The following is a 288358-nucleotide window of genomic DNA, read 5'->3' as shown; positions in this document are numbered from 1 at the left end:
CAGAAAATAACCAGCTCAAAGTAAAGGCAGTTACTAGATTAGCATAATAAAAACATTCATGATGAAATATCCTTCCACCCCACCATAAACTTGGGGCTCACTCTCCTGCCACACCATCACAGTTAAAAATAAGCAAGTATATAGATCTCACCTGAGGGGCACATGGGAACACAAGTTGGTAGACAATTTTTATTTCCATTGGGTCCCTGACAACCATTCCAGATATCCCTGTGCTGTTCCTTGATGGATAAGACATCTTGGCTAGTAGTGTTGCCCTTCTGGGTTCAACGAACCCACTTTCTCTACCTGCTTTCTTTCTGTTATTATCCTGGTTAACCGTAATCTCTATGGCCTACACATTCTGGATAAACAGAAATCTTTGCTAAAATCTTTTAGGAAGACCCAGAACCTTTACTCTAGAACCAGCAGGAAACCTCCCCAGTTCTGCTAGGCTCCATAGAAAGATGTGTAACCTACAGTCTCCTCTTTGGGGAGGAAGGAGGAAGAAAGGGGAAGAGAAATCCCACATCCACCTTGCTGCTGGAAGCATTCCTAAGAGCTGACTATCTCTACCCTATCTATTCTGTGTGTGTAAACTCTCAGCCTCTTCTGTTTGTCCACAAAAATGAGGAGGGAAGAAAAGGCATGTTACTTGCATGTTAATATATTTCATTTCCTTTGCAATCATAAGTATTTTATTTTATTCATTCAAAAACATCATCCCGCTGAATCCATAGGCTTCAACCAGACTGCCAAAGGGATCCATGACCAAAAAAGGTAAAGATCCCTTATGTTCTATTGCACTGTACCAAATTTGATTTCAAGATTGTCCCTCTAGCTAAAGCCAGCACATAATAATTTCTGCCATGCCTGCACTTCCCCTGGTTCTACATTCTAAGTCCCTCTGTATTCTCAGTTCCTTGATCTTCTTGGTTTCCTCTTGTCTGGTTGTTTCCAGAGTCTCATAAAGGTGAGCTACAATATTTCATCAGTAAATGGCACCATTGAGCTCATTTTCACTGAAATGTGAAAAAGCTAGAAGCACAAGGCAAAAAGAAGAGAGGGTGAGAGAGACAGAGGCAAAGACAGGGCCAGATAGGGAAGGAAGGAGGGATAGGTATATACATAGATATGTATGTATATGTACATGTGTGTACATATATGTTTGTGTATGTATCTGAAGTCTTGTGCAATACATGTGTATATGTAATACATATACATATATGTGTGTATACACAGCTAGGTGGCACGGTGGACAGAGTAGAGGGCCTGAAGTCAAGAAGACTCATCTTCTTTTGTTCAGATCTAGCCTCAAACACGAGCCGTGTTATTCTGGCCAAGTCACTTAACCCTGATTGCTTCTGTTTTCTCATCTGTGAAATGAGCTAGAGAAAGAAATTTACTGTGCTTTGCTTTATTGCACGTCACAGATACTACATTTTTCTACAAATTGAAGGACTGGGGCAACCTTGTGTTGAGCAAGTACATCGGCGCCATTTTTCCAACTGCGTACACTCACATTATGTCTCTGTGTCACATCTTGGTAATTCCTACAATTTTTCACACTTTTTCATTATTATTATATCTGTTATGGTGATCTGTGATCGGCAATCTTTGATGTTACTATTGTAATTATTTTGGGGTGCCGCAAACTGCACCCATGTAAGACGGTGAACTTAATCGATAAATGTTGTATGTGTGTTATGACTACTTCACCAACTGGTCATTCCTGTCTTTTTCCCTGTCCCTGGGGCTCCCTACTCCCTGAGAAACAACAATATTGCAATTAGGTCAGTTAATAATCCTACAATGTTCTCTAAGTGTTCAAGTGAAAGGAAGAGTCAATTGATGAGGCAAACTTCATTGTTTTCTTATTTTTTAAAATTGCCAAAGCCACCCAACTTTCAACAACCACCACCCTGATCAGTCAACAGCCATCAGCATCAAGACAAAACCCTCCACCAGTAAGAAGATTATGATTCACTGAAGACTCAGATGATGGTTAACATTTTTTAGCAATAAAGTATTTTCAATTAGGGTATATACATTTTTTAGACATAACACTATTATTGAGCACTTCATAGACTATAGTGTAAGGTAAACAGAACTTTTATATGCACTGGGAAACCAAAAAATTCATGTGATTTGCTTTATTGCCACATTCATTTTATTGCAGTGGTCTGGAACCAAACCCACAATATCTTTAAGGTATGCCATATGTGTGTGTATGTATGTGTACACACACATATGCATACATATACTTTGTTTTATATCTACATGTGCTTTACGTTTTATACGTGTATGTTATATGTAGCACAAATATGTATAGCCAAGCAAAATAAATTTTAAAATGACCATGACCAAAAAAATATGTATCTTAATCCATACCCTGAATTCTCTCTGTCAAGAGGTGGCTAATATGTTTCATCATGAATCGCTGGAATCATGGTCGGTCATGGCATTGATCAGAGTTCTTCCATCTTTCAAAGTTGTTTGTCTTCACAATGTTGTTATCATGTGAACTATTCTCCTGGTTCTGCTCAGTTCACTCTGCATCAGTTCATACAAGACTTCCATTCTTTCTCTAAAGCCACCTCCCATCATCCTTTGTATGAGTTCCAAGTTTGGGGAAAGGCCTAAAAGCAGTGCTTCAGCATATCTGACTCAATGTGCCCTATCTCTGGGTTACAAGCAGCTGTCCCAGCTGATTCAACTCTGTTCTTTATTAATTGGTCTCATTTTCATATCAGAAAGTATATGTGTTCTGGCCTGTATATACTTTTCTCCTTTCTCTCTCACTTCCCTTCTAAATCCAGGGACCATTGCAAGTTGTTTGTGGATGAAAATTGCTTGATTTATTAAGACAGAATAACTAAATGGGAAGGATTGCTGTATTTTTGAAAAAATAAAGGGCATTTTATCTGGGCCAAGATTAAGGCTACCATCTGTGAGGTTTAGCAAGTAGTGTAGTCAGACCTGCAAAGAACTAAGAGGTCTGTACTGACCTTTGTCCCAAGAGGCAAGCAGATATTAGACACCCTTTGGCAGAGAAAAGCTACAGGCCAAGGCTGGATTTTCTTTGTTTTAAGGAAAAGACCTAACTCCTTCCTTTTACTTATAATCCCCACCCCTACTATTCCTTATCCTAGACTTAATCTGCGCATAAGAAGGGGGAACAGTCATCATCCCCTGGTATTCCAAGTTATAAACATATGGCCTTGGAGAATGAAGACAGAGTAAGTTATGCTCTGCTCTGTTCTAAGCCCAGAAGCTTGAACCCCTACGGGGCCAATCAAGTTAGCAATTCCATCTAGCTTTGTGTTATTTGAAGATGTGGGATGACAGAGTTTGAATTTTTTTTAATTTCAATTGGCTGAAACACTGGCCCAAATCTAAAAATTTAATCAAGATACATGTGAAATCTTACATTTGGGTTCAATGAAAGTCAAATTAGACTAGTTGGCTTCTGAAATCCTTACATACTCTTGAGACTATGAACTGGGAATAAGAAAGGGAAGAACACCTTGAATTATTCCCCTCCTATTTTTTGTGTACACATTTTTGAGAGCCCATTTGCCTCCTCCTCCCAAAGAATCTCAGCTGGATGAAAAGGACTAGACTAGTCATAATTCTCTGAATTACTGTGGCCTTGGAGTCACATCCAGACTCACTGTCATCTTATCCAGGTAGGAGAGTATAAGGCAGCCATTCAAGAATTTTTTTAAAAAGCTCAGAGGTGACACTCACTGACCCTGAGCTCACTCAGCAACCCTCCCCCAAATTCCATACTACCAATCACAATCCTACATTAGTAGATCACAATCCTATACCTAGTAGACCCAAGAACATAGAACAGACTTACATCACAACCTATTCCTACACCCTAGTGCTCCTTTCCTCTTTCCAGTGCCATAGAGATACCAGCTACAGGTTGTGGAAGTTGGATTGGGTGGGCCTTGATAGCCATCTTGACTGTAACCATTCAGAAGCAAAAATCTGCTGGGCCTGCAACCTGGAAGCACCAGTGCTTCAAAGTACTGAACTGCTGGTGCTTCGGAAAATGGGATCTGAACTTCCAGTTCTGGGCTAGAGAACTGAACACAACACCATGGGGGGGGGGGGGAGGGGGAAGGGGGGGGAGGTGTTGCAACACTCCACCAAGCCTGAGGAAAAGATCACAGCACCCAACTGGTGCCACTTCTGACCACCCAAAAGTCAGTTGAGGCAGAGATCTAGGCTGGTAAACAGTAAATTGATCAGTGTAGGAGGAGGCTGAGATGCTTTGAGATCCAGCCCCCATAGAAACCCCCACGGGAAAGGGGAGTCAAAAGTGAGTGAGAAGGAAAATAAGGACAATAAAAAAGACTTGAAAGTACCAAAGATATCAGGAAGAAGAAATCTCAAAGACCTTGAACATAAGCAGAAAAGTCAACAGGAAAAACAATAACAAAAGGAAATACAGTCCCTAGATCTGTCATCTATGAATAAATATGGCAAAATAAAGGAATATGACACAACACTCGATAAGACAAGAGGATAACGTGAAATTTAAGGAGAACATGGAACCACAACTGAATGGTTTAAAGGGGAAATTACAATTATGAGAGAATTTATGTCCTGTACAGGAAAAATAATAAGCAGAATAGAAAAAAAAAAAAACATGGATCTGCAACGGAAAGCCTCATCAAAGAAACAAAAGAGAGAATGCAAATACAGAAAAGTAAAGGACAATCTAGAAGAAGAGAAGCAAAAAAAAAAAACATTAAAAGGAAATATGCTCATTATGTAAGCAAACCACAGTGATCTTGAAGACAGGATACACAGAAACATGCTAAAGATCATAGGTTTCCCAGAACACAAGACAAAAAACCTTAATGCTGCAACAAATGAAATAATAGAAGAGAACTTGCCAGAACTTCTGAATATAGAAAATGAAATTTCAATTGAAGAATTAACACATCAGCCCAGAAAAAAATCCAAGGCTACAAACTCTAAGACACAAAGTGGCTAAAAGAAACAATTTAATTCAAAAACACAATTTGTAAGTCATCAGGAGAAAGACATTAAAATACAAAGGAAAAAACATTCAAGTAATGCAAGACTATTTTGCACCCACTAGAAAAAGGAGGAAATGGAATAACATGTGCCACAGAACAGTGGAGCTCAGGTTGCAGCCCAGGCTGGCCTGTCCTACAAATCTGAACTTAACTACACAGGATATAAGATGGACATTTGGTGATAAAAAATCTGAAATACATTTAGAAAGAAAATCAGAACTGAAGAGATTTTTTGCTTCTTAAACACCTCAAGCAACAGAAATGCAGGAGGTGTGAATAAATGCAGAAGGCAAGGACAGCAATAGAAAGAGAGTGACCATAAGAAGACCAGGAGGAGACAGAAGAGAAGGAGGAAATCTGGTAGAGGTAACCGCGAAGGAAATCTTTCTGCAAACAAATGTAAAAAGGCAGAATTAGTCAGTACATCCTTTACAAACCATAATGCAATAAGAATACAAATTAATACAGGGACCACAAACAAAAGATACTCACCAAAATGGAGACAACAATAAAATCTTAAATGAGTGGCAAGGAATAGGGAAAAAGGAGAGAGAGAGAGAGAGAGAGAGAGAGAGAGAGTGTGGACCTCAAAGTTTTAAAAATTCTTTTATATATAATTTGAAAAATAAAATATGATTTTTTAAAAATTAGATGAGTAGATCAAAAGACAAATCATAAAAGCAATAATAGCAATGGAAAAGAAGACACAAAGGTGAAAAAACATAAAAACGTTTCCGGGATGCAGCTAAAGCAGTCCCTGGGGAAGAAATCATGTCATACAATAACAAAATTAAAAAGAAGAGATTAATTAATTGAATGTGTATTTTTTCATCATAAAATCAACAAATAAGTAAGCCAATCATAAATAAGCACAAAAGGAGAGATATTAAAAACTAGAGGGGAAACATACACTGGAAACAAAAATAAATCCATAGAAATGATAGGTAAAACGAAAACTTGTTTCTTTGAGAAGACTAATAAAGTTGATGAACTCTTAACTAATCTGATTTTTAAAAGACCAGAAAATCAAATCAATAAAATAGAAAATGAGCAATACATTGCTGTTTAGTTGCTTTCAGTCATGTCTGACTCTTCCTGACCCTATTTGGGGTTTTCTTGGCAATGATATTAGAATGATTTCCCATTTCCTTCTCCAGCTCATTTTACAGATGAAGAAATTGAGGTAAACAGGGTTAAGTGACTTGGCCAAGGTCACAAAACCAATAAGTGCCTGAGGTCATATTTGAACTCAGTAAGATCGGTCTTCCTGACTCTAGGCCCAGCACTCTATCCAGTGCTCCACCTAGTTGCCCAGCAAGGTGAAGTCACAGTAAAACCATAATAAATTAAAAGCATAATCAAAATATATTATTGCATAGTTATATGCTAACAAAACTGACACAAAAGAAATGGAAGAACACCTTCAAAAATATAAAAATACTCAAATTATCAGAAGATGAGATAAAGAGTTCAAATAGCCTGATCTCAGAAAATAAAATAGATCTAGCTGTAAAGGAACTACCAAAGGATAGAAAGTGTAGAGGGGCTCCTGGTCCTTATGGATTCACAGAAGAATTCAAACTATTTGGTATTTGTTAGAGAATAGAGAGATAGATCAATGAATACAGACTAGACAAGGGAGACTCAGAAACAAAATTCAATGATCCAATAAAATGGAAAATAAATTACGTAGGGAAAAACTCCATTTGAGGAAAAAAATGTTAGAAAAACTGCAAAGCAGTCTGGCAGAAATTAAGCCTGGCCAAACATCTTACACCATACTCCACAATACACTCTAAATGGAACCATGACCGTAATAGTAAGGATCATACTATTTTTAAAAAATAGAAAAGAAGCAGATGATATAATTCTCACAGCTATGCATAAGAGATGCATTCTTAACCAAACAAGAGATAGAAGCAATTACAAAAGATAAAATAGATAACTTTGATTACTAGAAACTAAACAGTTTCTGCATACAACATTAATGCAAGATAAGAAGACAAGTGGTAGAATTGGGAAAAAAATCTTTTTATCAAATTTCTCTATAAGAGTTTGGTATCCAAAACAAACACACACACACACATATATATTTACATCCACATATATGCATATGTATATATACGTATAAATATAATAGTCATTTCCCAATAGATAAACAAAGAATATGAAGAGTTCTCAAAAAAAAAACTGCAAAGTATACATAACTACATGAAATAATGCCTCAGATCACTTATAACACCAAAACAACCCTTAAGTTTCACATCACCCTTTGCAAATTGGCAAAAATAACAGAAAATGGCAACAATGTTGGAGAGTTGTGAAAGACAGGTGCACTAATACATTGCTGGTGGAGCTGTAAAATGGCACAATCATTTTTGGAAAGTAATTTGGAGTTATGCAAATAAAATTATTACAATGTCCCTTTGAACTAGTGACGCCATTACTAGGTTTATACCCCAAGGAAGTCATTGATAAGAAAAAAGACCATATCCAAAATATTTATAGTAACATTTTTATGATAGGATGCTGATCAGTTGGGGGATGGCTAAACTAATTGTGGTAGATGAATTTAACGATTTTATTAATTATTAATTAATTAAAATGAATTTAATTAATCCTGTGCAGTATGAAATTATGTGTGTGATAAAAACAGAGAAGCATAGAAAGATCTAAGTGAACTAATGCAGAGTGAACTGAGCAGTCAAGAAAACAATATACATAGTAAATATAATAATGTAAACGGAAAGAACAAGCAAAAAATCAAAAGTAGATGTGAGAAAAATTATACAGATCAAGTGGGACACTATATATAAGAAGACACCTTCAACCTACCCCTTCGCGGAGGTAGGAGATCCAGAGGTGTTACACACTGTACAGATTTTCATATTTTTTTCAATGTATCAATCAATTTTGTTAACTTTTCTTTTCCCTCTCTAAAAAAAATAGTTTATTATATAGAATGGTATGTGGGGAGGGAGAAGGAAAGGGATACATGGGATACTCTTGTGATGTAAGAAATAGATAACATCAGTAATAACTTTAAGCAAAACAAACAAAAGAAAATTACTCTAATGGGAACGAGATAGAAAAACCCAAGGACCACTTTTAGGACTGGCTTGTGACACTAAGATAGTTTGGAAATTAACATCTTGATAAAAGATTAGGAAAATTCCCCCTCCTCTTTTTAATAACCAGTTGTGAATCAATAATTCATGAATTTACATAATTCAGAACTTCTTAAATCTGCATCTATTTTTTAACCCATTTAGCTCCTGGGGATAATGAGTTGCATATTTATAGTATTTTACAGTAGCATTTCCTTTTCTTTCTTTCTTTCTTTCAGTCATCAAACCTTCCCCCTCAACTCACTTCCCTCTTCCAATATTCCAGGTTTGGGGGATGGTCTTTATAATTTTATAAACCCCAATCACATACCCTTCTCAGTATGCCTTTTCCTGACTGAAGCAACCTAATTGTTTTAGTCTGTTCTCATATGGAAGCCATTCTGAGCTCTTGATTATTTTAATTGCTCTTTTTTATACTTTTTTCAGAGGTTCAGATCTGGAGTCAGGAGGAAGACAATGAGTCTAACTGACCCTCTTCAGACTCCAGAGTTTGTACTTTGAGCCTTTGAGTCTGCCTCCCCTCATCACTGGGTTGGGATATCATCTATACTAAGCAAAATGACAAGAACTTTTCAAGGTCATTGAGTCAATTGCCATGTCTTCAAAGAAGATATTGACTAATGAATCCATACGAACTGAGCTATTAAGATAACACAGTGTTTAAGGGATAGTATCCTGGCCTTAGGGTCACTTCTCACCTCTGACACTTACTAGCTTTGTGATCACTGTCGAATCACTAAAGTTCTATGAGCCTCAGTTTCCTCACCTGTAAAACAGCAATCATAATGTCTGTGGTACCTACCCTATATATTTGTTATTAAATTCCATTAAGACACATATAAAGAACTTTCCCAACATTAAGATTCTCCACAAATGTGGGGTGAAAAGGAGAATATGCTCTTTAGGGAACCCATTTATTCCTCAATGGTGCATAGGTCTAAGATTGTGGAACAGAAAATGTCTGATGCCAATGACATAGTCTCTATCTCTTGTTAAAGAGGGAAAGAACACAAAATCCCCCACCTGCTTTGAATCAATAGCATGAGGGAGGCACAGTATTGGTGCTCAGCAGCTCTCCCTTGAAGAGCCCCTTCCCTGCAAGAACCCCATGTGTGATAGATAATACATGAATAAAATTATAAATATAAGAATAAAAAAAAGATCTTAGGGAAAAGGATCCTGACTCTGACACGAAGTGCCTCCTGAGTACTCAACATAGATTTCAACCTATCTATGACTAAATTGGCTGGGGTCACAAAGGTTAAGTACTCAGGAGGCATTTCGTATGGGAGTTAGAATTTGAATTCAGGTCTTTCTGACTCCAAACCCAGCACTATGTCCACTACAGCAAATCATCTCTAATTGCAGTTATACTGTAGACATATATAATAGATATATCATTATAATGTGCAAATATAGCAATTATTTGCAATTTTATTGACACAAAATCTCAAATCTCAACTAGTCTCTAACTTGATAGGCAAATCTTAGGGAATTCCCTGAGTCAGAAAAGTTAATTGACTTGAACACAGTCACACAGCTGTCAGGTGGAATCTGAACCCAAGTCTTCCCAATTCTAAGGTCAGGACTCTATGCATTACAAGCATTTATATAGTGCCTAGTATGTGTTACTATGCTATGTGCTTTACAAATGTTATCTCATTTGATCCTCACAATAATATTTATACGTGCTGTTATTATCTCCATGTTACAATGCAGGAAACTGAGGCAGACAAAAGTTAAGTGATTTGAGTCTGAATTTGAACTCTGTCTTCTGACACCAGGCCCAGCACTCTATCCCTTGCAGTTACCTCTACAAGGCATATCTAGCTATCTCTAATATATGTAGAGAATGTAGCATTGGTCAGGATTATATATATTACACTTCATTCAGAAAGAGGGTGGCCTCTTAGCTCACCTTTTCTCATGGTACTGTTCTATAGAGAATTACATATGTCTGAATATACAGTATTTGTGGTACATAAATCAACCGCTATCTTTTCATAGCTAATTGTTAAGGGTTAATCGTTGCTGGCTAAACAAAAACTGTCATACTAAATCAGGCCTGCACAACATATGACCCGCAGGCTGCTTGTGGCCTGCCAAAGGATTTTGGGTGACCCATGAAAAACGTAAAAGATGTAAAAGAAAGTGAAGATGTAATGAGTGCTTTGTCCATGACCCACTTAACTGGCCTTCCACTTGTCACTATTGTGCCCATCACATAACTTGGCAGGTGGGTTGCCACTGCACATCCTCTCCTGATTGTGACCCACAACAACCAACCATCTCTAGCCTGAGAGGAGTGAGAGTCATATCTTTTCACTGTTTTCTGTTGTTACTCTTTTACTGAAGGTGATTTCATAAAGAAGTATTTGCTGATTACAGTTTCTGAATTATGTCCTTTTTACAAAAAAAAAAATGTTTTTGAGAAATAGTTTAGTCATTAATTATACCTTTACTTGGAAAGTGAGCTACTAAAAATCTATTTATGGACCAAAGAAGTTTAGCCTATTTTAATTTTGGCCCCTACCTACTGCCAAATTTGTAGGTTTGTACTAGATTAAGCCAAGAGACTTAAAAATTGTTCCATTCCCCCCCCCTAAAAATCAGAAAGATCAATTATAAATTCTGTTTAAGGAATGGAGAATAGGGAGGGGGGGAATCAAAACCAAATAAGATTTTGCAGCAGAAACAGAAGACTAAGAAAGATCTACTTTCCAGGTAACCAGGAGGAAGACTCAGCATACCTCACAGCCTAGACCTTTTAGAAGAAGGAGCTGGGATCCAAATACCTATTGTTCCACAAAGAGGGAAGTGGGTGACTTCATCATGAAGCTGGTTTTAAGTAGACTGGAATGAGCATTTTAAATTCCTTAGGAAGTTAGAGGAAGAGGACCTGAGCTCACAGGCTTCCCCATACCAAGAGGACTCAATAAAATGTCTTGTGTTCTTTAGCAGAATCCAAAACATTGTTAGTTCCGAAGGATGGCAGTGAAAATACACTGGTTGTTGGGAAGGAGAGGTTACCAAGAGATTGGGAAATCACTAAAGGACACATCATAGAGTTTATAACCTCATTTTTTTTTTTTACCACACCTGTGATCTTCATTGGTCTATGGAACCCCTTCTAATAATACAGACCAGTACCAGCTGTGGGTTTTCTTATCTCAGAGAGCTATGAATGGGGAGGGAAAGAAGAAGGGCAACTATGAGGTCATCCTCACTCCAAGGATGGCTATCCATCCACTCCCCCTAGATACCTCTCTCATACCTTTGTAAGGTATAAGACAAGAAAAGCAGCTTGTATAGTCATTAAGTACCTGCAACATGGTTTCAGAAGTATGGAAGGGAAAGTGAAGGCTTTAAGATCTCCAAGGTCTTAAGTGGCAGGAGGAAAGCTAGGGAGGATAGCATGACTGGTCTTCTTCTCTCCTCAAAAACTTTTAGTGACTTAAGAGACAAACAAATAAATAAAGAGGAATAAGTGTTTATGTACCTACTATGTGCCAGGAACTGTGCTAAGCACTTTACAAATATTATCTCATATAAAGAAATATATTCCTTACTATGAATTTTAAGGTCTCCCACATTCTGGGTCCAATCTTCTTTTTCAGTCCAATTTCACATTAATCTCCTTCATAAATTCTATATTCCAGTCCCATTGGACTGTTAACTTCTGATCTCTTCCTACACTTTCACCTCTGTATACTGGCACAGTGTGCATTACCCTCATGCTTAAAATATATTTCCTCCTAAACTCTGTTGCAGTCGTTTTTAGCCTTGAGTCTATGAAATTTTACATCTTTATTTTCACTAACCTTTAACAGAAATTTAGCATTTCCTTCAATTATGAATGGAGGCGTCAAGTGTTATTCTGAGGAGTCCATAAGGCTTCACTAGACTGCCCATGGAGGCCATGACACAAAAAAGGTTAAGAAACCCAAATCTGAAATTTTACTTCCTTTGTAACCTATGAGGCCACAGCCCGATAAAACCCTGAACTCACAAGGACCGGATCTTAGTTTAAGGGATTATCCCAAAAGTTCACTTTCTCTGGTTGGCAAGCATTTTCCCCAACCTTGGAATTTGCTTTGGGGAAAGCTCTAAATAAAGTTTAGCAATAGATTGTTTCTAGGTTTCCTAAAGTGGACAACAGAGCTCCTGGTTACTGTATAAGAATTTAGTATAATAAATGCATATTGGACTGTAGAATCTTTATCCCACATCGAAAAAATAAAGCAAAAGCTATAAAGGATTCACAAAAATAGATAGACAGATAAATAAAATACCAAAACATAATGAACACGAACTACATGCTCAGCAACATCGGTTGCCACAATGGGTTTCTCTGAGAACTTTATCAAATTCTCTGGCTGCTGTTATCTCTTAACAAGGACTCTAATCTCTCACCTGTGCTCTTCTGACTTTCTGCTGGAAGCAAAAACTTCTAACTCTCATAGGTTCTTGCCCCCAAGGCAGCAATTACTAATTCTTGGGGAAAGGACTGCACAGATTTAGGCTACTCTCCCTCAGGAACTAGAGCTACTCTCCAGGATTATCATCTGAACAAGGGAAGTGATATCCCAAAAGCGTCAAGCTTATGTTGGCTCCCACTTACAGATCAGTCAAGAGTCAGTTTAGCTGAAGAGTCTAGCCTCCTGCGTCTTAGCAGCCAACCTTTAGAACTATCCCCAGTCACCACTAAAAGTTAAAACAGGAGTTATCTGCATCTTTCCTTTTCCCCTTTACCTTTTGCTTTACTTTTTAAATCAGTTATTTGTGCGGTGCAGTAGTGTGTTCATCCTTCGTTGCTGAAGAAGACCATGCCATCAGAGAAATAATGACATGACTTGCACTTGACTTTGTTTTGAGTGAGGGAGGGCTGTGCAGGTCACCAGCCTCACTTCTCCTCCAGAGCCATCTGAATGCAGTGACCAGATATTCATCAGGATGACTGGAGATGACCCAGGATGAGTCAATTGGGGTTAAGTGACTTGCCCAAGGTCACACAGCTAGTGAGTGTCAAGCGTCTGAGGTGAGATTTGAACTCAGGTCCTCCTGACTCCTGCACTGGTGCTCTATCCACTTCACCACCTAGTTGCCCCAAATCAGTTATTTGTAAAGCTTCATCAGCCCACCATTTTGCTTTCTTGCACTTCTTTTACTTTGGGATGTTTTTTTTTTTGCTTTCCCTATACAATATTGTGAACCTCTGGCTACAGTTCAGGCACTTTATTTACCAGATCAAATACCTTAATTCATCACTTCCACTTCATATTCATAAGTATGTTATTTGAATCACACATAGAAGTTTCCACTTAATTTAAATCTGGATTTTGCAATAAGAAACTCATGATCTGAGCCACAGTTGGCTTCAGGTCTTGTTTTAACTGACTGTATACAACTTCTCCATCTTTGACTATAAAATCAATCTGATTTCTACATTGACCATCTGATGAGGTCCTTGTGTAGAGTTGCCTTTTTGAATGTTGAAAATGGGCTTTTGTTATGAACTGCAAGTTATCTTGACAAAACTCCATGCTTCACTGTCCTGCTTCATTTTGTATTCCAACGCCAAACTTGCTAGTTATTCCAATTATCTTTAGACATCCTACTTTAGCATTCTAATCCCCTATGATAAATGGGGCATCTTTTTTTGGTGTTATTTTTAGATGCTGTAGGTCTTCACAGAAGTGATTAACTTTGATCTCTTCTGTATTAGTGGTTAGAGCACAGATTTATATTACTGTGATGCTGAATGGTTTGCCTTGGATTTAAACAGATATCATTAGATCATTTTTGAGATTATATCCCAATACTGCTTTTATATACCTTTACAGTTAACACCAAATATGGAAAAAACTGACCGGTTTAAGATTGGAAGAAGAGTATGACAAGACTATATTGTCACCTTATTTTTTTAACTTATATGCACAGTTCTTCATGAGAAATGTCAAGCTGAATGAATCAAAAACTGGAATTAAGATTGGTGGGAGAAATAGTAACAATCTTAGATGTGCAGATGATTCTGTTCTAATGGCAGAAAGTGAAGAGGAACGAGGCACCTTTTGATGAGGGTGAAAGGGGAGAGTGTAAAAGCTGACTTGAAGCTTAACATCAAAAAAACTAAAATCTTGGCAACTGGTCCCATCACTTCTTGGCAAACAGAGGGAGAAGAAATAGAAACAATATCAGATTTCAAATTCTTGGGTTTAAATATCACTGCAGATGATAACTGCAGCCATGAAATGAAATGACACTTGCTCCTTGAAAGGAAAACTATGACAAATCTGGACACCATACTAAAAAGCAGAGGCATCACCTTCCTGACAAAGCTATTGTCAAAGCTCTGGCTTTTCCAGCATCAATGTATGGCTGTAAGAGTTGGCCTATAAGTTCCCTAATCAATGCTTTTGAACTGTGATGCTGGAGAAGATTTTTGAAAATCTGTTGGACAGCAAGGAGGTCACATCAGTCAACACTTAAAGAGATTCACTCAGGCTTTTCACTGGAAAGTCAAACACTGAAGCTGAACTATTTGGCCACATAATGAAAAGATGGGACTCACTAGGAAAAAACCCTGATTATGGGAAAGATCTAAGGCAAAGTAGACAGCAGAAGATGAGATGGATGGATAGCATCATAAAAACAACAAACATGGACCTGGACAACTTTTGAGAGACAGTGTAGGCTAGAAGGGCCTGGCATGCTATAGACTATGGGATCAAAAAGAGTAGGACACAACTGAATGACTGAATAACAACCAAAGCTATCTGTATCCTCTAAACCAGGGGTGGAGAACCTGAAGCCTCAGATGTACACCCAGATGATGAGGTTGATGCACACATTGCCAGAACTAGCTTGGTGTTTGGGAGGCTCTGAAGGAAACTATGGGAGAGGAGAGGTATTAGACTGCCTACCAAACTGAAGCTCTACAGAGCTATTGTGTATGCCTGTGAAACCTGGACAGTCTACCAACACCATGCCAAGAAACTGAATCACTTCCATTTGAACTGTCTTAGGAAGATTCTAAAGATCACCTAGCACAGGGGTAGAGCCTTCTACGTCGTTGGGTGTAGTCTTTTGACTGAGTTCAAGTTTGACACAACAAATCCTTTTATTAAGGGGATTTGTCCAGTGAAGTGTGTGTTGTTGCTGTTTTTGTGTTTGTCCTTCGTTTTCTAAGAGGATCATGACATCGGAGAAATGATGACATGACTTGCACTGGACTTTGTTTTGAGTGAGGGAGGGCCGTACAGGTCACCAGCCTCACTTTCTGCTCCTGAGCCATCTGGATCCAGTGACCAGTTACTCATCAGGATGACTGGAGAAGGCCCAGGATGCAATGGGAGACCTTGGCCTCTTTGGCCTTGGGTCTATTCAGGTACTCACTTAGGGTGAGGTAAGCCCATACAGTGAATAGGTCTGTTTAAGAAGTAGTCAGGGAGTGGCCCCTTTAATGAGCAAAAGAAAAATAACCAAATCAAGCTGGAAGGGAAGGGAAACAGTTACAAATGATAATCACTCTTTAGCCAGGATGGGTCCAGGAAATTGCCCTTAAGTGGAGTTTGCACAGGGACCCAGTCTATTGGCTTCAGAGTGCAGTAGATTTAAGGTTTAAGGTCAGGAGGAGAAAGGACAGGAGAGGAGAGGACAGGAGAGAAAGCAAAGCTGGCCAGTAAGCCTCAAGTTAACTGGGCATGTCTGCTCATCCAAATTTACCTTCCTTTGGAGAGGAGAATGAAGGGGAGGGGGAGGCAAAGAGGAGAGGATGAGCTGAGTTCCCCAGCTAGCTGGGCCTGTGAAGTTTAGATTCAATCAAAAGGCTGCACTCGGGGACCTAGAGGGCCACATGTTGTCTCAAGGCCACAGGTTTCCCACTCCTGCCTAAACAAAGCACCAATGGGCTTTCCATACATCTGATCTTATGCAAATATTTACACCCTCTGAGTTCATCAAAGGTCCCCTCCTATTACCTCATGGATCTTCAGGGTCTAATTCATGCACCACCTCTTCCATGAAGCACTACTTGATTTCCCTAGCCAAAAGTGATCTCTCCTTTCTCAATTTTCCTAGAGCACATTATCTTTCATTATACTTATGTACATATTACATCCCTTTAGGTAGATGGTAAGTCAAAAGATATCAGCCATGCCATTTTACTATTACACCTATCTCAAAGTCCTGTGGTGACAGGCAAGTGATGAAGCAGCAGGTGCGGATACACTGGGAGCTGTAGTCAAACCCTCCACCATGATGAACACTGATAAGACCAAAACTTATGAAGACCTAGAGACCCTTATCTTCAATGTGCAAAAGAAGACAAGGTTATAATTCCGGGTGACTTTAATACTAGAGTAGGCTCAGACTACCACACTTGGCAGGAAGTCCTAGGGAGGAATGGAGTTGGAAACATCAAAAGCAATGGTCACTTACTACTGAAGACTTGTGCATCACATGACCTTCTCATCACCAACACTGTCTTCCATTTACCTAAACGCAATAAAACTTCACGGATGCACCCTTGCAGCAAACATTGGCATCTAATAGACTATGTGATTGTAAGAAGAGACAGACAAGATGTGAAAGTGATGAAGGCAATATGTGGTACAGAGTGCTGGACTTATACTTTTCAAGCCAAATATTCTCATTCTGCTGCCCCCCCCAAGGCAAAATGACTACCAGAAGAATTAATGTCAACAAATTAGAGCTCTTCTCTGCACATGGTTTGTTGCTAATTTGGAGGGAAAGTTGAGCCAACACACAGTTGACAACAGTGAAACAGAAAAGGAGTGGGCAGCTCTCAGAGATTTGATGTATACAGTGCTGCATTTGCTCATCTGTGCTAGACCACTCACAAACACCAAGACTGGTTTGATGAAAATGATGGGGAAATTCAGAAGCTGCTAAATGAAAAATAAGAACTCCACAGTAGATTAGTTCATCCATCTCCAAGAAGGCAGCATTTAATTCTATCAAAAGTAAAGTACAAGGAAAGCTTAGAGAGATGCAGGATTCCTGGCTCAGTAAGAAGGCAAATGAAATGCAGTTTTATGCTGATAGTAACAATCCAAAGTGTTTTTTGTGATTCCCTGAAGGCTGTTAATGGGCCAAAAACTTATGGTGCATCATAACTATTCAGTGCTAATGGAGCCATATTGATTAGTGATAAGGACATGATTCTAGAGAAATGAGCTATAGTGTTTTCAATTGACCATAATCAATCAATGCTGAGGCCACTGACCATTTACCTCAGGTTGAAGTCAATCCCTCCTTAGCTGAACTTCCAACTGAAGAGGTTTTGAGGGCCATTAGGCTCCTTTCATGTGGCAACGCACCTGGTGCTGATTCTATTCCAGCTGAGATTTAAAAGGTAGAGAGATCATTGCTTATACAAAAGCTGACTGAAATTTTCCAGGTTATATGGCATGAGGAGGTTATCCCCCAGGAGTTCAAGGGTACCTCCATTGTCCATCTCTATAAAGGTAAATAGATTGTCTTGTGACAATCACATGGAGGTCTCTCTCTTAGTCATTGCTGGCAAGATTTTTGCTAGAGACCTCCTTGATAAGCTGATCCTTCACCTAGAAGATGGTCATCTACCTGAGGGGCACTGTGACTTCAGAAAGGACCAAGGAACAGTCTTTATGGTGTTTGCTACCCAACAACTCCAGGAGAAATGCCAGCAGCAGAACAGAGACCTGTATGTAATGTCTGTAGATCTGACCAAGGCCTTTGACACTGGTAGTCATGAGGGCTTATGGAAAATTATGTCAAAATTTGGTTGCCCAGAGAAGCTCATCAGCATTGTACATCTATTTCATGACAGCATGTTTGCCTGGGTTCTGGATGTTGGGCAATGCTCTCATGCCTTCCCAGTCACCAATGGAGTGAAACAGGTCTGTGTGCTTGCTCCCATGGTTTTTACCATAATCTTTACAGCCATGTTGTCAAATGCTTTCAATAAGGATAAACAGGGTATCAAGGTCAGCTCCTGTACTGATGGTAAATTCTTTAGTTTGAAAAGGCTACAAGTCAAGACCAAAATGGAAGGAGTATTGGTGCATGATTTTCTTTTTGTAGATAATTGTGCACTCAGTGTAGCCTCTGGATATGAGACACAACAAAGTATGGATCAATTCTCTGCTGCCTGTGCTAATTTTGGCATGATAATCAACACCAAGAAAACACAGGTGCTCCATCAGCCACCACCACACCATCCATATGTGGAACCATCGGTTACAACAAATGGAGAAGTTTTGAATGCTGTGGATAAGTTCACTTACCTTGGAAGTGTATTTTCCAGGGATGTACACATTGACACTGAGGTTGATGCATGCATTGCCAGAGCTGGCTCAGTGTTTGGAAGGCTCCGAAGAAAAGTTTGGGAAAGAAGAGATATTAGACTGACTATCAGACTGAAGGACTACAGAACTGTTGTGCTGACTTCATTGTTGTATGCCTCTGAAACATGGACAGTCTACCTGCGTAATGCCAGGAAACTGAATGGCTTTCATTTGAACTCTCTTAGGAAGATTCTAAAGATCACCTGGCAGGACAAGGTACCAGACACTGAGGTCCTTACTCAAACTAAACTGCCAAACATTCAAACTATGCTTCAGAAAGCAACTCTGATGGGTTGCCCATGTTATTCGAATGCAAAATGTATGCTTGCCAAAAAGACTGTTTTGTGGAGAACTCTCATGGGGCAGGTGATTGATCACATGGTGGTCAGAAGAGGCATTCTCAAGTTCTCTCTCAAGAACTTTGGATTTGATTGTGTGACATGGGGTTCACTTGCACAGGACTGCTCAGCATAGTGTGCCCAGATCAGAAAAGGTGTTGTACTGTATGAGCAAAGCAGAATTGGAACAGCACAAAGTAAACATAGGATGCGCAAATTTAGAGTATCCACTCCAAATGTTCACACGGACTCTCTGTGCCCAACCTGTGGTAGAGCATTCCAAGCTCATATGGGTCTGATCAGTCATAGTCTGACACACTGAAACTTGACTTTATCATAGTGATGTCATTTTTGTCCTCTTCAAGAAGGAAGGACAACCACCACCAACACAAGTGCCTGGAGGACAGGAGCTATGGATTTCTATCTCTGTATCCCTAGCACAATGCCTTATATACAGTAGTTGTTAAATACATATTTGTTCAGTTGAATTATTGAATTAGGGCTTCTATTAAAAACTTCCCTATTTCACAGTCAATAAAAATTTTTAACCCAGTAAGTCTAACCTGGTTCATTTGAGACTGACCAAGGAAAGACGCAGGTGAGAGAAAGTGTAGGGCAGGATAGGTTGAGTAAGTAGCAGGATATGGCATCCTAACCCAGAACCCCTCTGACCACCCAAACCCTGCTTTTAAGAAAACAGAAGCGTCATATCTTATTTCTGGAGTAAGTGTAGAGCAAAAATGGGTTTTTTTGTTTGCTTCTTATCCCAGGCAGTAGACACAATTAGAATTTTAAAGTGACCATACTCATGCAAGCAAACAGTTGATAGGTATTGGCAAACTTATCAAGAGTCAAACACCTGCTGAAATAAGTAGAACCAAAGAAACAGTGTATATGATGAGTACAACAATGGAAAGGAAAAGGAAGTCAAACTCTAAAGTTATCAAAAAACAACCCTAATGCCCTGAGAATAGATAACGAAATTTAAGCCCCTCCTTAATGTTGTACATACTGTCTGGTACAGTCAGTGTTTCAGATCTTTTTACTTTACCTGTTCTTTATTGCAACAGGGAACTGAATTTCAAGATGAAGAGATTGAGTTCATTAATGAATAATTATGATGTTTTTAAAAAGGCATCAGTAAAACTTATGGAGGAGGTGAGATGGCTGCTGGTAGGATATTCACTGTATGGTTTCAGGGGATTTGGAACTGAGAACCTGGGTTCAAATCCTGGCTCTGCCACTTACTACCAGTATGACTTTGGCCAAGTCACTCAACTTTGTCAGGGCCTCAGTAAGATGAGAATGGTGAATTAGATATTCTCTAGGACTAAATAGATAGATAAATCCTATGATCCTGTTCTAGACCACCCCAGATTGCCTTGAGAGCATAATACTGATGATGCATACTTATTGTCAATTAATTGATTATTTATCCCTTGATTTTTATTATGTGACCAGTTTATTCTTCTTTTTTTTTTTCCTTTTTGCTTTCTTGGATGATTATCTTTTACTCTTGGGCAGCTAGATAGCACAATGGATAGAGTACCACACCTAGAGTCAGGAGGACCTGAGTTCAAATCCAACCTCAAATAACTCAGTAGCTATGTGACCCTAGGCAAGTCACTTAACCCTGTTTGCCTCATTTTCCTCATCTGTAAAATGAGTTGGAGAAGGAAATGGCAAACCACTTCAGCATGTCTGCTAACAAAACCCAAAAAAGGAGTCGCAGAGAGTCAAATATGACTGAACAAAATCTTTTACTCTGGTTCACATTTACTGTGCAACTCTCCAGCGCCTGCTGAGTGATATTCATTTTCAATTTCTTGTGATTGCAGTGTCCTGTGACATATCAAACAATACCAGTAGAATACTGGTATTTTTTTTTAATGGAGATTTGTCTCAGGTAGATGTTTGGGGCCATTATAAAACTTTTACAATTTCCCAGAGACATTATATCCTGCTTTCCTCCTCCTATTAAATTTTTGAGCCAGCTTGTGGGACATGGGCAGCATCTTTCCAAAATGTATATGATGATGGACAAGGTCTATAGGTAGTCCATCCAACTGATTATCCCAAATCCCAAAGCCACCAATAAAAGAGAACTCCTCCCCAACAATTCAGAGCATCTGTCACTCAGCATAGTATGTCTCACTATTTCTCTTTTGTAACTTCCTATTCACAAACCAAGAAACAGTTGATCAGCCAAAACTTCACCTAAACTAATGGTCAAACTAATTAAACAGAGATTTGTAAACAAACTTTAAAGAACTGCAAAACTTTAGGTTTAATATTCACACCATTCCTCCATACAGACAAAGGAAAGGAGAATGGAAAGACAAGTAAACTGCTCTCTTTTATCAAATCTTTCTCAGGGAAAAGTCTGAAATAATCAGTCAACTCCAGACATGGCCTCAGGCTGTTCCATGAGGTGACTGGGAGACAGCAGTTGAAACTGTAGAGTCCCAAGTGTTTCAAATGCCAGCTATGTCAGCCACCTCCCAGTTCTCCTTCTCACTCTAATCTTTAATGCTAATACAAACTTGAATGTTAATCATGAGTCCAGTGTCCTTACTAACACCTGTGTCCCATTTATCAGGAGATGCCTCCTCTTGAGTGAGAGAGACAAAACCCACCACAACACAACATCCCTTTAAAACGCACTCAGGAGGATTTCCAATTAAGATAGTCTTTGAATGACTCATGTTGTTCTGATTCCTAACCTGAACCACCAGACCAACCTGAGTAAAGCCCGGCTTAAGATATTTGGTGTTAGCTGGCAGGATTGAGTTCATGGTTAAAGTGGTTAAGTGTAGAGGAAGATGAGCCCCAGGGAATTGTCTGTGAGTATTCAGTGACTAAAGACAAATATGAATGTGTTCCGGGTCTTTAAGGACTGTGCCCTACAGATAATAAATATTATAAGTTACTATTTGCATTACTTTGTATTGGGGGAGGGGAGTCGTAGTGATCTCTACCATAGCTGTGAGGCATAGGTCTTCCCTAAAGACTTAATTTGAAAATTGGGAAGTATGCTGAAGGGACTGTTTGGGACTTTTAAATATGGCATTTGGGAAGCCACTTATACAATATGAATTTTCGTGAGTTTCTTTGGTGTAGGGTACTAGAGGGACAAGTTAGATGGATAGTGCTTGAGTCTTCTCAGGATCCTAGCGATCTTTCTAGAGTTATGGATACAGAAAAAATGTGCCAGAGAGCATCACAAATGGGATAATGGTAGAGGCTGGAAACCCTGTCAATTTAAAAAGAGAAACAGCTTCTACTCTCATTCAGAAACAGTAAATTTTAACTGTTTCTTACTGGGATATTCACTGAGAGGTGGGTGAGCTGGGACAATGTTCAGATCTGACAGTTTGAACATTAAAAAAAAGCTGGAGACCATGCTGCCTCTTCTGCTTTCTGTCTCTTCTCCTGGGTACAGCTGAGCATACAGTGATCCTGAGATGGACATTCTTAGCCTTGAAGACAGCAATTAGGTAGTCTTAGGGAGCAAAAACAGTAGCCATGCAGTGACGAAGGCAGGACCATGCTTACTGTCATCTGGAGCTAATAAGACCCCTCACATTTTTTTTTCCAATTCTCCCTTGACCCTTGGCTACCATCTTAGTTCAGGCCTTCCTCTCCTCTCCTAGATTATTGCAAAAGCCTCCTAATCAGTCTTCCTGACTCAAGTCTTTTACCTCTCCAGTCAATTCTCCATGCCACTACCAAAGTAATTTTCCTTAAAGGCAAATATGACTATTTAACTCCCTAACTTTAGTCATTTTCTATTACCAACAGGATAAAATATAAAGTCCTCTTTTTAGCCTTTAAAGCTCTATACAACCTGGCCCTAACTTATCTTCTTAGCCTCACTGGGCATTACTCCCAATCCAACACTCATATGATCCAGCCAAACTGGTATCTCCCTGCTCCTCACACAAGACACTCCACCTTCCATTTATTTATCTTTGTACTGGTTGTCCCCCATGCCCAAAATGAGCATCATCCTTACCTCCAACTCATCAAATCCTACTCTTCCTTTAAGATGGAGCTCAGGTACAATCTTCTACACAATCTTCTACTCTTTCTTTCCTGATTCCTCCAACTGCTAGCAGTCTCCCTCCCAAACTACCTCATGTATATTTGTATTTATTCATTTTATATTTATGATATATATTGTATATATACATATATATATATTTGCTATTGCCCCCATTAGAATATAATGTAGGCGCAAAGGGTTTTTTCATTCTTTGCATTTGCATCCTCAGCACCTACTAGTCTGGCACATAGTAGGTACTTAATAACTACTTGATTACTGATGGGTTTCTGCCATTCATGCCCTGTAAAATCCCGAGTCCCTGGTTATCCCTACAACCTACTTTCTCTGCTTCTACCTTGAGCTGTTCTCTAGCTATCATAGTGTCTGTTTCAGTTGTTCTTAACTTTCTCTTACCTCAAGCTGTCAACAAACCCACATTTCCCTTCTATCAACAAATGATCTCACTTCCTACCCTACTGAGAAAATCAAGACCAGGTACCAGGAGTTTCTTCTTTCTCTTATTCTACAACTCAGAATCCCTTTCCCCTTCCTCCTCCTTTGTTCCAGTCTTTACGGATTACTTGTTAATCCTTCTTGCCAAGGTCAGCCCTCAAACTTGTGCCCTTGATCACATACTCCCTTTTCCTCTGGGAGTTCCCTCTCACTAATTTAATTCGTTATTCTTTCCCCCTTGCTACCTAGCTCATAAATATGCCACTCAACTGGTCTGTTCTAAGCTCTCATTCTCTTTTGACCTTCCTTAGAGCTCTTGACACACTTAAACCTTTTCAGAATGTTTTCACCTCCCTTGGCTCCTATGAACCTACCCTCTCCTGGTTCGCCTCCTAATGTCCTGACTGTTCTTTCTTAGCATTATTTGCTGTACCATCGTGTTTCTCACTTCCCTAACTTGAGCATCTCGCTCCATACTCAGATCCAGCGACACTGGCTTCTTCTGCTGTTCATGAAACAAGATAATCCATTTCCCAGTCCAGGAATTTTCACTGTCTGTCCCTCATTCTTGGAATTCTCTCCCTCCTCATCTCTCTGCTTCTTGGTTTCCTTCAAATTCTAGCTAAAATCCTATCTTGTACTACCTTAATGCTAGTGCCTTACCATTAATGATTATCTCCAATTTATTCTTATTTTCTTGTACATACATAGTTGTTTGCATGCTGTCTCTACTATTAGATTTCTGAGCTTCTTGCAAGCAGGGATTGTTTTGTTTGCATCCCCAGCACTTACCACGATGTCTGGAACAGGAGTGGGGAACCTGTAACCTCAAGACCACATGTGGCCTTCTAGATCCTTAGGCCTTTTGGCTGAGTCCAGGTTTTACAGAATAAATTCTTTTATTAAGGCTACTTGTTCTGTTTAGTCTGGATTTAGTCAGAGGGCCACACTTGAGGACCCTGAGGGCTACATGTGGTCTTGAGGCCACAGGTTCCCCACCTCTAGTCTGCAACAATGTAGGTATTTAATAAATGAATGCTTCTTGACTAGACTGATCAACAGTGTCAGATGCTCCAAAAAGTTCAATAAGAATAAAGATTAAGAAAAAGTCAACTAAATTTCACAATAAAGAGAATACTGATAACTTCAAAGAGAGTCATTTTAATATAGTGATAACATCAGAAGCCAAACTGGAGTGGGTTTACAAAAGTTAAAAGAAGTAGAGATACCTTTTCTCAAGAACATTATCTGAGAAGGGGAGGAGACATCTGTATATATTAACTGGGACAAAATAACATAATTAAATTTAACATATAACAAACCTAACGACTTTTTATGTTTTTAAAAATTATACTATGCAATGTCTTCTTTTGCTGCAGACATGTTTTATGCAATTTTGCATTGATTTCACAAGATTTTGACACATTCTAGAATTTCTCAAAATGAAACCATACTTTTATCACATTAGTCATTAAATGTACTTTTGACCTTTGAAAAAAGACTCCATTTTCCCAAGTCTCACCTTGATTATAATCCAACATTTTTTTTAAATTTTTTTTTGCAGCTCAAGTCATTTATTATTTTCTCCTATTACAGAGTGGTACATACTACGTGGTTTCCAAAAAGACACAACCTTGTTATTTTGGTTAGAGACAGAGTGAGCACAAAAAGCTGGTCCTGGAAAACCATACAGCTGATAACATCAGGAAGAGTGAAAAAGCCTGATGATTAACACAACGCCTGGCATACAGTGGCACTTAATTCCTGACACACAAAAGAAGCTGGAGCTGGGGAATATAGCTCAGGGACAACAGTTTTTAACTGAAAAAAAGCAACAACTTCCCCAGCTCCCACCTCAAAGTAAAAAGGATTTAACACATCTTGATTCAGGGTACATGCAAATCCTGCCGAAAATTTGTTTATAATTCACATAAAATACACAAAGTAAGCACACCTACCCATCCCCCCCCCCCCCCAAGAGACCAAAACCCCACAACTTCTGGTGGAGGTGTCAGATAAGCTCTGCTCATTACCACTTACGGGCATTCAAGTGTTGGGTGAGACACAGAAATTTCCGATCCTGGATCCTTCTCTGTATTATGAAATGCAGGACTTCCGTCAAGCGTTCTGTAAACCATTCAAGGAGCACCTGTAGATTTTTGTATCTGTTCCTTTAAAATCATGATACTCTGCCGTTGCTCAGGAGGCAGCATAGCAATCTGGTCTTCGGTCAGTTGAAGCACTTGCAAAATCAAAGCAGCCTTTTCACGATCCTGAGGAGTAACCTGGTTCTGTCCCGGACTAAATCCTCCAGGCTGACCTCCGCCCTGCAGACCAGATCCCTGCATCCCTGGGACCAGCCTGGGACCCTGTGGGCCACCTGCTCCCATGCTGACTTGCACAGGTCCCTGGAGGCTCCCAGGCATTGGGCCTCTGGGGCCAGGGCATCTTGTTTCCATGGCTCTCGCATCCATACCCCTGGCCTCCATGGCTCTTGATTCTAAACTTCGGGCGTCCATGCCCTTGGCTTCCATGGCTCTGGCATCCATACCTCGGGCCTCCATGGCTCTGGTCTCCACAGCTCGGACCTCCATGCCTCTTGGATCTCTTTCACTTCTGCCATCCATGGGTGGACCTCTCTGATCCAACATAGGTCCTCTAGGCTCTCCCATTAGAGGCCGAGGCTCTCCCAGTGGCCCTCCCCTCATCTCGTGGGGAGGGCCACGACTGTCATGGCCAGGGATGTGGTGCACAGGAGGACCCTGATGAGGTGGCCCCAGATAACCTCGGGGCTCTACTTCTCTAGTGACTGAGAGCAAAGTCCCTCCACGTGGATCATTTGGAGCATCTCCTAAAAGACCTCGGGGAGGTGGGCCGCCAGCAGGTACAGGTCCACGTTGCATAGGGGGTCTGGGGTCTGGCATTGGCACCTGAACTCGCTCAATTGGTGCAGGCCCGGCAGGTCCCACTGGCAAGTGCTGTAGGGTCCCTTGAGCCCGGTCTAGAGATACGGGTCCACCGCCTGGCATTCCAACCTTGGACTGCATTCCACCTCCAGGAGCCAAGGGGCCAGGGCCAGGTCCTGCAGCGGGCATTGCTCCTGCAGTGGGCACGCCACCTGGCAGAGGTGGTCGCATCAGTGGAGGAGCTCCATTCACATGCATCCCACCCAGGGGCTGCGGTTGAGAGGCTGAAGTATTCGGCTGGTTCAATGGCGCACCAGGTCCTTGGCCAGGCTGGGGGTTACCTTGAATCAGAGATGGGATACTTGCTTGCCGATGCAAAATTTTCAGTGCAATCTCCGGATCCACAATGCGCATCACTACCTGGGCCTGCAGCAAAGCATAGGCTAGCTGGGGGTTCTGCAGCAGTATGTTCCGTGCTTCCTGGGGGCTATTCTGGACACAAAGTTTCATCTGTTTCATCAGCTCAAACATCTGTTCTGGTGGCAGACTGGCAACGGCCCTGCTGATGGACTCCGGAGCCTCTTCAGGGCTGATGGGGTCTCCGTAGGGAGACTCGATGATGGGGGCCCCCGTGCCTAGGCTCTTTAGCTCCTCTCTGTTCTTCTCACTAGCAGCATTGTCCACTCGCAGTGCTCTCCCACTGAACTCACGGCCATTCAGGTTCCGCATAGCGCTGAGGGCTGTTTCTTGGTCTTGATATTCACAGAAGCCATAACCCTTTGGTTTGCCTGTCTCACGGTCATAGACCAGCCTGAAACTGACAACTGGTCCAACTTCGGAGAAGATATCCTTCAGCTGTTCTTCTGTGGCTTCATAGGGGATGTTTCCTACGAACACGGAGCGCAAGGACCGATCGACCGCAGGGTCCCGGACCGCCAGACCCGCCATGGTCCTCACTGCCTGCTTCCGGTGCCAGCACAAGGACTTTTTGCGCCTCCCCACACTTCCGCTATACGCGAGGGGCGGCCCCCGCTATACGCGAGGGGCGGAGCCGGCAGCCCGGCCGCCCTGGGCCAGCTCCCCCTCCTCCCTGCTGCAGCCTGGAGGCTCGGGCGGACCCCCTGCTGCCAACAGTTTTCCATGAGGTTTAGAATCTGATGAGTTGCTAGGTCACTGGAGCATATTTATCTCCATCTCTTAGATAAATTTCTTCATCTTTCTTAATACTTAATTGAAAATGGCATTTAAGTGACTTGCCCAGGGTCACCCAGCTAGTCAGTGTCTGAGGCCAGATTTGAACTTCGGAAGGTGAGTCTGTCTGACTTCAGGCCTGGCACTCTATCTGCTGTACCACCTAGCTGCCCTTTTGTAATGCTGAGAGCTAAGAATGTTATACATGCATACATACATATGTGCATGTACATATATATGTGTGTGTGTGTGTGTATATAAGATACACACACACATGAAGTTTTATTGTATTTAAAAATATAAAAGCCATCCTTAGTTTATAGAGAGACAGGTGTGGAGTAGATTTGGTCCTCAGGTAGTAGTCTGCCAACCCCTGCTTTTGGTAATTCTCTAAAACCAAAAATTACAGAGAATACTGGTGCATTGGTAGTGGGAGTTTCCTCACCCAGGAGTTCCAGATATCAATTAAATCATGATTCTAGCTTCCATTCCTATCCTGTTCAACAGAACATGAGTTGGAAGGAAGAAAGCAGATGGTGGCAGTAATTCCATGTTGGAATTTGGCAAGGCGTGACCAGCAATACAGCAAAGGATTCCAGAACAGAAGACAGGGTAGAGCTGAACTGATTCACCAAGGGGTAAAGATTACAAAAGCAGGAAAGTGTAGACAGGACCTGAGTGATGGCCTGAGAAAGAACTGAGGGGGTAGATGGATTCGAGGTCCCATTGAGGATGATGAAGAAAGTTAGGAGTCTTAAGATAAAGGGAAAGATGGAATGATAACTGATTATGATTGGATAAAAGAATTTCTGAATTCATAGATCTGTAAATGGAATACTTGTGGGTGAGGGCAAAATCAAGGTTACAACTATCCTTCTGTATAGCTGGGGTGGAATGGAAGATGAGATCAGCAGCAAACCTAAAAAGTTAGTGTATTTAAGGGAACAGCAAGATGTGTGTTGAAGTCCCTTATGATGAGGGCAGAAGGCAAGGCAAAAAGGGCAGGAACTGAACTCAGTGAGGAAAGAGGGAGCCTGGCTGAGGGTTGGGGCGGGGGGCAAGGGGTGGTGTCCAAGTGTCAGTAGAAAATTACCAAGATCTAGAGTAACTGATAAATTTGGAGGATTATAACCAGTGAGTCAAAAGGTATAAGAGAAAAATTCCAATTGGTACCAGAAAGTTTGGACAGGGTTGCAGTTCCCTGGGGGGTAGGAGGAGGTGGGCAGGTTTCAATGAATACCAAAAGATGGAAGGGTGAAGAAAAGGAGTTTAGGAAGCTTGTCAATTATGAAATAGGCTTTCCAGCAAGAAGCATGGAAGGAGTGGGCAGAACTGATGGGAGATGTCAGGTTGAGGAAGAGAGGAATGAAGGAATAGACAACCATAGGTGGCAGAGAAGGATTTATTCTATGGCAGGTAGGGGTTCTATATCATTGAAATGAGAAAAGAGAAGTTGGGATCATGCTAACACTGCAAAACAACTCCTAGCAGAAAATCAGAGAAAGATGGGGCATGAATAATAATCTACCAAAGGAAATTGAGGAGTGGTCAGATGGGTAGGAAAGCCTGGTGAAAATAGTACTGTCCAAACTTAGGGAGGAAAGATTGCAGTTAATAGTTCAAAATCAAGAATCAGGAGGACTTTTGTTGTCCTTTAGTCATCTTAGACTCTTTGTGACCCCATTGAAGGTTTTCTTGGCAAAGATACTGGAGTAGTTTGGCATTTCCTTCTCCAACTCATATTACAGATGAGAAAAATAAGTCAAACAGAGGTTAAGTGACTTGTTTAGGGTCACACAGCTAGTAAGTGTATGAGGCCAGAGAGGTCTTTCTGACTCCAGGCCTGGTGCTGTATTCACTATATCGCCCAGCTACCCTACTAAATATGAGAATCTTGAGAACTAATGAAAAACTATTGATTTAGCATAAAGAAAACATTAGAGATTTTGGAAAGAGCAGTTTCAATTGAGTGATAGGGACTAAAACTATATTGCAAGTTTAGAAATAACTAGGAGGCAAGAATGTGTAACAACACATGCTGATAGTTTATTCTGGGAGTTTAGCTATAAGGAGGGATTTAGGCTGATAGCTTGAGAAGATGGTAGGATCAAATGAATAGTTTTTTAGAGTTGGGAAAAATCTGGGCATGTTTATAATAATAATAGGTAACATTTATGTAAAGCTATAAGGTTTATACAATGGTTTATTTATATTATCTCATTTGATTCTCACAACAACCATGTGAGGGAAGTGCTATTATTATTCCTATTTTATAAATGAGGAAACTGAGGCTGAAAGAAATTTAGTAACTTGTCCATAGCTAAGAAGTGTCTGAGGCAAGATTTGAACTCAAGTGTTTCTGTCTCCAGGTTCAGTACTCTATTCACCCAGCTGCCTCAATAAACAGAAGGGAAGGTGCTAGTGAAATTGACAATTGGGGAAAGAAAGGGGATGACAGAAGGAACAAGCTCACAGGAGAAATAGGAGAAGATGGAATCAGTTGTTTACAAAAGGAAAGGCCCCCTATTTCTCTGAGCCGGAAAGACAGTGAGGGATTACATGAAGGTAGTTTAAAGTATAGCATTAGAGAGAAGAGGGAGGTCCAAAGGATTGGCCTGGTATTTGTCAGTGAGTTATAAGGCAAGATCTGCTGCTGCTCAAAGAGGAGGTGGAAGAGGGTAGGGAAGAGGAAAAAAAGAGGCTTGGAACAAAATCTGAAGGGAATGAAACAAAACTCAGTCATAAAAGAGCAAAAGGGCTGGTGAGCAACAGTGAGATCCCAGAAGAGCTTGTATAACATAAATGGGCAGCGGGTCCCACTCTGCACAGTAGTGAGACTTCCTTCATGGGAAAAGAAAGCAAGAGAATCAAGGGCAAAGGTCAATGTAAAAAATTCAATTGGTTAACCAAGTGAGGCCAGAGCAGGGGGAATGGCCTGGGAACTCTGGCCAGGATAGAAGACTGGATGGAAAAGAGGGGTGAAACATGTAGGACTGGAGGTTAGGGTCAGGGAGAGGAATTTCAGAGCTCTGTACAGCAGACTGGGGGCATAGTCATTCCTGTGTGTGGCTGGGGCGTAATGAAGGTGCAGATGTTCTCACTCGCTTCATGGGAGTCAGCTGACATTATTAATCCTGTATGTCAACTGCAACCCTGTTTTAGATTCCAGTTAAGTTTTCAAAATAGAGACCCTTCTGGCTCTTGCCTTTCTTCATTAGGTATGGGAAAGGAAATTTAAATTTAGCTCTGGGACTTTTGCTTTCTAAGATACTCATAGAAGTTTACTAGCTATGTAACTCTGGGTGAGTCACTTAATTTCTTTGCTTCAGTTTCCTCAACTATAAAATAGGGATAATAATGGCACCTAGCTCCCAGGGTTGTTGTAAGGATCAAATGCACTTATCACAGTGCCAGGCACATAGTAGGTGCTTACTAAACGCTTATTTCCACCCTTCCTTCATACAGATGAGGAAATGGAAACGAATCCCCAATACTTAAGTGATTTGTCCAAGGTCACACATATAGTTAGTGACAGTGGGAGATCTAGAATTCAGGTCATCTGACCCTCAGACTGGGGGTCTTTCTATTTTAGTGACTTTCCCTTTGTTGCTTTCAAGTGTCCTACTTATTACTAGTATTTGGTGATTCTTCAGTACATTTTTAAGGAAAGAAAGGCACTGGTTCCTCCCTCCAATATTGGCCTTTCTATCAAGCAGTTTGCACAGTACCTTAAAGGAAAGAGGATGAAACCAACCCAAACTGTGGACAGAAAACAAGGCCCCTTGAGCCTGTGGTTGGAGAATTGTTATTTTCATTCCATGTACATAGGGAACCACAGAGATTCAGATAATGCTACAAACAATTCAAAGCCACAGGAAGGGGGTGGGGGAAGGGAGGAGAGGAAGAACCAAAGCATTTTCTCTTACCCCAGCCTAAGTGTTCTGTGTGGGCTCAGACTTAACCAGCTCCAGAACTTCCCAGGGAGAGAGCAGTTCCTTGCCCCACCCCCGCTCCCAGATCTCCATGTGTCTCTGGGCCAAGACTGCAAGTACTCTGGACAGGAAAGAGGATAACAGGGCCTGGAATGACAAACTCCCATCTTGGGCCAATTAATGAATCACACCCTACACCACCCCCCTTCCATCCCCCTCAGCCCATTTCCCCAGCTTGAGACAATTAAGTAGAGAATTTGAGCAGACTGCTTTTAACCTCTTAAGGGGCCTGGGTGATTCTCCTTTCCATTCCTTCTCCATTTTGGTGGTTGGATGCTCTCAAAACCTACCACGGGGTCATTTTCATTCTTATTCTAGAATGTGAATGAATGAATGAACTAGAGAACGACAAATGGATAAAGGGGTGGGGGTAGGGGTAGTAAGAGGAGGGAACAGGAAAAATAATCATATGTACACAGTTTATCTGTAATTGGGGAGTAATCAGCTTGACAATTACAAAGGCCCTGAATTTCTATGTAGTTTATAATCATTCCTTAATCATGGCCACACCCCTGCTGTCAAATATTATTATTTCCAATTTCCAAAGCAATCAGCTAAAGAGGAACCTGGAAAACTAAAGGATGAGTTGCAAAGCTGGGCTTGCACTTACCTTCTCTGTTTCTGTTTTTTCCTTCTTTAAAAAGGGGAGAAGAATCTCAGAGGCTCCACTCACCTCACCAAAAGAGAATGAAGGTAAATGAATCATTTCATAATGTTGTTCCCTACAGAAACCTGATGGGTTTTCATCATTTTTTACCAGTGAAGGAGAGACTGGGAGGATTTTGTTGTTCAGTCGTTTTTTCAGTCCTGTCTGACTCTTTGTGACCCCATTTGGAGTTTTCTTGGCAGAAAGACTGAAGTGGTTTGGCATTTCCTTCTGCAGCTTATTTTACAGATGAGGAAACTGAGGCAGAGTTAAGTGACTTGCCCACAGTCACCTAGCTAGTAAGTATCTGAAATCAGATTTTAACTCAGGAAGATGACTCTTCCTCACTCCAGGACTGGCATTCTATCCACTGAGCCACCTAGCTGCCCCAGAGTGGGAGGGAGACCTCATTAAATTCTTTTCTTACAACGAAATGAGTTCTTCCAAAGCAGTACAGAGGACTGGATTGAGAAGGAAGCCAGGATATCAATATGTAGTCCTGGGCTCTGTCACTAATCAGCTATAACTAATTGTTGTTTAATGGATCAATGTTAGCCTGTAGGAATGAGATATCTATAGCAAGTCATTTCACCTCAGTTCCTTCATCTATAAAACAGTGTATGAGGAAAACTAGATCATAGGATCATAGATTTTAGAGCTCAAAGACATTTCAAAAGTCCCTTAGTCAGACTATTTCATTTAACAGATGAGGAAAACTGAGAAGCCTTAAACAGATTTTGGGAACAGCATACACTCACGTGGATTAAGCTGTCTCAAAGGTCTAGCTCTCTCGTTGAACAATTTTTTATGGGTGGTATGGAATCCAGGAGGCCCCAGGGATAGCTAGGTTTGTCATACAGCAACTTTAATTTTGGCAAGAGAGCTTAAAGATAACTCTGGGGTAGACCTTCCACTTGAATGGGAGATGACAAAGGCTTTCAGAAGGGTTGTGCTGGGCTAGTATTGCCCAAGTTCCCCATCCATCAAGTGGTAAGGTGACCCACTAACCCATTGTACTGCCCACTTGACCATGCATAGTTTCATCCAATGACCTTTAAAAGCTGAGACAATAAGGCACATAAAATCTCTAAGCAGGAAGTCTAGAGTTCCTTCCCCTAGTACACACACACACACAGACACACACACCCCAAGCCTGGTTTCTTATTCCCATTCCCCTCAACCCAATGGCCCATTCTAAGGCTCGCCATCCCTTATTCTGTGCTCTCTCAAATGCCTACTCCATAACAAACAGACTTCAGTTCATCTTATATCTTTTCTTTTCCCATTCTTTCCATTTCTGCCTCTCACTGAAACCTGTCTCCCTCTTGATGAAACAGCCTGAAGGATCACTCATTCTAGTACTGGGTTTCATTTTCAGTCAGTTGGAATATTTCTTGCTCCCCACTGTCACTTCCAGATTTCCCTCTGCCACTTTCACTCAGTAACCTTTCCTCCTTTGAGATGTACTCAATCCATATTTATCACCCAATCAAAATTCTACTACTTATTTGTCTGCTCACCTCCAGGACACTCCCCCCTTCTTTCCTCAATGAATTAAGTACCTGGCTCACAATCCTTCTCCTTCCCAACTCCGTTCCCCACACCTGGAGACCAAGGTGTGCTGATGATTGTTTTAACAACTGACTCTCCCCACCCAAAAAAACCACACTTTTAAGTTTAATTGCATTATTTTGTTTTTTAAATAATATTTTATTTTATATAGAGAACTAGGTCAGATCTATAAGAATACAAGTCATTCCCCAATTGATTAATGGTCAAAAGATATAAACAGTTTCAGATGAAGAAATTAAAGCTATCTATAGTCATATAAAAAATTGCTCTAAACCACTATTGATTAGAGAAATGCAAATCAAAACAATTCTGAGGTGCCACATCATACATGTTAGATTGGCTAACATGACAAAACAGGAAAATTATAAATGTTGGAGAAGATAGGGGAAAATGGGAACACTGATGCACTGTTGGTAAGTTGTGAATTGATGCAACCATTCAGAAGAACAATTTGGAACAAAGAGCTATAAAACTGCCTAGCCTTTGGTCTAGCAATACCACTACCAATCTGTATCCCAAAGAGATCATAAGAAAAGGAAAAAAGTCATATGCACAGAAACATTTATAGCAACTCTTTTTGTGGTGGCAAACAATTGGAAGTTGAGAGAATGTCAGTCAATTGGGGAACGTCTGAACAAGTTGTGGTATGTGAATGTAATGTTCCATAAGAAATGGTGAGCAGACCAACTTCAGAAAAACCTGGAAAGACTTGCATGAACTGATACCGAGTGAAGTGAGTGGAACTAGGAGAACGTTGTACATAATAACAGCAACACTGTGGTGACAGACTTCATACACTTAGCTGTTCTGAGCATCTAAGACAATTCCAAAAGACTCATGATGGAAAATGCTATTCACATCCAGAGAAAGAACTGTGGAGTTTGAATGTAGATTGAAGCATCCTGTTTTCTCTTTCTTTTGTGCTTTTGTCTTTTTCTTTCTCATAGTTTTTCCCTTTTGTTCTAATTCTACTCTTACAACATGACTAATGTGGAAATATGTTTAACGTGATCACATATGTGTAGGCAAATGAGATTGCATGCCATCTTGGGAAGGGGGAAAAATTTAGAACTAAAAATTTTATAAAAACAAATGTCAAAAACAAAAAATAAATATTTCTAAAAATTCAAAAGTACATTTTATTTTCCCCAATTACATGTGAAAACAATTTTTAACCTTTCTGTTAAGTTTTGAGTTCCAAATTTTATCTCTCCTTTCTTCCCTTCCCACCTCCCTAAAACAGTAAGCAATCAGGTATGATTTATATATGTATAATCATGTAAAAGAGAATGGAGTCAAATTTATAAAAATACAAGTCATTCCCTGATGGCATTATTTTCATAATATAATCACATCACTTTCTTGACAATCAATAAAATAATAAACCATTATTTACAGTATTTGCCAGTTTCCAAAATGAAAATGCTTACAGTGAAAATATGACAATCTGTATGAGCTGGCTCCAGCACACCTCTGCCTGGGGACTTAAACTTAAGTACTGATACTCCTTTCAAATGACCTAATTTCACAATTCCTCCACTTCGAATGACTTACTTCTCTACCTCACCTCACCAACACACAGAGATGGTCATACCCTCCTTCTTGCTGTCACCCACAAATGCACAACTTCCACACTCATGAACTTCTGACATTTCTTTTTCTGATTATAGTCTGTTGTAATTCCTTCTCTCCCCCCTACCTTGAAAAACCAAAACTCATTCTTGGTCCTCACCATGACCTCCAATCTCTCCATCCCTTATTTCCTAGGTTATGCATTACCCCAGCACTAATAATAGTGTCCCCCCCTTCCCTATATTGGTCCTCTGGTGAACCAGTTGAATGCTACAGTGTCCTCTTCTCGAGTCCCTTGCCGCCTTATCCTATCACTTGTCTTAACTCTGTCAAGGCTCTGCCTCAAGTTACTGTCACTGTCCACTGCCTGAACTCCTATTCATATGCTGTAAATTTATGTTACATAATCTCAATTGGGTCCTCACTGCTGCAAGGCAATCCTTCTTTACTCCTTCTTCATTAACTCACTCTCCCATTCACCAACTCGATTTTTCATCCTTTTCATCCCTCCTCAAACTTCCCATACTTTCCTCTCCCATCACTCTCTCAGCTGAGAAACTTGCTTCATATTTCACTGAAAAAAATAAGGCCATTTACTAGTTCACTCTTCTTTTCTCCCTTTCTCCTCTTAATTTCACATCATTCAGATGCCTTATATCACTATTGCCTTCCTTACCCCTGTCTCACTTGAAGTAGTCCTTCTCCTTGCCAAGGCTAACCCCTCTAGATATCTTAAGTTCAATATGTCTACAACCAAACTCATTGTCTCCTCCCCCTCAAAAAAACCTTTGTCTTGGAACTGCTTTATTACTAGGGCAGAGCTGTCAAACCTGCTGCTGCAACACTTCCGAGTGCAGCCTAAGCCAGGTTAAAATGTAACTGGAAAATATTTCTAAAAATACAATAAAATGTGTTTAATATGCAGCCTACAGGGATCCTTACGTATGGTTTAGTGACCCCTTCCCCCATTCAATCTGAGTTTGAGTACCACTGATCTAGGGCACCATTGTCCTCCTAGTCACCCAGTCTCACAGCTTAGGTATCATCTTCGACTCTTCACCCACCCCTATCCAATCTTTTGTCAGGTCTTGCTAATTTTACCTTTGTAACATCTCTTCTTTCTGAACCATTCTGGTTCAGGCCCTTATCATCTCATGCCTGGACTTTCTCATACCTCCTGGTTGACCTTTCTGCCTCAAGTCTCACTCCACTCCAACCCACCCTCCATTCAGCTGTCAAATTAATCTTCCTACAGTAAGGGTCTGAACATGTACCCTTCTACCCCTACCCCCTACCCTTTAACCCTCCCCACATTCAATAAACTCCAGTGGTTTCCTATAACCTCCAAGATCAAATATAAAAATCTTGTGTTTGAGTATAGGCCTAGAAATGGCATAATGGTCAAAGGTCATGCATTATTTAGTAAGTTTCTATGCATAATTCCAAATTGCTTTCCAGAGTAGTTGTATCCATTCACAGGTCCAACAGTGGACTAATGTGCCTATTTTCTCATAGCACTTCAATATTTACCATTTTCCTTTGGGGAGCATCTTTGGCACTCTGATGGGTGTGAATTATTTAAATTTTAATTTCTCTAATTAGTGGTGACTTGGAGTATTTTTTTCATATAGCTATAGATACTCTAGGTTTCTTCCCAGGGTGTAAAGTGCTCATTCATATCCTTAGATCTTTTATCAATTGAAGATTCTGATAGATATATGTATTTGTAAATATATATATATATGAAATAAGACATATTTCATTGCATTATACTTGTAAGGGATTTCCCCCCAGGTAATTGTGTACCTTTTAATCTTAGCTTTAATAGGCTTAATTCAAAGAATGCATTAAATTAATAAAGAATTTGATTCAAAGAAAGAAAGGGTCCCATGTGTACCAAAATATTTATAGTATCGCTTTTTGTGGTGGCAAAAACACCCTGGAAATTAAGGGGATGCCCATCAACTGAGGAACAGCTGAATAAGTTGTGGTACATAAATGTGAAGGAATACTACTGTGCTGTAAGGAATGAGGAAATAAGTGATTTCAAAACGTCATGGACTTATGTGTACTGATGTAGAGGGAAGTAAGCAGAGAAACAATATATACTGTGACACCAATTTTGTGGAAATGACCAATTTAAAGGACTTTTATAAACCAATAAAGAATGAAATAAGCAAAATCAAGTGAACAATTTATAAAGTAACACTGTAAAGACAAACATAAAGATAAACTGTAAAAATCAGTATAATGACCATTCATGATTCCAGAGGACTAATGATGAAACGTACTATCCATTACACATGAGATGGATTTAGGGTATGGAGTGAGACAGACGCACATGTATACACATATATAGTATGTGTATATATGGGATTATATACACATTATACTATATTCATACACTGTATATTATATTATATCTATATAGCATATAGATATTGAGGGAATATATTTTCCTTAACTATGCATATTTGTTACCAAAAAAAAGTTCTTTTTTTCCCAACAAAATAGAAGTAGAAGGGAAAGAAAATGGATTCCTGTTCTTTTTTTAATGAGAAGTGGGAGTAGTACTTCAGATATGAAATGCTGCATGCACTTTCCGATGAGGTCACTGTGATATTATTTTTACTCAATTGTTATACTTTGTTTTCAAGAGACCTCTTACAAATTAAGAGTAAACTATAAATATTTGTAATGAAAAAACAAAATGCATGAATAAAACGTATTTTTTAAAAAATATCTTTGGTGTTCAAGGCTCTTTGCAACTTGACCCTCTCCTACCTTTCCAGGCTTCTTACACTTTAGTCTCTCCCCATGAACTCTGCAATGCAATGACACTGGTCTTCTGGTTTTTCCACCAAGAAGGCACTCCAAAAAAGATCTTCCAACTTGGGTCATTTTCTCTAACTGTCCTGCATGCCTGCAATTCTCTCCCTCCTCATCTCTGCCTTGTGACTTCCTTGGTTTCCTTCAAATCTTAGCCTAAATACCTCCTTCTATGAAAAACCCTTCCTGACTCCACCTTAATGCTAGGACAAATCACTTAGCCTCTCTGGTCCTCTGCTCAATCATCTTTAAAATAAGGAAGTTAGACTAAGTGGTCTCTGAGGTCCCTTGCAACCTTAAATCAATGATACTATGATCTGGTGCGTGCGCATGTGGGGGGGGGGGGGGGGGTGCTTCCTGTATTCAGTTATGTCCTTAGATTGACACAGTGAGAAAATGGTGTTATCCTTTAGGTAGATTCATTCTTTTGGGTGGAATCACTCAGGCTGACCTAGAGGACCTATTCTAGCCTACCTTCTGGTTCACTCAACACCACAGAGAGGTCTAGAGAACTGGGGTGGAGGGACTGAATATAACTCTGCCTCCTTGTGGTCAGTAAAAAGCAAATCATTGAGTCATTTCAGTGTCCAAAAAATAGAGAGGGTTAATGAGCCAAGGGTCGCTCTTGGATGGAGAGCAAAGCTCCATGAGACTTCCATGTTCCTTTGTACAGAACCAATTATTATTTGAATAAAGCCTAATGGCACTGAATACTGCATTTACATGGAACAGATTCAGTCGTCGAAGTTTCTTTCTAAAATATCTCTGTGCTCATTCTGCCCCCACCTAGGGTTTTTCCTGGTAACATCAGAATTTGGCTCATGCTTTTTAGCTCTGAAGAAAGAAATTGGGCTAATAAATACCGAATATAGAGCCTAGTTCAATACACTAGAAAAAAATTTTTATTTACTGCATGTAGAAAACTTGTGATGAGGCCTTTTAAAGTCATAAGATTTATTCCTAATATGAATAACCACTCCCTGGATTTTTGTATATTAGATTTTTCTTAAAACATAATGCCTCTTCAGGGATTACAGCTGGAGCAGTACCTGGAAAGGGGCAAGTCTTCTGCCCACTAAATCAAGGGGTTAAATTATTGGGGCATCCTGTTCTTTATAGTAATTGGCTGGGGACAGAGAATTCTTCCCAAAATGTTATACCTAGTGTAGCTTGGGTGTGGTGCTGAGGTACTCATCCTGGTAGTATAGCCCTTAGGTGACAACATGACACCTATATTCCACTCTCAGGTAACATACCCTAACCTGTGCTCACACTAGCAAATGATGAGGGAATATTCTTAGAGCGGGGTTGGCCGTAGAAGCTACAATTCATACTCAAGTGTTACAGGTAACCCAGCTGTGTGTATGGTGGGGGGGAGGGAAGAGAGAGAGGGAGAATTCATTGTTACTACTCACCACTGTAGATCCTGACACCAATATGCTTCCCATTTACACAGATCAATAAACGTGAAACATTTACACACCCTCTAAAGAAGGCAAAAGCCAAAATAATCATAACATTTATTCAATGGAAGTCAAAATCAGAAATAATCAAAAGATAACAATCATCCCATATACTCTAACCATATTCTGACACCAATGTAAACAGTGTGGGGCCAAGGCAGGGAGCAGAGTGGGCACAAGCTTACAGAAACCTAGCAATGAGGCACCAAGTAAGGAAACCCACATACCTGGGGGAATTCACAGCTCTGGGCAGCAAATCTCAATATAATTGGTCTCTTTAGAGAACAGTCTACATTATATGTCACCTGTTCCTCCTTTGAGCCTCTGTGCTCTCCCACTGGACAAAGCTACTTCTTTGCTACTCTTGGGCCACTCAAGTTCCTTTAGCAAAAACAGCAGTATTACATTATTTCAGTGAAACAGTGTAGATTCTGAGTTTCACAGAACCCTGTTTCATTGTCCATACACAGTTCCAGGTCACAGTTTGAGAATGAAGAAGAGTGGCTACGGGAGAGCAGGGGTCCTAGTTACAACCCCAGGGTAGAGAAGATTGCTTGTGGTCACTCATAACGGAGTAGGGACCCTGATTCAAGGCAGAAAGGAACACTAGCATTTGTGGCTATAGGGGAACAAGGTCCCTTTATAAATAAAAAAGACCACAGCAAAGGTCAAGAGAGCAATGACCAACCTGTCCTTAGATCATACTACCTTGGAAGCACTAAAACTTACAGACCCCTAGAACTAGCTCTAAAAATAGCAGCACAAAAAAAACTGAAGCTTGAGACAGCGCGTCCTCAACCCTAGGAGCAAAGTAAAACTTTAGTGTAAAATTCAAAGTGAAAAAATAGGCTAGGAAAATGAGCCAAAAACCAAACAAACAACAAATAAAGGACCTGACCATAAAAAGTGAATATGGTGATGGGGAAAATCAAGAAAAACTAAGAAGACAAAAACTATATCAAAACAACTACAAACAAAACATCAAAGAAAAATGTGAATTGGACACAATTCCAATAAGAATCCCTGAAGGAACTCAAAAGGATTTTAAAAATCAAATAAGGGGGAAAAGAAGTAAGAATGATGCAAGAAAATTATGAAAAAAGAGTCTACAGGTTGGTTGAAAAGGGCACAAAAATACTGAAGAAAATTATATCTTAAAAAACAAAACTGGCAAAATAGAAGAGAGGTTACAAAACTTCCCTGAAGAAAAGAACTTAAATAGTAAAATTCACCAATGAAAAAAAGAGGTACAAAAGCTTACTAAAGAAAATAATTTCTTAAAAATTAGAATTGGATAAGTGGAAACTAATGAGATATCAAGAAATAATAAAACAAAATCAGATGAAAAAATAGGAGAAAATGTCTGGTGTCTCATTGGAAAAACAACTGACCTAGAAAATATATCCAAGATAAATAATTTAAAATTATTGGACTACCTGAAAGCCATGATCAAAAAAAAAAGGATCTAGACATTATCTTTCAAAGATTTATTAAGGAAAACCACCCTGAAATCCTAGAACCAGATGGAAAAATAGAAAGAATCCAAAGAGATTCCAAAATGAAAATTTCCACAGAGCCAAATTCCAGACCTACCGGGTCAAAGAGAAAACATTGCAAGCAGCCTAAAAGAAACAATTCGAATATCATAGAGCCACAATGAGGATCATACAGGATTTATCAGTTTCCACATTAAAGGAGCTAAGGGTTTGGAATATGAAAGAGCTAGAAGGCAAAGCAAATAGAGTTACAACCAAGAATAACCTACCCAGGAAAACTAAGTAACTTAAAGTAAACTTAAAACTTCAGGGGAGAAATGGACATTTAGTGAAATAAAGGTCAAATATTCTTAATGAAAAGTCCAGAGCTGAATAAAAAAATTTGACCTTCAAATGCAAGAATCAAGAGAAACATAAAGAGGTAAACATGAAATAGAAATTATAAGGGATTCAATAAGGTTAAATTATTTACGTTCCTATATGGGCAGATAATACTTGTAACTCCTAAGAACTTTTTCATTATTAAGGCAGTTAAAAGGAATATACATAGACAGTAGGCATGGGTGTGAGTTGACTATGATGGGATGATCTCAAAAAAAAATAAAACTAAGAAGTGAGAAAGAGGGATACCCTGAGAGAAGGGGAAAGGGAGAAGAACAGGGAGTGTGGCACACAGCACTTGAACTTTACTCTGATTAAACTGGCTCAAAGTGTGAATGACACGAACTTTCAGTTGGGTATAGAAATCTATCTTACTCTTCAGGGAGGGGAAGAGGATAAGATTAGGAGGGGATACTTACAGAAGGGAAGGCAGATTAAGGGAGCCAGTGGTCAGAAGCAAAACAGATTTTTGAGGAAGGGCAGGATGAAAGGAGAAAGAGAGAAAAAGTTAAACATTGGAAAATAAGATAAAGGGAAATGCACAGAAATCATAACTGTGAATGTGAATGGAATGAACTCACCTGTGAAATGGAAATGAATAGCAGAATGGATTAAAAATCGGAATCCAACAATTTGTTGTTTACAAGTAACACACTTGAAATGGAGAGACACACACAGAATAAAATTAAGAAGCTGTAACAAAATCTTTTATGCTTCAGTCAAAGTGAAAAAAAAAGGCAGGTATAGCAATGATGATCTCAGACAAAGGCAAAGCAAAAATAGACCTAATTAAAACAAGGAAACTACATGTTGCTCAAAGGTGTGATAGACAATGAAGTAATAACAATACTAAATACATATGCAGCAAATGGCATAGCATCCAAATTCTTAAAGGAAAAGTTAAAATGAGTTACAGATGGAAACAGAGAGTAAAACTATTATTGGTGGGGGGACATCAATTTTCCACTGTCAGAACTAGATAAATCTAAGTATAAAAAGAACAAGAAGTTAAAGAGAATTTTAGAAAAGTTAAATATGATAGACCTCTGCAGAAAACTAAATGGGAACATAAAGGAATATATCTTTTTCTCAGTTGTACATGGCACCTTCACAAAAATTGACTATGTATTACAGCATAAAAAACTTCACAACTAAATTCAGAAAAGCAGATATGTTAAATGCATCTTTTTCAGATAATTAATGCAGTAAAAATTACATTCCATAAAGGGACATGGAAACCCAGATTAAAAATTAATTACAGACTAAATAATCTAATCCTAAAGAATGACTTACTGGTCAAGAACAAGTGATAGAGGGAAAAGATTCTGAGAAGATGGCAGAGTAGGTCAAAAAACTTTCAGCTCTCCAAATTTCCTCAACAAAAAAGCAGCAGAAATAAACAAAAGTTAGAGTTAAGCAGTTGTTCTCCTAAGAAAACTTGAGAAGATCCCAGGAAAGACCTGACTTCCAGAGGTGGAGGTTCAGCCTGAGTGAAGTGCAAACACCACTAGGCTGACTCTGCAAAATCAACAAACAAGTCCTGGGGGCAGCTAGGTTGGGAGGCAGCCTCAGTCTTAGAAACTGTCATCTCACTGAGGACAGAGTAGGGGTCTGATGGCTGAGTAGAAGATCGAAGGACCTTACGCTGTCAAGGAAAGCAAAGCACAGCTGTGTTGACCAGATGCATCCCAGGCTGTGACTGCAGGGACAAGGAGTTAGCACACATCTGGTGAGTGTAGTAGTGAGGGGCAGGGATTCTGTTGATTGTGGGCCCTTGCAGGGGAGCAGAGTCCTTGCTTTCAGTTCCAGGGAAGAAAGGACAGCTGTAGTTTGCAGCCACCCCATGGACCACAGGGAGCAAGATCAGTTGCAGGACAATGTGACTAGGGACACTAACCATGGCTTAAGAGTAGAGAGGAGAGCCCAGGACGGATCTCAGAAAATAATAGTAAAAAGGACCTGGGGCTTGAGGCATCATTCCTATACCACAGGACTACAACTTGATTATACTAACAACTACTAAAAAACAAAATAAAACATAAAAATAAAAAGAGTAAGCAAAGCAAAAAGAACCCAACTATAGATAGCTTCTATGGGGATAGAGAAGACCTGGGGTCATAGTCAGAGGAAGATAATGGAGCAAAAAAAAGCCACTCCTTTTTCAATGAGAAACATCAAGTGATCCCAAGCATAAAAAGAGTTCTTGAAGGAACTTAAAAAGGACTTTAATAATCAAATAAGAGAGATAGAGAAAAAAATAGAAAAAAAAATAAGAGCTATGCAAGAAAATCAAGAAAATTGTGAAAAGAAAGTCAACAAACTGAAATAGAGAGTCAAAAACTTAAGGAAGACAATAATTCCTAGAAAACTAGAATTGGGCAATAGGAAGCTAATGGCATTCTATGACACCATGAAATAATCAAACAAAATCAAAAGAATGAAAAAACAGAAGAGAATGTAAAACATCTCATCAGAAAAAAGCAACTGATCTGGAGAACAGATATAGTATAAATAATATAGAAACAGACTACCTGAATATTATGATTTCAAAAAGAAGCTTGATACAATATTACAAAAAATTATCAAGGAAAATTGCCCTGAAGTTCTAGAAGAAGAAAACAAAGCAGAAATAGGAAAAATCCACCAATCACCACCTGAGAGAGATCCCAGGAGGCAATTTTACAGGAATATCATAGCCATTTTTCCAGGCTCCTAAGTTAACTAGTAAATATTATAAGTAAGAGGAAAAAAAATTAAATATCATGGAGCTACAATAAGGATTACATAAGACCTAGCAGCTACTACATGGAAGGACCATATATCTTGGAATAATAATATTTCATAGAGCTGGCATTACAACCAATGGTACCTTACTCAGCAAAGTGAACTATAATCCTGAATGGGAAAAAAAATAGATAGTGAACTGAAAGATTTTCAGGTATTTGTAACAAAAACAGCAGAATTTAAGGGAAAATTCAACATATAACAACCAGGAGAAATACAAGGTAAATATTAACAATCGATTATAAGGGATTCAGTGAGGTCAAACTTTATTTCTTATATGTGAAAATATTATCAGTATTCTTTTGACTGTCATTATTTGGGTATTTTCAAAAAAGTCTTGGGCTGAGCTGTGTTATGATGAGGCGATTCTAAAAGTAAAACTATAGGGAGATTTAAAAAGGAGCAATTATCTCACACAAATGAGGCATAAAAGAAAAATGGATACAGAAGAAGCTAGTAGTGAAGAGAGCAGGTAGTGAGAGGACTTTCACTGGGAATTGGTTAAGAAGAGAACTCTCTACATTTATATGTATGTATGTACAAAAGTCTTAATACAGAAAGAAATAAGAGGACAAGGGGATAGGGTGGGGGAGAAGAATAAGGGAAGGACTCTTGGAGGGGTGGGTAGGTTAAGGAATGGGAGGGCAAGGTAGCTGATAGAATTGAAGCAGAGAAGTGAGGAGAGATAGGAATAGAGTAAGAAGGATAGTGAGGGAAAATAGGAAAGAGAAAAATACACAACCAGTAATTCTAGCTTAGAATGTGAATGGGATGAATTTACCCATAAAATAGAAACTGATAATGAATTGAAAATTTGAATTCAATAGTATGTTGCTCTCATGAAATGCTATAAAAATGAGAGATACACACGGAGATTAAAAAAAAGGTAAAGAGTAGAATTTATTATGTAAAATAAGCAGGGATAGTAATCATAATCCAGACAAAGTTAAAGCCAAAATAAATTTAATCAAAAGAGAAAAATAGTGAAACTATTCTGTATGTCAGGAGCATTATTTGATACTGTTTTAAACCACTTAAAATAACTAGACAGTATAAAATACCTGAGAGTATACCTGCCAAAACAGATACAGGAACAATATGAATATAAATATAAAATATTTTTATGCAAATAAAGTTATATCTAATTAATTGAAGTAATATTTATTGTTCATGGGTAGGTGAAGCCAATATAATAAAAAATATAACAGTTTAACCTAATATCTATTTATTCAAAGCCAGCCCAATTAAATTATTAAAAATTATCTTACTAAGTTAGAAAAAAATAATAAAGAATAAATGTCAGGGACTTCAAAGAAACCAGGGGAAAAAGAAGCAGATTCAACAGCATTAGACCTTAAACCATATTATAAGGTGACATCATTGCTGAAGTATAAAAATGGATAATTTTATCATTAAACTCTTCTTGTATAAATAAAACCTTTGCAGCCAAGAATGAAAGGAATGCAGAAAACTGCGGGGGGAACTTTCACAGACAATCTCTCAGATAGGCTGATTGGGTTGTAAAATTGCTGTGGTGTAGGAAATGATGAGCTGATTAAGAAAAATGTGGGAAATCACTTGAACTTATGAAGGAAGATACTATCCACCTTCGGAGAAACCAAAGAAAAAGTAGAAATAAGCATAGTATGGTCGTATGAACATATGTGTGTATATATGTATATGTTTATAGATTTCTATCTATATCTGTGTGGGTATATCCATCCTTAATTGTTGCTTTCTTTGGGGTGGGGCAGGGGGAGAGAAAGAGAGGAAAAAATAAAGTAAAAAGTACATAGCAGAGAACAAAAGAAAACCTACAAAGAAGCAAAGAAAAGCTAGGCAACTCTGAAAGCAATGTGTAGCATTTATTATATAGGTTTTCTTCAAATGAAAATTTATTGTTTTATATTGAATCCTCATTTATGTTCTGCTGTATATAGGGTGAAATTTTTTCTTTTCTCACTTTGTATTTAAATTTAAAATAAATAATAAAATTTACAAAAAAGAACAAGTCGTAGAAACAGTAATTTCATTTAAAAAATGACATGAAAACTAAAAATAATTTTTTAAAAGAATGACAACAATGAGACAATATAATAAAATTTATGGGATGCAACCAAAGCAGTGCTTAAGGAAAATTTTATATCTCTAAGCACTTATATTAATAAAATAGAGAAAAAAATTAATTGAGTATGAGACTTAAAAAAAAAAACCTAAGAAAAGAACAAATTAGAAATCCCCAATTAGACACCAAATTGGAAATTCTAAAAATCAAAGGACAGAGTAATAAAAGTGAAAGTAAGAAAACCACTCAAAACTATTAAAACTAAAGGCTCATTTTATGGGAAAAAGAATAAAATAGATTAACCTTTAGTTAATTTGATTTTAAAAAAGAAAGAAGAAAACCAAATTACCTACATCAAAAATGAAGAAGGTGAATTCACCAACAAGAAAGATAAAATTAAAGCAATCATTAGGAGGTATTTTGCCCAATTATGTGCCAATAAATCTAACAATCTAAGTGAAATGGATGAATATTTATAAAAATATAAATTGCCCAAATTAACAGAAAAGGAAAAAAAAGTTACATAATTCTAATTTAGAAAAAGAAATTGAACAAGTCATAAATGTGCTCCCTAAGAAAAAATTTCCAAGAGCAGATTGATTCACAAGTGAATGCTACAAAACATTTAAATAACAATTAATTCTAAAATTATATGAACTATTGTAATGTTAATGGAATGGGAAGATCTTTCCTGCACATTGATAGGCCTGTGTGATCTGCTTTGAGGCCAGGTCCAGTTGACCTCTGTGATGGAGCCTGAGTCACATGGCATGGTAGGAGGAGTTTGCCCAATAGTGGAGCAGGAAGTGTGGAGCAGGAAGTGAGAGTGAGGAAGAGTTGAGAGAGAGAGAGAGAGAGAGAGAGAGAGAGAGAGAGCAAGGCAGAGGTGAGGTAGAGCAGCCAACATGAAAGAGGAAGGAATTTAGCCTAGTGCAGCTTGTTTGTGGGGAAGCCTAATGGAAGGAAGGCTTGGGGATGTCAATGTTCCCTGGATTGGTGATACGTATAAACTTGTTCCCATGGTGGAATTGACTTTCTGGTGTCTGAATAAATATTTTGGTTTTCCCTTTGAGGAAGAGAGTTATTTTACATTTTATGAATTTACCCTGGAACTTTCCTTAAAATGATAAGTTGTTATTGCTGTTTCTCCCTTGTTTTCAAAGGGGACTGGTGACATCACAAGGGTGATATCTTGCACAATTGGATTTAAATGAGATGGAGTTGCACAAAGTAGGAAGCCTCATTCTCTTTTCCACAGTCATTGAAGTCCAGTGGCAAGTCAAAAGTCAGGACAACTGGTGATGACCCAGAATGCAATGGATGACCATGGTGTCTTCAATGTCTAACCAAACCCTAAGCACTCCATAGCACCAGCTTCAGCCACCTTCATAGCCATTGAAAAAATTATTCTCCTCCACTTCCAAGAGAAGTCTTCACATGCTTGGGGTAAATACACCCCTAATTCACGGTGGGTATGAGGATCATCCTAGGTTAGCCCATCTGCCAAGATGGTTTACTGGGTTGTGGCCCCTGTATGGCTACAGTTTCTTAGAGTCACAGGTGAGAGTTGAATGCCAGGTGAACACCAAAGGTGGATGAACGACTCTGAAAGGAGCTCAGCAAGCCCTCCCATCAGAGGTACTAGTCCTCCTTGAACATCCCATATAGACCTAAATGATAAGTAGCATCTATTTAAAACAATCAGCAAGCATTATATGTAATGAGAATAACTAGAAGACTTCCCAATAAGGTCAGGGTTGAAGTAAGGATGCCCATTATCATTACAATTATTCAATATTGTACTATCTAGCTATAATAATAATAGAAGAAAAAGAAATGCAAGGAATTAAAACAGGCAATGAGGAAACAAAAGTATCATTCTTTGCAGATGATATGATAATTAGAGAATCGAGAGAATCAACTAAAAACGAGTGGAAATAATAACAATTTCAGAAAAGTTGCAGGATATAAAATAAATCTGCATAAATCATCAGCATTTCTATATATTACCAAGAGTCCAGCATGAAGAGATAGAAAGAGAAATTCCATTTAAAATAACTGCAGACAATGTAAAATATTTAGAAGTTTACCTGCCAAGTCAAACCCAGGAACTATATGAACACAATTACAAAACACTTTCCACACAAATAAAGTCAGATCTAAACTGGACAACTATTAATTGCTCATAGGTAGGCTGAGCCAATATAATAAAAATGACAATTCTATCTAAATTTATTTACTTATTTAATGCCATACCAATCAAATTACCAAAAAATTATTTTATTGAACTAGAAAAAATAACAAAATTCATAAGAAAAACAAAAGGTCAAGTATATCAGGGGAATCAATTAAAAACAATGAGAAGGAAGGTAGCCTAGTAGTACCAGATCTCAAACTGTATTACAAAGTAATAATCACCAAAACAATCTGGTATTGGCTAAAAAAATAGAGTGGTGGATAAGTGGAATAGATTCAGTACATAATATATAGTAGTAAATGATAATAATAATCTAGTGTTTGATAAATCCAAAGATCCAAGCTACATTATTTGACAAAAATCACTGGGAAAACTGGAAAGGAGTATGACAGAAACTAGGTATAGATTAACATCTCACTCTGTATACCAAGAAAAAGGTCAAAATGGGTACGTGATTTAGATATAAAGGATGGTATCAGAAGCAATAGAGGAGCGTGGAAAATTTTACCTATCAAATCTATGGATATAGAAAGGATTTGTGACCAAACAAGAGATACAGAACATTATGAGATATAAAATAAATAACTGCATAAAATTTAAAAGTTTTTGCTCAAACAAAACCAATGCAGCTGAAATTTATTTATTTTTTTCTCTCTTTTTTTTATTAATTTATTTATTTAACTTTTAACATTCATTTTAACAAAATTTTGGGTTCCAAATTTTCTCCCCTTTTGTCCCCTCCCCCCCCAAACACCGAGCATTCTAATTGCCCCATGACCAATCTGCTCTCTCTTCTATCATCCCTCTCTGCCCTTGTCTCCCTCTTCTCTTTTGTCCTATAGGGCCAGATAACTTTCTGTACCCCTTTACCTGTATTTCTTATTTCCTAGTAGCAAGAACAGTACTCAACAGTTGTTCCTATAACTTTGAGTTCCAACTTCTTTACCTCCCTCCCTCCCCACCCCTTCCCTTTGGAAGGCAAGCAATTCAATATAGGCCAAATCTGGGTAGTTTTGCAAATGACTTCCATAATAGTTGTGTTGTATAAGACTAACTATATTTCCCTCCATCCTATCCTGTCCCCCATTACTTCTATTCTCTTTTGAGACTGTCCCTCCCCATGAGTGTCGACCTCAAATTGCTCCCTCCTCCCCATGTCCCCCCATCCATCATCCCCCCCACCCTGCTTATCCCCTTATCCCCCACTTTCCTGTATTGTAAGATAGGTTTTCATACCAAAATGAGTGCATTTTATTCCTTCCTTTAGTGGAATGTGATGAGAGTAAGCTTCATGTTTTTCTCTCACCTTCTCTCTTTATCCCTCCACTAATAAGTCTTTTGCTTGCCTCTTTTATGAGAGATAATTTGCCCCATTCCATTTCTCCCTTTCTCTTCCCAATATATTTCTCTCTCACTGCTTGATTTTATTTTTTTAAGATATGAGCCCCTCCTCTTCAGTTCCCTCTGTGCACTCTGTCTCTATGTGTGTGTGCATGTGCGTGTGCATGTGTGTGTGTGTAATCCCACCTAGTACCCAGATACTGAAAAGTTTCAAGAGTTACAAATATTGTCTTTCCATGTAGGAATGTAAACAGTTCAACTTTAGTAAGTCCCTTATGACTTCTCTTTGCTGTTCACCTTTTCATGCTTCTCTTCATTCTTGTGTTTGAAAGTCACATTTTCTTTTCAGCTCTGGTCTTTTCATCAAGAATGCTTGAAAGTCCTCTATTTCATTGAAAGACCAATTTTTCCCCTGAAGTATTATACTCAGTTTGGCTGGGTAGGTGATTCTTGGTTTTAGTCCTAGCTCCTTTGACTTCTGGAATATCCTATTCCATGCCCTTCGATCCCTTAATGTAGAAGCTGCTAGATCTTGTGTTATCCTGATTGTATTTCCACAATACTTGAATTGTTTCTTTCTAGCTGCTTGCAATATTTTCTCCTTGACCTGGGAACTCTGGAATTTGGCCACAATGTTCCTAGGAGTTTCTCTTTTTGCATCTCTTTCAGGCCGTGTTCTGTGGATTCCTTGAATATTTATTTTGCCCTCTGGTTCTAGAATGTCAGGGCAGTTTTCCTTGATAATTTCATGAAAGATGATGTCTAGGCTCTTTTTTTGATCATGGCTTTCAGGTAGTCCCATAATTTTTAAATTGTCTCTCCTGGATCTATTTTCCAGGTCAGTTGTTTTTCCAATGAGATATTTCACATGATCTTCCATTTTTTCATTCTTTTGGTTTTGTTTTGTGATTTCTTGGGTTCTCATAAAGTCCTTAGCCTCCATCTGTTCCATTCTAATTTTGAAAGAACTGTTTTCTTCAGTGAGCTTTTGAATCTCCTTTTTCATTTGGCTAATTCTGCTTTTGAAAGCATTCTTCTCCTCATTGGCTTTTTGAACCTCTTTTGCCAATTGAGTTAGCCTATTTTTCAAGGTGTTATTTTCTTCAGCATTTTTTGGGGTCTCCTTTAGCAGGGTGCTGACCTGCTGTTCATGCTTTGACTGCATGTCTCTCATTTCTCTTCCCAGTTTTTCCTCCACCTCTCTAACTTGATTTTCAAAATCTTTTTTGAGCTCTTCCATGGCCTGAGCCCATTGAGTGGGCTGGGATATAGAAGCCTTGACTTCTGTGTCTTTGCCTGATGGTAAGCATTGTTCTTCCTCATCAGAAAGGAAGGGAGGAAATGCCTGTTCACCAAGAAAGTAACCTTCTATAGTCTTATTTCTTTTCCCTTTTCTGGGCATTTTCCCAGCCAGTGGCTTGACCTCTGAATATTCTCCTCACACCCACCTCGCTTCCTGATCCTCCCAGCGAGCATTTGGGGTCTGAGATTCAAATGCTGCTTCCAGCCTCAGGGCTTTTGGCGGGGGCAGGGCTGCTATTCAGTGTGAGATTAAGTTTAGGTGCTCAGGTCAGGGCAGGGCTGCCTCACAGGCTCAGTTCCCTCAGGGGGTTTATGCAGAGACCTTCAACAATGGATCCAGGCTCCTGCCTGCTTTGGGAGCCCCGGTCTGCTCCCACCTCCACTTCTGCCTCCTGAGGGGGCCTGAGTTATGCGGGCACCCAACTCCCCTCTCGACCCTCCAAAGAGACCCTCTCACTGACCCCTGTCACCTGCGGATGCTGGAGACTCCGTCCCTGAAGCCTGCTCGGATCTGCCCCCTCAGTGCCGCGGGTCGCGGCAGGGCTGTACTTGGCTCCCAGTCCGCGGCGCAAAGGACCTTTTGCAAGAGGTTTGCAGGTCCCTCTGGAACAGAAATCTCCTTCGCTCCAATGTTCTGTGGTCTCTGGTCCTGCAGAATTCACAGTGAGTTGCTGTTTACAGATGTTCTATGGGTTGTGGGTTCAGAGCTATGTGTATGTGCATCTTTCTACTCCACCATCTTGGCTCTGCTGCAGCTGAAATTTAGAAGGAAAGTAGGAAACTGTGCGGGGGGGTATTTCTCTGGTAAAGGCTTCATTTTTCAAATATATAAGAGAACTGAGCTAAATTTATAAGAATAAGAGTTACTCTCCAATTTATAAATAGTCAAGGAATTTGAACAGGCAGATTTTACAAGAAGAAATCAAAGTTATACATAGTCATATAAAAATGCTCTAAATCACAACTGATTAGATAAATGCAAATTAAAACAACTCAAGTACCACCTCATACCTATCAGATTATTAATACGACAGAAAAGGAAAATGACAAATGTTGGAGGGAATGTGGAAAAATTGCGACATCGATGCACTGACTGATGGTATTACAAACTGATCTAATCATTCCGGAGAGCAATTTGGAACTATGCCCAAAGAACTATAAAACCTGCAAAGAAAAAGGAAAAAAATCTATATGCACAAAAGCATTTATAGTAACTCTTTTTGTGATGGCAAAGAACTGGAAATTGAGAAGCCCATACCTTGGGGAATGGCTGAACAATTTGTGGCATATGATTATGACAGAATATTATTGTACTCTAAGAAACGACAAAGCAGGATGCTTTCAGAAAAACCTGAGAAGACTTATATGAAGACTTATATGAACTGATGCAAAGTAAAGTAAAGTAAGCAGAACCCAGGATAACAGTGCACAAAGTAATGGCAATATTGTACAATGCTCATTCCCCTATGAATGATTTAACTATTCTTAGCAATATAATGAGCCAAGACAATTCCAAAGGAGTTATGAAAAAATGCAATCCATATGCAGAGAAAAAACTGAAAGAATCTGAAAGAACTGATGGAGTTGAAAAGTTTTATTTTCTATTTTTTTCTGTCTGTTTTCTTTTGCAATATGGTTAATATGGAAATGTTTTGAATGACTTCATAGGCATAATCTATATCAACTTACTTGTCTTCTCAAGGAAGGGGTCAGGGAGGAAGGAAGGAAGAGAATTTTGATCTTAAATTTTTTTAAAAATGGAAGTTAATCATTCCCCCAATTGATAAATGGTCAAAGGATATGAACAGGGAGTTCTCAGAGGAAGAAATCAAAGCTATGTATAGTCATATGAAAAAATGCTCTAAATCACTATTGGTTAGAAAGATGCAAATCAAAACAACTCTGAGATACCACATCACACCTATCAGATTGGCTAACATGACAAAACAAGATGCTGATAAATGCTGGAGAAGATGTGGGAAAGTTGGAATACTAATTCATTGTTTGTGGAGCTGTAAGCTGAACCACCCATTCTGGAGAGCAATTTGGAACTATGTCCAAAGGACTACAAAAATGTGCATACCCTTTGACCCAGCAATATCGCTTCTAGGACTATATCCCCAAGAGATCATAAAAATGGGAAAGGATGGCACATATGCTAACTCCAAACCCACAGCCCATAAAATACCTGTAAAGAAGAATTCCCAACAAATTCTGGAGCAGCAGAAATCACAGAACAACGGAGTGGAAGAGATTTCTGTTGCAGAGAGACCTGGAAAACCAACGCGAAAGGTCCGTCGTGCACCAGACCCGGAGCAAAGCCCAGCCCTGCCTTGGCTGCAAGGCACCGAGAGGAGCAGATCCAAGCAGGCTTCAGGGGTGGAATCTCCAGCAGCCACACAGGTCCCTCCACCCACAGGTCAGTGAGAGTCTTTTTTGGCTGGCAGAGAGGGGAGTGGGGTGTCCCCATAACTCAAGCCACCTCGGGAGGCAGCAGCAGAGGTGGCAGGGGACAAGGGCTCCCAAAGCAGGCAGGAGCCCGGATCCATTGTTGAAGGTCTCCTCATAAACCCTCTGAGGGAACTGAGCCCCGTGAGGTGGCCCTGACCCCACCTGAGCACCTGAACTTAATCTCACACTGAATAGCAGCCCTGCCCCTGCCAAAAGCTCTGAGGCTGGGAAGAAGCATTTGAATCTCAGACCCCAAGCACTAGCTGGGCAGATCTGGAGGTGAGGTGGGTGTGGAGAGGACACTCAGAAGTCAAGTCTCTGGCTGGGAAAATGCCCAGAAAAGGGAAAAAAAATAAGACCAAAGAAGGTTACTTTCTTAGTGAACAGATATCTCCTCCCTTCCTTTCAGATGAGGAAGAACAATCCTTACCATCAGGGAAAGACACACAAGTCAAGGCTTCTGTATCCCACACATCCAAAATAAATATTCCATGGGCTCAGGCCATGGAAGAGCTCAAAAAGGATTTTGAAAATCAAGTTAGAGAGGTGGAGGAAAAACTGGGAAGAGAAATGAGAGACATGCAAGAAAAGCAGGTTAACACCGTGCTAAAGGAGACCCCAAAAAATGCTGAAGAAAATAACACCTTGAAAAATAGGCTAACTCAACTGGCAAAAGAGGTTCAAGAAGGCAATGAGGAGAAGAATGCTTTCAAAAGCAGAATTAGCCAAATGAAAAAGGAGGTTCAAAAGCTCACTGAAGAAAATAGTTCTTTCAAAATTAGAATGGAACAGATGGAGGCTAATGACTTTATGAGAAACCAAGAAATCACAAAACAAAACCAAAAGAATGAAAAAGTGGAAGATAATGTGAAATATCTCATTGGGAAAACAACTGACCTGGAATCCAGGAGAGACAATTTAAAAATTATGGGACTACCTGAAAGCCATGATCAAAAAAAGAGCCTAGACATCATCCTTCATGAAATTATCAAGGAAAACTGCCCTGATATTCTAGAACCAGAAGGCAAAATAAGTATTCAAGGAATCCACCAATCACCTCCTGAAAGAGATCCAAAAGAGAAACTCCTAGGAACATTGTGGCCAAATTCCAGAGTTCCCTGGTCAAGGAGAAAATATTACAAGCAGCTAGAAAGAAACAATTCAAGTATTGTGGAAATACAATCAGGAAAACACAAGATCTAGCAGCTTCTACATTAAGGGATCGAAGGGTGTGGAATAGGATATTCCAGAAGTCAAAGGAACTAGGACTAAAACCAAGAATCACCTACCCAGCCAAACTGAGTATAATACTTCAGGGGAAAAATTGGTCTTTCAATGAAATAGAGGACTTTCAAGCATTCTTGATGAAAAGACCAGAGCTGAAAAGAAAATGTGACTTTCAAACACAATAATGAAGAGAAGCATGAAAAGGTAAACAGCAAAGAGAAGTCATAAGGGACTTTACTAAAGTTGAACTAATTACATTTGTACATGGAAAGACAATATTTGTAACTCTTGAAACTTTTCAGTATCTGGATAGTTGGTGGGATTACATACATACACACACACGCACACTCACATAGAGACAGAGAGCACAGAGTGAATGGAATAGGAGGGGATCATATCTTTGAAAAATGAAATTAAGCAGTGAGAGAGAAATATATTGGGAGGAGAAAGGGAGAAATGGAATGGGGCAAATTACCTCTCATAAAAGAGGCAGGCAAAAGACTTTTTAGTGGAAGGAAAAAGAGGGGAAGTGAGACAAAAACATAAAGTTTACTCTCATCACATTTGACTCAAGGAAGGAATAAAATGCACACTCATTTTGGTATGAAAACCTATCTTACAATACAGGAAAGTGGAGGAGAAGGGGATAAGCAGGGGGGGGTGGGGATGATGGAAGGGAGGGCAATGGGAGGAGGGAGCAATTTGAAGTCAACACTCTTGGGGAGGGACAGGATCAAAAGAGAGAATAGAAGCAATGGGGGGCAGGATAGGATGGAGGGAAATATAGTTAGTCTTACACAACATGACTATTACGGAAGTCATTTGCAAAACTACACAGATATGGCCTATATTGAATCCCTTGCCTTCCCAAAGGGAATGGGTGGGGAGGGAGGGATGAAGAGAAGTTGGAACTCAAAGTTATAGGAACAACTGTCGAGTACTGTTCTTGCTACTAGGAAATAAGAAATACAGGTAATGGAGTATAGAAAGTTATCTGGCCCTACAGGACAAAAGAGAAGATGGGGACAAGGGAAGGGAGGGATGATAGAAGAGAGGTCAAATTGGTGATAGGGGCAATTGGAATGCTCGGTGTTTTGGGGTGGGGGGAGGGGACAAATGGGGAGAAAATTTGGAACCCAAAACTTTGTGAAAATGAATGTTAAAAGTTAAATAAATAAATTTTTTTTAAAAATGGGAAAGGGTCTCACATATACACAAATATTTATAGCAGTTCTCTTTGTGGTGGCCAAAACCTGGAAATCAAGGGAATGCCCATCAATAGGGGAGTGGCTGAACAAGTTGTGGTATATGAACATAATGGAATACTTGCTGTAAGAAATGATGAACAGGAAGATTTCAGAGAGGCCTGGAAAGACTTATATGAACTGTTGCTGAATGAAAGGAGCAGAACCAGGAGAACTTTGTACACAGCAACAACCACAGTGTGCAAGAATTTTTTCTGGTAGACTTAGAACTTCATTGCAATGCAAGGACTTAAAAAAAATTCCCAGTGGTCTCTTAAGACAAAATGCCTTCCACATCCAGAGGAAGAAGTATGGAATTGGAATGCAGAATGTAGCAGATCATTTTCTTTTGTATTACGTTTTGGTTTGTTTTATGATTTCTCCCATTCATTTTAATTCTTTCATGCAACATGACTAAGGTGAAAATGTATTTAATAGGAATATATGTGTAGAACCTATATAAAATTGTATGCCGTCTCAGGGAGGGAGGGGGCCAAGAGGGGGAGGGAGGGGGAAAATCTAAGTTATATGGAAGTGATTGTAAAACACTGAAAACAAATAAAATAAAAAAAATAAAAATGAAAGTTAAAAAAATTTTTAGAAGTAATGGAGAAAAAGTAAAATAAGAAACAAAAACCCTACTAAACAATTTGGAGAGGAACAATATCCATATTTGTAATTTAAATGGCTGTTTGGGAGGATTTTTTTGGTTTGTGTTTTACATAGATTTAAAAAAAAAATGTGTAAGAAGGCAGAACACTAGACTATCACTCAGGTAGTCTTAAATCCTGGCTCCCTTAGGGTTTGTTTCCACATCTGTAAAATGAAGACAAAAAATATCTGCTCCTAAATCTTGATGGCATAAGAATGAACACAAAGTATTATCTTCCTTAGAATAGAGGTTTTACTGATCTCCAAGTCATATCACCAGGAAGTGTTGGCATTTGCAGGAGGCACTTTATATACTGTACCAATCAAGAAAATGCCTAACTTTGGCTAGTTTCCTGGTCCTCTGAACCTCTTTTCTTCCAACCAATAATCAAACTGGGGGAAAAAAATCTGTTCCAAAGGTGAAAGGAAACAACTTGCCACCTCTGAAATCAGTTTGGATTAAGCCAGTCCCAACAGTGATGTTGACTTGGCCCAGCCATATAGACAAGGGGCAAGTCTGTGATAACAGGACAAGACTGACTCCCACTCTAGGATTCCTGGGGCCTGATCTTCCTTTCTATCAATCATTAACAAAGGGCACCCCTACAGCAGTCAGAGCAGGAGGAAAGTCCAAAGGGGTGGCCTATCCCCTCCCCTGTGAAACACCCACCTTCAAACATATCAGCCCAAGGATTTATGGAGCAAGTTCAGTGACTTCTAGGGTGAGAAGGCATAGGTCACTGAGCCATCCCCCTGCTTCCTGTCCTTTAGGAGCTTATCCTGGTGTCTTAGGACCAGTGTGTCAGCAGTCCTTTCTTCACTACATTCTCCTTTCTTTCTACATTCCTACAGTCTTCCTTCCTACATTCTCCCATGTTTGAATTTAAAGGCATACTTATTGTTGGTAGAAGGGAATTGATGAGTCATAACTCTCAGATAAAGATATTTCCTGCTCTAGAAATCTATCAGGTTACTAATAACATCATAGAATCACAGATTTAGAACTGAGAGGGACCTTAACAATCCAACCTCTTCATTTTACAGATGAAAAAACTCCTCATCTATAAGGTACAAAGGTTAAGTATATTAAATAAATGTTTGTTGACTAAGTGACTTGGCTAAGATCCCACAGTTAGTAAGAGGTTGAGGTCCTGCTTTAATATGGGTCTTACTGATTCTAAAAAAATTCCATTGAACAACTAGCAGCTTATATCTGCCTAGGCATCCAACTTGCACTTTTCAAGCAAGAGATCTTGGCCATAGTAACAGCACAACCCAGGCCCAGATGATACCTGGAACTGAGGCTCAGTAAACAGTCAAGGTTATAGGATGAAGGCCCACGCTTTCCCATCCTTTCTCAGACTGTGTTGTCTCCTCCTAGAAAAATCCATTGTTCCCATAATTCTTTCATTGACCATCCTTGTAATGGGAAGAATGTTGAACATGGAATGCTGAACTTGGAATTCCAGGACCTGAGTTCAAATTCCCCCCACTACTTCTCTTATTACCCATGTAACCTTGGGCAAATCACTTAACCCCATAGTGTCTCAGCTTCATTTTTAAAATGAAATAACATATTATATTCTGGTTCACATATACCCTCTGTGGTAGAAGCCAAAACTAAGGAAAACACTCTTCAGTTTCCTGATGCTCCTAGGTCTAGCCAATCCTTTTCTTGATTTTGACTTGACCTAACTGCTATCAGGATTGGCCCAGTTAATTCAAGAAAATAAACTTTCCCAGATCTTCTGAGTAACATTAACCAACCATGACTAGTCTCTCTAGCTACTTATCTACCTGGAAAGTAAGACATGACCCTCATGATGTCATTGGTCCTCTTTAAGAACCAAGGATGAAAACCAGTAACTTTAAGAAACGGGGAACAAAAATAATGCTTCTTAGAATCCAAGTCTCAGTTATTGAGAGGCTAGGATCTAGTCAGAAGAGGGAGGACACTCTAGGAAAACCTCATGGATCTACAGGGTAGAAAGATGTTATTTGTGTGGGCAAGGGAAACAAAGCTTGTGCAGCCTTGGTCATTTCCAGATAGCCACTCTCTCCCCCCTTACTCCCCCTGGATTGGAAAAATATCTCTGGAACACCAAGATCGTGTAAAAGAACAAGGCAAAATTACAAAGGTCAAATCTCTAGTGAAATGACCTCCACTTTTTGGATTCTGTACCCCTAATAGCATAAAATGTTTGAACACATGCCTAATGTGAATTTATCACTGTATAGATATTTGCATAATTGTGTATTTTATTGTATAAATTATATAACGTATAAAAGTAAATGTTAACAATGAGCTAATGATTAATCAAGTCTAGAGTCAATAGGGAGCCATTAGTTTATTGGGTAGGCCTGTACTTTCAGAAACTTCACTTGGAGAGCTGTGTGAATTGCAGGGGAAATTGAGGCAGGAAGACCATTTAGTTCAAATGAGGTGGTCACTGGGCTATGTAGGTAAAGGGAGCAAATGGGATTGATGTTTATGGAGATACAGATTTGCCAACAGACCTGAAATGTGGTGAAGAGTGAGAACTCAAAGATGACCGAGTTGTGAACTTGGGAGACTAAAAGGCTGGTGGTACCTTTGACAGTAACAGGGAAATCTAGGAGAGTTTAGGTGAAAAGGTAATATAACTTGATCTGTGATTTGTCACAACCCATCCATGCCTAAATGCAACTCATGATGCCCTGCCCAAAATGAAAAGGGAGACAGGACAAGTCCTGGATCAAAGGAGCACCTTGGTACCTGTTACAGCTCTGGGGAGGTCCAGGGAAAGGTCAAAGGAATGGTGTGGTATGACAACGAGGAAAGGAAAATTCTCCCAATACCATTTGTATGGTTGCAGCTATGGGTGCCCACCTAGGTAGCATAGCAACTTAACTCCCCTGAAAGTCCAATGCCTGGCTCAGAAAGGAGATTAGGAACTAGAACAATGGAAGGAGCTGACTAGAGTAATACTAGTGGGAGAAAGGGGGTCAGCGTGACTGGATTAGATACAACTCTCATGGCTGGCTCATGGGGAAGGTGAGATATGACTCATCTTCCCACCCTCCGACTGATTGATCACATAGCCCATGGGGTCAGGCAACAACCCTACCCCGCCACCTTTGAAGCCCTTGCTTAGTGTCAGCAAGGAAAGTGATGGAGATCAGTCCCAGAGATTTTCTAACCATAGAATATTAATAATATTAAGAGAGAGAACTCATATGGCTAAGCCCTCTCTCACTGGACACAGGAGGAATTGTAGATAAAATAGATACCAGAAATTTAAGAAGCGCCATTTGTGTACGCAAAAACAAAACCAGTTTCACTGCCAAAGTTTCTTGAAAAAAACCTGGGGGTTTATTGATTTCTAAACTGCAAACAGTCGTTACAAAAAGATTTTTCTTTAAATAAACTCACACAAAGGAAAAAGAAATAGAAAGCATCGGTAGTGAACAGTAACAGGAAAAAAGTAATTACATTCATCTTTGTGTATGTATGTATGTGTGTCTGAGTTCTGTTTACACTAATATTGGAAAACTCCAGACCTGGAATACTGAATCACAAATCTGTGCTCAGAATGTCTTGAGTAGCACATGGGAAGTCCAAGGGTTTTGTTCGTTGCCATTGTTTTTTCCCTTTTAGAAGCTATACAAAAAAAAAAAAAGTTGTTTTCCTTCTTTACTGTTTTATTTTATTTTTTTACCACAACTTTTACATACATTCTAAGTCCTAGCTGTGTAAGGTCTAGAAAGAAAGAAACTCAATTTGCAGTCCAACACAAGGGGGAATTTCTAAAATAAATAATCCAACAGTTTTTTGCGTTTTTTTAAATTAATTTTTCATTTTTTTTAAAATAAAATAACCAAAAGGTGTAAAGTTACAAAAAAAATGTCATTGTAGTATAATATATTAAACTGTGGAAAAAAAGGAAAAAAAAGACACTTCACAATCTTAAGATTAATATGGAAGAATCATAATTTAAACATAAAAGAATATATTCTATGGATTTGTCATCCCGATAAATATGAACAAAATTAACAAAAAAAAGCATAGTTTGGCAATAAATACGTTTTTTGATAAGTTAAATAAGCTTTTTTTTATATTGTGTGCAGTGACAAGCAAAATTTTTGCTCTCCAATTTCTGAAAGTTATACAGTTAAAAACCCAGAAAAAAAAAGCATGGCGTGAGTGCTATAACAATAGTCCTAACGTACTTAATGTACTCTAGAGCAAAAACCATTATAGCTACTTCTACTGGAAATTGTTTTACACAGAAATTGTATATGGAATGAATACCATTCACCACTCACCCCTTATACTTTCTCCTTTTTTTTTTTTCTTTTTATAGATGTCACATATATACTGGGGAACTTTTTAGCACCAAAATCAAAAGTCTCTCATGGTCCACCTAGCATTCCCTTCCTCCCTCCCCACTAAAAAAAACATAAAATAAAATAAAATTTTAAATCGTTAAAGTCCCACTTATGTCACAAATCTTTGTCCATTCTCAGCCTTCCTTCCTGCTGACCTGCATAGACCCAGGCAAGATTAGTCAACAAGGGGAATAGGAGGGATGGGAGGGGGAAAGGATTCAAATGCTGCCAATTTTCCACAGGCAGCAGGCCTGGTAGGAATTGTCCCAGGGAGAGGAAGGGAAGAAGACTGAGGGGAGAGGGGGCACTGAAATAGAGGTCCAGTTTCTCCTGGCCAGTGGAGGGAGCTGCTGATTTCAAAGATCCTTTTCCACTCCCCAAAGCCTCCCACCCCTCCTTCTCCTTTACATCTAAAGGGCAAAGTCAAGAAGGCCCACTGGTGCCCTCTGCAGCTAGAGAGGTAATGTAGTCACAGTGGAAAAAAAAAGTTAGGTTTAAAGGCACTAAGTTGTTTTTTGTAAACTGTTACTGCTTTTTGCTTTTGTGATTTGGCACTTAAGGCTTAAGCCAGAGAGAAAGGCAACTACCAACAGTTGGGACTTTTGTCTTTTATGTAAAGTGGGGTAGAAAATTGATGAGGAATTGGGGGAAGGGAGTAGAGAGAAGGCTACAGACAAATGGACTTGTCGTTATGTTAGGTGGGACAAAAAAGGGGCGATGAGTGGGGGGGTATTCCAAGGCTAGGGGAAAGGGGGTGAGCTTAACCTTGTTAATGTAGAAAGGGTTGTAGGGAAATTGATGAGGGCAGAATTTGGGAGAGGGGAGAGAACTGAGGGGAAAATAGGAAGGGGGAAACCCTCCCTGCCCTGGTTAGTCATCTGAGATGGAGAGTCTGCTGAAGATGGGGAGGCGCCTTGAGTTGTCCAAGGTAGGGGAGTCTGAACCACTGTGGCTACTGCTGGAACTGCTCAGGTAGCCCTCCTGGTCCGAGAGGGAGTCCTGAGGGCTGGGGGGAGAGTCAAACATGTGGGGGGATTCTGACATGGGCCGGAAGAGGAAGGTGGTTGGGGAGCCACCCCCAGGAACCCCCATACTGGGGGCAAAAAGGCTGGCCAGCTCCTGGCTGGAATAGGCAAAGGGGTTGTTGGCGCCATCGGGCAAGGTGGGCGAGCCCAGGAGGTCATCGGCGCTCAGGATGGGAGGTGGGGTGATAGAAGTGGGGCTGTCCAGCAGCCCCGTGGTAGCAGCGGTGGCGGCACTGGGAAAGCCAGAGAAACTGAAGCTGTGGTGGAGGCGGGGACGGTCAGCAGAGGGGTCCCGGCCCCCTGCCAAGGCCCTGCGCTCCTCAGCATTGTGGATGAAGTGGCATCGAGGGCCGTAGGGGCAGAAGCCAATGGTGTGGAAGGTACGGCACAGCTCTGTTTTGTACTTGGGGTGGCGGGTGAGGCTTCTTAGCTCATGGATGCCATGGGCAAACTGGCACTTGTCTCCATACTTGCAGGCACCGTTCTCCTCGAAAGGGCGGCATAATTCTGTCTTGTAGCGGCTGGAGTTGACCTGGCCTCCCCCTGGCTGCTTCTGAGGAGGCAGGAGCCGCTCACCCCCCTCTGAAAAGGAGCGGTCCCTGAAGCGGCTGTCCCTGGAACTGAGAGCCTGGGATGGCTCCCCTGCCTTCAGGCTGCTCAGGAGCTGGTTCTGGTGGAACTTGGAGCTGGGCAAGGTGACCGAGTGCCTCCGGGGAAAACCCCCACCTGCTGGGGTGCCCACTGCCTTCCTGTCCAGCAGGCAGCCCCCTGGGCTGGAGGGGCTGTAGTTGAGCATCTTGTTATTCTGTATGGGAGAAGAGGGAGAAGAGAGGGAGAGAAAAAAACAAGAAGAAATGAGATAACAGAGGGAGGCAACTGGTTTCTGCCAAAAGCACAGCATACCCCAACTTTCCAGCAAACACCCCTTCCCTTTTCCTTTCCTCCTTAGTACAGGTACCCAAACTATCCTCTCAGCCAGTCCCTCTAATTATCTCTTAATCTGCTCTGAGCAAATGCACTTTCTCACTCCTAACACAGTCTTTCTAAGTTTCTATACAGTCCTCACCTGAGGCCGTGAGCCTAAAGCAACAAACAAAAAGTATTTATTAAGTGCTGGAGACTCAAGTACAAAGAATGAAACAATCCCTACTGGCAAAAATATCATATTCTCTCTCTCCTCCCCAACTCTAGCAATGTTTCCCTGCCACACCCACTGCCACTAAAACAGCCACCCCCCCAAATTGCCTCCTTATTTCATCAAAATGCAACCTGTTTAGCACCCCAGAGAGACTTGAGACCTTCCCAAAGGAACCCAGATTCCTTGAGTGCCCCCTAAAAGTCTTAGAGGAAGCAACCAAGCAGTTATGTTCCCCTTTACCCCTCATCAGTCTTTGCTGCCAGACCCCACCCCCCCTGCTGCCTGTTCTCTTTTTCTCCTGTAATTTGGCCTAAAAGATCCTTCAGTTTCTTCCTTTCCTCATAAATCGGTTCTCTAGACTTCATTAACTCTCCGCTTCTAGAGACTGACTAGCCAGGTATCAAAATACAGGAGGGGTGGTGGAGGTTGGTGGGGAAGGGTATCGAGGGAAATAAACTCATTGATAATCTGTAGACACGCTCTTGTCCTGAATATCTTCCATCATAGTTCTACATCACCACCACCCCTTCCTCTGCCCACCCCCAACCCTGTGAGGATTCCATTGCAATTAGTCTTTTGGCTGCATGCAAAAACAGGGCAGGATAAGAGCACCAGTGTTTAATCTTTGGAGGAAAGCTGCAGATGGAAAGGGGAAAAAAAGCAAAAAAAAAAGTCTCAATCTCAAGTCTCGCCCCCCTCCTTTCCTCTTCCTTTCCTCTATCCTGGGGGGGGGGAGGGGAGGGGGAGAACCACAGACAAGCTTCTACCTCAAACAAATTCACTTCCCTCAAGTCACACCTGTTGAAAAATATACCCAAAATTTGAAAGGGGAAGGGGAGCTGGGCTCTCAGAGCCATGTGGGTGTCACAGTGCAAATTCAACGTTTGCCCCTTCAGGTCAGCGGCTAGCAATAAAGGCGAGCCCCCATGCACAACCAACCCGGCCAAAGCCATTACGGCTGCAGAGCTGAGAGCTGGGTTTCCAACAATGGGGCTCATTTAGAAAGAGAAGGGGGAGGGGAAAAGGGGGGGTTGTGGGGGGGAGACAATCACATCAAAGAAGGATTGAAGAGAAAAGTTCCCAGGTGGCTAAAAGCAACACGGGGGAAGAGGGAGAGCTGCAAGAAAGGCGGAAAAGTGTGCGTGTGTGTGTGCGTGTGTTCAACTCCTAGCAATTCCTTGCACTTCTAGCTGCAGCCGTGGGAGCAGCAACCGACAGCAGGAGCAAATTGGGAAAAGTTACAACAAACAAGACCAGACGTGTTTAAAATGTAGTCAAAACACTTTAGCAATTAAAAGTGGCTGAGCAACTTCACCCTTTCAAATGGGGGGGAGGGGGACCCAGGATTCAGCTCAAGAAAGAAAACTTTAAACACGTCAGCCAGTTGCTACATACACTAACTGCTTTCCCACATATTCCCCACTCCAAACTTTTTAACTGTTAAAACCACCTTCACTTCTTCAGATTAGATAATGTCTAAGGTCCTATCCAACTCAACTTCTGGAAGTCTACAGAAACTTCTTGAAAGAGATACATATTTGCCACAATGATCCTCCAATGTAAGAAATTAACCAGCGTTTAAGACACACAATTCAAACAGATTTCTAGGTTGCAAATATCTCCAGCTCCCAATCCCCAAAAGTCACTGTACCTACATTCCCCCTTCCTGTCTCCCGTAAAGTGTCAGATTTACCCAAATGAAAAGTCCGCAAAGTCGCATATTTTCTCTGCAGGGGCATTCCGACTAACATAAACACAAAACTCCCCTGCAAATTCGTTTTGCAATATCCTTTCTGATCCAATCTTAACAATCTTCCCCCCCCCCCCAACAAACCTTCTTGCCACCCCCAAGACGACCAGACTCTCCTTTAGGAAAAACAATTCAAACGGAATCGATTCTCAAATTTTATAAGACATTAAAAAGAAAGTAAATCCAAGGTTGACAAGAATTACAAATCAGAGAAAGCCATTTTAGGGGGTCGGGTGAAAGGGGGGGGGAAACGGAGCCGCAGAAATGTACTTTGAACTTCTTGTGAAACGAATGCAGAATTACACAAAAAAACCGTTTCCAAAAGTCTTTGACCATCTGCAGAGAAAAGTAACCGGACAACTGCAGATTCCCCCCACCCCCGACAGAACTGTTTTTTAAAATCCCATTCTAATTTTTTTCCTGAACTTTTAAACAACAAAAAAGGCAAAAGATCTTCTACAAGTTGTAAGTAGAAGGCAAAGGGTAATAAGAGGATAGAAAAAATCTTGCCTACCTATCCCTCCTCCCACTTACCAGGAGCTAAAGGTTTTGTTTTCAAGCAAAAGTTTAAATTGGAAAAAAAACAAACGCTTTTGACCCGGTTTACCTTGCATAAAACTTCGCTCAAGTCGAAGATGGTTGCAGACACCAGAGCTGTGGTCATCTTCGAAGTTCAAATAAGGGGAGGGGGGCAAAATATATATATATAATTTTTTAAAAAAGAATCACAGTGTTGGTAAGGCACAGCCTCCAGTTTCTCTGGGTTCTGGAGTTCTCTCACTCCAAGTTCCAACCACCCCCTCGGCTTTTAGACTCTCCCAGGCTGCTGAGCTTTTAAGGCCCAATTTATAAAGTTTCAGGACTTGCTAGCTGGAGGAGGAGCTTTAAACTCATTTAAATGAGGAAGAGGAGGAAAAAAAAGTTGATTGACAACGAGGTTGAATCAGCCATGCGGTCAAACGCAGGGGAAAGAGAGGGAAAAAAAACTTTCGAAAGAAAGAATGGGGAGGGGAGAAAAGGAAAGAAAAAAAAACCACACTTAAGCCGAACAACTTTTTTTTAAGAGGAAAAGTTGAGAGTTCACTCCCTTTGCCGCATGTACGTTTTAAACGCACCTAGAGTTAAAAAAAGGGGGGAGGGGGGAGGATTGAGAAATGGACAAGTTTTTTTTTTCTTTTGTCAGTATCTGAATGTGATCCGTGACATCACATTTATTCCACCCACTTTTTTTTCTTCTTTTCTGGAAGGCAGTATCAACTTTCTCTTTTTTTGCTGAGATCTGAATCGGGTCTTTGCAAGTTCTGCACTAATTTTTTTTTTTTTATAATTAGGTCTCATTTTAAGACCTAAAAAGTTCTTGTCCGCACTTCAGTTTCTTCCTTCTCCCCCATTTTGTAAAAGGAGAGAGATTATTTTAAAAGGTTAGACGCTTCCACGAGCTTTTTTAAAGTTTTCTCAGAGGCGGCGGGGAGGAGAGGGGGGATCTATAGGAACCCAGGCAAGTTTTTTAATTAGCTCTCATTTTAAAACCTAAAAAGTCGCCCTCACTTTGCTCCCTTCTTTCCCCTTTACTGTCCTCCCCCTTCCCCTTTTTGTTTAAAAAAAGGGATTTTTAAAGTTAAGACGTCTCTTTAGAGGCAGGGCCATGGGGTGCATGGGGGGGGGGGGGATGGATAGGAACCCAGGGAAGTTTTTCTTTTTCTTTCCGCCTCTTCAGAATGACTCGGCGGCCGCCCCGCCGGGGTCCCGGGGCGGATGGCACGATTCGAGCCCGCATGCCTCTGCCCTCCAGCCGCCAGGTTTTACGGGATGCCGCCTCTCGCTTGGGGAGTTTGCGAGAAAAACGACCACCCCTCTAGGTCTTTTGCCTCCAGCAACAACTACTTCTTTCTTCTCCTCTCTTTTTAACGGACAAAATGATTTCTTTTCACTTTCTCCTCTCTCCTCCAAGGATTCCTAGCAAAGACAATCCTAAATCCTTCACTAAACCCTCCCTCCTTGCAGACCCCCCCAAACGTCCATAGTAGTCCATGACCAAACCCTCCCTTTTCCCCTTGGTCTCCCCTCCCCCCCAAACCTGAGGTTAAATTGTTCTTTTAGAAACTGAGTTTGGGGAAAGGAAGGAGAGAGCATTCCCCTGTCTCTTCCACTGGATTTGAGTCCGTCCCCCCTCCACTGCACCCCCCCCCCCCAACTGAGCCCAATTGAATGCACTGAGCCCAATTGAATGCAACAGATGGCTTTTCGGTCCCTTCTAGGCTTGGTTTCACTCTGGGTGTTTTCTTCTGCTGTTTTGGCGGGACGGGAAGAACTTGGGGCTCTCAGGCCGAAACTTGTTCTTTTTAAACTTAAAAAAAAAGCCACTGGTGGCTAATGTTTTATCCCTTGGGGTTGAAGCTCAGAGCCTGCTTGGCGCATAGTAGGCACTCGTTCGTTCAATGACTGATGGCTACTTGCTTCCCCCGCCCTGGCAAGTTTTGGAATGGAAGAGAGAGACCGAAACGACCTTCTCTGGGGTGTTTTTCTTCTCCGTTTCCATGAGCCCTTTGCCATCTTGTTACAGTAAAACCCTTCCACCCGACTCAGATGTTTATTCCACAACACTTTTAACTGCTCAATCTTATTATGAAACCCAGTGTGTGTTTGTGTGTGCCTAAGTGCATTTTCCATTGCGATGTAATTAGGTCACCCGATTAGAAGCACGTTTATCGTACGAAAGGCAAAGTAGAACTCGCCTTATTCTCCCCACCTTCACACACATTTAAAGAGGTTCCATATTTTATTTTTTTTAAAAATGCCAATAGCCCTAGCGACTTAAAAAATTAAGCTTTAGAAATAAAATCCTCCCCAGCTTTGAAGGTTATAAAGTAATACAAGGTGGCCATAAATGTGAAGTTATTCTCACACTCCGGGCAAACTTCATGTTTCTGTACTTTGACGAATATTTTTAACACAACTGCCTTTCCCTCGCCCTCCCCCAGGGCAACTGTCTCCTGTGGATCTACTCCCCTCCCCTTTTCCAATTTTTACTTAAATTTGGCAAGCTCCCGAAAAGGAAATAACTCACATCCACATTAATTTAAATCATTAAGGTTCGGGTTTTTGTTTTGTTTTTTTTTAAAGAATTTGTCTATTCCTAAACTTATGCTTCCCCCCTAATTCGAGAAGAGGGTGGAGGGAAGTTTGTAAAGTCTGGGGGTAAGAATAAGTTTTTATTTCATAAAGTTACTTAGTGATGAAGTAATGAGTTCCAGATTTCAATACACAAAGTAGGTTGCACATTAAGACCACGAGGCTGGTATGAGTCCTGATGTGAGGCTATTTCGGACTGAACTCATCCTGGCTGAGCTCGCCTCCTCCCCTCTCTGAAACACGTCCTTAACTCCGCAGGACCAGCCCTCACCTCCAGGGGCATGTAGGACACAGCTGAGGGAGACGGGAAAGGAGGAAGGAGAGAGGGAAGCGAGGAAGGGAGGGGGGAGCGAGGAAGGGAGGGGGGAGCGAGGAAGGGAGGGGGGAGCGAGGAAGGGAGGGGGGAGCGAGGAAGGGAGGGGGGAGCGAGGAAGGGGGGGGGGAGCGAGGAAGGGGGGGGGAGCGAGGAAGGGAGGGGGGAGCGAGGAAGGGAGGGGGGAGCGAGGAAGGGAGGGGGGAGCGAGGAAGGGAGGGGGGAGCGAGGAAGGGAGGGGGGAGCGAGGAAGGGGGGGGGGAGCGAGGAAGGGAGGGGGGGGCGAGGAAGGGAGGGGGGGGCGAGGAAGGGAGGGGGGGGCGAGGAAGGGAGGGGGGAGGCGAGGAAGGGAGGGGGGGGCGAGGAAGGGAGGGGGGAGGCGAGGAAGGGAGGGGGGGGCGAGGAAGGGAGGGGGGGGCGAGGAAGGGAGGGGGGGGCGAGGAAGGGAGGGGGGGCGAGGAAGGGAGGGGGGAGGCGAGGAAGGGAGGGGGGGGCGAGGAAGGGAGGGGGGGGCGAGGAAGGGAGGGGGGGGCGAGGAAGGGAGGGGGGGGCGAGGAAGGGAGGGGGGGGGCGAGGAAGGGAGGGGGGGGGCGAGGAAGGGAGGGGGGGGCGAGGAAGGGAGGGGGGGCGAGGAAGGGAGGGGGGAGCGAGGAAGGGAGGGGGGGAGCGAGGAAGGGAGGGGGGAAAGCGAGGAAGGGAGGGGGGAAAGCGAGGAAGGGAGGGGGGAAAGCGAGGAAGGGAGGGGGGAAAGCGAGGAAGGGAGGGGGGAAAGCGAGGAAGGGAGGGGGGAAAGCGAGGAAGGGAGGGGGGAAAGCGAGGAAGGGAGGGGGAAGCAAAGAAGGGAGGGGGGACCAAGAGGGGAGAGTAAAGTGTAGAATCAGGGGGTGGGCGGGGTAGGGAAGGGAGTGCAGGGGGGAGGGGAAAGGGATAAGAGGGCTGGGGAGGAGAGAAAATGATGAAAATAAGAGAAAAGAGATCCCATTCAAAACAAATGGCCCCTGTTCCCACTTCCTCTTCCATGCATTTCAGCCCTCAGGAACTGGGCTTTAAAATTCTCCTCTTGGCTGCTGCCACATTTTCCTCTTCTGGTTCATAAGACCAGCCAAAATAACCAAACGAAAAGACGCCCACAGACTATATCCAATCCAGAATTAAAAAGAAAATATTTTAAACCCTATTCTTCGAATTTCTTTAAACTTTCCAAATATGAGTGGTATATCCCCATTTTCTTATTCCTCTTCCCTTCAACTCAAGGATCCCCCTTCTTCTCCTCTCCCCCTGCCCTCCTCCACCCCCACCTTGGCCCAGACCAGCAGCCAGAGCCGAAAGCAGCCCCCAGCATGTGGCTCTCTCTGCAGTTGTTTACTGGCTAGGCAGACCGAGTTTGTTCCCAGCTCTGGGAGCTACTCTCTATAATTAAACCCTCTTTAATTGTTGGGTTGGAAACGTCATTTCAGGGACTTTCCAAGGGTTACAGAGTCCAGGAGGGAAGCAAACTCGTGTTAACCATTTGCTAACCTGGTCCTCCCAGCCCCTGCTGCTGCACTCGAGCTCACAGGGACAACAGGGTCCCAAGAGGGGCTGTCCATAAGGAAGGAAGGGAGGAGAGAGGAGGAGTAAAGAGGGCTTAAGAGCCTATGGGAGGGAGGGCTGAAATTTAACTGCAACCAGGTCCAGATCCCAGAGTTTAAGTGGTCTAGGTCACACCACCAGCTCCCCTACGGTCCATCCACTTTAAAACGTCTTGAATTCGGTTTGTTTGTTTGCTTGCTTGCTTGTTTTTTTTAACTCTTTCTTTCTGAGCCAAAAGTCTGGGCTTTTTTCCTTCCCTTGCACTGCAGTTTTTGGCCGGGAGGTGTCCCGCCTAGCAACAGATTCATGCACAGCAAGGAGTAACTGGGATTAAGAGGCCTGAACCTTGGGGACTTCGAAAAATCATCCCCCATCACTAAAATTGGTCTAGGGACATGAGTATCAAGTTATTTTTAAGTTTGGGCTTGTTCAGTTTGTTTTTACGTGTATCTCCTTGGTGCCACCAGGAAAAGAAGTCAGTAATGGCTCATTAAAAAAAAAAAGTAGCAAAATTACTCACTTGCATAAATGGGGTCAGGGACCTCAGGGGAAGCCGACTGTTCCTGCAGAGAGAAGCTGAGAGCTGCCAGGCCTCGGCTATGTAGTCTGTAGTGGATGCTGGAAGCACGTGATCAAGTTGGTGGCTGTATTTAAGGGTGAGGCAAGTCAGCGTACCAGCCAGAGAGGGTGACCTGCACTGCCTTCTTCCTCTGGCACCTTGGTTTTCAACTCTCCTCAAGTGTCCACCCACAGAACCATCTTCTCTCTCTGGCAACAGCAGGGATGTTTCTAACTAAAAAATAAATTTATTAAAGGCAAAACTGTCAAGGCATTATGAAAATTCCAGATTAATCAATAAAAGAAAGTTTGGGGAACATTGGGAAAGGTATTCACAGATAATTTCAAAGAAAGGCAAAGATAGAAAAAGACCTTAGGAAACCTTTGATTTTGATAGATGAGGTTAAATGACTTCCTAGTGGTCCTAAGGCCTAGTTGGTGATAGTCCAGGTGGAAAGATGGCTGGATTTGGAATCAGAGAAACTGTCTTCCAGTCATGCCTTTACCACTGACTAGTTGGGTGACCTTGGGCAACTCACTGAACCTTTCTCTGGGCCACAGTTTCTTCACTGGTCAAATAAGGTGGTTAGACTAGATGATACTGCAGTTCTTTTCCAGGTCTAAATATGTGCTTCTGTGTTTCAGTTAAATTCACCCTTCTACTACACTTTACAAAAGGGTTCTTCAGCATAGACTTCTTTTAAAGTCAGGTCTTCTTAGTGTATTGAAAGCAAAAATCAGATTTCTGTAAATGGAGCTACCAGTTTCCAGGACTTCATCTATTTGGTCAAATGTGAAAACATGATATGACCAGGTCTTAAAAATTATGAAAAGTGATGAATGGGAAGATAGCATTCAAACACTTTATCCTGGCTTTTTTAGGTCTGATATCCAACCATTCTCTGAGTGACAGACTTGAAATAGTTTAAGGTAGAAGGAGTGGTTCTGCAGAATTAATTGACATTTCCTCTTACTGTGTCAGATAAATGAGAAGTCATTCTAAATGAAGGTAAAATTGAATCCAGACCTTGGGATAGTCTTGATAGTCTTATACCAAGAATTGACTTTTGCATCATATAAGTGTTTGGTGAATTTGAATTTTGAATCTCGCATCATAGAACACTGAAAAAGAAACAGTGCATTGTTGGCACATAATGGAAAGTGAATATCAATGCATACAATTCTTAAAAGGATCTCAGGAAGCATTTACTGCCCACCTCTGGGCTACTTCTCAACAGGTTGGGTCTTCAGAGAGTTTTAGAGGTAATTATGACTCATGAGCCCCTCCAGTCAATATGCCCACCTCAGATTATCACCCAGCCAAACTTTTGTTTAGCTTTTAGAAAGGGGGATTTATTAATAGAGTATTATAAGAATAATTGATACAAAAACATTCTCTCCACATATCTGGAACACACTGTCTCATAAGTACATGCAGAATCCAGGGGAAAGTGGGCTCCAGCTTAGAAGACATGTTCGGCAAAGTGGTAATTCATAGGTTTAGCTCTCTGGTATTGCTCCAAGTTGGTGCCCACTGAAACTCCCTTTTCTCAGTATGACATTTGCCTTTACTTTTTCTCTGAGCTCCTAGTGCTGAAGTTGCCATCAGCCACCAGTAAGGATATTGCTACAAACACCCATTGGAAATACAAACTAAGGTTCGCAAGGTCATTTCCTGATCAAAGAGGAGTCTCTCCCCATTCTTGCTACCATCTGGTTATGGGTATATCTAATTCTTTCCACCAATTCCAATATATTTTCAGTGTGTTGTTATCTGATTTCATCCAATGGCTACAAGCACTTAATTAATTTCAAATTTCATTCTAATTTATCATATATATGTATAATTGAGTTATCCTGTATATATATTTTATGCACATAATTATCTCCTCCACTAGAGTGTGAACTCCTTGAGGTCAGGCCCTGGGTTTTGGTGGTGGTAGGTTTTGTTTCTGTTTTTTGCCTTCCTTTGTGTCTCCAGTGCTTAATACAATGCCTGACAGATATGATTAATAAATGCTATTAATTTTATTTAAAAGTTTATTTGCACCTAGTTTACACCTTTGATTGGTTCAGTAAATGCATCTAGGATCTGTTCACATCCAGCTCATCACTCTGCTTGATTCTGAAACTCAAAGAGGCATTCTTGCCAGATAAAGGTCTCAGGGTCTAGAGAAAAAGGGTCAAATACAAGGTCAAACATTCCTGAGTGTGGAAGAACCAGCTTAAAATATAATTGAGAGGTACTTAGCAAATTATATAAATATTCAATAGAATATAGATTTGTGTGGTTTTCTAAGCCAACATGGGTAACAGAGATCCTTATATATGGTTTAGTGGCCCCATTTCTTCCTGTTTACAATTTGACACCACTGGTATGCTTTCTTAGTTGTATCATTTAGGGTTGGTTAAATGGTATTTTTCCCCAAAATCTAAAACCCTTTTGATTAGATTTTCAAGCCTCTCAGAAAACACATCCTTACCATTCCTCATTAGATAGACTCCATCCCTGACCAGGAATCTACATTTTAAGCCATGGTCCAGAAATTCAAATCTCTCTCAGATTCTAGCTTCTTAACCTGCTGTTCACTTTTCTGAATCCTTTGCCTCTGATGATTAGTAGTGATGAAAGGCACCACCTGTACCCCTAAGGTCATCAGTTTCTTGCCCAAGTTTTGTTCCCACACAATTCACCAGAAGTGAGTAGTGTACATGTCTTCCAACAAATCTCGGAAGGGTCTCTGTCATCTCTTGGATAAGTACCCTAGGAAGACAGCAGATGTTCCCATTATCAGGTCAGCAAGTAGCTAACTGAATATCCCTTTAATAGGAAATCATCCACTACAACCAGTGTCTTCTTTCTCTGATCTCGAATTTGTTTCCTTGTTATTCTTGAAGGGTGAGAGCAGTGCTTCCTTTCTCAGAATATCCAACTCTTCTGAAATAGCTTCAAATTTGTTTTTGCTTTAATTCAAAGTGTTCAAGTGGTCATTCTTCCCTTTTGTTTCCTACTTTTCACACTGAAGTCTATCTGGTTTTTAAAGAAATACTTCAGTAAGACTAGGAAGGTGACAGTTCCACTGTACTGGTCAGTCTGTCCTGGTCAGACTGCTCTTGGAATATCATATTCAATTTTAAGTGTCACATTTTAGGAAGGACACTGATAAAATTATTTGCATCCAGAGATGGGCAGCTAGATGGCACAGGGGACAGAATGCTTGGAGTGGAGTGAGGAAGATTCCTCATCTTCATGAGTTCAAATCTGGCCTCAGATATTTACAAGTTGTGTGACCCTGGGCAAGTCACTTAGCTCTGCTTGTCTTAGTTTCCTCATCTGTAAAATCAGCTGGAGAAGGAAATGGCAAACCTCTCCAGTGTCTTTGCCACGAAAAGTCCAAATGGGGTCATGAAAAGTCAGACATGACTGAAACTTAACTGAAGAACAACGAGGATTTTGAACAGCTTCAAGACAATACCACCTAAGGATTTTTATTTAACCTTAAAGAAGAAGCAGCCTTAGAAGAGACAGGATAACTTTCTTAAAGTAATTGAAGGTATATCATCTAGAAAAGGGATTAAACTTATTCTGCTTGACCCTAGAGAGTATAGAACTAGGAGCAAAGGGTTAAAAATTACAGAGAGGAAGGGAACAAGACAGGCACTTTACAAGTATTACTTCATTTGAGCCTCTAAAGAACTCTAACATGGGTGCTATTATTATTTGCATTTTACAGTGTAGGAAACTGAGGCATACAGAGGTTAGATGACTTGCACAGGGTCACACAGCAAGCATCTGGAGTATTGTAAATCCGGTCTTATGAGCCCAGGGCTCTGTTAACTGCATCATCTACTTGCAAAGAGACACATATGTTGCAAAGTGAAATATTACCTTGATATAAGGGGGGGAGGTGAAGGAATCCAAAAACTTTCTAAATAATTACAGCTACCTAAAAGTAATAGGCAGCCTCAGAAGATAGTGGGTTCTCCCTCAAGTAAGCAAGCAGAGTCCCTCGACTTTGACAAGGTGACCATTGGCCAGTTGTGATGGAAAGGGAATTGGTGTTTTGGTTCAAGTTGGATCAGACAGCATCTGAGGTCCTTTCCAAAATGGAGTTATCATGCTTCTTTCATTCCTCTAATATATATAGAACACAGGAATCATCATATGAAAAGTATTTTTGGCCTTTTAAAAAGATCCTACTCTTAAGCAAGGTATGACGGCATAATGGGTCCCATAGGAATTATAAAGTGTGGAAAAGGCCATGGCCCATGATCATTTTACTAGTGAAAAAAGAATTAGGCAAAGAGAAATTAGAATGATACATACTTGTGTAATTTACAAAGCTCTTTTCTAACAACAGTCCCATGAAGTAGATAGTACAAGTATTATTTTCCTCATTTTAGAGCTAGAAGAAGTTGAGTGTCAGATGTTAAATGACTTTGAAAGTGACCTCAAAAAGCCAACCTCTAGGCAGGAGTCCTAAACTATTCAAAGTAGATGTCTAAATCCTAGAATTTTATACCTTAGAGATCAGCTAGTCCAGCCCCCTCATTAATGCAGATGAAGAAACTAAAGCTTACAGAGTTAAAAAGACATGCCCACAATCTTGGCACACTTTTCTATTATACAAAACGGTAACTAGGGTGGGGCAACTGGGGCTTTGCCCTGGAGCATCAGATTTAGAGGATACTGACAGCACTTGTGGTTCTTAAGCAACTTAGAAACAATAGATCCTAGCACCTAGATGGCAAGAATAATTCATAAAAATAAAAAGCTACCAGAGGGTATACTAGAGTGAGTTTCTTTCCCAGCTCCTCTTGTTCCCCATGTCCATTCCCTCTAGCAGAAGCCTCACAATGTTGTATTGGAGTCTTTGCCTCCCTCTGCTGGCCCAAATTGAGAGCACCTCTTATGCTGCTTGCCTCAAGTGCAACAACTCCTAGCTCTAGTTCACCTCTCTTATTCCTAAAAGTCTGCCCAGATACAGTCTATAACCCCCCAGGTAGCCTAAGATCCTATGCTCTTAATGCAGTGCAGTTTAACAAACATTTATTAAATACCTACTACAGATAAGGCAGTGTGCTAGCCACTGCGAAGCACTGCCCTTATTATCTTACATTCTTTTGGAAGGGAGGGCACATCCTTCATATAGGTAAATATAAGGTCTTTAGAGGAAAGAGAGTTCTAACACTAGGTGGAGAGAATCAGGAACAGCTTTGCCTAGGAATTAGCACTTTAGCTGAGAAAGGAAGCTAAAGGTTCTGAGATAAAGGTGAGAAGAGAATGCCTTCCAGGCATGAGGGACAGGTCTGTGCAAAGGTAGATAGACCAGAGATGCCCGATGTCAAGTCCAAAGACTAGCTTATAGTCAAGTATATCTGGGCTAGAGGGGGAATACAGAAAAGAAGTTTGGAAAAGTAGGTTAGGGCCAGACTGTAGAAGACTTTAAAGGCTAGGCTATGGATTTTGTATTTTATGTTGAGGCAGTCTTCTCTATTGAGAAGATGGTTGGGCGGCGGAGCAACAGTCAGATCTCTTCATTAGGAAGATTATTTTGGCATCTGTGATCATTGAAAAAGGGGAGAGAGTAGAAGCAAGGACACATATGAAGAGGCTGAATAGTCTAGGTGAGAAAGAGTGAGGGCCCAAATTAAGATAGTAATTAGGAGAGAATGAATCCTAAAGATGTTGGGGTAGTACTTGTCACAAGTACAGTAGATTTGGAATTTAATCAGATATGGAGGGTAAAGGAGGGAAAATAGGCAAGGATGACTGACTCCAAGATTTTGAACCTGGGTAACAAGAAGAATGATAGTTCACCCAACAAAAACAATGAAATTTGAGGGAGAAGCAAGTTAGGGGAGGAGATGAGAAGTTCCATTTTGAACTTCCTAGATTTGAGGTGATGTATCTAACAAAGCATCTGACAATGTAAAAGTGGAATTCAAGGGACTTGAGCTGGATATGTAGATTTGGATGGTCATTAAACTTATGGTTCATGGAAACCATTTGGATGAGAAGTGTCAAACACAATGCTGCCGAATCAGATTAAAATGTAATTGGGACATGTTTATAAAAAATGAATAAAAATACAATAAAACTCAGATAATATTGCATTTTAAAACTAAGTCAATCTGTGACCCACAGACATCCTTATGTACAGATTAGTGGTCCCCTCCTCACTGCTGTTTCTATTTAAATTTGACACAACTGGTTTAGATCACCAAAGTCCCAGGGTATAGAGAAATAAGAGGGCCCGGGATAGCATCTTGGGGAACATTCATATTTATAGGAGAGGTGGTCATTTATGAACTTGCAAAGGAAGAGATCAATTAGGAAAAAGTCATACAGGTAAGGAGGAGAACCAGGAGTTTAGTATCTTTGAAGCCAAGAGAAGACAGAAGAGGAGAGATGGGAAAGGTCTAGAGAAGGGTTTCATGGCCTGGAGTCCATGGACAGATTTCAGAGGATCTGTAAATTTGGATGGGAAAAAATTACATCTTTATTTTTTATTAACCTAACTGAAATTTAGCATTTCCTTTGCTTATGAATGCAATAAACATTACTCTAAGAGAGGGATCCACAGCCTTCACCAGACTGCCAAACACACAAAAATGTTTCAGAACTCCTTGACTCTCTCCTATGAGAGGAGAGGCCTATACAAAATTATGTATTTGACGCTAAATAGGAGCAGTCTCCAACTTAGCAAGGGGCTATATTCCAGATATTTTGTTGTCAGGCTACTATTTGGAACCCTAATCATATTTTCCCCATAGATACAATGTTATTTATGACTCAAATTTCTGAGCTATATTTCACCCATATCTGTGGGTAGACTAGCTCTTCAGAGCCTTTAGTCCAACCGTGAGAAGGAGAAGGGGCTAAAGAAAGGGGCTCTGCTAGTTAGCAGGTAAGGTCCTGAGGATGTGGAGAAGGATTACATCCTTAGGAAGTTGAGGGTGAGAGATAACTCCCTATTGGTAAAGTGTGGCACCTCCAAGGGCAGTGTTAGTCCATAAATTGACCATTTGTGACACTGGGACTTGAACATCACAGTTTAACGTACAGTAGCCCTCGATGTGATGCTTTCTAGAGAAATTTGGATATAAGTGATCCTTGATCTTTACATAAGGTATTTGGATTTAGAAGACCTGCTCAGATCTTTTTTTTTTTTAATAATAGTGACAACAGACACACATAACATAACTGTTAAACATAACAGTTTAAGGAATGCAGAGTGCTTTACACACCTCGTCCCATCATCTCACAAGCTCCTTGTAAGGTAGGTCCATAAGTACTGAAGGTGGCAATGTTCCTATTAAACCTGCTCAAGTCTTGACTTTTTCATTTACCATATTTGTGACTGTGTGCCAGTCCCTTACCGACTCCTTAATCCACAGTTTCCTCCCTTATAAAATGGGGATAATTTTTAGACGGCTCATCTCAGAGGGTGGTTATAAGCAGTACATATAAATTTAAGCTACTATTATTTTACTTTTAATAATAAATAAGGCACAGGCTTAGAGAAGCATGGACAGGTAGATTAAAAAAAAGAAATTTTTTAAATTAAAACATACAAATAGATAGGACTAAGTGAATGAAAGCTGACTCGCTCTTCCAGATTGGCTTTTCCACAGGCCACCCTGTGCCAAAGAATTCACTTAGGAAGGATGGTCCCTGCAGAGCAATAATCCTCTTAAATCTGAAGCATTCCATTCCCCCAAGGGAATTTATACAAAGTTACAAGCTCCTGAAAAACATGGGCTTTCACGTAAGGGAGCCCCGCTGCTCTGAAATCCTAGGCCTTCAGACGGGTGGGGTTGCTCAGCTAAATTTGTTTCAGCCAGTTATAGAAACAGAAAAGGGGGAGGGGGTGTTGGGGAGGAAAACCTTCTTGCACACCAGCCCCTGCCCTGGAGTATTAATATCTGCAAGGTCAGGGTTTTATTTGGGTTTCGTTGTACCATTTGGGGTTGGGGAGGCAGGCAGGAATGTCCTCCAGCTGCATTTCGGAGTTGTGGCTTCCCACCTTTTTCCATACACATACCCCAGTGCCGTGTGTGAAAAGTCCAGCCCGTCCATCTCCTCATACACAAGCACCTTCCACGGTAGCTCTGCTTGATCCTGCTTCTACCAAGGACTTTTGCTCTGTGTGGGTGATTTTTTTTCTTCCTGTTTTCTTCCTTTCTGGCATGGGTGTGTAGGGAAGGAAAAGGAGGCTTTTGTTCGCTCACTACAGACCCCTTCACCCCCTTGCACACTGTGTGATGGGCTGGCCTCTTGTCATCACTTAGTGCCTGTAGCCCCTACCCCACCCTCCCATTCCCACCCCCTCCCAGAAAGCCACCACTTAGAATGAATATTTTACAGGGCAACATGTAAAAAGTCCTGGGCTTTTTAACCCCATCTCCTTCCTCTTCAGCTTGTGAACGGGCTGAGTCACATCCTTGGGTGCTCCCCACACCTGGCAGATCACTTCCTTCACACAAACTTCCCTTGACTACAATGAATGGTTGGAATAAAAACACCATTTTGTCTTGTTTGTCTAAAGTCCTGTATTTGTGGAGGGCTCAACATGCTTTAGGTTGGTTATATTAATTATGATTTCCACCCCTCCCCAACCAAACAACAACACATTACATGAGATAAACTGAGCCAAAAGAAAGGGTGAGGAAGGCAGAAAACAACACTTTGCTTCTGATCTCCATTTACTTCAATACTCTTTAAAGTTATCTTCTAAGATAAGAAGAATAGGTAGAGAAAGAAATGTATTGCTGGAAGTTGGTTGACTTGGCTGTATTAATATAAGATGGAGTTGGGGAAAGAAAGAAAAAGAAGAAATATTGAGAGAGAAGAGAGAAGGGTACATGCTTCAAAGAAATGAAAGATTTGACCCTTTCCTTCCTGGAAAGGGAAAGATGCTCCACCACTTTCTGATACTGCAAAGAAGAAAGTTGGGGAGACAAGAAATACCCAACCTTCTTGCTACCAGATGAAAGTGCCCAGTATTGGTCCAGTCATGGGGGAAAGGCGGTACAAGGGGAGGGCTGGAGAAGAGGAAATAGGATCTGTCTATCATGAAGAGTCTCGAGGGATCTGGGGACTGAACTGGAGGTTGTCTCTCTTTTAGGGTAAGCCTGCTATCTGATCTGGTTTGTGGCCAGCTTGGACAATGCACAACTCTGCCTCACTTAAATCCAGTTCATGTGCAAGTCAAGACATCACCTGTGATGTCATTGATCCTTTTTGAAAATGAAGGACAAATACCAACAGCAATCAAAGTATTGTAGAATTAGAGCTAGAAGGGATATCGGAGGCCCTCAAATTGAACTCTCTCATTTTTTCATATGAGGAAACCCAAGTATAGAGACTTAGGTGTGTGTTCATCCTTCATTGCCGAAGAAGACCACTCCATCAGTGAAATAATGACATGACTTGCACTTGACTTTGTTTTGAGTGAGGGAGGGCTGTGCAGGTGACCAGCCTCACTTCTCCTCCAGAGCCATCTGAATCCAATGACCAGACATTCATCAGGATGACTGGAGATGACCCAGGATGGGGCAGTTGGGGTTAAGTGACTTGCCCAAGGTCCCCCAGCTAGTGAATGTCAAGTGTCTGAGGTGAGATTTGAACTCAGGTCCTCCTGACTCCTGCACTGGTGCTCTATCCACTGCACCACCTAGCTGCCCCATAGAGACTTAGGTGACTTGTTCAAGGTCATACAGGTAGGAACTGTCTGAGGCAGGATTTGAACCCAAGCCCTCCAAACTCCAACAGCAGTGCACACACACTGTACCCTGTCTACCTTTCTACTACAGGGGTACCTCAGGACTATCCAAGGCAGCTCTTCATTTAGAAGGAAGTTCCCTCATACAATCCAACTTAGACTCTACATTCTCAAGACTGAGCAAAGTGGCACAGTAGACCTAAAGACAGGAAGACCTGAATTTAAATTCAGCTTGAGATACTAGCTGTGTGACCCTGGGCAAGTCACTTAACTTCCTGCCTCCATTTTCTCAGCTGTAAAATGAGGGTAGTGATGGCACCCACCTCCCAGGGTTGTTGTGAGACCAAAACAAGGTAATGTTTATAAAGTGATTCGTAAACCTTAAAACACTAAATAAATGTCAGCTGCTATTATCATTCTCAGAAAAACCTTTGTGATTGGGTGATGGTTGTTTGCATCCCTGTGTTTTCTTTCCTACAGGAGACTTTTCCACTCATGTATACTCTTCAAATCTAGAGGGCCTTTGTGGGCCCCCTAGCCAGCGTCTCCCCTTGTCTGGTCAGAGGCAACCAGATCTGCCTGCAGCTGCTTGGTGAGAAAACAAGCCCTCCCAGAGACCTGGGGAAGCAGCTGGAGAGAGATTCTTGCCAGCTTGGGGGTGTAAATATTTATAAAACGTGGTTCGTGGGAAGAGAGAGGGCAGAATAGGGAATAGGCACAGTCAAGCTTAGTCAGAGACATGGTACACCAGATCCCTGACCCGATGAAATATTCTAGAAGGAGTAGATCTCTGGAAAGTAGTAGGCTTCTGGAAAAGGGCTTCTGTCCCCTGGGTGTCAATAATTATTATTAATAATAACAAAGCACCATGTAAATAACAGTTGTCAGCTTTGCAAAGCTGACATTCATAACAACGCTTTTGAGGTAGGTACTAAAGATGTTAATATACCTTTTTTTTACAGATGAGGCAACTGGTATTTTTGCCCATTTCACAGATGAGACCACTAGATAGTATTATTATCCTCATTTTACAGATGAAAAAACTGGCTAGTATTATCTCTGCTTTACAGATGAAGTAACTGGAGAGTACTCATTTTGCAAATAAGGAAACTAATATTATCCCTGTTTTACAGATCAGGAAATTGATTAAGGTGGTCCCATAGCTGGTTGTATCAGAAAGGAGGTTCAAACCCAGGTCTTTATGACTCTAAGACTGTCACTCTTTTTGACATCACATTTCCTCTGGCTTTTCAAGTGCTTCCAAGCCTCTAGAATACACTAAGGATGTCTTGGAAATTCAGATACAAATACCAGCCTGGGCTGTTTAAATTCTTCCTTTAGTCTGACGCTACCCTAGACTATACGCTTCCTGAAGGTAATAGGAATGCCTCTCATTCAATGCCAGGTGCCCTGTATACATACCGTTTTACAGATTTGCCAAAGGTCAAGGGCTATTATAGCTGCTGAGGCTCGGGATGAAACAAACAAGAAATACTAGATTTCTTCTAATCTCTCAATTGTACTATCAATAAATGTGCTTTTCAAGTGCTTCCAAGCCTTTAGAATACACTAAGGATGAAGAACACCCATACCCATCATGAAGTGATACCTGAAAGTGCCTTCAGAACCAAGTCAATCCATTTACCCCTTTTGACAGAATAGAGCTAGAAATGTTGACCTCTCACCAATATCCACAGCCCACAACCTTGTGGGGTTCAGTGAAATCATCACTTTCTTTATATGACCCTAATACAACACATAAGCTAGTATCAATGGTAGAAGGGAGTTCTAGGATTGAAGGCACATTCCCTAACAGTTCCCTGATTCTGTCTCCTGATGCAATAGCATCGACTCTTATCCTTCGAGGTGTTACGTAGGTTATCATCCCTACCTCCTGAGGAGAAGCCTATTCTATTACCCTTCAATATAGAAAGGGAGACAGATCATGAGTGGAGGAAATCACCCTTCTAAGGTGGCCTGGATTTCTGAGAACCTCTGGTTGACTGACTTACTCATGTGCTGCCCTCGGCTCTGCTTGCCGGCTGCCTGCCCATTCCTTGCCAGCACAGCTTTAACAGATGAACATGAATAAAGACCCATGTGGCCTAAGGAAAGCTTTGGGGGAAAGAACTGAAGCCCAAGAAAGACCAGTACAGGAAACAGGGTGGGAGAGGAAAGGAGGGGAACTCAAAGAAAGAGACAGTAGGAACCATCCAAGAGCCCAGATGCAAAGTGAAGGAGGCCAAAAACAAAGAAAAATGATGCAGTCTGTGTGTTGGGGTGGGGAAGAGGGAGAAGAGGGACAGTAGGGAGAGGTTATAAATATTCTGAGAAGAGAAAAAAAACAAATAGAAACAAATAGGTCAAAAAAGAGAAAGGGAACCAAGAGAGCAAAGGAGCCAGAAATGAATTCAAAACAATTCCCTACCACTCCCTTCCAAAAAGCTAAAAATAATATAATAAATGTTAGGAACAACCCAATGGAATGGTCCTGCTTTGGATAGAATGAAGATGAATGAGAGACTTAAAAGCTCTCCACGTTGCAAAAACAGCACCAGCAAAGCAAACTTTCCTTCTTATACTTCTTTTTCATCCAGCCTCTGTAGACCACCCCCCTCTCCCAATATAGTTTGCTATTAGGGGAGGCTAACTATCCTTTAGTCAAAGTCCTCCTTTAAGTGCTAGGTACCACAGTGAAGGTTGAACTAGCATCCTGCCATTTCCGCTATCCTATAGAAAACTAAATGGGGATATTGGAGCACTGCATAATATGACCTTGCAGGGGTTCAAGGGTAGGGTAACCAACAGTGATATAAACTCTCAAGTATTGACTGGGAGACCTATAGAAGAGGACCTCAGAGATCGTTTAGTAACTGAGTTCTATTCAAATATTTGCTAAACTCTTCTTGTGCTAGGCCTGTGGGAGATGGACGCTGCTGGTCTTACTTAGGACCTCACTTTCCTCCATGCCCTCACAGAGTTTACAGATTACAGATACATGTCATACAGAAACTATATAAAACTAATGTGTAACAACAAAATAAGCATAAAATACACAAAAATGAAACACATACATAAAAATAACACAAAATGTAAACATAAAATTATACATAAAATATGCATAAATGAATTAAAATAATACAAAATAATAATAGCTAACACTTACATAGTACCTCACATATGCCAGACACTGAACTAACTAATTTACAATTATTATCTTATTTGATCCTTACAACGACCCTGCACGGTAGGTACTATTATTATCCCCATTTTACAGATGAGGAAACTGAGGCAAACTGAATGTGTGACTTGCCATGAGTCACACAGATAAGAAGTTGTCTGAGGCCAAATTCAAACTCAGGCCTGGTGCTCCATTCACTGCCTTACCTACATAAGTCTATAGAAAGTGTTATGTGAAGTCCCCAGTTAGGACCTTGACAAGTGGGGAAACAAGGAAGTCTTCATGAGTGAGGTGGCATTCGAGTTGACCTTTAAAAGGTGGATAAAAATTCAAGAGGTAGGGGAGATGGTATTTCAAATATAAGGGATAACATGAGCCAAATTATGGGGTTATGGAGTGACAGAGTGCTTGAGGATCAGCAGCTGGTGGTTTGTGTAGAGTACAGATTATGTGGAAGGCAGCAGAATGAGAGAGATGAAGTCGGGAAGCTTGAGCTCGTGGAAAGCTTGGAAATGCCATTCTAAGAAGTCTGAGCTTGGCTCAGTAGGCAAAAAAATATCATCTGAAAACAGTGTGCAGATATTGCTTTATAAATGGAGAAACTGAGGCTCCCCAAAGATTGTGACTTGCCCAAAGTTACACAGCTTGTTAGTGTCCATGTTATCTCCTAATGTGCTAAATTATAAATACTGTACAGATACATGATTATAAATACTACACATCACTGTAAATGCATGGCACTGAATTTAATGAAACCCTGAGCATAATAAAGGTGATTAGAGAAGAGGCAACTGATATAATGAGAAGAGCATTGGATTTGGAGTCAGAAGACCTGAGTTCAAATCCTGGTTCTACCCTTCCCACTTCTTATGATTACCTCCTAGAAAAACTAGGGCAAGGTTTCTTTAAAAAGCTTGCGGAGATGACTTCTGAGCCCTTGAAATGGCCTTCAGGGAATAGTTTCATTGTTATTCATCCGTCTCAGTCCTGTCTGACTCTTTATAACTCCATTTGGGGTTTTCTTGGCAAAGATACTGGTTTGTCATTTCCTTCTCCAGCTCCTTTTGCAGATGAAGGAAACTGAGGCAAACAGGGGGTTAAGTGACAGCTAGTAAGTATCTGAGGATGGACTTGAATTCTCAGATCTTTCTGACTTCAAGCCTGGTGTTCTATCCACTGTCCCCCTAGCTGGAACAACATAAAGAAACAGTGAGGTCTCACCGGTTGTCCTAAAGAAAAATGTTCCCTTCTGACAGCCTTTCTTGAATGAGGAACAGACATTCACCTTTAAGTATATGAATCCTATGTATGAAGGCTGAGAATTATAATTTTGCCATTTTGACATATGCCTTTCCTCTTGGAGCCTTGCCTGAACAAGAGTTCATGATCCTCTCCCTCTGAACTTCTCTATTTTCCATCATCATCCCTTTCCTCCTGCATCTCTTCCACTGAAAATTAAGGAGTAAGGGAAATAGGTAATTTGCAGCTTATAAGATACCACAGTTCTGTACATGGAGTCAGAAGACTGACTTTGTGAAGTTGGAAACCTGGCTTTAGAAGAAAAGGTTTCTTTAGAGAATCTGACTCAGTCTGAGCCCCAGTTCTGCTGCTAAGTGGTTGTGAGACACATAAGCAAGTCACTTAATCTCTTTGAGTCTCAGTCAAAATGAAGTTATACTTGACATACCCACCTCATGAGGCTGCTTTGAGGAAATGCACTTTGCAGACCTTACAAGTACTAAAAGAATACCCAGTTTACTATCATTAGACTCATTTTGACTATCGCTGTAACAATTTGCAATAGATGGTGTCATATTCTTAGTCGAGTCAATAAACAGTTATTAAGCAACTAATATTTGCCAAGCACTGTGATAAATGCTGGGGACACAAAAAAAGGCACAATCTAATTAGGGGAGACAACGTGAAACAACTATGTACAAACGAAACACATACAGGATTAATTCGAGGTAATCAACAGAGGGAAAGCATTCATACATTAGAGAGGACCAGAAAAGCTTTCTTGAAGAAAATGGAAATATATACTTAAGTATATATTTTTAAAACAATCTATATATAATAGAAATTCATATGTATGTATATAACCCTCTTTTCCTGATCTTGTAAATTGAAGTATTCATTTTTGGTGTGACTGTCAAGTTCATAAAATGTTTAAATAAAAAAGAAAAAAAGGAGAGAAAAGATAGGAGATCCCAAAGGAAAGAGTATCTAAGGAGAAAGGAATGTCAAAAGTTACAGAGGGTAAGAATAATGAGGATTGAGAAAAGGACACTGGATTTAATTTAGATCATTGGTAACCTTGTGGAGAACAATTTCAATGGAGTGATGGGTCTGAATGAAAACTGAAAGGGGTTGAAAAATGAAGGAAGGAAAGATGGAAGGAGGGAAAGAAGGAGGAAGGAAAAATGGAAGGAAAGAGGGAAAGAAGGAAGAATGGAGAAAGAAAAGAAAGTCAAAGTATTTATTAAGATTTTACTATTACTATAAGAGGTTGTGTCATTTAGGATTAATACCTAGATAACAGCGTAAATGTACTCCAATATTCTATACATGCACACACACACATACACGCACACACACACACGCACACACACGCCATTTAATAAATAATTCTGCCAAGATCTGTTGTTGGTGGAACATCACACAGCGACACATTTAACTTGACAGGACAAAAAAAAAAATCATCCTGCTCTGAACCGAGGAGTTCTAGGTGGCATTTAAAAGAGGAGGAATGAAGATGTAGTAAATATTGAACAGGGAACCAGAGTAAGACAGGGGACGCCCATTCTCTTCTCCTTGCCCCAATCTTCACCTTCAGACTCTGTCTGAATATGCCAACTAGACTATTATTTGACTTTTAAGGAAGGATAAACAAGGAAATTAGAGACTGACAGACCTAAAATTCATTCCATTCAACCCAGCTAATCCTCTAATGAGGGTGTGTTTAATAAGTCATAGTTGTGTCTACACTAGAGAATGTGACCATTTGAGAAAATAGTGTCTATTAAATTTTTGGGATTTGGCCAAAGGTTGACAGCAGTTTCACACAGAGGCCACTGACCTTGGACCATAGCTATCCAGTAGATTATTAAAGGAATTTCGATAAGCAGACCCAATAAACAGCCTCTGTTTAAGGTAAGTACCAGCAAGTAAGGTTGCAGACCTAGCAAGGTGGGATTCCACAGAGTCACTGAAGCAGTGTCATATATCCTCAAGCAAGAGATAGGGGGAATGCCCAGTGGAGGGCCAGAGCAGCTGGCGAGTGGAAAACTGGATAGGCGAGCCAAGTTCAATCACTCAGAATGAGGGCTTTTAAGTGGATGGGGGCATTCTAAGTGGGTGGGGGAAGTCTGCAGGGGGCCATGATAATCTTCTCATATTAGCTTCTCTTTGCTGCATTTGCATACATACACATGTTATAGTCCATTTGTAGAAACTGGCCCTTTTGCAAGCTGGCAGATGGGACCTGCCCAAATGCAGAAAAAAAACAACTTTGATTCAGAGCTTAAATGAATTCTATTTTAAAATCTACTCTTCATGGAGTTGAAACAAAAGTTAGAAAAATTAATATTTACTCTAAACTTGACTTTTCAAGGCAGTATTAATGCAAAAAAGGAAATGTGGCAGGTGAATGACTAGTAGAAGAAATCTGGTCAGCTATCTAGATGGGCTGGTGAAAGCATAGTAAAGATTCTGTCTGTCTGAACACAAGCAGAAATTTTGAAGGGCTCAATGAACCTCAGAAAAACGGGGACAAGGGAAGATGTTTACAGGTTCCAACATGTGGTTTTTGTTATCTAGTTTTCTAATTCATTATTTTTAGGCTCAGCAAAAAATGACTTAAGTCATCTTCACTCTAGTTTAAGCCCTGCATCAAACTTTTCTACAGTTTTGGGTGGGTCTGCTTACACGTGGCTGACTATTCCATGTGGGCTCTGATGGACATGCATGGACCCATCTCCTTGAATAAAACACTTATTGAAGACTTATATGCTAGGCATTAGGGACACAAAGTGAAAAGGACTGCCATCCACAAATAAGTAAAGACACATTACCCACCAAATAAATAAAAGAAGTAATATTAAAAGTGGGAAGAATGAAGAAAGGCCTCCTGAAGGAGGTATCACTTGACCTCTGCTAGGGGAACCAAGATTCTAAGAAGTAGAGGTGAGAAGGGACAGAATTCCAAGAATATGGGACAGCTCAGGAAAAGGCATAGGAGACCAGTTTGCCCAAAATGTGGAGCTCATGAGGGGGGAAAATGTATAATAAACCTGAAAAACTGGAACCAAGCTATGAAGGGCTTTAAATGCCAGAGAAGTTTGAACTTATCTTTGAGGTAATAGGGAGCCAAAGAATCTTGTTGAGCAGGGGAGTGACAAGGTCAGAATATGCTTTAGGAATATCAGTTTGGGAGGGGTGTGTTGGTGTGTGTGTGTGTGTGTGTGTGTGTGTTTGTGATAAACTAGAGAGGAAAGAGAGTGAAGGAAAAGAGATCTATTAGGAGGCTATTGCCTTAGTTCAGGTGAGAGGTGATAAGTGCCAGAACTGTTATGTAGTGTGGTGAACAAGGAGAAATGGACAGGTATGAGAGATGCTGAGGAGGTCTCTAAGGAGACTTAGCCAAGTGATTGGATTGGGATGGGAGGAGGGTAAGGACAGGGAGGAGCTGGGAATGGCTTACAGGTTGTGAGGTTGGGTGACTGGAAGAATAATGGGAGACTGGGGTTTAAAGGGGAAGAAAAAGTTTAATTTTTGATATGTTGAGTTTGAGGAATAATCAGGTAGAAGAGGAGGCCAATAGTTAGGTGGAGATATTCAAATGGAAGATCATTGGTGACCTTGGAAAGAACAGTCTCAGTTGGGTGATATTACTAGGAATAAAGATTGGGCCTGCGATTTCATCCCTGTAAGAGACTTTCTCTCCTAGTGCAGGTTGCAACTTAAAGTAAGAGGTTAGGTGATTTGCCCAGAGTCACCTAGCTCATATATGCCAGACAGAAGATTCAAACTTAGGTCTTCCTGGCTTCTGGAAGGCTATCTAACCACTAAACCACACTGCCCCTCATGGTAAATAGTAATAGCTAACATTTATATTGTCCTTTAAGGTTTGCAGAGTACTTACATATATTGGTTGATTCCCATAACAGTCCCCTGAGATAGCTGCTTTTATAATCCCCATTGCACAGATAAGGAAATTGAAGCTGAGAAACATTAATTGACTTGCCCAAGAATCACACAGGTGGTGTCTGAGGTCAGATTTTTAACTCAGGTCTTCCTGACCCCTACTGCAGCTCTCCCTTCATAGCAGCAGCAGAAGTCATTGCAAGGAGCTGAGAATTGGGTGAGAGAGGTCATGGAGTCATAGGATTATAAGATTTGGGCTGGAAGGGACCTCAGAGGAAATCTGGTGGTAAGTTGAGGCAACAGGTATAGCTGTCTTATACAGAGAAATCCCATTTTAATGGGATCAATTTTAAATGAAATTCTCCTTCTGGAATCAAAACCTAAAATCAGCTTGATTACTTTTGGAACATTTATTATGTAGGAGAAATTTGCTAGGCACTCTGGGGTCTTAGAATTCTATCAGAGAGGAAACACCATTGGTGTTCCATTTTCTAGACAGGTAGTCCCAGTTTTAGCAGGATGGGCCTTCTCTTTGGGTGCCAAGTGGGGACAATTTAACATTCCTCTTGCACAACTCCAGGTCACAGCTGCTTCCCACAAAGCCTCAAAATAGCTTGAGTAGGTTTGACTCCACTTCCTACACTGTTCTTTCCCTGCACCTTCATCCACGAATCATAAAGGTCATGTCTTTACTATGCTACGCTTCCCCCTTCCCCTGGGCTAGAAGCCAAGATTGCCTTTAAAAAAACTGGATGAAGAAGGACTACCTTGGATGCCCTGGCATTTAATTCTCTTATCTTTATTCCTCCCTTGTCTATGAAATATATACAAGTTTAGCAATAAACATCTGGCTGGAATCCTTGTACTTATAGGGATAAAGTATTCTCTGTCCAGCGTTACTTTTCTCCCCAGACAATGTATTGCCTAGCCAACCAAGATCACTACAAAGTTGTACTTCACCTTTTCTAGTTATTCTGACTTACTTTAGAACCCAGATGGCTGAACTCTGATAACTACCTTCTTTTACTACCTAGCTCCTAAAGAGATTACCTTTAGAGGTGAGAAAGGAAATTAAGGCTGGGAGGAGGCCACAGAGTAAATTCCTTCTCTGACAGTTGAGAAATACATTCATTGACTCAACCAGCCAATTACTCTGTACGTGCACTCACTGTAAGAGCTTACAGTTTCTTTCAAACAAAAAGTCAGTCTATTAGAGGTATTCAGAACAGGGGAGATAATAATTTCACTGTGAGCAAGTTTAGAATCTACAACAAGTACTGGGCTTATACCATAGATATGAAAAGAAGCAAACACTAAGTGTTAGTGGCTATGTGGCCACTAATTTATTGGCCAATCAGCTCATGTCCAGAGATAGGAGAAAATGACTTTTTGGCTTCAGGCAGGTCATCTCCCTTCTTTGGATCTGTTTCCTCACCTGTAAAATGAGGGGATAGGATTAAATCATCCTTCAAATCCCTTCTGATTCTGAAAATCTATTAATTCTGTGGTTCAGTGAACCCATGACTTATGACAGATCCACAGAAGACACCATGCCCAGTAATTAACAACTGTGCTTTGCTGTAAGCAAAATATCTGGGAAGGCCTGCCAGCGTTAGGGGACAAAGCAGCTATAACCCGGGGCAAAATTAGCCTTGGTATTGATGCTTGAGCTACCCAATAGAAGACACTGCCAACAGCAAGATCAGATAACTTGTTGCATAAAAAAAAATGCTTCATTTTTACTCGGTAGCATCATTTATTTCTAGTTCATGCTTGCTCCAGGAAGTGAACAAAGTGGCAAGCTCAATCACGTAATAATTCTCTCTCAGCCTGCCCCCAGGGAATGGGGAAGAGACTTTTTGCAAGAGTAGCATGAAGCCACAGGGGAAGGTATTTTATTGGTAAGCTGCAGAAAAGCAGAGGGCAGCAAGCTGGTGCAGTGAATAGTGCTGGGCCTTCAGTAAGAAAGACTCATCTTCTTGAAATCCAGCCTCAGACAGTTATTAGCTGAGTGACCCTGGGCAAATCACTCAACGCTGTTTGCCTCAGCTTCCTCATCTGCAAAATGAGCTGGTAAAGGAATGGTAAACCACTCCAGTATCTTTGCCAAGAAACCCCAAATGGGGTTCCAAAGAGTCCGACATGACTGAGCAAAAGCCGAGAAATGAGAAGTTTAAGAGGATCTGGGAGAAAGGAGGGGGTTTGCCCTGTTGTCTCTAAGGCCTAGCACCAGGCTCTGTACATAGGACTTAATAAATATCTGAGTTAAATCAGGAGCTAAGATCCTTTGGGTTCAAGCGTAAAAGTGACTAATTACATTGGTTCAATCCCTGTCAAAGGGATTTATTTGCCCTCACCTATATGGCAACCATACATCTTCCAAACTAAAAATTGGAAACAAGTGACCAGAGAGAATATATTCTTTTTGTAAAACATCATTAAATATGCACTGTATTTTCCTAAAATCAAGACCGTACCACTGGGTCATAAGGTTTCTGTGTTCGTATCCTGACTTGGGGCTCTGACGCTTAAAGCTCCTTCTTGAAGCTCACAACCAGGGGGCGAAGGCCTCCTAGTTCTGGGGGGGTAGAGTCTTCTCCTTGGTGTATCTGTCCACAAAGCCAAGAGTTGGTGTTGGAGAGGTATCAGGAGAATGCTGATCAGTCACCCCAGATTTGTCCTCTATAAATATTGTACAAAGTTCTTTGCAAGTTTTCTCCCTCCCCCCCCATTAAATCGTAAGCTCCTCAAGGGTAGGGACTGTCTTTTACCTTACTTTGTATCCCTAGTGCTCAGCACAGTTCCCGGCACATTTAATAAATGTTTATTAACTGACGGACTGTACTTTAGTCTGTTTTTTTTCTTGACCAACAGTCATAAGCTAAGAGACTCTTAGACAAATCTAAGTTGAATATATGACTCTCATCCCCTTTGTGGAGGTGTTACAGAACAGTCCACTGGATAGAGGCTACACCAAGCTGCAGCTGAGCAGGTCAAAGCTCAGTGGAAAAGGCTCAAGCCTTATTAAACACAACAGACATTTGTAGCAACCATATGAAAAACTGCTTTAAATCACTAACGAAACGAAAAGTGCAAATAAAACAATTCTTAACTTTTCACCTCACATCTCAAAAATGAGCAAATATGGCAAAAAGATGATAATGTCCATGAAGAGTTCATGGCAAAACAAGGATGATTAATACATTGTTGGTGCTGCTGTGAAACAGTCTGGAATTAGGCTAAAATGAAGTGACTAAAACATCAACTCTCACTGCTAGGTATATATTCCAACAAAGTCAAAGACAGAAATATACAACAAAAATATGCATATTAGCACTTTCTCTGGTAGAAAAGAACTAGAAGCAAAGTTAGAACTAGAAGCAAAGTTTATTATTGATTATCTGATGGCTAATCAAATGTCAGGGCAGCTAGGTGGCACAGGAGATGGAGTGCAGAGGCTAGAGTCACAAAGATTTATATTTCAAATCTGGCCTCAGACGCTAATTGTATGACCCTGGGTAAGTCACTCCACCCTGTTTGCCTCAGTTTGCTCATCTGTAAAAGGAGCTGGAGAAGAAAATGGCAAACTATTCCAGTATCTTTGCCAAGAAAACCCCAAATAGGGTCACAGAGTCAGACATGATTAAATTGCAGCACGTGAATGTAATGGAATAGGATTGTGGAATAAGCAATGGGAAATAGGAAAAATTTAGAGGAGCATAGGAAGGGTTATATGAATTGATTCAGCTTGAAACAGACCCAAGAAAAAAATATATACAATTGCTACAAGGTAAATGAAAAGAACAAAAATGAAAGAAACAATGCTACGTGATTTCAATAGCCAAGTATGACCTTAAAGAAGGGTTGAGAAGATGCATCTCTGTCCTTTCACTGCAGTGGTGGAGCATCACGAATGCAGAATACTGTATTTACTGACAAATAACACTGGCATGGTTAATTTTACTGAACGGCTGATAAAGATAGAGAGATATTCAGAAGATCATGTGATAACAACAAGATGAAAATGAAAAAATAACACATATGCAAGAATTTCTTCTGAGTTATCAGTTCTGAAAGACCCCAGACCCAAGAACGGGAGACCCTCTCTTAATTAGCTATGACATGGGTAAAATATTTAATTTTGCTATGCCCTGGACATCAAAAAACAACCCCTTTATTTTACAAATAAGGAAACTGAGGCCCAGAGAGGCGATTTATGCAAGGCCCAGGAATTAAACCCAGACCTTTAAGCTCCAAAACCAGCATGCATTCCTTTGCATCAAATGTTAACTTATTGACTGACTCTGAAGAATAGGAAACTGGGATAGATTTGGACCAAGGAGAAAAAAAAATGTCATCCCATTTTGTGATTTTGATTGAGAGAGAGACAGAGAAATCAGAAGAAAAGGGAGAAAAATTGACTAATAAGGTAGACAATGGGCTCCAGAGATATGGAGGTGAGAGAGCTGGGGGAGTGATGGTGTATCTATATTTCTTCTGCAATAACTTTAGGATGAGCCAGAGAGGAGAGAGATGAAGTTCGAATGCAGGTCATCAAAGATCTAGCCATTTGGTGTATGACCGACCATGGAAAGGATACTCCAAAGAGATGGGAATAGTGTGAAGGGATACAGAGTCCATTCAAAGTGCCCCACCCCTGCCCCAGGCTCATAGCAGAATTTGGATCTTCCCTGTGAGGGTAAGGAAAGGGTTAAGTGGGTTGCTGGTGAAGGCTCTGGAGGGAATCTCACCAGCTATAAACAGAGTGTGGAGGCCAGTACACAGGATGTGGCCGGCAGCTAAAGTTGTCTGATTATTAACTTCACTTTTATTTGGAGGGGGATGCTTCTCTGTTTTGCTTCCCATCAAGGAAGTGAAAGTCCAGGTCTCAGAGGCTGGTTTCAGATTTTGTTGTCATAGCTCATTTATTTATTTTTAAATTCATAAATAAAACCAGCCAACTCTTTGTTTTCTCTTTAATGAGCATTCACCATATCATCTGGGGGTGTAGCCCAGCAGTTTTCCAGAGTCTTGAATTGCACTGAAGAGGCTGTCTTTTAGAAGTTTTTGTTTTTAAAAGAATCGGATTCCTTTCCCTACCTTTAAATACCACAAGGACCTCTGAGAGTCTTTAAGATCCTAAGCTCTTCTAGGGCAGGAACAGGTCTTCCTCACCTGTCTTTGTATGCTCTGAAACGGATTACAGTCTTATATTATCCTGTTTTGAAGTATTCTCACCCTTGGGCACAGGAAGATAAAATTCCAGGCCTATCTCTTGCCCCAGTCAAGGAGACACCAGGGATGTGACATCTGCCTCCCAGTCTAATATTATATTTACTGGTCCCTGTATCATTCTGCTAAAACTGATAAGCTCAAAAGGAAGAAATATTCCATTATAGTATCTAAGAAAACATTATGTTATGTATATATATATTTCTTTAACCAGGGTTCAAACTCACCATGAGCTTACTTGCCTATGACAAATCTGGAGACTAACTAATAAGTTAACATTCATAATACCTCCACAGATGCTGAGAGAACAGAAGAAATAAGACCTGGGATACCCCATTCCTGAAAGGGATGGGGAACTAAAAAATGTGGTAGCACCTGGAGGGGTAGGCCCCTCTGAGACTGCTTTCATGGTAATCCAAATGCAGGCAAAAGAGAGATCAGAATCACAGGTGAGACTTAGAAAAGGATTTTGGAAATTATCTACTCTGTTTCCTTTATTTTACAGATGTAGAAATGAAGAACTAATTAAATACAATGAATGATTTCATGAGTACTCTCAGCAACGTCTTAAAGCTAGTATGAGAGCCTGCCCAGATCTCTTGGTACATAGCTGAGTATAATATGTTGACACAGAATCTTCTCCTTGTAAGCTTCTAGAACCTTAGGTTCCACATATTATACTTTGTAAAACACCCAGCTGTGGGTCCTGAAATTTGGGCATTCAACAAATATTTGACAGCAATGCTGATCAATTTCAGTTGCTGCAGATATTTATATTTTCTAGAATCTGGCAAATTCTGGAGGCATGGAGGCATCTGAGCAAATGCAGATATTCTCCGCATGCTTCCAATCCAACCCTGTAAAAACTTTGGGGAGGCAGTTTTCCACAACGAGTGACTTGGGGATTGCTAGAAAATGATATAATGAAAAGTCTTCTAATTGGCTGTAGAGTCAGAGAAACTGATTTAAGATTTACAGAGCTACAACTGAGTGTACGTATAAAAAGTACAACTTGCCCTTCTCTCCATCTTCTTTTCTTTGCAGTTTCAAAGAGGCAGGATTGCTCTGAAACGGTCTGAGGGCTAGTTAGGGAGAAAGGTGGCTACCTGGTAACCCCTCAACCGGCCAATGGCAGCTGTGAGCACATTGTTTTCTCTTTCGCTTTTTATTTATTCTTTTCTAATATTAGTTAGTTAATGTGTCCAGGAAGTGACTTTGGAAGATCCAGAGATCCTATCACAGGTCCAATCAGCAAACAGAATTGGTAGTAACATCCAATAAACATAGGAGTGACTAAGTAGCAACCTTGAGTTGAATGTGCCCAGGCAGTGACTCCGTGGTCATTTTAAAGTGGCAGGGTGGTAGTTTAGTGTCCTAACCCCATAGCAGCCAAGACTGTCAAGGAGTCATCACAAAAGCCAGCTAATGACTTCTTCCCTAGCACCCAAGTAGATGGAAAGGGTGGGGTGGGGAAGAGAATACCAGAACAGCTCAACCCAGTGCCCACAGTGCAGTGGCCTACCTAGATAAGAGCTACACCCAAGGGAAACTTCATGAAGACTCTATGAAAGGAGAAAAGAATCTCTAGGGCCAGGAGGCAGTAGGTACCCTATAGCTACATATGTTCTCTACATGTATGTTTAATTACCATTATACCTCAAGTTGGAACCCACGTTGCTCAGAAAACACTGTATGTGTAAGAGGATTTTGAACCTTCAGTTTGTGAGAAATATTTTCTACTATCTCTCACACCATCTTAACAAATCTCCTTTTTAAAAAACAAAGGTAATAGAGGCTGGCTGATTGATTAACAATAGCGAATACACTGGTAAGGGGCTCAGGAGCTACAGTATTAACCCCTAGCACTCTGAGGGGAGTGGTAGCATCCACCCACCTGGGGATCCCAAATGCAAACATGAATGCAAGTGTGGGGAGTAACCTCAGAGAGGGTATTACACAAGAAAACAACCAAATTACATGGAACAGGATTCGTTTGCAAGGGAATCCTGTCTAATTTCTAAGATTTTTCTGTTTCTCACTGTATTTCTTCTTCGCATCCTAAACTCAATAAGGTTTGTTGTTGGTGAGCAAAGTTTATTGTTGCAGAGAAAATGTTTGCAAGACTTTTTGTGATCCTAGGAAGGAAGAATATAGGTGAAAAAAGGAAGGAAAAAGAAAGGAAGAAGAAGGAAAACAGAAATTTTTCATCTTGCAGGATATTTGATTACCTAAACTAAAGTCCTTGGTGATATGAAGATTGGGTTAAAACCTGGCCACATAAAAGATGGTGAAATTGTTTTCTCATTTTTAAAGGGATCACGAGGATAAGACTGCCCTTTGGCTCTGGGGAAACAGTCAAAGCTTTGCCTCCCAACTTGGCACTCTGCCCTGCTTTCTACAGGGACAAATCTCAGCCCTGACAGACCTACTAGCTAACAGGCAGGAAGAATTTTCTTAGGCTGGATTCACAGACCAATCAAATAGGAAAGGGGATGGAAACTTCCCAGTTCAATTCCCCAGTTAGACAGAATAAACAAAAGAGGATAAATTAACTGCTTTTGCCCCAAAGACTCTGGAACAATTTTGATGGTACAAGGGGGTGTTGGAACCAAACCTTTGATTTCCTGTAGCTTGCAAAGATTTTTGAGAAGTGTGATCAGCGATTAGAAGGTTGCAAGAATGTGCCTAACTCACCCCTCTTTGCGCTTCTTGGTGGAATATGGCCCCAGCTTTTTCATATATACTCTCCATGTACCTCTAAGGTTGTCACCACTGCTACCATTGTAGGACTGAGATAGATCAATGTGGTCATGCTACCCTCCAGTGGCCAATAAGAGAAATAACATTTGTCCTGTCTGAAGCTAGATAGAGGCTCTTCTGAAGAGCCGCAGGTGGGTTCCATCAACCCTCCCCCTCCTCTATCAGTTCCCTGGCACATGCAGCTATCCTAGGTACCATGTGTCGAGCTTCAGGAGAAACTACCCTTTGCTTAAGAGGCCACTTTCCTGTCCCCACTCTTTCCTACCTTCCCATCCAAAGCCCCTCGAAAGGCATGGCTGCCTTTTGCCACCATGTGTCAGCCACCAGAATGAAATACTCGTTTAATCAGCGTCACTGTTATGGTGCATTTAGCTATGTTCAGTCTCAGAAATGACAACATTTGGAGAGAACAAATGGAAAAAATGGAGCAAAATAGTGTTACCCACATCCTGTCCTGCAGAAACACTCTCCTACAGCTTCTGGCCCAAATGCTTACCACTTCTCTCCTGTGCTTGGGGTTGTAAAACTACACACTTGCCCCTTCTACTCTAATCCCAAAGAAATCTAAACAATGTTAGGCAGGACACAGAAGAGGAGTGAACTGAACAGAAGAGGACCACTCAACTCTCAATACTTGCTGTGATAAAAACCTAAAATTCACACCAGACTGAATAATAATCAAGAAATCCAATGAGAAAAGTAATCAATTACTTTTTCCACCTCCAGAACTACACAAAAAGCTAGCCAGAAGCCCATGGGGCAAGAGGAAAGGGGATTGTCCGTGAAGCCCTTGCCAGCACAGGCAGCTTCCCAGCAAGCATAGAGACAGACCAAAGATACCAGCAGGGCTCCATGTGGGGAGGCAGCAAAGGCACAGGGCTCCCTGAGGAAGCCTTAGAAGCATCAGAAAGCCACAGTGAGAACCTTGGAAACCCCAGGAAGATGCAACAACCGGTGCTTTGCAGCGATGCCCATATCAAGATAGCCTATGAACCTCCCTTCTAAGTCCATAGCACTCTGTCCTAAGATATCAGAGAAGGCCCTGCTAACCATAAAGATGCAGTAGGGCCTAAGCCCAGGAAGTAGAGATCAGTGAAAGAACCAGGAGGACTGAGGGAATGACCAACTGTGGCCAACCATCCTACCCAAAAGCACAGCAGAGGGTAGAGCTGGTACTGGCACAGAGCTCCACTTTAGGAACTAAACCAAAGAAGACAGTGACCAATATAAAAAAATCATTTTAGTTCTAGTGATTTTCACCCAAAGGATAGAGTAACTGTAACAGAACTACAAGTATAGACTCAAAGGAAAAAAATGGATTTTCTACAAAAAACCACATAAATACCTAGAAGAAATGAAGCAAGAGAAAATAAATAGAAGCTCTGGAAAAAGGAATTAGGAGATTAAATCCCTTAGAAGATAAAATGGCAAACTTTGCCCAAGTAGCAGATCCCCCAATAAGTAGGATAGCAAAACACAAATCAATGACTCTGTGAGATAGCAACAAATATTAGAACAAATGTAATGGGTGAAAAAATAGAGGAAAATGTATGCTATATGATATCAAAAACAACTGAATTAGAAAATCAGTAAAAAAAAAAAAAGAGAGAGAGAGATAATTTAAGAGTTGTTGGACTCTCTGACAAGCATGATTTTAAAAAGCAGCCTGAGTACTTTGTTTCAAGAAACCATAAATGAAGACTTCTCTAATCTATGAGACCAAGCACCAGTCACCCCCTGAAAAGAAATTCCAAAAGGAAAAGTCCCAACAACATCAAAGCCAAAATCCAGAGATCCTGTGTCAAAGAAAAAAATACTTCAAGGATCCAGAGAGGTGTTAAGGTACCAAAAGATGATACAAGACCTGGCAACAACTCCACTATAAAGAAAGAAGAACTTGTAATACAATATTCTAAAAGGCAAAAGATATGGACTTACAACAAATAATTAACTTACCCTGAAAAGCTTAGTATATAATCTTATGAGTATTGAGGGAAGGGGAATAGACTATTAATGAAATAGAGAACTTTCAAATACTTCTGATAAAAATGCCAGAGCTAAGTAGGAACTTTGAAATGCTAATATAAGAGTTAAGAGAAACCTAGAAAGGTACATTTATCTGACCAGATAGAAGTTGCTCCTGGTGATACAGTGCTAACATTCTAAAAAGGAGGGAAACCTCCAGAGAAAGAACTGATAGTATGAATGCAGATCAAAACCTATTTTAAAAACAAACTTTATTTTTCTTGTTTTTTTTATTTCACAGTATAGCTAATATGGAAATATGTTTTGCATGACTGGACATGTATTATTCATGTGAAATTGCTTATCTTTTTAAGGAGTAGGGAAGGGGTAAGGGAAGAAGAGGGAGGAACCTAAAATTTGGGGGAGGAAAAAGAATGTCAAAATTTTAAAAATAAAAATAAAAGAAATTGGCAAACACTAAAAAAAAAAAAAAAAAGGTTAAGAAAGGGGGGAAAGAAATGTCCCTTCAGGACCTTAATATCTTCAAAGGGTTTTGAAGGAATCACATGGTTGGTAGTTGTCTTTTGTAATTGAAGAGGACCAAAATGACATCACTATGTTAGGGTCAATGTACAGTGTATCCAACTGTAATCCAACCAATAAGACCTTTGAAGGGTCTACCACGGGTCAGGCACTAATAAACTTTTGGAGTGGAGATATCTCTAAATTTGCACATCTCATGCTTCTTTTGAGCTACTGCAAAAATCTACTTTGCTCATAAAGCACAGCATCTTTTTTTAATGCAGGCACTCCATGCTGGGTGATCCTGGGCCTGTGTCTCCCACGTTTTACAATTGATTCCAAATAATCATCCTTGTATCTCTTCTGACCTCTGTGTGAGTGCTTGTCTTATGTGAGTTCTCCATAAAATAGTCCTTTAGGCAGACATACATCTGGCATTTGAACAAAATGGCTATCCCATTAGAGTTGCGCTGTCTGTGGTAGGGTTTGAATGGTTGGCAGCTCAGCTCAAGAAAGGACTACGGTGTCCAGTACTTTATCTTGATCAGGAGTGGGAAACCTGCAGCCTTGAAGCTACATGTGACCCTCTAGGTCCTCAAGTGCAGGCCTTTGACTGAATCCAAATTTATGACCCAGATTTCACTCAGTTTCTGTATGAACAGTGGTCCCTCTGCCTTGTAAATCTCAATCGGATTAGAATCAGCACCACATACTTTGCCACACAAGAGGAGCCTAATAGCATTTAAAACATCTTCAGTTGGAAGTTCAACTAGAGAGGGCTTGACTTTAGCCTGTGGTGTATGGTCTATGGCTTCTGCTTCAGTTGATGATGTCTGTTGAGATCATTATGGACGTGTTCAGCCTATCATCATGTCCTTATCACTGATCAGTATGACTCCACCAGTTCTGAGTAGTTGAAATGTACCATAGGTCTTTGCCCCTAAATAGTAATCAAGGGATCATAAAAGCACTTTGGATTGTTACTAACAGCATAAAACCAAATTTTATCTGCCTTCTTACTTGGCCAAGAATTCTGCATTTCTCTAAACTTCACTTGCACTTTACTTTTGATGAAATTAAACGCTGCCTTCTTAGAGGTGGATGAACTATTTTGCTGGTAAACCCTGTGGACTTCTCATTTTTCATTTAGTAATTTCTGAATTTCTCCATCATTTTCATCAAACCAATGTTTGTGAGTGTTTTGGCCCAGATGAGTATCACAGACTTTAAAGTTCTATTAATGCTAAAGTCCTAATAATGCTATTATTTTAATCCAACAAAAACTGTGAGAAAAACTGGAAAATAGTCTGTTAAATCAAATTTAGCCAACATTTCATAATATATACCATAATAAACTTCAGATACATATATTTGTATATTATGTATATAAATATATTAAACCTTACTGTAAAAAAGTCATTCTCAAATAGATATGTAGTCAAAGGATATATACAGGCAGTTCTGAAATAAAGGTAAGCAAACAACAACCATGAAAAATTCTCTGAATCACTAATGAGAAACACATTTATTAAAACAATTGTGAGTTTCTATCTCACACCCTTCAGATTAGCAAAGATGAAAAAAAGAGGAAAATATGAAATGTTCAAGGAGTTGGCGGGGCGGGGATAGAGATAGGTACATTGGTATACTGTTGGTAGAGCTATAAATAAGTTCAACCATTCTGATAAATAATTCCAAACGATATCCCAAACATCACTAAACTGTATGTACCCTTTGACCCAGTGATTCCATTATTAGACATATACTCCATGGAAGTTAAGAATAGAGGGAAAAGACTGATATGTACAAGAATATTTATAACTGCCATTTTTTGTGGTTGTTAGAGTGACAAGCTAGAAACAAAATATGTATCCATCAACTGGAAACTTAATTGAACTTATTGTATGTCTAATTGAACTTACTGTGGTATATGTGTTTAATGAAATATTATGCTCCATAGGAAATTATAAAGAGGTTAATTCAGAGAGACATAGAAAGACCTGGATGGACCAATACAATATGAAGTGAGCAGAACCAGGAAAACAATTAACATCATGGCCACAATAATATGTGAAAGTTATGCTTGAAAGACCTCAGGACTCTGACCAAAGGAACAACTCAATCACAACCTCTAAAGATTGTTTCCGGTATCCCAAAAGTCTTAGTGTTTTTGGAGATAAGTAATAAGACATGAATTCTTGGACTCAGCCATTGTCCTGATTTGTTTGCTTGACTATGCATGTGTGGTACAAGGGAAGGCTTCTTCTTGGCAGGCAAGGCAGGGAAGGGAGGAGATACATTAACATGCATTAATGAATAAGAACAGACACAAAAGAAAGTGCACCCCAAATCTATTATTTCTTTTCATAGAAGAAAAAATAAAGAAGACTAAAATGAATTGTTGCTACCTTATTAAACTTAACATTCATGTGTTCAGTTCAGTTTCTTATACATTCCTTTCCTTTTTTTTTGAATCTTAAAATGTATGTATGTATATTGGTGAGTGTTATGTTCATGGTAAAAAGAAACCTAAAAGCATATAAAAATAAATAGGAACAGAAAGTACTAGAGACAGAAATTTTGCTACTAGTTTGTGAAAGTAATATAGATTTCTTGTCTTATCAGATAAGAAATGTACGTAATCGAAGTTCACAGTTGCTCATATATTCTTCTTAATCTTCATTGCATCTTGAAATATTTGTTTATGATTGCTAAGTTTATAACAAAAAGTGTGAAGAAAAAAGTATGTAAGGGAACACAGAACAGGACAATTATATTACTACTGTTTTTAAGCTTTAATTATTTGTGCATATATTTCTTTTTTAACTATATGTTATTTCACAGTTTTTATTATATTTATTATTTATTTTATTAATTATATTTTTTGTTATTTGTATATTGAAATGTTTGTTAAGTTCTTAATAAAATAGAAAAATTTTAAGAAATCCTTGCTATGGCCTAGTTGGGCAAACTATGCAACTCTTCATTACCCTTGAGTCACTCACAATAATTCAGAATCACTAAAAAAAAATGCGTTTAAAAATTGAATTTTCATGCCAAGAAATAGCTTGGGATCATTGAATTGCTAAAAGTACCACACAATTGGAAAAGTTCAGTCCAACTCTTGCATCCTCCTATCCAATTTTAGACCACTTCTGTGCACCCACAATGCCTAGTCCAAACAGATGTCCTAATGGAGTAACTCAATGGATGGTCCATTCAACTTCATGTAATATAGCCTGGACAAGAGACTATACAAATTGTTAGCCAATACCTTTTGATTAATCACATTTCTTCTTGTATCAAGTACCAGGACCTTCTTACTCTCAGTTGTAAACAGAAACATTTGGAAACCCTACTACTTGCAGGGAATCCCTCTTCCACTTGGATCCTACATAGAACACTCACAGACAAAGGTAAATTTTGGTAAGTACATATCTCCCTGTTCTATACCTTCTTTGACATAAAAAATGAAAGGGTTGTCAACAGGTATTTCCATGGCTGCATTTATCAAGGAATCTTATATGATCTTAGCATAAGCACAAGAGACTTGTCATTGAATGGGACCTTTGCTCTACCAAATCAAATGCTTTTGTTTAATGATCAACAAGGGTCTTATACTCTGTGTGCCTTCCAGGAAATTATGTGACTGTAAAGATGTGATTTGCAGTAGAAAATAGCTAGTAAAAGCCTGCCTTTTCTTTCTTATAATTTCATCAAAGATTCCTTCAATACCTATATAGATCATTCCAATATTTTATTAAAAAGAAATAGGCACATAATAGCTAATAGTGATGATAGCATTTATATTATCCCCATTTTGCAGATTAAGAGACTAAGGCACAGAGAGATTAAATGACTTGTTCAGGGTCCCACAGCTAGTAAGTGTCTGAGGATGGATTTGAATTCAGGTTTCCTGACTCCAATTCTTTTGTTTTATCCACTGAGACCCTTCGATCAATAGTTTTCTGTCACTTTTTTTTTTTTGGAAGGAAGGTAATAATTTTATTTTCCCCTCACTTTTCTTGGTATCTTCTGTTCCCTGATTTTATAGACTGAACCCTCCATGTTTTCAGATCTCCCTTATAGATTTCCTCTGGCCTCTCTTCCTATCTTTGTCTTCTCAAGTGAAGTTTCCTAGTACAACATAAAAGTAACTGAGGTGTTAACGTTCAAATATAATTGTTCTTTCGATGGTGAAAAAAATTATGGAAACCGACATTAAACAGCATTTTTGTCAGTTTGTTGTCTTCTTGACAGTTTTATCTTTTTTTGATGATATAGAACATTAGGATATCATTCCAAGCTTTCTCTAGATTTGGTTTTTTGTTTTAAATGCTTTTTGTTTTATTATGAGAAATAATGCTCAGTCCTTCACTAACTATTCTTCCCCATAGCCTTCACCTCTCCACTTAATAGTATTTTATTTTTTTCCAATTATATGTAATGATAGTTTTCAACATTTACTTTTATAAGATTTTGAGTTCCAAATTTTTCTCCCTCTCTCCACTCCCCTCTCCCCACTCCCCTCTTCCCACTCCCCTCTCCCCAAAATGGCAAGCAATCTGATACAGGTTACACATATACAATCATATTAATCATATTTCCACATTAGTCATGCTGTAAAAGAAGAATCAAAACAAAAGGAAAAAACCATGAGAGAGAAAGAAAAGTGAAAATAGTATGTTTCTCTGGATGTGGATAGCATTTTCCATCATGAGTCTTTTGGAATTGTCTTAGATCACTGCATTGCTAAGAAGAGTTAAGTCTGTCGTAGTTGATCATCACACTGTCGCTGTTACTGGTTCTGCTTGTTTCACTCAGTGTCAGTTCATGTAAGTCGTTTCAGGTTTTTCTGAAATTTGCCTGCTCATCATTTCTTGTAGCACAATAGTGTTCCATTACATTCATATACCACACAACTTGTTCATCCATCCCCCAATTGATGGGCATCCCCTCAATGTCCAATTCTTTGCCAAAAAGAGCTGCTATAAATATGTTTGTACATATGGGTCCTTTTCTCTTTTTTATGGTCTTTTTGGGATGCAGACCCAGTAGTGGTATTACTGGATCAAAAGGTATGCACAGTTTTATAGCCTTTTGACCGTAGTTCCAAATTGCTCTCCAGAATAGAGAGTATTTTTTCATATGACTATAGATAGCTGCTTTAATTTCTTCCTCTGAAAACGGCCTGTTCATATCCTTTGGCCATTTATCAATTGGGAAATGACTTGCATTCTTATAAATTTAACTTAGTTACCTGTATTTTTTTAGAAATGAGGCTTTTATCAGAAACACTGGCTGTAAAAATTGTTTCCCAGCTTTCTGCTTTCTTTCTAATCTTGGTTGCATTGACTTTGTGCAAAACCTTTTTAATTTATGGTAATCAAAATTATCCATTTTCTGTATCTCTTATTTGGTCATAAAATCTTCCCTTCTTCATAGATCTGATAGGTAAACTATCCCTTGTTCTCTTAATTTGCTTATGATATCACCTTTTATGTCTAAATTATGAACCCATATCTTAGTATATAGTGTGAGATGTTGGTCTGTGCCTAGTTTCTACCATACTATTTTCCAACTTACTCAGAAGATTTTGTCAGATAATGAGTTTGGGTTGGAGAGTTTGGGTTTATCAAACAGTAGATTATTATGGTCATTTACTACTGTGTGTCCTGTGTACTTAAGCTATTCCTCTAATCCACCACTCTATTTCTTACCCAGTAACAAATAGTTTTGATGAGTGCTACCAGTTTTAGATCTGGTACGGTAAGGCCATCTTCCTTTGCATTTTTTTTCATTAATTCCCTTGTTATTTTTGACTTTTTTGTTCTTCCAGATGAATTTTATTACTATTTTTTCTAGCTCTTCAAAATAATTTTTTGGTAGTTTGATTGGTATGGTACTGAACAAGTAAATTAAATTTAGGTAGAGTTGTCCTTTTTTATTATATTAGCTCAACTGATATTTTCCCAGTTGTTTAGATCTGACTTTATTTGTGTGAAAAGTGTTTTGTAATTGTGTTCGTATAGTTCCTGGATTTCTCATGGCAAGTAAACTCCCAAATATTTTTATAGTCTACAGCTATTTTAAATGGAGTTTCTCTTTTTTTCTCTTGCTGCTAGACTTTTTAGCCTTATATAGAAATGCTGATGATTTACGTGAGCTTTTCTTATATCCTGCAACTTTGCTAAAGTTAATTATTTCAAGTAGGTTTTTTGGTTGATTCTCTAAGTCGATTCTTTAAGTATAACATCATATCATCTGCAAAAAGTGATAGTTTTGTTTCTTCGTTTTCCATTCTAATTCCTTTGACTTCTTTTTCTTTTCTTATTGCTAAAATTAATGTTTCTAGTATAATATTTAATCACAGTGGTGATAATGGGTGCTATTGCTTCACCCCTAATATTATTGGCAAAGCTTTTAGCTTATGTCTATTATGTATCATGCTTGTTGATGGTTTTAGGGAGATTCTACTTGTCATTTTAAGGAAAACTCCATTTATATCTACTCTCTCTAGTGTTTTTAATAGTGCTGTATTTTGTCAAAAACTTTTTTGGCATCTATTGAGATAATCATATGATTTCTCTCAGTTTTGTTATTGATATGATCAATGATGCTGATAGTTTTCCTAGTATTAAGCCAGCCCTGCATTCCTGGTATAAATCCCACATGGTCATAATATATTATTGTGGTCATAAATTACTGTAATCTCTTTGCTAATATTTTATTTAAATTTTTTTCATCAATATGCATTAAGGGAATTGGCCTATAATTTTCTTTCTCTGTTTTGGCTCCTCCTGCTTTAGGTATCAGCACCATATTTGTGTCATAAAAAGAATTTGGTGGGACTCCTTCTTTGCAAATTTTTCCAAATGATTTATACAGTGTTGGAATTAATTGTTCTTTTAAATGCTTGGTAGAATTCACTTATAAATCTATAAATCCATCTGGTGCTAGAAATTTTTTCTTCACTGGTGGCTTGTTCCATTTCTTTTTCTAAAATGGAGTGATTTAAGTAATTTATTTCCTCTTCTGTTAATCTGGGCAATTTATATTTTTGTAAATATATATTCATTTCACTTAGATTGCCAAATTTACTGGCATACATTTGGGCAAAATAACTCCTAATTTTTGCTTTAATTTCCTCTTCATTAGTGGTGAATTCACCTTTTTCATTTTTTTGATGCTAATAATTTGGTTTTCTTCTTTTTTTAAATCAAATTAACCAAAGGTTTATCGATTTTATTGGGTTTTTTTCCCATAAAACCAGCTCTTGGTTTTATCTATTCAAGTTTTCTCACTTTCAATTTTATTAATCTCTCCTTTGATTTCAGAATTTCTAATTTAGTATTAAATGGGGGATTTTTAATTTGTTCCTTTTTCTAGCTTTTTTAGTTATGTACCCAGTTAATTAATCTTTTCTATCTTTATTTTATTCATGTAAGCATTTAGAGATATAAAAGTCTGCTTTGGATGCATCTCATAAATTTTGGTATACTGTCTCATTATTGTCATTCTCTTTGATGAAATTATTTGTTGTTTCTATGATATGTTATTTGATTCATTCTTTAGAATTAGATTATTTAGTCTCCAATTAATTTTTAATCTCTCTTTCAATGGCCCTTTATTACGTATAATTTTTATTGTATCATGATCTGAAAATGATGCATTTAATACTTCTGTCTTTCTGCATTGGATTATGATGTTTTTATGCCCCAATATAAAGTCAATTTTTGTGTAGGTGCTACGTACCAATGAGAAAAATGCATATTCTTTTCTATCCCTGTTCAATTTTCTCCAGAGGTGTATCATATCTAATTTTTCTAAAATTCTTTTCACCTCCTTAACTTTTTTCTTGTTTATTTTATGGTTAGATTTATCTAGTTCTGAGAGGGGGAAGTTGAGGACCCCAGTAGTATAGTTTTGCTGTACATTTCTTCCTGTAACTCACTTAATTTCTCCTCTAAGAATTTGGATGCTATACCACTTGGTGCATATATGTTTTGTTACTTAGTTGTCTATGGTACCTTTTAACAAGATGTAATTTCCTTCCTTATCTCTTTTAATTAGATCTATTTTTGCTTTTGCTTTGTCTGAGATCAGTATTTCTAGCCCTGTTGTGTTTTTTTTTTACTTCAGCTGAAGCATAATCTATTCTGCTCCAGTCTTTTACCCTTACTCAGTGTGTATCTCTGATTCAAATGTGTTTCTTATAAACAACATATTGTAGAATTCTGACATTTAATACACTCTGCTGTCCACTTCCATTTTATGGGAGAGTTCATCCCATTCACAATTAGGATTACTGTGTATTTCCCTCCATCTTATTTTTCCCCATTTATACTTTTCTTTCTCCTTTCACCCTATTCCTCCTCACCAGTGTTTTGCTTCTAACCACTATCTCCCTCAATCTGTCCTCCCTTCTATCACCTTGCGCCTTTTGTTTCCCCTTTCCCTTACCTCCCTATAGGGTAAGATAAATTTCTATACCTAACTGAGTGTACATGTTATTTCCTCTTTGAGCCAAATCCAATGAGAATAAGGTTCAAGCAATGCTCATCCCACCCCCTTCTTTCCCTCTACTGTAATAGTAGATTATGTATATATGTAATATGTAATAGGCCTCTTCATGTGATGTAATTTACTCTGTTCTGCCTCCCCATTTCTTCTTCTCACAGTACAATCTTTTATTTTACCTCTTAATTTTTTTACATATCATCACATCAAAGTCAATTTATACACATACCCTCTGTCTATGTATACCTCTTCTAACTGCCCTAATAGAGATACAGTTCTCAAGAGTTACAAGTATTATGTTCCCATGTAGGGAGGGAAACAATTTAATCTTACTGAATAATTTTTTTTCTTTCCTGTTTACCTTTTATTCTTCTCTTGAGTCTTGTATTTGAAGATCAAATATTTTGTTCTGCTCTGGTCTTTTCATCAGGAAAGTTTGAAAGTCCTCTATTGCACTGAATGACTGAAAGATTATGCTCAATTTTGCTGGGTAGTTTATCCTTGGTTGTAATTTAAGCTCCTTTGCCTTCCAGAATATCATAATTCAAGCTCTCTGATCCTTTAATGTAGAAGTTGCTAAGTCCTGTGTAATCCTGATTGTGGATCCTTGATATTTGAATTGTTTCTTTCTGGCTATTTGCAGTGTTTTCTCCTTTACTTGATAATTCTGAAATTTGGCTACAATATTCCTTGGGGTCTTCATTTTGAGATCACTTTCAGGAGGTGATTGGTAGATTTCTTTCAATGACTATTTTACCCTCTGGATCTAGAATATCAAGGCAGTTTTTCTTGATGATTTCTTGAAAGATGCTGTTTAGGCTCCTTTTTTTAATCATAACTTTAAGTAGTCTAATAAATTCTTAATCATCTCTCCTGGATCTGTTTTCCAAGTTAGTTGTTTTTCAAATGAGGTATTTTACATTTTCTTCTATTTTTCATTCTTTTGATTTTGTTTGATTGATTCTTGAAGTCTCATAGAGTCATTAGCTTCCACTTGCCCAATTCTAATTTTTAAGGAATTGTTTTCTTCAGTCAGTTTTTGTCCTTCCTTTTCCAAGCTGTTGACTTTCTCTTGCATGTCTGTCATCTCTTTCTCTTCTACCACTCTGATTTTTTAAATCCTTTTTGAGCTCTTCCAAGAAGGCTTTTGGGGCTTGAGACTGATTCATATTCCTCTTTGAGGTTTCACATGTCATGTTGACATTGTTGTCCTCTTCTGAGTTTGTGTTTGGATTTTCCTTGTTGCCATAGTATGGTCAAGGCTCTTTTCTGTTTTTTGCTCATTTTCAAAAGTTGAGTTCTGCTCCTGGGGCACAGAGGGCACTGTTTCAAGCTTCTTGTGCTTGCTGAGGAGCCAGGTCACTGGCCTTCTGCTATGGGACCCAAAGTGCTGGCAGCTTACCCACTGATCTAGGGTGGTCCAGCCTAATTATACCTATTTTGCCCTGGGTTCCAAGGCTGGCAATTTGGAGGCTACCATGGAGGGACTGGAGACCTCACAGCTGCCCTGCTGTGCCACTGGCCTGCTGAGCCAGGACTTCAAGGCTTTAATTGCTGATCTGTACTGTGGCTAAGAGTCATCTACTGGCTTGCCCAGATACCACATGCACCAGGCTCCATTCCCCTTTTACCCAAATGAGAAAGACCTTTCCTGAAGTCCTTATAAGTTCTCTTGGGCTGGAAAATTATTTCACTGTCTCTTTGGATTCTGTTGCTCCAGAATTCTTTTAGAGGCTTGATTTAATGTTGTTTCTGAGAAAAACTGAGGGCAGCTCAGGCAACTTCCTGGCTTCTCTCCACCATCTTCCCCATAACCTTTTACAAACTGGTTTATATCCTAACTACTGTTTGCTGGTTAAGGTGATTTATAGGCTTCTTGGGCCTCCTTATAGCAACTATTTTACATCTGCTAAATTTTTTTCAGAAAACAGGAACAATTACAGTCATCTTTTGACATTGTTTTCTACTTCATATTTTTTTGTATCAATAATTCATTTGAATAAGTTCAAGTCAAATAAAAAGGCATTCCTTAAGGGCCTACTGTGTGCTAGACACTGTGATAAATTCTGGAGATATAATGAAAGGCAAATAACAGTCTCTGAGCTCAAGGAACTCACAGTCTAATGGGTGAGGCATCATGTAAACAACTATGAACTAAGCAGATATATACAGAGTAAATTGGAGATAATCTCAGAGGAAGGGCACTAAGGTTAATGAGGGTGGGGAAAGGCTTTCTAATTTAATGTTGATTTTGCTTTAACTACTAAATGATCTGAATACACAGAGAAATCCATTTCTGTTATAACACATGCCAGTCTATTAAGAGATACTAAATCTGGGCTTTTATATTTGGTGATTACCGTGTCTAGAACCTTCCAACACTCTTCTAGAAGAAAGCATTCATGATTCAAAGGTATAACAACATTTGACTTCTTTTGTTTCCCCTTTCCCAATTCACCCCCAACGTAACCTTCCATTTCTTGCCAGGATAACTATAATCAAATCAGCCCTATCATTGTTTCTGAAAAGGACATGCCAACTGAATTCTTTATTATTCCAGTCACCATCCTAAACCAAATCAACCTCCCCATCCACTTTCTTCCATATATTGTCTTCCTCCTTAGAATGTAATAGAGTTAGTATAGTCATTCTGGAAAGTTATTTGAAATTCTACAAATAAAGTGGCTAAAAATCCATATTTTTTGACCCAGAGTTCCCACTTCTAGGTATAATACCCCAAGGAGATCATTGCAAAAAGAAAGGCTTCACATATACTATAATATTTATAGAAGTATTTTCTTGTGATAGCAAAACTCTGGAAATTAAATGGATGACCCCTGATGGAAATGGCTAAACAAATGTGTGTGATATTACTGTATTGTAAGAACCAAATGAACATGAATACAGAGAATAATGAAAAGACTCACATGAACTGAAGCAAGGTGAAGTAAGCAGAGTTAGGAAAACAACGTACACAATGATTACAACAATGTAAATTTTAAAAAAACCCAACAACCACAACTATGAGATACTGAAAATTAATGTTGTGAAAGTATAAAGAAAAACTTGGCCACAAGAATGAAACATGATACATGAGAAAACATAGCCCACCACTTTGCAGAGCTGTGTGCATATTGGAGGGGGCACATGGGAAGATTCATCAGGCATAGAACATTACATATCACTTTTTTGATGAATTATTCAATTTTGCTAAATTTTTCTTTCCTTCTTCCCTTTTTAAATTTTGTTTAATACTTTATTGTAAGAGGGGAGAAAGAGGTACATATAGGGGGAAATCTAGGTGATATAAAAACAATATATTAATAAAATTTACTTTAAAAATAAGGATGATCAGAAAAGGGAATGAATTAGGAGTAGGAGAGATAAATTTTATTTTTTGAACATGCTGAATTTGAAATGCCTACAGCTATTCAGTAGCAAATGTCCAATAGACAGTTGATGATGCAGGATTAGAACTGTAAGACTTAAAGTTAGAGTAAAATTCAATTTATAAATTATGTTAAACATTTTGTTGTTGAGTCGTTTCAGTTTTGTCTGACTCTCTGTTCCCATTTGGGCTTTTCTTAGCAAAGATGTTGGAGTGGTTTGCCATTTTCTTCTCCAGCTCATTTTACAAATGAGGAAACTGAGGCAAATGGATAAGTGACTTCCCCAGGGTCACATTGCTCAGCAAGTGTCTGAGGATGCATTTGAACTCAGTGGCTTCTCACTTTGAAGCCAGCGTTCTATTCACTGTGCCACCTAGCTGCCTGTGTTACAGATACTATTATATAAATTATAAAAATAAAATGGATAAAATGTCCATACATTTTGACCCAAAGATTCCCCTACTAAGCATAGACCCCCAAGAAGGACACTGACAAAAAGTTCCATATAAACAGAAATATTTAGAGTGACCCTTTTTGTAGCTAAGATCTAGGGTGGGGGGACATGGGAATGTCCATCAATGGAAAAAAAGCTAAACAAATTGTGGTAACTTGAATGTAATGGAATATTATTGTGCTGTACGAAATAACAAACACGATGAATATGGAGAATTGTTAAAAGATTTGCACGAACTGATATAAAGTGAAGTAAGCAGAGCAGGAATATAATATATGGAAAAACTACTACCATGTAAAGGAAGGAACAACAATCATAAAATAGTTGAAAAATGACTGTTATGAAATTAGAAAAAACAAGCTTGGCCCAAAGAAATTACATAAGTGGACATTCCTTTGCAGAGGTAGAGACAGTCTACAAATGGGAACATTATTTATAATGTCAGATTTTTTTTTTCAATGTACTGATCAATTTGGTTGTTTTATTTCCTCTTTCTCATTTTAGTTTTAAAAATTGTTATAAAAGGTAGCTATTAAGTTTAGGCAATATTAAATCAAAATTATCAATAAAAAATCTTTTAAAAAATATAAACTTCAAAAGGGCTAGGCTGCCTTTATTGTCATCAGCTAGAGCTTTCTTTCTTTCTACTGCTACATTCCACCTCACATGAACCAGTAGAAGGGAGGTTAAGGGATGGATCAAGCCAGTATTTTATCATTATTAGAATCATTATAATTATTATTACTTACTGAATTCTGAAATTGCAAGTACAACCCTCCTCACATTTTGCCTAAATAAGAGAACTTTTTGCATTAAGAATGATTTTTGATAATTCCTTTTGCTTGTATATTGGGTTAATAGTTTTCCTTGAACCTTATCTATAACTGCATAAATTTGCTTTCCAAAAATTGATTTTTATTTTCCTTCTAACTTTTGCTAAAAAGTTCCCTGTTCTACCCCCTACTCTAACAGTAGCTTCTTTCATGGTCATTGTCAAAAATTTATCATTGTGCCAGCTAAACAGATTATCCAACTTGAGATAATTGCTACCCTCCAACATTGCTGACCTTATATTATCCTTGGAACTATTCCATCATAGGTTCCCCTTAAACAACAAGCACCTACTTCCAAGGCTACTGAAGGTCAGACACCAATCGTGACTATAGAAAGAACTATCCACAAGCCAAGAACTTTGTTCTGCCTAATGAGCACCCAGAAAAGATAGTCCATGAGTTTACGTACATTCTGTCTGGTCATTACCAGCAATGGTAAATCTTCAAGGTTTTAAGAGTGAGGGACCCTCACTCAAAAAATACCAACATCAGAAGCAGAACTTTTTCACTATATAAGCAGTTGTAGTCGAGTATCAAATGACATTTCTGTCAAGACTTATTCTGTAACCTTCACACAAATAATGCTACTTGTATTAGGAAGGTGGGGGAATAAGCATTTATTAAACACCTAGTATGTGCCAAGCACTGTGCTAAGCACTTCACAAATATTATATCCTTTAATTATCACAATAGCCCTGTAAGGTAGGTGCTGTTATTGACTGGGAAATGGTGTCATAAGAGCAGAAGAAGCTCTACAAATCCAAATCATTGTGGTTTCCCTTTTGAAGTTTCCAAGGGGTTATTGGAAGCATTCAGATTCCTGTCTCTCTTCTGGACCCTCCTGGCTTCAGAGTGATTATTAATAGTAACTGTTGCTGTTTCCCTCCCAGTCTGAGGTCTTTCTCTTCTTTGCCTCGTTAAAGGGGCCATGCCCTGGCTACTTCTTAAACACGTCTATTCAATGAATGGGCATTACCTCACCCTAAGTGAGTACCTACATAGAACTAAAGGGTCCAAAGTCTCCCAGTGCATCCTGAGCCATCTCCAGTTATCCTGATGAATATCTGGTCACTGGATTCAGATGGCTCTAGAGGAGAAGTGAGGCTGGTGACCTGCACAGCCTTCCCTCCCTCAAAACAAAGTCAAGTGCAAGTCATGTCATCATTTCTCTGATGGCATGGTCTTCTTCAGCAACTAAGGATGAACACAACTCCCTAAACATGTAAAATCCAGCCAGCTGTAATTCGTCTCTGCAATAACTCATATTCTTCAATGAATCTTATCAGAATATCTGAGTTGTGGCTTATATTTTGTTTTCATCTTTTAGTCTTGCAGGTAAGAATAATGTTTACCACGTGAATATTCATTCAGAAATGGATGTTAAACTTGGGGAATGGGAAGGCCATGCTAATCCTTGGAATTATCCTCTTATCCTTGGAATTGGCCCCATGGACCTACAACAAAGGACCTGTCTGTTTTTTGAATTTGTATCCCCAGTGCTTAGCACAGAACTTAGAATATAGTAAGTGCTTAATAAATTTTTTCATTCATTTTCTAACATTCTCTTTTTCCTTCTCATCCCAATGAAGTCACCACCAGCTATTGAAGTATATACTAATATGGCTGGGAGAGTAGCAGCTACCATTTATATAGCATTTTAAGATTTGCAAAGTACTATGCAAATATCTCATTTGATCTTCACAAAAACCCTGGGAGGTTATTAATATCCCCCTTTTATAGTTGAGACAGACAGAGGCTAAGTGACTTGCCCAGGGTCCCACAGCTAGTAAATGCAGAGGGTAGAGCTGAATTTGCATTTTCCTGATTCCTGATCTAGTACTCTATCCACCGTGCCCACTTGACTGTTTCAACAAGTTCTCTGTAGAATTTTTTAAACTCTTCATCTTATGGGACAGATGTCTTCATAGATACAGTATAGGCTACAGTTATTTTCATGGTAATATTTTTGCTTGCAACTGGGCAAGATAAGATAAAATGACGAAGCATATCAGAAATGTTTCTTATTGCTTTTAGATGCATAATGAAGTTAGCTCCTTCATTTACTGCTCTTATAAGTGAGTTTTTCATTTGGTTACAAATTCCTTTTGTAACCTGATTTCATTTGTTGTAAGAATAGCAATACTGACTTAATTTGTCCAATAATATATATTCATGCATTAGTAACCAGACAAAGATAATATAACACTTTGACATTTGCAAAATGCTTTGCAAATATTATCTCATTTTATCCTCACAGCAACCTTAGGAGGTAGGTACTATTAGTTATTCCCATTTTATAAATGAGGAAAATGAGAGACAGAGATTATATGACTTGCCCAGGGTCACACAGTTAGTAAGTATCTCAGGCTGGATTTGAACTCAGGATTTCTTGACTCCTAAGTCCTGGGCTTTCTCCACTGTACCATCTAGCTGGCTTTAAATGTAAGATCCCACAGGATCTGCCGTTAATTAACCATCATAGATGGTTAAAAAAAAAAGTCAGGAAAAATTCTTTTACCACCAGTTGCTAAACACACTGTCACTGTGTGTGGCCACACAGAACCAAGAGCTGTTTAAATTTTTTTCTTGTGTTTCATGTGTTGTCATTAATAAGTATAAGCCTCTTTGGACTTATAATTATTATTATTTGGATTGTAGATTCAGTTTGTCACTGGGTCTACAAAGTAATATATAGTCTTGCCCTTTCCCTGCTTTGAGATAGAAATCTTTTTACAAAGTAACTACATGATTTTGACCATGTTATATGAGAGTGATCTTGGCATAATGGAAAATCAGGAGATATGGAGAGATATTAGGTAATGGTGGCAGAGTAGATAATGGGCAAGACTTAGGGTCAGAAGACCTGAGTTCAAATCCTACCTCAGATACTTACTAGCTGCATGATACTGAGAAACTTAACCTTGTGGTGCCTCAGTTTCCTCAGCTGTAAAATGAGGGGATTGGACTTGGTGGACTCTGAGGTCATTACCAATGCTAAATCTTCTAGCCCAGTTCCAACATTTATTAGCTACGTAACCCTGGGCAAATTGCTGCGCTTTCCTAAACCTCAGATTCCTTGTCTTTAAAGCAGGGATAATGCTTGCATTACCTAACACTCGGGGTTGTTCTAGGAAAATTGCCTTAGAAACCTAACAGCTCTATTAAATATGTTATTATCATCCCCCCTCTCTGGACTTGTAAAGTAAAGAAATTATTTGATGAAGGTCTATTTGTAAATTCCCTTCAAGCTCTAAACTTTTATGATTCTTCGCCATATGACTCATGCCTCCCATACTAGAGAACTCAAAGTCCTAAGTTCAAAAAAAAAAAAAAGAAGAGGGATTTTTGTTGTATTTTTTTTTTTTTGAAGAGTGGGGTGAAAGAAGGGAAGTTGGTTATAAATCAGAGTCAGAGAAGCCATCCTGTTTAGCCAGTTTCTCCTGCTGAAGGTCAGCCTCATTCCTCTACCAGCTGATCTCTCTGGGCCCAGGACTGACAGCTTCTTACTCATCCTCCTCCCCAAACCAATTAGTCCTTCTGTAGTCTTCTCAGATGAAAGGCATTTAAGAGATGCTAGATGTGTCACCTCTATATTTATAATCACAGTTTCCTCAGGTGAGGAGCACCTGGGGGCAGGAGAGCCAGTCCTTGACTAAGGTTCTCAGGGAAGGGAGAAGCTGGGGTGGTCAGGGAGCGTGAGAAAGATGCTCTGGAGCAGGTAAGGAGAGAGCACCAATAACCCAGGTGGGAAGGAGGTGCATTGGTGCTAAACTGAAAGTTAGTAGAATAGGATTCCTGCAATGAGGGGAAGGGCTTTAACATAGGATCATAGGATCCTTTAGAAATTGTGCAATCCAGCCCCTCTACTTTGTAGATGAGGGAACTGAGGCCAAGATGGATGAAATAACTTCCTAATAGAGCTAGCACAGGCAGGACTTGAACCCAGACCCTTGAACTCCAAATCTAATGTTCTTTGGTATAATACAACAGAGGCCACTAATTGCTGTCACAGGTGCCTTGTTGTCTCTTAGGAGCTACCATTTCTCCCTGGTTTCTCTTTTCTCCCCTTTTGCCCAAGGTCTTTAGAGGAGCAACATGACACTATAGAACATGCAAGACTTGGAATTAGGTTAAAACCTGAGTTCAAATCCCTCCTCTGATACTTACTAGCTGTGGCAAGTCATTTAGCCTTTGGAGCCTCAGTCTCCTTCACCTTTAAAATAAGGAGACTGGACTAGATGGATTCCAAAACTAAAGTCCTTTCCAGCTCTAAATCAACTAACCAATGAAATATCTGGTGGACACAGGATGGCATGTAAAAAAAACAAAACAATAGCCACTGCTAAGAGTGCAAAATTTCCCTAAGTCTGGGGAAATGTGCCCTCAAAAACACACGTATGTAAATATTTTATACTTTCTACAAAGCATTTTCACATATATTCTCACCAGATCATCACATCATCCCAGGGAGCTAGGAAATACAGATATTCTCCATTTGCTAGAGAGAAAAATTGAGCCCAGAGAGATTGTGACTTATCTCACGTGACCAACTTAAGTGACTGACAAAAGCCTAACTGGGACTCAGGTGTCCTAGGACTTCATCTTTTGTTTTTTCCATCATTCCACTACTACTACCATTCAGTACATGAATGCCCTGAGGATTAAAAGTCTTATACTTCTAACAGATCAATACAGAAGAATTTCCCTTAAGATTAGTATCCCAGAATTCTTCACCAGTCAACAAATAACATTTGGTAAGCATTTGGTGAGGGAGAAGAAATTGGGACACAGTAGCACTGAGAGCAACATTTCCCTATGACAAATATACAAATCAAGTATAACCCATGGCCCAGCACCCCAAACTCTGGGGCCAGATCTCCAGTCTTAGGGACATATCTCCAGGGATATGGTGGCAAAGGTTTATTTAACAAATGGCCACCCAAAAACCCATGATACACTTTTAAGTGTAATCTGCATTATTATCACTTTCTTAAGTCTAGACAATTAACAAAACAACAACTCAGTTCCCAAACAATAAATCAAGCTCAGTTTTAGCCAAGGTGTAAATGTTCTCCCTGAAAATATAACAATCAGCTTGAGCATTTGAGCTAGCTCCAGTTCCCCCCATGTCTCCCTGCAGATCATCTTTTCTTTAAAATCATGTTCTTCCCTCCAAAATCCACCCATCTTCCAAATACCCCTGTCTTGGCATCACCATCTCCTTGGTTTGCATTATCCTCAACTTCCTCCTTCATCCTTATTCTTCCTTATCCCACATTTCCAAAAGATATCAAATCTTGACGTTTCTATTGAACCTAGTATCTCTTGACTGTATCTTCTCTCCATGCACAGAGCTACCACCCTCACTACCTCTTACCTAAACTTGAACTTTCAGTCTGCTAAAATGGCCAGAATTCTTTCAAATCAACTGCAACATAGCTGTCATCCCTCTGCCCTGATATACTTGTTTTTTGAACTAAGTATAAGACATCAATTTATCCTTAAGTTTCATGTTATTACAATAACGTGCTGGTTGGGCTCCCCTCTCCAATCCACCCTTCACTCAGATGTCATGTTAACTTTCCTAAAGGGAAGTTCCGACCACATTACTGCCTCCACCTTTTAATAAAGTCCAATAGTTCCTTGTCACCTTCAGGATTAAATACAAGATCCTCTGTTTGGCTTTTAAAGCCCTTTATAGCTTGGCCCATTCCTACCTTTCCAGTCTTCTTCTACCTTCTGTCTCTCATCTTTGATCCAGTGACACTGGCTTCCTCACTATTCTGGAATAAAACAATACATCTCCCAAATTTGGGCATTTTCCCTGGCTGTCCCCCATGCCTGGAATGCTCTCCCTCCTCATCTCTACCTCCTGGTTTCCCTGGCTTCTAAAATCCCACCTTCTACAGAAAGCCTTTCCTGGTTTTCCTACATGTGTTAGTGCCTTCCCTCCACTGATTATCTTCCAATTTATTCTATATATATGTAACTTGTTTGTACATAGTTGCTTGCATGTTGTCTCCCTCTGTTAGATTGTGAGCTCCTTGAGGGTAGGGCCTTTCTTTATATCCTCAGTGCTTTGCACAGAGCTTGGTGCTCAATAGGTGGTTACATAATAAATACTAGTTGACTGACTTATTAGCTTTAACTCAATGTTCTAGCCTGTTGAGACTTTTTTGGGATCCTGAATTTGTCATGCAGCATGATAGATATCACTCCAACTTTTGTGTCATTCGAGAATTTGATAAACTTCTTACACCTAAGATGCCCCTATTCTTAAAAAAAAGACAAAAACCTCACTTGACCCTACATCCCTTCAAGCTGCCATTCTATATCTCTCCTCTCTTTCAAAGCCAAACTCTTTGAGACACCCTTTCAGTGAAATGGCAGCCCTAAACCTTGAATCTAAACTCTTCAGGTATGTATACTCAACTGCTAGAGTACTATAGATGAGCTCAGCTAGACCTCACACAGCAGGACTCTACTAGCTCCCAGCAACACTCTTCTCCAATCTGCATAGCTTACAGCAAAACAGCTGCAAACTCTCCTTCCCTGCTCTCAAGTTTCAGAGGACGGTAAGTTTTCTCCCCCATGCTGTAGGTGGTGACAAAGGGATACAGGCAATCAGTTCTCACTAAAGCAGTGCCTTTTTTTTTTGCTATCAACACAGCTCACCAAAAAGCAAATGAAAAACTGTCTCCAGTCTATTATCTCATCTTGAAGTATATAGTATTCTCTCCTTTGTGTTCTATCTAGAGAGATAGGTGACACAGTAGATAGAACAGTGATCCTGAGTTCAGGAACACCCAAGTCCAAATACAACCTAAGACACTTACTAGCTCTGTGATCCTGGGCAAATCACTTTATCTTTGTCTGCCTCAGTTACCTCGTATAAAACTGAGATGATAATAACACCTATATCCCAGGAAGGTTGTAAGGATAATATGAGATAATATATGGAAAGTACTTTGCTAACCTAAAATTATCTTCTGGCTTCTGAGATCTTAGCTTCTTTTGTCCCCTCCTATGTCTTCTATCCCCAGAATCTTCTGACCCCTCTTGCTCTCAAGCTTTTAACTGAGCTTCCTGCCTCCTTTGTTTTAGTGACTCATGTTTACCTTAGGATGAGCAAAAAAATCCACCCTTAATAGTCTTTATGTGATTTTTTCATGGTCTCCAAACAGTTATGTAATTTAGCATTTCCCAGCTTTAAACATCTAAAGTTTTAAAAGAGTGATGTAAAAATTAGCTGCTGGAACACAATACACTGTAGCCATCTTTGCCTTTCACTAGGCCTTTAGCCTCAGAGAGAGAGAATGTTTTCCTTCTGGTACTCTCAGAACAGTCTATGTCTGTCCTTAAAGCACTGTTATCTGATGGGCTTTGTTTTTTCTCTAGCTGATTTTATCAGCGTTCCACACACAAATGTTCTTTTTCTTCCCTTTTCAGCAATCAAAATGTCCACATAATAGATGAGTAGTACCTTACATGAAAGCCCCAAAATTTAAAAAATAATAATAATAAAACAGCAATCAACTCAGCAGTGACCAGAGAAGTAAAAGAACCCTTAACAGGGTATTTCTTATGGGGGAAAAAAGTTGAAGACCAACTTGCCAGCCACTCATTCCTACCATTTTCAAAGCACTTCTGCTCCCTTACCAATCCCATACTTTGGTCCAGAGCACTCCTTCGACCTCCATGAGTGCAGCATCTTTGGGAGTTACGTACTCCAGGAGGGGTGGGGAGAATCTTTCCTTCCATAGTCCCTGGTGAGTAGGGGCCCCATAAACCAGACTAGTAACAAAGGGAAATAGAGTCAATATCCTTTGGTAAATGAGTATTGCAGATGAAATTGATCAGGTTATAACCTTGTGAGCTTCAAATGATAGGAAAAGTCACTAGAAATTTAGTAGCTGGAATTCATAGCAGAGTTTGTCAGAAGGTACAGTAGTTGAGGACAGTGAGAAGCCAAGTCCTGAGCACCAATCTGCTTGACCCAGCCTAGCACTGAATCAAGTACAGAGATCATATCCTGCAAGCTAGGGAGCCATTTCAGTTATGCCACAGCCAGAAGGGAACTTGGGGTTGGGGGACAAGAATGGGGAAAGTGAGTGAATATTTGGTACTCACCACTTTCAGCTTGAGTTCATTTTCCCCGTGCACCCCAAGTGATTGTGTAAAAGAGTGTGCCCTAGTACAGGAGGGTAGTTTTATAATTCTGTCCTTGCCATACTTTCTCAGTAGATATCCCTTTGTAAAAGATTGGTCAATTGATATGAGGAGACACCAACCAGTTAACTGACTTTGGGAGAAATACACTAGCTGGGGCCTCGTAAACAACAGTCAAGTCCAATACATGCCTTTATTAAATATTTACTATGTGACAGGCAGGCATGTGAGAGCTACCTAGAACTATGAAGGGGAAAGTAGCAAAACTCTGGGAACCCAATTTGCTGTATGTGGGGTGGGAGAGTGAGCCCAGAGCCTATGTGTGCTAATCCATATGATTATCTCAATAGATGAATAAAAGGCTTGAACAAAATACAGTAATCATGTCTTTTAAATATCCTAAAAAACATAGGTATAGGAGGAATGATAAAAGCATATATTTAAAACCAAGAGCTAGCATTATTTGCAATGGAGAAAAATGCTGAAAGCATCCCCAGTACACACAGAAAAACATCAAAAAATTTGTTCTCCTTACTATGTGATATTGTACTGGAAATTCTAGCTATGGTAATAGCACAAGCAAATAGAATTAGAAGTATAAACTTTGGTGAGAAGGAGCCAAAATGATCTCTGTTTACAGATGACATGATGGTATACTTGGGAAAAAAGAAACAAGCAAAGAAACTAAGATGATTAAGAGCTTCCTCATCTTATAATATATAAAAAATCCATTAAAGTCATCAGCCTTTCTATACATACAAAAATAAGAGAAACATTATTCAAAACAACTACAAAATACATAGAACATAATGGAGTTAACCTACTAAAATACACACAAAATTTATATAAATTAAGCTATAAAACATTATTTACAGAAATAAAGGAAACTTACATTGAAGAGAGATTTCCTATTCTTCATGGGTAGGCTGTGCCAATGAAATAAAAATGGCTAATGTTACAGATCTGGTGCTATAATGAGTGAATTACTTTATAGACTAGGATGTGTCAGAGGCCTAGACTCAAATCCAGGTTTTCCTGATTCTGGGGAGGACAGTCCTCAGTCTTCTATACCATATTACTAGTGGATTCAGATGGCTCTGGAGGAGAAGTGAGGCTGATGACCTGCACAGCCCTCCCTCACTCAAAACAAAGTCAAGTGCAAGTCATGTCATCATTTTTCTGATGGCATGGTCTTCTTCGGCAGCGAAGGACGAACACAAAATGTCCCCAAGTGTTAGTGTAGTTTTAAACAGCAAAACTTGAACTTTAAACTGCACTGAGACTTTTGTATAAATACACAAAACAATAATGGAATTTGGACAAACAAAAGATTTAGAATCTCAAAAGAAGCAATTAGAAAATTTGAAGGAGATAATAGCATCATTGGACCTCAAACTTAATTGTCAGATATTAATTAGCAAAATTATTTGGTGCAAGTTAAAAAATAGAAAAGTTAATTACTGGAACAGGTTTGGTAAGAAACAGAAGTGATCAAATACAGCAGCCTGGTATTTGATAACCCAACAACATAAATCACTCGGGGAAGGATTGCCCTTTGATAAGAACTGCTACAAAAACTTCAAAGCAGCTTGTTAGAAACAGGTTTTGAGCAACATCCTAGAAAATATACCACAATAAGCTCAAAATGAACACTTTTTAAACTATGTATAAGAATAAACTAAACAAGAGAGAGGGGATCATAACCAATAAAATAGGCAAATTTGACATATAATCAAAACAACTGAGCATTCACTTCACACTCAGCAAATAACAATAGTAATTATAATAAAAATGATAATAGCTAACAACTTACCATGTTGACAAAGATGATAAAAGATGGAAATAATCAGTATTGGAGAAGTTGTGGAAAAATAGGCACAATAATGCTTTGCTAGTAGAGCTATAATGGGTACAACCAAATTGAGATGATACAAATAAAGCAACTAAAATATCCGTATTATTTGATTGATTCAAATGACCATGACATGGATGACCACTAATTGATGCAAAGTGAATCGGATGCAAACTGATGCAGAGGAGAAAGATGATATTCATTTTAACAATAATGTAAATAGAAAGACCACCACTAAGATAATCAAATTGAATGCTCTGAATTTATAATGATCAAGCTTAGTCCCAAGAAGAGATACTTGAGAAAGCAACTCCCCATGTTCCTTTGCAGAAGTAGAGATTCATGGGTAGAGTACTGCATATTACCTCAGACTTTCTTGAAAACTGTGAAAACTTTTTCTTCCTTCCTTCCTTCCCTTCTTCCTTCCTTTTAATAATTCTTTATTATGTGGAGGTGGTTCTATGGGAGGGAGTTGGAGGCAAGGAAAATACAGTAGGGAATGGAGATGATATAAAAACAAAAATATTAATAAAATTTATTTTAAAAATATATTGGAAATTGACACATATAATACCAAGAACCATTCTCCAAAAGATGTCATCAGAAAGAAAAATATAGAGGATCTGACCAATGATTTTGGGAAATTCCAAATGAAGAATTCAAGTAGGCCCCTTCTCTGCAATTTATAGAAAGAGATTTCAGTGTTTGGAGAGAGGATTCATAGCATCCTCTCCTACAAATAGAATATTATGAAGTAGTAAGTAGTGTAACATGAGTTATCTAGAATATTCGGAAACTAAGTGATTTGCCCAGGGCCACACAGATAGTATATATCAGAAGGAGTTAAATCCAGGTCTTCCTGGTTCCAGTGCCATTTCTCTGTCTGGTAATTGTGACTGCCTCCATCAAAGAAACATTTTAAAATGAAGAAAATGTGCTCTAAATCACTTATAATAATGAAAATTCAAATAACTCCAAGAGATACAATTCATCTGATACTGGTGACTTGAACCTTCAAAGTCTTCCAGGTACTTTGATACTATTTTAGTTTGGATTTCAACCATGCTAGCAATTTTTGTTCTACAAAATTTTATTCTACCAAAAAAAAAAAATCTATTTTCTCGCAAAAATAGTTTTTGTTATCAGAGAAAACAAAGATAAGAGTTCAGTAGTTTTACCTTCCTTTTATTTTCCATTACTGTATCTTGCTGTTTACCCCCCAAACACTGGTTCTATCCTATCCTTGATCTACTTTTCCCCAATTTACTAAACAAAATTTAAAAAACTCCTTTTGTGTTGCTTAGCATTGCTCAACCTTTACTTGCCCTGATATGTGTATTCCTTATTCTTAAGAAGTTTTGTATTTGTCTCACTTCCCTCCTCTTGTTTCTACCTTCTCTACATGTCTTTTTAAAGTCTAAGTTGGTCAGTGAGCTTCCTATGTATATAATTGAACTTGAGAATTGTGTTCCCTTCATGTTCCCCTTGGGTGGAAGCTTCCTAAATCCCCCAGGATGATTTTTCCCCTATAAGGATAGGAGGAAGGAAGAAAAACAGGAGGGAGAGAAGGAGGGGAACAGTAACCGGAATAACTACCACGTACATAACACTTACTATGAGACAGACATTTGCCAAGTGCTTTACAACTATTATTTCCTTTGATCTTCACAACCATCCTGAAAAGGAATTATTTACTATCATGATTATTATTACTGTAACGATCCCCATTTTATAGATGAGGACTGAAGTAGAGGCTAAGTGACTTGCTCAGGGTCACACAGCTAGTAAGTGTCTGAGGCCAAATTTGAACTCAAGTCTTCCTGATGCCAGACCCAGTGTGCTACCTAACTACTTCACAATAGTCCATCTATAGAATATTAGTCTACAGGATCCTCTGAACCCTCTCTGAACCTTTGAAATCTGCTCTTCCAAAATCTAAGGGTGCTTTTTTATTCCTAGATATTTAAATTTTTATTTTTAATTTATGAAATAAAAGAAGCATTTTCATAACAGTACAAAACAAGATAATTCCATGTGAAAACTGTAAACCTGCTATATACAACTTACTATTCCTTTCACATCACATATGCAACCAAATTGTCTCTATCACAAATGCTAAGGTGGAATAGAACCTCAGTTCGTGAACTCTTAATTGTATGTCTGATTAAATATAGCAAGAGAAATCAGCTTTCAAACTCCAAAAATATTGGAGGCTTGAAAAGCCTTGTCAGTCCTGCAAGAAGAGCTCTAGTTGAAAGCACCGTTCACAATGCATAGGGTGAATGCTTTCAAATCCCAGGATGTCTGGGACAAACTTCAGCTGGGATTCATGCACAGCTGTGCCAGACTCTTCTGCCTGTGTGTGGAGACAGCTTGAAATAGGTCAGGTCTCAAGGCCGGATATGTCAGAGACCTCTGGCTGAACCATCTCACTAGAGTCCCATGGAGCAAAGTTCTTACAGTAAAGTTCTTACAGTCTTCTCTCAGGCTGTAGTAACACCTGATGGGTCATTTCAAACATAGTGCTTCACCCATTTGTTAGCACCGTTTGTGCCATGCTTAAGGAAAATCCTTATTAAGGCAACAGCAACTAGTAAGTTGAGAAGTCCTGGTGCTCAGCCCTGTCTAATCAAGAAGGATAACATCTGGATGGAATTCCTCTCCATTGCTCAGACTGAATACTTGAAAGTTAAACTGTCCTGCTGTTCTTATGTAAGAGGCCATTCAGAGGGCCCTTTGGGAAATGTAGGACAGTGTTTCAAGGAACAAATTTTCTTCCCAGCTTGAGTAGAAATGGATTCTATCCCACAGTTTGGACGAGAGTGGGCAAGATTATGCCAACCTGGGCTGTTGAAATGGGTCCACAATGGCCACAGACAGGGAGAGAAGTAACTATGGTGGCATTTTCGATGAGATAAGCCATTAGCAGCCAAAAGCTGCTTATTTAACAAAAATGCTGTCGAGAAATGATGGGACTAGTCTTTCTCAAGGAAAACCCAAGTGTCTGGTGAACTGTATACTTTTTCTCTTCCCCACTCCATTTTCTATCCAAAAAGTCATAGGTTTAAATCCTAAATTCCTGTTTCCTTTTCTTAAGTTATTCCTTACTATTTTACCAGTACTTCACAAATGACTTTCTCTAGCTAAGGTTCTAGATAAGGTGGTATAGTGGATAAAGGGCCCTCCCTAGAACCTGTTTGCCTCAATTTCTCATCTGTAAAATGAGCTGGAGAAGGAAATAGCACACCACTGAAGTATCTTTGCCAAGAAAACCCCAAATGGGGGTCATAGAAAGTAAAGTAAGTTGAAAACAACATAACAATAACAGATAAGGTTCTTAGTTTTGCCTTTATGTCCAGGAGTATAAGTGAAGGATGACAGTGGTTGTTTGAATATAGAGATTTTTATAGGTTGAGGGGCTCTGAGCCTTTATGATTTTAGTAACAATCTGCAATAATAAGTCCCCTTATGCTATCTCCCCCCGCCAAGAACTGGGAACCCATTTAGAATGAGCCTTTGTACTAGAAATATGAACGTATCTCTTAAACCAGAGCATTGGGATTACTTTGAATGTGGGTGCTTAAAGTGAGAACCTTCAACTTCCCCTATACTTTCAAGGAAAGAGAAAGGAGTGAGAGTGGAAGGTCAGAGGGAGAAAACAGTGAGCTTTCTAGAAAGAACTGGAGCTGAATCCTTCCAGACCACAAATGTCTGCACCCATGGGACTTTGCTTTAGCTCCATTTCTTTCTAGAAAGAAGAGTTGAGAGCACACCAGCCAGCAATCTTTGCTTTCCCTAGCGATACTTGCTGGTTATAAGGATTTCACGTGTTATTCAACATGTTCGCTCTGCCACTATGGCAGAAGGTGTTCAATTCCACCTTCCCAGGTCAGTATAACCCTATCCAATCCACTCCAAACAGCATTATAAATCATGTCTCTTCCCAAGCTCTGAGGGGAACATAATCTCTTCAAAGGGCCCTCTGTAAGGCCTGTTACACTTGTATGTAACAAACACTGAGTGTTACATATTATTCTAGTTTGTTCTAATCTGAGTGATTATTTCTCTTCTAGATTTCTTTTCTCCTTCTGCAAACAGTTAAGATCTGGGTTTGAAACCCAGCTCTGCTACTTAGGAGACTTTAGAAAAGTCACTTAACCACTCTGGGTCTCAGGTTCCTCATCTGTAAAACCAGGCAGTTGTACTAGACTGACTCTAAGGTTTCTTCTAAATATAGATTTATGATTTTATTTGAAGACCTTTCCAAGTCTAAATCTGAGTCTGTGATTCTATGATCATCCTTCCTAGCAAGAATCAAATGCAAGCCAGTCATCCCCTAATTTCTTCTTCCATATTTAGAAGAATGAGATTACTAACAAGAAAAACTAGGAATTATCTGGCCTACTTTTGACTAAGAAAGCAAGTTCTAGAATGTGGCAAGATAACGGAAGGCCCCTAATACTGTTATGTCATGCATCTAGGCTAGGCTTGTAATCTATTTCCTAAACATCTCATCTAGTTCACCCTTCTGTCCAAGTGGTCTGTAGTATGATACTCAAATAAAATTATTGCTTCAGTTTCTGACTCTTATTGATCTCTACTTACCATGCTCTGGTTTCTGTGTATGTCTATATTTATATGTACATGTGTATATGTGTATATGGTTATATATTTATGTATGTATAAATATATGTGTACATATGTGCTTGTGTCTATATATATGTATATTATATATATTATAAATTTTTTTCTTCATATACAGTGCTGTTCCACACTTTATCCCTTTTAACATTCCTTTAGAATAAAGTACATATACACTTCCAGAGTCATGTTCTGGATGTGGGCTCCAGCCAGCCAAGTCTCAGTGATACTTACACATCTAAATTTGCCTCTTTGTATCAGTATCTAGTCTACTTTGCCTATTACCAATTTTTGCGTTTTTGTATAGATATCTGCTGCTTTCACTTTTGAATTTTGTCTCCTATGAATTTCTGGCTCTCTCCAGTGCTTTTTTCTTCCTCACAATTTAACTACTCTGTAGTATCTAATATAATTGGATATATGTAGTCAATATCCTTCCTTTTCAGTTTAAATAAATATTTAGTAAGTTAAAATAACAGTTGTTACATGAAATAAGTTATAAGAGCTATTATATGAAAACATATGATATGTGAAATGGTACCTGTTATTTCAGCTCCAAATAAGGAACTTCCTTTTATTATGCATTCTCTGTAATTTAGGAAGTCACTCAGGACACTGAGATCATAAGTGACTTGCCTGAGGTTGTGTCAGAAGCAGGACTCGAACCCAGGCTTTCCTCTCTCCTAGGCTAGCCTATCTGCTTCTTAACAACAATATTTACATAGCACTGTAAGATTTGCAAAGCACTTTTGATTAGACTTGCAAGACTCCAGGCAAAGTTTTTCCTTTTTATTTTTACTAGCCTTTGTTAGATATATTGAAGCCTTCACTAAGAGCCTTATATCTATAAACTGTTCTGTTTCGTTCTTTCAGACATGCCAGACTCTTTGGGACTCCATTTGGGGTTTGTTGCAAAGATACTGGAATGGTTTGTCATTTCCTTCTCCAGCTCATTTACAGATAAGGAAATTGAAGCAAAGATCCTTTTTGAGCTATGGGTTGCACTAGATGGCCTCTGAGGTAAAGTTCTCCTGTGAAATTCTGAGAATCTGTGAATCTAGAGTGCATTGCTAAGGATTATGAAGTCTTAAGCAAAAAAAAAAAATGAATACCTTGAGGGCAGAGGTAGTGTTTTAATCACTGCTGGAAATTGAAGGCAAGGGTTTCTGAAGAAAGGCAGATCTGGGAAGTGAATAGTTCTTTAAGATGATGGCATCTGAATGGAGGATTGAATTTCAGGACTACAGTTTATAAGGGCAGCTAGGTGTGTGTTCGTCCTTCGTTGCCGAAGAAGACCATGCCATCAGAGAAATGATGACATGACTTGCACTTGACTTTGTTTTGAGTGAAGGAGGGCTGAAGCTAGGTACACAGTGGATAGAAAGCCAGGTCTGGAATCAGAAAAATTTATCTTCTTGAGTTTGAATCTGGCCTCATAAATGTTCTAGCTGCGTGACCCTGGGCAAGACACTTTAACCGTGTTTGCCTCAGTTTCCTCATCTGTAAAATGACCTGGAGGAGGAAATGGCAAACCACTCCAGTATCTTTGCCAAAAAACAACAATCCCAAAGGGGGTCACAAAGAGTCAGATGTGACTGGATGACAACAGCCAATGTCATATACAACTTCTTTCTGTTCCTCTGTATAAGAAAGTGTTGATGTTTGTCAAGTTCATAATAAGAAATGAAAAAAGTATTTAAAAAGAATAAAACTGTTACTAAGAGAAAAGCAATTTAAGTTCAAAGTAGTAAGAAATCTGTGTGATTTGGAATAGTTTAAGAAGGCTAATCCCGGTTAGGACAAGATTTAAAGTTAGAAAACACTTTTGGGATCACCTAGGCCCAACTCCCTCATTATCTACACTAAGAAACTGAGGTACGAATGTTCTTGAGGTGACACAGAGGTTAAGTAGTAGAACCAGGATTTGAATTCAAGTCCTATAACTTTAAAGGCAACAATCATTACATGATTCCAATTTCAAAAGGCAGAAAATCTCTCTCTCTCTCTCTCTCTCTCTCTCTCTCTCTCTCTCTCTCTCTCTCTCTCTCTCTCACATACACACACATACATACATCCCAGGGGTTTATACATAATATAGATATAGTACAACCACATACATCCCATTTTCTACAAAGGACAAGAACTTTTGGGATTTTTTCTTTTTAAAATATATTTTGTTAAATATTTCCCAATTACATATAAAAATTATTAACATTTTTTTAAATTTTGAATTCCACATTCTCTCCTTCCCTCCAACTCTCCCCTACCATTGAGAAGGTAAGCAATATGATATCAATTATACACAAATGTGTATTATTATATTATAAGTTTATCAAGACTATGTGAATTCTAATGAGGCATGTTTGGGGAAATAGAGGAAAGAGAACAGAATGACACAACTTTCCAGAGCTACTTTTGGGAGAAAGATGGGCACCTTTGGTGACTTACAAAGAATTGATAGAGTACATAAAGATCATCCCCCAAAGATCTACCTCCTTTGGCACCAGGCTTTCAGGAACAAAGGGCTTTTATGGGATGGACAACCTCTTATCCTGCTGCCCCTCAGAACTCTGGGTGACCCAAGTTGCTCTCCCTTGGTTGATCATCAACCAGTCTGTCAAGAACCCTATTTGCTTAAGGAAAATTGTGACTCAATATCGACCCTCATAACCCTGAGGTAAACGTTGGACAGCCACCCATTGTCCTCCTGATCTCCTGCCAAGGTAGGGGCAGGGATTGGGGATGGCAGGACTAAAGGGCCCCTTCTGAATGCTCCATGGAACCAGTGAGTAGAGCAGGCAGGAAAGTGGAAAGTTTTCCTAGTAGTAGAGGGACCCTGGACTCTACAGGGTCATGACCCTGAATACTATTTGCATAAGGAGGTGGATATTGGGAAGAATACCAGTGTAATTCTGAATGGTCACTGTGCTGTGACCCAGTAATGCAAAAAGGGCCCCCCCACCTATCAGGGGGAGGATTCATAGACTCTAGATTAGCAAGGTTGGTCTGGAATAGGGCTCACAAACTTGGGAAGGAAGGGAATCTCATTAGATAGGGTAAGGTTCTTGTCTATTTTTCTTTCAGGATGAGGAAAGGGAGAACAATTTGTCTGTGCTATAATCCTGTCCCAGAAGACTCCCAAAGAACCAAGTCTGTGTTAAGGCTCAATTTTCCCTTAAGGAGGTACAAAATGCCTCCAAAGAGATCAAAGAAAAAGGAAGAGGATCTATATAAATAAAAATATTTAAAACATCTCTTTTTGTTACAGCAAAGAACTGGAAACTAAAGAGGCACCCATCTACTGGGGAATAAGATAAGGCATATAAATGTAATATTACTGACTTACAGGAAATTGTGAAGGGAACAGTTTCGGAGAAGTCTGAGAAAACTTGTAGGAATTGATGCAAAATGAAGTAAGCAGAACATTTTATGCAGTAATAGCATCAGAGAAGGAAATGACAAACCACTCTAGTATCTTTGCCAAGAAAACCCCAAATGGGATCACAAAGAGTCAGACATGACTGCACAACAACAAAAAAAATTTAAAGAATTCTGACCAATGCATTGACCAACTGTAATTCCATACAACCAATGAAGAAGCATTTCTCCTGGCAGAGGTGATACACACAAGGAATAGAATGAAATGTACATTTCCCAAGAGCAACGTAGGAATGTTTTTCTTTACTATGCATATTTACTACAAGGATTTTCTTTTTCAGTGAGGATAGAGATGGGAGGAAAATGGAGACAGAGCAATGGAAAGAAGGAAGTTTCTTGCAGAAACTAAGAGTTAGAGGAGATGCAAAGCAAGAAAGCAAAGGTCATCAAAATATTTTTTTAATGCACAAAAGAAAGGCCAGGAGAAATCACAGACAGGGAGGAGGGCTTTAAAAGCTATATATTGAATTTTTTAAAAATTTATTTACTTAATATTCTATTTTTTCCCAAAATCATATGTAAAAACAATTTTTAACATTCATTTTTTAAATTTTGAGTTCCAAATTCTCTCTCTCCTTCACCACCTACCCCATTAAAAAGACAAATTTATATAGATTATATATGTGTTGTCATGCAAAACATAAAGACAAAAAACCACAAGAAAAATTGATTTGGATCTTTGTATTACATTTGGACATATTTGTGTTATATCATAGCTAAGTTTCTATGTACAATGTTCTCCTAGTTTTGCTTACTTCAGTCAGCATCAGTTCATGTAAGTCTTTCCAAATTTTATTTTTATTTTTTATCTTCCTGTTCATTATTTCTTATAGCACAATAGAATTCCATTACAATCATATACCACAACTTGCTCAGCCATTCCCCAACTGATGGGCATCCCCTCAATTTCCAATTCTTTGCCACCACAAAAAAGAGCCACTGTCAATATTTTTGTACACACAGGTCCTTTCCCTTTTTGTATTTTATCTCTTTAGGATATAGATCTAATAGTGTTATGTCTAGGTCAAAGGGTATGTAATGGTTTTATAGCTGTTAGAGCACAGTCCCAAATTGTTCTACAGAATGTTTGAATCAGTCTATAACTCTACCATCGGTGTCTCAGTTTTACCATATCCCCTCCAACATTTGTCATTTACTTTTCTGTCATATTGGCCAACCTGATTGATGTGGGGTGGTACCTCAGAATTCTTTTAATTTGCATTTCTCTAATCAATTGTAATTTAGGGCATTTTTTTTTCTTATGACTACAGACAGCTTTGATTAGTTTGTCTGAAAACCTCCTGTTCATATCCTTTGATTATACATCAGTTAAGGAATGACTTGTATTCTTATACATTTGACTCAGTTTTCTATAATATTTGAGAAAGGAGGCCTTCATCAGAGAAACTTGCTGTAAAATTTTTTTTCACAGCTGTGATTACTGTGTATTTCTCTCTATACTGTTCCCCCCATTCCCACTCTTAATTGTACTCTTTTCTTTTATCCTGTCCATCCACAAGTGTTTTGCTTCTATTTTTTGAATTTATCAAAATTAATAGAAAAAATGCAAGCTGTATCTAATAGAAATTATGCTATTTCATGTATAATCCTCCTTTTTGTTGCTCTACTTTACACAAGAAAATGCTCTTTTTTTTGTTTGTGAAATTCAGAATATTTTTTTCTTAGAGAGACACCTAGATGAATTACAGAACAGAGAAACATTATAACACATTTCTACCCACAAAGTCTAATATAAAGTCATCAAGGAAACTGCAGCCAGAGAAGACTGAAGGGTCTCAAATTCTACTTAATCAGGACAGAGGAACAAGCCCAAGGATGGTACGATGAGAAATATTTCAGAGGTCTCTTCTCTCCCTGTGGTCCTCAAGACTAACATTCCTTTCTCCTCATGTAGACCCAGTAGGAACTGAATCCTTGAAACACATTACTTTATGTCATCCCTCTACTTAAATAACTTTAATGGTTTCCTATAATCTATAGGACAAAATCCATACTCCTTAGTTTGGTATTCATGGCCCTCCACTGGCCCGTAAACATTCTTTTTACTTTCTTATCTTTAGTTCAATTAAATAAACATTGATTATGAGCTCATCTTGTGCAGAAACCAAGAATTAGAGAAGCTACAAAATATAGTTAGTCCCTGCTCTCAGGAAGCTTATAGTCTAAAAGAGAATATAACAAATGGAAGGCAAAATAGAAAAGTAAAGTATCATCAAAGTTCATAATATGCCTCAACATAGAATTTCTTCTTACCTCCTCTCTGCTCATCCAGCTACCCTGTTTTACATGTATAGTCATATAACTTTCCCTCACTGACATTATCCCTTTCTCTTTGACTATCTGGTCTACTGTCTTTTTTTACCCTAGTTGCAAAAAGCCTTCTCTGATAATCCTAACTAAAAAATGAGCTCTCCCTCTACTAAAACCCCACTGTTCCTCATGTGAAGATCCAATTTGGTTGTACAAGCACTTAATTAAGCATCTATTAAGGGCAAAGTGAGAGGCAACAAGGTTAGGAGGCAGGAACTCAGTTTAGATCCTGCCACTGCCATTTTAGCTATGTCGTCCAGGGCCAGTCATTTAATCTCCTAAGTCCTCTCAGCAACTAAAACTAAGTTTACCAGTCTGCATGGGTGGAGGGAATTTTCATACTTGGAATTCTCTTCATCAATAAGGTCAATAAGAGGATCCATCAACTCTTCCTACTCAAGCCTATGAGGGGGAAAAAGTATACAAAGTTTTGGATACAAAGGCACATGAAAATAGCCTCTATTCACTACGAGCTCATATTCGAATATTTGGCCTTTCTTTGTAGCCTGAGTTTATTTTTGCCTTGGACCTTTTAATTTGGGAGAGATCTTAGATGCCATGCAGTCCAACCCCCTTGTTTTATAAATGAGGAAACTGAAGTTCAGAGGTGAAGCCATTTGCAAGGTCACACAGGTAGATCCCATCCATGATTTCTCTACTTACCTCACCACGCTGCCTCTCTTTGCTCACGTATCTTAGATCTGAGCTGTATCATCATCTATGTGTTTTATATCCAAACTAGACTGCAAGCTGTCTGGCCATGTTTTATATTTTTTCATATCTCTCTTCCCACCCAAACTCCAACCCCAACCCCACACACCCTACTCCTTAACTATGCCAACCATTGACTGAATGATGAGAATGCTGCCAGTATCTCATAGCCCTACATGCCCAGTGAGGACAGATAATATTGTCCTACTTTTCTCCCCAAAGACTAATGAGAGAGCTTCTGTACTCAAAGTAAGATCATTTTTTTCTTAATGTTTTATTGATATCTCATGTTTTTCCATCAGTCATCTCTAGAAATTCCCCCACCTCTTTGAATTGGACCCTTCCCATATAACTAAGAAAATCAGTCAAAGTGAAAACACCCAATACGCTAATTGTATTTGATGATCATATCCCATTCTTCCCCGGTAGTCCCCCACCTCTCTACTGAGACGTGTGCTTCAATTGTTGTTTGGGACCATTAGTGGTTTTTTAGTTATTCATTGTTTAGCTTCCCTTTCGTGATCTTTTCTTTTACATTGTTCTATTCGGTGCATACCTTGTGCTTTCCAGTCTGCTTATTTCACTCTATGTAGGCAAATATGGATAAGATGGCCTTTCTCTATACCACAGTCTACCTGGTAGAGTACTGATACTCTCCTGTAGGCTGGTTTCTTCTCTCTGTTCTATCAAACCCATCCAGACCACACTACTCTGGTTCGTATCTCTTTGTAAGTCACTGTCTGGAGAATTTTCTGATTGCCCCTCCTCTGTCCAGTTTCCAACCTAAGTTTCCATAGTCCCAAGATAACGTGACTTTACACCCTTCCGTGGTCTCATTGGGGAGGTAGGAAAAGGAGAGAACAAGCATTTATTAAGCACCTACTATGTTCCTAAACAATTGGTTAAACACTTTACAAATATTATCTCATTTGATTCTTTCACTAATCCTGTGAGGTAGGTGCTATTATTATCCCTGTTTTACAGTCGAAGAAATTGAGGCAGACAGAAGGCTACTTGCTTAAGGTGACACAGGTAGTCAGAGGAGGAGTTTATGTCCTCCACTGAATGTAGGCCCCTTGGGGCTGAGCCAGTTCTACTTTTTGTCTTTTTATCCCCTGATATAGATCATAGGGGTGTTTAATAAATGTTTAATGGATGACCTAAAAATTATCCTCACTTTATCCAGATGCAAAGATGGAGGGGGATCTCCTTCTTAAGACCCAAGACATTTCCCACTCAGCGTCAGAACCCAGACATACCCTCCTCCCCCTTCCCACCACGTCCTTCTAAATCCTTGGGATGAAAACCTCTCTGGGTGGTTTCTCCCATCTTCCCCAGGGCTGTTCCTGAAGAGATACTTTGCTTTCCCAGGCAAGCTCAGCGATGCAATTTCTTCTCCTAAGAGGTTAGCCTAATTGTTCTTCTCAGAAAAAAAGCCTCAGAGGTTTCCCCTGTGGCGGGTTGAGAGGTTTGTAAATTGCATGTTTCTTCCATAATCCAGGTTACTATATTAAGCACAGTATTGCAAACTAAGCTGTCACTTTCCCCCCTTTCCTCACGGTGTAAAGGCACCACCTCGTGGTGGACAAGTAGAATCCCATGACAATCGTTCCTGGAGACCTGCTTCTGGACCAGGATTCCTGGTGAAATTAAAAAGGTCTGGGACTGGCATTTGAGGGAGGTATGGTCTGTTTACAAGTCCCTGGGAATCTCCCTTTTCCTCTCTCCCTCTCTCCTCTCTTCTCCCTTCCTCTTCTCCTCTCACCACTTTCTCTCTCCACCCTCTCTCTCCCCTCCTCTCCTTCTCTTCTTCCCACCCCCCAACATAGGATAGGGAGAAATTCCTGAATTTGGAAGCAGAGAACCCAAGTTTGAATTCCAGCTCTGCCACTTCACTTATTACCTGTATAACTCTGAACAAGTTCCTTGACCTTTCTGGGCCTCAGTTTCCTCATTTTTAAAATGAGAGGGATGGACGAGCGTAATGGTATCAAACTGAAATAGAAAGGGGGGCACTAATCCATACATATGTATGCCTGCAGGGTACATATTGACTTCGTTTCAACATGTGATGTGATCCATGAAAAGTGGAAAGAGCATGACCAGGAGAACATAGTACATGGTAACAGCAATATTGTGTGGTGATCTATCATGAATAACAGCTATTCTCAGTAATGCAACGATCCAAGACAATTCTGTAGGATTTAGGCAGAAAAGTACTTCCATCTCCGCAAAAAGAACTAGTAGAGTTTGAATGCAGATCAAAGATACCTTTTCCTTACTTTCTTTATTTTTCTTGGGGCATCTTTGTGTTTTCTTTCACAGAATGACTTGCATGGAAATGTGTTTTGTATGATTACATACACATATATGTCAAATTGCTTGCCTTCTTAAGGAGAAGGGCAGGGGAGGCAGGGAGAGAATTTGGAACTCAAAATTTTTTTTAAAAGGAATGTTAAAATTTTTTTGCATGTAAATTGGAAAGAAATATTAAATAAGAAAGTTAAAAATGTAATGTTATCTATATTTTGTTATTTTGTTTATTTTGTAAAATATTTCTCAATTACATTTAAAGCTGATTCCAGTTCACTCAGGAGTGTGGACACCTCTGGACTCTGGACCTCTCAGGATTCCTTCCCTTCCAGTTTTCAGTCAACAATCCTAGAGTTCTTACTAGTATAGGCCTTCTCTTTATTAAACCACAGAAATCCATATAGAAAGATTTTAGTGGACTCTTCCCCTTCTGCCCTACCTCAAAATCTTTTTTATCATATGACCCCAAGTTCTACCTTTAGACAATTCTTTCCTTTAGTTGTGCTGATGCCTTTCTCCACATTCTGGCCCCTCAACGAAACCTCACCTGTAACCAAGAAAAACCGTTGGTGACACAGCACCAAGTCTGACCTCTTGTGATGGGTGCCATATTCCTTCTACCTTTCCACCTAGAGAAGAAAGGTATTTTGTCATTTATCTTCCGAATGGAGAGACCAGAGTTAGTCTCTTCAGGCTAGGCTAGATTAATCTAATCTAGCAGTAGTCATTAACCTTTAAACTAGGTTAGTTATTAAAATTAACCATGGCTGACCCATGGCTTTGAAAATACTTAAGGAAATGCAAAAAGACAATGAGAAATATGGAATAAAATCTTAGAATGTGACCGATCATCCAGTCCAATCTCCATTTTGCAGATGAGAAGGAAGTCCAGAGAGATTAAGCAATTTATCCAAGGTAGAAATGAGGAGAAATTTGACCAGAACCCATGATAGTCTTCAGATATTAATACACAGGAGGGACTAGACTTGTTTCATGTAGCTCATAGGAGGTGAAAAGAAAGAAGTTATAGGAAGAGAGATTACAGCTCAATGTAAGAAAAAAAGTCTAATAATTAGAACTGCTCTCAAAATGGACTGGGTTAAATAGTTGTCATTGTGTACTCTAGCCTCTGCTGCAGATCAGCAGGAAGCAGGGGGGCGTAATAAGTAAGTGTAGTAAATAGCTGGATTTGAAGTAACAAGACCTAACTTCGAATCCCAGCTCTGCCATCTATCTATGTGGTCTCAGAAAAATCACTTCATCTCCAAGCCTCAGTTTTCTAAGCTATAAAAGTAAGAGGTGAACTAAAATGATTCTTGTCATCTTAAAAAAGAAAGATGCCTCAGAGGAGATTCTTGCATTCTTGCAGTGTGGAAGAAACACCAGAATTAGAATTTAAAAAAAAACAGCAACAACCACTGGGCATGAATCCTTTCCCCATCATTCAATAAGCTTAACCTCTCCAGGCCTTAGTTTCCTCACCTATAAAATGAAGAGTTTGAACTAGATGACCTCTGAGATCCCTTTCAGCTTGAAAAGTCTAAGAGTTTACGAGTCTATAACTTTTGTATGAAGCATCCCTGAGAGGAACATGTTAAAGTCAGAGTTTTTACCCTCTGAAGTCATGAACCTTTTGGCAGTCTGGTGGAGCCCATGAAACCCTTCTCAGAATAATGTTTATAAATGCATATAATAAAATACATGGGATTACGAAGGAGATCAGTTATATTCAACACAGTTATAAAAATATTTTAAAGAAACAAGTTCATGAACCCCAGGTTGAAAACCCTTGTTTTAAATTATTATCTGTCATTTAAATAGCAGAATTTATACACCTCAACAAAATATTTCCTATCCTTTCCTAAAAAGTGACTTTAGGAGGGAGGGAGGGAAGATAGAAGGGAGGGAGGGAGATCCTAAAAGCATTAGGAACTTAAGTTTGGGGATGGGGGAATCAGGATAAGAAAAAAACAGACAGGGAAGCATGAGAATAGGGAGGCTAAGTACAGTGGATTCTTAATTACATCATAAAGAATAACTGGGGGCAGAGAGGAATCAAAGGGTCATCTGAGCCAAAAGTCTCAAAGTCAAACTGGTCCCAAGTTTATAGCCCTCATCTATTTTCAATACCACCATCTACATCTTTGTTTTAACTTCACAAAGACTAGTTTATGTGGTGTCTGAGAGTGGGAAGGAAGGGCCATAGGACTGTATCATAGACCTTGGTTAGAGGGATGGGAGTGGCCTGGGATCTAAGGAAAGCCTTGACCTCAGCCTTTCCCCAGACTTCACAGGGTTCACCAGCTAAGACATACATAGGTGGTGAGTGGAGACACATTTCTGGATCTTGTGCCTTTGCAGAAACGCGCCCCTATTGGAGGAACTCCAGTAGAGTCAACGGAAGAGGCACTGAAATCAGAAGTGAGTCCCCAACCCAGCTTTTCTGGGCTAGTCACTACCTCTTTGAACCTGTTTTCTCATATGTAAGACTGTGATAATATATAATACAGCAATATATTGTGGGTAAGGATCAAATAAATTTGATTCAAAAAGCATTTATGAAATGTCAATGTTATGCCAGGTAGTGACCTGAAGACAAAATTTAAGCAGTCGTTGCCCTCAGGGAGCTTGTATATATAAATAAAAGGGGTACTTTTTCCAAGATTAGGGGTATATAAATATGGTATTATCATTACCATAACTTTAGCCCAGGCTTCTTTTTTTTTTCTGCCAAACGACTTATCTCCAGTGAGGCACTGACTTTCACCCTGGGGCTAGGGGTACAAAGGGGTATAGCTATCAGTCTCTGGGCTGGAGAAGGAAGGAAATGGAAAGGGAAAGTGAGAAAGTGCATTTCAAAGTTGTTAAGAGGATCTCCATTTGGGCCGTTGGTCGATTGGGAGAAATTTTGCAATTCACAACCAACATTTTTGCATGCTAGGATTTGCAATGCATTTGGAAATGCAAAGGATTGCAATTTAAGGTCTGGTTACTGAGACTTCTCTGGGCCTGGAGTTTAAATGTGATACTTAGGACTACCTTAAGGCTCCTTTCATTCACAAATATATTCTCAAACATTTGTCCTTCAGGCTCCAAGCTCTTTTTCCCTTAGACTACTGAGGAATCCCTGGAGTTAGCCATGTTAACAGCTTGTAGTTCTGGGGCCTTTCCCTTCCCTTCTCTCCACCCCACTCCCAGGGGCATTCTAATTGCAGGTTTCCAAGGGCTATTCTCAGACCCAATCAGGATTAGGCTGGTTTTAAATTCTGCTTCCCTCCCCCTGGGGCAAAAAGGCTAACAAATCTCCCGGAGGTGGTAATGACAGAAAGGAGGAGACTAATTGTAGGGCTCTGGGGGCACTAAGAATCTGGCCTGCAGGTAGCCAAAGCCTCCCACTTAGAAAACCTGGGACAACCAAAAGAGCAGAGCCTGTCTGAGGTCCTGAAAGGGTGGGATAGGAGCGGGAGGACGTTGGAGAACCAGGCCTAACTTTCCAGCCAAGCAGGGGTCTCACTCAAGCTGGGACCTCCAAGACCTCTCTCCAAACAGTTCAAAGGAATTGTTTGGTGCTTCTCCGCTCTTGTCCCTCAAAAACCTGATAAGGGATGGATTTGAGCATCAAGAAAGATTTCAAGAATCGCACACTCTACTCAAGGAATGTTATAGAATATTTTTTGGAGTTTTCAAAAAAAAAAAAAAGATCTCTCTGGGATGCAGAGGCAGCTAGAGGCAACCTTTAACAGTCCTGGGATTCATAGGGCTATGAGATTTAAAGCTGAAAGGGATCTCGGAGGTCATAGACCAAACCATGGAATCCCTACACAAAATCCCGAAGTGGGTGTGCACCCTCTGTTTGAACACCTCCAATGATGAGGAACTCATCATCTTCTAAGGCATCCCATCCCATTTTGAGAAAGTAGTAATTATAAGTTTTCCCTTACGTCAAGCTAAAATATGCCTCTTTTCAACTCCTATCCGTTGTCACTAGCTCAGACCTTTGGGATGGCGGAGGGGGAGAGGAGGCTTGAGTTTCAGTGTAGAGAATTCTCAATGTGAAAAACTCCCTTCACTGATTCAGATTTGTAACAAAGTCTTAAGAGAGGCATCCGGGCCTCTGGAGTTGTCACTATCACCGTCACAATTCTAGGGCTAGCCATTTGTGTCAGGGACAAGACGAATCTTGGACTTGCCTCATCTAGGCCCAGCCCCCTCAATACTCCATGCCAGGCTGCTTCTTGTATTACATATGAGGTAACTTGGACCCAGAGAGTCCTACACACACTAGGTAAAAGACACAGATGACTGACATTGTGCTAGCATTGGCTGGGGATAGTCTGCGGGTGGGAGACTAGGAAAAGAGGAAAATGTATTTAGAAGGAGGAGAGATAAAACAGTTTGCCTACAGCAAGGATTTGGACCCAGTATTTAGATTTCAAATCTAGCAATCTTTCCACTACACCATATAGGAATGTATGCCCAGATAGGGCATGAAGCACCAAAAATATATGGACATTAAACGATGCCAAAAAGGGAAGGGGAGATATCTCCAAGCTAAGACGTGGGTAGAAGAGCTCTGATCAGTGTCTTGAGGATTGGAAGGATGGTTTGAACCTACTGTACTCCCAAGGAAGCCAAAAAAAAGAAACAATCCTATATGGACCAAAATGTGCATAACAACACTTTTTAGTGGTAAAATTGGAAGCCCGTTGTTTGGAGGATATGGCAAGTTATTGTACCATAAGGAATAACAGGGACAGAGCCTGGAGTCAGATTCATCTTCCTGAGTTCAAATCTGGCCTTATACACTTACTAGCTATGTGACCCTGGGCAAGTCACTTGTTTGCTTCAGTTTTCTCATCTGGAAAATAAACTGGAGAAAGAAAGGGCTTCAGTATCTTTGTTGAGAGAAAACCCCAAAGGGGGTCATGATGAGTCAGACATGCCTGAAAAAAACAACTGAACATTAAATTAAGAAGGAATAATAGCTAACATTTATATAGCACCTTAAGGTTTACAAAGTGCTTTAAACATATTATCTCATTTGATCTTCCTAACAACCCTGAGAGGTAGCTGCTATGATCATCCTCATTTTACAGATGGGGAAACTGAGTCTGGGAGAGGTTAAGTGACTTGCCCAGGGTCACACAGCTAGTGACTTGTCTGAGGTTGGATTCAAACTCTGGCTTTTCTTAATAGCAAATATTAAGGGATTCAGAAAAAGACTTAGGAAGAATATGAATTCAACCAAAGCCAAATAAGTAGAATCAAGAAAACAATATATGTGTGTATAATGTATGTTTGTATGTATATAGTTGTGTATGTATGTATATATACACATGAAAAACATTACAAAAGGACAACTAACAGCTTAAATAAAATGAGCAATATTGATTCTGTCAAACAGATGATAAAACATCCCCCTCCCTTCTTTCAGTAAGGAAAAAGGAGTATGGGGGAGGCAGTGCCCAAGTACAGATGCCAAATGTTGAATACATGCACGCAGCGCCTGCAATGGCTGGTTTTGCATGACAGTTTTTGTTTATTACAAGATCAGGAAATGACTGTGATGTCAAAAATGGGATATCAATAAAACTTTATGAAGTGAGCTAAAATGAAGAGTAGATGAGGAAATTGAGTTGTCCAAGATTATTCTAGTTAGTGTAAGAGTTAGGGAAGAGACAAAGGATCTCCCCAGATAAAGTCATAAGAGAGCACGAGTAAGTTCAGTGGGCAGGCTGGGAAATAAAACTGAATAGTTCAAAAGGTACCAGAGTATGAAGGGCCCTGAATGCCAGGTAAAGGGCTTGAACTTGAAGTGATAGGCAGGTAAGAGAGAGAGAGCCTTTGCATGTTCTTCAGCTGCAGAAGGTCCTGGAGAGAGATAAAGTCAACAGTTTTTTAACAGCTTTTGAGGAAGAGAAACACCCCCCAAACCTACACCATCACCATCTCTTCCTTCATGGTCGCAGTGAGGAAAGAACTTTGCAAACTCTAAGAACCTAAAAAATGTAAGATGGGCTGCACAATTGTGATAAGCGCTCCAATGGGGCACCTGGAGATGCAGCTAAATAAAGAAAGGTACTTATTAACAGATATTACTGGTGCCAGACTCATATCCTCCAGATGGATTAGGTCATGCCACTCCAATCCACTACTTAACAGGAGAGTGTAGGTGTAACAATACAATGCTCTTTAGTCTTTATGAAAGAATGCTTACTTTTTAAATAGTTCATATTTTTAAAGACTACTACCATAGAGCAGGGGGCAGCAAGGTGGCACAGTGGAGAGAGTGCTAGACCTAGAGTCCATATCTGGTCTCAGACACTTCATAGCTGTGTGACCCTGAGCAAGTAATTTAACTTAATTTGCCTCAGTTTCCTCATCTGTAAAATAACCTGGAGAAGCAAATGGCAAACCATTCCTGTATCTTTGCCAAGAAAACACTTAAAGGGGTCACAAAGAGTTAGACACAACTGAACAACAACAAACCATAAAGCATTTTGTTTTGCTAATTAAGCTTTGCAAAATACTTTACAAATATTATCTCATTTTATCCTCACAACCACCCTTAGAGGTAGGTGCTATTTTCCCTATTTTATAGTTGAGGAAACTGAGACAGACAGGTTAAGTAACTTTCCTTAAGTATCTGCCATGGCTAGGAGGTAGCACAGTGGATAGAGGGCCAGAGGTAGAGTCAAGAAGACCTGAATTCAAATACAGTCTCAGACAGTAGTGGTGTGACCCTGGGCAAGTAACTTAACCTCTATCTGCTTCAGTTTCTTTATCTGTAAAATGGGATCATGGCACCTACCTTCCAGGATTGTTGTGAGGAACAAGTGAGATATCTGTAAAGCACTTTGCAAACCTTAAAGAGCTATATAAACACTCTTGGTGGTGGTAGTAGTGGTAGTAGCAGTAGTAGTAGTACTAGTATCTATAAGGTTCTATCTGCAAAGGCATCCTGCCCCCAAGGTGGTATTTGAACTGAATTTTCAAGGAAGCCAGGGATTCTAGGAGACACAGCTGAATGAGAGAAAAGCATTGCAGGCTCTGGTAGTGGACAATCAGTGCAAAGGCACCACGAAGGGAGATGGATAGATTATTAGGTCTGAGGAGCAGTAGGCAGACCAGTATGACTAGACTAGACTGTAGAGGGAATGGAGGAAAGTAGCACCTAAAAAGACAAGAAAAGCAGGAAAGGGCCAGCTTATGAAAAGCTTTCAATTCCAAAGGATTTTATACAGGGTATTCCAAAAGCCTTAGTGCAGTTTTAAGCTATCCAGGCTTAAAATGCAGGCATACCCTTCTATTTGATCCTAAAGGGATAGTAAGCCACTGGGGTATTGAGCAGAGAGAAGTGATTTAATCAGCTGTGCTGGAGAAAAAATCTCTTTATCAGCTGTGTGAAAGATAAGATTGGAGACAGATGATCGAAGAGGAAGGCCAACTTGCAGGCTAATACAGTAATCCAGGTGGGAAATGAGACTTTCTACTGGGGTGATAACTGTGGGAATAAAGAGGAGATACTGTGAAAAAAGAGAGAACAAGATTTGGCAATTGATTCACTGTAAAGTGAGGAAGGGAGGAGTTGACAATGACATAGTATATATAATAATATGTGATATTAGTATATATCATATTAGTATCATATATACTGCAGAGAAATATGAGACAACGTCCCCTGCTAAGGGCAGGGGATATGGAGAGGCAGTACAGAGCAAGTCTAATCTGTCTTCAGCATGAACAATCCTTCAGCTATTTGAAGGGAGTTATGTGCTCTGTCTTCTTTTTTCCAGGCTAGCTTCAGTCCATGCAACAGCACTTGCCTTCCAGGGTTGTTGTGAAGATAAAATTAGATATATGCAAATTCTAAAGTGCTCTGTAAATCTTAGTTAACATTCTTCTTCTTAATATAGTTAGTATTACTATATTTGAGCCATTGACACTGTGGAGACATTTTCTGATCCTGACACCCAGGACAGGAGTTATCCTTCTTTGGGTCAACTACAAATCTTATTTGCATAAAATCTTATGCCCTTTATTTATCCAGGGCATTAATAAAAAATATTCCTGGAATATTCCAGGAGTCAGGAAGACCTGAATTCAAACCTTGCCTCAGACATTTGCTAGCTGTGAGATCCTAAATAACTTAACTTTTCCTAGCCTCAGTTTCATCAATCTGTAAAATGAGGATAATAAGAGTATCCACCTCCTTAGAACTCTGTGAACTTTAACACATACACACACACACATGTAAGCACATATTGTGAGGACACATGTGGTCGTGTACATATGTACACAACATGCGTGTACACATATATGTGCCTTTGGTGTGCACATTCATGTGTGTACTGTATATATGTGTGCATATGTGTCATGTACATACATACTAGCCGTAAAACAGCCCAGGGCCAAGGACAGATCTCCAGGAGGCCCCATTAGAAAACTCCTTCCAATCTGATAAGAAACTGAACTTATTAGGGACTACTCTTTGGGTCAGGTTACAGCCAGCTGTGAACTTTGAACTTTCATTTACATTTCTCCACATTATCCATAAAGATAACAATGGCTTTGCTGGAGTCTGTGGTAAAACTAGCAACAGCACAGCCCTGTTCTACCAGTCCAGTAACTCTGTCAGAAAAAGGAAATGAAGTTAGTCTACCCTTCCTGGGTAGAATGAAGAGCCTTCATTCTCAAGTGACCTCTTTCACATTCATTCAAAAAAATTATTGGAGGGGGAAGTGTTTTTTGGAAGAACGGTGAGTACGGGGGAAAGGCTATGGAAGTGCCATCCTCTTCATCCTCCTACCCCCTGGTATGAGGTATTCCTCCTCCTGCAGCAATTCTAAAAGCTAAATAGATCGCCCTCACCAGCAATGGGGGGAGGGTAAAGAGGGGGTGGGGTAGGCAGAGTGGAGCAGGGAAGGTCAATTACCAAGAGACTTGAAATATGCCAGATAAAGTGTGGTTTACATAACCAGACTTTATTTACCAGCTCTATCATTCCCAGACACTTCTGCTGGGATGGATGTAAAAATAGTTATGTTGTTGGCTTAGACGTACAAACAAGTTGTGTTATTTTGAATAAAAAAAGAGACTTCTTTCCTCCCTTCGGGGTAGGGGCATGAGGAGGAGTGGTTGTAGAAACTTCCCAGATGCCTGGGTGTTCTGAGGCTCCTTCTGCGTGCTAGGAACATGATTCACCCCAGCCAGCATAGGCTGACCACTTGCACAATGCTCTGAGTCCTGTTTCCCAAGGGGTCCTTTCTTCCTGCTGTATCACAAAGCAGATGAATCGAAAAAGTATTTCCCCCTCCCCCACCTCAAAAGAACTGGCAGCTAACTTGGCCCAGAGGTGACCGGAAGGGGAAAAGACAGTGAGCCCAGACTGCATGACAAGAGGATTTGATGGAAGACGTTGGCAGTTCTCAGATTTCCTCATCTGGTATCTGCCATCTTAGAGAAGGCAGATGGAACCTTAAAGAGTATCGATGAATCCTCATTTTACAGGTGAGGAACCAGAATCTCAGGAAATAGAAATTACTTATCCAGGGTCACATAGTGTGTGAGGAGCAAAGCTAGATTAGGAACAGAACCTATTTTTTATGATGCCTGGTGATCAGTCTGTTTATTTACAACCAGACCACCAAGTCATTTCACTTCTGGGGGCCTCAATTTCTCAACCATAAAATAAGGGAATTAGATGAGCTTTAAGGTTTCTTCTAGCTCTAAATCTATGATCCTAAGACAGGCGAGTCCCATAAGTGTATCCTACTTCTTTCATGCAGCTAGGTGGAACAGTGGATAAAGAGCTAAGCCTGGAGTGAGGAAGATCTGAATTCAAATCTGATCTCAGACACCTACCTCCTAGCTGTGTGACCTTGGGCCAGTCACTTCACCCTGTTTGCCTCAGTTTCCTCATCTGTAAAGTGAGCTGAAGAAGGAAATGGCAAACTGCTCCAGTGTCTTTGACAAGAAAACCCCAAATGGGGTCACAAAAGAGTTGGACAAAACCGAACAACAACTTCTGTCACACAGCTATTATAGAGGCTGAAATTCTCTATTTCTAAGAACCAGATAACTTACCATGTAGCCTTCATTTCCTCCCACAATGTCTATTCTCTCGTCCACCATATGGAAAATAAATGGCAGCAGCGCTGCCCACACCACCAGGGGAGCAGCATTGTTTGGCCCAGACACATGGTTCCACTAAAACCAGCAGAAGTAAAGCTGGGAATTGGGAGTCCTAGGTTCTATTTTTCACTTCACCATGGGAGCACTACTCTGGGCAAATCACTCCCAGCTCCATGCCTCATTTTCCCCAACCACCCATTGTGAGGTATAACAAACAATTACACCATGCCAAGTCTCAGATGGGTGATCATTTCCCCCCCTCACCCCCCACCCCTGATAAAACATGCTCATGAGAGTAGTGAACACCAGTCTATGATCCGTACCTCATTCATCCTCACCCCATCTCTTGAAAGAAAGTCAAGACCGCAAGGGACCGTTGACGGGAAGCCAGTCTACACAGAGGGGAAGCCTCCTAACCCACACTCACACAGAAAGTCAGTGGCTGAGCAGAGAACCCAAGAATCCTCAGTGACAGCCTGGCTTTAATGTATGCCAGAGCTAGAACTCCCTGTGTTTGATTGTTCTAGAACCTTGGTCTGTATTCCATGCTAGTGTCCAAAAGAATCGGCATTATTGGGCCTTTGGAGATAGAAGAGTAGTAAGTCAAGAAGAGTAGTAAGTCAAGCAGTTCTGAAAGTAGGGAAAGAAGATGGGGAAATGTTCATTAAAGTCTTTAATTGCTATGTCAAGATTGCCCTCTGGTGGTAATAGTCAAGGTTCTAATTTTGTTGTCCAGCTGCTTCCCATCCTTCCTCCATTATCCCAGGTATTTCTGGGCATATTAAAGCAAGGAACCTGGATGGTTAGAAACTTACTCACTGGTGTCCACAAGATCACACAGAAAATGTTTTCTCCATTCCCTTTCTCCCCCAGATTTCTAGCATTACCAGTCATTTGGCCACACGAACAACTGGGGGAGAGGGCTTGAGAGTTTGGAGTTAGAATGACCCTTCAGACAAACACAAGCTATTTCCAGATCTCAGGATCTAATTCTGGTGTTCAGAATCTCTCTCCTACACATTGTCAGGTTTGAGGATACCATACAAATTTCAGCTGCCAAAGATGGGGACAGAGTGCCTGAAAGTCAGCTAATCGGTATTTACTCTGAGTCCAGTTTCCTTCTATCACAGAATCTTCTTGATCTGGGCAACGGCAGCATGCCCACCCTTTTTCTTATAGACCCTTCATATTAAACTCAGAGATTTTTCTTCTTCATCAACAAATTCATTCCAGCTCCTAGATTCATCTCCTGCATAGATCACACAGCCCTGTCCTTTATTGCTGCTATCTCTTAGGGAACAAGATTGCCAGAATTCTGTTCACTGTTGTCTCCAAGATCACAGAAGAAATTTCTCTCAACCCCTTTCAGTTTTTGGTTCAAATCTCAGACCATAAGAAGGGATGCAAGTCCAGGGAAATCTAAATTCAGCCGGGAGAAAGGGAATTCTCTCTTCTGATCTATTAAAGCTCCTAATGATTTCCTCTCCACACATTAACTTGGTTGTTGTTATGGTACAAGTGTTGCAATTACCTTTCTATCTTCTCTTTTAATGGTATTTTCCTCTGTGGTCATTGGGGAACATAGGACTCTGAGCTTCAGCTCCCTCTTCTTGGCAGTCCTCACTCCTTCAATCCATATTTCTGACAGTTACCAGGGTAACCATTTCCCATTACCTATGAGATTTCCCATCTCCCCATTCTGCTTTTCCTGGCCAGCTGTCTTGGTCAAGTGCTGATAACTACTTCATCAACAGAGTTTATTCAGGCCAAACTGAGAAGTCATCAAAATTTGACCCCACTCCAAACATCTCCAAATCATAGAATGTGAGAGCTCAGTGAGGGTGGTTGAAAACAATCCCATATCCTTCTGGTCCTCCCTTAGGCATTTTCATCCCACCAGCAGCAGCCAGTGTCTTCATGCCCTGACTATCCCAAAAATCTGGTCACTGGATTCAGATGGCTCTGGAGGAGAAGTGAGGCTGGTGACCTGCACAGCCCTCACTCACTCAAAACAAAGTCAAGTGCAAGTCATGTCATTATTTCTCTGATGGCATGGTCTTCTTCGGCAATGAAGGACGAACACCCACATCCCAAAATGCTCCCCATTGCAGCATCTCACCGAGACCTTTCCTCTTCCTTTCCCTGATCTCTTCCAAACTTGTCTGGCTTATATCCCACACCTTTAGAACCCTGCTTCCCTTTCATTGATCCCCTAGCTAAACTGGGATACTGATTTCTGTTAATGAGTTTTTATGTGAGGGGTTGAGGATAGGAAAGGAGGGATTATATAATCAAGATCCCACCAGTAGGAGTCAGGGTGTGATGTGAAGGATTTTACCAGGCTCCTTGCTTTCCAAAGATCCCCTCTATTAGTGTGCCATAGTCCCTGAAATTCTCACCATTGCAGTTAATTCTATTGGATTATGGTATTTTCTCCAGAAGGCCTCGTTTAAACAGATATTCTATTTAAGTAATATGCTAACACAAATGTTTGATACTACTCACAATTTTAGGTTTGAGCCAGTGGCTCAGGTAGAATTCTAGAGCCCCAAACATCTCAAAAAGGTGAACCTCCTTTATGTTGACCAGTAAATACCTCTTTAGCCCCCTACAGCCCTGTATGTAGCTACTGAGAATTCCACTATATTAGGTAGTATTTCTGTTGTTAAGTTATTTTAGCAGTTTTCCTATTAAATATAATTAGGGATTTAGCAGAAGTAAATGTTGTATGGAAGTAGAATATTTAAATATATCATTTTATCTACCACTCTGATAACTAATGATCTTCTCCATTGTAAGATGACCCACATCAGGAAGAAAGTCTAAATATTTTGAAAGAATTCTCATAAACACACACACACACACACACAAGTGCTCACATACACACATGCACACACACATAAAAACACTATCAATCTATAGTGATGTCTGATGACATCAAATAGGATAATGTAGAGGGAAAAATAAACTATTTTCCTCACACTTCAAACAGTATCCAAAGTCCTGAAAAAAGACAGGTGTTGTTACCAAAAAAAGTAATTAGATAGGTAAACTAGACTATCAGGCAGTGATTTTAAAAAAATCTGAATTTCAACTTGCTTCTTAATCTCCTAATATGATAAATCTAGGCTGAACTTCCTCTTTATCTCTTCCCCCCAGAGCTCCCCTCAAAATAGAAAGTCTTAGAAATTCTTGGGAAGTTATAAGTTACTTACTTATAGCACTTACTTAACAAACCTCATACCCCCTCCCCCAATCGTTATTTAACTGTCCTTGGCAGCATCTTTAGCTTCAGCTAAGCTTCTATTTCCTCCCAGTTTTATCCTGCTTTCTAACTCTTGATAGATTTTTTTTTTGGTAAAACCTGTCAACATGAGATCTGAAGCTTTTTTCTTTTACCTGAATGTTGCAGATGGCTTTATTTGTTTTTTTAGTATACTATGAAATTTGAGTAAAATCAATGCCTTCAGCCTGATCTAGAAGATATTTGTTATCTGAGGTGCCCTGTACAATGAAAGTACTAATGACTCAGGAAGGCAGGGTCTTTGCTCCTTGTGATGCTGATCCTTCTTCACTTGGATCCCCTGGGAGATGAGTGGCAGACATTCACAGATGACTAAACAAGTTCAAGAATGAAATATATGGCCATGTAAGAGACCTTTTCTGGGCAACTTTGGGGGACTGAAACCTGACTTTCCCCCTCACAGAACCTTTTTATCCAAAATTCAAGTCATTGGATGGTGTTCCTTGAAAGCGAACTGTTTTTTGCCTTACTTTGTATCTCCAGGGCTTAGCGTAGCATCTACCACACAATAGAAGCTCAATAAATGTTTGTTGGCTTGACTGAATATGACAAAATCTAACATGGTACAATGGAGAAAGTCCACACGTTGATCTCCCAGACCTGATTTTGGTCACTTCATCAGGTGTTTATTAGCTGTGTAATCCTAGGCAGTTCACAGCCTCATTATGCCTCAGTTTCTTTATCATAGCAATGGAGACAGTGTTAAATCTGGAGGCTGGAAACCTGATTCTGAATCCTAGCTGTGCCATTTACTACCTGTATGACCACCTCTAGTCCTCGATTCCTTTGGATAGAAAATGAGGCAGTAGGGAGGCACTGGAGTTGGGCAGGGGATGACAAGGTGAGACTTTTCAATTTCGAAAGATGGCTTTGGAAGCTGAGTGGACAATAGGGAGAGATTTGAGGCAAGGAGACCAACCAAAGGCTATTGCAATTGTCCGAATGTGATCCGTGCCCACAGTAGGGTGGCAGTTAACTGAGTGAAGAGAAGGGGACATTTATAAGAAATGTGAGTGTAAAAATGGCAACACTTGCTAACAGATTGAATACGTGGGATGAGCGTATGTGAGGAGTCGAAGATGACACCAAGATTTTGAGTCTGAGGGATGGAGGTGCTCTCAACAGCAATGGGAAAGTTGCGGGGGGGGGGGGGGGGGGGAAGAAATAATAAGTTCTATTTTGGACGTGCTGAGTTTGACATACCTCTGGACCATCCAGTTCCAAATGTCCAAAAGGCGGCTGGTGATGTTGGTCAGGAGAGAGGTCAGGAATCTGAGAATTTTTTGTATAGAGACGACAATTGAACCCATAGGGGTTGATAAGACCACCAAATGTGATAGTATGAAAAAAAAAAAGGTCCAAAATACACTTGGAGGAGATCCACATTTAGGTGGAGGAAAATCCAACAGAGACTGAAAAGTAAAACAGGTAAAAACCTGTTTAGCTTTTAAAATTCTTTAACATATCCCTTCCTATTTTTCCAGTCTTCTTATACTTTGCTCCCTTCCATGTGCGCCCACACACACACCACCACCACCACCTAACTCTCTGCCTTCTCATTGGTTGTCCCTTGTACCTAAAATGTTCTTCTCCTGCCTCTTAACCTCCAAGCTTCTCTGTCTTATCTCCAAAATTCAGCTCAAAGCCCACCTTCTGCAACCCCTTCAAGATTACCTCCAATTTATACTGTATAATGTTATGTAGTTCTTTGCATGTGGCTTCCTCCATTTGAACATGACCTTCTTGAGGTCAAGGCAGGGACCTGTGTTTTGCATTTCTGTATCCTCAGTGCTTAGCACAGCGTCTTGGAATGCGGTGAATGCTTGCCAAATGCTGTTTGGGCAGCTAGGTGGCACAGTGGCTAGAGTAATGGACCTGGAATGAGGAGGACTTCAGTTCAAATCCAGCTTCAGACATGTACTAGCTGTGACACCCTGGGCAAATCACTTAACCCCGTTTGACTCAGTTTCCTTGTCTGTGAAATGAGCTGGAAAAGGAAATAGCAAACCATTCCAGTATCTTTGCCAAGAAAACAAAAGGGTGTTTTTCAGGGATGTCCAAATTTTTGTGACCCTACATGAGGTCACGAAGAGTCAGACAGGACTGAAAAACATTATGAACAATAAATTCCCTTCAAACTCTAAATTTATGACACTGTGATCTATAAAATGAGAAGACTGCCTACCTCACAGAGTTGTGAGGATCAAATGTCATGACGTAAAGCGCCATATAAATGTCAGCTGTTAACTGTAAATCCTCCTTCTCTAACTGACCCTGTTATAAAGCAGAGTCCAGGATGTAATCAGAAAATCTGATCTTTGGAATTATCATGCTAATCCTTCAGAAGCCAGAAATATGGGCAGCTGCCACCACGTGAATTTTAGTTCTGCCTTAATATGCCATCATGTTGTGAACAGCTAAGCTTCCTACAGGTGTGATTAACAGAGTATAGATTAACATAGGATTCCACAGGTGTTTTGTTTTTTTTTTAATGCCAGGCTCTTTCATCCTTCTGAATTTAAAATATATATATATATATATACACAACTAGGTTTTTAAACAGAATCTGAGAGTTGGAAGGGACCTGAGCAGCCATCTAGTCCAACCAATAAATACCCAAAAGGAATCCCACTATAACAGTCCTGACAAGTAGTCAATCCAACCTCTTCTGGAACACCTCCAACAAGGGGAAATCACTACCAGTGGAGGTCATCCATTCCCCTTCCAGGAAGTTCTTTCTGCCTTTTGGAGCCAAACACAACAAACCTTGAAAACAATTCCCATGTTTTCTTCCTTCAATGGATCCTCCTATGCCATGGACTTCTACAATCCTCCTCTCGATCAGGTCCAATGAAGGCATATTACAGTGCGCTATGACATTGCTGCCCTGTTGCTGGAAGCTGAGTCCCACCTCCCCTTACTGAAGCTCCATAATCACATTATTTTTGCTTACTCAAGCTTGGAATTCACTAAAACCTCCACCTTTTCTCAGAACAATTTCTATCCCCCATCTTAGTAGGTTGCTTTTTTTTTAATCTAAATGCAAGACTTTACATCTATGCCTACTGAATTTTATTTTGCTACTTTTTAGATCCCATAATTGAATGTGTTAACTATTCCTCCCAACTTTATCATCTGCAAATTTCATAGGCATAGCCTCTAAACTTTTATCCAAGTCATAATGGCGCAGGGTAGTGTTTCTGGGGCATTCCATTAGATATCTCCTGCTGTGAGATATACAGCAACGTCTTGGCTGGATAGTGGATAGAGCACTAGGCCTAGAAACAGGAAAACCTGAGCTCAGACTTGGCCTTAGACATTTATTAGCTGTGTGAAGTCACGTAACCTGTGTGACTCAGTTGCCTGAAATTGTAAAATGGGGATAATAGCACCTGCTTTCCTGCGTGTTATTTGTAAAGCACTTAGCACAGTGCCAAGCACATAGTAGGTGCTTTCTCCCTTCTCTTTCACACCGTATGCTACTTAATTCTATGGAGCTAAAAATATAATTATGTGCTATGATAAAATATCATATTATACAAAGTATTAGCATATTATATAGGATATAAAAGTATTATGTAGTGTAAAATATTAAATATATTTCTATTTCTAAATGCTTTCTACAGCACTTTTCTTATCAACTTGTACGGTACAGGACATAAACATTATCTTAGATTTCACAGATAAGGAAACTGGATCTCAAAAGTAAAATGCCTAGTCTGTGGTCACAGAACAAGGAAGTCAGAGGCAGGATCTGAATTCACACCACCTGACTCTGAATCAAACACAAAATTTTGTAGCCAGTGAGGCCTAGGAAAATGAAGGCTTGCTAGTAATTGGGCTACCAACTTCCATGTATATTAAGACTTAGCAGAAATCTATTGACTAGCAAAAGCAGCTGAAAAGGACGATTAGTTAGTCCTTGCTTGGCTGCGTCCCTGCACTAAGGGACAGCTTGTCCCAGTAACTCCCTGTCAGAACAAAGGACTCAGGACCTCAATTCCAACAAATACGAAAGGGCAAGCAGAAACTGGCAATGACCTTCAGAAAATACAGTGTTTCTTCTAAGGTCAAGTGACAGTCAAGGCACAGGTGGGTTTCCCCCAATAAGGTGAGAGGTCTAAAAATATGAATCTTTACTCCCTATGTTATCAGGGAGAAAAATTTTCCTTGGATAAAAGTACATCAAGGAAGGAAAAATAAATGATGAAACTGAGGCCCACAACACTTATTTTCACTGGAAGCAGTCAGTGATTTCAGTTGGGAATGAGCCATAAGGGGTCTGATAATCTAAATATTCTTGATCTAGATATATGGCCCCAGCCTAGGAAGTGAATTTTGTTGTGTTGTGATCCTATCTGAGGTTTTCTTGACAAAGATACTTGCCATTTCCTTATCTAGCTCATTTTATAAGTGAGGAAACTGAGGCAAACAGGATTAAGTGACTTATCCAGGGTCACACAGCTAGTTAAGTGTTTGAGACTGGATTTGAACCTGAAAAGATGACTCTTCCTGACTAGTTCCAGAGATCTATCCACTGTGCCACCTAGCTGCCCAAGTGAATTTATACTTCATATTAATTCATTTCCTTTTAATCTCTAGACAACAACTATTTCCCACTTATCCTAGGTACATTATGATTCCTTAAATGACAAAATCCCAAGAACATAAAAACCCTTTCAGACAAGAAAGGTCTCCTGTATTTTGAAGCACAATTTATCTTTCAGCTGCTAAGCCCATTTCTTTGGTAGCCTCTCAAAACTCTATTAAAGGTAAATTTCACATAACATAGTTCCAAATGAATGAGTTCATGAGTTGGTTGAATCATGAAAAACCAATGAAACTGAGGTCCATTCATCCATCTGGGGAAAGACATGGGGGTCCCAAGAAAAGAAAAATGGAACCTATGAGTTATGAGCACCTTTGAACTATACTGTTCTCAACTTTTCCCAAAGCACATCCATACTTTTCATTTAATTCTGTAATGGAAGTAGGGCAGATATAATCCCCATTTGGGGGAGTGAGGTTTAGACCTATGAGTTCATTAGTGTCGGAAATTGTGATTGTGGACACTCCCTCAAACAGTTCAGGTGGCAGATTTAAAGAGCTGCCCAAGACGTTGAGTGTTAAGTGGTTTGCCTTTGGTCACGCAGCTTAGAGGCATGGTTAACCTCTACCCAATTCCCCAGCCCCATTTATATATGAGGAAGATGAGGCCCAGGGAAATCAAGAGGCTTGTCTAGTGTCACACAACAAGTATTAGAGGCAAGGCTAAGAACAGGATGCAGGACTCTGGACTACAATTTCAGTGGTTCAAGAATCTGCATGAGAAAACAATATGGAGACAGATGTCACACACCTCCCTGAGGTCCCACGCAATTTTCCAACAGAAGGAAGATAAGACACAGCAAAGAGTTATCACAAGAATGCTGCTTTGTTTTTAATATGGTTTGTGACAAGCAATATCAAAGTCAACCACTCTTTCCAAGTTTGTCCTGACCTTTTTTTTTAATAGACAACTTTAAAATAATTAAAACAAAACAAAACAAAAAAAAGAAACACATTTTGTGCACTGAGGAGACTGATCGTCATATCTCTGGAATTAAATATGAAAAGACAAGCCATGTAAATTATTTGTCTTCCTAAAAAACAGCTATCTCTGAAGATTTTTAATATCATAAAATATTTCCATGAAACAAGTGATCAAGCAAACACACATGCACCTGGTGTGTCTTTTGACAGAATTTCCTCCCCTCATTGAAAGATGAGGGATTGGAGGAATGGACACAAAAGATGGAACAGATAAGATAATTTCTTTTAAAAAAATGTATTTTTTTTTTTAAAAAAGGATGGAATGTCGCATTGTGCTTGCTTATTTTCCTATGTCACAACAAAACACGTGGTGCAAATAGTTCTATTTTCCCCTTATCCATTTCAGTCAGGTGGAGAAAAATACCTTTATTTCTATAATAAAATATGTGGGTTTTTTGGTTTGGTTTTTTTTTAACTTTTTTTTCTTTTTTGCAGAAAATAATTTTGTAAACTGTTACCACTTTCAGAGGGTGGGAAGATTCAATGTAAAGTCTGTCCCATCCCTGAAGATGATGGGAACTTGTGAGTTGACACCAAAACCTCAGGGTTTAGCGGGGAAGAGAGAGGGAAGGAGAAAGTGGAGGACAGTCCAACAAAGGAGGCAGAGCTGGGGGGGTGGGGAAGGCTTGCATTGCATACAGAAAAAAAGGTGCATCTGGACAGGAAGAAGAACCCTGGTAAAGTCTGGGGGTTTGTATGGTAATAAAGGAAGGGAGTTTGTGTGGTAGGGGGGGGTCTAGAAGTAGGTTAAAGGTCACTTTCACCATAGAGGGCTGTGGAGAAGGACATGTAGTCCAGAGCACCAGGCACCGCATCTGGGCCAGTATAGGGGGCCATCCGTGCGATGCAGTATTCTGCTTGGTCAGGTGGGAGTTCCCGGCGTAGTTCATCCAAGGTAATATAATTCTGCAAAGGGAACAAAGAAATTTAGTATCAGACAACATCTGTAGTACAGATCAGCAACTGACATCATGACTGCTGAGGATGGCATGAGGTCTATTCACCACTTATGGCCCTTCCCACTGCTCATGAAAGTCCCTCCCCATTGGTTTACCATTAACATGATGGAAAAATAGGGCCTACTAACTTTGGCATACCATTTTTTAAAAGTCACCAACCCCTTTTCTAAAGAATAAGGGCTTGTGTTTTGCCCCAACATTGAGCTAAACAAATGGAATATTCTCTATTGTACTTAAGGGGTACATGGAAACATGAGAAATGCTGTCCTGGGAAAGATCCACGGTTCAAATACAATGTTCTGTACCTGACAACGTCACTAAGGAGTGATGTGTGGAAGGGCAGGATTGCACATTGTGATCACGGATAAACCAAGAGTAGGTAGTGCAAATAGTTGGTCCAGTGGATAGCGTGTTGGGTATGAAATCAGGAGAATTCATTTTCCTAAGTTCAAATATGACCTCAAACACTTACTAGCTGTGTGACCCTGGGCAAGTCACTTAGCCCTCTTTACCTCAGTTCCTCATCTGTAAAATGAGTTGGAGAAGCAAATGGCAGGCTACTCCAGTATTTTTGCCAAGAAAATCCCAGATGGGGTCACAAAGAGTCAAACATGACTGAAATGATTGAATAACAATGAAAAGACAAAGAATCTAAAAATCTGAGCCCAAATTCTTCCTAGGTTTCTGTCTGCCACAAGGTATTATCACCTTTGGTAAATCTGCTCTTTCCTAAACTGTAAAATGAAATGGTTGCTTTTAACTCTCCCTTTGGGGAGAGATCCTGGCTCTTGTCTCTGACGTTAGCCCAGCCCATATTCCTCTCTATACATTTGGATTCTCTGATCCTGGCTCAGCCCATTAACTCCCTTCTGTGGTCAGATGACCAGGCATTTGTTCTTGTGTGTGTGTTCGTTCTTTAATGCCAAAGAAGACAGAGAAATAATGACATGACTTGTACTTGACTTTGTTTTGAGTGAAAAAGGGCTGTGCAGGTCACCAGCCTCACTTCTCCTCCAGAGCCATCTGAATCCAGTGACCAGACATTCATCAGGATGACTGGAGATGATCCAAGATGAGGCAATTGGGGTTAAGAGACTTGCCCAAGGTCACCCAGCTAGTGAGTGTCAAGTGTCTGAGGTGAGATTTGAACTCAGGTGCTCCTGACTCCTGCACTAGTGCTCTACCCACTGCACCACCTAGCTGCCCTATTTGTCTGTTCTACTGTTGATCCCAATCTATTATCTTCCTCTGACATGTCCTTCCATTGTAAGACCAGGAATCAAAACAAGACTCCAGTGGCTGGGTGGATAACAATTGTGTTTTGGATGTCAATGAAGACCCAAGAAGTCTTCTGACAACCATGTCATAACAGCACAGGGATGTCCATGGGAGCATTCAGAGGGAACAGGGGGATTCAGTGCCTTTTGTAAAATGGGAAAAATAATCCTTTCCCTGGGACTCCCTTCAAAGAATTAAAAAGATGAGAATCTTTCTTTGGAGGAGGAAGGAGGCTGAGAAGGAATAGGATGAAAGTCAGTAAAATCAGGTAAGACTGCGGAGGGGCAAATAATCTTGAAAGGAACAATGGAAAAGGCTCCTGAAAAACTATGACTGAGTCAGAGAGGAAATAAAAGTTTTAAAGGTTCCAGGCTAGATTGCCAAAGGTGTGTCCCAAGAACACATTCCATTGGAATGGGCCTGAACAAGATTAGGCAGGTTGGTTTTGTGATATCCTGGAAAGGAGTTAGGTACAGGGCATAGTGTTTTGGTCTAGTGCTGGGTCAACTGTGTTAGGGATTGATAATAGGAAATATGAAGGGGGGGGCGGGGAGGGAGTTGGGAGGGGAAGGTTACTTGGGGGTCAGGACAGAATGCAGGTGGTGTGAGAAGAGATGACTCCTAGGTTATCATCCCACTTTAGTAGGTAACTCCTATTAGAAAGGCAAAGTTGCATACTGCCAAGATTCATGAGGTTTGGAACACCAAAGCAGAGACAAAATATACATGTAGGCCAAGAAAAGAGATCCGAAATAAACACAGCAAATGAGAAGTCACTGTTATCTTCTTAAAGTTTATTTGTGCACATACGTTCATGCACTGTCCCTTGTCAATAATTTTGCCTATGATTTAGGTATAATTATGTTTTATTTCATTTTTTAAGTTGTTTGTAGTATTAAAAAAACCCAATTCAAGTTAACTGCTTTCCTAAAGGGCACAGGGAAATGGGGGGGGGGGGGGAAGGGCAGGAATATGCCTCTTTCAAGAATTCAACCAATGCTCCCTGATCCTCAGATGGACCCTATGACTACCATAGAGGTGGTCCTCTCTACGATGTGGTTTTGACAATACCAGGAAAAATATCTTGACCCTAAAATACCAACTCTGAATGAGATTCCACCACTAGCTTTAGAGCTTTCCAAATTAAGAGGGTTTTTAAAAATTATTATTAAATTATTATTAATGTGAATACTTCCTAGGAAGGATAAAAATTCCAACCATTTTCACTTGCCAATAGTCACCCAGCTCAGAGGTAGAATTTAAACACAAGTCCTTCCTATCTCCAGCTCCAGTATACCATCCATTATGTCATGCCACCCACCTTTCTATAGATCTTTCTTACTTTTCTATGATGCCTTTAGGATAGAAGCGTACTCATGAAATTGCTGGTTCCAATGTCACCCTTCCTGAGTATTGTCAGATTTTTCTCACAACTTATGGATAGTTCACACCCAACTTACAGCAGAGACTTTTAGGAAGGTATACAGTAATTATAGATGTGACTGACACCAAAAATACTCTAATTTAAATTACTGTTCTTATATGGGACATGGCATAGCAGGGAGAAATCCAAGTTCACTAGAAAAGTAAGTATGTCAAAGAAGCTTTGCTTCCTTCACAAATCAGCTAATGGATTACTCTGCCCTACTCTGTTAAGCCTGGAATGAAAGCTTCCCCTTTCTCTTCACTCTTGGTGGGGGAAAGTGCTCAATAACCACCCACAAACACACAAATCAAGGGACAAAATCTTACCCACAATCCCCTGATTTTTAATGAATAAATCAATAGAACCATCAAACAATACATGCTTGTCCTGGTCCCTTCTTCCCCTCTCCACTACACTTTTTTGAGACTGGGTCTCCCTTATCTCACTCAGACTAGAAATGCACTGGCTACTTCACTGACTCAATCCTACTACTAATTAGCATGGTAGCTGTGATCTGCTTCTTTTCCAACTTGGACCAGTCTGACTCAGGCAGGCTGGGGGTCCCCTTTCAACATTCCCAGAGGGCTTACTATTGGTGCCAGACTTAGTACAGACATCTGACTGGTTTCTACCCCAACTGTGGCTCAGAAGTTTTCAAACTCAACCAATTCACCAGCCTTAGCCTCTCTAGCAGCAGGAATTGCAGGTATGTGCCACCATACCAGGTGAATTGGGTCCCCTTCTAATCTTAAGGTTGACCTAAAATTTGACCCAGTTTTCCTTCCTTCCTTTCTTTTAAAAAAAAAAAATTATGTGGCTCCATTTCTAGTACTGCTGATTTCACTCACCATCACCTCACATAAGTTTTTTCTACATCTCACATTTTATATTTATTATTTTTATAGCACTGCAATATTTCATTATAGTAATATGCTACAATTTATTCAGTCATTTTTGAATTGCTGGGATGTATAAGTTGTTTCTGATTTTTTGTTATTGCAAATGGCACTTTCTTCATGTAAATCCTAGGCCCATAGCTTTAGAGATGCCTCCATTTCTTGGAGGTTTATCCCATCTTTTGGAGATCCCAAGTCCAAACCTCACATTTTATAGATGAGGTGACTGAGACTGGTAGAACTTAAGTGACTTGCCAATAGTCACCCAGCTCAAATGTAGGATTTAAATTCAGGTCCTTCCGGTCTCCAGCTCCAGCATGCCATCCATTATATCATGCTATGCTTCTATATATCCTTCTTCCATTCTGTGATGCCTTTACAATAGAAGCCTAACTCATGAAATTGCTGGCTCCAAAGTCACCTTTCTTGAATACTGTCAGATTTTTCTCCAAAATGTTTATAATCTTCTGAAGTACAAATGCAATTTCAACACTGGACTTCATTAACACTAATTTTTTTTTCCCTTTCTAATGACTGTGATAGAGAAGGAAGAAAAGGAGAATGAGGAAAAAGGCACCAATAGTTTCAAAGTACACAGAGCCGTGAGAACAAAAGGAAATTCAGAAAAGGGCAGACAAGTAGCCAAGACAAACACTTCTTTAAAAGCCCCAAGTTGTATGTAATAGAAAACCATGGCCTTGTGTGTTATTTTTCTGTTTTTTAAATATTAGAAAGTACATGTTTGTTAATATTTCTTAATTTCATAATAAGAAAGAAATGTCTTAAAAATAAAAAAAAGAAAAAGAAACTATACTTCCTTTTCAACTGGGTGGAGGGGGACTATGGTTATAGAATGGTTATAGACTATACCCCTAGTCCCCCACCACCCAGTGAAAGGGAGATATATTTTCTTTTTCTTTTATTTATAAATCTGCTTAGATATGATGGTTATTTTTTTCAACATAATTATCTACTCTCTTTTGTCTTTTTCTTTCACTTTGCACTAATGATATTGTTCTGTAGTTTTCACAGACTTACTGCAAACCCATATTTGCTGTATGAAAGGAGTTGGGTAATTCTCAGTAACTAAGTCAATCAATTAACATTAAGCATCTACTATGTTGTTGGGCACTGGGAATATAAAGGAAGGAAAAAGACAGATCCTGCTCTCAAGAAGTTCACATTCTATTGGAGGAAACAACATGTAAATAGTGATATACGAACAAAAAAAAGTTGGACATAATCAAAAGGGAGGGTATAAGAATTAGAGATTTGGTTAAGGCTTAATGTAAAAGGTGGAATTTTAACTGGGACTTGAAGAAGCCAGGGAAAGCAGAAGGTAAAGATGAGGGGGAGCATTCCATGTGTGAGAAACAGCCAGTGAAAATATCCAGAGTTGGGAAACAGGGTGTCTTGTCTGAGGAACAGTGAAGAGGTCAGTAACAAAAAAATGAACTCTACATTGCAGAATTTACAGTGGGATAGGGTATGAGGTCTAAAAAGATGGGAAAGGGGAGACCAGGCACAGACAGTGAAAGACTCTGAAACAGAGGATCTTATGTTTTATCCTGGAGGTGATAGAGAGTCACTGGAATTTAATGAAGGAAGGTGTGATAAGGTCAAACTTTGACTTTAGGAAGATCACTGACAACTAAGTAAAGGATGGATTGGATTAGGGAGAGATTTGTGGCAGTCAGACCTACCAGCAGCCTACTGCAAGTCTAATCCATGAAGTGATGAGGGCCTCCACCAGAGTGATGGGATTATCAGGGGAAAAGAGTCATGTATGAGACATTACGAAGGTAAAATCAACAGGCCATGGCAACAGACTGGATTTTGGGGGGAGCCCGGTATAGGGTGAAAGAGAGCAAAGAGTCAAAGATGACACCAAGAGGCTACAAGCCTAAATGATTGGGAGGATCATGGTACCCTCAAAAGTAATTCAGAGGATAAGAAGAGAGGAGGTTTGGGGAGAAAGATGAGTTCAGTTTTGAAGATGTCAATGTTTAGGACATCTACAGGACATCCAGTTTAAGATGTTCAATAGGCAGTGAGGAATATGAGACTGGAGGTCAACAAAGAGCTTAGGGTTACATAAGGAGATTTGAGAACCAAAAGCATAGAGATGGTAATTAAATCTATGGGAGCTGATGAGATCGCCAAGTGAAATAGTATAGAAAAAAAGAAAAGAGGGCCCAGGACACCCATGATGAGATAGCATGACCTGGCTGAAGATCCATCAAAAGATACTAAGAAGGACTGGTCTGACAGGTAAGAGGAGATCCAGGAGAGAGTGGTGTCTAGGAAGAAAAGGGTGATCAATAATGTCGAAGGCTTTGGAGAGGTCAAGAAGTCAAAGAAGACAGAAAAAAGCCCAGTGGATACAGCCATTGGATCATCTGTAAATTTGAGCAGTTTTGGTTGAATCATGAGGCAGGAAGCCAAAGTGCAAAGAATTAAGAAAGGGATTTGAGAGGAGAAGGTCTTCTTTTAAAGAGTTTGGCTCCCAAAAGGAGGAGAAATAAGGGAGGATAGTTAACACAGATAGATGGATAAAGTGAGGATATTTTTTGAGAACTGTAGAGAAAAGGGCACATTTCTTTCTGTTCTTTAATATTTTATGTAGAACAGAAGTTAACTCGTTTAAAAGTACTGGAAAATTGACAACTGAGTTGCCTTTTTTTTCTGGGGAGTGCTGAAATGGTCTATCTGATGACACTTTCTGAGCCATCTAATTTAGATTGTCCACTTCTTGGGGTTTTTTTTAATTTAAAAATTTTTTATAGATAACCATTCCTCTTGACCCAATGCTGAATACAGAAATCTCAATTTCTTTTGCTCTTGTAACGTCTCCTTATTTCTAATTTTTCATATTACTCTCTTCTTAAAATTAGTCTCAATAATTGCTTATCAATTTTGTTAGCCTTTTCCAATTTTTTTTCATTCTAAATTGTATTGGTAATTGATCTCATCTTGTTTATTTTTTATCTATATTCCTCATTTTCCCAAGGGCTGGTTTTGTGGTGTGCGGGTGTATGTGTGTGTGTATGTTTTAAGATGGAAATTCAATGTACAAACTTTTTCTATTATTGACAGAGGTGTTCAGGGATATGGATTTATGGCTTTGTCTCTGGAGAACCCTTGTCTGCATCCCTTTACTGACTCTTATATCAGAGACCAGTACCCCTAAGAAGGCTATGAATACACAGTAAGCTTACCTTGTCCCCAGCCAGGATCTTGAAGGAAGCCATGACTTGGTCAGCTGTGTCTGTGTCAGCTGTCTCACGGGACATGAAATCGATGAAGGCCTGGAATGTCACTACACCAATGCGGTTAGGGTCGACAATGCTCATGATTCGGGCAAACTCTGCCTCTCCCTGAAGAACAAAGGATGGAAACTGCATCAGCCCCAAAGGCTGGGATCTATTTGAAATATCTAGCCCTATGGAGTTTCTGTTAGTATCTAGTGATGGAGGGATTAGTGTTACCCCTGCTTTGTGGGGATGAGAGATTCCAAAGGGGGTACATAAATTTCCCCCAACAAAATCTAGGTTGACTTGGGGGCCCAGCTCATAGGTATGTCCTAATTTTAGGACATTTGGCTCAGCACATTATCCTGTGAGCGAGAATTACGAACTCATTAAAGAAAAAAGCTTCCACAGACAGAAAACCTTATACCCTTGGTTTGCCGCTCAGCACTGGGGTGAAATGGGGTAAAAATAAGAGAAGGAAAGAAGATGCACTGGCAAAAAGACAGCCAAGCTCAAGTCTATTTAGGGTGATAACTGAAACTGATATCAAAGTTTCCTGCCTTGCCCGAGAACAGGGCAGCAACAAAGAAGCAAACTGACCAAAAGCTCAGGCCAACATGAAGGTAGAAATATTAACAGCTCCCAGATTGTGCCTGCTGGATGTTCCAGGGGAAAGGGCAAAAATCCCTTCTAATGCAGTCAGGCACAATGAAACATCAAGATGGGCAGCATGTAGTGCCAGGTCACCCAGCTGGTTGAGAAGAGATATCCCTCCCCTATATCACTCCATTCCTTCCCCAGACTTAGCATTACCTGTCCCCAAAGAAATCAAGCTGATAGGAAGAAACCTCTTCTGACTCACCCCCAAGTTTATTCCCTGAGGGGCTAAAGATTAACAGTGAGAAATATCAAGGCTAAACTGACCAGCTCATCAAGAAAATAACAGCCGCTCCCTGTATTTATCCGCTCCAACCCTCGTATCCCCTCTGATTTTAGTGATCACCTAAGACCCAAAGAAAACCTTTCTACATTGACCTCACCTCACTGGTTTGTTTCACAGATCCCTCCCCTCACACAGGGCAGGGATAAGGGCTTGTGGCCACGGGAGGCCACACCAACTCTCAGGAATGAGAAGGGGGCATCTGCTTTACGTTACCATATTGTAACCCATGGAGATAAGGCAGGCTCGGAAATCGTCCGTGTCCATCATGCCTGTCTTCTTCTGCACGAAGGCAGTGACATTTAGACAAAGGGAGGGCAGGAAAGGTGGGAAGAGGAAAGGGCCCACACCAGTTCACCAAGAGGTAGGACATGGACAACAGAGGGATAGGGTTTATTGGATGGTGGGGCAGACAGAGGAGAGAGATAAAAATGAAAGAGGAAAGAAGAGAAATACAAATTAAAGGTGGAACATATTGCAAAGAACAAGAGAGAGGCAGAGGCCAGCAAGGACAGAGTGCAGAGAAAATGGGAAAGAAAAGAAAGTAAGATTCCCATGAAAAGTACTCAGGGAAAGGAGTCCAAAGTACAGACAGATGCAAGAAGGATCCCCCTCAAAGGGAGAGGTTTCCACAGCGAGTAAAGTCAACAGAAAGGAAAGGCACATGTCCAGAGGAACACAGGAAAGTTGGGGAAAGGGAGAGATCCAGACAGAGAGAGAAAAGAAAAAGGAGAAACACATGTTATTGATCACCCCAGATGCCACCCCTGACCATGTTCCATGCAGGTGTTGAGTACCTGGGGGTCGTTGCCAATATCGTAACCCAAGCTGATGAGGCAGGCTTTGAACTCCTCAGGACCGAGTGTGCCGGAGTGATCCTGGGGGTGGCCGTGGTGTGCCAGGCAGCAGGACATGCAGTGGGTGCCAGAGGAGGGGAATGGGGGAAGGGACAAAATGCACAGGGATGGTGAATGAGAAGGCGGATGGTGTGTGCCATGCAGGGAGGGAAGGAAAGCAAGCATGTGGGCAGTGGGAAGTGAGAAGAGGTAGAGAGGGAGATGTGTATATGATCATGCAGATGGAAAGGGGTGAGGAGGGTGAGGGGAGAAAGGAGAAAGGGGAAATAAAAGTGCATAAGGTTAGATACCAAAATGAGGTTTCAGTATGTGCTCACACACAACCTTGCTTCAAACAGGACCAAAACAGGGGCCTCCCAAATCAACCCTCCCTCCCTTTCCTCCCCACTCCTTCCCCCACATACACTCTCACACTCGGGTCTGCAGGGAGTTCCACTAAAGGCTCCTGAGATATCGGGGGTGCCATGAAGCAGGCAGAGGCGTGTAGAGGCAGCAGCCCAATTAGCTCACTCTTCTCACCCAATCCTCAAAGGGTCACTTGGCCCACCCTTAGGACCATAGAATAGGATAGCCTATATTAAGAGCTCACCTGTTTCTGAATAGCCTCTGTGGGGAAAATCAGGGTTCTGACCTCACCTCCACTCACCTTCCTAGTATTCATACTGACGGGCTCTTAGAGCCCTTAGTGTAAATGAGGACCAAGGATCAGAGTTCAAATTCAAAACTAGGGAAGATGCCCATGAATAGCTGTTCACCTTATGGAGGGCTGAGGTAGCAGTAAGGGTGGTGGTGGAGTAACCACCAGAATGAAAGGCCAATAACTGTCTAGCTTTCATTTGGGGCCAAAAACCATTACTCTTACAGTTAAGTGATTCTGGTAGGAAAACCATGAAGGCAGAGTGCAAGTGTTAATTTGTGAGCTCTCCTTCAGGAAGGGTCTGATGAAGGGATGCCTAACACAAGGAAAAGCAGCCAGCTAGCTGCCTGAGATAATTCAAGCAGAGGTCAAGCTAGCGGGACGGGATGGACACCAAAGCCTTAGTATCTCATGCTGATCTAACACCTTTCCCTCACTCCACCCCATTTTACAGATGAGAAAATTGAGGCCTAGAGAAGGTTAAGATGCTTGGACCAATGTTAACCTGCTATGTGACACAGCTGGAACTGGAACTCAGGGGTTTTTGTTCTTTGTGGCTAAGTCCATGGCACTTTCTATTCAACAAACATTAAACACCTACTATGGTCAGGTATTGTTCTCAGCACTAAAGATAGACAAAAAAATTAAACAGTCTCTGCCTTAAAGATGCTTACATGGTGCTGGGCTTGCAATCAGGAAGACGAGTTCAAATTTGACCTCAGACCCTGGGCAAGTCATTTAACCTCTAATTGCCTCAGTTCCCTCATCTGTAAAATGGGGATAATAATAGCACCTACTTCCCAGGGATGTTGTAAGGATCAAATGAGATAATAACTGTAAAGTGCTTAGCACAGTGCCTGGTACATAGTAAGTACGTATAGCTATTATCATTGTTATTAATATCTACAGGGTAGGGGGGAGGAGGAGGAGACAAGTAAGGATCCGATAATTTCAAGAGGAAGTGAACACTAACAAATAGGTCAGGGAAGGGCTTCATGTAGGAGGTGATAATTGAGCGGGGCTTTAAAGGAAGCTAAATTCTATCAGGTGGAGGTAAGAAAGGAGTGCATTCCAGACAGCACTCACAGGCTGCTCAATTCTGCCTGCTCACCAGGCTAGGCAATGGGTACTCCAGTCTAGCAGGCCCACAAAGTGTGTGAGACAGGTTGTTAGGATCTAGTAGATCCATTGAGGGTTGTGGTGTGTTAACAGTCAAGGAAAGTGGTTGATAGAATTATTCTTATGTATCTGTGAAATTGGTTGACATGATGGGCTCAGGGACAGAGGCCTTAGCTGTTCCCATGGAATATAGATTCTGAGGCAGAAGGGATTTCAGAGGCCATTGAGTTCAGCCCACTGCTGAACTAGAATTCCCTATAAAATCCCTGAGAGGTGGCCATTTATAGTCTCATTGCAGACCTCTGCTAACGGAGAACTTGCTCAATTTCTAAGGTAACCCATTTCACTTTTATACAGCTGAAATTGCTACGAAGTCTGTCCTAAAAATCAAGGCGAAATCTGCTTCTTATAAAGTTATAACAATTTTTACTACTTCTCTCCTCTGAGTAGAGGCAAAGTATGGTGAGATATAGTAGAAAGAGCATAGACGTCTCAAAAACTATTGTCTAAATTCTGGTCCTAGCAGTGTGACTTTAAGTCACTTAATTTCTCTGGGTCTCAATTTTCTTATTTATAAAATGAAGGGGTTGGACAAGGAAAGGTCCATTCTAGCCCTAAGTCCTATGAAATGAATGTGATCCCTATACCCAGATAGCTGCCCTTCAAATACTAGAACATAAGCTATCATGTGACCCTTGAGTCCCATTTCCTAAATATTCCCAGTTCCTTTAAGTCATCCTCATGACATAGTTTAGATGACCTCACCATTCTGATCACCCTCCTTTGGAAATGCCACAATTTATTAAAGTTTTTACTTAAATGTTACACCCAGAAGACAGCTCAATAAACCAGACATGGTTTAACTATGGTGTAGAAGAGTAGGATTGTAACCTCTTCTGCTTCTACTAATGTGTGCTGTGATGTGCATTAGGATTTGGGGCCATGACATCTCATTGTTGATTTGTGTTGAGCTTTCAGTCAACTGAAACTCCCAGATCTTTTTCAAATATTGTCTAGCCATGCCTATTTTCTTCCATACTTGAATAGTTAATTTTTTTAAACCCAAGTATAGTACTTATTGTTCAGTCGTTTAGTTTTATCTGACTCTTTGTGACCCCATGGACCATACAGTACAAGGAGTTTTCTTAGCAAAGATATTGAGTGGTTTGCCATCTCTTTCTCCAGTGGACTAAGACAAACAAGGTTAAGTGACTTGCCCAAGGTCACATAGACAGTGTCGAGGCTGGATTTGAACTGAAGTCTTCCTGACTCTAGGCCCAGTGCTCTGTCCCCTAGCTGTGCAAGTAAATGACTAATTCTGCTAAATTTCACATAATTAGACTCTGTTCACTGTTCTAGACTTTCAAGATCTTTGATCCTGATTCTATAACCCAACATTTTAGGCAACATGGAATAGTGAACAGAGAGCTAGTCTAAGGATGAAGAAAATTTGGGTTCAAATCCTAGGTCTGACACATATTATGTAACCCTAGGCAAATTACTTAACCAGAGGCACTCTGGGCTACAGACAACTCTAAGACTTAAATCAGAGATCAATCGTGATCTGCTTTGGGCAGAGGAGTTTCCTACTCCAGTGACATAATTGATCTAAATGAAGCAAAAACAACATATTAGATATCCTTCCCAGCTTCATATCAGCCCCAAGTCTGTTGAGCAGTCCATCCAACTATGCCTTTAATCAAAGCACTGGCCAAAATATTGACTAAACAGAGCCAAAGACCCATGGCACCCTATTAGAGAGACCTATGTTCTAAGCTATCTCTAGATCTTGGTAAAGTGTCTGAGAAGGAAGGCTCCTATCCTGGGAATAGTTCTCATATTTGTGAGGTCATTTTGAGGTTGTGTTTCAGTGAAGGCGAGCAAGGGGGAAAGCTCAACAGGCCAAACTCTTACCCGGTCAAAGTGGTTGAAGGAGGCTCGGAACTCATTCATCTGCTCTTGGCTTATCCCTTTGGCATCTCGGGTAAGGATCTGGTTCTCCACTTCATTCATGGTCCTGGCGATGGTGGTGAGGAGCTGTTCCCAGCCCACTCGGATGTGCTGGGAGATCAACGTTACTGTTACAGGGTGAAACTACCCAAATCTCTGGCTTTCCCCTTCAGCAAAAGCCCAAAAACCTGTCTGTGCATTTCAGACTGATTTTATGACATCATCAATGAGGATCTTTTGGAGCAATATATTCTCAGGTAGAAATACTTCAAGTATGGACCATGATTTAATGACCCTAGTAGGGACATAATCTAAGCAACGGGTAGAGTCAGAAATATAATAGCAAATAGTTGTAGGGGAGAGGGTAGGAGGTTACCAAAATATAGATTTCTCTCCAACTAAAGGAAATAATGTACACACACACACACACACACACACACACACACACACACACACACACACACACACACACAACGTCCCAATAGTCGTATCCTACTATTATTCTATATCAGAAAGAAACTGCTGGAAAAGGAAGGAGATTAGAAAAATATATGTACCAATGATGACCAAGATTATTTATAAGGATTAACGCTGGTTCTGTTTCCAAGTTTTAAGTTTAAGGGAGACCAACACATCATCCCCAGCTATTCTCCCCAACGATCATACCTCCATGGTATAGTTGGTGTGCTTGTTGTCAAAAATAAGAGCCTCCTGGATCTGCTGGTGGTCTCCTTCCAGCTGGTCAATCTTTGGTTTGTAATTGACGATGCTCTTCTCATACTGTCGAAGGTGATTGAGCTGGTCCTCCAAGGTGCCATGCATCTCAATGGAGATACGGCCAATTTCCTACAGAAGCAAAGAGAGAGTGACACTGCCTCAAAGTCACCCCCAACCAAAGAATTCATACAACTGTGACCTACAGGGAGGAACTTTTGGCTGCCAGGAATTCCAGCACTTTAACCCTTTGGATCGCTGTTGAGACATGGTCTTTCCCAGGAAATGTCAATGGAGCCTCAAAGAGTTTTGAAAAGATTAAGATTCTCAAGATTGAGAAAGAATAGGAAAGAACCCAATTGCATTTTTGATATGTAAAGTCAAAAAAAGGGAAGGATTGTATCTGTTTAACCTAGAAATATTTGAGTCCAGAATTCCTTCAGGACTCCATCAGGAGAGAGCAAAGTCCTAGAATAGTTGAAATGATCACAGAGGAGGGTAGCAAATAGAAATTTCTAAGTCTTTCATAATCTCAACCTATCCTACCTGTGCAATCTTATTTCCAAACATAAATATTTCACTGACCACTACATAAATCATGCTCCTTTCTGCCTCCATATAGTTGTTGAAGTTGTTCTAGCTGCCTGGAGAGCCCTCTTTCTACTGAAATTCTAACTTTCCTCAAGAACACCAAATTATGTCTCATTTCATCCAAGAAGCCTATACTGACTTCAGTACTTAAAAATATGGACTATTCAGGCTAGCATTTAATGGTACAGTGGTTTATACTGTTCCCTGATTATTTCATATGGGTTAATCTTTTCTACTGAAACAGAATGTAAGGTCTTGGAATGTGGAAATTGTATTTTTTCATAGAGTCAGTAATTTTGACCCATTAAGGGATCTTAGAATTCATTTAGTTCAAAGGTGTCAAACTCAGTCCTACAAAACTTCTCATAGAGAAACAGATTAAATGTAATTGGGAAATGTTTAATAAAATAAATAAAAATATGATACAACGTAGATAATGTTAATTTGTGGTTTTCTAAGTCAATATGTACATCCTTATGTGGAATTTAATGGCCCCCATTTCTATGTGAGTTTGACACCAAAAGGTCTAATACCTTTATTTTGTAGATGAAGTAGCCAAGAACCACAGAGCTTAAGTATACAAGGTCACACAAGTAGTAAGTGATAGAAACTGGGATTTGAATCCAAGTGCTCTGAATCCATATCCAGAACTCTGAATCCACTGTACTATATTGCCTCTTAGACTTCTGTATCCCTCATAGTCCTTAGCATATTGCTTTATACATAATAGAAACCCAAAAAATAATTAACTGACTGAGCACAGGCTCTTCTAAATTCTGGAAGTTATCTATGGGATACTAGGATTTACTCCCTCAAAGACAGAAAAGAGAAGTCTTCCCTAGGGAGAAGGTTGAGAGAGAAGAGCTAAGAAACTGGTTGTGGTAGAGATGGGAAATAGGGAATGGATGAGAGAAAGAAGAGGAGAGAGATCTCAGCATTCAGTGTTACCTCCATCTTGGTCTGGATCCAGGGCCCAATAATATTGGCCTGGGCTGCAAACTGTTTGCGGAGTCGTTCGTTCTGCTGCTGACGGGTATGTTCCTCCATCAGGGCCTGGTCCCTCCGTGGTACTAGTTGCCGAACCTGGAATGCCAGAAGACATGAGTGAGGGGGTAGATCTGTTTGGGTACCAAACGAGCAATACGAGGTCTTCTGCTTTGTTCCTCCAAGCCAGCTGCTATTCTCCCCTTCCATCCCCCTGTACTTTGAAATTTTTAAGCCCATTGCTTGACTCACATGATCCCATTTGCCATTGATCTCCTGAGGGGTGATGGTTGTGTAGGGATTGGTCCCAGCCATATTGACATGGTATGTCTGAACAATTTTGGTAACTTCATTATGGATTCCTAAAATGGCCTGTCGCTCCTTGTCAGCATCAGGGAGGGTGGCTTTGAATTGTTCATGTGCTGTAGTCAATCCCTAGGTGGAAAATAGGAATATGAGAAAAGTTACAAGAAAATACAGTCATCAACTCCAAGGGTCTAGTGCCTTCCATGGACAAAAACATTAAGAACTCTTAGGATACTCAAAATAATGAATATTGGATTGCTGGAAGCTGAATCACACAAGCACCCTTCTGAACAACTACCATCACCTAAATAACATGTGCTTCTAACCAGAAGGAGAAACACTTAAGAAAATTGCCTGTTGCTACTCTAAAAACTAAAAATCATTCATAGAACCAAAGGAATTATAACTGGAAGGGATATTAAAAACTGAATCCAGAGGGTTCTTAACCAGAAGGTCCATTGCCCTCTGAGGTCTGTGGATAAATGTCAAAAGGCCTGTAAACTTGGATGGAAAAAAATATTTCTGATAACTGTATATCAACATAGTAGGTTTCAGTTATAATTCTATGCATTTTATTTTATTCACTTAAAAATATTATTCTGAAAAGGTGGTTATAGGCTTTACTGGACTGACACAAACTCTGATCTAATCCAACCCCTGTATAATATAGAAGAGGATAACGAAAGGAAAGGTGAATTGCTTAAGGTTGTACAGCTATTAACTATTCAGGACTGACAGTCAACACAGAAAAGCCAAAATGGGAGCTTTATTAATTGTTACAGGAAGAAATACCAGCCAAGATAGTCTTTGGCAATGTGTGGCCCCTGGGATTAGCTCCTTTCTTTAGCCTATAGGTACAAAAGTCTAGAAGAAGCCACTCCACTGCAAAACCCTAATGAAACTAGTTGGACTTGACTTCTTTAGTCAATCAAGAGTATACATTAAGAGGGTACTGCTAAGTGCTAGACAGACAGACAAATCAAACAAGAAGCTTTTATTCCACTAGAACTTCAGAATGCATCTTGTCAGGGCTTCCAATCCAGGCAAATCAACCTTAAATCTTACAAGAGATCTTCCTCTCTTCACTGCTGTTTCCCTATATCCCAACAAGGAGTAAATTCTATAGCCCTTAATGGGAGAAGAATATAGCTGTGTTATAATAACACTCTCTGCATTCTCTTGAAAGATCATTTTATCCAAGCAAAATCTGGTTAAAATAAATATTAAGGGTAACCTTGAAGCAATAAGGCAACAAAAAAAAAAAATGAAACCAGAATGTAACCTGATTATAGAGGAGGGGGATGGTAGATTAGAAAAAATGAAAGGACAATCCTATTTCCTTATCTTAATGGTGATGATAGGAATTACCATGAGAATTTATAGACTACTCAGATATTCACAAGTTTCAGGGGATATTTTTTTTTTGGTGGGGGAAAGAGGTACTAGCTACTGGACTCACTTTCTCCATGCCTACAGTATTTCCCTGAATCATTCCTGCTGAGCCATAGGTAGCATGAAACCCTTCAGAATTAGCTCAGATTCACTATTTTTTAGGGACTTAACGTTGTGGAAAGGTGAGTACCTGGATCTCCTCTATGGTATGCACAATGAAGGTATCCTGTAGATCTTCCATGGCCCCTTCCATCCAGTTATTAAAGGGAGCAGCTCTCTTGGCATATTCCAGATACAGTTGGTCTATTGTCTCTAGCAGCTTCTCTGTCCGCTGGGCATCAAAAGAAAGTAGGAAGTCAGAAGAGAAAATAGGGGCTTAGAAGATCATAGATTGAGGGCTAAAAGGGACCTCAGAAGCAACTGAATCCAAATCTTTCATTTTGCATACGAGGAAACTGGAATCCAGGGAGGTTGTGACTTGCCCAAGGTTACATAGGCACTAAGCCTAAGAAGCAGGATTCAAAACCAGGTTTTCTGATACCTGGGTTCTCTTTCTACTAAAAGCAGCTGGATGCAGAGCAGGAGATGACAGAAGAAGTAAAAAGAAAAGTAATTCTCGCTCTAAGGGAATCATCATTTAATTTAGACACTAAACTCTAAAAAGTTTTACAGAACAAATCCTTTTGTTAAGGGGATTTATTCTATGAAGTTAGGATTCAGTCAAAGGGCCACACTTGAGGACCTAGAAGGGGCCACATGTGGCCTTGAGGCCACAGGTTCCTCACTTCTGGTTTAGAGGAATTAAACAGAGAGCTTGTATTCTTTTCACTATAGTAGAAGATGCACATTTTAATCAGGTCAGTGTTTCAAATGGGGAAGTCTCAGACAATTATGAATTGTCTGTTTTCCCAATCTTGGAGAGATGTAGAACTGGGGAAGGGGAAGGGCAGAGGGAGAAGACAAAGGGAAGGGAACACTGAGGTGGGTGGAGGGGGAAGAGAGGTTTCCCAGCCCAGAACAGTAGAAAATTAAGAAGCAAGCAGGAAAAGAGGAATGTATTTGAGATACAGCTTTCCTTTCAGAGCTCACCTCTAAAGCTTCCCTTCTCTTTTGGGTTAATGCTCCCAAGTTGTCCCACTGGTCACAGATCTTTTGGCAGCGAGCATTGACACTGGGAGAATTGTAATAATCCAATTCACTATAAAAGAGACCAAAAATCATTTCATACACTGCTCTTCACTATAAAAGAATAAATTTGTGATTTCAAAATAATGTAATGACCAATCTTGATTATAAAGGACTAATGAAACTTATTTCCCTATCTCCTGTTAGGAGAATGGTGGACTAAGAGTAGGAAATTGTACATACAACGTAGGACATGATAAATGTGTCAGTTTGATTTGCTTCACACCATTCTTTGATTATATGAAATGGTTCTATAAGGATGATTTTGAAGTGATGCTTTATAAAAAATTTAAAAATGAAATAAATTCCAAAGCATCCATGTTTTAAAAAGAAAATCAAAGAACTAAAAAGAAAAGAGTAAACCAGTATGGTAGTCTTCTTTGGTGGAAAAATACATGCAAGAAGGTTCACTGTGGGTGCGGCTTTGACAAATTGAAAGAACACACAAGGCCAAGGGATTCTCCATTTATAACAACGAAGTAATCTCCAGTAAAAAGGAGTCCTCTCTGGGTTGGATCTTTCCCTCCCAAATGAGACAGAGGGAATGGGAGATGGGGGTAGATGAAGAGTAAAGGACCCAGACATGGGCAAAAAAGACAAAGGCAGGCAAACTCTAACTCTCAGGAGTAAATGTCTCAACTCTAAACTGGCTGGGGCACCAGATGTATTCCCTGGCATCTAAGGGAAAAGCAGTTCCAATGTCATTTATCCAAACTAGAAGTCAGATGACCTCCATTCAAGCCCCCAGTCTAACATTTCCTAGCTCTGGGATCCTCTCTAAGCCTCAGTTTTCTCATTTACAAAATGGGGGTTATAATATTGTCACTACCTACTATTGAGGGATTTTTGTGAGGCTCAAATGTGAAAATGTAAATAAAATGTTTTTGAAGTTCTGATTACGTTAATACCCAGTAGGTATCACCTCAGACCTTCTAAATCCATCCCCATTCCCCTGAGAGTGAAGTGGAATGTGGTCAGCAGCTCAGATCTGCACTGAAATTTGCTTTTGCACTATGGTTTTCTGCATTCATTGTCTTCCTGCATGGGGGTCAGCGTTCATGGACCCTGTGATCCCTGATGGTTCGAGTCCTTCCCATCTTGAAGGCTAAGACCAAAACAAGCAGCTGAGCTAGAGTTTCAAAAAGTTATGGGCACTGCCCTCCCCAATCATGTCATGATTCCAGCATCCCCTGCAGGAACACCAAAGCGGAGAAGGGGTTGGGGGGAATGAGAAGCGAACGAATCCTACTTCAGCTCTTGCGCAATAGCAGCAATCTGTTCCACTCGGTCCTGGTGAGCAGCAAGGTCGCTCTCAAAGGCCTCGTGCTTCTTCAGCAGGGCCTTGATCTCGGAAAGGGTGGCTATCTCATAATCCTTCTGCTGCAACATGGCCTCCTTGCCTAGGTTCAAGAAGGGTTTTGGTAAATCCATGGTCTCAAACAGGCTATTAAGAGGTAAATGGGGGAATACTCCTAACCCCAGATGTTGCCATGAAACAACTTAGCTCATCATGTACTCTCACACAAATCACCTATTCAAGTCCTTGTTAAGGAAAAAATGAAGCCTTTGCCAACTAATTATTCATGCCCATAGTAGCCTCTCCCATGAAGCAATTATTATCTCTAGTAACTGTTTAGCATTAATTATATGCTGCCCCGAATTGTTTTATTATGTAGTCATGAGTACATGTCTTGTCACAGTAAAGGCAGAAACAGAACAAAGTTCTTTTGTAACTCCTGTAGCACACAGCACAGGTTGAAACATACGATAGCGGGAGGTATTCAATACATGATTAAAGGACTGTTGGACCATCTGACTACCTATTAGTGGACTATACCAAACCAGCAGCCACAACTAGTATTGCCATTGACCATGCTCCTATGACTGGCTGGTTAGCTTAGTCAATCCAAAAGATCAATTCTGCCCATGGTAACAAAGCCTTAGGAAGAATAATAGGTGGACCAGTTATCTTTGCTCTTACATCATCAGAATCTTGGACCCTCGCTAACCATCTTACAAATGGGGTATATATCATGATACAGACAAAAAGAGAGAAAAGGAATGGGTAACCACAACTCTTGTGAGTACCTGCCACCCCCAACTCATGGAAAGAACATTGGACTTGGTGCCAAAAGCTCTGGATTTTCTTCTTAGCCCTGAGTTCACAAGCTATGAACAAATCACTTAACTTCTCTGGGCCTCAGTTTCCTCATCTGCAAAATGGGGGTGATAATGCTCCCATTACCTACCTCACAAGGTTGTTGTCAGCAAAGTACTTTGAAAATTGTGAAGTACTAGAATAATGTGAGCAGTTATCAATATTTGCTAAAAGAAACAGACTTGAGGTGCGTGTCCCACTGATGGCAGGTCATCTGTAACATCTTCAGAAACTCAGGTTCAAGTTCCTCCAGGAAGCCTTCCCTGGGAGGCCTCTTCTCTCTCAGGTAAAGAGGTCTCCCAAAATTTCTCACAGTACTTGGCCTAAACCTCTCTTCCTTTGTACTTATCTCAGGCTTCTTTGTATACATGTCTTTAATCCCGTTGGTTTATCAACTCCTTAAGAACAGGGTCTGTGCCATAGCTTTGCATCGGCAGCCAGCGTCTAGCACAGTGCCTTGCACTGAGTAGGTGCTTAATCAACCAATCAATCAACAAGCATTTATTAAGCACCTACTACGTGCCAGGCACTGTAATAAATAATAAATAAATGATGAATGAGTGAATGAATGAAGGACAGCATGTTTCCACGTGGAAGTCAAGTGAAAATGAACTCATAGCATGCATATATTACATACCCACTTAACTCCTTCCTCCCTCTTGCCCACTCCCCAACAAATGCCCCAATCTTTACAAGCCAAAATTCACTGACAGGCCATATAAATCTTATAAGGACTTGGGGAAAGGAAGGCAAGCTGACCTAGAAATATTACCACAAAGCTCAGTTGGAAGAAAATCAAATGGAGAGGCACTCTGAACTAAGAATTCCAGAGATTCTCATATGTGGGTCCTACGAGATGCGTCTGAATCACTCCTCTGGGAGCTCTTCTCTTGGCCTCTTCTTCCAGTCCTGATACCACACTTACATGCAGAGTGCAGCATCCAGAGGAAAATCAGTGTTCATCTCTGTGCCTCAGTGCCTCTCAGAGCAGAGACAAATTCTGCATTAATCAACTGTGAAATAAGTATTCATGGAACACTTATTGCCTGACCTAGCGTGTGGCTTCCTACACAGAGACCTTAAAGAGGATCATCAGTCCCATTCTGGTTAAATGCTATGGGATAATTTGGAGGGACTATGGGCTAGATGGCAATATTTCCCAGGGTACAAATATTAGAAAGAAAGCAAGAAAACTAGGATCCCTTAGCTTCTAAGGATCCCTACTTAGGGAAAATCATGAAAAGCAGGTCAGAATCCCTCTGAGGTTGGCCTTACCATCTGTCCAGGCTTCATGGATAGAGGCCTTCTGCCGGAATTTCTCAGCCAGGTGGTCCAGTCGCTCTAACCTCCGGATCTCATTCAACTGCCACTCCTCATAGCCCTTCTCTGCCTGCTCCAGGCCACTCCATGCATTATTGATATCCTGGAGGGACAGATAAAGATAGTGTCAAAAAGGACAGCACTTCACATCTAAGCTCATTTCATTATAGGAAAGCCCAGCTCCTAGCCCCACTGGACTCTGGAACACTGCCAGCTCATTCCATCATCATGGCATCAGCTACTCTTTGTCTTTCAGGACAAGAATTCTTCTCCAACCCCACTTAACCTTCCACACCCCAACTATTCCCAACCCCATAACTGATCAACACCCATCCCTCCCACCCTAAAAAAAAATTGTTTCTTTCCTTGAGGCCACTTAGGCCATCATTGGAAAGAGATTTTCCTGAATTCTTCTGGCCCTGGTAGAACACAGTGAAAATGTCTTATCAGGAGTTAGGGTCAAGGAGATGTTGATGGGCAGAGTCCAGACAGTCACAGAAGCTCAGATTTGGAAGGGACCTCAGAGGTTGTCCAGTCTAACAATGAATAAGAATTCACTCAATAACTTCCCCAATAAGTGGTCATCCTTTGCTTCTAGACCCCTAGTTTGAGGAACCCACTATTTCCTGAAGCATCCCATTCTAATTTTGGATAACTAACAATCACAAAGATTTCTCTTTAAAAACAAAACCCTAAATCTGCCTCCTTCCCACTCCCAAGTATGATTCTCAATTCTGCCCTTTGAATTCAAACACGGCAAATGTAATCCCTCTTCCATGTGATAACCCTTCATATTCCTAAACACAGCTATCATGTTCCCCCAATTACCCTATGACCTTCTGCAGGGTCAAAATCCCTATAGATTAGACAATCTATTAGACCTTAGACAAGAATTAATAATTAGGAGCCAACTCCCAAGTATAATTCTCAGTTTTGCCCTTTGAATTCAAACAGGGCACTATACTACATAATAAGGAAGGAGTCTGCTAACGATCCTGACCTCGGAGCTTACCCTCTATGAGACAAACAGGATGAATAAATGAAAAACCAAAACAATTAAAAGCTAATGTGGGTGGGAGGTGACATACGATGCCTATAACACACACAGATTTTATGAGCTATAAAGTTATTTCCTCACAACAGTACCACAAAGGCAAGAACTTAAATACCTTTTGTTCTGTCACTTTCAGAATTTACTCCATTTTCCCTATTAAAACATAATATTTCTATTATATTCTTTAAAAGCTATTCTCATAAATGGTACAAGTCTCTCTGAAATGCTCAGACTAATCAGCATTGTTTTCTTTGTACCCATGGGTGGGGCAGAGGGTCCCTGACAATATTTAAAAAGTATAAAACATTTATTAGAAAGAGATGTCTATCTCTCAGAAGGTACTCCCCAGATCTCTAAGCTGAGTGTTTAGCAGCAAGAGAAATGCTTAATAGGCCAATACTAAGCTATAATGATCTGTCCCTGAAGAAGATTGCACTGATTGCTTGGGATGAAGCATATCATTCCTTATGAATCTAATGACTCATTCACCAGGAATGCAACATGTTTCCTTTTCTTATAATTCTTTCTTTTTTGGGGGGGGAGGGAGGGGTGGTGGTGGAAGGGGAGAATATAATTTCTTTGGGATAGGAAATTCCAAACAAGAAGACTCCCTTTACCAATGCAGATCAGTTTCTGCTCTGGAATGGATAGTCTCAGAGGGCTGTCTGGGCCAATGAGAGGTTAAGTGACTTGTGTAGAGTCACACCACCAATATATAGGTAGGACTTGAATCTAAGGTCTTCCTAACTCCAGCTTCTCAACTCCAAACTTCCATGCATAATGCTATCCTGGCCTTTCACATAAAATTACAAATAGGATTATCCTGAATCCTGGTCAAGTTTCTTGACTACTCTCAATTTGTAGCTTCCTGTCCTTTGTAAGTATCAAACATGGAAAATGCTATCCAAATCTAGAGGAAGAGCCATGGAGTCAGACTGCAGATCGAAGTATACTATTTTCCCTTTTTTTGTTTTTTCTTTCTCTTATTTTTTCCCTTTTGTTCTGACTCTTCTTTCACAACATGACTAATGTAGAAATACGTTTAATATGATTATACATGTACAGCCTATATTGAATTGCGTACCATCTTGGGGTGGGGGGGAATTTGGAACTCAAAATCTTTTAAAGTGAATGTTGAAAACCGTAAATAATCTAAAACAAATAAACAGACAAACAAATAAATAAGTAAATACATAAAAGAAGTATCAAGCACTCTGACCACAACACTCCCCAGTATGGTCTGAACCACATTAAAATGTAATTGAGAAATATTTAACTTGCCAATAAAAAACTAAATATTAAAATGTTGTTTTCTAAGTCAATACATACTTGCAGGGATTCTTAAGTATGGTGCAGTGGTTTCTGTTTCTGTTTAAGTTTGGCACCACTGCCTTATTGTGTTTTGTCCTTTATTATTGAAAAGGACCATGACATGACAAAAGAAAGTGATGCCATGACTTGCTAATGAATTGGAGTTGAGGGAGAGAGGGCTGTGTAAAGTCATCAGCCTCACTTTCTCCTACTGAGCCATCTGGGTCCAGTGGCCAGATATAGATCAGGATGACTGGAGATGGCCCAGGAAAAAGCACAAAAGGAAATCTACTGTAGAGTTTTGGCTAGTGTTTAGGTGAATGCGGCCAGAAACAGACTGTCTACAGGTAGGCATCAAGGTCTCCATCACCAGGTAAAAAGGGGCTTACGTGACTGAGAACCACAGTGGTCTAAAATTCCGGAGTAGCACTCAGCCAATCAACTCTTTGTAAAGAAGATGCCTCAGTAAAGCTTGTTTGCAAGAAGTAAGAGATGGAGATTTATGATGTCATATACAGTCTTCTTCTTGTGTTCTACTATGTATAGGGAAACGTTCTTTTGGGAAGTGATTAAGTCCAAAGTTTAAGAAAAATGATTTCAAATAAAGTTTTGGTTGATTTCGCTCCCTTCTTTGCAGAGGTGGGGCACTATGGGTGTGGCACATGTATGTACTACTATCCAACTCCATTAATGTATGGGTTAGTTTTGCTTGGTTATTTTTTCCCCTCCCTCTTCATTTTTTTATTACAGAGGATAGTTCTCTGGGGAAGGGTGGACTTTGAAATTAGGCTGAGGCAGAAACAAGTGTCAATAAGTTTTTTAAAAATAATAACAATGATGATAGTTTTATTTGGGCCTAGAACCTCTATGTGTATTCTAAGAGTCAAGCATGACAGCACGTCCTCCTCCCACATGAATAGCACTGTGCCCATCTCTGCCTGCCTACAACTCACCGAGACCATCTTCCCCTCAGAGGGCATGAAAGCAGGCCTGTTGCTGAGTCGGAGTTTGGTCTGCAACGTGTTAAAGTTGATCTCCAACTGGCACTTTTCCTGGACTTTAGGGGGCTTGTGCAGGCGGCGGTAGTCTCGGAAATCCTCCAGTTTCTGCTGCATGGCTTGCATGGTGTTCTCAGGGGTTCGGTTCTCCAACCATGGCACAGTGCGGCGGATCCACTCCAGCAGCTATAACAGGAAGAGAGAAAAGCGTCAGAGATAGTAAGGTGTAAGGAGAGAAGGTAGAAATTGGCATCCTAAACCTCACAATCCAAATCCTAAAACTGAAAGGTAGCTTGGTACAACAGAAATAGGAGTAGCTGGGAAATTAGAAGACCTAGGCTGAAACTCCATCTCTAAAATTTATGTGACCTTGAGCAAGCATCTCTGGGCCTCCGTTTCCTCATGTTTTTACAGGAGGTTGGACTAGATGGTCCCTGAGGTCTCTTCCAGGAATAGATCTGGGGTCTGACGTGAGCCCTTATGAATCTAATTTCCCCAGCATTCCTAGGCCCGTTATTTAAATTAATCAGAACTCACCCCACCAGGTCAATTCCAAATCATACCCATACACATTCCAATAGCCTTTTCCTGGTTTACAGTAAATATTACTCTGTTCATGTGTGTATGCGCATATACATGTATGCACAGAGTCACTGAATCTGGAGAGTATTTTTAAAGAGCAACTAATCTGTCCCTTCATTTTAGAGAAGGGGAAGCCAAGGTACACAGAGATGAAATGACTTGTTCAGGGTCATAATATAGTCAAGAGTCAGAGCTGTACTGTACAACTTTTACACAAAAATATAAAGTTGCTCCATATAAGCCTTGGCAAACTTTGCTATGACGAGTGAGCACACATAGCATCTGGATATACCCTACTGCCACAAAATGAGGCTGGACAATGACATGAGAACAACTTTCCTTCTTGCACTGACTCAATGAAAGAAAAACACCATTCCCCACCATGATCAGGAAAATGCCTGGGCACACACCCCGGGCAGGTACCTACATCACTGGCCAGCTTCTCATAGTCTTCCATAAGCTGCTCATTCTCCTGGTTGACTGCCAGCACCTTGCAGATCCGATTCGCTGCTGTCTCCGCCTTGCAAAAGAATAGAGAAAGAGAAAGAAAAATCGCTTGCACACTTGCCCCAGAATAACCATCAGAGGCTAGATAGGGTACTATCTGCGTCAGGGCCATCTTCATCTCACATCTAACCCCAGAAAGGTCACTGTCACCAGTCCACACAGAGAAATTCAAAGTATCCTCCTATTTCTTCTTTACCTATTCATTACTGTTGACTCTCTAGGACCTGAATGGATTAGATTCAGCTTCTACTTGGTGCTAAACAGAGGTGCAAACCAAGAGTGCCTCATTCTAATTCAATCCCTAACTTCCCTCTGTTTTGATGAATATAAATATTAATGTTTTATATTAAAAAAAAAACAGGAGCATGTTTCTAGGGAAGGAGAGAGAAAGAAAGCAGCAAGGCATAAAACATCTACACCCCCTCTCCCCCGCAGATAAACCAAGTAGATAATTTATGTGTGGTTAAATGAGAAGTCATTAGAAGGCCTAACTAAGAGGGAGATGCCTAAAGAAAAATTACATATTGGCTCCCAAGGATACACAGGTTTATTAAAACAAAGGATAATGACCAAACAAACCCCCCCAAAAAAGTCTTTGTATTCACTATGCCTAAAAATACCCAAAGGGGCTTCAACTGCAGTGGGAGGGATTTGGGATAAGAAAGAACTTCCTGAAGGTGGGAGTAATTAAATAATGTTATCCAGGTAGGTTGTGAAAATCTCCTTCCTTGAAAAGCATTTCAACTAAGATAGCTAGCTACCTATCTATCTTTTGGTTCATCTATAATACGAGATAGAGGAAGAGGACCAGATTAGCTAGTCTTTTCAGTTGCAGAGTTCTTAAGAGGAATGAATGACTTATATGTATAGGAAGTGAAGTGGCAGAAGGTGAGATGAAGGCACGAGAAAAGCAAGAGAAAAAGGAAAAAGAGGGTGAGGAAAAGGAAGGAGAATGGGGAGGGAGAAAAGGAAGAAGGGGAAGAGGAAAGAAAGGAAAAGAAAGGGGAAGAGAGAAGAATGAAGAAAGAAAAGAAGAGAAAGAAAGGAAGAGGAAGGGGAGAAAAAATGGAAAGGGAAAAGAGAGGAACTTGAGTGGAATAAGGGCAGTAAAGCGTTAATGGCAGATTTCCAATGCCATGTTCAAATCTAATGTTTAACATAAGGCTAAAGGGAACCTGAGGGTGGATGAGTCCCAGATAATACTAATTTCCCAGAAAGGGAAAAGTATGGCAGAAAGAAAACTGAATTTGGAGCAAAAGACCTGGATTTGGGTCTTAGGACTGTTATATACTATCTAAGACTCAATAATGGCCCTCCTGTAAAATGGTACCTGATCTAAATGATTCTAAAATTCCATCTAGCTCTAAAAGCTCTGGTACCTTTATTTTCAATCTGGTCTCACCAGGCAGAAAATGTGATTCTGATAAAAGAGATAAGTAATAAGGGTTGAGGGAAACCTCTAAGGTCTCAGCATAGAATTGAATTATCCCCACTTTGGGAAAATCAATTCAACTCTGTATTATTAAATGACAATCGGGTAAACTAAGTTAACTACTCATATATAAATGAAATCAGAATTAAAAAATCAAATCGTTCATGATCTCTTCTTTTTCTTCTCACCCCATTGTCCTGTTTTGGTTAAAATGTAGAGAGACAGGGCTGGAAAAGGGAGATGAACCAAGCCAACTGCATTCAGCCCAAAAGAACATGAAAAGTACCACCTCTGGCCAAACTTCCAGCCCAGAATTATCTAGCAATGATACCAAGTGAAAGTGTCTTTCATGTCTCTATTTTTCAAAGTTGGATATAGTCTATAAAGGAATCTGTATGATTTACTTGTATTTGCTGTATGGGTTAAAATATGCTTTGACATATTTTTACATGCAATTAAAATGAGTTTGGTTCTTTTAAAAGAGCTAAACTTCCCTCCTGTGTAGAAGTGGGGGATTGTGGATGTAATTGTATATATCATTACATATGGTGGTATTGGTTGGCTTGGCTTAACTGCTTTCTTTCTTATTCTCTATTATAAAGAATGCCTTGATGGAGAGGGGAGGGATATAGTAAATGAATGAATGAATGAATGTGATAGAAAAACAACTGATATCCCTATTTTTTTTTAAGAAGTGCTAAGATATTGAGTGGGCTTCTGTCTGAGGAGATGAATTAGAATCACTTCCAGTGACCTCCCACATGGAGAATTAGCAAGATATAATTAAGGGAAGAAGATTTCACAGGGTTTCAAACAAGAAAGCACCAGAAAGGTTTAACCTTCTCCTTTTACTTATAAAAGTTCAGAGAAGTAAATGATTTCTTAAGGTCTCACAAAGGGACTGAGCCAGACTTAAACCAAATCCCCTAAATGGGGATTTCTGCTATACTCTATGTAAGCCGTTGATGGTCCAGAGGCTTAGGGGTTTAAATTCTAGTTCCAGTGCTCACTAGCTGTATGGTGCCAAACAGGTCATTAAACTTTTCTGAGACTCACAGTTTCCTTACTGGTAAAATGGAGACAAGTACTTTCAGTATACCTGCCTAGATGACTGTTGTAAGGAAAGCACTCTGTGAACTTTAAATATGAGCTATTATCTTTATTAATATAAGGACCTCTGAGAAGAGAATTGGTTAATTCTTTAACAGAAAGAACTCCTTTTGAGCCCACAGGGAAGATTTAATAGCGTAGGGAACCACATGGCTAGAGAGGCCCCAGAAAGTAGAGATTTGTTCTGGGGAGAATGTTTGTTCCAGAATGAAGGGAATGATTGTTCCAGAAAGGGAAACTATAGAGGGGAGGGAGGTTTTGCAATAGGAGTGAGGTTTTTCCTAGTTTACGGGAAGAAGTAAACAGTATTATGAAAAAAGAATGGGGGAGGAAAAGAGAAGAAGGGAGGGAGGGAGGGAGGGAGGAAGGAAGGAAAGCTGGACTTGGGGTTAGAGGAGCTAGGGTCATAGGATCATAGATTTAGAGCTAGAAGGAACCTAGTCTAGACCTTTTGTTTTATGGATAAGGAAACTACACTATGCTGCCATTCAGGTGGCACTGGGTCCCAGAGAAATGAAGTAACTTACTTAGTACAAGTAATAAGGAGCAGAACTAGGACTTGAACCCAGGTCCTTTGACTCCAATCTGACAAATTTTCCATTCCACCATCTAGCTAGGTGACTTTGGACAAGCCACTTCATCTCTCTAGGCCTCAGTTTCCCCAGCACAGCAACAGCAACAACATCCAGATGACAGCAGGGAGCGAACTAAGGTCTAGCCATTCCAACCAAGAGTTTGGGAGGGATCAGAACACAAAATTGCAGTCCAGTAGCTGAGGCTGGAGACACAAGCAAAGAAAAGAAAACTAATACAATGGATTAAGAGAGCCCCAACACATAAGCCCAGAAGAATGTCAGTCTGGTGTAGTGCACTGAACACTAGACTTGGAATCAAGGAAAAACCTGGGTTCAGACACTGCCTCAGATACTTACCAATTGTGTGACCCAGGGAACAATTGTGGGCCTCAGTTTCCCCATCTGTAAAATGAGTGGGGTTGGACTGGAACTCTAAGGTCCCTTCCAGCTCTAAATCTATGAGGAACATTGTCTTAGGTCTCTTCCAACTCTTGATCTTAAGACATCAGGTGTGTTCAAGACTTTGCAAATTTAGCAAAGGAGTAAGAAATAAGGCAACAGGAATAAGAAATTATCCAAGGAACTTGGACTATCTACTAGCTGAGATGTGGTGAAGATTGTGTGAAGATAAGTTCAAGTAAAGTAGGACAAAGGTCTCCTGAATACCAGTCCAATGTTCTATGTAACATCATCTTGCCTGTCTGTTTATATATAAACGAGTATCTGAGTGAAATTTTTTGTGTGTACAGTCAACTTCAGCATCTCAAATTTGCACTTTCTATTCCTTTACTTTCTTGTTCATGAAGTGAATGAATTATCTATCTTAAGGGTTTATTGTTTTCTTTTAAAAATATTACATTGATGGGGTTTTCCCCTCATCACTGTTATGGTCTACTGATACCATTTCCTCCCCCTTGTATATATAGTCAAAGAAAGCCAAGCAACAGATTGATTGGTCACATATGATCAATTCTCCACCACTAGTTTTGAAGTTTATTATAATGTTGTAAATCAACTGTTTTGTATTTTACATTTGCATGCTCTTTCTTTCTGGGAGTTTTTAGCAGTCCAGTCCCTCAAAGATGAAAGCAAGGTATGAACCACTGTAACTAGCAACTATTATTGATTCACCTGGTGGCAGATAACCAAAGAGGAGACACTAATAAATGCAAATCCTCCAGAAGAGTCAGCAAATATCCTTACTATGTAGCATTAACATTTCTTTTAAATGACATTTTGAATTAATCACTCATCGTTTGGTCCATGTTTTAGAATTATCATAATAAAATCCATATAAACATGGTGACGATCTCATCTGTATTCTAACGTCAGTGGTTTCTTAACTGTCAAATCCAATGACCTCTTATCAGTCCTGATTCTTTTTGACTTCTCTGTGAAATCTGACACCACAGGTCAATCTTTCCACCTGATACTTTCTCCTTTCTAGGTTTTTCCTCTAATTCTTCACTCTTGGTTCTCACCCATCTGATAACTTCTTTTAAGTCCCTTTTGCTGGATAATCATCCACAGAATATCCTCTAAGTAGGGTTACCACAAGGCTCTATCCTTGGCTTTCTTCTTTCCTCATTCTATATACTCTCTCATTGGCTCTCACAGGATCAAATATCTCCATATAGCAATATAGTTAACCCTAGTGTCTCTTCTGAGCTATATCCCCAACTGCCTGGTGGACATTTCTAACTGGATATCTCATAAGAACCTCAAACTCAATATGCTTGTAACAGAACTCATCTCCCTACCCAACTCGCTCCTCTTCCTAATTACCCTATTTCTGTTGAGGGCACTGCTATCCTTCTAGACACACAGTCCACAACCTTGGAGTGATCCCCGATTCTTTCCTCTCTTCCTCACACCCTATATTCAACTAGTTGCCAATTTTTAAAAATTTTAACATATCTCTCCACTCACACAAACACCACCCTAGTCTATGTTCTCGTTCTCTCTCACTATTATAATGGTCTCCTAATTGATTTTCTTGTCAAGTCTCTCCCTTTTCATTCTATCCTCACACAGCTGTCAAAATGATAGCTCTAAAGCATAAACCTGGCCATGTCATTCTCCTTACTCATAAAGTTTCAGGGGCTTCCTATTGCCTCTAGGATAAAACACAAATTCTAGGTGGTGCAGTAGATAGAACCCTGCTTCCACAGTCAGGAAGACCAGAGTTCAAATCTAGCCTCAGACACTCCCTACCTGGGTGATACTGGGCAAGTCACTTAAACTGTTTGCCTCAGTTTCCTCATCTGTAAAATGAGGATAATAATAGCACCTACTTCCCAGGGTTGTTATAAGGATCAAATGAGATAATAGGTATAAAGCATTTAACTGCTACATAAAATGTTAGCTATTATTGTTGTTACTATTTTGTCCACCCTTTACAACCTGGCTCTAATCTTCTTTTCCAGGTTTATTAGACATCACTGCCCATCGTGCCCTACAGGTCATAGTGAGGCTGGTCTTATATGCAATATTCTATTTCCTGTCTGTCTTTGGACAGGCTATTCCCCCAGCCATGGATGTCTTTCCTCTACCACATTACCACCACCTCTTGGGAGGGAGGCAGAAAAGAGCTACTTCTAACTTTAAGGCAGTATCTTCCAGTCCCTACAATAAGGAAATTCACAAAGAAGCAAAATCTAAACCTCAGATCCTCCAGAATGACCACTAACAAACACAGCTTATATCATAAAGGGAAGACTTGCTGGAACAAAATTCTCATCACTTCTGAACTCATCTCCCAGCTCTAAGAGACAATCTTACTCACTGTCATGCCAAATCACCAATGAGCTAAGTGGGGGTGGAGGGAGGGTATAAGATAAGCACAAGAGCCGAGGAGAACCAAAGCATCGCTTGGATAAAAGCAAATCAGCTCCTGTGAGAGCCAGGCCTCACCTGCAGAGAAAAAAACCCCAGCTATCCAAATGGCAGGCTAAGCTGTATGTTCTCAAATGACCTTTAACAGAAATTCAGCTAAGAGAAATAAAGTTCCTGAGCAAGGGGTCGGGGATCTGAGTGGTACAGAAGTATCAAGTGAGGCCCTTGGCTCTCATTATTTCTCTCCCTTCCCTGTCCTACCTAACCCCTGCCAGACAAGCTTTAGGGGAAAAACTAGGACATTAGCTTCCTTGGCTTTAACTCTTTGCCCCAAGTAGATTAAAGGCAGGGGAAGGGGAAGGTGCCAAGATGGCTTCTCTCCTTGGGCTTCCCAGAGTCTCATTGCAAGACTGACCTTTGGAAGGACTCCTGACCCAGGATATGAGAAGACCCCCATGCCACCCAACTTTGCCCTGCACAATGACCTTCTTGTGCCAGGAATGTGGACCAAGGGAGCATGAAATGTTTACAGCAGGAGTGGGAGGCAGGGAGAATATCACAATCAGGCTGCCACATAAAAAAAGAAAAACCCCCAATACTTCTCTTTCGTGCACTGCCATTGGCTATCACACAGCAAATGCTTTAGAGACGGAAAGGCAGGCAGGTATGACTAACGATGGTAGTGAGAGAGACAGCATGAGAGGGACAAAAGGAGAATGGATGCAAAGAAGAAAAAAGAGGAAAGAAGGGAAGAAACAGTAATATGAAGTGAGCTCAGCCCACCAAAAATCTTGGCACTGGAGGGAGGAAACTCCAAGGAGCTCCTGTTCCTGAGTAGGGAGGTGAGCACCCTGGCAAGGATGGAAGACCTCCTGGCCTAACTTATGCAGGCTTAAAAAAATAGGAGAAAGGGGATGGTAAAAATGGCCCACAGTGTGGGGGAAATAGTCTGAATAAGAGTGGGGAATCTCAAAAGATGCAGAGAAGGAACGAGCGGAAACATGAAACAGGAATGAAACAAAAAAGTTAAGTGGAAAAACTGGAAAGAAAATGTATATAGTCAGCCAATAAGAGAAATGTTTTGGGTCTGGGCTGCCCTCCCACAGGTGACCATGAAGAGGGCCAGGGAGGCCCATCCAGGGGGCAAACTGAAATTGTATTGGGCAGAGAACTATGCTAGGAATAGATCTAGGCCATAATTCCCTCAAACTCTGAGTTCAAATCCTGGGGAAGAAAAGAAGGAGAGCAGACAAGGGCCTGAGCAGAATGCCACTATCTAGGGAAAAAGTTCTCTGGGCTCCAAATGACTGTAGTAGGGCAAAGGGATAGTCTATGTTTCCCTTTGTTGGGGGAGCTTCTTTGTACACAGGAAGTGCTTCAAGGCTATGAAGGAGTAAACACTTCATCCTATACTGGAAAGGGAACAGGATTATATGAAGGGAGATGGGAGCAGGATGAGCAGAACTCTCAGATAGCAAAGGCTCTCCTTCCTAGGAGCAGAGAGAATGAGCTAGCTTTGGTTCACTTTTTCCCTTTCCTCCTAAAAAAAGAGCTAGCATCCCTCATGGGGTAAGAGGAGGTTAAGAGCTAGGGAAAAACAGATGTTATTTGTGATATTATTTCAGACCTTCCCTACCAAATGCCTGATTTTTCAGGCTAAAGGCTTCTATAAACCCCCCACCCTACCTTGAAAAGCCTGCTGGATGGGTACAGAGAAGGGTCCTGAGCTTAATGCCTAGGGATAAAAGGGAAAACAGGCATTTGACCGTTCTCTCTAAGCTAAGGCAGAGCCTATGGAAGTGATGAGAAGTCAGAAGAAACAGGAGAGTGACAGAGGGAAGAGTGAGAGGAATGGGCTGGGGAGGAATTATATCTCACCTTCTGCGCACCTGAGAAGGCGTGGCAGTAACATGAAACATAGGTCAAAATGGCCTTCTCATCCGGCCTTAGCGTGCCTACAACATCTGCGCAAAGAAGGAAAAGAGGTTGAAAGGATAAAGTAAGAAGCAGCAGCACACAGAATAAAATAAAACAGTTGTGGGGAAAGAGAGAAAGGAGAGAGAGGGAAAGGTGACAGGGAGGGAAAGGGGAGAGAGAGAGAGAGAGAGAGAGAGAGAGAGAGAGACTGCAGGGACAGAGCAGACACAGTAGAAAAATAGACCAAGAAAGAGCAAAAAGGAGGGAAGAGCGCAGTCATGGGAAAGGGAAGAAACTTCCTATCATGCATATCCAGACAAGACACATCAATTTCCATGCGGAGACCAGGGAATCCAGATGAGGACATGATCCGTGAGTTAGCCCCATGGGCCAAAGCAGCATTCCTACCTCCACAGGGGTTTCTCATCCTGGGGTCAGGGAAGGCCAAGGTCATGCTGGGTTCTTTTCTTTGTCATGAGCATTTCTCCAACAAGATCAAATACTCCTGCTGCTACCCCAGTAGGGCTGGAGACAATCTCTTGTTCAGCTCCTATACCTCCTAGTTTCCAGGGAGGGGCTGGAGGCTTGTTGGTTACCTCCCTGGGTGGCCCAAAGCAGAGCTGAGCAGAGGGTTGTGGGATCTAGATTCATTCCCCAATATTATCAAACATCAATTATAGGTCAGACCCTTAGTGTTGAGGTAGATGAATGCAGTCAGGGGCAAAGAGCTCAGAGTTTACACTCATTCCATGAGAGGAGACTGGATAGAGGGTTGTTTGTGGGACAATATTAAGTCAAGTCAACACAACAGGAAACAAGTAGGGCAATCTCTTATCGTGAGGTCCAGAGTCATAATATTTAGGGTTCCTTAGCAGGATGGAGGAGAGATTAAGGATTATGGTTGCAGGGTTTCTCCTGAAAACTCCAGTTGCTGAGACTGGTGTTAAGTTCCTTGCCAACAAAGAACTTGGACCCACTCAGAAGACCTGCCAACCCAGTGGAAAAATTCTGTGGTCCACACTGCCGCATTCACTGCACCTGAATGCTAGCTATGGATGAGTCCTAAGAAGAGTCTATTCTTTTCACCAGTGGCCAAAGCTAGTGATGAGAAAGCCTCAAGCCATTTGCACCGGATTAGAAGGGGCACTTGCCCCACAGCTTTCAGACACTGGAGAAGGCAGGAAGGGGGAGGGGGTCTAGGGAAGAGTCAGCAGGAGTAGAGCCAAGCGATGACAGCATACCTATTTGAACCAGTCCTTAATTCTACCAAATGGGAACCAAAGCAGAGATACCTGTAGCTATAAGTGGGGGTTAAGGGAAGGGGGAGAAAGAAAGGGAGGGAGATCAGAGTAGGGGAGCAGAAAATATAGTCTAAGTATTTATTAGTAGGAGGACTAAGTGTGTTGTATACAGAGAGATCTAGGTACCCCATGATACCTTTTGGGCTCCTGAGAAGGCGTGGTAGAAACTAGAAACATAGGTCATGATGGCCTTTTCATCAGGGCGGGCAGTTCCAACAATGTCTGTGGAGAAAAACCTAGAGTTAAGAAAGAGTCAATTGGTAGACCGGGTTAAGAGGGAACTGAGGGTAGAGGACAAACTGGTACCTACTCAGGATTAAAAGAGGAAGCGGTCAGAGTCTTAGGGAACCCAAACATCTCCTGCCATTTCTGGCCTCTGCCCCCATCCTATTTGGATAACCTTTATGAATGAGCTCAGAACCAGGGCATGAAAAGTCTGAGGCCCTAATCCAAAAACTGTGATGAACAGGGTTTCCACCGGCAAACCCAAACCACATATAAATTATTCAGGCCAAGAGAAGTCTTGTGTTTTTTTTCAAACCTAGCACCAAGAATACATAAAACTATATCAGCCCAAAAGAGGAAACCAGCTACAGAGAAGTCTTCCTCACCCCTCCCCCACTCCAGGATCTGGTCATCCTGTTCTTCAAGACCTGGTCAAAGTTGACTGAGAACTTCTTATCCTAGGAATGACTAGAATTCCATCTCCTCATTATCCTCCCCCTTTCTTTCCTCTAGTCCAGGGGTGGGGAGCCTGCAGCCTGAAGGCCACATGTGGCCCTCTAGGTCCTCGAGTGCAGTCCTTTGACTGAATCCAAACTTAACAGAATAAATCCCCTTAATAAAAGGATCTGTTCTATAAAACTTGGACTCGGTCAAAAGGCCACACTCGAGGACCTAGAAGGCCACCATGTGGCCTTGAGGCAGCAAGTGCCCCATTGCTGCTCTGGTCTCTAAAGAAGAAGGGACATTCCTCCTTGCCAAAGCCAACCCCCCTACTTGTACCTTTGTATCATTTCTTCCTTCAGTTTACTTACTTGATAATTTCATTCCCTGCCCCCCCTTCTCCAGTCTCTCTCTATCCATCATCTTGATCCTACCTGCTATGTATGTGTCTATCCCAGGGATCTGTCATGATCACCGCCATGAAAATGACTTACACACTCTCCATATCTATTCCTCACCTCCAATCCAGCATATCAACTGCTTATAGAACATCTCCACATAGCTATCTCAGAGGCCTCACAAATTTAAAAAGTAAAAAAATTGAAGTCATGGTCACCCCCACCATCCAAACTTTTTCCTACCTTACCTTTAAGTCATTCAGGTTTGCAAACTTGAAATAATTTTCAACTCTTCCTTCCCCCGTACTCCCCATGCCCAGTCATTTACTAAGTTCTGTTGGGTCTACTTCTAGAACATTGGCCATAGCCAAACTCTTCTGTCACATATTGCACTTCATCTCCTTAGCTTGGGTCCTCGCCACCTCTTGCCTAGACCACTTATATTCCCTCTAGGATTAAATACAAATTCCTTTATTTAACATTTAAAGGCTTTCCTAACCTGGCTCCAAAATTATTTTCCCAGACTTTCACATTCCTCCCCATCCATCCATTCTACAACCCAGCCAAACTGATCTACCTTCTGTTCCCTCTATATAACATTCCATCTCCTTCCTATGATTCCTTACCCCTATGATTCTTTACACAAGATGTCTCCCCTGCTTGTCATGCTCTAATCACTTGTGTCCCTTGAAATCCCTTCAAAATTCAGCTCAGGTGTTATCAAGCCTTTCCCAATCACCCCAACTGCATTCACCACTCTCCTCTTACCAATATTACTTTGTATTTGCTTTTCTGTAGATTTTATATTTGTCTATCTGTGTACATACTGTGATTTTGTCAATGCATCCTCAGGTCCTAGAACACTATCTAGAAAAAACAGTCCTACAACACTGAACATAATTCTAGAACAGAGAGGGCATTTAATGGCTGCTAGCTGGATTGACTCAAAGGACTACAATAAAGGAGAAGAGCGAATAAGCAGTTCAGAGCCCTCTGGCAGCTTGGCACATGTATATCAGGGTGAGGGAAAGGAAATCAAGGAGAGATCTTGTGACGTTTAAAAAAGAAGAGCTTGGCTACCTTCTGCATCCAGCATCTTTGGGATATCCAGGTACTTCTCTGCCACATCAAAAGCTGTATTTAGGTTTGTGAGTGGGTCATCCTAATGGGAAGGGAGGAAAGAAAAACAAAGGAAAGATGTGAGAACCCAAGGAATCATTGGCCAGCCCCTATCTGTACAGTGAGCCAGATGGAAGAGGACCGACTGGCTCTACTGAATGGAGTCATGCCACACATGGGTTACTGCCTCTGAGTAAAGCACATGCACATGCGTGTGCACACACACACGCACACGCATATGCACACGCACATGCACACACACACACTCATCCATCCCATGAACTGATTGTGGCCATATTAAATTCAGTTAGTTCTATGTTTATCCTTCCTCCAGGATGGGAAGTCCTTTAGATTCTAGCCTTGCCAATGGAAAGCAAGATACTTAGAAGCAGTACTTCTACCAAGGAATCCTATTAAATTGATTGACAGTTTCACTCTAAGAGTTTTCCATCTTTGCTGGATTAGAACAGCTATGTTGCTGATTTGCTAAGTAGCCACCAGGGGGTGGTGTAAGAGAGCAGCTTTCTCAGTAAAGCAATGGACCTAAGGATTTGGTCAATCAAAACACCAGTCAAGAAGGCAAAGCTTTCACGTAGCACCCAGTCCTGAGTATTATTATTTTCAGGGTGATCTAGTGATGTGGTAAAAAGAGCACTGAACTTGGAGATTATATACGAGCTCCGATACTACTGACTGGTTAACTATGGGCAAGTCACTTTATATAAACCTCAGTTTTATTCCTCTGCAAAATGGATATAATATGGACACAAATGACTGCAGAGTTCTCATGAGAAAAGGGCTCTGCAAAGTTGTTAGGGAAAAGAGCTAATATTATCAAGTTAGGAGGTAACAAGTGATGAATGGTCTGGGTTATGACTTGGACTCCTTTGGCTCCTAAGGCTTCAGTTTTTTCAACTACATTAATAGGGAGAAATGGCCTGTTACTTGGGGTATGAGAGGGAAGAAATAACTGAATTCATAAAGAAGAGTAAGGGGTCTGTCTTCCTGAAGGCCATAGGGCCTTGCCTAATAGGACATCTTTTGCCTCCTTGAGGAATCTTGAATTCAGTTTTGCAGGGAGTTGATGGATAACCATTTCTCTTTTTGATTACTCCTTCATGGCCTAAAAAATAATAAGCCAGTTCTTTAGCCAGTGCTTCAGTTTTCTCATATGCAAAATAGGAATCTTGATGAGCTTTTTCCTCATAGGTAAGCCTGGGAGTGAAATACATGCCCTAGAAGAACTGTATAGACCTCTTTAAAGGAGGATGCTGATTAAAATAGCCAGAAGTAGCCAGATCTGTGGAAATAGAACAACACATCAGAGATTCTTCATCTTTTTCTGTCATGGATCAATTCATCTGACAATCTGATGAAGCCTATGGGACCTTTCTCAGAAAAATGTCTTTAAATAATTGGAGAAAACAGTCAGAAGTCAGTGAAAATAAAGATGTAATTTTTTTCTTATCCAAGTTCTCAGATCCTCTGAAATATATCCACAAATTCTTCTGGGGAGTGGGGATGGAGAAGGAAAAAATATGAAAAGCTATTTTCCAAACTGTGTTTCAAGATCTCATATTCCCAGGCTTCAGTCGCTCTCTTTTTAAGTATATTCCTTTGACAAGTTTAATGCCTTGACCCAGGTAAGTCACTTTCATCCTCTGGCCTGGCCAGAGATATTGGTATTAATAAGGAACAAGCACCCATTCTAAGTACTGCCTCTCAGATCCAGGTCCTAGCTGTAACCATAATCATTTCCCTATATACTCATCTCATTTGTCATTGTTTATGCTATTAACATATTGTGATAGAGATAACTCTGGTGCTTGATTTAAAATGATAAAACAAAACAAAAACCTCTTTGGTGTCTTTTCAAATTCCTCCTGATTTGTGATAGACCTCCCACAAGTGAACACACTGTGAAGTGACAACCCACTCTCCCTCAGCCCTAAGGATAGAAAACCCTTATGGGGTCGATTTCTGGAGAAGTCACTACAAACTATAGGTATATGGTAGCAAGAACCATTATTATAATTAATGGAGTTGTTACTAATGGTTTAGATTGGCACCCACTCAAAGGCAGAAGTCCCACTGATGCAGAGTACAGAGCCTAGCAGGGCACTATGTGTAATCATGCACTTGCAGAGTGGTTACTCAGGAAACCTCACCCTCTCTCCTTCACTGGGGGGGTGGGGAGGAGGAGGGGTGCTTTATACCCTGAAAGAGCTCAAAATGTTTTGTCTTGTTTTGTTTTGTTGCCTCAAAGTGGGATGGCTTTCTCTCTTGATTCCACCCCAATCGTCAACTAATTAAAAGCATTTTCTCCTTTTTCTCCACTGAACTTGTAAGGTTAATGTCACTGCCAAAAGAAGGGAGAATTTCTAACATTTGCCTTTAAATTGTCAATAAGTACCTTCCGCAGCTTCCCATAATCAATGAGTTCTGGCCGATGTCTGTGGATCAGTGCGCAGAACCCAAGGCCATCTTTCCAGCTATAGAGAAGAGAAAGAATAAACCACGGAACTGTGTAAGTTTGGAGGAGAGGGTGGGGGTCAGAGTCATTGAGAGTAAGTGAGGGATCACAGGGTCATAAGAGCACAGAGTTAGAACTAGAAAGGATCTTAGAGATCTTCAAGTTCAACTCTCTCATTTTACAAATGAAGAACTGAGGCCCAGAGAAGTTATGATTTGCCTAAGGTCACACAGTAAGAATCTGAGGTCACATATGAACTCAGGTCTTCCTGACTCCAGGGCCAGCATTCTATCCAGTACTCCATGCAGCCTTTTTTGGATGGGGAGAAGAAAAGGTTGGGCAGGAAGACTGAGTCATCCTTCCTTTAATATTTTCAAACGTTTTATTAAAAGTTGAACCCTGAATATCTAATTCAACCACCTAAGCTTGCTTAATAACTATTTACATGCAAATTAATAACTTTTAATGCATTAAAGATAATTTTTTCCAGGTAATCTCTCTAAGACTGTCTTCATTATTATTCTTTATTTATGGCAGAGTGGTCTGGCATTCATGCTGACCATGTGTAAGTCAGCATACAGCTGTCCCTTATTGACGTGCAAATCAAAGACTGGGAAACAGAAAATGGAAAAGGACTACCATTTCCCAGTCATACCACATCTCCCATTTTTAATAACCTGATGTCTACTAGGAAGCCAAGACTACAAACTGCCTACTCTTTCCAACACCATCTCTTTGAGAGTAAGAGCTCTCTATATATGATAAACTGAACTGAATTGCATTATGTCTCCTTGCACCAGCCCCTTCTGTTGTGCTGTGCAATACACTGTTCCAAGGGGACTAGACCAAGATCGTTATGCATCTCAAAAAATATGAAATAAACATGTGTTAAACACTGGAGGAGAGAGCAAAGAAAATATAACCATTTTCCGAACACATAGCCTTTCTAAGAATAGATGTTCAGTAGCTCCCCCAGGGACCATGGGTGTGAAATAATGTATATAACCACAGCCTTTCTCCAATGTGTTAGTTATTTTTAATGATCTTGGGTTTTTTTTTTCTCCTTTCCTCCTCTTTGTTATAAGGGATAGGTCTTAGAAAGGAAGCATGAAGGGCTATATTAGGAAATGCAGGTGATATTTTAAAAGTTAATATAAATTTATTTTTGAAAAAATACCCCCAAAGAATCCCTGCTTAGACTTGTCCGATGTAGCTAGGGGAGGGCGGAGAAGGGAATTCAACAACACCTTGGTCAAAACAGCCTAGTTAGAATTGTACATGTGACATGTATGTCACATACCTGATGTGGAAGTTCTGAATGTTTACGTTTTTATAAGGAGCTGTCTTCCTCTGACACCATAGCAGCAGCCCTTCCTTTGCCGATGTCTCTGTGAAGTGGGCAAAACGGGAAAAAGGTGCAAGTTAGTTGTACTGCTGAATAGATATATATCCAAGGGTCACTCAGGGCAGTAACATGTGGCCCCTCATTATGACTGGCTAGTGGAGTCATCTCCCACCTGTGATTCATATACAATCCCTTCTTTCTGAAATGGGATCCCCCATACCTCCCCACCCATAATAAGGCACTGTCTTTTAGGAGAGGCTTGGGAGGGGGTTCCATTAGTTTGGGTACCTCCCCTACCTCAAATCCCCATCAGTCCAGAGGGGCCACGGGGCTGACTTGCCCGTATGCATAGTGGGGAGAGTGGGGGCAGAGAAAAGTGTTGTAAGAGCAGGAGTACTTTCTTACTGCACTAGACAATATCAACAGCACCAAAGCCTAGTGAGTCTGATCAATACCACCGTATATCTACTAGGCATGCATCTCCTTTTTCTACTCTGTTACAACTATGATGAACACACCCAGATGTGGTATGGAAAGGAGTTCATCTCCCCATTCGCCTTCCCTAAATAGTATCATTTGTCCAGAATGAACCTTCAATATAACACAAATAATGAGTATAAGTGAAAAGATCCAGATTATCATCACACACCTAGGTGTGCCCAGGTACTGTCTAGGAAAAAGTCCCTCAGGTTGTAAGCATACAAGATGAAGAGAGGGGTGGAAAAGATCAACATTTGAGGGAAATGTAAGAGAAGAGGGTGGGATGAACCCTAGCCATACCTTCCACCGAGATATCCTGAATTGCAAAGCGAAGGATGATGGTCCAAATCATCCCTAGAGTCATTTTCACATTCCCATCCACAATTTCTGCCGAAAAAAAAGCAAGCAAATATTAGATGATCTCAGGCAGCCATGAGAATAAGACTGACTAGAGATGACAAATGGTTTGTATCAGGCATATCTCAGACTGGGAATCAGGGCTAGAAAACCAGGATGTTCCTTAAACTCAGCTATACTTTGCTAGGTGGGGTAAGGATTCTGGGGACTAGGTTGAGGACATACAACAGTACCATAGAATTAACCTAAATAATTCCACCTTATTCTCATACTTCACATATACTCTGATCTTTGGCAGGATAATTCCTAATCTGGGAGCATGGATTTAGAGCTAGAAGTGACCGCAGAGGTCACCTCACCCACCCCAACAGGCAGACAGAGGCTCTCACATGGACTTGTCCAAGGTCACTACAGGTAGTCCAAGTAGACTACAGGGAGTCACTTCAGAATCAGAATTCGAACCCAAGTTCTCTGATTCCATAACCAGTATTTTTTCCACTACACAAATATTGCTGCCAAAGAAGCCAGGAAACAAACATGGCAGAGTTGCTGCTTCCTTCACAGAAGCAATTAGGTGGTACCATGGATAGAGTTCCAGGAAGACCCAAGTTCAAATCTGCCCTTATGCACTTACTAGTTGTACAACCCTGCATAAGTCACTTAACCTCTGAGTGCCTCTGTTTCCTCATCTGTAAAATGGGGGTAATAATAACATCGGGATTTTACAGGATTGTTGTGAAACTCAAATGAGATAACATTTGTAAACTGTACTTAGCCTGGCATATAGTAGGTGCTGTATAAATGCTTATTCCCTTTCCCTTTTTTGCCTTCAAAGCTAGGCCTCTGCTCAGGTCATCTGGTGGGAAGAACAAGGAAGATAGGAAAGAAAGGGGAAGAATAATGAGAAGGGCATTTCCCCCAAAAAGGTGCGAATAGAGGGCCCCTGATAACACAAACACCAAGAGATGGAGCTGGAGCTGAAGTGACCTGGGAGATGTTCCAAGTTCTTTTTTCCACTTCCATGTCTGGTTTACATTCCCTCCTCACCTCTGCTTTTTTTTTCTTCAATCCCTGTTTTTTTTAAAGCTCATATGAAGCTTCACCTTTTCCATTAGGCCTTGTTTGATTTTCCCCAGCTGCTCCTTGTCGCTCTCTTGAAAGGACCTTGTATTTATAGATGTACAAATTTTTTCCTTCAATACAATGTAAATTCACTGAGGACAAGGGTTATTTCACTTTGGTCTTTGTGTCTCCAGTGCCTGGCACACATCAGACCATTGTTTATTGACAAACTGACTCCATCCTCCACAGAAAATGGACCATGAGCCCCAAGATGAACATGGGAGTCACTTAAGGTCCACACTTAAAATTTCAAGGCTGGGCCTTAACTTTGCATGCACCAGTGCAAAGCCATAGCTGGGATATCACCTGAAAACTTACTGTAATATTGATGCTGGGAGGGAAGAGACCATCTAATTTGAACCCTTCATTTTACAGCTATGGAGACTGAGGCCCAGTAAAGTTAAGGGCTTCGCCATAGCTACTTATGCTTTCCAAGTAGTCTTTCCATATTGTCTTTTATGGAGCAGGTTGAAGATTCCATCTTGTCCACATTTACACTTTGCCAGGAGTAGGGCCTGTGGCAGAAGCAGGAAGGGACCATGTATGTCAAAATACCTGAGGTTGCAAAGATTCCCACCAAGAACCTAATCTTTGCTTCCTTCCTGTCCATAGGCTAGGCTGTAGCTCACAGGGGTCAAAGATTGCTCATAAACCTAGCCAGGCAGCATCCCTCCCTGGTAAATATGGGAAGTATGGGAAGGGATGCAGAAATCATCCACTTATGGCTGCTAACTGCAGAGGGCAGTATTTCCTACAGGCTTACACTGAAAAGGATACTACATAAAGAAGCCCTGCTCTTGCTACAGTTCACACATGTGTCTTTTTATATAATGCTTTAAGATTCACAGAAAGTTTCCTTTGCAACCACCATTATCCCCATTTTGCAGATTAGAATATTGAAGTTCACTGAAAGTTAAAACACTAACACTAAAATTGTGGTGCATCAATGTAACGGACTGTTATTATTCAGTAAGAAACAGAGCATGATGAATACAGGAGAGCATAGAAGATCTGGGAATTGATACAAAGTGAAAACTGAGCCAAGAAAACACGACTCTACCAATGGCAATGGAAAATAAAATCCACCAAATAAGTGAAAATGAATGTTGAAAAATTACAAAGAACAAGTTCTGTCCCAAAGATGAGAGATGAGAAGATAACTACCCCCTCCCTTTGCTGAAGTGGAGGAGGAGGAAGGGGCAATATTCACAGGTGTGCACAAGAGCAATTGCTTTGAAAGTTGCTTTGAAAGTTATTGAAGAACAGACAGACAAATGCAAAATGCTAAACATCAAGTGAAACAGAGGATCAGAGAAGGTTAGAACCTCAGAGCATGATGCCAATCTACTCCTATTATTAGGGAAACCAAAGGCTGAGACATGACTTGCTCTAAATCGTGCAGCTTGCATGTGGCAGGGCTCATTTTTTTTTTAACTTTGTTCCATTGCCCCACAATGCCTCCCTTCATTCTGTCCATGACAGCGCAGTGCTGTTTGTTCTACTAAAAGTCTGAGTATCATTACCTGGGTTGTCAAGTGAAACCAGTGTTCTCAGCCATGCAGATCTGTTACACCTTCCTGCCCTACCTCACTGACCAATGTCCTCTAGCCTGGGGGGACAGAAGACAAGGACTTCCTGCCCAGCCACACTCCAGGGTCAGCCACAACTCTCTAACATGGAGGCTGTATTTCCCATTTCTTTGTCTTCTGAATTCTTCCAGTGTGATTATTAGAGGCACAGCAGCATAGATTTAGAGCCAGAAGGGACCTAAAGAAAATCTAGATGAAATTTCTTAATTCTGATGAGAAAACAAAGGCCAAGACACATTATGTGACAATTCCACGGTTACACAGGTGGTTAGAGTCAGGTGGTATCTGAACCTCTTCCTTTAGGGCAGTGCAATTAGAAGACACAGTGGATGGAGTTCTGGGCCTGGAATCAGAAAGACTCATCTTTCCGAGTTCAAATTTGTCCTTAGAAACTTACCAGCTGTGTGAACCTGAACAAGTCACTTAACCCTGTCTGCCTTAGTTCCTCATCTGTAAAATGAACTGGAGAAGAAAATGGCAAACCACTCCAATATCTTTGCCAAGAAAACCCCAAATGGGATCACGAAGAGTCAGGCACTACTGAAAATGACTGAACAACCTCTTACTCTAGAGTCAGGGCAGTTTCCCAAATACTCCAGCTTGTCTCCAGACTTTTACAAGGGATATCCCCCATGCCTGGAACACTCCACCCCTCACCTCCACCTCTCAGTCTTTTTGGTTTCCTTCATGATTCCAGTCAATTCCCACCTTCAGCAGAAGGTCTTTCCCAGTTCCCGCAGCTACTCATATTAACTTTCATCTATTCTACATATATATTCTATGTATTGTTATTTACATGTTATCTCCCTCATTAGAATGTATGCTATCTGATGACAGGAGATATTTTTGTCTTCCTTTTTATCCGCAGCATCTGAGTGCTATACAGTATCCAGGATATAGTTAAGCACTTGATAAATGCTTGTTGGTCGACTGACTTTTTCAACTACCCCACTGCTAAGACAAGGGGATAGAAAGAGGCAGGTGTAGAGTAAGGAATAATCTACCCCACACTAAACATATCTCAAGCAAAGATGGAATTTCAAAGACAACTACTGCCTGAGAATCAACACCCTCTTCATTAAAGGAGACAGAAATGAATGCTGCTGCCTCATAGATGGTTCTAGAAACCGATATTTTCCCAAAGGCCAAGTTACCAGAGCCACTGTGTTGACTTCTTTATTGCTTCTCACTTCCTACACATCCCCTATTGGAGAAGAGGCAATTAAGCTCAGCCTAGTACAGAAGACACCTGGAGATTTGTGTTTACTGACATTCTTCTAGCTGTAAGTAAGCGACTCCTCTGCATTTTGGCCTTTTGACTCTCACCCCTTTCATCACCTATGCAAAAAAAGACAAAAAAACAAAACAAAACCAAAAACAAACAAAACCTCAGAGATTACTGGCTCCAACAGCATCTGTGGAATTTCTCTCTAGAGTTAGAGAAAATTTTCCTGTGGAAAGTATAGAGCTATGTGAGGTGGTGAGCACTGAGGTATCTTGAATTAGTAGCTGTGTATGGTAGGTACACCAGACCCACAATTTCATCTCACTGATTACCTGCCCTCGTATGGTTCCAAACTGGATGCTTATCCCTTTGCTTCTAGGGATGGTAGATTCCAGTTTTCAGACTTTTCTCAGAAAATATGAAGCTCCATATAATTGAGCTTAATTCAACACCATTCACTGATTCCCCAACACTCCTAAAGACCAGTCAAAAGTTTAATTGTATAGAAGGAGGAATGATTTGGGCATCAAAGAGGGAAGCAATTAGATGAAACTACTACATGGGTAAACTACAGCTGAGGTCACAGTGTGGTATAGTGGAAAATCACTAGTCTTGGAGTAAAATCTCAGTTCCGATACTTCCAAGCCATGTAACCTTGAGGATCACATGCATCTCTCTAATCTTTAGTTTCCTTGACTCCAGTACTTACAATTGCACTAAAGCAATTTGGAATGATGCAAATAAAGGAACTAAAATGTCCACAGATTGTGGACTCAATGAATCTCTTTGGCCCAGGGATTCTATTAGTAGGCTTATATCTTAAGGAAGTTATTGATAAGAAGAAAATCTCCACATACACTAAAATCTTTATGGCAGCACTGTTTGCAGTAGCAAAGAATTGGAAACAAAATGTACACCCAAAGACTAGCGAATGGCTAAACAAATTGTGATATGTCAGAAAAGCAAGTATGATGAATACAAAAAAACCTGAAAACTTACATGAAAGGAAATAGAGTCAAGCAAGCTGAGACAAGAAAATAACATATACAATGACAACAAGAAAGTGGAAAGAAAGCACAAAGCAACCAAACGAGAATGTTGCAAAACTACGTAGAATAAAGCATGATCCCCAAAGAAGAGATATGAGAAGGTATCCCAAATCCCATGCCTTTGCAGAGATGGGAAATCCCTGGGTGTGTTATGTGGGATATATTTTGAGGCTTTTCCAATGAATTGATTAGTTCTGCTGATTTTTTTCTCCCCTCCTCCCTTTAAAAATATTGCTATATGGGATGACTCTTTGGGAAAGGGAAGAAAAGATACTGGGGAAAAAACTGTTCATGTAAAAAAAGTTATCAATGAATATTTATAAAAATAATACTGAAGCTCTTACTTCACAGGGATGTTTGATGAAATAACATTACAAAGTTTTAATCAGTATGTAAGTCTGAGTTATCTGCCACACTAGGAGAGATGACGGATCATTAACAAATATCCCCTTTGACCCTGAGGGTATCAGGAAGCCCAACCTTGAATTCTTTCTCTTCTTTCTACCTATAAAACCCTGTCACTTAACCAATCTGGGCCTCGGATTATTGCTGTTTAGTTGTTTCAGTCCTACCCAACTCATTACGACTCCATTTGGGATTTTCTTAGCAGAGATCCTGGTTTGGTTTGCCATTTCCTTCTCCAGCCCATTTTACAGATGAAGAAACTGAGGCAAACAAGGTTAAGTGACCTGCCCAGAGTCATACAGATGGTAAGTGTCTGAGGACAGATCTGAACTCAAGAAAACGAGTCCTTCTGATTTCAGGTCCAATACTCTATCTACTATGCCACCTAGCAGCCTTTGGGTCTTGAATTAAGCTAACTGGTTAAGTGGATGACCTCTAAGGCCCTTTCCATTTCTAAACCTTTGATGCTATATTAGAGCATGCATCGCAGGAGATTCCCCTCTCTAAAAAGATCCTCTCTAGGTAGCAAAGCCTCTCTCCTTTCACCCATCCTTTAAGATCAAGCTTACCATCTTACTTCTTCTTTAAGTCTTTCCCAGACTACTTCCATATTCTATTGTCTTATCTCTGAATCACTACTACACTTGCAGAGTTAAACCAGACTTTGGTATTTATAATTACTCCATATAATGTCATATTTCCCTATAATATTTCTCAGCTAGACTAAGTTCCGTGAGAGCAGGACCATGTCTTATACCTTTAAATGACAGCATTGTGCTGACCACAAAGTAGGTACTCAAACACTGGTTCTAACTAATTGGCCAAGAGGCAGACAGCAGGATACAGTAAAGATTAATTGCTTGACAGAAGGAAAGAGAAAGAAATTTGCAGCTTCTAAGTTTGGAACAGAGCTAGCAACAATTCTCAAGAGTCTAAAGACTTGAGCTTGGGTCTTGGTTCTGCTGTGTAAACATGGGGCAACTCACCGTCCTTTTTAATTGCTGAATGTCATCTACCAAAGGAGACCACTGTCCTGTCTAATTCAATTCAATAAGTATTTATTAAGAGTCCATTACGAGCATTCAAAGCCAAAATGACAAACATTACCTGTCCTCAAGGAGATGATGTTCTACATCATAACTCAATGGGTTTTGGTGAAAATAAAGGTGAAATACATGAAAATACTTCAAAAGCAGAAAATATCATGCAGCTATGAGGACTATTGCCATTGGGTCAGTTATGATGAAAGTGATGGGTAATAGATAATCAGTCAGAATACTTAATACTCCATTGCTACTTCAGCAATGTAAAAAGACCTAGACTCCATGACACAAGTGCCTGCCACATAGGAGGCATTTAATAAATACTTTTTTGACTGACTGTTCCTCTGTGGAGGAATTATGAAAGAACGTGTTGAATCGCACAAGATAAGACATGAATGGTTTTTGATCTGTACCTATAAAGTAGGAGAGAAGGGAATGAGCTTTATATGGCATCTACCATGTGCCAGACATTGTGCTAAGCACTCTATATTTTTTCATTTGATCCTGACAACAACAGTGCAAGGCAGATGCTATTACTATCCCCATCTTACAGCTGAGAGGAAATTGAGGCCAACAGAGGTTAAGTGACAAGCCCAGGGTCACACAGTTAAAAAGTATCAGTGCCTAGATTTGAACTCAGGTCCTCTTGACTCCAGGCGCAGTCCACTCTAGTCACTGTGCAACTATGAAAGGAGTTCTCATCAATAATATGAACCTACTGAAAAATTGAACAATATCCTTTACTAAAAGTCTCCTACATTTACTTCATCGAGCCATAGAGATGGCTTCATGCCAGTTGAGCCCACACTGTCAAGTACCTATGCCAATCTAGAAAACATTCAAGTACTTGTCAGATGAGGTGCATCTGCTGTCCAAGGACTAGCATGGCTAAATAAAGAAAAGATTAATCTGGAAGGAAGTGAATTTTTTAGGCTATCACAACTCCAAAAATCATCAGCTAAGATACAGATGATCCACATTAGTTAATAAAACTGAAACAACTTATCAAAAGAAAGAAAACCAGGGTGGGCACAAGAAATGAGATCAGCCATAGGGGAGGGTAATCAGGCATAAGACATTTCAGGGAGGAGCCCTGACTGATGCTTGAATAAATCTTCTAGTTCTTGGATGTTATTTAGTGCCAAGCTCATGGTGTTAGCATCCCACCTTTTCTATCTTTCTTGGTCTAGGAGGAGAAGGTTTAGGAGGGGACAAAATAGCCACCTATAAGTATCTGAATCGTTATCATATGCAAGAAGAGTAACATTTGTTCTGTGTGATGCCTGAGAGCCAAACAGGAGCACTGGGTGCACACGCACAGAGAAAAACTTAGGCTTGAGCATAGAACTATGCAAAAGAGCAATGGAGGGGCCTCTCCAAATACCAAGTTCCCTCTCATTGGAGTTCTAAAGCAAAGCTAAGTGACTGCTTTGCTGGCTGTGAGGCAAGACCCCTCTAATTGAGGTATAGGTTGGACTTGATGACTTTTTCAGATTCAGATCCCATAATCTAGCTCATGCCCACATAAGTCTGACCCCATCATTCTCCTGCTCAAGAAGTTTCAATGGTTCCCTATGGACTCCAGGATAACTTAAATTCAAACTCCTCCACTTGGCATGTAAAGCCTTTCACAATCTGGTTCAAACATATCCTTTCAAACTGGTTTCAATGCTCTCTACCCACTCCCCCACCCACTCAATGTTCCAGCCAAACTGAGCTACCTGCTGTTGCATATACATGACACGCCATCTTTGCCTTGTGTCTTTGCAGAGGCTGTCCCCCATGCCTGAAATGAAACATTCTCTCCACCCTCTACTCGCTCATTTCCTTCAAAGATCAGCTCAAGTACCAAATCCCACTGAGGCCTTTTTTGATTACCCTCATGGTCAGTTCCCTGGAAATAGCTTACAAATATTTGGTATCAATTTATCTGCCCATAAAAAAACCTGTTTTTCCCAAAGAATATAAATAAGGCCCTTCGGGGCAAGAACAATCTGTATCCCCAGCACTTAGTACCTTAATGCCTTGAAGGTAACACCCCATCTACAAGGTAACAGATGCTTAATATTTGCTGAAGGAATTTGGCATTCTCTCACAAAGTCTCTCTAGCTCCCTTTATACAGAACAATTTTCACTTAGTTTCAATAGAGCCTCAATTTCCATTCTTTTCAAGTGATTCCTATTATAAAGGACAACCTCGAAAAAATTCCCATAGAGTAGGTGGACTTCCCCTTACTGAGAAGCAGCACAATACTGTGAAAAGGTCATTGGACCTGGAGTGAGAAAACATGCCTTCATCCAATATGTATGTATTATGTGACCTTGGGAAAGTCACTTGACCTGTCAGCTTTAATATCTTTATATATAAAATGAGAGTCCTAATACTTACGCCACCTTCCTCTCCCTGGACTAAGTACTTTGTGAACTCTAAAGCACTAATGAATTTGAGCTATATAAAAGTTGGCTCCCTCAGGAGATGCCTCACAGCCCTTGTAACTGCTAGGAAAATAAGCCCTTCCCTTCTGGTAATAGGCTGGGCCTGATCCAAGAAGTAGAAAGCCAGGAAGTTTAAAAAAAAAAAAAGAGGGGAGGATTCTTCACATGCATGTGAATATGTGTGGGCTTATTACACCTTCTTGCCTCTCTAAAGTCCTCATGTGTGCTAGATATTAGAGGTTTCTGAGCAGTAAGTAGCAGTAAGTAAGAGATAGCTTGAAAGACTCTCTCAGGATTCACACAGATTAAATCCCTCCCTGCTCCCTATTTTCTGCTAACAGCTTTCTTATCCTTCCCACTTTCCCATCAGACTCCATTTCCAGATGGAATGCTCATTTGTCAGTGGTACAGCCTTCATCAGTCAGCCCCCTACACAGGCTTCCAGCGAAATGGTTTCAGAAATGGATTCTTTCTGAAGGGATAAAGAAAAGTCTGAGAAATGAACTCTTGTGACTACACCTGTCAATGAAAGAAAGGCTCAACAATTTGTGATAAATTAATATAACAATATTCCTGAGCCGCAAAAGATGACACATGAAAAACTCAGAGGAACGTGGAAAGGCTTGTATGAAGTGGCTGAGAGTGAAATGAGCTGAACTAGAATTACTGAGTCAATAACCACAGTATTCTAAAAACAAAAATAAAACCTAACAGACATCAGAACACTGATTAACGCAGTGACCCAGCTTGACCCTAGAGGCCTAACCAAAGGGTTTGTAGGCCACTGCCACTTTGCAGGGAAGCAATAATAGGTACACAACGAGGCAAAATGTGTTCAGTGTGATCCATGTGTATCTGATTTGTTTTGCTTAACTGTGTTTCCTTGTTACAAGGGAAGGCTCTGTTATGGCACGGGGATCTTGGTCCAAGGAAATTTATAACTAACATTTATATAGCTCTTCAAGGCTCTCAGTCTTTGCAATTATTATCTTATTTGACTCTCACCACAACGCCGAGAGATGGGTGTTATTTTATGTGTAATATGTAATATTTTAATAGTCAATATAAAATGTTTTATATTCCCATTTTATAGATGAAGAAAATGAGCCAGACGAGATGACTTGCCCTATGAAGTGCATGTAGCTAGATCTGAACTCAGGTCTTCCTGGCACTCTATCCACTGTGCCACCCAGCTGTCTCTGAAATGACAGTGATATGATATAAGGAAAAAGATGTGGAAGTGAATGGCCTTGAGGCTTGGCTTTCCTCCCCCAATACCTTGGTGTGTGTCATCATTGAATCTGCAAGTGAAATGACATGGGGGGAAAATGCGTAAAAAACACAGGCATCAGCTATCACCATTTGTCCCACTAGATTCCACCACCTAGGGAAGCAGGCTTTTTACCTTCTGCTCCAATGGAGACCAGTTTGACTCCTTTGCTAGCAATGAAGTCCAGGGCCTTATTCACGTTGGAGATTTTGTGTACCCTCATCTTGCCTCTCTCTGGCTTGGCCAAACGTTCACCTAATTGGAGAAGACAAAAAAAAAGAAAGAAAGAAAAGAAAAAAACTTGAGAAAAATAAAACATTCAGATAACAGGAGAATATGCCACTACTCTCTGCTACCCCCAACCAGGTGAACAAAGGCTCTTGTATCAGGGCATTCACTGAAGCGTAGCAAGAAGTACACTGACAGTGAGCAGAAACACCTGGGTGGCAGGCACAAAGGGGGAAGAAGACAAAATCTGCAGTTCTTGCTTCCCCCTTCAAAGATATCAGACACTTCTGTGCTTCAAAACAGTTCTCACTGCTCTCCTGAACTTGGGGAAGGGGGGAGGGAAGGCTTGTTTACATCCTGTCTGATCAGCCAATCCTGATGATGAAAAAGGCAAAGAGAGAAGTGCCTGGTCCAAGGTCACACAACAAGACAATGATGAAGCTGTAGATGAGCACCTGCCTCCCCCAAAGCCCACCACCACCAGTTCAATCCCTGGGCCTCCCATATAAACGGAACTTTGCAACTACCATCTGGTGCACTGGAAAGAGCATTGGTTTTACAATCAGAAGACCATAGCTCAAGTTTTGGTTCCTGTATAACTTGTTGTATAACCTAGGGGAAGTTATTTCACCGTTTGAGCTTCCTTTTTCTCCTGTAATAGGAGGATAAATACCTACCATCCACCGCCTCACCTCAGAGTTCCTGTGAGGAAAACACTTGGTAAACATTAAAATACTGGGAGAAAGAATCATTATTGTCACCAGAGACTTTTGCCTGTGCTACAGTGGACAATAGAGAATCTTCTACAAGGCACTGAAGGCATATTCAATTTTTTTTTGGAGTGGTGCCCATAAATTATGTAATAGCTTAACAAATTCTTAGAGCAGCTAGTAGGAACTAAGGCAGACAGAAGAGACAAGGCATAATGGCCATCATCATGTAAAGAAAATAAAAGGTATCAGGACCCTGATCGATCAGAGCTTCAGGGAATTCTGAGTGAAGCATGCTTCCCTCCTCTCAGCAGAAGTGAGGGGCTAGAAGTGCAGAATAAGCATACTTCATCAGACATGGCCAATGGATTCATTTGTTTTGTTCAGCTGTAATAATAATTTTTGTTAAGTCACTCAAATGTGTTTCACTCATGATCCCATTTGGGGTTTTCTTGGCATAGACACTGGAGTGACTTGCCACTTCCTTCTCCAGCACATTTTACAGATAGGGAAGCTGAGACAAACAGGGATAAGTGACTTGTCCAGGATCATATAGCTAGTAAGTATCTGAAGATGGATTTGAACTTAGCAAGACGAGTCTTCCTGACTTCAGGTCCAGTACTCTACCCACTTCACCGGCTAGGTGCCTGATAATTTTTGGTATTGGGTTAAAATGAAACTCACTTTTCTTCTATCAGGAAAGAGAGACAGAGATCTAGGTTGTGAAACTGGGTAACCATTTTGCTTAAATTTGTTTTCTTTTCCTTTTTTCTTTCTTTTTTGTTGGGGTGTGGGGTGGGAAGTGGAGGCTACATGAAAGCGTTCAGTGACAGGTAGGTAAAAGAGGTAGTAAGGGAAAAGGCAGAATTTAAGGGGGAAACCATGGTATAAAAAACAGGTATCAATAAAACTTGGCAAAAACAAAAAAAAGAGACTGAAATAGACTTACAGTTCTAATGCATCAGGGAAAGGGGCCCCTGGCTTTTTAGCAGGAAGTAAACATAAAAATCAGTTATATGGAAGGGAACCAGCTCACTGAGCTGGGAGGTTTGCCTCTTGCAGAGCCCTGCCCTCCCTCCTTCTGACTCTAAAACTTCATTTAAAAACTTTTGCACAGACTTTGTGACCAGAAAGAAGCCAAGATACTACAGGGAACTTGCTCCCACTGCCAATCCCAGGACTGAAACCTTTCTCCCAGAGACTTCAAGCCAGCCCACTCTGGGCAGCAGACCACTGCTCATGGCCATATGCTTCTCTTCAACCCATCCCACCACCCTCCCTGACAAAGACACCTTCTACAACCACAACCAAAGATTGACTCACCACCACTTCAATACCCAATCCTACTTCCTGAGGGTCAGAGTGGAAAAGGGAAAAGACATAGCTCAGTGCAACCCCAGTCCTCCTGGTGAGACTGCCCTTCCCTAAGCCCTTCTGCAATGATGCTTGCCTCAAGGGCCCCTCACATAGACTGGGGCCTCATGGGCTACAGGTGGTGAACAGATTTCTTTCCTCACATAGAGTCTGGCTCTTTCACAGACAAACAAGGAGGCTTGGTTTTTGTTTTATTATTAAATCAATACTTTCCATTTAGAGGTCTCCAGAGTTCCCAAGCTCTCGGGATATGGAAAAACTTGGTAACTCATAATTCATTAATCCTACCTTCTACCAATTAATAAAGAGACTCCAGAGGCACATAGATAACATGGGTAGCATGGTACCAACAGGAACTTCCTTCCTTCTCAGATGATGACTCCTATGACAGCTAAGTCTCTGACTCCCCTACATCGCTTGTAATGAGCCCAACTAAGCTACAGGTACTGGCCAGACTGTGAAGGCTTGCGTAAAAGAGGTGCCAGTTGTGAAAGTGGATTCTTCCTATCTCACTCTGCAGAGCAGTAGCAGGGGTGGGGCCGTCCAGACATCCTCCTTTCCTCCCCTACATTTTCCCTCCGATCCCCCCCTCCAAAGAATCCTCCCCAAAGATATTCCAGTTCAAAAATAAATATGACACAGACTGCTTTGCCCCCCCCCCAACTTCCTGAGAGAGAGGAACCAACTCTGCCTCAGGGCAAAAGCAAATGAGGGTTCTAGGGTTTTAGAAGTCTCTGCTTTGTAAAGCAGAGACACTCCATGGACCACACTGGAGTTTTCAGGCAATATGAGCCTTCACTGTGCTCATGACTAGGAAAAATGGGACACTAGCTCTAGAAGGGATTTTAGAGCTCATCTAGTACAATTCCCTCATTTTCTTACAGATGAAGAAACTAAGACCCAGAGATCCTAAGGGACTTTTCCAATATTTCATGGACAATTAGGCAGTGCCAGGAACTTCCTACTCTTAGCTCAATGTTCTTTTCCCTTCATCAAGGATTCTTAAAAAGTTTTTTGTATCACAGATTCTTTTGGCAATCTGTTAAAAATCTCTGAGCCTCTTCTCAGAATAATGTTTCAAAATGTATAAAATAAAATATATAGTATTACAAAAGAAAGTAATTATACTGAAACATATTTATAAAAATATTTTTAAAAGACAAGTTACGGACCCCAGGTTAAGAACTTCTCTTCTATATCATACTGCTTCCAAAGACAAATGTATGACTGACCACAAGTTTCCTAAACCTGAGCTCATTTTTCCAAAATCAACAGAATACAGAAACTGGTTTACTGAAGTGAGTCAAAATGGATCCTTGTTATCTGTCCTTGTTCAGTCTTCCAGGTCAGATAATATTTGCTCAGTGTTTCCCAAAGTCATCTCTTGATTCCAGCCTCACCTGAAATGACCTCCAGTAGCAACATGAGCTTCAGGCCATCCCGGAAATCCTCCTCTATGTTCTCAATCTGTGTGCCCGCCTTTCGGAGGTGTGAATTGCACCATGCTGTGAATGTCTAAGAAAGAGAAACAAGAGTGATCAATATCCCCAGACTCATTAGTCTCATACTGTTACCTCAGTGGCTCTGCAGAGCAGTTGATTCATTCCACCAATCCTGAATAGACTGAAGAGGCCTTACTTTCAAGACCAGAGGGGGCAAGGGGATCCTTTGGCCAGAGGAAAAATGAGAACTTTCAACTCAGTTTTATCTAAGTGGCTTTCCCTTCCTCCCTACAATAAAGATTGGATACCTTCTTTTTCAGGTAATACCTAGCATAGTACTTGACACATTTGATGAATTATACTGAAAAATAATGAGTTACTCTCCATAGTTTGGGCCCTAAAATTCACTGCTAAAGAGTTTTCCCTTGGGTTACAGACAGTAGCATTCTTTGATGTTTAAGATGCCCACCTCCAGGAATATTTACTAACACTTCACTATTAGTTTATTATATCCCTTTCTTCTTGAAAACTTACTGAGAATAGACTCCTTAGATCATCAAAAAACAGTAAATTTTATCGGGGCATGGTGAAGCAATGAATCTAGAACAGGGTAGCTGTGAAACATGGTAGGGAGGTCAGGGAGACACTGGTCTGAAATGAACACCCAGACACCTGGGAAGGAATGAAACAGAATGGTAGGTGGTAGGGAGATGTGGAAGATTAACTAGTCCTTCTCAGTTTTGTCTAGGAGGCTTCCATGATCACACAGGCTTTTCAGGTCCCAGAGGAAAGCTGCTGAAATTCCTCCTATAATCAAGTAGCTACTCTCCGTGACAAATAGGAAGGACAAGGAGCATGCTGCTCACTGCTCTCTTGAACTCACATAAAATTCCAGCTAACCATCTGTTTCCCAGGTATTATATGCTGCTCTACAGGACACAGCTAAATTGGGTCTTATATCTATCTCTCTCCTTTTCGCTCTTCCAAATTTCTCTGAACTAAGTAGTACCATGGGCAGCTAGGTGGCATTAGTTAGTATACCAGACTTGGCAAAAGGAAAACACCTCTTCCAGAGTTCAAATCTGGCTTCAGACACCTACTAGCTATGTGACCCTGGGCAAGTCACTTAACCCTGTTTGCCTCAGTTTCCTCATTTGTAAAATGAGCTGGAGAAGGACATAAGCCATTCCTGTATCTTTGCCAAGAAAACCCCAAAAGGAGGTCAAGAAGAGTTGGATATGACTGAAATGACTAAGTAACAAGAAAGGAGAAGATCCACAAAAATTTAGAGAGAAGAATATCAAGAATAAAAGGGCAAACTACAGTCCAGTGCTACAAAAAGGTCAAGAAGGATGAGAATGGAGAAAAGCCATTCGATTTAGCTATAAGAGATTATTGCTAAATTTGAAGAGAGCAGCTTCAATTGAATGAGGATGGAAGCCACACTGCAGAAGGTTTAGAAGTGGATGAGTGGAGTCACCTAATGTAGACAGCTTTCTCGAGAAATTTGGCAAAAGAGGAGAAGTGTTGGATGTTTGCTAGTTGGATGTTAGGATCAAGTGAGGGTTTGTTTTTTAAAGTATGTGGAAAACACTGACATGGTTGTAGGCTCCAAGAAAAGAGCCAGTACAAAGGAGGGATTGAAGATAAAAGAGTGAGAATGATGGATGCACTGACTTCAGTAACAGAACTTCCCATCACAGGAAAGATTGGCTGATATAGTTATTTGAAATCCTGTCCAACTCGTCATGATCCCATTTGGGATTTTCTTGGCAAAGATACTAGAATGTTTTGTCATTTCCTTCTCCAGCACATTTTACAGATGAGGAAACTGAGGCAAACAGGATTAAGTGACTCGTCCAGAGTCACACTGCTAGTAGGTGTCTGAGACCAGATTTTAATTCAGAAAGATGAGTCTTCCTGAGTCCAGGTCTGGCACTCTATCCACTGTGCCATCTAGCTGCCCAGGACTGGATATATTATTGGGCAGTTTCCTCTCTGGACATCAGGTATAAGCTGTTCCAATCTAATTGATACATGCCTACTTTGAAATTATAGGATAACAGATTGAGAGCTAGAGGGGAATCCAGAGGCCAGTTGGTCCAACCCCTCATTTAATTAATAAGACCTAAAGAAACTGAGTGACTTACCATGTTATTATTGTTACCTGTGTGATCTTGGGTGACAAGTTAGAGTCAAGATTTGAGCCTATGTCCTCTGATGTTAGAGGCCATTGTTTCACAGGCAGAATAAAGATGTGGCTTTTTAACTGTTCATGTATAAGAACCCTTGGGTTGAGTTTGGGGGGAATGTGCGGTAAATGCTGTGGGATAATGTAGCAGCCTTTGGCAGTTTGAACTGACCCCCCGGAGCCACTGAAATGGTTATTTCCCCAATGTTCCTCAAGAGACAGTGTAGCTCCAGGCCTTTTGAAATCCAAGAATCTATCCAGAAAGGATATAAATATAGATGCAGATGAATGACTTTATCCCTTCAGCACTCCATGTTCCCTCACCAATGTGGTGAGCCTCCAGTTTTATCTGACCATTCCAAATGCCCCAAGCTTCCCTTTTACCCTTCAACATTTGCTTTCACCCTAATGTTTCTTAAATTGACAACTTTAGGATTTCACTAAATAAAGAACTTTACTAAATAAAGAGAAAGGGAGACTGGAAGTAAGAACCTGCATGTCCTAACTTACTGAGGAGAATAGCAGCTGGTAGCAGTGTCCTTGGAGCAAATTCTGAGTGGGAATGGGCTAGAGATAATCACAGAGTTCAGACAGCACAAAACAACCAATAGAAGCAAACAGCAATAGCTCAGCTCCCTAGGGAAGTGGTAACCCTTTAACCTTTGTGAATCTTCCCCAGCTTTCAGATGAGCCACCTTTTTTTTCTTCAGGTATCCCAGGTGCAGGACCATTGTACCGAAGGACCTTGGGCATCAGGGAGATCAGGTGACATGAGGGCAGATGGTAGAAGGGAAGAGAAATGCTGAATGCCTATTTTACAAAGTCTCTGATAAAGTGATCTCAGGGCACTTTACAAATGCAGGCAGGTATTAATGCACTGTCAAATAGGGAGCTGTACATTTTCTTCACTACGATACTGTGTGCACTTGACCTTGTATTTCTACTGTAAAGAATAGGGATGATAGCAGTTATTCTTATGGTGGCAAAGAATTGGAAATTGAGGGGATGCCCATCAACTGGGGAATGGCTGAAGAAGTTATGGTATATGAATGTAATAGGATACTATTGTGCTGTAAGAAATGATGAGCATAATGCTTTAAAAAAACTCTTTCTTTAAGAGCTACATGAACTAATGTAAAGTGAAGTAAGTAGAATCAGGAAAACATTGTACCCAGCAACAGTAATATTGTATGATGAACAACTGTGAATGACTTAACTATTCTCAGAAATACAACAATCCAAGACAATTCTGAAGGACTTCCAGAGAAAAAACTGATAGAATCCGAATGCTGATTGAAGCATGCTTTTCTACTTTATTATTCTTGGGGGGTTTTTTTAGTCTGTTTTCTTTATTATTCTTGGGGGATTTTTTAGTCTGTTTTCTTTTGCATCATGACTAATATGGAAATGTTTTGTATGACTGCACTTATATAATGTATATCCAAGTGTTTGCCTTCTGAAGGAGTGGGGAGGGATGGGAGGGAGGGAGAGAAGGAATTTGGAACTTAAAAATTATTTTTTAAATATAATTATTTATTTTGGGTTTTCAACATTCACTTCCATAAGATTCTGAGTTTTAAATGTTCTCCCAGTCCCTCTTCTCCCCTCTTCCCAAGACGGCATGCAATCTGATATAGGCTCTACTCATACATTCATATTAAACATATTTTCACTTTAGTCATGATATAAAGAAGAATTAGAACTAATGGGAGGAACCACAACAAAGAAGAAACAAAACAAAAGGACAACAAATAGCATTCTTCCATGCTTCAGGCTCCAAAGTTCTCTCTCTGGATGTGGATAGCATTTTCCATTGTGAGTCTTGGAATTGTCTTAGATCCTTGCGTTACTGAGTAGAGTTAAGTCTATCAAAGTTAGTCTTTGAACAATGTGGCTGTTACTGTGTACAATGTTCTCCTGGTTCTGCTCACTTCACTCAGCATCAGTTAATATGTCTTTTCAGGTTTTTTGAAGTCTGCCTGCTCATCATTTCTTATACCACAATAATATATTCCATTACATTCATATTCCACAACTTGTTCAGCCATTCAAAAATTATTTTTAAAAAAATGTTCTAAAAAATTTTACATGCAATTGAGAAAAAAATACAATAAAAGCATTCTTTATAAAAAGAGAATAGGGAAAGAAAATGGACCTGTGCTTTCAGAAACTGGAATGATGAAATCCCCTCTTACCAATGCTGGTCAGAACCTTCTCTGAAACTTAAAGAAATCTTACAGAGTTGCCAAAAGTAATTAGAAGTTAAGTTCTTGTTCAGGGTCACGCAGCCAGTATAGGTCAGAGGTGGGATCTGAACACAGGTATTCCTGGCTTTGAAGCCAGTTTTCTATATGCTGCCTCTCCCTACTTCTATTGAATAAGTAGAAAAAATAAGAACTTATCTAGTTATTAAGGCATATTTTGGCAACACATTAGATCAGCAAGGTCTCTACTGACCCACTCAGAATAAATATTTATAGGTTCCAATACCCTAAGTTAAATCTGGGCTTTCCTGATAAATCTGCTTATTGTAGGATCAATCATAGTAGATAAGATAATAGATCTAGAGATATAGATCTCTTTTTTTTTTTTTTGATAAAATGTCTCATTTTACAAATGAGAAAACTGAGGCCCAGGAAGGTTCAGTAACTTAGATGTGATCCTATGTCTACACTTTTACAGATGAGGACACTCAGGCCCTGAGATGTTCAGTGACTTGCCCAAGGTCAAATAGTACAATTTGTCAGAGGTAGGATTTCAACACAGGTCTTCTGATTTCAGAGCCAAAGCTCTTTCCACAGCCCCATACTGTATGGAATATTCCTGAAACATGTGGCAAATATAGATATGTACAGCATAAAGGACTTCTCTAGGCCTTAGCTTACTTATCTGTAAACTGAGGAGGCTTAGTAAGTTTAGTAAATAATTTTGTGCATAACCTCCCAGCTCTAAAGTTCTAAGATGTTGATGAGTCAGGCAAAGAATTCAGAAGACAGGTGCTCATGTTCCATTGGTTATTGTTCAATATTGGCCTGATGGGTTAAGAAACAGGCAAGTGGTCCATTGAACACAATAGGAAAAAATTGCCTGAGATATGAATGTACTTTCTGTGATTTTTCTGAGTCTGAAAAATATGAAATCTTTTCTTCTAAAGGGATAGTGGCAAGGGGTAGTGTCATTCTTCTTTGCTGAATGATGAATGCTGATGGCATTAAATTAAACAAATCCCTCAAAATGATCCATGATCCTGGGTATGAGCTGGTTAATGCTCACTATTAGTCTGTAAAAGGAAGATGGGCAGAGGAAGGGGGAAGAGGAAGGGAGGGAAGGAAGGAGGTAATGTCATTGATCAGCAATCCATTCCCAGAAACTGAGGAGCTGATGACCAAAACCCACCCAGAAAAGACATTTTCTTTTCCTTGTATGAAGCTACAAATTTGAATTCCCAGACTGCTACAGGGTCCTGACCACAATGACTTTCCCTATATACTTCCGTCCACTTCAATTTTTCCTAAGAAAGCTCAAACTTAATTAAACTTAGCTTTCTGATTTCTGCCACTCTTGTAGTCACTACCTTATTAGGACAAGGTTGCAGGATGACTCATGCACAGGAATTAATCTAGGAACTCCGGGCACCCAAATTCCCAGACACCTAGGTGGAGGGCCCTCTCCTTTTATAGGAGAGTCCTGGCTTCTGTCTGGGCCAAAAACACAGCCCCTTTTAAGGTCTTAAGAGAGGGAGAAAAAAAAATACCACTGAATTTCCAAGGAAATCTCTTTCCTTAGAAAGCTATTTCTATAGGTTATCCAAGCAATATGAATTTTTCTTCTCACCCAAAGCATGCCCTGCCTCTCCCAAAGTGCTTCCTTTCCTACCAAACTCAGTAGCTGAGTTTTAGTGACTTTACCCTCCCCTTTCAGAAAAATTTTAACTTGGACTATAAGGCACCAAATCCTCTTCTCCCAGACTCCCAGACAACAGGTTTAAACCCCTGGTTTACACGGCAAGTGATTAATGTTGTCATGTTACAGTGGAAAAAAAACCCACAACCCATTAATTCTGGAGGCAGAAGACATGGTTCAGATATCACCTTTGCTGCTTGTTATCATCTTGACCTTGTTACTTAACTTTATTTGTCCCCTTATCTGTAAAATGAGGAAGTTGGACTACATAGTTTCTGAGGTCCCTCCTAGTTATATACCTATGACATTACGAGCAGTGACTTATTGAAAGACCCTGATTGAAGGAGAGACAGATATGGCTTAGGATTCACTGATATTTCATATTGAATACAGCATTAAACCTGTAGTCAGGAAGACCTGAATTTAAATCCAGTCTCAGATACTTATTAGCTGCATTACCCTGGACAAGTCCCTTAACATCTGTCTCAGTATCCTCAGCTTTAACATGGAGATAATATTACCACCTACTTTCCAGGGTTGTCATGAAGATCATGAGATATTATTAATAAAGCACTTTGCACAGTGCTTGGCATATAGTCAGCACTTCCTTTTCCTTTGTTCCCCACAGTCTAAATCCTCCAGTGAATGAGCCATCTAGCGTGCCCAGGTCTCGTGGTCACACAAACAGTGCAGCCCAGGCATCTTTTATAAGCTTAGGTTACGGTCTCACCAGGTCACAGACTTGGGTTCTACAGCTAAGAGCAAAGCCGTCTTCCTAGGTATAATACAACATAATTTGTCCACTCATCTTCTAGGTTTTGATTTGCCCCAGTGTTATCTCTTTAATGCTTCTCCCCACTAAGCTCTCAAACTAGTGCTTAACCGGTATTTTCTAGAGGTAGTTTTTTACTAGTTTTTGTCTCTTCTATTTCCACTGTTTTTCCAGGACTTCAGCTTTAAGAGTGGTCCACTTTTGAAGCCCCCTCTCTCTCTACTTCCCCCCTTCTTATACTTACACTCCTCAACAAATCGAAAAGAGCAGCCAAAGTCCAACCTGTTGGCTGACCTCAACAGAAGGCTGAATGACTGTTTACATAGGTGCTTTTCCAACCTACTAAGCAGTACCTGTACAAGGAATAAATCCCATCTGCAACCAAATGAGATTTCTACCTCCTCCTTCCCCCCAAATCTTGGGATATAGATTAAAAAAACCCTCTTAGCCTGGCCTTTGATGAATCCATACCAGCAGATGAGAGAAATGCCCTATTATTCCCCAGCCAGCTTGTGCTGCCTCTTATATGGTACCCTTTGTCCTCCAATGCCCTGACAGAAAGATGGATCCCAGTCAGGGGAAGGATGCAATATGGATAATGCAAGTAAACTGCCCTCATTTCCCTCTTCAAAAACGATGGGCAAAACAACAACCTGAGTCACCATAAGTATATTTGTTAAGAGGCAGCATTAATAACAGAAAGAATGCTAGAATAAGAAGGGAGAAATATACATTCCATCCTAGTTCAGGTCTGCTTTACTGTACAGCCTTGGATGTCATTGAAACTCTCTGGGCCTTAATTCCATCTTCTTTAAAGTGAGGGAAAGAAAGCCTGACATGAAGGTCAAATGAGATGATAACAACCACAAGACTGAGAACTTTTAGAAAAAGCATAATGGGTTACAGGTCTACCTGTCAGGCTGTCAATAATTAGGATTTTCTCTCACTCAGTGACTCTAGAGATTATAGATTTAAAGCTAGGACCTCAGGAACCACCAAGTCTAACAAATGAAGAATTATTAAACATTATCTTACAAATGAAGAATGGGAGGTCCAGGGAAGTTAGATAAACACACAGGTAGTAAGTGTTCAAGGCAGGATTCGAATCAAGGTCCCCAGAGCCTTTCCATTGTACTATGCTGCCTGCCAAGCTTCCAGTACCCAGTATTTTCAGGCAGTCTCTAATTCAGTTACTAACCAGGTCCAACTTTATCTTGGCTTCCAAGATTTAGCTATCGACAACTGTTGCAAATATAACTACAAAGCTGGCAAATTGCCCATGACTGTTTTCCTTAACTATAGGGTAGGGATGGGGGATGTGATATCCCTTATCACCTGGAACTAGGAAATAAAACAAAGATTTATGGATTATTCCATGTTATGGAAAGGTTTCCTTAGAGACAAACAAAACTTTTATCACATGATGTTTGCATCTCTAGGGAAAAGTTCTCACGCAAGTTTTAGACTAACCTCACAGATAGGTTCTTAAAGGGCATGCTTTGAGCTTTGTTAGCCATGCTATGAAACTCTGGATGGTCTAATTATTGCTGATAAAAGAATATTCACAAATAGAGGCAGCAAGATACAATGACTTGGGAATCAGGAAGACATGAGTTTAAATCCTAACTCTGATACTCCCTAAAAGTATGACACTGGGAAGATCATTTAACTTCAAGCCTCAGTTTCCGTATCTGTAAAATAGAGATAATAATAGTACCTGCCTCATAGGCTACTGTGAGATCAAATGAAATAAAGCACCTTGTAGACCTTATAGCTACATAAGCTTCTTTCTGTCCTTTTGTTCAATCATTGCAGCCATGTCTGAATCTTCATAACCCCTTTTGGGGTTTCCTTAGCAAAGATACTGCCATTTCCTTCTCTAGCTCATTTTGCAGATGAGGAAACTGAGGCAAACATGGCTTGTCTAGCATCATACATTTAAGCATCTGAGGTCATATTAGAACTGTGTTCCTGACTCCAGGCCCACTGCTCTATCCACTGCACCATTTAGCTGCCCACATGAATTCTAACTGTTATTAAGTTAGTTTGTTTAACATAAATTTTACTTGTCCTGTATACAGAAGTATGGCAAGCATAGTATTTGCCAAGTAAATAAAACTTGCCTATTAACATGAACTAACCTCAAAGGAGTCAGACCTTGAACTGGCAAAAAATCTAACAAATATGCCTGCTCTCACTGAAAGAACCTTTTGTTGTTGCAGAATCATTTCAATCCTGTTCCACTCTTCCTGACCTGACTTGGGTTTCTCTTGGCAAAAATACTAGAATGGTTTACCAATTCTTTCTACTGTTCATTCTACAGATGAAGAAACGAAGGCAAATAGAGTAAGTGATTTGTCCAGGGTCACGCAGATAAAAGGTATCTGAGGCCAGATTTGAACTCATGATGAATCTTCCCTGACTCCAGGCCTGGCACTCTCTCCACTTCACAATCTGCACATATGCAAACAAGTTGCCCAACTCTCTCATTGTTGGTGTTGCCAGTGTAAACCTTCAGTGCATTGAGTGACCCTGCTGCAAAGAATACCATGCCACAAGGCCAAAAAAAAAAAAAGAAGAAAAAGTTGGAGAACCACTGGACTAAAAAAAAAAGTCACCAGCCCCCAACCACAATTCAACCTCCCTTACCCTTTCCCCACTTCCTACTGTCCTACTGGGCAACCACACTTTCCCGACAACACACGATCTGAAGGGAAATAAGTATCACAGGCCTGCACCACCCTCTACATTATTGTTAGCCTTAGGTATATTGGCAGCTGGGCAAGATAAACATTTTAGAGCTGGGAGTTTTTCTTCAACAGGGGCTTTCGATGAAAAAAAAAATCAGTGATCAGCAGCCAGAAATTATTGTATTTCCAGTAGGTTATCCTTGATGTCAGTCCTCTTAAAACAGGCTACCAATCTGGTCAGGGCATGGGCATTGCATGGATTGTCCAGGGAAGACCTGCTCTCTGTGTATGTATGTCTTTGAGGCTAATTTAGACTGGAGTATTTAATTAAGTTATCAAATCTGTCAAGTGCCTGACAAAAAGATCAGAAGCAGGGCCCTCTCCATCCTGAATTATGCGCTTTTCCAAGCCTTAAGATGTGGTTTCTGAAAAGGTAACAACAGAAGCCACAGTCCAAATCTTCCCAGAGTTATACTATTCAGAAAAAATTACTCAGAGGCACCTTCAAAGTGCCCTGCGTGGGATGGTGCTCTAGGTTAGAATGATGAACACAAAAGAGAAAGCATGTTTAATGAGCTTTTTCTTTTTTTTGAGGGTCACGCTTCTGTTTTCATCACAGTAGAGACCCCTGGTAATGAAATTCCCTCTATCAGCCTTAAGATTAGTTGAGGCACTAAGAGACTCAAGTGATTTGCTCTAAGTCACATAGCCAGTAAGTGTCAGAAATGAGAATTGAACCCTTGGTTTCACTGACTCTAGGTTTGTTTGCTTTAGCCATTCTCCTGCCCATCTTTTTTTTTGAAAGCCACGCTCAAATGCTACCGTCTTCATGAAGCTACCCCTGATCACTCTCCCTGCCTCCACCCTGCTAACATTCATTTCTTTTTTCATACTTAACAAAGCAGTTTATTTTGTGCCTCTTTAATGTATCCCTTATTTTAAAGAATATTTACATGTATGTATACGTAGTACACATAAATAATCTATAATTTCTATAAACTTCATGAAGTCAAGAATTTTGTCTTATCCAAACTCTGCATATTCCTCAGTGCCTAGCACAGGGCTCTGTATGTGGCAGGTGCTTAATAAAACGTGAGTTGATAAATGTTTTCTATCCAGGTCCAGTCAGAGGACCTGGTTTTGAATTCCAGCACTATTTACTACTTACCACCTGTGTAAGCATGGGCAAATCACTTAAGCTGTCTCATCTGTAAAATGGGAGGATTGGGCTAGATGACTTTTAAGGCTGCTTCCAGGTCTAAATCTATGATCTTAGTTCCTTGATCAAGAGAGCTAGAAAATACTGGGCATCTCAGAGTAGGTGCAGATGCCCTCAAGGAAAGAAAAATGGGCAGAAAGGAAAGGCTGGTAGGGCATTTTGCCTAAGCCCAACCCTGCTCACTGAATTCCTTCTCTCTTATTTAGTATGCATACTTGTTTATCTTTCAAAGATCCCTCAACAGAAGCAGCCAGTAAATTATTATGAGGATTACTTTTAGACAAAGGGAAAAGTCTACTGCATGAGTCTCCTGATGTGGCCTATTAAAAAATACACTGGATTAGAAATCAGCACAGATGTGGATTTACCTCCAACACTTACCAGCTACGTGTCTAAAGCTAGTAGCTTAATCTGAGCCTCCTTTTCCCTTCCTTATAATATGGCGGCAACAATAACTATACGATCTATCTCACTAGGTGGTTGTAAAGATCAAAGCAGATCATATTTATAGAGAACTTCGCAACCCTGAAAGCACCATAGATGTGAGCAATTACTTTTATTTTCATGTTCTCACCCTGCCCAACCTTGAGGTTATACTTTTTCAGTCTCCCCTTTCTGTGCCTATGAAAGCAGACTGGAAGTTTTAGTCTTCATGTTCAATAAAAGCTCTACGTTCCCATCTCTTTTCTCTACAGCACCATGGAGACGACCTCTATGGCACTGATGTGTAACACTTTGAATTCACAAAAGAATCAAGGCATATAGTTGATGTTATCTATGCTGATTTTCTTTTTTGTATTAATGAGGTCTGAGATTTTCCTTTCACCTTTGGTATCTTCCTCTCCATCATATACTTTTGGATTTAATTCCTCATCACTCTAACAACTGTGTCACTGCCACCAGGGATCTCCTCTATAAACTTTTGGTCTAATCCAGATGCATTTTGTTCTCTCTATTGTCATTTTCTATCTCTCCTGTAAAACATATATGGGACAGGGATATTAAAAGTCCAATTGCAGTGGCTCTAATTACCCTTGCTGGTGAAGATATTTTCTTATCAAAATCTTTATTAGCCCCTTTTGCTTTCTTCCCCCCTCATTCGTTAGTCTCCTTCCATTTTCATCCTTCAATGTCTTCTAGATCACTCTGCTTAGTTGGAGTTCTTACCAAGTGTTCTTTAAGCTAGTCTTACCCTCCTCTGATTGTTTCTGCTTTACGAGGTGATACTACTCCTATACTTCCATCATTTTTCTTTAAATTAAATTTATACTGTAAACCAATGCTGCCTTTGGTCACCATTTTTCTTTGCTTGGCAAGTCAAGCATCTGCTAAGGCATTTTTAAGACTCTTTTGGTCTCCCTGTTATAGCAACTGGTTTACATTGGTTAAATTTCTGTATAAAATAATTAAAATCACTGCTGACATCCTTTTTTACCCATGAAACAAAGTTTGTTCAATCTAAGAGACTAAATCTGAATCATGTTCCTCTTCCTGACTACTGCCCTAGCAGCTCAATGTTTTTTGCTACCAATAACTGGTGATCAACATTAAGCCTCAGGAGAAAAGGCAACAGAATAAGTCCAAAGGTTTAAGTGCCTCCCTTATCAAGTGCATTAAATATTGGGGAATAAATATAGCAACGAGATATGGGTGTAGTAGAAAGAACACTGAATTTGTATTAAAAACCAGGCTGTAGAATTTACTAATTGTAAGATCTCATGGAGGTCTAGTAATCCTGAGCCTCAGTTTCCCCAGTTGTAAAATAGGCACAGAATTAGAACAATGAACAATCTTGGTCTTCGAAGGGGGAAAATAAAACATCCTTTTTCCTCTCACTAGAGAACTGAGGAAAATCTATTAACATGGGATCTTTCAAACCCCACCTGTCAGATATGAAAGTTTTGCCATAAAGTTTCACTTAACTAATTTTTAATGAAGAAATTCTGATGCAAAAAAAAACCCCAATATGAATAAAACTTCAAAACTAGTAGTTGCATAATCTACCAAACAGGACTATGTGAGGAAGCACTCTGTAACAGCACTTCTCAAACTGTGAGTCGCAACTCCATATGGGTTCGGTCACGAAATGTGAAGGTCATGAAAAATTTGGCAACAGCAAAAGGTTTCTGAATGCACAATGACCAAAAATTAATTCAAAATCAGATGCTTAATGGATCCAAGGTGTTTCTGGCAGTGCTTGCCTGTGTTGTATCATGCAACTGCACTGCAGCCTTGGTTCTGAACACACAACATGCACACTTTGCACCACGCAATGCCAACAAACACTGCCAGAAACACCTCGGCTCAGATTTGAGACTATCATATGTTACGAATAGCAGTGTTTTTACTGTACGTACAAAATCATTAAATGAATTTTGGCTTGGGATTAGGACAGAATTTCCAACAATTTCTCAAATGGCCCTGAACATACTTCTGTCATTTTGTACTACATATTTATGCAAAGCAGTATTCTCAGCACTGACAAACATAAAATCAAAATATCGATCATCTCTGAAAAACAGTGAAGATGTTCTACATCCTGCAGTTATCAAGTATTCTGCCACGATTTAATTTTTTATGTAAAAATAAGTAAATCTCTCATTAGCATGCAAATTTGCTTTCATCTTTAACAAATAGTAAAATTGTTTTAAAATAAATTTCTTTATGACTCATTATCCATAAGTGTTTGATTTGTGTACTTATTTTATATGCCTACGTACCTGGGGGGGGATCAGGTAAGAAGCCCTGCTCTATAAAACTTTAAAAGCACAACAATGAGGTGATTCTGATTAGACTGAGGTAACTCATATAGTCTCACGATGGCACAGCAGGGCTAAGCAATGAGCCTCCCGACTAGACTGAAGAAGAGGAAAAAAAAAGGAATTTTTTTTTTAAGGCATAGGAAGTATGACAGTAGTAGAGTGGGGTGGAAAGTAGAGAGCTCTTGAAGTCTGGAAAACAGGGGTTAAATTTCTGCTTCTGACCCATACCAATCATATCACCATGGAGAGGGAGAAAGGGAAGGAAGGAGAGAGGGAGGGATGAAAGAAGGAAGGAAGGAAGGAAGGAAGGAAGGAAGGAAGGAAGGAAGGAAGGAAGGAAGGAAGGAAGGAAGGGAAGAAGGAAGGAAGGGAAGAAGGAAGGAAGGAAGGAAGGAAGGAAGGAAGGAAGGAAGGAAGGAAGGAAGGAAGGAAGGGAAGAAGGAAGGAAGGAAGGAAGGAAGGAAGGAAGGAAGGAAGGAAGGAAGGGAGGGAGGGAGGGAAGAAGGAAGGAAGGAAGGAAGGAAAGAAGGAAGGAAGGAAGGTAGGAAGAGAAACAAGGCAGAAGTACAGAGATGGAAAAGAATGGAAAGAAAGAGAAAACTAGATTGGAAGTAGCACAATACCAGATGGCATTCAAAGTCACCTCTGCACCATGTGCCCTGCCAATGTGATTTGTCTCTCTCAGTCCCTGACTTGGTACTAGGTGTGGAGGAGAACAAAGCTCAGCAGTGCTGAATCTCCCCAAAACTAAGGATCTGGGCCAGCACATCCCAAGCAAGACTACTTCCCTCTTCATCCCCTTCCCAACTCTCTCTTGATTCCTGGCTCTTGAAGCCTAGCATCCACTCTAGGGTAAGAAATATTAACAAAATCATAGGGCCTGAAGAGCTAGGAAGGACTTTAGAGGATCATGAGGTCAAGGCTACAGCTGCAAGTAACCTCTGAAGTCACCCCAATTTTGTAGAAGAGAAAACTAAGGATTAGGGAGGTAAACTAACTGGCCCAAAGTTATACACAGGTAGTAAGTAAGGATCAAAGGCAGGACCTAGGTTCTTTTATGTGATATAAGCAACATCTACTAGGGCCCCTGCTGCATGGTTTGAGCTAAGCAGGGAAGCTAAGCCTTAGAAGTCAAGATGTTAAGGGGCTTCTCAGCCACCTGGGGCATAAAACATCCAGTCAACTGGGAATCAGTGCCTTTTGATGACCTACTGCCAAGAGAGTCATTGTACCTCACTGATTATCTAGTCTAATTTTCCATCCTCATATAGAAATGTCCTCTTCATTATTCTGACAGGGGATCATCTAGCCTTTATTTTAATAAACATTTATTAAGCACCTACTATGTGCCAAGAACTATGCTAAGTGCTGGGGATAAAAAAAAAGAGGCAAAAGTGAGTTCTTGTCTACTTGGTAGCTGTGTGACCCTGGGCAAGTCACTTAACCCAGACTGCCTCCAAAAAAACCTGTCCTCAAGGAACTTAGAATCTAACGGGGGAGACATCATTCAAATAAACATATACAAAGCAAGCTATATACAGGACAAATAAGAAATAATTAAAAGAGGGAAAGCTCTAGAATTAAGAGAGGTTAGAAAAGGCTTCTTGTTGAAGGTGGGATTTTAGTTGGAACTTAGAGAAAGCCAGGGAAGTCAGCCGGTAGAGCAAAGGAGGGGGAGAATTCCAGGCAAGGGGGACAGCCAGAGAGAACACCTGGAGGGAGAAATGGGAGTTTTTTGTCCATGGGACAAAAATACTTTGAACATTTCCCAAAATGGGAAGCTCATTATCTCACAAAAATAATATTACGGTATTTATTACATATGTGTGCATATACATATATACACATATACGTGTATATAATATACATATAATACACACACATGTAAACACACGTCTCCTTTGTTAAAATGTAAGTTTGTTCCCTGCAGGTAGTGATTGTTTCATCCACTGAATCCATATCCCTATTGCCAACCATAGTGCCTGGCACAGAGTAGCTGTTTAATAAACCTTTGTTGATTGATTGATTCATAAGACTAGGTTGTTCATCATTATTCCACATCAGAAGAAAAATTTCCATATCCTAGGAAAGACAGATGGGAAGACAGCAGAGTTTTGGCATGCCTGCCGCAGGGGGACTCTCCTACCCTGTTTTCTCTTCCCCTCTCATACAGAACCAGCACCTCTAAAGGAGCCATGGGAAGTGCTTCTAGAAACCAAAACAAAAAGCTTGCCCAAGCCTTTCGGGAGATGCCAGTATTTGCCTTTCCAGCACAAACTTCAAAATCTAGATGTTCACATGGATAGCCATCACTTCTCATTCTGCTGACCATCTTATCAGCTTTGTCCAGAAGGGGTGAGCACCAAGTATAATGAGTCCTTCAGGATAAGATACAATATGAAGAAAGGTCAACACCCTAGATAAGAGGGGCTCAAGAAGGACTGACAATTAGGGGCAGGTGGAATGGCCAAGGTGAACCCCAAGAACAAGATGGAACCTGATGACTAAACTAGACTGATGACAGTGACCATCCCATGCCAGAGAGTCCCTCCAGTATATTTCAAGAACACTCCAAGATGGAGTCTCTGGGAATAATAAATAGAAGCATTAATCCCTGGGCAGCTGACCACATTGAGCCCAGCAGGTAGAGAAAAGGCTGGTTTCTTACCACCTTCAATCCTTGCAGTGAAGTAAAAAATGATTTTTGAATCATCAATCATTTTTAATGTCTAATTAATGCTTTGAGGACGTTTTACATGTCATTACACCTCCTTCCTTTACTCAGCATAGCTTATGACAAAAATAAATAGTTAAGCAAAGACAACCAATTGTGTATAGGCAACATATTCTTCACCTGAAGTATACCATATCTAACATGATCACTGGCCCCAGTTGAAAGATGAAGGCACTGAGACCAAAGGGACTCTTTTAAAGTCTTTTCCCATTTCTGGTAAAGTCCCCAAACGTCAGAAGCATCCATAGGAGAGTCAAACAGGCCAGTAATGCATCAAGTAAAAGGTATTTATGTGTCAAATTTTAGGCAAAGCTCAAAGCCTAACATAGACGGGGGTGGGAAGAGTGGAAGTGGGGCAGGAGGTGGCAAGCATGATAATGTTCAGGCCACAGTAAAAGGAAAAAGGAGGGGTAGAGTATTAGGACAATCCTGGGAGAAGTCACCCTCCTAGGTGATATACAGGATTTGTCCACATAAAGGAATGAGAGGGATTACAGGGGGTTGGGGTAGGCTTTTTTGGGGGGGAGAGTTCTCTTAGGTCCATCTGGGATTTCACAGGCAGGGAGGCACTGGGAACTGGACAATGAATCCAATGGGAAAAGTAAGTGTTACACATGGAAGTTTCCAGAAAAGATGAAAAGATAAGGCATAGCCAAGGCAAAAGCAGTCTGCTAAAAATTAATCCCATGGGTCCTTCAGAGTTCCAAAAACCCAGAGGCTCTTTGGACTATCACAGGTGTGTTATAGGGAAAAACAAGAATTAGATTCTGGTGCTGCCAATTACAGAATTCTTAGCTCACCTTAAAGGGCTCACATGCCTTACTAAACGATACAAGAAAGCTCTGAATCTATCTAGATCCCTTCAGGCCAGTTTCTGAAAAATTCCAGGCAGGGTCCCTCCCTAGCTGGATGCCTCAGTAACAAACAACCCTTCACAAAAAGGCCAGTAAAAGCCCCTGAGTCTTCTTTTTCACCCACCCCAAACCCCACTCCCATACTGAAAACCAAATCCAAAAAAAAAGAGAGTGAAATGTCTGTCTTAACTCTCAGCCCAAAAAGTTAATTGAAAGAGATCCTGAATAATTAAAGGAGAGCCACCACAAGGGGTTTTACTTGTGAATGACTATACCACTAGGGCCTTATCATCTACTATAACCTTCAGCCTCCCTTATTCCTGGTCTCTTGAAGGAGCTGGACCTTCAAAGTTCCTTCAAACTCTAAATTTATGATAACATGAGTCCTAGCAATTTCCTTATAGGTCTTTCTACTGTCTGTCCCTCCCGACTCCAATCTATCCTCCTGAGCACTCATTTCTTAGTGGCTTAGACCACTTCTTTGCATTCTTCACTGGCTTCCCATTGTTGGTAGGTTCAAACACGAACTCCTTAGCATAGCATTCAAGGATAGTTCACACCCCAAATATGGAAACATTTTACCTCTCCAACTCTATGAAGAGTCCTATCTTGAGTCCTGGGTGGTGCCCAAGGAGGTTACATGAATGGCCACCACTTTTCGTATGGTTTACCATTTAATCTGCTGAAGGGTCCCAAATAAAATGAGTCTGCTGTCAAAAGGACACTCCATTATTCCACCAGGGAGGGCATGGCCAAGAGTTCCCTTTGCCTACCTGGAGGATAGAAGGGGTAATAATGAACCCACCTGCTGAATTTTCCATTACTTTCCAGGCTTTCCCCTCCAGATAAATTGTCACCATGTTATACCAAGAGCAAACTTGCCTCAGCTGCTCTCCTACCTGGAATGTTCTTCCTCCTCTCCAATTATCTCAATGCCCCACCCCCTTCTTTAAGGCCTAAATCAAGGCCTTACCTGTACTAACTGCCCCTGTACAGAAGGAATCGCTCCTATGAATTCTCAATACCATTTATGTGGCAAAAGCTACCTTCTACTGATATTTAGCTTCTTATGCCTCTGTCCTAGGGTACTACACTTGAAAGTTTGGGTTAAAATCGAAACTTTGATGCCTATTACCTACAAGATCCCAAGTAAGTCACTTAACTTTGATGTGGCTCAGGTTACTGTCTAAGGCTTAACTATTAGTCCATAAAGAGATCTACTACCATACCTGTGGTTCCCACAGATACTTCTCAGTCCTCAATAAAGGGCTTCCTCTTATATTTCTTTGTTCTTTGTCACATCTGGTTCATGAGTGCTCAGTAAATGTTCAGTGAGAATGATATGATGAGAAGGAAGATACCATGAAGCATAGTGAAAAGAGAACCAGATCTGAAATTACGAGAGAGCAGTCTCTGGATCTCCTCTCTGACATTTGTTAGCCATGAAGATCCGCAGACATATCACTTAACCTTGCTGAACCTTTCAACTTCCTCATCTAGAAAATATTGAGAAAGAAGAACAGCACCTGTCATCTCATGTGATTGCTGTGACGATTGTCTCAACAAACCTTAAAACCCATCACAGCCACACACTGCCTATGTGCGTGCCCTCCACTACTGGTGGCATGGTTCCGTGGTGGGGAGAGTGAGCCCAGGCATATGCTGCAGCCTGCCTGAACTCCTGAGAGCTCATTGTTACATTTTCAGTGTCTGAAGTTGACTAACACTACAAGTCAGGACTTGATCTACTGTTTTGTTGATTGTCTAGACTTGAGAAAGGGAAGGAGAAAATAATGTAGATTAAACTTAAAAGTGTGTCCCTAGTACTTTTTCTTTTTCAGAGAGAAAGCTGTTAAACATCTACCAGCATGGAGTCTATTTCATGTTTTCATGGAAATAGGGAGGGCAGGAATCTTCATCACTTTATTTGCTATCCTGTTTGATTAAACATCTTTTATTTAAATTAAAAAAAAAAAACCCTTAAAGTACTAGCTAGGGAAATAGATGGCTCAGTGTATAGAGAACTGGACCTAAAATCAGGAAGTTGTTCAGTCATTGCTCAGTCGTGTTCAACTCTTTATGACCTCTTTTTGGGGTTTTCTTGGCAAAGATATTGGAGTAGTTTGCCATTTCCTTCTTCAGCTCATTTTACAAATGAGGAAACTGAGGCAAACAGAATTAAGTGACTTGCCCAGGTCAGCTAATAAGTGTCTGTGGCTGCATTTGAACTCAGGTCTTCCTGATTCCAGGCCTATCCTACAGTGGATACACTGTGCCACCTGAGGGACACTTACTAGCTGTGTGACCCTAAGCAAGTCACTTAACCTCTGTTTGCCTCAATTGCCTTCTCTGTAAAATGAGGATAATAAAAGTACCTACCTCCCAGGGTTGCTGTGAGGATCAAATGAGATGATATTTCAAAATTGTTTAACATGGTGCCTGCTACATAGTAGATAATTAATAAATGCTTGTTTCCTTCCTTCCTATAATAAGTTATTATAATCAAGATGGTGACTTAGTAGAGTCAAAGTCCTGGGTTCAAGTCTGCCTTTGATACTTACTAGCTGGTGATCCTGAGCAAGTCACTTAACTTGTAGCACTTAGCACAATGCCTAGAATATAGTAGGTACTTAATATTTATTGCCTGATTTCCTAGTGCCTCAGGATTTATCCACTAAATCACAAATTGACACTGGATTTGGAGTACAAGGAGTAAGTAATAGGAAAGAAGAAGAAACACTTTCTTAGCACCATGGTCAGACATTTTTTGCAGTTAGGGGAGTGATCAGAAGTCCTAAATTCTTTTTTTTTTAGCTTATTTTATTTTTAATTTATGGAATAAAACAAGCATTTTCATAACATGGTATAATGAGAGAAGATGATTGCACATGAAACTGCAAATTTACTATATACAAATTGTTATTCCTTTTAAATATATAAAGTTATCATATTTTTTTCTCCTAGCTGAACAAGAAGTCCTAAATTCTACTTTCAGAATGATATTCCATTATTCATTAAGGGAAGGGAGGAGGATTCATAGACTATCCTGAATCTCCTATCTGGAACAGTAACCTCAGGAGGGGTAGGAGAGAGAAAATCTGATCTAATTCCCATAGGTCCACACTCTTCCAGGTCTCCCAACAGCTACTGTCCCATCACAGGAGGCCTCCATACCAGCTCCCACAAGAGTCAGATCACACCTTCCCATCAAACTAACAACCTATGGATCTTCAGGAAGTTGCTTTAGGTGACCCCTGATTTTTAGTCTTCTTGATAACAGCATGAATGTTGAACCCCTTTCTCTAACCTCCCTCTATCCTGCCCCTTTCCAAACCAGTCATCTGACCCAGGAGTTGGCATGAGATGATGGAAGGAGCATTAGTCCTGGAGTCAAAGGTCACAGGTTGAAGACCCTTACCTTTGAAGAGGTAAATTGAGGGATTTGGATTCTATGGTCTGGGAGCCTCTCCCAGCTCTAAGTCTGTAGTGGCCTTAAGGCACCTGTTCCCTTTTCCCCATTCTTGGCATGTCCCCAATAACCTAATCACTTGATGTTCTGTTGTCATGGCCATCACTATAAAAGCTGAGCCCACTGTCAGACGGCGGACGGGTGTTGGGCTTTGTTTACTCCATCACTCAGATTCAATAAGCAGTCTGGTTCCTGGCCCCTGACTCCTGGTTATGAGAAAACAAAGAGAATACAGACTCCCTCCCACCATCCGTCATATCCTCCACCCTTCTTCCTGTTACCTCTGGCAGCAGAGGCTGTCAATTTCCCTGCCTTGATCTCCCTAACCTTAATCTATCACGCTGTCTCCTCTACAACACCCAAATTTCCAGCTCCCCTTCTCTTGACTCTAATAACTCCCCTTACAATCGCCAATTTTCCCTAGTCCCCAAAGCCTTACTGAAGCTTGTCATGCTATGAAAAACCAGGATCCTTAAACTACCAGAAGCAATGCGTAAACAGCTATCTCTGTTTATGAAGGGAGAGGAAGTGAAAACCATAATTTCCCTTCCCATCCCTCCTCTCCTCACCCAAGGCCTTTCCCTTTTTATACAGGTGAAATCAGGCTAGGATGAACAGAACGCAATCCTAAAAGGAGATTTTTTTTTTTGAGTTAAACATCAAGGGTAACTAGAGGGTCACAAGCGGAAATTCTTGCTTTTGATTAAGAAACCAGGAATATTAAGCCTGCGGGAGAAAAAAAGAGAGAATTCCAAGGGTCACGATAACAATTTTTAAATATTTAAAAGACTGTCAAGCTGTCATGTTGAAAAGTAATTCAGGGTAGCAGCAGACCAATTGGTATAAATTACAGAGAGGTTTCAGATCAACAGAAAGAAAAATATTCTAAAAAATGGAACTGGTTGCCTAGTGAGTCAGTGATCTCTCTGTCATGGACAAATGTCTAAGCAGAGGCCGGATGGCTGTTATAGAGGGAATTATTGCACTGAATGGGAGGTTGGACTAGGTAACCTTGGAAATGGCTGCTATTAGCTAATCTCTGACCCTATATTCTTTTTAATAACTTGGAAAAGGGAGACATTCTAGGATCACTAGCAATCTGCTTAACAGACTGCTTAATTCTCCACCATTACATGCTTGATTGAAAATATCTAGGCAGGAACCTTGGCAGACCTGTCTCTGCTTCTCTGGAGTAACAATGATAACGCTGCCTCCCATTTTCCTTCTCTGTTTCATTCTATATCCATGACAGACAAGCACTGTGTGACAGACATTTTCCATAAGATTGGTGTCATGTAGTTGATTGGACATGACCTTGATGGAGAAAGACATTAAATAAACACAATGGGCTAACATAACTCTAGATCTGAAGAAAACCTAAAAATATTATATCTAAATCCACAGACTGGTGGTACCAGCCAGCATACAGAACATTTGCCAACATTTGACAGGACAGGAGATGGCACAGAGCACGAAAGCACAGCACCTAGAAGAACAACAGTGGCATGATGGGTGCTAGTAAACATTGCAGTACTTATCGTCCCCCCATGTTTCCATAGGTAGCTTCACAAGAGCTAGAGTCAAAGATCTCCTATGGACAGACTTCAGGTGGTAAACCTACGCAATTCAAGCTAGGCGGGCCCTGGGACCAAGTCCTTTGCCAGGCCAAGGATGCTTTACCAGTTTGGCAGGATCTGACAGAGCTTGTATATCCCTGGCATAACCTCTGCAAATTCACGGTCACCTCTAGGTCACAATAACTCACAATAAGGAATTATTAGTAAAGCACAGTAAATGCTGGTTGGACTGTCAATCAATTTAAAAGATACACAAAGATGATTAGCTTCAACCCCAGTGAGAATGGCTGTATTTAGTTTAATTCCCACCTGTCCACAGTACCAGCTTGCACTTTTCTTGCTGTGCTCTTATGGATAGCTGTTTTCTCTCTTCCCCTCCTGCACTCCACCCTATTAGACACATAGCTTTAAGAATGGTGCCCCCATTGCTCATGGTATCCTACCTGATGATTCCATTTTCTCTTTCTCTCCATCTCCTGCCATCCTAAGTGTTTCTGCAGCAGCTAATCTCTATACCCCTGGTTCCTTACCTAGGGTCCAGTACTTTAAAAAATATTGACAACGTTTGAATATGTTGAATTTTTATCTAATTGATTTCCTTTGTAATCCTACGTATTCTATTCAACAAGCCTTGTCATCAATTCCGAAACCTCCTCTAGGCTTCTTACATTGGCTTGGGTGCAGTACTCCCCACATCCCCTCACACCCCACCCCCACAAACACACACTGCCCTGCAAAAGAGAGAAAGAGGAGAGGGAAAAGAGGGGAAGAAAAAGGGAGAGGGAAAGAAAAAAGGAAAGGGAGAGGGAGAGAGAATCTCATTACCAAAGATACGGATTAGATGGAACCTAGCAGGTCAGAGGAAATGATACATGGGTTTAGAGCTGAAAGACAGTATTAAAAGAACATCTAATCTGATGGTTCCTATTTAATGGTTTACCCCCAACAAGTTCAAGCTAAAAATTCTTCAATGGTGCCTTAAATGTTCAATAATTCCTCAATTATGCTACAAATATTTTCCCTCTATGACAATATGCAAGTGCATATTTGAAACATTAGGGATTTGTAAATTTAAATTTGAAGCTTTTGGGGGCAAAAGTTATGATTGTAGTTATTGTAAGCACATAGTGAATAAACCTAAAAGAATGTTATGGGGGGTATATTAAATTACCCTGGGGATTTACAATACTAGTTTTGTGTTTTTGTTAAAAGAGGTTCACAGAGCAAAAACACATTAGAAACCATTGGTCTAATCCAACTCATTTGACACTTGGGGAAACTGAGGCCCAGTGATTTGAACAAAGTCACAAAGGTGATAGCATCTAACAGCACCATCAGATTTGGTAAGTTTTAATTGCTCCACCAGTCTGTAGGGAGCTTGAAAGTTCCTGCTTCCTCTCTCAGAGGAACTCTTCAAGGTGCTATGAGGATATGAGAGAATTATAAGGCACTGCGCTTAAGGTGACAACAAAACTGAGGAGACTGGATATTCATCACCATGAAACAGTTCAACAATAGAAGGCCTTGTATGAGGTGTCCACAGAAAGACACAGATAAAAAGTGTAGAAGAGAGAGATAGTAAGTGCTGACAGGAACTGAAGAAGAGACGAGTGTGGGCTAGAGTGAGGGAGCATGGGAAAGGCTTCATGATAGACAAGTTGGGACTTGAGATGGGCTCTAAAGGAATGCCTGTCAACTAAGTGGTGAAGAAATCTGATCTCATTGTAACTCAGCATAGAAGTCCACCCTCTCCAGGCCAAGACCTCTCATCATGAGATCCAGAAGGGACTCAGGGACTCACACTGAGGTGGGCCCTAGGCCAGTGTTCCAAAACTCAAATTTTCCCAGGGAGTAATTTCCTCCTGTTGTTAAAGCAGCTACCACCACCCAGGGAGATGGCAGAATACAATCTCTGCAATCTTCTCTCCATAGAAAAATAGGATGGGAATGGATGACTGGCAAAGGAAGGCAATTCACCATGGGTATTCTGGAAATAGTGCCTCCTTGTCTGAGGATTTACAGAGAAAACCTATGAGTCCGATGCCAACAAGACAGTGCCTACAATTTTATACTTATTCAGGGGCAGCCCCCTAACAAAGTCTGGGTCTATCTCACTGTGTAACACAAAAGGAGCCCATCTACCTTCATTGTTTTCTCTCACCTAGCCATGAAGAGGGACAATATGGTATTATGGATTGAATGTGGAGTTAGGAAAACCTAGGTTAAAAAATATTGGCTTTCAGTAGCTATGTGGGTATTGGGAAGCTAACTTCTGGGAGCTTCCATTTTCTACCAGTTGGCCGGGGAAAGCTTTATAAAAAGGGATGGACTTTAGCATGCAGATCATTCAAATCTGCATCCCAATCATCTTTCCTCCATCCTCCATTCCTTCTCCAGGTCAGCAATTGAGAAAAGGCAGAGAAAAGAGTTATGCAGCATTTGTTGCTACACATTAAGTATCCCAACAGTGACAAAACAGAAGACCAAGTAAAATGAAGCAACAAATAGGTCGGTATCTTCAAGAAAGAAATGCACAAAGGCAGGGCCCAAGAGTTGTCCATCTAGGGTGATGAGGAAAGAGCCATAACACAGATGTTATGAATGAAATCAGCTCTACCCAACCCTATCTGCTGCTATTGGTTTTGTACAGAAATTACCGATATCTGGGATACATATGGCAACCAAAGCTTTTGGCTGACATAAATAAGAATAGCAGTACCTGTACACTATGTGTCCCTTGGTGAGGCACTGTTGATAATGAAATACAGGAGGTAATGAGTGGATTGAGGAAGCACATGACTCAGGCACCATGGTTAGTTGCTGTCCTTTGTTCTCGAAGAGGACCAAAATGACACCACCTTGGTAAAGTGAAGTTTCAATGGGTACACCTGTGGCTGATCAGACCAACAGAAGCTCAGAATGCTCTGCCACAGACAACTCAGGCACCATAAAAGAAAAAGAGATGATAAATACCCCTGCTCTCAAGGAGATTCCAATCTAATTGACCAGAGAAGACTTATAGGGAGTAAAGAATACTACAGAGGTTATATAATTAGGTGCCAAAATTATGATACAAATAATAAATGTAATAAGTAATCTGGAAAGGACAATGTCTGTTAGGCCATGAAAACAGAACCAAAAGATAGCTAGGATGTGGACAAGGTGAGGGTATTCCAGGTGTACCAGAAAACAATATGTACATAAATCCAAAGGTAGGATGATCCCTTCAGAAGATGGGGTTAAACTACTAAGGGAATGACTACTCTGGACTTGATTCAGACCAGGGAGAGGAACAAGATGCTGAAGCAGAAATGATGAGCAATACATTGGGGGCAGGATGAAGATAAAAGAAAAAATTATATGTCTCCAGCCAGAGAGTATCATAAAATGACAAAGCAGGGACTAACCAACCTCTCTTCTGCTTCTGTTTTCTCTGGAAATGAAATCGTCTTCAGAGTGGGAAACAGAATAAAAATGGGGAATAGGAAAGTACTATGGGATATGACAGGAGGAGGGGAAAGAGCTATGAATGGGGAGCCTGAAAAGCTGCATTTTAATCCCAGCTCTTCCATTTATTGTGTATGTAACCTTAAAGAAGTCACTTAAACTCTGGACCTCAATATCCTCATCTATAAAAGGAAGGGTTTGGACTAGACAACCTCTAAGGTCAGTTGCAGCTCTACATCTAAATTTCCTTTGATATTTTCCTTAGCTACATGTTCTCCCCCCACCCAGATTCACCCTGAAAAATGACTTTTTATTTACTTTCTTTATGCTTGTAATTCAATCAATCAATATGTAGTAAGTGCCTATGATGTGCCAGGCACTGCGCTAAGCATTGGGGTTACAAAAAGAGGCAAAAGATAGTCCCTTTCCCCAAGGAGCTTACAATCTAATTAATGTGCAGGGTCCTTTTGTCAATGCCAGGTTCATAATTGATAGGTAATGGATGTGTGCTAATTGCTTGGTTAATGCATTTAAAAATGATGAGAAAGCTAGAAAGCTAAGACAGAGTAATACTACAAAAGGTTCTGAATATCAAGGTAGAAAGTTTAAACTCAGGGAGTCAGGAAATTGGGGCCCATTGAAAGTTTTTAAGAAAGCAGTGTTTTTGGATTCTCTGTGTAGGAGGGAGAGAGAATGAAGGATAGCCTGATTTGTTTGCAAGGAGACAGAGAAAGAGAGAGAGAAACTGACTAGACTTTCCCCCAAAGACCAGTTAGGAAGTTTTGGATCATTCTCTGTAACCTACTAGCCAAAAATTTGTCACCCAGCAGCTCACAGGAAAAGACCCTGGGAATGAGGACAAGAACATTCAAACAGAAAGAATGAAGGGGGGCGGGGGGGCATAGTGTCAGGGGACAGTGGGGGTGTCAGTAGGGAGCAAGGAATGGGAGAGGGGAGGATATGTCAGGAAGCATTCCTGTCTGCCAGTATGACCTTGGTCATTTGATGTTCCTGCTTTCCCAGTGGTATTCTGTGGAAGCCTCAGTCCAAATCCTTGTGTATCAGCTTGGGAGGTGAAGAAAGGACAGATCCAAAAAAGGCCATTCTCTTAAAAGTAGAAGTCTGTGCTTCCGGAGTTTCCTATTAACTCAGCAGCTCCAGACTTCCCTCAGAGCTGCACGGCAGCCAAAGCAGGGACAGGCTCTGCTTTCCATCATTCCTGCCTGCGGTCTTGGAGAGGGGGAAAGGAGGGGTGCATTGACTAGAGGGGGAGGGCACCCAGCAGGCCTAACCAGTCTGGATAATTCTGAGACAGCTACTGTGTCAGACTCTGAAAATGGCTCCCACAGATCTGGGAAAACAAGGAGTTAAGAGCAGATATCCAAGGGCCAACTTCTAACAGTCCCACTTCTGGGCTCAGGATAATTAGCAATGTTTAATAATTACTCATTATAATGTAAAGATTGCTGCCCTTGGGGGACAACCGTACTTCTAGAAGAAACCAGCTCCGGTGGGCAATAAGGAGACTTTCTGAAGCAGACAGGGACAACATTTGTTATCTTTTGTCTGCTTCCTACCTCTCCCTCCTCTATTCTCCTCTTTCATGGAAGGCAGAAGTTTATAGGAAAAACCCTCTTGCCACAAAGAATGATCAGACATCAACCCTGTAGGTTAAGCATTTCTTTTTTTTTTTTTTCCATTTTCAGGGAGACAGGAGGGGATTGTTCCCCCAGAAACACTACCTGGTATCCTAAGTATTTTCCTATCCTGCTTTAAGGAAGTCTCCCCATCCTCTACTCCAGCCAGCTCCTTTTAAAGCAAGAAACAGATAAAAGAAGGAAACAAAGAAAATTGAGAAGAAAATCTAAACCATTTTGAAGAAGACAGCAACAAGACAAAAAACCCAGGAATTAAAGAGAGGTGGTGTATAGAGCACTGGGACTGAAGTCAGGAAGACCTGAGTTCAAATCCAGCCCCAGTTCTGAGACAGGTATTTGCCTCAGTTTCCTCATCTGTAAAATGGGAACAATGATAGGACCTATCTGCTAGGTTGTTGGGAAGATCAAATGAGCTAATATTTATAAAGTTGGTAACATGGTGCCTTGCACATAGTAGGCATTATATAAATGTTAGCTATTATGTTGCTGTTGTAATGTTCGCTGATATATTGTGACCTTGGATAAATTACTATCATTTTCCTATAAAATAGGAATGATAATTATTACACTATCTTCTTAAGAAAGTTGTTATAGGGAATCCCATTCTAACTTTAGAAAAGACTACACACAACTTGAGCTGGACTATTCAGTAGGTATATACAGTACGTACATAATGACAAAATTTCACACTAACACTTGGCTCTCTTTCTCCATATACTTGAGTTTGGTCCACAGGAAAATCCAAATGTAGGGTTCCTGCTCTAAGAGGGAGAATTTCATTGGTAGACTTCTTTTATCTTTCCTTAACCCTTTCATAGCCCAAGAAGAGGATCACAAAAGATGCCTGACTGTCAGATCCATATCTTCAGCAAGATGCTTCTTGTGGGTCTCTTGTGAGACCTATAACAGCAAACCTATCTGGGTAGGATGACTTTCAAGACAAACCCAGCTGACAGAGAACCAATTCGGTAGAGTTCAGAGACTCTGGGAGCCAGTATTAAAATGGTAAGTTCCAGCTATGAGTAACTATCTGACCACTAATGCTTAGCTCCCAAGCTTAAGGTAGAAAGTGGAAACTATTTTTTTCCTATATCACAGGGCGGAAGGACACGCAGAAAGTCATGAGTACCACCACATAGTCCTAGTGTCTACTGCAAGGAATGGCAATATTCCTCCCCTTCTCCTCACCCTCCCCCGACCAGGGCTCTGGATTTTAATGGTAAACATGGCCCTTTGCTAAAGGGAAGGGCTTAATACAAACCAGATGCAGACTGGGGACTTTCCCCCTCACCCTCCTCTCGGACTCTAAAATTAAATCTTCAGTATCTCCTGCCAAAATTCACTTGAAGCCTAAATCTTAAAGGGCCAGTTCTCTGCCACATGCTCTCAATTAGATCTCAGTTTAAACAAACTGTCAAGCCTGACCAAAAGCAAAGACTCAAAGTTTACCTCCAGAACCAAGGAAGCTCACAACAGATAAAAAAAGTCAACAAATATTTAAATACAAGTAAAAAGACAGTTCTTTGACCTCAAGGAGTTTACATTCTAATGGGAGAAGACAGTTCTTAAAAATGGAGATGGTAAAGGGATCTGGTAAAGTCAGTGGATCTCTTCTCAAAATAAAGTTTTTAAAAGCATAAAATAAAATACATAGGAAATACAAAGGAAACAAATTATACTGAAATATAGTTGTCAAAACGTTTTTTTAAAAAATAAGTTTATGGGCTACAAAAATGTGCATACCCTTTGACCCAGCAATATCGCTACTAGGACTGTATCCCCAAGAGATCATAAAAATGGGAAAGGGTCCCACATGTACAAAAATATTTATAGCAGTTCTTTTTGTGATGGCCCAAAACTGGAAGTCAAGGGGATGTCCATCAATTGAGGAATGGCTGAATAAATTATGGTATATGAATGTAATGGAGTACTGTTGTGCTACAAGAAATGATCAACAGGAAGACTTCAGAGAGGCCTAGAAGGACTTCTATGACCTGATGCTGAGTGAAAGGAGCAGAACCAGGAGAACTCTGTGCACAGCAACAACCACAGTGTGCGAGAGTTTTTTCTGGTAGACTTGGAATTTCGTAATAACGCAAGAACTTCTTTAAAAAAAAATAAAATAAAATCCCAGTGGTGGTTCTCTAAGGCAAAATGCCTTCCACACTCAGAGAAAGAAATATGGAAGTCATTCACAGAATGTAGCAGATCATGTTTGTGTATGTGTATGTTTTTGTGTATCATGTTTTGATTTTATATGATTTCTTCCATTTATTTTAGTCCGACTACATAGCATGACTATAGTGAAAATGTACTCAATAGGAAAGTATATGTGGAACCTATACAGAACTGTATGCAGTCGTGGGGAGGGAGGGGGGTAGTGGGGGGTAGGTGTGGGGGGGATAAAATCTCAATTGTATGGCAGTGATTGTTAAACATTAAAAAATAATTAAAAAAAAATAAGTTTATGGACAGAGGGTTAAGAACCCCTGAATTAGATGGTCTCTAAAGTCCCTTTCAGCTCTAAATCTATGATCCTATGCGCACCTTCTAAAGGACTTTCCTGTAATAAAAGACTCTCCAGTTAGACAGTTCAGTTAAGTGGCTAAGTAGTGCAGTGGATCAGGACATACGAGTTCAAATTTGACCTCAGACAGAGTTAGCTTAGTTATTAGATCTCTGTTTCCTCAGCTATAAAATGGGAATAATGATAATAACACCTACCTCTCAGGGGTTATTGTGAGGATTAAATGAGATGACAATTGTAAAACACTTAATACATAGGGCACAATGCCTGGCACACAGTGGGTACTTAATAAATGCTTTCCCCTCCTTCCTTCAATACACCAAAGATTAAGTATGGTTTGCCCAGCCCCCTTCCTACATAGTCTTATTTTTTCTGAGTTTCCAGGGGCTGGAAACGCAGCTGTCAGCTGATTACCTACCATTTATTCTACCTCTCAGTCCAGTTCTCGAGTAGGCAGGACAAAAATTTCCTTTTGTGGAGGAGCTGGAGGGAAAGTTTCTGCCTAAGCCTGGAAAGCTTTCTTTCACATCCAGTTCTTTGGCCTAGAAAGGCTAACCTGTGCCCCCCTACCCCATGCCCCTTTCTTCCTCCTCCTCAAGCTTCAAGTGCTACACTACAGTTCTACCTCTTTCAGGAAATCTCCTTTAGAACCAGCCCATAACAAGCTTATCCCCTTAGAATCCTAAAGTCATAGTGCACCACAAAAGACAAAAAACAACAACAACAAAAAAAAAAAAACCACAGAGAAACAGAATGTTCTCTTTACTGTCTTTAAAAGTTAATGTACTCCTGGGGCAGCTAGGCCAACCCTGGAGACAGGAGGACTTGAGTTCAAATCTGGCATCAGATACTTGCTAACTGTGTTACTCTGGGCCAATCACTTAACCCAAATTGCCTAAAAAAAATAAACAAAAAAGACGTTCTTTTAAAAAAAATGTAAAAGATTTGGAGCTTTATGTAAGAGAATCAGTATAGCAAACCCCTACATGTCTCAGTGCCCAAGGAAAAATCCCTCAAAATATCTATCAATTGCAGCTAAAAGAAATCAAGGCTAGACCAAAAAAATCAAAAAACAAACAAAAACTCCCACTACATCTAGTATAATTTTTGAAAACTTACTAAATAATGACTATTCCAAACAATAAGCTGGGAGTAAGAAAACCCGGGCTCAAGTTCCCCATACCTCTTAATAGTTATATAACCTTGGGGAAGTCACTTCATCTTTTTGTGGAGATGTGGCACACCAACATCACCCATAGGAGACTGGCAGGCAGAGCATCCTACCCACAGCAGCAATGAACTCAAGAGTGAGACAGAATGTAACATGTTCCAGGCAGGCCAAACCACTGCCAAGACTTCAGGCCCAATGGAGCCAGGCCTGGACCTTGCACCCAATAGCTCCAGGAATAGCAGATTTTTCAGACTGCCAGCCAGAACAGCAACCTTAGTGTAGATGTGACCTGGCAACTGAATTTTCAGGCACTTCAGCCCCTGCCTACTCAGCAACCACAGCGACCAAGAACCAAGAAAACAAGGCTCTGGTCATTGAAGACTTTGGCAGCATCCAACGGTTCAACATCAAAAAAAGACAAATGGATATAATGTATCAAGAAAATATATCACCATAAGCCTTGCCAGAGCATCCTAAGAACACAGACCATTTTGTTATCCTATGTGTTCCTCTCCCCATTGACAACAATAGCTAGCATTTATAGAGCACTTCAAGGTTTGCAGATCATTTTATATCCCTTAACTTATTTAATCCTCACAACTCTGTCAGGTAGGTGCTATTATAATTCCCATTCTCCAGATAAGGGAATGGAGGCATTAGAGATTAAATGACAGGCCCAGGATCACAAAGCTACTAAGCATATGAAGTAGGATTTGAACAGTCTTCCCAACTTCACGTTCTAGATTCTGGACTACTTAGCTGCCTTTAGAATATGAGCAAGCTACTTATGAGCAGGGATTGTCTTGTTTTTCTTTGCATACCCAGCACTGAATACGGTGCTTTGAGCACAGTGAATGCCTAATAAACATTTTTCATTCATTCATTCATTCATTCATCATTCATTCTCTTTTTCTTTAGCTGTAAAATGAAGATTTGGGACTCTCTGAGTCAAAATCTAATATTCTATGACTGAATGTCAGAGCTGAAAGAGACCTTAGAGACTTGATTAAAATACCTTCTGTTCTTATTTGTATGTTCATATGTTTTTGTTGTCCAATGAATAGTCTATTTGGGTTTTTTAAAATATCCTCAAGGACCCTTAGCCTTTTCTAATATTAGCCCCAGCCTGCCACATATCTTGCACTGCTATCCAGTTAAATGGAAGTGAATCCAACAGCTGCCCCTTAGGAGTAAGCAGTGATATTCTAGGGTGCTACTGTGTTCAAAAAGATAGATGGACCTGAAGGTAACCAAAACTACCTTCAGCAGGGCTCCCAACCTCCCTATAACCATTAGGGATTCTGTGGAGACCCTAAGGTGTTTTCTGATCTCATCCCCTTTCATACTGAGGCCCCAGCTAAAGCCTTATACTACATGTATCTCTGGACAAAGATCTCAGGATAAATATGGAGAAAGGGGATGGCCAAAGGGTTTCCTGTAGAACTCACAAACAAACTCAATCCCACTTCCTGTGTATGGTAGCTCTTGTTGGGGGATGAGTTCGTTAAACTGACTCCTGTAAAGATTATCCATTCCTCCCATTTCCTGGCATCCTTTTACAGAGAAATCAGTCGATGTGGACATCCTCTAAGTTGGCAGAGTTGGAGGCTGAAATAGTCCCCACCCACACCCATCCCACCACACACAAAGTTAAAATGGTGAATGACCTTTTTTTTTTAACCCAAACCCAACTCCCTGTTGTTTCCCCATGTGTACCTATGAACAGAGTAGCCTGAAATCAAAACTTGGCTTATGCTGGGTTTTGGGATTAAAGGTTATTAAAAGGGGCAGACAGAAAGAAAGCTCTGGGAGAGGAAGGATACATTATGTCCAAAAGGCCCCTTTCCACAGGAAACCAGACTGAAACAAAAGAGCTGAACGGGTCAGTGGAGGACACAGATGTGTCTAGCTAGCTAGAATGTTAAGTCAGGCCTGTGGCTACAGAGTGCTTTCTCTGTGGGATGTCTGGCCCATATCCAGGATGGCTGGGCAATGGGGAAGATCCACACACGCCACTGGGGCCCATCCCTGCTTACCTTTCACCTCTCCTCTCTCCTGGCGAGACCACCCAGAACTCATGGGGTTATCTGATGGCTCAGATGAGATGGGACTTGCCAATACTATTCCTATCTGAAGCCCTATGGGTTTTTCTTTCAAACAATAGAATTTATGAAGTGCCTACTACTGCTAGGCCCTGTGGATACAATCTGTACAAAGAATGAAATGATCCCTACTTACAATGCACTTACATCCAACTCCCTCCTCCCTCCCCAGCTGAACTTTTTTTTATGCTTTATTTCCTCCAATTATCAGGTGAGTCTCTGGAGAGCAGGAACTGTCTAGCCTTTTCTATTTGCATCTTCAGGGCTTAATTATATATACATGGCAGGTGATTAATAAATGCTTTTTCATTCACTCATTCACTGGCAGAATTTGAGCAGGATTTATTAGTGATAGGGCACCTAGGTAGGTAGTACAGTAGATAAAGTACTAGGGCCTGGAATCAGAAAGATTCTCTCTTACTAAATTCAAATCTGGCCTCAGGCACTTACTAGCTGTGTGACCCTGGGCAAGTCATTTAACCCCGTTTGCCTGAGCTGGAGAAGGAAATGGGAAGCCACTCCAGTATCTTTGCCAAGAAAATCCCAAATGAGGTCAGTGAAGAGTCAGACACAACTGAAAAAATGACTCAACAACAACTCTTAGTAACAATCCTACCACCCCAAAGAGCAAGTCAAAGAAGGCATGTTGTTATTACTCCCAAAGCTTATTAGAACTCAGAAGGCTTTCAGTTTCTTCTCTTTGCCCCAATTTTAAAAAGGGTACTTTAGGAGGAAGGAGAAAGCAGAGAATGAATGATGTGCCAGATGCAAAGTTCCATGAAGTGTTGTATGTTTTATCTCTTATCTAGATTGGTTGATGGGAGGGGGATGGCATCAAGTAAAATAATTGTTTCCACCCCCACAAAAAAGTCAGCCCCTGACAAAATGACAAAATACTTCCACAGCCTCCAGTCCTCCAAGTCCAGTGGCTCCTTTATCAGATAAAATCTTTCCATTTTATCTCCTAAAGACCATGAATCCTTCCTACTTAAGTCATTCTTGGTTTTACTGTGGTTTAGGTGAAGTAGAAGAACAAAGAAAATCTAAACAGACCATCCAGAACAAATATATCTCAGCCCAAACACATGGCTACAAGGTGGAAGAACTGTGGGGCCCTGGGGGTAGAGTATTTAATCCAAGCAGCAAATGAAACCTACTCTGTAGCTTCCTACTCTCCTCCACTCCAGTAAGCAATTCCCCAGAGGGAAAAACCTGCAGGAATAAAAGATGGTCATTTCAGGCCCATGGACCCAGAGATTTTGCCTAGGATGCTGGGTGGTGGTAGGAGTCAGATGAGCATAGCCAATGAGAATTCTAAAATAAATAGTTTTTCCTATGTAAAATCATAAGTGTAAGACTATGACATGACCCCTAAAGTCACAGTTTTAACTTTCTAAGTGACCCCAAGTCACTTAATGTGGGAATATCAAATGAAAATACTAACAGTTACTAAGCACTCTGTAAATATACTAAAGAAACAAGGGACCTGAAAAGTCCCACAGTTATGATCACTGCACAGCAAGCAATACTTCTTCCACATATTCCATATGTGTGACTTTGGACCAGTCACTTCTACTCTTTGGGCCTCAGCTTCCATGCCTGTAAAATGAGAGCACTGCATATACCCCAAGGAGGTCAAAGGCAGAAAATGCCAAATACATTAAAATATTCATGGCAACACTTTCATGGTAGCAAAGATGATTACTATTGATTAGAGAATGGCTAAATAAATTGTGGCATATTACCACATTATAAGAAAACAATAAAGAATTCAGAGAAATGTGAGACGCCATGAACTGATGCAGAGGGAAGTAGTAAGAACTGGGGAAATCATATACACAATGACAACAATGCAAATAACAGAAAGGAAGGGAGGGAGGGAAAGAAAGAAAGAAAGAAGGAAGGAGGGAAGGAAGAAAGGAAAGGTGGGGGAGAGAACAATATAATAGTTATAATGACCAAGTTTGGCCCCAGAAAAGAAATTTTTAAATTATTCCTTCAACGCAGAGGTAGAAGACTATGGGTGTGGAACACTGAATACTCCATAGGATAGATAGACTTGCCTTTACTGTTGATTAGTTTTGATGAACTGCCTTTTCCTCTTTCTTTTTAAATATATTATATATCAGGAGTAAAGATAGAAGTATAATCAAAAATGAAGATTTTTAAACCTTTGTTTTTAAACCAAAAAAAAAAATCAATAAAAAAAATTTTAAATGAGTTCAGAGAAGATGAAATCTAAGGCCCCCTTTCAGCTCTCAATCTATACTATGATTTCCCATTCAAAACAAATTTTTTTTGGCAAGGCAATTGAGGTTAAATGACTTGCCCAGGGTCACACAGCTAGTAAGTGTCAAGTATCTGAGTTCTCCTTTGAACTCAGGTCCACCCAGCTGCCCCGCCCATTCAAATCTACATGATGGAGCAGAAAGAGAATGGTTTCTCCTTGGTGTAGTGAAAGGAGCAGTATATGGGGAGTCAGCAGCCAACAACTCTAGTTCCATTTCTGTGTAAGCTTGGGCAATTTCATATGACTTCTACAAGCCTCTTGTCTCATCTACAAAATGAAATGGCCAACATAGATGAATTCTAAAAAGTTCCTTTAAATATTATGCAGTTCAATCTTCTCCTCTACATCACATGTCTACATTTTGGCCTATACTTCATTCATTCATTCAGTTCAATGTGGAGTGCCTAACAGACAACAATCAGGCCCTTGCCCCCAGTAATCTTCTCTTGGAAGAGTTATCACTACTAGTGATTTAAGCAAAGTTATTCCAAGAGCAAATTAATCTTCCTATCTAAGCATCCAAAGCTGCCTAGAAAACTAGACCCATTGTTTCAACAATGACCCGAGGTAAGCCAGATAACTCATGACCAACAGTGAAGCCTGGACAATCTATAGCTCTAGGATTCAAAGTGATTAGAATCCAGAAGGATAGCTTGTGACCAGAATGTCCAGGGCCAGGATCTCCCTGCCAATGAGAAAAGAGGCTCGGAAACTAAGTAAGGGAGGGGTAAGGATTAGGATATCTCCTCCAAAAGTACTAGGAGCTGGTAGCTAGACTTCAGAGCAGACCATCCATGTAAACATAGGCAGTAGAAGAACTTCAGCCTAAAGGATATTCCAAAGGAATGAAGACAAGCAGGTTTAGGATCCTACATGTCACAAACATCTCAACTATTTAAGCAAATATCCCAAATATAAGAATTTAGGGGGAATAGCCTGGGGCAGTCCAAGGCAAAATTGTGAAACCAACACAGATTTCATTTCCCTGATTAAATACCAACTGATTGCTAGATGACCATTAGCATTTCTGATAAGAGGATAAGGGAAAGGGTTAGAAACGATGATTTCATTGGTTTATTAGAACTCCCCAGGTGAGGACACACCCTCTACTAATCCAAGTCAATAACTTCTTAATAATTTAGTCTTAGAGAGTTGCCTAAACAGAGCTAGTATGCCCCCAAAACAGGAACTGACAAATCATGGCATTCTCTGTTAAAAAACACTCAACTTAGAAGACACCTTAAGAAGAGCTATTGACTTAACCATTCCAAATTGTTTAATAATTGTTAAATAATTGTTTAATAATTGTATATAATTGTTAAGAGTAATAATTGTATAACTAATTGCTATACATTGCAAATATAATATAAATTATGATTATTTCCAAATAATTTGGGGTTATGCTAAGAAGGCCATTAAAATATCTATGCTCTTTGACCCAGAGATCCCACTGTTAGGCACCAAGGAAGTTAATGACAAGTTCTCCTATATACCAAGCTATTTATAGTACCATTTTTTAATAGAGTAATAAACAATTAGAAACAAGTAGATAGATATTCATCAATTGAAGAATGGTTAAAATTAACTAACTGTGGCATGTGAATAACTGAATATCATTATGTTAAGAGAAACCTGATAAATTCAGAAAAGCATGAGAAATGTACATTATCTGATGCAAAGTGAACAAGGAAAACAAAATCTGCAATGATTACAAAAATGATGATAGGAAAAACAATAGAAATTGAATGTAGTGAAATGATAATGACCAAGGATGGACTCATATATAAGAGGAAACATGTCCCTGACTTCTTTGCAGAAGGGAAATGCTACATAGAATGTTGAACTTTTTCCAATGTATTGGTTTAGTTTTGCTGAATTATGTTTTCCATCTTTTCCCTTTATTATAAGAGATAGCTCTCTGGCACAGAGAGGAAAGATAAACTGGAAAATGTAACTGGAAAATGAGACAAATGTACAAAAATACAAGTCATTCCCCAATTGATAAACGGTCAAAGGATATGAACAGGAAGTTTTCAGAGGAAGAAATTAAAGATATCTATAGTCATATGAAAAAATGCTCTAAATCACTATTGATCAGAGAGATGCAAATCAAAACAACTCTGAGGTATCACATCACACCTATCAAATTGGCAAACATGACAGAACAGGAAGATGATAATTGTTGGAGAGGATGTGAGAGAGTTGGAACACTGATTCATTGTTGGTGGAGCTGTGAGCTGATCCAACCATTCTGGAGAGCAACTTGGAACTATGCCCAAAGGGCTACAAAAATGTGCATACCCTTTGACCCAGCAATATCACTTCTAGGACTGTATCCCCAAGAGATCATAAAAATGGGAAAGGGTCCCACACGTACAAAAAAATTTATAGTAGCATTCTTTGTGGTGGCCAAAACCTGGAAATCAAGGGGATGCCCATCAATTGGGGAATGGCTCAACAAGTTGTAGTATATGAATGTAATGGAATACTATTGTGCTATAAGAAATGATGAACAGGAAGACTTTAGAGAGGCCTGGAAAGATTTATATGATCTGATGCTGAATGAAAGGAGCAGAACCAGGAGAATTTTGTGCACAGCAATGACCACAGTGTATGAGAATTTTTTCTGGTAGACTTGGAACTTCATTGCAATGCAAGAACTTAAAAAAATGCCCAATGGTCTTTTAAGGCAAAATGCCTTCCACATCCAGAGAAAGAACTATGGAATTCAATTGCAGATTGTAGCAGATCATTTTCTTTTGTATTACATTTTGGTTTGTTATATGATTTCTCCCATTCATTTTAGTTCTTCTATACAGCATGACTATAGTGAAAATGTATTTAATAGGAATGTATGTGTACAACCCATATAAAACTGTATGCTGTCTCAGAAAGGGAGGGAGAAGGTAGCGGAGAGAGAGGGGGAAAAAATCTAAGTTATATGGTAGTGATTGTAGAATACTGAAAAATAAATAAAATTAATTTTAAAAAAAAGGAATGGCCCAAAAAAGTAAAGAGTTTTGTCCAAGGTGAGCCTCTGACCACATTAAAATCCATGTCTACTGAATCCCAAGTCCATTGATCTTTCTAACTACATTTCAGAAAGAAAGTAGAACAGAGAATAAACCAAATTACTACAAAGTTCAGGATTTACAATTTCATGTATATGCATGTAGACTATGAGAAAAGAGAGGAAGCTGTCAGATGGTATTTTTATGACTTAATCAAGTTTTCCAACTATTAATCTATGTTGGCAGCACTGAGTAATGTACAGCATGCTGGGCATGGAGACAAGAAGACTTGAATCCAATTTGACCTCTGACACTTAGTAACTGTATTTACCAGAGGCAAATCATTTCTTTCACATTTTCATGAGTAAAATGGGGCTAATACCTATAGTTTCACCTAAGTAATAACCCTTGGTTTGCTTTAAGAATCAAATGAGACCTATACAAATGTACGTAAAATATATAGTCTATGAGCAAGTGTGGTGTATGATTGTAATGGAATATTATTGTGCTATAAGAAATGATAAGCAGGATGATTTCAGAAAAACCTGGAAAGACTTACATGAACTCATACAAAGTGAAATGAGCAGAACCAGAAGGACATTGTACACAGTAACAGTAACATTGTATAATGGACAACTGTGAGTAACTTAGCTTTTCTGAACAATACAATGATCCAAGGCAACCCCAAAGAACTCATGATAAAAAATGTTATTTGCCTCCAGAGAAAGAATGATGGCATCTGAATACAAACTAAAGCTTTCTTTCATTTTTGAATTTTCTTCCAGAAAATGACTAATATGGAAATGCTTTACATGGTTAATATATAACCTATATCAGATTGCTTACCGTTTCAAGGAGGGCGGGGGGGCAGGAGGGAAAGAATTTGGAACTCAAAACTTTAAAAAAAAACAACCAATATTACAAACTGTTTTAACATGTAATTGGGGAAAAATAAAAGTTTATGAAGATAAAAATAAAATATGTAGCTTAATAAGGTTATAACTACAAAGTAATGCAGCCACAGAATTGTCAAAGCTAGATAAAACCCAAGAGATCATCTAATCCATCTTTCCATCTTTTAACTCACCAAAACTCACACAACAAGCTAACGGTAGAAGCTAGGGAGGAGAACCCAGTTTCCATTCTAAAGTTCCTTTTCCCCATAATAACCTTGAGAGTTAAGCGGAGCAACTGGCGTTATCCAAATAGGACAGATGAGGAACAAACAGAGGATCAAAGACCCTTTCCTATTCTATCCTTTACTATTCTATCAACTTTTCTAATGAGAGGATCATAGACTTAGAGCTGGAAGGAATCTAAAGAGGTCATCTAGTTCAACCCCTTCATGTAACAGATAACTTGTCCAAAGTGAGAGAAGCAGTATGTGGCAGAGCTAGGATTTAAACCCTAGTCCACTAACTACAGTGTTCTTTTCACTATAACAAAATGGCCATGGGGCAATTCCCTATTTCCCTTTGGACTCTTGAAAACTTGGAAGGCCATGATATAGATTAGTGGGTATTTCTTGGCACCACTGGTAAAAAGAAGGTATTTAACACTGCCTGATACCAAGAACTCTGACCTCTCTCCTTTCTTTGAAGAGGAGGCATCCTATGAGTATGAAATACTACATATAATTGTAAGATTTGGCTGATGATTTACTGCACTATTTTTTCCCCCTTTTTTGTTCTTTGTAATGGTCATCTATAAGAGGGACGTAGATGGACACTGGGAAATGAAAGTGATATATATAAAGGCAAAAGATACCAATAAAGAATTAAATTTAAAAAATGTGCTAAGCAAGATGTCAGCAACAGGTGATATTTACTGAATGCCAGGTGCAGAGCACAGACTGGCAATGGAGATGGGGAAAGGGGAGGAGGCTCAGAACAAACAGAAGGACAGCATGGTACAGAGGCAAGAACACTAGATTTTGAGTCAGGAAACCTGAGTTAAAATCTTCTCTCTGTTCCTTACAATCTCTGTGACATTAGCCAAGTCACTAAACTTTTGGGGTCTTGGTTTCCTTACCTGGAAAATTAAAGAATTGGCTTAGAAAGTCTCTTCTAACTGTAAATCTACGTTCCTATGATCATTTGTAGTATTTTGTTCTAGAGACATAACTCAGGATGGAATTAACTTTGAATTGTAAAGTGCTTGGAATTCCTCAAGTGAAGGACAAAAGGATAAGCAGGGATTAAGTAATACTATAATTAATATTGGCCTCAATACTATCCCTGTACTTTTGCTTGGAGACTACAGGAAAGCACCAGAAGACTGAGAATTCAGTCTTTCAAAAAGGAAAATGAATTCATTTGAGTTGTCGGCCATTTCCTCCCTATTTGAAGAAGAGGAATACCAGATGTGAAGTCTAAAGATCTGGATTCAAGTATTGGATTCAAGGTTTACTATTATGTGATCTTTCCATTTCTATGCCTCAATTTGTAACTCTGTAATATAAAGGTTCAACAAACCCAACACAACGGTCAACCCCTGGACATTAATTCTAACACTGTGCCTTAGGTTGAATCTGGAGAAGGGTATGTTAACCAGCAAATGTAGATGTGAATCCAAGGATCATAGATGGAGAGCCAGAAAGGACATAGGCGGCCATCTAGACAAACCCCTTCCTTTTGCAAATGAGGAAATGGAGGCCAAAGGAGGTTAAGTGATTTGACCAAGGTCCAATTGGCACCAGAGGTAGGATTTGAACTCAGTTCCTCTGACTCCAGAGTCAACATTCTTTCCACTGTACACAGTTGCCTCCTTGTAAAGGGAAGAGCTGTCATGGAGTCATGAGATCCATTTTGTCAGTTCCATTTTCAAAAGTCCTGGTTGACACATTAAGTGTCAACTGAGTTAAAATAAATCAGGTCTTTTATGGTACTTTGTCATCCCACCCCAAAAGAGAAATGGCTATTGGCCACAACCCTGAGCAGCTCATCCTGAGCCTTCTCTAGCTCTGCTTCTTCCCTCTCAGTTTTAACCTCTCCTATGATGGCATGTAGAAGGTACAATCATCCCTCAACAATCATAGAAACTAGGGTTTCAGGACCCCCAAGAATGTGAAAAACTGCCAATAACTCTAGGGCCCACCTAAACCTTTATCTTTTAATAATTCTGATCCTATTTATTAAACACATAAAACAACATACTGCACCCATAAAAAAGTTGCAGTTTCTACATGAGAAAGATTAGTATTTCCCACACTATGTAGAGTCTTCACATCAGTCAGTGTAGCTGCAACTGATTCACGGATTTCCTTCTCCTAAGAAAAGCACAGATTCATCATCACTGCAGGAGAAAACCACATGACTGAGTCTGGATGGTAGAGAAAAAGAGGAGGTGTTCCCCAAAAGAGTGTGGAGCCCTTTGGAGGTCTTAAGGGCACTGAAACTTTTGACAAAATTTAATTGTTGATAATAAAGTTTGTATGTACGCTAATGGTAGTAAATGATAAAAACAAATTAATAATATGCAGTACTTAAGCATCTATGACTTAAGTTTTTTTTAGTTTTCCTTCATCTGTCAATTTCTGTAGTATATGGCAAATCTCCAAAAATTCTCATTTTTATTATTGAAAGTCAACCCACAAATAACCAAAACCACAAATGTGAAAAATTCAAAATATTGAGGGATGACTGTAGACACTGTAATCTTGATTCATCCCCCTTGATCAGACCTCTGATCAGCTGTCACTTGACATCTACTTGCATCCTATTCTTCATTGTTCCTACTATAGCTCTTTGCCCCCAAACTGCATAAGCTAAATCTTCGTCCTCCAGCCCATGACAAAATCACTCAATCAATAAACATTTATTAAATACTTGCAAGTAGCAGGCACTCTAAGACTTGGAAACACAAAGAAAAAATGAAAACAGTCCTTGCCATCAGGGATCTTACATTCTGACTGCAGAGATGACATGCATATACAAACATGCAAAACATGGAACATGCAAAAAAAAAAGCATACAAGGTAACTTTGGAGTAGAAGGCACTAGCAGGCTGGGAGACTAGCAAAGGCCTCCTCCAAAAAGCAGCTTGTGAACTGAGCCTAGAAGAAAGCCAGGGGTTCTAAAGCAGAGGTGGGAAGGAATCTCCCAGCATGGAAGACAGAAAGAAGTACAGAAACAGGCAACAGAGTGTGAAAAGTAGCAAGGAGGCTAACATGGCTGAATTGTAGAGTGTGTGGGAAATAAAAGGTGAAAGACAGCTAGAAAGATCCCCAGTTACGAAGCAGTTCAAACGCCAAATTAAGACATTTATGTTTGATCTTAAGACATAATAGGAAGCCGCTGGAGTTTATTGAGTTTATTACTGCCAAAGTAATTTTCCTAAACCCCCCTAATGAGCAAGGGAAGCATACACACTCTTCAGGAAAATTACTTTGGTAGTTGTTTTTAGTGTGTATTGGAAGAGAATAGTGAGTGACTTGAGACCGCAGACACTGGATTATGTCACTAGACATAGTACAGAACTAGCAATAGTCCAGCTGAGGGTCAACAAGGGTATGAACGACAGCAGTGGTTATGTGAGTGTAGAAAAGAGGAAGGATATGAGAGAGAATGTGAGGGCAGAAAAAACAAGATGTGTCAACTACCTGCGTATGTGTGGTGAATAAAAGTGAGGAGTTAAGGATGACCAAGACTGCAAGGAGAAGCACCTGACACAGAGAGGTGGCGTAAGAGACATTGCTTACGCTGAGTCCACACACTTTACTACTCCAGCTCCATCGGTCTACTCCCCTTTTCTCACAAACAATACTCTAGGACCTCAACTCCATCCCTTTGCACTGGTTGCTCCAATGCCTGGAATGTTCTCGTTCCTCACCTACACCTACCTCCTAGCTTCTCTGACTTTCTATAGGATGTAGCTCAAATCTCACCCCTGAAGGAACCCTTTCCAAGTTCTACCCCACCCCCCAGTCCCAGTGCCTTCGCTGAGATTATATTCCATTGAAGATTTGACTGTCTTCTCCATTAGAATGAGGATATTAGAATTAGATATTAGAATGAGTCAGGGTGGTTTTTCCTCCTTTTCACTGTAGCCCCTAGACATTTGCAACATCCTATTGCTACCCCTACAACATCTCCCACATGCTCCCTCTTGTCTGCTTTCAGAGAAACGACTGCACATCGACTGAGATGCTTAAAGATCATGCAGTTAAAAATGTGGAAGAGGAAGTTGGCTCTGCAATATGAGTGCTCAGGAGAGCAATGAGGATTGTGGACCCAGACACAGCTGGTTTTTATCTTCCTCCAGCTCTATTCAATAGCATATGGTTAGGAGCAAAGAAAGCAGATGATGGAGAGGGGTAGAGCACTAGAGCTGGTGCTGAGCAAGGCACCTGAGTAACACTGTGACAAGGGAACAAGGGATTTAAGAATAGGGGAATGTCTCCAGCACCTCTTAGAGTTCCTTTTATGCAGTAAATGTTTAATATATGTATTTAATTGAAATCAGAGTAAGATTAAGGGAGATGGTGCTATAAAAGAATATATAAAAGTCACAAAACACAATCTCTGTCCTCAAGGATATTATAATCTGATTAAAGAAGTAAATCTATAAATTTATAAATATAAGTAAAAATGAGAATGGGGGTTCTGGTTGTCAAAGAAGGGGGAAACTATGGTTTCATAAGTCAAGGGAACCAGCAAACTCAAGACCACATGAGGCCTTCGAGGTCCTTGGATACAGCTTTTTGACTGAGTCCAAGTTTTACAGAATAAACCCTTTTATTAAAGGACCTAGAGAGTCATATGTGGCCTTGAGGTCAAAGGTTCTCCATCCCTATCACAGGTGGTATAAATCCCTTCACTGATACAGACTTATATAGTCTCAGAGAACTATCAAAGAATTTTGGAAGTCAATTGACTAAGCAATCTCGGATTAGAGATCTAGGGCTGGGAGAAGCCTCAAAGACTATTTAGACATTTTTATAGGTGAAGAAACTGAGACCCAACGATGTTAAATAATTTGTCCGTGGTCATACTGCTAATGTCCCCAAGGCAGAACTTGAATCCAGGTCCCCTGACTCCAAGTCTGGCTCCTTAATTAACAAACCTGATTGTCTTTCATATAGATTACATATACAGAGGGTTACAGGAACTCAGAGAGGATGGGAGGTGAACGAGGACTTCATGGAGAAGTGGGACTTGTGCCAGGATTTCTCAGGCACATATAGTTTTGAATAGATGGGGAGGAATGAGAAACATTCAGGTAAAGGCTCAGAGCCATTCCAGAAAAAGGGGCAAGATCAGACTCTGAATGTATTTGTGAATATCTTTGGAGAATCACAGTCAGCTCTGTTTTACATATTGCTCAAGTTAAAAATGGTTATGAAATAACTTGTCAATCTATTATCTCTGTTGCTAAGATAACTGTCTTCTCAGCAGAAAGCTAGTTTTTGTATAAAGGTTAGGATAATTTTGTACCACTTAACCAAAAAAAGGGAGATCCAACTTCAGAACAATGTAACAGTAGCAACAATGTAGCTATACACAATGGCAACATTCTTGGACCACTGGAAAGTAATTCCTCTAGGCCAAACGTGATCCTGGAAGAACTCCAAACCAGGTCTTTCTCCAAGGGCATTCCCTTCTCCAAAGGAATCCTTTAATTCCCCACTCCCATGCACTTCAAGCTCCTAGGGAATTGCCACTTGTACAATGAACTATACAAGTTTTAGGGACTCATCTCTTACAGTCATTAAGATTCTAGAATACCACAAACTGTTGAATGTAAATGTAATGGGAAACCACTAACGAAAAGAAATTACTACTAGGAATTCAGAGAAACAATGTAATACATTTAAGTAACTGTTGCAGAATGAAATAAGCAGGTAACTGAAACAGAATGAAAGAAGCAGAACCAGAAAAACAATCTACTCAGACTCCAGCAAGGTAAACGGAAAGTGATAAAAATAAAGTGGAATGCTGTGTGATTAAAAAGCCCAAACTTGGCCCAGGGAAAGAATCGAAAAAATGTACCTTCCTCCTTTCCCAGTAGAGGCTTTTGGGTGTAGAATAATGCATATAACATCAGCTAAAATGGCTTGCAGGTAGGTTCCTTTAAACTGATCTTTTTCTCTTCCTTTTTAAATCTTTGTTAAGAGAAATGGGTCATTATATGGGAAAGGGAGGGAAGGGATATGCTCAGAAATGAATGGGAAAAAACAAAAGGCATTCATCACAACAAGGAAAATGGTAGTAACAAAAACACTGCAGACACCCCAGAACTATGAGTCAGGATTTTCTCCCAGACTCATTTCATCTTTGCAGTTTTAACTGGACAAACATTTTCTTGAATCTTCTGTCCTAAACTAGCATATAGAGATAACTTCATTTGATATTCAGGACACAGAGACTAAATGACATCTAAGAAAGTACAGTAATTCAACTCAAATTCAATACTTATTAAGGGCCTAGGAAGCCTATAGAACTAGTATAGGTACTAGAGATACGACGACAAAAGAAAAGGAACTTACCTTGTCATACGTACGGTCATGGGTAGGGAAAGGTTAGCAGCTCTAATTATTCTCAGAAAGAGGTCAAAGCAAGGGGAGCAAAGGACAAGTTAGAGTTTGGTCCAAAGTCCCCTGGCTCTTCCCTTTTCCCAAGTAAGGTACTGTCAGGGAATAAAATAATAGAAAATTGTGAAGAATGACAGGTCACAGAGAGCTGTTTCTGAAAAAGAAGCTGAGGGCAGGACACAAAGAAGACTTTCCTAGGAGACAAGAAGTTTCTAATCTTGGCTCTGTGACCATGAACATTTAAATCACTTAAATTCTCTGAACCCCAGTTTCCTTGTATGTAAAATGGGCATGATAGCAGCTTTATAACCCTCTTCATCTTGTGAAGATCTCAGAGAAAGAATGGGTGTGCTAAAATTATGTTCATGTAAAATACTACATGTCTTTAAGCCATTATTGAAGTAGTAGGATTATCACTAGAAGAGGATTCATGGACTGTGCAAGCCCAGCTGGTTATTTCCCAGAATGCCGGAATGCCTGACCAAAGCATGTCTGAAAGCAAAGCTGGGAGGCTATAAGAATACTTGGCTCAGCTGGCAGGGGAACAGATACAGAGACATGGGAAATTCTTGGAATTTTCTAAGTCAATTCCAATTCTTTTCCTTCTCCCATGAGGCAATGCCATTAGCAATAGACTAGAAAAGACAAAATATAGTTTGATTTTCTAAGAAGGCATCCTGGGAAAAGTATACTTTTTCAAAGAGAAAATGAACCTATTTGGGGGAAGGGAGAAGGTACACCTTTCCCTCTTCCCTTCCATGTTGTTCTTCCCCCTTCTCTCTTACCACCTTCCCTCTGTTGCCTCCACCACTTTCTTTCTGACTTTTCAGCTCCTATTTGTACCATGCTATCCAGCCCAAACTAAAATGCTCTGCCCTAAATAATTTTTAACCAACAAATTCTATCAGTCAATTTAGAGGTCTCCACTTCAAAAGCCACTGAGGAATAATGTAGGCCACACAAAAGTTTAATGAAGAGACAGGAATTGGCAGAAGAAGCCCCCAGAACCCTACACACTTCAGCCAGACTCCTTTGGCAGTCCACCTGCACAAAGTCACCTTCCCCTGGCAGGAAACTGTGGCCTCTATTGTCATTAGTTGCTGTCTCCTCCAAGCATCTAAAGGTAAGATCTGGATCCTTTGTCCTCCCCCCCACCCCACCCTCCCTACTCACAGGGAAGTCTAGATTAGCCCCAATAGTTATAGAAACAAGGTGGGGGGGGGGGGGGGAAGATTCAAACTTGATGCTCATTTGTCAACACATTATCCTGGAGGGTCATCAGGCCAGTCCTGATTGGAGTGCCAACTGTCAAACCTCATGCTTGAACAGACAAAGAACTTCACCCACACAGCCCCACTACCAACTGGGAAAGAGCCAAAGAATGGTGGGGAAGGAGCAGAAAAGTAGACCCTGGGTAAAATAATATATATTCAGTGACTCTTAAAGGAAAAAAATCTGATAATCTCCTTAGGGGCACTCAGTCAACAAGTCACATGAACACTGTGCTATGATTTATAAGGGACCTTCACTCAAAACAACCCTGGGATGTGACAGTCATTCTTATTCACATGGTGGAAACTGGCTTAGTGGGGCTAGGTCCCCAGTCCCTAGGACCATGGTTGTTTCTCTATTTCCTCCTCCGTTGGAATGAGAGCTGAGTAAGGGCAGGGGTGGTGTTTGACTTTTCTTTGCATCCCCTACCACCTCATTTCCCTACTTCTCTTTAGTACAATGCTTGTCACTTAGTAAGTACTTAATAAATTCTTGTTGATTTATTGAGCTAATATTACATAGCAGAGTTGAGGTTCTGACCCAGATCCTCTGACTTTAAAGCCAATATTCTTCCTATTAAACTAAGGCTGTTCGAAGAAGAGGATCTTTTAGTTTAGTTTAGTTTTTTTCAAAGTGTGCACCTCCAGAGTGGGGAAGGATGGGGAGGGGTGGCTAGGACCCACTCAGAGATCTATGGCTGAGGAATGAGCCGCCTCTGTTCCTATTTGCACTGTGCTACTCCCAAATAGTGGGGAAAGTGGCTTCCTCTCTCAAGCCTCAGTTCCCCAATGTCGACTTAGTTCCCTTTGTGGAAAAAAAAGGTGGCAGCAGAACCTTCTTTCTCAGGAACAGCTTCCTCAGCTTCCCTCTTATAATTAAAAAAAAAGTACTGATATTTTTCATTTTTACATCACTTTCAATTCTGAATCTATCCCTCCCCCACCCCCATGAGTCAACCCTAATAGCAAACAATAAAAGAAAGAGAAAAAAGAATATTCTGCAAAACTAACCAAAATATCACCCAAGCCTGACCGTATACACAATGCCCCCAAAGTGCCGTGCTCAGTGTAGCTCTGCCAAGAAGGGCTAGAGGAGAATTCTTCCACCTCTCCTTCATGGCTAATTCAGTCCCAAGGATTACTGAGATTCTAGCATTATTAGTCACATATTCTACTTTTTTTAAAAAATAGACTAGAACATGGGAAAGGATGTGGAAGGATAAAAGGATTCCTCCTCCTTGATTTTCCCATTTCTGCTCGGTATAGCAAAAAAACAAATTAGGAGAAAAGAAAAGAGAAGAAAAGAAACTTCAATGTACATATGAACAGACTGAATATTGCTACATAAGTAAAACTAATGAAACCAGAAGACTTAGAGGTAAAAGGGACTTAAAGTCCCTTTTTTTACATGTGAAGAAACTGAGGCCCAGTGAAGTTAAGTGACTCCTGTGCTGATGTCACACAAGCAGTAAATAGCACAGCTAGGATTCGAACCCCGAATTTTTGTCTCTGATGTCAATCACAGCGTAAACTATTCCTCTACAACACATTGTAAATGTATGCCAGAGACGAAAATATAAGGAAGGTCGTCTTATATAAACTTTAACATGCTCAGTCCAGCAAACAACTTTGAAAGATTTAAGAAGTCTGATGAAATCAGTGAATAACTATGATTTCAGAGTACCAGTGATGAAACAGCCTACCCTCCTCCCAATGGAGTGGATGGACTCAAGATGCAGAACGAGATATATAATTCTGGACAGGGACAATGAGGAAATATGTTGTATTTGCTTATGCATATTTTCACATGAACTTTGCTTTCTTTTTCAATAAAGGAGAGGTGGCAAAAGGAAAAAATGATTGTTATAAAAATCAAATGTTTATATATACATGTACGTAAACATACATACACGTGTGTGTATGTTTTTTATATATGTGGAGAAAGGGGATGGATGGAGGGAGAGGAAGAGAGAGACAGAGACAGAGAGACCCCCCTCACTGATCAGCAGTGATCCCAAAGTCACTTTTACAACATCTTAGAACCACTAATCTTAGTATTTTGTGAGGGAGGAAAAGATAAGAGAGGGTCCACCACCCCTATTTTGCAAGGGGAGAAAAAGTGAGTCCCAGAGAGGCTAAGTTATTTGGACCATACCAAATCGAAGCCAAAAGAAGAAATAGCACTCAGGACCTTCTAGCTCCTGGTCCTGTTCTCTCTGCAGCCACTGTGATACCACTATTTCTCTTCCTTCTTTGTTTCAGGGAGAGTTGGGGAAATTCCTGTATCACCCCACAAATTGCAGTGGTTGCTTTAGGATGAAAGCCAAAGCAAGGTCTGGCAACTGAAAGCAAATATGAGGAAGGGAAACAAGTAGGGAAAGCTTGTCCTGCTGACCCTAGAACCTAAGTGAGAGCCAGTCTTACTATAAATCAAGCCAGGCCCTTCCACAGATACCATACTTTCAAAGGCCACCCAGCAGGTAGAAAGGGAAGACATGTCATGGCCCCCCGCCCTGTCTAGACTCAATCTGCATTTCTCATAAAAGCCAGTTAACAAGTGCCCACTATTTGGGGTAGATGAGGGAGGGGGAGTGTGGATTTACAACAGAACAGGGTCAGTTGTGTGCCAAAAGCAGCAGGATGGGAGAAGAGGCAAGACTGCCCCATCCTTCTCTACAACTTACTCATTCTTATCCCCCAGGCCAGCCGACACCCCCATGGAGAGCCACAGGCAGATTTCTGAGAATTTGAAACCCCCTACACACTAAGACCACCCTGCTGGCTATGGCCCCATGAAAGCAGAATATTGTTCTCTTTGCCCTCCAGTTTGTCCCCATCCACCTAACCCTCCCTCCATGCAATAGGGCTCATGACTACCTCCTCACTACTTACTCTCCTGACTCATCTTTCAACATCCAACAGAAGCAGAACCTCCACACCCCACATCAAACTGGTGAATTTTGGGGCAAGGAGCCTTCAAAAATCAGTTCATTCAATCCCTTATTTTACAAATGAGGAAACTGAGACCCAGAGAGCTGAATTTACTTCCTCAAAGCTATGCAAGCTAGCTAGCAGCAGAGACAGAACAAAAACACATTTCCTAAGCCCTAATATGTAGGGTGAGTATAAACTCTATCCTCATTCTTTCTACTGGCCCCAGCACAAAGTTGTGACATCTGAGAACTGGAGTGTCTCTGGAGCCAAAATGGGGGAGGGATGTGGGAATGAAGACTGTCACCCCTGGAGGCCACAACACTGACAAGTCAGCTTTTGGCATCTTCTTAGCTTTGGCAAAACTTTAAGAATCCAGAGCTCCAGCTATCTGTCTTCACAGAGGCTCTTATCCCACACAGGAAATGGCTTCAGGAAGATATGGGTGTGGTGAGTGCCTCTTAGAAGGGGAGCCAGGCTTACCCACACCGCACTACCAAGGTCTGAAGCAGCATTTGCTGTCAGTGACATATGCTTATATACATGAACATGTCCAACCTTTATTCTTACTGCTGACCATTCTTATAAGATGATGGCGGCCATGTTGATGAGCATAATGCTGACGATTATGGTAATGATGACTGGTAGCCTGATAGAGTGGATAGAGTTGTCCTGGGAGTCAGGAAGATGTAGGTTTAATTCCTGCCTTAGATCTATCCTTGCTATGTAACACAGTAATCCTATAAAGATAGGTAGTCCAAGTATCGCCACCACCACTTTTCAGATGAGGAAAATAAACTTCAGAAAAGTGAAATGATTTGTCCTGGTCCCAGAGTTCTTTTCACTACCCCATGCCAGACTCCCATTTCCCTGTGTATTCCCTCTGTGGTAGAAGGAATGTCTACCACAGTCCTCTTCCATGTAGGCTGGGTTATTTCTTTTCCTTAAAAGGTAATAAAACTGTCCTCATGACTTAATTGGCCCAGGTGACTAAAAGTTGAGACCATATGGAGTTGCAGCTCCTCTCTGACCTCTCTGCCATGGGCAATGCAGAAGCAGAAAAGAGCCATGCTTGGCTAAATTAACATGGGAAATAACATAAATTTAGCCAAAGGATGAATATCCTTTCCCTCCTGTGGCTAAGTTAATCTCCTTTTGTTAATAAGATACTTAAATTTTTTTCTAATACTGAACCTAAACTACCAGGGAATGGGGTTGAGGCAGGCCTTTCTAACAACGCTTTCCCTGCCTCAGCTGAATTCCCTAAGTTTGACCAGCTTGGCTTGTTTCCCGAGCCAAAAAGAGAAGGATCCAGAAGGGCCCAGAGGATAACTCACAACTCTAAAACTGAAAAGGATTTCAGAGGCCATCTTATCCAATTCCATTTTACAGATGAGATTAAGTGACTTGTCCAGGATGATACAGGGAATTAACATGAATCAGAGTTGTGACTTCTACCCAAGTCCTTCCACAGAACTATACTCTAGGAGTAAAGACACATGGAATTAACTTAGTCCAAAGGGAAGAGAATTGAGTCTGAGGAAATGGGAGGAAAGGAAGTAGGGAGGCTAGGAAAGATCAGAAATGTGAGGGGGCCTTAGCAACCAAAAGGAGAAATTGAAAAGGGAGAGAAAAATCAAGATTTAGCTCAAAAAACTAAGAGTATTAAGTATTGAAATGGAGAAGGAAACGGCAAACCACTCCAGTATCTTTGCCAAGAAAAATTCAAATGGGGTCACAGACTTGGACATGACTAAAACATCTCAACAACAACATGATGTATCAAAAAAAAGATCTGCAGTAAGAACACTGCTCTTCATATTTTAATTCTACCTGTATGATCCTGGAGAGAATCACCTATCTTAGCAACACTTTCTTCATTTGAAAAATTAAAGGTTTGGACTCAATATCTTCTAGCTCTAAGTCTGCGGTCCACCATCTATAGTTCTCTTCATGAATACCGGCAACTCCCTGACCTTCTACAAAACCTTTTAAAAAGTATTTCAGAGCAATGTAGTCTAAGGACAGAGAATGGAACTGGGAAGTAAAGTTCCGTCACTATCTGCGTGACTTCAGGAGAGTCAGCTAGCCTCTCACTCTGTCCCCAGGCAATTCTCTAAGACAACAAACTATGTAGTAGTTGCTGACTGGCATTAGTACAGAGACATTTTTCACAGGAAATTATTTATAGAAATATGTGAAGGTCCAGATGCCTCCCACCTCCTCTCCCCCCAAAATTTGGTTTTTGTATAAGAGTAGATGAAGAAAATAAGACAATATACTAATCTCTCAATTATGAGAGCTGCCATACCAAGGACATGCAAATAAACACCAAATATGGAACTTTGAGAAACATCAACTAACATTCGGGCCTTCATGGACCAGCTTCAAAGTCATATTTGTCTTTGAAATCCATGCTTTATACCCTGGCCCTTGAGTGAATCAGGTTTCATCCTTCTCCTTTGCAGGGGTCTATGAAGCAGATATTTACAAACTGTCCCATGAGAGGTTGGGGAGGATAGAGAAAGACTTTGAAATAGCAATCCCCTTTTGCATTTATAAGCCAAGGAAGTGATCACAAGCCAAAAGAACATCATTTGGGCTGCTCAGGAGAATGAGGCACAGCTGGCAAGGTGGGCTTTCCTCCAAATCAGCTGGTCTCCTAGAGAAAATGATGCCTCCCAGGCTGGCACATGGAGGGGACCACACTAAGACTTGCCTAGGCATATCCCCTTGAGCTTCATGACCAGTCTTTCATTTCTCCAGACTTGCCACAATGCAAGTTTTTTGCAGTCCAGGTACTTAGCTAGTATTGGACTTAAAAGCCAAGACCAGAGTCTATGATGGAAAAAACTTCATTTCAGATATTAAAAAATAGCTCGTCCCAGGGTGCACAATGAGAACAACAACCAGGGAAACAAACACTTCCACAGGAAGAGACCATCCAAAATATCCCCCCTAAATTTTCTAACTTCTAAAAAGTATACTACAGTGGGCTTTTGAGTTTCTTGTTGTTTTAAAAATAATTGCAAAATTCACAGATCATTACCACAGAATTTGAGCCAAAAATAACAAAGGCTATTCCAACCCCTCATTTTACAAATGAGGAAACTGAGTCTCAGTGGGATTAAGTGACTAGGTGCCCAAGGTCGAAGAGCTAATAAGCACCAGAGATCTCGATCCATGTCCTCTGACTCCAGAACATATGCTCTTTCTACTGTATCACATCATCCCTAATTTAACAACTTGGGAAATGCTTGTACTTTGTAGAGAGATTGAGATGTCTCATATATGCAAATAAGTCGCCAGCTATTTCTTCCCCAGAGGAGGGCAGAAAATTCAAATTCTCTTCCAAGCTCAACCATTGACTCATTGTTCTCCTCTAATCCCTAACCCTCTACCACTTTGTCTTCCACTGGTAAAATGGGAATTGACAAGTGGCCAATACCACTTCCTTGTAGCTCCCAGGCCTGAGCCTAGTCTATAAAAATGCTTTGGCTCTTACAGAGAAAGGAGTGTCCTAAATATTGGCAATTTAATGCAAACTCAAATTAAACAGCATCTGGAAGACGTCTGCAGCATATAAAAAGAACACATCAATAGAAGAAATATCCAACCTGAACAGTGGAAGGCAGCTAGAGAATGGGTAGAAGGGTGGAGAGAGAAGAGAGAAATTATGCCATCTTGTTACCTTATCCCCAGGCTCATTCAGGAGATGGGGTAGCTTGATGTCGGGGACTAGAAACTTCTCTCTCCATCCAATAAATAACACTTGACACCATCAGAATAAGACACAAAGAGGAAAGGTACAATCTCAATTAACACAGTATGTACAAAAGACATCCCAAGGACAGAGCTGTTCTCTTCCAACACTCAAGGCTTCATTTAATTCGTTATATCAAGGCTGTTTGAAAGGTGGCCATCCACATCAACTGGGGAATGACTGAACAAATTGTGGTATATGAATGTAATGGAATAATATTGTGCTATAAAAAATGATGAGCAGGCAGATTTCAGAAAAACCCGGAATGACTTCTGTGAACTGATACAAAATGAAGTGAGCAGAACCAGGAGAACATTATACAAAGTAACAGAAATGTTGTACAATGATCAGCTATTTATCTCTTCTCAGCAATACAATTCCAAAGGTCACATGATGGAAAATGCTATCCACATTCAGAGAAAGAGTTGATGGAGTCCAAATGCTGATCAAAGCATATTATTTTCACTTTATCTTTTTCACGTTTTCCCCCCTTTTTGGTCTATTTCTTTCACAACATGACTAATATGCTCTGCATGATTGCACATAATATAACCCATTTAAAATTCTCTTCTTTTTAAGGAGAGGGAGAAGAGGGAGGGAGAAAATTTGAAACTCAAAATTTTTTTTAAATAAATGTTAAAAATTGTCTTTACATGTAATTGGAAAAAATAAAATATTTTTTAAAAAGGGGGGCCACCCACTCCTCCAGTCTAAGTCAGTAGTGAGGAACCTTTGACCTTAAGGCCACATGTGGCCTTTTGACTGAACCCAAATTTTACAGAACAAATCCTTTTATTTTTATTAATACGTTTTTGTTCATCTTTTCTATTTTTATTTGGTTTTTAAAAAGAATGTATTTTTAAAAAACCAAAAAACAAAATAAATTTCAACAAAATAATCCTCCCCGATTGACTGGCACAATTAGAACATTGGTAAACTATAACGGTTAAATTGATGGCTGCTACACTCTTTATTTAGTTCTAACTTCCCCTGCCTGACTACCACCACTACCATACAAGGCTGGTTGATGAGAGTTTATGGGGGTCAAGTGCACGAGTCTGTTATCAGCTTTTGACAACAGTACACTGTGTTTCTGTTTGAAGTAGAATTTGTGAATAGTTGCACAACTCAATGGTACATTTTAATTCTGTCTCCTTAACAGCCCATCATGTCAAATAAAACCAAGAAAATAGTGAAGGAAGAAAATAGATTTTTTTAATGAGGATAAGGAATTGCAATATTACCTTGTTTCTGCTAAAGATGATTTGCTTGCTTTGTGATATTGCAATATTAACATAAAAAAAATTCAATGCTCATCAGCATTATAACACTCATAAAGACCACAAATATTTTAAATTAGAGGGAGAGGTGAGAAAGGTTGCATTGCAGAAATCAAAAGATGAAAAGCAAAACCAAAGACAATTCTTTCAAGCAGCAGTAAGATGGAGAAATAATGCCACTGAAGCAACTTATAAAGTAGCTTACATACTCAGGGGAAAAAGGGAAGCCATTCACTGAGATTTAGAAATTGTAAAAAAAAATGCACTGTCAAAGTTGTAGGATGTTTAGACCCCCAACAACATTTCAAAGTACAAACAACTGCTTTTTCAAGAACCATAACTGATCGGCAGAATGAATCAGCCTTCAACTTAACAGACCATCATGTAAGACTTTGAAGGGAAGTAACGTATTATAATTACATAATAATAATATATTATTAAATCGCTTTGGATGAATCAACTGATACTATTGACTCGGCACAGGTTTTATACTTCATTCAGGTCATAACAGGAGATTTCCTTTGTTACGAAGAGTTACTTGCTTTGGGCATTCTTGTGAACAGAACAAGGGAAATAGATATTTTCAACAACTTTCAAGATAACTGTCGTGGAAGTGGACTGAATTTGATAAATTTACTTAGTTGTGTGTACAGATGGTGTACCTTCCATGACAGCAAAATATGAAGGGTTTATTGCACAGATTAAAAAAAAAAATATTAGCAGCTCCAGATGCTCTCATTTCTTTTCAATGCATTCTGCATCTGTAAAATCTCTGTGCTAAAGATACTATTTTAAGTGATATTTTGCAACAAGTTATAAGTACTGTTAACTATATTCAAGCAAATGCAACATGGCACTGTCAGTTTTACAGCATGCTAAAGGTGAACCATGAGGTACTCAGTTTAGATTTGCCATATCATTCTAAAGTACACTGGCTATCACAGGGACAGGTATTAACCAAAATTTTCTCTCTGGAGAACAGACTGTTAAATTTTATGAAGAACAGAATAAGCAATGTGAATTATTGAAAGAAGATTTCCATAAGAATGCTGTATTTCTGTGTGATGTCAAATTAAAACGACTTGAATATTTTTTTGGAAGGTAAAACAATAAGTCCATATATGACATGTGGTAAAAAGAAATCCATGCATTTCAAAAAAAGTTCTTTTTTCTTTTTTGCTTTTATTTCATCTTTATTGGTTGTAAATTCACCTTTTTCATTTTTGATATGTAAAATTTCACTTTTTTCTTTTTTCTAAATCAAATTAGCCAGTGTTTTATCTATTTGTTATTTTAAAAAAAACTTCTAAATTTAATTATTAGTTTAAAAGTTTTTTACTTTTTAAAATTAATTTATTTTTAATTTAACATTCACTTCTACAAGATTTTGAGTGACCAATTTTCTCCCCATCTCTCCCCTCCCCTCACCCTAAGATAGTGTGCATTCTGAAAACCACTTCCCCCAATCTGCCCTCTCTTCTATCATCTCCCCTTTCTCTTATCCCCTTCCCTTCTATTTCCTGAAGGGCAAGATAGATTTCTATACCCCATTGTCTGTATATCTTATTTCTCAGTTGCATGTAAAAACAATTTTTAACATTTGTTTTTAATACTCTGAGTTCCACATTCTCTCCCTTCCTCCCTCCCCACTCACCCTAAAGCAATCTTTTTTCAAAACATTTCTTCAAAAAGAAATTTCCAATGAACTTCTTCCCCAGTTAGCAAAGGTCATTGATGAGCAGGATGATATATGAGAACCATTTGAAGAATATTCAGCTATTATAGACCTATTAATTGGAGAATACAATGAAAGGTTCACTGACTTTGAGAATCATATCACGCTCAAATTAGCATTTCAGCTTCACCTAGTTGATATCACCAAGGCACCTAAAGAACTACTGACGGAATTCATTGAGCTCTCAGTAGATGACATTTTAAAGTAATTGTTTGATGCTAAAAAAGATTCAGTTGAAATACAGAAAAGTGCAGTAGAATACCCAAGCCTTTGGCAACATGCCAAAAAAAATGCTTTCTTGCTTTTCAGCCACTTATTGTTGGGAATCTACATTCTTCTACCTAACCCAAATTAAGAGACCATAAAGATCACAAATGACTGATACCCATGTAGAAGATCAACTGAAACTGCGGACCTCCATGCTGCAACCAAATATTCAAATGCTTTCCAACAAAAAGCAGACACAACAAAGTCATTAAAAGGTTAGTTAACTTTAAAATTAACAAATAGTTTTCATTTTTTTAAATTATTAAGTACATGGGCCGCTGGTTGGCACAGTGGTTGGCAGCACTGGCTCTGGAGTCAGGAGGACCTGAGTTCAAACCCGACCTCAGACATTTGACACTTACCAGCTGTGTGACCTTGGGCAAGTCACTTAACCCCTACTGCCTTGCCTTTTCCCCTCCAAAAAGCAAAAAAAAAAAAAATGATTAAGTACGTAGCAATTATATTTTTACAAAATAATGTACATTTTTAAGTATACCTAATTGAAGTTTCTTGAATGTGGCCTTATGCAATTACAGTCAAATAGTAACATGGCCTTCCAGCATGGAAAAGGTTCCCCATACCTGTTCTAGGTGATATGAAGATAGAGTTAAACGTAGTACTATTTTTATGTCTCATTAATAATCACCTTTACAGATGTCGTTTAAAAAAATAAATCCACAGACCTCTGGATATGTTCCTTTTTCAGACCATAATAATCTTCTCCTTCAACCACTCTTCATGTTACTAATCTAAGAGAGCTCAGCCCTGTGCCCAAATATACTCCAAGCACCACCCCTCACTCCACCCCACCTCCACACCGATTCCCATAGAAACCTAAGAGAACAGAAGGGAGAATTAGCTTGAGAAATGCCTTTAAAGTTCATCCCCTGATTTCTTTTAAACCCTGAGATATTGCCAAGTAAAGTTATTGATTTGGACCAGCATATATTTGGGGATCACTAGAGCTCTCTGAGATGCCTTCAGGGGGTCCTCAAAGTTAAAATTATCTTCATAATAATACTGACATTTTAATATCTAATAAAGTAACTATTTATAGCTATAACCAATATAAACAAAAGCTCTTTGGGAGTGAGAGAGAGGTCCTCAACAAATTTTAAGAACGTAAAGAGGTCCTAAGATCAAAAAGTTTAAGAACTGATAACTTAAGAGGTCCTGCCTGGATGCCTCTTCACTCCCTCAATAGGCTTGGTGGGGGAGGACTACTGGGGAAGGTGGAAAGGATTTTACTGTCATTTGGGGCTTTTGGGAGGGGGGTGTTTGGATTGGTCTTTAAAAACTCAACAGCTAAAAGCTCAGTAATTCAACTGCCCCAAAACTTTTCTCAAGATTCTCATAGGAGTCGTAACAAGATAAAAAAAAACAAACCAGAAAACAAACACTGCATTTTTTTAACCTTAAACATAAAATAAAACTCAGATCCTAATCTATTTGGCTCAAAGCAGCTATACCACCCAAGTGAGCAACAACAAAAACAGTTAGCAGACCAAAGATTAAACAAGGAGAGGGTCTACAAATAGACTGAAAGAGAAAGTGAGTACTATACAGAAAAGAGGACTGATTTCAGCCTGAGAGTACAAAGACAATTCTTTTGAGACCAATTCTTTAGTTATAAAAGGTAAAAAAAAACACATGGAAAATTTAAGGAGATCCTTTCTTTAGGAGATCTAGTTTGGCTAGAATCATTGAAAGTGGAAAAGTCTTTCTTCTGTTTTGGTATCTTCATCAAGACAAGATAGTCATCTGGACGAGATTTTGATGACCTAGCTATCTTCTTACATTTTGTTCAAATTTAAATCTTGTCTGTTCACCAGGAATCTGCTCTAAGGGCAAGAGAAGTGTCCTATCCTCTTTTGGTGCACTGAGTAGGCATTCAATCAAGACTTGTTAATTGAGTTTGGCCCTGGAGAGAGTTTAAAAAAAATACATCTGTCTCATTTTTTTATTCAGAAGTATAGAATATTGTATCTAATAAGATTTAGTAGATGCACTGTTTGGTTTTTGTTAAGCTGGCCCCCAATTATTTGTTCTTTGTTAAAAGGATTTGCTCACTACATAAAAGGATATAGTCAGAAATGAAGGTGGTATAAAAAATATCAATAAATGAACAAATTTTTAAAAAGATGTCTGGATTAGCCGATTCATAATCAAAATAAATCTCCACCATTACATTTGGGGCAATATATGCATTTACATAATGACCTACTCAGATGTCTGCTCATCCATGATGCCTTCCCTGCTTTTCTTCAGTCATAAATTGTCTTGAATTCTCAATCAACATTCAGTGAATAAGCATTTAATAAATGCTTACTATCTACCAGGCACACTTCATATAACTCTGCACCTCTCTTAGGCATTTATCACACTTAAGTTCTATTTCCCATCATTTCAATTCCCTGCCAAATTATAAATTCCCTAAGAGCAAGTGTCAGTCTTATTCATTGTGCTTGGCTCTTCCTCCAGGGTAACAAAATGATCCATATATGGTAGCTGCTTAATCTGTGGTTTTTGACTTGAACATCCTAGCATCATTTTAGTCTATGAAGTGTTTTGAATTAATCCCAGTGATGTGATTTCTTAATGTGAAGTCTATGCACTTTTTTAAAAAAATGTATTTTGATAACTATATTTCAATATAATTGGTTTCCTTTGTAATCCTACATATTGTATTTTGTGAATTTAAAAACATTATTCTGAGGAGTCTATAGGTTTAACTAAATTTCCAAAGTAGCCCGGGATACACACAAAACAGTTTAAGAATCACTGCCCCAAAGAGGAACAGTATTGATATTTTTAGTACTGGGGTGTTGGCATCATTTTTTCCTATTGGGTGAATAGACAGATTTTAAAATAGAGTCATCATCTCAGAAAGCAGAGCCAGAATTAAGCTGTGAGAGTAGGTGTCTCAGTATAGGCCAGTGACCAAGGAAGCTGTCGCTAGAAGGCCCCTCACCATCATAGGAAGCTGCACTTCGACCACCCCCTTCTCAGTTAACTACCCTTGCCTTATGAGCACCTAAAGAATTTAACACTGTTCCCCACTGTTGCTAGGCACATACAGAGAACTGCTTGTTACTTTCCTTCTGCAGTGGAATGCATACCCCTACCACTAATCCCGCCCCTCAACACTGTAGGCCCAAAATAAACACATTCTTTCTCCCCTCCCCCACCAAGAAAAAGGTTTGGGGAGGTTCAGGCCACCCTTAGTTCTTGTTAACAAGAGGAGGAGTACTGAGAGGGAAGTGTTTAGCCTCTCAGACCCAAGTGCATTACTCAATAATCTTTCTAAAGCAGGTCTTGAAATTTGGCCCTGGAGAAGAGTTGAGAAAATGCACCATCTTCCCTTTGTTGCTAAGGCAAGGGACTATGGATGAAATGCCTGTACTGTTAAGACTATTTGTAAGATTACTCAGGTGATACACTGCCTGGTCTTGTTGAAATGCTTTTTTTTCCAGGAGAGGGGATAGAAGGGGACAGGACAGCGATATGTTCAGAAACAAATGTGACATAAATCCCCAAAAGTATCCATGCATAGATATTTTTTAAAGCAGGTCTACACAAACATTTTTCCAAGGAGAACATGAGGATAAGGAAGGTCAGACTAAACACGTCCCCATGCACTGGGATATGGTAGGTAGCACAATGGATAGAGTGCAGAGCCTGGAATCAGGAAGACTCATCTCTCCCTGAGTTCAAATTAGATACTTACTAGCTATGTGACCTTGGGCAAGTCACTCATTCCCCTTTGTCTCAGTTTCTTCATCTGTAAAATGAGCTGGAGAAGGCAATGGCAAATCACTTCAGCATTTTTGCCAAAAAAAATTCCAAATGGTGTCACGAGGAGTTACGACATGTCTGAACGATAAACTATGCGTTGCAAAAGGATCACAAAATCATAAATTTGGAGCTGAAAAAGACAATAGAGGCCATCTACTTTAATAGTCACTAAGTACTTATTAAGTGCCTCCCATGTGCCAGGAACTGTGCTAGTTGCTAGGGATATAAAAAGAGGCAGAAGGCATCCTCTGCCCTCAAGGAACTCACAGCCTAAAGGGAGAGGCAACAAGCAAACAAATATGCACAAATATGCCATGAACAGAACAAACAGGAAAGAAAATACGGAAGAAACTAGAATAAAGAGTAAACTGAAAGTAATTTGCAGATGGCTGGAAGGTAAGTACCTACCGTGTTATGTGCTAGCCACTTGCTAGGAAGGATTTTACAAATATCTCCTTTGATCCATGCGACCCTAGGAGGTGGGTGCTTATTATCTCCATTTTACAGAAGGGGAAACTGAGGCACAAAAAGGTTAAATGACTGGCCTAGGAACATACAACTACTAAAAGTCTAAGAATGAATTTGAAGTCAGGTCTTCCTGACTCCAGATCCTAGCCACTGTGTCCCTAGCCCCCCTCCAATGAAGCTATTCTAAAGCTCTAGATCCCCTGCTCTATTAAGAAGTAGTAAGATATTAAGACAGTATCTTAACCCATATCCTCTGATTTCAAAATAAAATAGTTCTCTGCACAACATAACCTCCCTCTGCAAATATTCTTGGCAATTCCAAGCCAAATTTGTAAATGGTGATGATAAAGTGTGTGTGTGTGTGTGTGTGTGTGTACATACACATATATATGCAGAGATATACATACATACATATATATGATTTAAGATTTACAAGATGTTTTATAAATATTATGACTTTTTTTCCTCACAACCATACTAGAAGGTAGAAATAGGCATCTACATTTTATCAGATGAGGAAACTGGGGCAAAAAGAAGTTTAAATGGCTTCCCCAGGGTCACACAAGCTAATAAGTGTCCTTTTGAGGCTGAATTTGAAGTAAGTTCTTACTGATTCCAGGTCCACTACCCTATCCACTACACCATCTAGCTGCCTTGTAAAACAGACAATACTTTAATACAGCAAAAAAGTACATTATAGAAATAGAATACTTTCCTCACAGCACTAGGAAATAAGCAGTCCAAAAGAGATTGTGCTAAGCTCTTTACTAATATTTTAAGTGCTTAATAAATGTTTGTTCTCCCCTCCAAGTCCCCTATTAGTTAGTTTCCATTTTATAAATGAACCAACCAGGATTAAGAGAGTGAGCTGAGTGACTTGTCCATGATCACATGGCTAGTAATTGTCCAGGTCTCTTGATCCCTGGACCCAGCATTGTTTTCATTCTATCCTAAATCTTACCACTAAAGCCATCACCTCTTTCTTACTCAGACTTCTTTTTTTTTAGACTTTTTTGAGCCAAAATTTATTAATTTATTTGTTTTCAGCCAGTCTGCTTTTCAACCAGCTAATCTTTATGTTTCCTCCAACCTCTAAATTTTATAGTTTTGAGCAGGCACAGTTGGCCCATAAGTAAGCAGGAGCTGAGGGAAAACACATTAAGGTCTTCCTCCTGTTTCTCCCCACCTGAACTATGAAAGAAGTTTACTGGAGAATCTGGAGTTGAAGCCTGAAATGAATACAAATTTTAGTCTGAAAGAGAGGGAAACCTGATTTTCTTGGGAAATATTCAATAACTGGGCCCCAATCCAAAGGGTTGGCATCGGTCACTTCTTTAACCTTGTTAAAGACTGAAAATTCTCCTTAATCACTGACAAAAGGATGTATTATTAAGGGGAAACTAGGTTGTTGGGTGACATCTCCATGGGGACCTGTATCCCATAAACTATCCAGTAATGCCACCATCAGAAAGACAACACAGGACTGGAGAGTCACAGTTCTGAAATGGTAGGGCAGGTTAAGGTAGGGGTGGGGAACCTATGACCTCAAGGCAACATGGGTCCTGAAAAGAGGGCCTTTGACTGAATCCAAACATCACCAAACAAATCCCCTAAACAAAAGCATTTGTTCTTTAAAACTTGGACTCAGTCAAAAGGCCACACCTGAAGACCTAAAAGGCCAAATGTGGCCTTGAGGCCATAGGTTCCCCACCCCTGGGCTAAAAGAATAGGCTTAGCTGTGTTCCACCTCCCTAATAAACTTCATTTATAGGACTAAGCTTCATTTAATAGGTGGCAGGCAAGCCACAGGCAGTAGCTCCCCGGGAAGGTACTTCATCATTCATTATACTTCTCATCTCCTCTTTTGTGGTTGAGTCAAATTCGATTCTTATTGATCCCATTTGGGGTTTTTTTGGGGGGTAAGGATACTAGAGTAGTTCGCTATTTCCTTCTCTAGCTCATTTTACAGATGAGGAAACTGAGGCAAACAGAGTCACATTGCTACTAAGTGTCTGAGGCCAGATTTGAACCCCTCGTAAGAAGGACAGTAGGCTGACCCTGCAACAAAGTAGATCCTGAACATACTTACACTCTGTCTGCCGGCTACTTCCCCTTTCAAAGCAAGAGATAAAGGCAGTGGGCTCAGCACCCACTCTGAGGACAGGGTGACCAGGAGCATGGGGCAGAATGTCAAGTTTCCCAGGTAAGGTCCTGAGGCCAAGTGTCCCCATTTTCATTCACTAGCACTGTCTTTCAGGACATTTTCCCTATCCCTAAGTGTCCTATCCAGGTAAACCTGTGTAGGAGGTATTGGCTTGTCTGGCATGAAGCCTATTTCAAGTTTTTAAAACAATCACTGTGGCACTTGATAACAGCAACCTGTACCAGAAGCTAAGCCTGACCTCCTGCATAGGTAAAAAGTAAGCCTTGTGTGATGGGGGAAGGGACAGAGAGAGAGGAAAAACAATAGGTGGGAAGAGAAAAAACAGAAGCAGCATTCAACAGGCTCCAGCAGTCAGCCTGAAGGGAGAAAACCAGGGGGAGGTGTACTTGGGAGACAGCTCCTGCGCCCACACGGGTTACTCATCACTCTGCCTGAATTCTCTTTCCCACCCTCTCACTCTCTCTCACATACACCCCCACAAGAACCAGCAGGGAAAGGTGAGTCTTTTCCAACATGTTTTCCTCTAAGCTATTTGATAACTTTGCACACAAGTCCCATTGCCACCATGACTTTGCAGGCTTATCCTTTCACTGCTCCCCACCCCTTGGCTTCCCAGTTCCCAGGACTTGTCCTGTGCTTTCCCATCCCTGGGCCTTTCTTTGTTCATAGAGTTCTATAGATCGGGAAGGCCTCACCTTTTTCTATCCCCACCCTTCCCTCCACATTCTCCAACTAATGAAAGCTTTTCCCCGGATTCCCTCAGTTAGAAACATTCTTTCCTTCCTGAAACTCACAATACATTCTTTGTTGCACAAGTTTGATTGTTTTTAACAGATAATTACTTGCATAGGTCCTATCTCCCTTGTCTGTAGATTTTCTTGTTGATGAGAGCTGAAATTGTATTTTATTAATCCTTCTAGATCTCCTAGCAATTGTGTTCGTCCTTCGTTGCTGAAGAAGACCATGCCATCAGAGAAATGATGACATGACTTGGACTTGACTTTGTTTTGAATGAAGGAGGGTTGTGCAGTCACTACTCTCACTTCTCCTCCACAGCCAACTGGATCCAGTGACCAGATATTCATCAAGATGACTGGAGATGACCCAGGATGCACTGGGAGACCTTGGGCCCTTTAGGCCAAGGTCTTTGCAGGTACTCACTCAGGGTGAGGCAATGCCCATTCTTTGAATAGGCCTGTTTAAGAAGTAGGCAGGGCATGGCCCCTTTAATGAGGCCAAGAAAAAGTGCAGTAGATTTAAGATTTGGGGAAAGGACAGGACAGGGGAAAGGACAGGAAGGGGAAGGGAAGGAGCCAGTAAAACCCAAGTCAACTGGGCATCTTTTGGCCATCCAAATTTACCTTCCTTTGGAGAGGAGAGGAAAGGGGAGGCGGAGGCAGACAGAAGAGGAGGAATTGAGCCATCATTCAGCCAGCTGTGTCTACTGTGTTGGTTGTTCATTGCTGAAGAAGACCATGCTATCAGAGAAATGACGACATGACTTGCTCTTGACTTTGTTTTGAGTGACGGAGGGCTGGGCTGTGCAGATCACTAGCCTCACTTCTCCGGAGCCATCTGAATCCACTAGCAATATGGTGAAGAAAACAGAGGACAGTCCTGCCAGAATCAGGAAAACCTGGATTCGAGTCTAGGCCTCTGATACATCCTAGTCACATAACTTTGGGCAAAATGATTAATCCCAATTGCCTAAAATAAAAATTTTTTAAAAAAGGACTATATTGCAGAGCTTACACCAAAGAAATCACGTGTGTGTACGGAAAAGGAGGAAGAGTCATCTCCCCTAGCACAGAGTAGGTATTTAATCAATGTTTGTGGACCACAAATTTCATAGTTGTCCCAGCACACTGTTTTCTGTTCTCTGAGCATCTCCAGCACCCTCTTCACTTGCTATTTTATTACTTACTGTTTTGCGTTGTTAGTTATCTTTATGCTTAAGTCTTAGAAAGGGTTCCTTGAAAATTAGGTAAAGGAAAGCTAGAACCCTAATCAGAGAATTAGTCCTCAGTCTACAACAAGTGGAAGACTTTTACATGTGTCCTTGCCTCTCCCTAGGCTCTCAAGCATATACCACTACTACCTCCCACCTCTGCCCCACAGACTCAATAGAAACGTCAGCTTTAAAAAATTATTTCCCTCAATTCTCTTTTAAAAAGCTTATGAGCAAATATATTTAAATATTGTATGAACTTTAAAGGATTATATAAGGTCATTTATTATTAATTTTACTGCTGTCAAATGAGCTAAGACTCTTAAAAAAAAATTCATGATAATTCTAGTAGTAAAAAGCACTCCTCAGCCATTCTTCAAAATCTAGTTCTTCCTCCAAGTACTTCCAGGGCTTCCCCAAGTAGTAATACCACCTAGGTAACCCCCAAGCAGCTAACCCTGGATTAAAAATCTGCCTGCTGTTAGTCTGAGCATAAATGGTGTCCAGTGCTCCTCTCTTATCAGGAATAACATCTTCCATCTCACACTTGGGAAGCACCAATCAACACAAACAAAAAAGACATAGGAGCCTCAGAAGTCTTTGACACCTTTACCCAGGCTCTGAAATCTGGACAAATCTTCAGTTGGTTATGGGCAAAGATTCTGAAAAGGAAAGAGTCACTAAGCAAAGTCCTTAAGAGATTCATTGGAGTCACAGCTGGAAGAAATCTTAGAGCTCATTTAGACCAACCTTCTGAGTGCCCAAAATCAATCATGCAGAGCAGAGCTGGGATTGGAACTTAGGTGTTCCAAGTGAGTACTCTTTCCACTATTCAAAGTGACAACTCAGGAGTAGATTATCTACAATGGGCCTGAAAGAAAACACTTGACAATTTAGCCTTTGAGGTAGGACCCAGATTGAACATGTTGAATGTACTTTAAAGGAATTCCTATCAGTAATAATGATTGTTTACATTTCTATGGTGCTTCAGCATTTTCATATGCATGTCACTGAATCAGTAATTAGTTATAATTACTGGGATTAGCAACACTACTAAGATAATTAGCTCTATAACACTGTAATATCATCTTATGTTCATCCTGAATTTTCTGTGAAGAGGCAAGGAAGAAAGCAATGTATTATATCTGTTGGATTTTTATCAACATCTCCATTTTGTAGATGAGGTCACTCAAAATAGCAAAGTTATTCAACCAAAAAAAGAGGGCATTGAAAGAGATAGCTTCTGAGATGGGATGGGCCTAAGAGTAGGAGATAACAGTTATGGGCTTCCACTGCAATTGAAAGAGGGCACCTCTAAAAGTAAAAATGGTTGCCCTGCACACTCTAGAGCAGTAGGAGAAGCAGACAGGGTTCTTTCAGCTTATGGAAATAATGTCACCTAAGACAACAAACCAATTCAGTTCATCTTTTTTTCATACCCATAATACCCTGGTTGGCATCACCAATGATTTCTTGAGTCTCTAAGTTAAAATGAGTGGAAGACCCTGCCCAGTTCCTAGAGAGCACCGTAGTAGAATTACTTCTTTTAGACACATTCATCTTTAGGGGGCAACTAGATGGTAATAGTGCAGACAGCACTGGACCTAGAGGAGGAAGACCTGAGCTCAAATCCTGCCTCAGATGCTTACTTCCTTGCTGTGTGATCTTAGGCAAGTCACTTCTCTGACTGCCTCAGTTTCCTTTTTTGTAAAATGGAGATAAGAGCACCTTTTAGGATTGTTATGAGAATAAATGAGATAATGTTTGTAAAGTGTTTTGCAAACCTTAAAAATTTTTAGATTTCCCAGGCCAATGTGAGTTTTGGACTTGGAGTCAGAAGAACTGTGTTCAAATCTTACCTCTTCTACTTACTACCTTTTTTTAACCATGGTGTAATTGTGGTCACTCACTTCATGTGTTCTTCATCTTATAAACTGAGGGAATTTGACCAAGGTCTCCTAAAGCTCCAAATCAAGAATTTCCTAATCCTTATTCATCTGCCAGCTTGACACACTTAACATAGCCAAAGGAGGGGTTTCATTACAGTTGCACAGGTATGATGTGGTTTTTTCACTGTCCAGAAAATGAGCCTTAAACAGCCTTAAACTTTTGTCCCTTCAGTAACCCAGGAGGATGAGGAGGCTGGATAAAGATAAAATGGTTAACTATCACCTGCTGAGAATTTGTTGGAGTCCCTTCACCCGACTCTCAGTTTCTAAATTTACTCAACAAATATTTATTACTAATGACTAGATTTAAACGCTCTCTATTAGGAGCAGCATGGATGCAAAGATGAATAAATTAAAAGTCTCTGATAACTTACAATCTAGAGAAAATACAAATTATATGCACAATAGCAACTCATTCACTAAGCACTTTAAGATTTACAAAGGGTTTTCTGTACAACAAGCATATAAGGCAGTTAGAAATATTATTATCCCCATTTTGCAAAGGGGAAAACTGAGGCCCCAAAAGATGAAACTAACTTATCTTAATCATAGTCAGATTCAGTGTTGGGATTTGAACCCACATCTCCAGCTTCCTGGTCTAATGTATCCTTTCTGCTCCAGTCACACTGCCGGCTCCACCTTTGCTGACTACCTGTATAGTATTAAGGACAGGCTGCTCTAGGGTCTAAGGAAGGGCAACATCAGATTTAATAATATTGATCTAGGGAAAGCCTCGGGCAGAAAATAACATTTGAGCTGGGTTTCAAAGAATGATAGGATTTGGGCAGATGGAAAGTGGACTATTTTGAAGAATTTATGTATCTGGAGGTAATGATAAGCAACAGATAAACCGTGGTACCGTAAGTTTCTGAAGACACAAAAAGCTATACAAAAAGTTCAGGATAATTAATCACATTCTAGCCTGTATATCAAAAAACAATTTATTATCTCCCATCCCCTAGATTCCTATCTGAACCTCTTCCAAACCCTCGGAGTGCCTGATTCCCTTCCTCACCTGTATATCCCCCATTTCCCTCTGGGCTCAGATCAGCTCTTGCTCATGCATCAATTTGGAGTATCTGTGGAAGGCAGGGCTTACCAAGTTACGCATAATATTAAATAACCTGCATTTATAAAAGGCTTCATTTTTTCAAAAACCTTTTCACTTATTATTTCATTTGTTCACCACAGCAATTTTGAGATCAACAGGGTAGATATAATGCCTCTAATTTACGGATAATGAAATTGGGACCCAGAGAGACTTAGTAGTGACTTGACCATGGTCACATGACTCTGTACAAAGCCCAAACAAGCCTAGAATGCAAATCTCTGATCTCTGGTCCAGTAGCTTTTTCCATTACATCATACTGCCTCCATCATAGTCTCTACTAAGACAAATCTGCTGTCTCCCACCTCTGGATTTCCATGTTGTTGGAGACCTTCCACCTTCTGCTCTTTCCCTTAAACAGACTTGGTACAAGTGGGTCTTATGTGCTCACAGCTGATTTCTTCTTACCTTTGATACCAGACTTTCTATTTGCCCTGGTTCAAACCTGGCTAATCCAAAACAACCAATTTCAGAGTCTATACCAGGGTTCTTAAGGACCATAAACTTTTTAAAAAATACTTTGATGACTGTACTTCAAAATCATTCGTAATCCTATGTTTTATTTTATGACTTTATTCTAAGAAGGGGTCCATAAGTTTTACATGCCAAGGGGATTCATGACATAAAAAAGATTGAGAACCTGGGGTCTAAACAAATGTTTTGGCTCTTCCCTTTCAGTATCTTTTCTCTAGTGCTACCCCAAAATTTCAGGACATTTGTGCCTTTTCTCCCCTAACTTGACTTTCAGTCCCGTAGGGAGTGAGTGGACTCAGTCTCTTTGTATCTATAATACCATGTACACAATAGGTGTCAATATAGTATTTTAACAAATATAACAACCTCACATTCATGTGAGCTCAGACACATTTTCCCTGGACCATTCTCTGACCACACCTCCTAACATTCGACCACCCCCAAAACAAAACTAAATTCCAACCTCTAAGAGCTTCACTAAAGGCAATCTCTCTTTGGCACTTAATAATTACCCTCTCAGAGGGCAGGCACATTAAAGTTGAAAATGTGAAATGGTGTAGCTATTCTGCAATACAATTTGGAATTATACCCCAAAAGCCACTAAACTGCACTTATTCAATGATCCAGTGATGGCACTACTAAATAAACATCCCAAGAATGTCAAAGAAAGAGGGAAAGATTCCAAATACGCAAAAACAATGAAAGTATCACTTTTTGTGGTAGCAAAGAACTGGAAATGAAGGAATTACTTACCAAGTGAGTGAATAGATAATTAGTATTGGAAGGGACCTTAGAGGTCACTTAGTTAGATGAAGAAACAAAAGTCCAAATAGGTTAATGACTTGCCCAAGGTAGATAGGCAGTGAAAGGCAGGCCCAGCAGTATATAGAAAATTTCTGGGACTCCTAGTTCAGTGCTCTTTCTACTGTACCACCATACAAATTATGGTACATAAATGTAAAGGAATATCACTGTGCTCTAAGAAAGGATGAATATGAAAAGTCCTGAGAAATTTGAGAAAACGTAAATAGATTGAAATAAGCAAACCCAAGGAAATGACTTACACTATGACGATAGTAATATGAAACAAAAAAATTCAGAATTCTTATTAATGAAGTTACTAGTCATGATTGCAAAAGAATGATGGTGAATCATGCCTCCTCAGCAAAGAGATGGTAGGGTATCACTGGAGAAGGAAACATACCTATTTTCACACATGGTCAATGTGGTTAATGTTATTTTATTTGACTATAACAGGAGGGCCATCAATAGGAATCGAGGGTTGTGTGTCTGTTTGGTTTTTTAGATCAATAAAACATCAAAAAAAAATTGTTCCTCTCACTTCCCAACCAGTCCAGGAAAATAGGCCCATTTTTTAACATGGCCCCATTTACCTGCTGACTCCTCTCACATCGATCGGAGCTACACTTCTCCAAAGTGTAAGTGAGCAGTAGGGTGGGGTACGGGAGAAGGTAATTAAGTGACTTAGTTACATTACAAAGGAATGAGGGGGGAGTAGAAAATGAAGTCTACAGAGGACTATATATGGCAGACAACCGGGAGCAGGCCAGGCACTCCCAGGCCCCAAGGTTACCACATTCGTAGGAAGCAGCAAGCCAAGCCTTGTAGCGTATGTGTTTTAAATTACCTTTGATTGTCTGATGAAGTGACTAAAAGTGAAATGTTTCAGGGCTTAGGATTCCAGAGTGAGCTAATACAGGATGCCTTTGGCTGAAGGGGGGAAAAAAAAGTTCAGCCGGCTCGAGCCCACCCCACCCCCCACTCCTTTTAAGTTTAAAAAAGGGAATGAACGTTACCATTTTTGGACATGAGCGTTCTCCTTCTAGCCCAGCCCTAAAACCGCACTATCCTCCCCATTCGGAAGATCAGCTGGAATTGGGGGAATGGGAAGTGGGGGAGGAGTCCGAGGAAGTGGGGTGGTGGCCAAAGGGAGGCGGGAGCCGTGAGTTTGGAAAGGGAGGACAGTCGGCGAGGTAGCACGTCGGATACCTGGGATGTCCGAGAGAGGCAAACCCACATGGGCCTCACTCCCACCGCGGGGTTCCGACAGCAGAGGGAGGAGGGGGCAGTAAAGGCGGGGGCTTCCTGATCTCTTTCCGCAGCCAGCTGCTCTCGGATCACCTCTGCAGCCAGTCCACAAGTCCCTGACCTCGTGGTGTCGAGTCTAAACGCGCTAGAGTTCACACGCAATTTGGGCACACAGTAGGGCTCTCCTTAAAGATGCTGGAGAAACCAATACTTATCTGCACTGCCTCCTCGGTGCCCAGAGGCCAGAAACCTTAAAGATTCCTAAGGATTCACCTCTCCCCCAAAAACAGTTTTTTTCAGAATTGTAAGAAAGGAGGTGGGGGAAAGACGGTAGAGGTAGGGTGGGGAACTAACTGAAGGTGAGCGTCAGAAGCAGGTAAGTAGTAAGTAGATACAAGTCCCTGGGTTGGTAGCTGCAAAACCAACTTCTCCTTAGGCGAAATTGGGCAATAAAATGGTTTGTTTTTCCTCATTCCAGCCCCTCAAAATCTCCAAACTACCTCTTCCTTTCCTTTTTTTTTTTTTGCCTCTTATTTAGGAAGAGTCGAAAAATGTACCCGAGCTAACACAGCCAGTCCCCGTTTTCCTCCCACCCACCCCAGATCACGAATACACAAGCACATCCACCTCCTACACGTTCTCGGGGAGAGACCCTAAAGCGACTCTGCCGCTCCCTCTACCTACCTACCCCTGCCAGCCCCAGGGTCGGAGCTACGTGGACCACAGTGCTGGTGGGTCCGGGGGAGCTGGTGGGAGGCAGCGGACAGGGAAAGGAGAGGGGTCTGGCACGCAGCTACAACTGCGCTATTAAGATTATATACCCCCAGATACCGAGAACAGGGCAAGCAAAAGAAACCAAGCTGCCCCTGAACGCCATATGGAAGAGATGGACAGGGGGCGGGAATGAGAAGATGGAAGGAGGAATGGATCTCTTAAACCATCGATATTGGTGGTGGTCTTTGCCTGAGCTCAGCGCTCCCACTCCCAAACCACATCTCTTTCCGATACTCCTGGGCCTTCCAGACTCGAGCTAGGGGGGCGGGAATGCCTGGATCCGGGTCACAACAGGAAACCTGCCCGCTAATCCGCCTAATCTTCCCCTCCAACCCAACCTCTCGCCCCTCACGATCGCAGCTCCCTCCACATTCTCTATTCCAGTGCACACCCGGAAAACGAAATTTACAGAAGCACCGGTGGAGCCCAACCCAAGCCAGCACCTCCTCCACTACCACCCATCTACCCACCCCACCCCCTTTTCCTGCTAAATGCCTGAAACCTAACACCCCAATCAATCCTTTAGCGCCCCTGCAAGCCTCGGCTGGTTCCCTCCCACGGCTCGCCGTGGACTCTTCCTGGGATGCAGGGGCTAGGGAGGAGGGCGAGCACAGCAGCAGGGTGAGAACTGGGGGAGGATGAAGAGGATAGTGGTTGGTGTTGGTTACCTTTCTTTGCTGCTTCTCCCAGGCGGGGTCAAGGAGCAAGTCTCTGTCCCAGTCCTCTTCCGGCTGCATGTAGTCGTTGGTTTGTTGAGAATCATAATGATCCATGGTCGAATCTGCGTCCTTGGATTTTGTCCTCCACCTTCTTTCCAGGCTGTGGCTACTGCCACAGTTTGAGAGGGGCTGGGCTGGGGCGAGTTGGGCTGGTGTGTGCAGTCCCCTCCGCCCTGCTACAGCGCGGCTAGTGAGCAGCCGAGAGAAGGGCTGGCTATAGGGGGCGGGGGCGGGGGGCGGGAAGAGGCAGCAGCGGCGACGAAGGCAGCTCCTTCAATACCTGGGCTCCAACCTAATCTTCGCGCACACGCAGCTGGAGAGAGAGGAGGAGCGCTGCCGAGAAACGGACAGAGCCCTCCCGAACAACTTGATTGGCTGATCTGAGCAGCCCAAACTCGCTACCTTCGCCTCTCATTGGGGCTTCGTAATATCCATCAGGCTTCACAGTTGCTGATATAGGTTGATTTGGGCGAATAACTCCTTCTCCTTTCCTCCTCACTCCTCTTTCCCCACTCTCTCTCTTCCCCCTTACCTCTTCCCCCTCAACATTTCCCTCACTCTTCTCTCTTCTCCCTGCCCCCCTTTCCTCTAACCCCAACCGTCCCTTTCTCTCTTCTTTACTCCCTCGCTTCCTTAGCACATTTGATGCCAACAACCCTGTGAATTGGGTAGATACTGGTAAAGCAAGAAACAGGGTTTTTGACTTCCGGGAAAGTGCTCTTCCTATTCAAGTCAAGTCGACGAGCGCTTACTCTGTGCCAGGCATTGTGCTAACTCTGGGCATACCGAGAAAGGCAAAAAGTCCCTGAGCTCAAAGGAACTGTCTAATGGGGGAGACAGCCTGCAAAGATCTATGTATAAACAAGCTATATACAATAGAAATGGCAGGTAATCTCAGAGGGCATGAGCTTTGAGGGAGATGGGAAAGGCTTCTAGAAGAGGGTGAGATTATACCATGACACTGCCCTCTCTCCCACCTCCAGCACTGTTTGCAGCAACAACTCTCTGCCCTGCCACTCTTCACAATTTCTGTCACTTTATTCCCCAGAGAGCTTCATTAGGGGACAGGGGAGAACAGGGGGACATTGGACCAAACATTTTTTCCTCGAATAGAATAAGCTATTAACTTCTCCCCTTGAGAAGTTTCTTTGTTGTTTGAGAGTTGTGGAATTACTGTACTTTTTCATACTATCTAGTCCATGTTCCTTGGCTATCAACTGAATTTTATCACTGTACCCTGGCCTAGGAGAAAGCTAGCTCAAGAAAGTGTTGATCCAATTAAAACTGCAGAGGGAAATGTGTCAGGGAAGATCCTGAGTCATAATTCTGGGTTGACTGCATAGTCTTTTACTATTATTGATATTTTGTCTTTCCTCTCATTAATTTTAGAACATATTCTTTCCCTCCCTCCCTTTCCTACCTGTGGGGCTTAACAAAGATTTAAAAAGAGGGAGAAAGATTAATTCAACAAAACCAGCCAACACAGCCATTTCAGCTAACATGTACTATTCCACATCCAAACTCCACCACATCTACAATGAAGGAAAGGAGGTGCATTTTTTTTTCAATTTTTCTCCAGAGTTAAGATTGGTCCTGACAATTACAAAACATTCCCCTTTATTTTATGACTTCCCATTTACATTGCTGTAGTCTGAGTATATTGTTTTTCTGATTCTGCATTAGTAATTAGAAATTCACTGTTTCCCTGAATTCATATTCATCATTTCTTATGGTACAGTGGTATCCCATTACATTCAGATTCAACAATTTGTTTATCTAGTCCCCAATTAATGGGGCACCCAGAAGCCTAAAATTGCAAGTGATGAGGCCCCTAAGCCTTGTACAAGTCATTCTAAAAGAGATACTTCCCTAGGAGCCCGCTATCCTGGGTAAGTTAAAGAAGTCACTTTTGAAGGAGGGAATTTTCTTAGAGGAAGAGACCTGGTGTGAAGTTCTTCCAGTATCATATATGGTCTGGAGGAAGAAAAAGTACCTTGCATTCCAAAGAGAGTTAGGAATGTTCCCGCTATACACATACATGTAGTCATTACATGTTGCCACTATACACACACATGTAGTTGCTACATGTTGCCACTATACACATATGTGTAGTTGCTACATGCTGCCACTATACACATACATGTAGTTGCTACTTATCATGATTATTCTTAAACTGCATCTCTTATTTCTTGAGTTGTGTTACAAAATTGTCCTGAACCTTTATACAAAAATTAGCTCAGCACCAGAGGTAACAGATTAGCAGGTTACTGCCTAACCATTTCCAACTTGGGTAACCTGTAAGACATTCAATAAGCACTTATTAAGTGCCTATGATGTGCCAAATGCTACGGATGCAAAGAAAGGTAAAAAATAAATACCTGCTTTTAGATCACAATTTAATGAATGACAGAGACAATATGCCAACAACTATGTACAAGTGAACTATAAACAAGGATAGATTAGAGATAATCAACAGAGAGAAGGCACTACCATTAAGGGGAATCAGGAAAGGCTTCTTCTAGAGGGTAGTGTTTGAGCTGGGGCTTGAAAGAAGCCAAGGAAGCCAGGAGACAGAGTTGAAGAGGAAATTTTAAGCCAGTGAAAATATCCTGAGTCAGAAGATAGCATGTCTGGTTTCAGGAGCAGCAAATGAGCCATTGTCAATGGATCATGGAGTATTGGAGAGTAGGGAGGAAAGGAAGGAAGGTGAAAGAAGACTGGAAAGGCAGTAGGGGACAAGTTATGAAGGGCTTTGAATGCCAAGCAGATGATACATTTGCTCCTGAAAATGATAGGGAGTCAGATTTCCAGTTCCAGGAGCCAAGATGGCAGAGTGATAGGTAATTGCTATCTCTCTCCCCTTGTTGACTTTGACAAGGCCAGAAAATATCTCCCCAGGAAAAACTGGAACAGTGGGAGCAGTTGAAAGGGTAAACAGACTCTTAGCATGTGAGGCTAGGAAGATCGCTAAGGAGGGTCCTTCTTACTGTGGCTAAAGGGGATCGGTGCAGGATCAGAGCTGTTCCAGACAACCCCACCTCAACAAAGTGGGAGAAGATCCCGAGCCCCAAGAGGGGTGAAGCCAGCAACTGCCAACACTGGGACCCCAGGTGTGCCTCAGCACCCCAGCGAAATTGGGAAGACACTAGTGCAGATGGGATCACCAACCACTGAGTTTGCCTGTGCTCTAGCTCAGCAGAGGAGAACTCCTCCGACCAGACAACCCCTCCCTCACACTTAACAAGCTAGCTCCAGGGTAACTTTGGGGAAACCCAAAAAGACCTCACCTGGCCTCTATTTTCCAACACCAGCCAGCTCAGTGCCAGGTAAGCTACAGCATTTTAGCTTCTAGCTGAAAGAACCAGAGACCACAACACACAAAGCCTCAAGTTTTAGGCACAAGACAGAGTCCCCTGTGCCCCAGACACAGAGATCTAATTTAAAAGCCAGGAAAGGGGCGATTATCATGAGTTAGAAGCAAAGCAGAAAAGAAAAGACCATAGAATCTTTCTATGGGGACAAGGATCAAAACACAAATACCAAAGAGGTCAGAATTGAGACTGTACTCCCATCTGAAACTTCAGAAGGAAATATGAACTGGTCTGAAGAACAAAGAGCCTTACTGAAAGAGCTCAGGAAGAATTTTCAAAGCCAAATTAGAGAAAGAGAAGAAAAACTGACCAATGACTTTAAAAATATGAAAAAAGAAATCACAAAAAACTTAAAAGGACAATTGGACAAATGGAAAAGGAAGTACAAAACCTAACTGGAGAAAATAACTCCTTAAAAGGAACAATTGGACAGATGGAAAAGGAGATGCAAAAGTTAACTGATTTGATAAAAATTAGAATTGGGCAAGTAGAAGCTAATGAATCTATGAGACATCAATAATCAGTCCAACAGAATCTAAAGAATGAAAAGATAGAAGAAAATGTAAAATATCTAACTGGAAAAATAAATGACCTGGAAAATAGATCCAGAAGAGAAAATCTAAGAATTATTGGGCTACCAGAAAGCCATGATGAAAAATAGAGCCTGGACATATCATCCAAGAAATCATCAAGGAAAATTGCCCAGAAGTGCTAGATCCAGAGGGCAAAAGAGTCATAGAAAGAATCTACTGTTCACCTCCTGAAAGAGACCCCAGACTAAAAACACCAACAAATATCGTTGCCAAATTCCAGAACTATAAAGTAAAGGAGAAAATACTGCAGGCAGTCAGAAAGAAGCAATTCACTTATCGAGGAGCTACAGTCAGGATCACACAGGACCTTGGCAGCTTCTATATTAAAAGATCGAAGGAACTGGAATATGATATTCTGTAAGGCAAAGAAGCTGGGACTACAATCAAGGATTAATTACCCAGCAAATTTGAGCATAATATTTCAGGCAAGAGATGGACATTCAATAAAATAAGGGATTTCTAGACCTTGCTGATGAAAAGGCCAGAACTTAATAGAAAATTCGATCTTCAAATGCAGGTCTCAAGAGAGGCATAAAAAGGTAAACGGGGAAAAAAAAAAAACTTGTTACTCAATATGGGCAAACTGTTTACATCTCTATGAGGGAAGATGATACTTGTTAATCTTGAGAATTATCTATTTATTATGAAATATAAAAGGGATATATATAAATAGAGGGAGTGGGTATAAATTAAATGATGTGATGATAACAAATGTGATTTAAGGG

General features: G+C 40.4%; 2 protein-coding genes and 1 pseudogene across 7 annotated transcripts; all 3 read right to left on the bottom strand.

Moving 5' to 3' along the window:
* Window positions 1-24534: 24534 nt before the first annotated feature.
* On the bottom strand, window positions 24535-27276 carry LOC140517885 (cleavage stimulation factor subunit 2 pseudogene; annotated as a pseudogene).
* A 32733-nt stretch (window positions 27277-60009) lies between these two features.
* Window positions 60010-146370, bottom strand: ZFP36L1 (ZFP36 ring finger protein like 1). Of its 4 annotated transcripts, none has more exons than XM_072629510.1 (3): window positions 146178-146370; window positions 70499-70771; window positions 60010-62878 (listed from the first exon to the last, which is right to left on the bottom strand). In XM_072629510.1, the coding sequence occupies exons 1-3, from the start codon at window positions 146184-146186 to the stop codon at window positions 61919-61921; spliced, it is 1242 nt and encodes a 413-aa protein (XP_072485611.1). In that variant the 5' UTR covers window positions 146187-146370; the 3' UTR covers window positions 60010-61918. The 4 variants fall into 4 exon arrangements, with proteins under 4 accessions (XP_072485611.1, XP_072485610.1, XP_072485613.1 ...); XM_072629509.1 differs by lacking the exon at window positions 146178-146370 and adding an exon at window positions 145807-146139; XM_072629512.1 differs by lacking the exon at window positions 146178-146370 and adding an exon at window positions 78585-78691.
* An 8203-nt stretch (window positions 146371-154573) lies between these two features.
* ACTN1 (actinin alpha 1) lies at window positions 154574-283978 on the bottom strand. 3 transcript variants are annotated; one of them, XM_072629506.1, is made up of 22 exons: window positions 283619-283978; window positions 211025-211139; window positions 207448-207567; window positions 197117-197203; window positions 196292-196379; window positions 194932-195010; window positions 192480-192561; window positions 190472-190557; window positions 181086-181178; window positions 180032-180262; window positions 176669-176816; window positions 174485-174635; window positions 173140-173248; window positions 172241-172381; window positions 170605-170787; window positions 170317-170451; window positions 168730-168909; window positions 168028-168174; window positions 164298-164378; window positions 163717-163782; window positions 162528-162686; window positions 154574-155656 (listed from the first exon to the last, which is right to left on the bottom strand). In XM_072629506.1, exons 1-22 carry the CDS (start codon window positions 283721-283723, stop codon window positions 155498-155500), a joined length of 2745 nt encoding a protein of 914 aa, XP_072485607.1. In that variant the 5' UTR covers window positions 283724-283978; the 3' UTR covers window positions 154574-155497. The 3 variants fall into 3 exon arrangements, with proteins under 3 accessions (XP_072485607.1, XP_072485608.1, XP_072485609.1); XM_072629507.1 differs by lacking the exon at window positions 163717-163782; XM_072629508.1 differs by lacking the exon at window positions 164298-164378.
* Window positions 283979-288358: the final 4380 nt, after the last annotated feature.

This window comes from Notamacropus eugenii, chromosome 1 (genome assembly GCF_028372415.1).
Source record: "Notamacropus eugenii isolate mMacEug1 chromosome 1, mMacEug1.pri_v2, whole genome shotgun sequence".
Lineage (NCBI taxonomy): Eukaryota > Metazoa > Chordata > Mammalia > Diprotodontia > Macropodidae > Notamacropus > Notamacropus eugenii.
Note: the sequence above shows the minus strand (reverse complement) of the source record. Positions and strands in the feature narration are given on the sequence as shown.

Bases quoted from the DNA above. Each gene is read 5' to 3' on its own strand.
- ZFP36L1 (XM_072629509.1), bottom strand. From the start codon at position 145,854: ATGGTGGACGAGAGAATAGACATTGTGGGAGGAAATGAAGGCTACATG. The intron at 70,772-145,806 runs GTAAGTTATCTG...TTTATTTTTTAG, and splicing joins GAGGAAATGAAGGCTACATG to TTAGAAACATCCCTGCTGTT. The intron at 62,879-70,498 runs GTGAGTAATTTT...TCTCCCATACAG, and splicing joins CCCTGACCCCATTTATGCAA to AATAACAAGATGCTCAACTA.
- ACTN1 (XM_072629506.1), bottom strand. From the start codon at position 283,723: ATGGATCATTATGATTCTCAACAAACCAACGACTACATGCAGCCGGAA. The intron at 181,179-190,471 runs GTATCATGGGGT...TTCTTTTGCAAG, and splicing joins CCTTCTCAGGAGCCCAAAAG to GCGGAGACAGCAGCGAATCG. The intron at 164,379-168,027 runs GTAAGAGTTTGG...GGCCACCCCCAG, and splicing joins CCTTCAACCACTTTGACCGG to GATCACTCCGGCACACTCGG.